This window comes from Rhinolophus sinicus, linkage group LG03, assembly GCF_036562045.2.
Source record: "Rhinolophus sinicus isolate RSC01 linkage group LG03, ASM3656204v1, whole genome shotgun sequence".
Taxonomy (NCBI): Eukaryota; Metazoa; Chordata; class Mammalia; order Chiroptera; family Rhinolophidae; genus Rhinolophus; species Rhinolophus sinicus.
In genome coordinates this window covers 87,959,514-88,247,871 of record NC_133753.1, presented here as the reverse complement: position 1 = coordinate 88,247,871, position 288,358 = coordinate 87,959,514, and positions in this window count along the sequence as shown.

Here is a 288,358-nt window from a genome sequence, read left to right as displayed (position 1 = left end):
TATAATTTTTTTTGAGGGGGAGGGTCTCCTCATCTACAGAACTAGCTTGGCCTGCAGGTTTATTTATTGCACCATGTTGCATTTTGAAACATATGAATTAGCTAGCATAGTCCAAGAAGTGTTTAGTGTTTTCATGACCTGAGGTAACGTGACTTTTTGTTGTTGTTGTCATTTTTTTTGTGTGTGTGTTTTTTTGTTTGTTTGTTTGGTGTTTTTTTTTTTTTTTGGCTTTAACTTCACAACAATGTTGTTCATTACATTTTTTTTATTGTTGCCATCTCTTGCATTTAGCAGCTTTTCTGACTTTTCTACAGTTTCATCATACACTCTAAATGTAACTTTGACACTTATAGCATTCATTTATGTACAGATTGGTGAATTTCTTCTTCTTTTTTCTGGATGTGAATGTTACTGGTTCATTACCATTGAACTCACTGCCAAAAGCGCTATAACTCACGACTGAACAAAGCTTGTCTTTGAAACACATGTATTCTCCATAAGGCACACTCGTGTTTATGAACATTAGACACCACTTCAGCACTAAATTGGGAGCCATTATAGACAGCAAAATCACCAAAGAAAGCACACAATTTGGCACTGACTTCATTGCAAAAAGGATACAGGCTTACAGCAGGAGAGCTGAACCAAGAAGACAGTTATCTCTTGTTAGATTTAGGCTGAAATCTCTGACATTGAGTGACTTACTGTGTTTCCCTGAAAATAAGACCTAGACGGACAATCAACTCTAATGCGTCTTTTGGAGCAAAAATTAATATAAGATCAGGTCTTGTATTATATTATATAAGACCTGGTCTTATATTACAGTAAAATAAGACTGGGTCCATATTATATTATGTTATATTATATTATATCATATCATATCATATCATATCATATCATATCATATCATATCATATCATATCATATCATATCATATTATATTGTATTATTTAAGACCTGGTCTTATATTATAGTCAAATGAGACCAAGTCTTATATTAATTTTTGCTCCAAAAGATGCATTAGATCTGATTGTCTGCCTAGGTCTTATTTTCGGGGAAACCCGGTAGTTTTGAGGTTCTGTGTATGTCTGAAAATTATCATGAAAATGTTACAAGTATTGATTTTGGAGATATAAATGACCAATTCACAAATACGGAATTTGGAGTTATAAATGACAAATTCACAAATAATGAAGATTCAGTGTATATAGACCAAGCAATGTCTATACTAACTATACAGTACATAATGTTCCATATTTTAATTACCTTGGAAGGAGAACATTTATGATTAATAATGAATACTAACATTTATGTGAAAATTGTCTCTGTGTTAAGCATTTTAAATTGATTATCAAATTTAATCTTTATGACAACTCTATATGAAGGCACTGTCATATCCGCACTTTTTAGATTAAGAAACTGAGAGTTAGGAAATTTAATTACTTTCTTAAGTTTGCACAGCTTGTGAGTGAGGAAGTTGATATTTAAGCAAATGCAGTATGGCACTACAGTCTGCAATAGTGTGCACATTGGGACACACTGTGTCAAGACATCTTCAAATATCAGGGTTGATAGTGTTTAAAAGCAAAAATCACAAAGCCTTTTTTCCCCCTCTGATTATGTAGTGGTAAGGGAATTAGTAGGGTCCAAGAACCCACCATGGGTGAAGAGGGAGCAGAGCTGGTCATAGGCAAATTCAACAACCTAATTAATAGGAGGTGTCATTACATAAAACTAAAAGAAGGAAGGCATAGGAGAGTTCCAGGGAAGATGGCGCAGTAGGTATACTCTGTGCCTGCCACCTCCTATTACCACATTAAAATTACAGCTAAATTATAGAACAATCAACCTCAAGAATCACCTGAAACCAGCTGAACAGGACTCCTATAACTGAGGATATAAAGAAGAGGCCATGATGAGACTGGTAGGAGGGGCAGAGACATGAAACGGCTGGTCCCACACCCATGTGAGGTGGTTGAGCATTAGGAATAATATCTCGACAGTGGAGGTCCCATCTGAGGAGTGAGGGGTCCCAGACCAACACTGAGATTACAAGCCCAGGATTCCAGTGTCAAGAACAGGAATCCCCACATCTGGCTGTGAAAATCAGTGGGAAGTCCATATGGTCAGGTGAGACAGAAGGCATCTAGAAACCCAGATGTTTTCTTAAAGGGCCCACAGAGAGACTCACTCATTTGTAGGCACTCACCCTGGGCTCTGGCAGAGGGAAGTTAACTTGAGAAGTATGAGAGACATACAGGGAAAGACTGAGTTTTATGGCTTCAACTAGAGGGACAGCCACCATTATCCTTGTATTGAGCCCTCCTCCTATATACCTTACAGGTAGGCACCCTCTTTCCTGGGTTAAGCACTCTATCTCATGGCCAAATCTGAAACTGCACTGGCCTGGTGAATTCAGCTCACTCAATTCTGGTGACTCAGTGAGGTCATGCCCTGCCCAACACGTGCATCACCTACAGAGTTATTTTCTGTGACCAACAACCAGCTCAAATCTGTGTTGCAGCCTTTCCTGGACACTCATCGGGGTCTGCGGGCTGGAGGCAGGATGTGGCTGGCCCCGGTGTGCTCTGATACCTTGGTGAGGGGCCCCAGGCTCAGCATTTGTGCCAAACATGCATTAACCTTGTGAACACCAATCACACCACCCTGGTGACTACCTGGCATCCTAAATTGTCTCTGTGTTAGTATGCCTGAGACTCTTTCAATAGCTGAGCCTTATAGGTAGCCAGAATGTGGTATTGAACCTTGGGGTGCCCTGGGCCTTTCTTAAGCTGCCCCAGGCCTGGTACAGGTAACAGCTTGTCTCAGTTCTCAGCTTCACCTCTCCCATGTGGCTCCAGACCCAGCATAGGCAGCAACCAAATGTGGATTACTTTGTAGCTCCTACCAGGTAGCCCCTGGCCAATCACAGGTAGTGGTTAAACTTGGCCTGGATGGGAGCTCCTCCCAAGAGATTCCAGAAACAACAAACCTGGAGACCACCTTTAGACCACCACAGAGCACTATCTGATTAGTCCCACAAGTGGCACATCCAAAGGGTAGTCTCAACAGACACACAAGAGTCTACGGGAAAAATCCCCTCTCTGTGGTCAAGCCTTACATAGCAGCTCATAAGCTGTCTGAGTGGCCAGTCCTCACACCCACTCAGCCTCAGAGTCAATCCCACCCAATGACATGCCAACAGCCTCCAGGGTTCCACTACAACAGGAGAGAACCACATTCCTCACAAGGGACATTCCAGGAGCACCTGGCACAGGTGATCAGTGACACTCTGCCACTGGGCCCCACAGAATACCTACCACATAAGCTCACCTGTTGAACACGGAGAAACATAGAAGATCTACCTAATATATAGAAACAAACACAGAGAGGCAGACAAAATGAAGAAACATTTCCCAAATGAAAAAAGAGGAGAAAACTCCCAAAACGGAACTAAATGAAATGGAGGCAGCTAACACACTAGATCAGATGAATTTCATTGATATTTTTAGAGCATTCCACTCCAAAGCAGCAGAATATACATCCTTTCAGTGCACGTGGAACATTTTCCAAGATAGAGCACTTGTTAAGCCACAAAACAAGTCTCGATAAATTTAAGATGATTAAAATCATACCAAGTGTCTTCTGCAGCCCCAGTGGTATGAAACTAGAAATCAATTACAAGAAAAAAAAACCTGAAAAACACACAAACACACGGAGGCTAAATAACATGCTACTAAACAATAAATGGGTTAACAGTGAGATCAAGGAAGAAATCAAAAGATACCTTGAGACAAATGAAAACAAAACCACAATGACCCAAAATCTATGGGACACAGTTAAAGCAGTCTTAAGTAGAAATTTCATAGCAATGCAGGCCTACCCCAAGAAATAAGAAAAATCTCATATAAACAATCTAACCTTATACCTAAAGGAAATAGAAAAAGAACACCAGAAAGATCCCAAAGTGAGAAACATAAAAAATATAATAATAATAATAATAATAATAAAGATCAGAGCAGAAATAATGAAAAAAAAAAAAAATCAATGAAACCCAAGAGCTGGTTCTTTGAAAAGCTAAACAAAATTGATAAATCTTTAACCAGACTCATCAATAAAAGAGAGAAGACCCAAATAAATAGAATCAGAAATGAAAGAGGAGAAATGACAATGGACACCACAGAAATACAAAGAATGTAAAAAAAGTACTATGAACAATTAACACATGACAACAAATTGGACAATTTGGAAGAAATGGATAAATTCCTAGAAACATACAATCTTCAAAACTTAATCAAGAAGAAAAATAAAACCTTAATCAACCTGTAACTACTAATGAAATTGAATCAGAATTTTTTAAAATTCCCAACAAACAAGTCTTGGACTAGATGGCTTCACAGGTAAATTTGCCAAACATTCAAAGAAGAATTCCCACCTATTCTCCTCAAACTATTCCAAATTATCTAAGAGGATGGAATGCTCCCAAGCTCATTTAATAAGGCAACAATTACCCTGATACCAAAACCAGACAAAGATATTACAAAAAGACAAAACTATATGCCAATATTCCTAATGAACATAGATACAAAATGCTCAACAAAATATTAACAAACAGAATCCAGCAATACAGTAAAAAGATCATGCACCATGATTAAGTGGGATTTACTTTCTGGGGTGCAAGTTTGGTTCAATATTTACAAATCAATTAAGGGATACACCACATAAACAAAATGAAAGATAAAAAGCACATGATCATGTCATAGATGCAGAAAAAACATTTGACAGATTCCAACATCCATTTATGATAAAAAATCTCAAAAAAGTAGAATAGAAGGAACATATCTCAACATAACAAAGGTGATATATGACAACCCCACAGCTAACATCATACTCAACAGGGAAATGATAAAATCATTTTCCTTAGATCAGGAAAAAGACAAGGATATCTGCTTTAAGCACTTTTATTAACATGGTACTGGAAACCCTAACCACAGCAATCATACTAGAAAAAGGAAGAAAAAGCAACCAATTGGAAGGCAAGAAATAAAATTGTCACTATTTGCAGGTGACATGATACATTATATAGAAAACCCTAAAGACCCCATCAAAAAACTATTACAACTAATAAATGAATTCAGTAAAGTTGTAGTACACAAAAACAATATACAAAATGCAGTGGAATTTCTATCCACTAATAACAGATTATCAGAAAGAGAAATTATGAAAACAATTTCATTTAGCATCAAAATAAATAAAATACTTAGATGTAAGTATGAGCAAGCAGGTAAAAGTCCTGTTCTCAAAAAATTATAAGACATTGAAGAAAGAAATTGAAGAAGATACAAATTTTTAAAAAGTACATATTGTGTTTGTGTAGGAAGAGTTAACATGGTTTAAATGTCCATACTACCCAAAGCAATCTGTAGATACAATACAATCCCTATCAAAAATACATTTTTCATAGAACTAAACAAATAATCCTAAAATTTATATGGAACTCTAGATGACCCCAAATAGCTACGGTAAACTTGATGAAGAAGAACAAAGTTGGAGGCATCACTCTACCTGGTATCAAACTATTCTGCAAAGCCATAGTAATCAAAACAGCATGATACTGGAATAAAAACAGACACATAAATGAATGGAAGAGAATAGAGAGCTCAGAAGTAAACCCACACCAGTATCATCATTTAACTTACGGCAAAGGAGTCAAGAACATAAAGTGTAGAAAAGGCAGTCTATTCAGTAAATGGTGTTGGAAAAACTGGACAGATACATGCAAAAAAAAAAAAATGAAACTGGAGCACTTTCTTACTCCATGTACAAGAATAAACTCAAAATGGATTAAAGACTTAAGAATAGCCAAAACCATAAAACTCTTAGAAGAAACAGATAATAAGCTCTTTGACATTGCTCTTAGAAATATTTTTCCTGATATATCTCCCTGGACAAGAAAAACAAAAGAAAAACTAAAGAATGGGACTACATGAAACTGAAAAGCATTTGTACATCAAGAGAAACCATCAGCAAAACTAAAAGACAACTTACTGAACAGGAGAAGATATTCACCAATGATACATCTGATAAGGGGTTTATATACAAAATTTGTAAAGAACTCACACAATTCAACACCAAAAAATGAATAAATAAAAACAAACAAACACTGCAATTAACAAATGGTCAGAGGACCTGAATAGACATTTCTCCAAAGGAGATGTACAGATGGTCAATAAACATATGAAAAGATGCTCAACATTACTAATCAACAGAGAAAAATAAAGTAAAGCCACAATGACCATGTTTCCCTAAAAATAAGAGCTAACCAGACAATCAGCTCTAATGCATCTTTTGGAGCAAAAAATAATATAAGACCCAGTATATTAATATTATACTATATTATATATTATATTATATTATATTGTATTATAGATCCAGTCTTACATTATAGTAAAATAAAACCGGGTCTTATATTAATTTTTGCTCCAAAAGACGCATTAGAACTGATTGTCTGGCTAGGTCTTATTTTTGGGGAAACATGGGAGATATCACCTCACACCTATCAGAATGGCTGTCATCAACAAATCAGAAAAACACACAAAAGTGTTGATGAGGATGTTGAGAAAAGGGAACCCTCATGCACTGCTGTTGGAATTGCAAATTGGTGCCGCCACTATGGAAAGCAGTTTGGAGGTTCCACAAATATTAAAAATAGAGCTACCTTATGACCCAGCAATTCCACTTCTGGGTATTTAATCCAAGGAAATAAAAAAAAGTAATAATAATAATTCTAAAAGATATATGCACCCCTATGTTCACTGCAGCACTATTTGCAATACCCCAAATGTGAAAGCAACCTAGTGTCCATCAATAAATTATTGCCAAATCGAAATGCTCATTGGTAGATGACTGGATTAAGAAACTGAGGTACATTTATACAATGGAGTATTACTCAGCCATAAAGAAGAATGAAATCGTACCATTTGCAACGATAATGATGGACCTAGAGAACATTATGCTAAGTGAAATAAGTCAGACGGAGAAAGACAGATACCATATGATCTCACTTATATGTAGCATCTAAAGAATAAAATGAACAAACTAATCAGAAACAGTTTCAGAGATATATAGGAAAAACTGAGGGTTGGTCGATGGGAGGGTGGTTGAGGATGAGGAAGAAGGTGAGGGGATTAGAAAGCACAATCAGTAATCACAAGATTGCCACGGGGATAAGAAAGAAAATTTGGAGAATATAATCAATAATGTTGTAAAGATTTTATGGGTTAAATGACTGACACTTGTCTTACTAGGGAGACCACTTCATGGATGGTGTAGATGCCTGACCACTGCAGTGTACACCTGAAGCTGAAGCTGAATAACAATGAATGTCAACTATAATTATATATATATATATATATATATATATATATATATATATATATATATATATAAAATATGGGATAATATATGTTATCCCATACCTCCAAGATGTGGAGTACAGCATAAGGAATAAAGTCAGTGAAACTGTAACAGCTATGTAAGATGTCAGAGGGGTAGTAGATTGTGGTAAGGGGGTTATTGCTTTGTGAGGGGTATAAATTCTAACTATTACATTGTTTTATACACCTGAAACTAATAATTAAATAAATAAGTAAATTTGGCAAGAAGAGGTGGTGGTACATATACTCGTATACAATGGACTATTACCCAGCCATAAAAAACAGGAGAAAAAAAAAGAAAAATATTACCATTTGCGACATAAATGGACCTAGAGTGAAATAAGTCAGACAGAGAAAGACAAATACCATATGCTCTGTTATATGTGGAATGTAAAGAACAAAATAAATAAACAAAAACAGAAACTTGCTTATTGATGGAGAACAAAGTGATGGGTACCAGATGCAAGGAGGGTTGTAAAGCTGGATTTAAAAAGGTGAAAGGAATAAGAAGTACAAACTGGTAGTTTCATAATAGTCACAAGGATGTAAAGTACAGCATAGAGAATACAGTCAATAATATTGTAATATTAATAGCTAATAATAATTATAGTATCAGGTGGGTACTAGACTAATTGGAAGGATCACTTCATAAATTGCATAAATATCTAACTACTGTGCTGTACACTTGGAACTAATATAAAAAATTAAAGTTCAACTATAATTGAAAAAAAAAAATCTATAAATAAATAAATAAATAAAAGAAGGAAAGTATGAGAGCTGGAGTCAGAGAGGTAGTCTGAGCTCAGGGCATGTGGGATGGATAAAAGATCAGACCAGGGAGTGTGAAACACATTTGCTCTGTTACACCCTGTTGTGTTCAGACAACTCATACATAGCTCTAGCCCAGCAGATAGGAGTTTTCCATTCCTATACATGTCACATCTGATGAATAGGGCTTTGCTCCACTAACTCATCTGCATTCTAAACCTTTATGACACAAGCCACGTTACTTGAATTATATTTGGAGGCACCAACTGTACACATTTTTCATTGCCCCTAGCAAAGAATAAATCTTTTGCTATCATCAAAACTGTTAATAGGCCAGAACCTGGTATCTGCAGTAGCCGATGGCCCTTGGTATTAGGGTATGATAGTGTACTTCCAGAGTTGTCAAGAGAGCATTGTCATAAATACAGAAGAAATTATGCCACGTGGTATGCTGTGATTTAATTATGATCATAGCCATTCTTAGAAGAGTTCAAAAGAGTACATGTATTTTAAAAGTGTGGCCATGATTGTAGTTGTGAATCTTCTGAACATCAGGGATAACAGCAAGGGATTCTTTTCTGATAACATGTTTACAGAAAGTTTAGTCTGCAGATGATACTGCTCATGTGCCATAAATGATTGATTTCTAATTACCATCTGGAATAATCTATTCAATAGATTCAGAGTAGATCACAGTCACTATATTAAATTAAAATAGACTGGAGGGATAACACATTTCTTACATGTTTGTTCATTGAATGTACCATAATACCTTAAACCATTGTTTAATAGATAGATGTTACATGGTTTCCAGTATTTCGCTCTTATTATCAACGTTGCTGTTTTCATAAAAATGACTTGGTAGTTTAGCAATCCACACTTCTACTTATCTTCAGACCGTTGAAAACTACCTTCTGTTCGAAATGATTGAGATGAACTCTCTCTGCAAACAGTTGCCCAAATGAGTTCATCCTTTCAGAGTGTTTTTTGTTTGTTTTGTTATGCTGTCTTTAATTCTGTGAGCAATTAGGGAGTATTAATTATAATACACATCCTGATTCACTGGTTGCTATAAATGATAAGAACTCTTATGTAAAGGCTTAAACATAAATAAATATAAACAAATATAGCTAGATGTATGTGTTTCTAATGACTGAGAATAAGAGAAGGTACATATTAGAGCTTATATTGCCCATGAATCTTGGTGTCCACACCAAAGGTCAGAACAGAGAGAAGAAAAAAGAAAATTAAAGTATGCCAATGATTGGGAAAGATCATGAAAATATATAAATTACTCTTAGCGTATCTGTTGAGCACATACAATTACTGTCTTTTTTGCTTTTTGAAGAGGGGGTCATTGGCAAAGGTGGAGAATTTTTTCTTTGTATATAGAGATATAGAGATTGACAGCTATGGGTTTAAACTGGTGGCAGCTGAGTTCTTAGATCTGAAGGAGATGTGCTTCAGCCTGAAGTATAAAAAGGCTTTTCATAGTAATTAATCTCTACGTAAATTAAAGAAGGCATTTGAAAGATATTGAATGGAACAAAGAAAAAGTTACCAGTATTAGAAACTGAGCCTCATCTGTGTAATAAAACACGAAAAGTGATGAAAAGTTAGCCTTATCTCATTTTAGCCCATGGAGTCATATGGCATAAAGATGAAACCACTATTTTATCATGTTTATTTTTAATAGTGTCCTTAATTTTGCAAAAGTGTCATTAAGATAAAAAATGTAATAAGCTATAGAAATCAATTTAAGCATAAAATAATGGCACACGGCAGTTCTCATGACCCAATTTTCCATGGTAACTACAACTAAAGTCAGACTTGGTAGATTGTAAAAATATGGAACTCAAATTTTGACTTCAGAATAGTGTAGTTCTAAACACAGCTATGTAATCCCTGAACCACATGCATACATGTTTAAAGATGCCTAAAAAATAGATGAAACCGTCCTAAGAACAATCACTTTTTGCCCCTGAACTGTCTTTGTTAATTTGCTGAAGTATCAAACATGATTCGTGTGTTACTTTTATAATATTTTATTTCCTGTAGTTTAATGAGAAGCAGCATTTGGGATTGTACTTGCAGGATTTTGACCAAGTCAATCTACAGAGCAAGCTAAAAATTTTAATACTATTTTAAACCTTTACCTTCACTAGTTTTACATAGGGTCAACTTTAGGGAAACTCGTCAGATGATAAGTAGATTTGTGAGTAAGTTCATATATACATTTTTTTCTGAAATATCTTATAATGAACAAAAGGTATCTAATGAATTACTTTCATAATTTTTTAAATTCAATTCTGTGGTCTCATGTTTACTATGTTATTTTAGAAAAGTCAGTTAAACTATCTGAAACTTTTTTACCTGTAAAACCAAAATGAACACTGACAAAACAGTGGTTTCCAACCTCCTGTGGACTGTTAATATAATTTTTCTTATAATCTTTGTTGAAGTCCTGACCAAACATGATATCTCAAATTAATTCCATGGCAGCTAGAGAAAATGGGAGATAGTATGCATTCATTTCTTACTCTTGCCTTAACAAATTATCACAAATTTAATGGTTTGTGAGGTCCTTGATTTCTTGCTGGCTGTCAGCAGGGTGCCATTCTTAGCCCCAAGAGGTTTCTCACCCATTTTTGTATCTGGGACCCTCCATTTCAAAGCCAGCAATAATACATCAAACCTTTCTCAGGATAAATATGCCTAAAGCTTGCAATGTATTGTTACCCAATATTTCTTTCTATAAAAATTGCTGATATTATAGCTTTACAGTCAAACAAGTGAACAGGAATTTATATATTCATAAAAATGTTCTTTGTAAAATAAACTGCATGTATGTCATAAAGTAGGTTTCAGGTAGTTAACAAACTAATTGGTTTTAAAATATAATTTTGTAATTCTGCTTCTGGCCAAGATGCAATAACAGAGACAAGATTTGCACTCCCACCTAAAAGTAAAATAAAAAATAAAATAATATATGAAGCAATAGTTTCTAAGATATTAAACATTAGGCAAAGAAGGACAGTGATACCTGAGACACAGCAAACAAAGAAATGTTCCCTGTGATTGCACCACCTCTGAACCAGAGAGAGTTTCCCATTCAGAACCCAGAAATCTTCATGAGTTGAAAAGATGTTGCTGAGAGGCTGGGGAGGCTGAGGAGATAGAGCTTACATGGCAGAGTAATAGGAAGAGTGAGATGTGCCAATATAACCATTTAGAGTTCTGAAAGCCCCCCCACACCTTAATTTTAGTTGAGTTCTTATCATTGCATGTATATAAAGAAATTGCTAAGGCAGAGGACAGAACTATCTGAAAAGATTAAACAATACCTAGAGCTCACTCGGAACTGAGAATAGTTACTAATTCCCCCAGCCAAATGGAAATCCTCTTGAATCATGAGCCATCCAGTGGAATAATCCCCATGTTATTTATCTGGGCATGACATAAAGTTGTCCTGAGTAAATATCACTCTGATCTCATATAACAAAGCTTAATAACAAGACCTCCCAGAAACCAATTGAAATTGATCCAGAAATAACATAGACAGCATAATTAGTATACAAAGACATTAAAACAGTTAAAATAACTTTATTCTACATGACCAAGAAGCCTGAGGAAGATTAAATTGTGTTAAGTAGATACATGGGTATATTTAAAAGATGTAAATCATACTTTAGAGATAAAAAGTACGTTGTTTGATATGAAAAGTACAAATATAATAAAATTAATTTCATGTTAGATATTTCGGAACAAAAGGTTAGTAAATATAAAAATGTAACAACAAAAACTATACAATATTAAAATTGAGAGAAATAGGATGAGAAAAATAAAAAGAGAGTTAGTAAACTATTAGATAAAAGACTAAGGTATGGACATTTGGTGTCCCAGAAGAAGGTTAGAGATGGAAGAGCAGCAGAAACTATACTAAAGAAAATAATGACTCTGTTTTCCATATTTGATGAAATCTATAAATCCACAGATTAATGAGCTCAATGAAATATGCCACAAATGAAAGCAAAGCACATCTTAATCAACTGCTTATAACTAACAATAAAGAGGAAAATTTAAAAGCAGCCAGAATTTAAAAAGAAAAAAAAAAGACATGACATATAGAGGAGAAATAAGAATGAATGATTCTCTTCCAAGAAACAATAAAAACAAGAAGACACTGTAGCAATATCTTTAAAGAACTGAAAGGGAGAAACAAATATGACACACAAAAATGTCACCTCGAGTCATATACCCATACTTTTACAGGCATACAAATGATGAAATCATTTATCACCATTCACCCCATAATAAGAAAAACGTGAAGGAAAGTCCTTCAGGCAGAAAGAAAATGGTAACAGAAATCTACAAACAAAATGAAGAACATCAGATATGTCTTATTATTTCTAATCATGTGTATGTATTGTTTAACAAAGGTCACAATAAAATACTATTTTTTTATAAAATATCATATAGAATGTAAATTGTCTAAACAACCAAACTAAAAGTTGTAGATTATTAGATGGGTACAAAAGGAAGATGCAGCTATCCACTGACAACAAGAAGTCCACTTAAAAGAAACAAAGGGCTTAAAGCAAAAGGATAAATAACAACATTCTGATAATAATAATAGTGATATTAATCAAAGGAAAGCTGAAGAGGCTATATTAATACTGAACAAGTTTCATTTCAGAGAAAAAAAATATTATCAGGGATAAAAAGTATCATGGACTATTGATTAATGGGTCAATTCCTCCAGAGGACATAATCCAAATAACATGCATGCAACAGAGTCTCAAGTTATGTCAAGCGAACTGATAGAATTTCAATTAGAAACACACAAATCTAAAGATAGTTAGTTTTCAGTACTCATCTCTTAATAATTGTTAGAAGGCAGAAAGTTGGTAAGAATATAGGACACATGAAACTGATATTCCACACCGTTGAAGGTGATATTTAGAGAAATGCACATTCAATTATAGTAGAATACATATCATTTTCAAGCACAAATGAAACATTTACAAAAAATAACCAATCATGGCCAGTAAAACAAGTTTCAATAAATTTAAAAGGAATCAAATCATGTAAAATTTTGAGAAGCTCATATTTCATGCAAAAGAAGGTTTTACAATAAATTTGTGGATTTTCACTACTAAGAAAACAATTCATGGAGTGTGGATTTTCATTGGAAAAGCAAGCATGAGCAAAAAGTAAAAAAAAAAAAAAAAAAAATGATGTGACACACCTCACTAAAGAAGATATTATGCAGGTGTCAATTAAGCATATGAAAAGATACTCTACATTATATATCATTGGTGAAATGCAAATTTCACACCTATTAGAATGGCCATAATCCAGAACACTGAAAATATCACATGCTGGTGAGGATATGAACCAACAAGAACTCTCATTCAGTATGGATGGGAATACAAGATAGAAGAGCCACTTGGAAGAGTAAGACATTTTCTTGCAAAACTAAACCTACTGCTAGCAAATGATCTAATAATCACACTCCTCAGTAGAGTAAGTACTCACTTAACACCATCAGTAATTTCTGCACTTTTAAGAGAAATCTAAACCAATGTTACCACAGGCTAATTGATAGAAACAAGAGTTAAATTCCTACAACATCTCATCAATGTTATTACAAAAACACATTGAACAAAATGACATTATTTGAGGACCTGTTGTATTTACCCAAAGAAGTTCAAAATTATGTCTGCAGAAAAACCTGCTTATGGATTTTATAACAGCTTTATTTGTAATTGCCGAAACTGGGAAGCAATCAAAAGTCCTTTAGTCGGTGAATATATCAACAAACTTGTATATCCAGACCATGGAATATTATTCAGTACTAAAAAGAAAGGAGCTATCAAGCCATGAAAAACATGGTGGAAACTTAAATGCATATTACTATGTAAAAGAAGCCAGTCTGAATAGGCTACAAACTGTGTAATTCCAACTATAGACATTCTGGGACAGGCAAACTATGGAGACAGTAAAACGTCCATTGGTTACCAGAGGTTAGGGGAGAAGGAGGGATACATATTTTGAGCACAATAGATTTTTTAGGGAAGCGAAATTACTCTGTATGTCACTATGTATGCATGTCGTTATAAATGTGTCCAACCCATAGAATGTACAACAGTAAGAGGACATTTTTCTTAACAGACAATCTCTGCTGAAGTTTTATCTGTAAGTCTGGTCAGAACTTTCTCAGAACTCCATCACAGTCTAAGGCAGTTCCTACCTAACTCTTTTTCCTTCTCTTCTACCTTTCAGGTATCAGACCTGTATCACAGACAAAAGGCTCTTATTTTCAATTCCTATCTCTGCCCTTTTTATTCTTCATAATTGTTTTCCCAATAAATTTCTTGTATGTCTAAATACATATTAAGGTTTGCTTGTCAGAAAATCCAAACTGAAAAAATTCTCCACAATTCAATTTTGATGAAGTTCAAGGACAAGAAAAACTACTCCGTGTAATAGAAGTTACAATTTTGCTTCAAAATGGGAAGGCAGAATGGACTTTACTAGAAACTAAATAGGGTGGTGAACAGATTTTCTACAATGATTAACGTGGGGGCCAAAAAGTATTTCACATTTATTAAAACTCAAGGAACTTTACGTTTAACAACTTTGCCTTCCACTAAATTTAAGAATATACCATTTATTTTAAACACTTAATAATCTTATTATTTCCAGTTTATAAATTTAAATAGTAGTTTTAGATGTCATTTCAAAACAAGGCTACTTATTTAACTATCAAATATAACTTGTTGATAGATGTAAAAGACATGTGTTATCTTCCTATTATTATTTTTACCTGTATTAGTCATTGTTTATAAGTCAAATACTCCATGGAGGAAGACTTGCATGATAGGTGATAATGAATAGAATAGCTTAACTGGGAACATGTAAATGATAATGGCAAGAAGTATTGGGTCATGTGTGAAAAAGAAAAAGGACATAGATGGAGCAATATTTTGTTGAGTTAGAATTGTTCTTTAGATATTAGAAATCATTTATTTTTAAAGTAGAGATACACAGACTTGCGTTAGTTAAAACTTACTGTTCAGATTCATGGCTACCACAACATAGTTAAAAGCCTAGATTAGATAATTAACTACAAAAAGCTAGGTTTGAGACATGTATCTGGCACTTAATCAACTATATGGCTTTTGATAATTTACCTCCATTCTATAAGCTTCAACTCTTTCATGTTTTAATACTTTAATACCTCTTCAAACTATAGTAATAAAGATCAACTGAAAGAATGCATAGTAATTTGCATATTGTAGGATCACAATACATTTTGAAAATTTAAAACGATTATAACAACAATATAAATTATAGTAATTTAAAGTTAGGTGTTTTAGTAAATCATTGTGCTATAAAATGACCTATTCAAATATCATTGTGTTATAAAATTGTAACATCTATAATTATGACTAATGTGGTAGGTTAGAATAATGCACATGAAAATATAAAGCCATATTATTACATAATAAAGTTCCAGGCCGCATGCACATAATATGGTTCACTGAGAAGCATGCAGTCTGTATTACCAATGATAGCAACCAGTTCCAAATAAGGCAGATAAGTAAACTGGAGCCAGATTGTGGAGTGCATTGACATCTAGCCATATTATTTTTTATTCAATTTATTGAAAAGTTGACAACACATAGTGTGATTTTAAATATGTTTGAGAAAAACAAATTTTGGGAAACAATAATCAACAAGGCAACTTGGAATTATTAAGGGAGAAGAAGGAAAATATCAGGTTAAATAGCTGTGAAGCTCCTATATCCCATTGAGTCAGGAAGAGATTAACATCCACGACAAGTCAGTGAGAGTAGTAAGGAAGAGTAAAGTGTTAATCTAATATGTCAATGATTTAGGAAAAAAACAGGTGTAGGGAAGAGTTAATAAAAGTGCTTATTGTAACGATATATACTACTAAATTTTTCAAATGCTGTCATAGTATAAAAACATGGAAACATGACAAATAGAAAAATTACTTTATTGACAGTGGATCCATATCTCAGAAAAAAAGAAGATATGGAGTAAATTTGAGGAGCAAAATTTGGCGGCGAGAAAAGATAAATAAAGGTTTTAAAGTGCCTTAAAAATAAAAGATAGCCATTAATGTATAAAATTTTAATAAAGGATAATTTAATGGAAGTGTGTATTAAAGTCTCCTAAACCAGGTGATCACTAATACTGAATGAAGAGCACTGCAATGTGTTTAGCATGCGGCAAAAAAGTAAGGTGTGGGCAGAAAGCAAAGCATGTAAAATGGTGTAGTGATTTATCTTTATCAACAGGAGACAGGAGGTTACAAATAGCACCTTATATCGGGAGCAATTTAAACAATTTCCTAAATATAATAGTAGCAAGATGAGTTTGAAACCTAAATTCAGATCCAATATGTAGACAATCTATCATAATTATTTATGTCATCATCATCTTTTATGTTGACACATGCTGAAAACCTGTTCCCTAAAGTGATCATTCTGAACAAAATACTTCAGAGTCAGCTAAAAAATAAATAACCTGCATTGAGTAGTATGTATTGTATGCCTTCAAAAATGGCTTTGGATTGTGGAGTAATGGAGCAAGAGAATTAGTAAATAGTTTGGCCTCTTGAATCTAAAATTTTCTCTGAAGGTTATGTAATTTGATCACTTAAACTCTGAGGTTGTTTTACTTACTTCATTTGTAAAATGGAAATAATAACCTTACCTTGGAAGCGTGTTGAAAATTAAAGGCTTCATCATAACTAATGTTATTCTTTTTAATATGTTGAATTAATGCAGCATGACCACTTAACAAAAAGAATTGCAAATAACATTGTCTAATTATATTTGGCTAACAAAATAACACAATTTAGTATGTGAATTTATCCTTTCAATTGACAGGAAACTATGTCCATTATAAGTCTCTTGGTCTGAATCTGACATCTATATGAAATACTTTATATTCATAATATATTGTATATATAGTATGTATTATATATACATATGCATATTTATTTTTTAAGATTTTTATTAATATATAGCTAACATGATATTATACTAATTTCAGGTGTACACCATACTCATTCAACATTTATATACCTAAGGAAGTGATCACCATGATAAGTCCAGCAACCACCTGACACCATACCACACTATCACAATATTATTAACTATATTCCCTATCCTCATGATTTATTCATTTTACACCTGGAAATTTGAATCAGTTTTTCCCCTTTACCTTTCCCCCTGCTTGTTTAATTTTTCAATTACAGTTGACATTAAATTTTGTTTATATTAATTTTGTGTGCACAGCATAGTGGTTAGACATTTATATAATTTAAGAAGTGATCCTTTATCTAGTCTTGTACCCACCTGGCACTATACATACTTATTACCATATCATTGACTATATTCCCTATGTTTTACATCCCCATGACTATTTTGTAACTATGAATTTGTACTTCTTAATCCCTTCACCTTTTATAACCTGCCATCCACACCCCTCTCATCTATCACTCCAATAAATCTAGTACCAATATGACATCATACATAGTTATTACAACATTATGAGGTGTGGTCAAACAATGAGGTGAATGTTTAAATTTTTAAAAATTGTTATAGTTAAAGACACATTGCAAATAATGTCTCTCAAAATACTCCCCCTTACTTCTAACACACTTATCCCGTAGTTCTTGCCACTTTCTGAAGCAGTTCTGGAAGTCCTCTTTTGTGAGTGTCTTTAGTTTTGTTGTTATGGCTGCCGCGATGTCCTCAATCATTTTGACTTTGGAAAGAACCAGAAATTTCACGGTGCCAGATTTGGTGAATAAGGTGGATGAGGACACATCATAATGTTTTCATTTGACAGAAATTACCATATACCAGAAGCGATGTGTGACACAGAGTGTTGTCATAATGGAGGGTGACTTACGGCACACTTTAAAACAAACCTTCTCTCAACCGTAGCTCACATGTGACTGACTGCACTGAACAATTTGAAACTTGTAACACACTGTTACTAAGGTTTGACATGCTGCTTCCTGTATTGAAGATCCCTGCCTTTCTGTTGGATTGCACTCAGCAGCAGCATTCACTGTATTTTTTTATCGCAATGGAAATGCTCCATGTCACACATTGCTTCTGGTAAAAGATAGCTTTGTTGGGTAGAGTAATCTTGCTTTTAGGTCCTCGCTTTTCATCACTTTGAATACTTCATCCCAATCTCTTCTTGCCTGCAAAGTTTCTGTTCAGAAATCAGCTGCCAGTCAAATGGAGCTCCTTTGTAGGTAACTAACTGCTTTTCTCTTGCTGCTTTTAATATTGTCTCTTTGACTTCAACCTTCGGCATTTTAATTATGATGTGTCTTGGTGTGGGACTCTTTGGGTTCATTTTGTTTTGGACTCTGCTTCCGGGGCTTGTATGTCTATCTCCTTGTCCAAATTAGGCAAGTTTTCAGTCATTATTTCTTCAAATAGGCTTTTAATTCCTTGCTCTCTCTCTTCTCCTTCTGGTACCCCTACGATGTGATTGTTGGTATACCTGATGTTATCCCAGAGGCCCCTTAAACTATCCTCATGTTTTTGGATTCTTGTTTTCTTTTTGCTGTTTGGAATGGGTGTTTTCTATTACCTTATTATCTAAATTGTTGATTTGATCCTCTGGTTTATCTAATTTACTGTTGATTCCTTCTAATGCATTCTTCATTTCAGTTATTGTATTTTTCATTTCTGACTTTTTTTTTAAATGTTTTCTAATCCTTTTTTATGTTTCCTATCTCTTTGTTGAAGTTCTGCCTGAGAACACTGAGCATCCATATTACCAGTGTTTTGAAGTCTGCATATGGTAGATTGCTTGTCTCCATTTTGTTTAGTCTTTTTTCTGGAGCTTTGTTTTGTTCTTTCATTTGGGATATGTTTCTTTGTATCCCCATTTATCTGCTTTCCTGTGATTGTTTCTATGTATTAGGTAGGACTGCTATGACTCCCATTCTTAATAGAGTGATCTTATGTAGTAGTTGTCCTGTGGGGCCCAGTGGCACAGTCTTCCTGGTCACCTGAGCTGTGTGCTCCAGGTGTGTCCCTTGTGTGAGTTGTGTGTGCTCTCCTGTTGTAGTTGAGCCTTGGTTTCTGTTTTCATGTCAGTAGGAGAGATTGACCCTGGGGCTGATTGGTTGTGATGACTGGCTGTGATAGTGGAGGAATTGTTGAGCCAGAGCTGATCCTATGGAGCAGGATTTGCTTTAGTGGGGCTCTGGTGCCTGCTCAGTTTGCTTTTTGGGTGTGTGGTTTGTGGAGGCAAACAGATGGTGTTCTGATTCCTTCTGAAGTTGGCCAGCAAGAATGCCACCCTCGGGACCTCATGGGAGGGGCCCTTCCACAGGCCAAGTTTAGCTTCCACCTGTGCCCTGCCTAAGGCAACCTGGCATGAGCCACAAAGCAATCCACTGATGGCCACCACCCAGGCTGGGTTTGGCAATTCCTCAGGAGGCCGAGCTGCAAACCGAGACTGGCTGCCATTTGCCAGGCTAAGAGCTTCTCAGCAAGCTATGGGACATACTGAAGCCAGATGCTATTTGTTTTGGGTTTTATGAACATTTGAGAGATTTTAGGAAAGTCTGCAGCATTGGGCAAGACAGGTTGTTTGTATGGAAAAATTACTGAAAGAGCCTTGAGTGGACCTGCATGTTGGGTGGGACCAGGAAATCACCGGGGGCAAGGGGAGGGTGGGTGGCAAAGGGTGTTAACCAGATTGATGGAGAAGCCGACCTGGCACCTACCAGCATCTGCACGCTGGGATAGAGAAGAGCTCAACAAAGAAACAATAGCTTCTGCTAGCTCCTCTGCCCAGGAGAAAGCTGTCCCTCCAGCCCTAATCCTGGAGCCAGACAATTCAGTTCTTCTCCATATATTCCTGGTGCCTTTCAAGCTGCTGCCCCAGTGTTGGAGCTCAGAGCAGGTGTGTCCATCAGCAAGTAGGTCTATGGTGGGCCCTATAAAAGAAACACTTGAGAATACGGCCACCTCCAGCTCACTCTGTCACAATCTCCGCTGGTTTTCACAGCCAGAAGTCATGGGGACTTCTTTTCCTGGTACTGGAACCCTAGGCTGAGGAGCCTGGTGATCGCTCCTCCGGGGGGGTTCTCCATATGCAAGATATCCCTCCCGATTTTTAATGGTCACATATGGGTGTGGGACCAGCCCGTTCTGCATCTCTGCTCCTTATAACAGTCTTAAGGTGCCTTCTTTTGTATGTTTGGAGTTCTAGGGCTTCAGTTCAGCTAGAGTTCAGGTGTTTCTCAAAGATGGTTATTCTGTGGTTTAGTTGTAATTTGGTGTGGTCATGAGAGAAGGCAAGGATGGGTTTACCTATTCCACCTCTTCACCAGGAATTCCATATACTTGTGTTGAATTTAAATATGGAGTGAATTAAAAATTCACACAGATGTTTTAGAATATATATTAATATAAATGTAAGAAAGTCTGCCAAATTGGAGGAAATCAATCAGAAATCTTCTAAACATTTTTCATATGCCATTAGTTAGAGTTATGATTTAAGTAGAATTGTATTTGGGTAGCATGTAAAAAAAAAATGTATGGTGTTTGGTAAAGAACTTAGCCTGATCAGAAGAATAAAAGGTGAATATTTGCTTCATGGGCAAGGAAATGACATGACATCTAAAAGCTTCAAAGATTGATGTGTAGCAGGAAATCAAAAAACAGTTTCTTTTGCCTCATGCTAACATAAGGCAAAATAAAGTTGGAAAATTTTTAAAAGTCACAATTGACTTCATCGAAGGTGAATTGCCTTGTATTATTGCTCACCAGTGAAGATCTACAAATCTGTAAGAAATAATATTGTTAATTGTGGGAGGAATCTGTTTAGAGCAGTAACTCTCAGTGCTCTTGCACTTTATATAATCATGTAAGGAGATGGGGAGCTGGACTTTTTCAACATGTACCACATCTCTCTTCTCTTGCCTTTCTTTTGTCATTTCAGATCCATCCTACCTACATACCATCGTGAACCAGTCTTTCATAGGTCAGGGGATTGCATTCTCTGTTTTGCTTCTTTGGAACAAACATCCAGTCACCCAAAAAGTAAAGATTCTGCACCTTCCAACTCATAACTTTCACAGACATGTCTCCAAGCAAAGTATTTGTTTGTTTTGTTTTTATTTTTCTTACAAGGCTTATTGTTTGCAGGGATTTTTAGTGTTGAATATTTCTATGTCTATTAACAATATTTGAGTTCCCACTACCTCTTTAGTTTAGGAATGCCTGTTAGTTGGCAGGTTGGAACAACTTAAGCACCTTAAAAATATCACATATTTTCCTGTATAGACAGATAAAACATAAAAAGATAACTTTTTCTTTTTAGCTCTTTACTATATGAAAAATAATATCTAAAGAAATTATGCTTTATTACTCTGGTAATTTAACTTCATCTGAACTTGGCAGGAAATGTTTTGATACTTGTATATTTAAATAATGCTTTTTTTCACAGAATAATTATAATCTATATTAACTTGAAAATATTTATCTGGGAAGGTCAACTTTAATTTATGGATCACTAACTAGATTTGAAAACTTTGATTATGACATTTAACCTGCAAATGGATAACAGAACCAGACTATAATGATAAATAGTTCACTGTAAATAAATTACAGATATTTTCACAACAATTGTGTTAGAATGGTGGTCCTTGTCTTTTGCGAAATTGGGAAGCCTTTTTAATTACATCTGACTTTCTATCCTGCTCCATTGTACACAGATATCAAAAGGGCTATGATTATGTTAATTTTTAAATACAGCATGAAGGAATAGTATGGCAAAGTTTTTTTTAAGTTCAATCCCTAGTTATTTTCACATATGCAGAAGAAATAAAACCTCATCACAGAAAAAAAAAAAAAAAAGAAAAAAAAAACATGTATAAGAAAATTAAAATGTGTAATACAAAAAGGCTTTGCATAGAGTAACGTGTGTTTTTTTCCTCCCCTTCCTTATTGGAAGGCACTTTAACTAGCATATTCTCTTTCAACATTTGTCATAGAAACTAAGGGGAAATAGAAAAGCCAAGCATTACTTATATAAGCAAGTTTAAATAACACATTAAGATACCCAAAGCAAAGAATTTTACATGTAGAGATTGGATAGCTACATGTGAACCTTATTAAAATTTATGCTCATTAGCTTAATGTGTAGCATATAAAAAGCATGTGTTGAACTATTAAACAAGGTACTCTAAAATTTATAAGCATGTGCACAAGAACAATTACTTGCTGAGAGAATCATATTCAGATATAAATTATTGGACTAAATATTTTCATTATGGAAATAAATATATAACATGTTTCAGTAATCATTCATATATACGCCTGTGATACTTTGGTTATAAAAATACTTTTAATATTAGAACCTGTCAAAAGTATCGTTGTACTTAATATATTTAAACTGTTATAAATTTAGTCTCTAATTGCAAATGTGGATATTATGAGGTGTTTTTATTTAAATTAATCCACAAGGATTGCCTTGTAATATATAATTTTTAATACCCACATTTTAATTTAAAACCTCTTTCTCTACAGTATCAGCAAGCCTCATATGTATAATTTGACACATGCATATAATAAATTAATAGTTAATATTTTAAAGCCTGTATACTTTTTAAATAGACTTTTTGGAGATGTTCCAACCCAAGACGGAGACATAGGAGCCTCCTGAATACGCTACCTACTATAGACACATCAAATCTACAGCTACACACAGAGCAATTGAAAGAAATCAATTGAAATAAACTGAAAGAAATCCAGAAACTAGCTGAGTGATTCCTACACACTGGGCAAACAAGAAAATACCCATATCACCCACAGAAGAATGGGGGCTGAATGCAATCCTACACAGTAACAACAACAAGCAGAAGATGAATTAAGAAAATAATCCATTTACAATACCATAAAAGGAGTAAAATACTTAGGAAAAAATTTAATCAAGGAAGTGAAAGATCGATACACTGAAAATTATAAGATATTGAAGAAAGAAATTGAAAAAGACACAAATAATGGAAAGATAGTCTGTGTTCATGGATTGGAAGACTGAATATTGTTAGGGTCCATCTTATCCAGTGTGATTTACAAATTCAGTGCAATTTGTATCAAAATCCAATAGAATTTTTCACGTAAAGAGAAAAACAGAGTTCTAAAATTAATTTGAAACCACAAAAGATTCTGAAGAACCAAAATAATCTTTAGAAAGGACAAAAAATATGTTACAAAGCTATAATAATCAAAGTAGTAAGCTATTGGCCTAAAAACAGACACATAGATCAATGGAACAGAATAGAAAGCCCAGAATTAAACCCAGACATACATGGTCAATTAATTTACAACAAAGAGCAAAGAATATACAAAAGGGATAATCTCTTTAATAATTGTTGTTGGGAAATCTGGACAGCCACGTGCAGAAGAATGAAACTGGACCCCTATCTCATTCCATATACAACAGTCAACTTAAAATAGATGAAATACTCAAATTTAGGACCTGAAACCATAAAAGATAACATAGGGGGTAAGCTCCTTGATGTGAATCTTGACAATTATATTTTTGGATTTGACACTAAAAGGAAAAGCACCAAATGCAAAAATAAACAAATGGAACTACACCAAAATAAAATGCTTCATCACAGAACAGGAAACCATAAACAAAACGAAAAAGCAACAGACAGAATGAGAGAAAATAATTGCTAATCATATATCTGATAAAAGGTTAATATCCAAAATATATAAAGGACTCATGCAACTCAATAACCAAAAAACAAGGTGATTAAAACATGGACAGAGGAACTGAATAGACATTTTTCCGGAGAATACATACAGACAATAAATAGGCACATGAAATGGTGTTCAGCAACCCAAATCATTTAAATGAAAATCAAAACAACAATGAGTTATCACCACACACCTGCTAGAATAGCTACCATCAAAATACAGGAGGTAGTTAGTGTGAGTGAGGATGTGGAGAAAAGGGAGCCCTCATGTACTATAGGTGGATTTTAAATTTGTGCTGACACTATGGAAAACAATATGGAGTTTCCTCAAAAAATTAAAAATAAAACTACCATATGATCCAGCAAATCCCATTTCTGAATATATGTCCAAAAGAAATTTGGACAGAATATTACAGAGATATTGCACTTCCATGTTCAGCATAGGATTATTCAAAATATACAAGATACAAAATCAACCTAAGTATCTGACGATGAACAAGTGGATAAACAAGGTACATGTGCATGTGTGTGCATATGTATGTGTATACATATATATATATATATATATATATATATATATATGTATATGTATATATGTGTGTGTGTATATGTGTATGTGTGAATATATATATGTATATATTTATATATATCACACACAATCTCACGCAACACACACAATGGAATATTATTCAGTCATGAGAAAGAAAGAAATCCTGGAATTTCCTATAACATGGATGGACCATGAGGACTACTATGCTAAATAAAATAATCCAGACAGAAGAAGACAAATACTGAATGCTATTGCTTCCATGTGGGATTTTTTTTTTTTTTTTTAAGTCAAATTCTTAGAAACAAAAGTAGAAAAGTGGTTGCCAAGGCTGATGGGTGGGGGAAAATAGGGGGATGTTAGTAAAGGGTACAAACTTTCAGATGTAAGATAAATAAGTTTTGAGGATCTAATGTATAACATGGTGATTATCATTGAGAACACCATATTCTATAATAAACTTGAAAAGAAAACTATCCTTTACCTAATAAAGCTTATTGTTATTTTGATTAAAAAAAGCAAAGGTGCAATAATATCCAAAATACATCAAGAAAGACAATATTGCAAATGGAACATGCAGAATAAATGCATTAATAACAGAAAACAACAGTATAAAATGAACAATAGATGATTTAAACAGTAAATTTATGTAGAATTATGAGTTTAGTTTTGATAAAGATGGCATTTATGATAATGAGGTTGTCTACAATTTTGAAGGAAATAGTATTAGACTTTCCCCATTTTCACACTTACATACGAGGACAGACAATTAGGTTCACAAACTTATCCTAGAAAAACTGCTACATACTTGATTGCTGAATATCACTACGGTCACCTTCAAAGTCTCCCCTTGCGAAGCTATGCACCAACTCCAGGGCCTAACCCACCATTCAAAGTAATTTTGGACTCTTTTTCTGCAATGGCCATCAGAGTGGTCGTCGCATTACCCTTGATGTCCTGAATGTCATCAAAATGTCTTCCTTTCAATATTTCCTTTATCTTCAGGTAAAGAAAGAAGTCACTGGGGCCAGAGCAAGTGAGTAGGGAGTGTGTTCCAATACAGTTATTTGTTCACTGGTTAAAAACTCCCTTAAAGACAGTGCCGTGTGAGCTGGTGAATTGTCATGATACAAAAGCCATGAATTGTTAGCGAAAAGTTTAGGTCATCTAAGTTTTTCACGCACCCTTTTCAGCACTTCCAAATAGTAAACTTGGTTAACTGTCCAGTTGGTAAAAATTCATAATGAATAATCCTTCTGATATAAAAAAATGTTAACAATCTGGTTGCAACAAGTCATGGACTTACTTGTCAGACCTGGTATAAATTTGCAAAGAACAGGTGTCTTCAAATCACGTGCATATACTATTTTTACTAGTTTATACTATGTAAGTACATGAAGTCTTCCTAAATCACTGATATATATTGAAACATAAAGCATGTAATCATTTTTAAAATGACTGAAAATATAAAGAATCAGCTAGTGAGTTTATTAAAAGTACTCAGTCTCATATCTCACTTCCAGGAGGTTTTTTTTTGTTTGTTTGTTTTGTTTTTGTTTTTTAAATCTAACACCTTTGGAAAAAAGAAAGCAAGTGATACAGAGAGCTTTAAAAAAATCCAAAACATACAGCTTGCAAAAAAAGGAGTTGAAGTCCAATGATTATTAAAATAATCTATGTGTGTATGTGTTTTTATGTGTATATATTGTAAAAATGGATATCCATAAATGCGATGAAATAGATATTCAAGATACACACCATAGTGTTACTAGCAGTTAGGAAGTTTGAATGGGGGCTATCAAAACTTACTTCTCATATGAATTAAATTGCTTGACATTTTTATGCAAGAAATATATCCAAGAAATTGAGCATATTTTTCATTACTTGTATTTTATTTAATATACTTCGTTTTGTAGCAATTCTTCCTGAGTTTAAAATATCTAGTTGCATGCTCTCTTAAATCTTAGATTTCAGATAAATACTCAAACAAGCAAACCTTATTTATAATAAGATCATTTGTGAAGTATAAAATATTAGGTGCCATATAAAATTCTCAATGAATCCCTAAGTGCCATAATTACATGATCATCTAAGTCAGTGGAATAAGATCTAAGGCTTAGTATGTAATCTCTCAGCATTGATTCAATAATCCTATATGTCTCTAATGGAAGGAAAACTAATATGAAATAATGTGATTCACATTTTTGCTATTGTTTTGCAGTAAATGATGATGAATGTTTTATTAGCATTATTTGTGATCTCAACAATGGGATAACAAATAGCCCTGTATTTGGTTTCACTGGCATATTATGTTGACTCAGTCAATGAGGGCTTTTGGATGCACACAAGCAAGAAGCAGGCAGTTTGATTGAATTTGCTCAAGCCGCATTTGCATTTGTTTAATGAGGCAGCATAATCTAAACAAATGACTTCCCAGGACATTTTAATAATCCAGAAGGAGAATGGTGTAAATTCACCAAAGGGTAAAGGGAATTCCTTTTATTATTTTGAAATTTAAAGTTTCATAGAAACAATGGAAGCTGGCTTTTTATTACAAACATTCTTGTGTCCAGAATTAAATATGCACAGTCATAATGAAGCTGCATGTTCTATTTAGTTTAGTTACAGTAGTCTTAGATCCCAGTTAGAATTTACCATTTTGTAGTACATATTTTGCTATCAATTTGAATGGGGGCATTTGTTGTTAAATTAACTCAAGGAAAAATTTCCAAATGTAACATTAATTTTTACCTATTATCATGCATTTTCATAATTCATATGGCATTGGTTTTATTTGGCAGTAATGTAAAACTACCTTCAAAATCTGAATTACCCTTTCAAACACATGAAAACTTTGAACACTCTGAAGTTCCTGTTTTGGTCTGGAATGTATCTCGCGTAATGACTTGGGTGGAAATAAAACAGAATAATCTTTTGAGATTTCAGTGTCTTTCATTAAATTATAAATGTAACAAATGCATATGGTATACAAACCAAAATGAAAAGTCTTAAAATAAGTAATTGAAATCTCTATTCTCCTACCCCTGACTCAGTCAACTCAAATATTGGCATGTTGTTATCTCTTTTTAAGTTACACAAATAAACATGACCTAAACATATTATTACACACTTGCTTTTTACACTTATTAATGTATCTATTATATATATTATATATATATATATATTATATATAATGTATATATATAAAACAGCATATGCATTTTGTGCATTTATCAGGCTTTGAAATTTTAACTAATCCCTTTAAACTTGCATAGTATTTGATTATATAGATATATCATGTTTTGCCTATTTTACTATTGATTTAAATTGTTTTCAGACTTGTTTTAGCTATACAAGCTTTTTGCAAGGAACATGTTTCAAAGTACATCTCTGGACATACACATGTACATCATTAAGTTAAATTGCTACCAGTGGAATAGATGAGCCAATGGTTTTCAGTAATGTTGTTAAATTGCCCTTTAAAAATAATCTCACTTTCCACTGCCATTAGTATATAGGAAACTTTGTTTTGTTTTCACCACTCCTAAATTTTAAAATCTAATTACAGTGCCTCAACTTAAAGTGTCCTAATTCCTGGTGTCTTTATAAATCACTACACCGATCTGTCATAACTCTATAAATATCAACTAAGCTTGATATTTTAGAAAGGAACCCCCAAGTAATAACTGAGTTTTTAACTATTTATTATTTCTGGAACCTGGGCCTACAAAATTGGTTACAGCAGAGGAAATTATAGCTTAGGAAATATGGACAGATACAGAGAAAAATGTGAGTTTAAAGACAGTCAGCAATTGAATGCTTTGAAATAATACTTAACTGAAAATCTACTGCTGAAAGAAGCAATTAGAACAAAAATTGAGAAAGTCACAGGAAACAGGTTAACATATACCACATTTAGAGAACATAAAAAAATTCTATTTTCATATGCAATTCTTCAAAATATAGGACTATACAATTTATCACCTTCCTCATTAGACTATGTTTTGTCTTTCTGTATAGTCTACCTCAATTAAAGCGGCACTGGCATAGATGTCTAATAAAAGTTGTTGATAATGTTTGATTGCACTTAGCCTCCACTTTGGGACTACCTCGTAAGAGAGCCTGACTGAATACTGTACCTTGCAGAGAAAAGAAGTCCAGTCAGTAACCAGAGTAAAGTTTCAGTGACCTTCCCTTATCCCCTTGGCTCTGACTGTATCCCAGCATACCAACTCAGACTTCCAATTTCAAATACATGAAATGCTTTGCCTCATGATTTATCTGTTCCTTCCATTGTACTTCAAAGGGCAGGTCTCAACCAATGACTGGTAGTAGTTGGTAGATAAATAACACTGGTGCCCTCTGGTGAAAGAACTGAATGTTCATGTTTTCGCAAAGATCCACAGTACCATTGGGCTTTTCCAATCAATCATGTACCTTATACTGGCTTCCTTCCCTTCTCTTGTCTCACTTGTGACCCCCAAAACTGGAATTCAATCAATTTCTTTCTCAGTCTTTGTCTCTGAGGGTAGCTCACTGAAGAAAGCAACTTTCCAGGTGTTTATCATAGCATAGCCTGACCAAAGCACTAAGGAAGCTGAACTCTTTAACTCTGCTTTACAGCACCACAACCTAGCCTCAATAAAAAAATAGAACAAACAGCCCTCTAACTTAAACTTAAAAACTGTATGTGTGTTTATTGATGGCTATATATATATATATATATATGTGTGTGTATATATATATATATATGTGTATATATATATATATATATATATATATATATAATGCAGTCTAAAATAAAGAAATAGGATAATACAATGACAAAAAAAATACCCTCTATAATTGGGTGTGTTAAATTAAAATTTAAAATGCAGGTATCCTTATTTAAAAGTCTACACCTCAACTTTATTAGACAATAAAATTTGTAGACTGCTTTGTTGGGTATCACCTATAATGTTTCACCTACTGGAAGAAGTAATTAAATTTGATAGACATCTTGTTCATTTAGAAACTACTCTCAGTCCTACACTACAGAAAAATGTTATTAAATTTAACTGAAGCTATAGCTTCTAAACAGATATATATGGTGTGCCTATTTATATTTAAAGTATTGATACAAACAGAATTATTCAAATCAGTGTTAATACAGGTGCAATATTAAAGTAAAAGCAAAACACTTTATATAAAATCCTTTCTAAATTTCAAAGTTTTGAGATAAATATTGATATTCTAAAATATGCTTGATGTCAATGAAGTTTAAAGTCAGTGTTTAAAATAGTCAATTATATTAAAGAATAATATTATGCTAAATATGACTCAAAAGGTTTGTGTGGGCATGTACCTGGGTAGGTATGTGTTAGAACCTCTCATCTCAGGGCAAATAAACATTTTGTTGACACAGTTCTTCAGTCATCTCAGGGCAAATAAAAGCTCCATAAAATACAACAAAATAGAGATAATTTCAGTCAAATGTTAAAAATTATCTTTTTTATATAATTCAAAGTCCCATTGCAGGTTATAATATTATTAACAAGTATTTCCATAGGGCAAAAAAGCTTACATAGACTAAATTTATTTTTTATTTAATGATTAAATAAGTTAATTAAAAAAACACTCTTTGTCTCTTTTATTATATTAAGAGTATACTTTAAATCCCCACAAGGTACATTTAATAAGTGGCAATTTTCACAGCTCAAATTATGATCATACCCTGATCACATCTACTGTTAACATTATTAAGGTTAATTGTAAATGTTATCTATTAACATTTCCTGAAAATAATGTTTTCTGAACAGCTTAAGGAATGCTCATGTAATTTTACCCAAAGGATTTAAACCCATTTATAACAAATTAAAACCGGTTTTCATTTTTTATCATGACTATTCTGCTTATTCCAGTGATCTTCATGACATTGATTATGTTTCACCTTGAATGAAATTACTAATTTTGAAAAACTCAAGGGTTACACCAATAGAATAATCTTTGAATTTATGTTGACACCAAAGAGGATATACTATTGTACACTTTTATTTTAATTAAGTGGTTTTTACCTAAGAGTTCTAATTAAAATCAGGGGACAAGATTTTCTAAATACACCTTCTAGGTTCCTTTCTCTGTGACTCAAAAGGTTTGTGTGGGCACGTACCTGGGTAGGTATGTGTTAGAACCTCTCACGAAAACAGCAGACACCAATTGGCTTGCTTGGGTGCTTGTAGAACCTAAGTAGAGGCAAAGACTGGAGCAAAAGCTCAAACACTGTCAGTACTGTCTTCATCCATTCATCTTTTTATTCATTTATTTAACACATTTTACTCTGGCTCTTCTCCGCTCCAAGGACTATGGGACTATGGTGAGACCTTGGACATAAAATGGTCGGTAAATGGGCCTGCCTTTTTGGTTTCTTTCTGTTTCTGTGTTTGCCCTAATTTTTATTCTCTATTATTCTCTCTTTTGTCATGTCTTTCCACTCCTCTTTTCCTCCCTTTTTTCTTCCCCTTTTCTTCCTTATTTCTATTTGTATCTTGTTGAGTAGAAAATATGATCACAGGTAGGGTCTGACAAAGTTGCAGATTTGTCCACCTGCTGCAAAATTTTGGTGAATTTCTCCCCATATAAAGTGACAAAGTGTTTGAAGAAGAGAATATATGATTCAGCTTGGGTTGAGGCTTATCTATAGGTAATCAACTGAGGCTGGTGGGTGATATTGAGAGTTGAGGGCTACTAAAGTTTACTTCAGCTGCTAATAATGACTAATATATGACTGCTCTTGAAGTAAATATTTGGGTGATCAAAGTACTAGATATAATAACATGACTTGAAAAATATTCAATGCACCTCCAGTTAGGGACTACTGTGTGAGTAGTAGTGTAAAGATCAAAGAAACTTTAACAAAGTTGCTCTCTCTCTCTCTCTCTCTCTCTCTCTCTCTCTGTTTAAATCCTTCACCAGCCCCCTTACCCTCTGGTAACCACTAAACTATTCTCTGTGTCCATGAGTAAGGGGGGTGAGGGGTGGGGAGTGGGAGATGAAGGTAAGGGGGATCAAATATATGGTGATGGAAGGAGAACTGACTCTGGGTGGTGAACACACAGTGGGATTTATAGATGATGTAATACAGAATTGTACACCTGAAATCTATGTAATTTTACTAACAATTGTCACCCCAATAAATTTAATTAAAAAAAAATCCTTCATCAGTATGGTAGGACAGTATACACCACACAAAATATAAAAGGGATAGATTTATCTTAAGTGTTACACTCCTCCAACTTGTCCACTGGCCTAGAGTGTGTACCGTGATAGTATACGTTCTTTACTGTGCCTACTACAAAAAAGTGTGTTACTAATATAGTGACTATACTGTCAACTTACTTTCCTAAGGTAAGAAAAACATATCCTCCTATTGTTTCAAACCACTTTTATAGAAAAAGTGTGGAAGAACCTATTCCAGCACATTCTCAACTAGAACACGGAAATGATAAAGATATGAATAAAAGCATTTTTTTCCTACAAATAATGACTTTTTCAATAATGTCAATCTAGTAATTTGGAGTGGTTAGCATAATTCTAGAGTATTTTAAATCATTTTCTAGAATCAGATACCCACACTGGGAAATAGACAATCAATAATATTAAGTTTATTGGAATATTTCTGTTTGGAAATGAGTCTTAAGTTATCTCATTCACTAATGATTCCAAAAGCCTTTGTGTATTCCAACCTCCTAACTCAGTGTTAAAATAAATATGTTGTTAAATTAGTGCTTTTTGAATAAAGTAGTTTATTTAAAAATAGCAAGGTAATTTTACAGAAAAAAAATTCCACTGGTTAACAATTATACTTTAGAAAAATATTACCTTTTTGTGATTTATGAATAAAACTCTCTTTTTTTAAATTAAAGTTTATTGGGGTGACAATGTTTAGTAGGGTTACATTGGTTTCAGGTGTACAATTCTGTAATACATAATCTATATATCACATTGTGTGTTCACCACCCAGAGTCAGTTCTCCTTCCATCACCATATATTTGATCCTATTTAATATCTCTTTTTGAAATTCATCCTAAGTGTGGCATATAGAACAATTCCTGGGCTGTAGGGAGAACTTAGGGAATATTAGTTAATATTGATTTGAAGGGAATGGTAGTCCTAGTTACCAAATCAGCTTCTGTAGCCCTGGTGTTTCCTTAGAGAACCACAATTCAATTATGGGTAATGCCACACTTGATTTCCTCCTTAAGATTGACTGCATTATATTATGCCAATTTGGAGGCATTCCAATGTCTTTGCTCTGAGACTCTCACAGGGAGCTATAGTAACAAAGAAAGCCAAGCTAACGTAGGGAACAGGCTTTCCCAGGGATTAATGTTAACAACCTTTAGCTGTATTGTAAACTATTATCTCTATCCAGACTCATCATTCCAGAGAAATATACTTGACCTTTGGTTATATATTCAAAATCTTTAACACTGTATTTGGAAATATGAAGCAAGGTGTGAAAATAAAAGGAAAAATACAATATTCTTGGATTGGACATTTAATTTCATAAACTGTCCGTTCTCTGCATATCAATATTCAAATATAAACAATTACAAACAAAATTACATGGTTTAAATTTAATATATAAAAGGTTAAAAAAAAAAAGCAGACCCATTAAACTGAGTTATGCCTTTCTCCAGGCAATGGCAAAGTTGAAACATCTTAAATATAACAAAATGTTGAAAACCATTACCCTTATGAATACTTAAGTTATTATTGATTATGGCTGAATGTGGCTGCTTTAGATCAATCTCTTTCACAATCTTTTATGCTTAACTTAAATATTTATTGAGATTGTGTTTATGTTTGCTTTCAAATTAATATTAAAATATGTGATATTATTTAGTATTATAAAAATTAAATTTTTTTTGGCTAATTTTCACAATGATATTTAATTTATAGGACAAAAGTTTTAAAAGGTGTATGTGAAAAAGCATCACATTCAGTCCAATTTGCAGATTTTTATCACACAGGTTAAACATGAGTTCAAGTTTCTGAATAGTCCAGATATTACAGGGAATATTAATGCACAGACATATTTTGAAAAAATACTGCTTTAAATTTCCATTTAAACTGTAACTTAAAAATTATACAAGGTATTTTGTAATTTTTAATGGTTATTAGAGTTTATTTTCAGGTTTGTACAGTCTAATGTCACTAAAATCTAGAACTGGAAATTTTAGAGTACAATATAATTTATCCAAATTAATTCCATTGAGTAGAGCAATTGTCAAAGGTGATATTAGAAATATAATTAAATATTTGATATTATAATGTCATATCAAGAGATGAATTCCCACACAACTTTTTTTTAATTAAAAAAATGTTTTTCAATTACAGTTGACATACAATATTAGTTTCAGGTGTACAATATAGTGATTAGACATTGATATAACTTATGAAGTGATCACCCCAATAAATCTAATACTCACCTGACACTGTACATAGTTAATACAATATCATTGACTATATTCCTTTTGCTTTACTTTATATCTCAATGATTATTTCATAACTAACAATTTGTACTTCTTAAACCCTTCACCTTTTTCACCCATCTTCCCAAATCTTTCCCATCTGGCAACCATCAAAATGTTCTCTGTATCTATGAGTTTATTTCTGTTGATTTGTTCATTTATTTTGTTCTTTAGATTCCACATACAAGTGAAATAATATAGCATATGTCTTTCTTTGTCTGACTTACTACTCTCAGCACAATACCCTCTAGGTCCATTAATGTTGTTGCAGATGGCAAGATTTCATTTGTTTTCATGGCTGAGAAATATTCCACTGTATATATGTACAACATCATCTTTATCCATTCATCCACCGATGGACACCCGGGCTGCATCCATATCTTGGCCATTGTAAACAGTGCTGCAGTGAAAATATGGGTGTACATGTCTCTTCACATTAGTGTTTTGGGTTTCTTTGGATAAATACCCAGAACTGGGATTACTGGTCCTTCTTTGTCTCTTGTTATATAGCCTTTGTTTTAAAGTCTGTTTTGTCTGATATAAGTATTGCTACACCAGAATTTTTTCCCCATGAAATATCTTTTCCCATCCCTTTATTTTCAGTCTGTGTGTGTCTTTGGATCTGAAGTGAGTCCCTTATAGGCAACATAAGTAAAGGTATTGTTTTTCTTATCCATTCAGCAACCCTGTCTTTTAATGTGAACATATAATCCATTTACATAGAAAATAATTGTTGATAGATATGTAGTTATTGCAATTGTATTATTCATATTTTGATCTTTTTAAAATTGTATTCTTCTAAAGAATTCCCTTTAACATTTCTTGTAATAGGGGCTTGGTGATTATGAACTCCTTTAGCATTTTCCTTTTCTGGGAAGCTGTTTATCTTTTCTTCAATTTTAAATGATAGCATTGCTGGATAAAGTAATCTTCACCATAGGTCCTTGCTTTTCATCACTCTATGTATTTTGTGCCAATCCCTTCTAGCCTCCAAAGTTTGTTGAGAAATTAGCTGACAGTCTTTTGGGAGCTCACTTGTAGGTAGCTAACTGTTTTTCTCTTGCTGCTTTTAAGATTCTTTGTCTTTATCTTTTGGCATTTTAATTATAATGTGTCTTGATTTGGGCCTCTTTGGGTTCATCTTGTTTTGGACTCTGTGCTTCTTGGGCTTACATGTCGATTTCCTTTGCCAGGTTAGGGAAGTTTTCTGTCATTGATTCTTCAAAACTTTTGCAATTTCTTGCTCTCTCTCTTCTCCTGGTACTCCTATAATGTGAATGTTGGTACACTTGATATTGACCCAGAGGTGTCTTAAACTGTCCTCATTGTTTTTTTATTCTGTTTTTCATTTTGCTGTTCTGATTGGGTGTTTTCTGCTACCTTATCTTCCACATTGCTGATTCGAGCCTCTGCTTCATCTAATCTACTGTTGATTCCCTCTAATGTTTCTTTTATTTCAGATATTGTATTCTTTATTTCTATCTTCATTTTCGATCCTGTTTGTTGAAGTTCTCCCTTAGATCATTGAGCATCCTTATAACCAGTATGTTGAACTCTGTGTCTGTTTTTTATTTATTTTTCTGTAGCTTTGTTCTGTTCTTTTATTTGGGATATGTTTCATTGTCTCCCTACTTTTTCTGCCTCCCTGCATCTGTTTTTATGTATTAGGTAGGGCAGCTATGTCTCCTGGTCTTAGTAGCGTGGCCTTATATAGTAGGTGTCTTATAGGGCCCAGTGGCACCGTCACCCTGATCACCAGAGCCTGTGTTCCAAGTGTGTCCCTTGTGTGGGTTGTGTGTGCCTTCCTGTTATAGCTGAGCCTTCGTTTCTGTTTGCATGCCAATGGGAGGGATTGACCCTCATTCTGATTGGTTATGAGGAGTGGCTGTCACTACAGTACAGAAGCTGTGATTCAAGGGCTAAGCCTACAGAATAGGTTTTATTTTAGAGGGTCTCTGGTGCCTGTCCATTCAGCCCTTTGGTTATGGTGTCTGTGGGGGCAGCCTGGTGGTGCTTTGGTGCATTGTGATCTGGCTACTGGATATGCCAGCACTGGGGGATACTGGAAGAAGCCCCACTACTGGCCAAATTCAGTCTATGCCTGTGCCCTGCCCAGGGCCACAAAATCTGCTGCTGCCATCCAACCATGCTTGGCTTAGAGGTGCCTGGGAGAGGCCAAGTTGTGAACTGAAACTGGCCAGGCTTGGGGCTGCTTAGTAAGAGATACATAACATACCAAGCCAGATGCTGCTTGTTTGAGGAAACTTTGAGAGATTTTCGAAAAGCCCATGGCAAAGTCGCTAGAGCAGCTTGGTGTTTCTACAAGCTGGGTGGGAGTAAGGTCAGGTAATCACCAGGACAGGGCCAAGTGTGTTACCCAGATTGATGGAGACTCAGACTTTGTGCCTGTCTGTGCCATCAGGAAGGAGGTTGTTCTATAAGGGAACAGTGGCTTCTGCCAACATTTCTGTTTGGGAGAAAGTTTCCCCTCCAGCCTTGGCACCAAAGCCAGACCACTCAGTTCTTCCCCATGTGTCCCTGACACTTTTCAAGCTGCTAGCCCAGTGATGGGGCTCAGAACAAGTGAATCCATCTGTGACCCCTTTAAGAGGGTAACTCAAGACTCCAGAAGCCCTCCTCACTCAACCACAACCTCCACTGGTTTTCACAGCCAGAAGTTATGGAGGCTTCTCATCACAGCTCTAGAACCCTGGACTGGGGAGCCTAGTGTGGGACTGTGACATCTTCTCCTCAGGAGGGACTTCCACAGCTGAGCTATTTCTACCAATTTTTAACTACTACATGTGAGTGTGGGACCAGCCTGTCCTTCATCTCTGCCCCTCCTAGCAGTCTTGAGGTAGCTTCTTCTGTATGTCTTTAGTTACAGGACTTCTGTTCAGCTGGACTTCAGGTGATTCTCAATCATGGTGTTCTGTAGTTTAATTGTAGTGTTGATGTGGTTGTAAGAGCAGGCAGGTACAGCATTTACCTGCTGTGTCATCTTGACCAGAAATCCCCACACAACTTCCTGAAGAGTGTATAATACCATTGTTTTGAAAAACATTCTAAGCAAAGGAAAAGATGAAATCTTTTCAAATAATTATTGAAAAATAGCATAATATTAATATCACAACTCAATATTGTTAGTAAAGTAGGACAAATTCCACGAAAAGTGTGCAGACTATTCTGAATTAAATGTAAAAATGAGTAGTGTAACAAATTGTACTAAACTTTGACAACTTTATGTTTATCCCAGAGTTTTAATAGTGATTTTGTAGTAGAAAACTTATTAACACAGTTTATCCCATAAAAATTTTTAAAAAATAAGGCAAATAATTATATCCATGAATGCCAAAAAGTCATTGGTGAATCTTTAACAAGTTTCCTACATTTTTTAAAAGATAAGAGGAATAGGGGGGGGATAATGTATAAAAACTATTTTTAAAAAATCAAAAGAAATTTTTATGTCAAATGAAAAACACTAAATTTATTTTAATAAACTTAGGCAATAGATAGTAATTCTTTTATCAAAATTATTTTTATAATTGACTTAAAGATAAAATTTCATACAATGAAATATTGCACATGCAGGGAAGTATGATTTCAGTTTATCCATAATAGGCTTTAGCTGCCAGAAAACTCTACTAAAATGTTCTAAGAATAACAAACAAATTTGTATCAACATTTAAGATAAATTTATAAATTTATATTCTATAGTGAGTATACTCTATATACAAGCAAATGTGTAAAAGTCGATAAGTAGTGTTTCTCCATAGCAACAAACACATGGAAATAAAAGAGGGAAAAACTTTATTGAGATAGTAACAAAATTATAAAATGTCTAGATGTAAGATGCAAAAAAACTTTAACACTGTTTTTAGAAATATAAAACAAGATGGGAAAATACAATATTCTTGACGAGGACATTTAACTTCATAAACTGTCAATTGTCTGCATATCAATATGTAAATATAATTAGTTACAACCAAAATCACACGGTTTCATTTTTTACTTGTATAGGTTAATTTTAAAGTTTAGCAGAATAATGAAAGGTTAAAAAAGTCAAAGAAATTATAAGCAAGATGAGGAAATGGAAGACAATCTGTGTAATGTAACAACAATGGTTTGGGTATACTAATAGATTAGGTAATTTTGAAACAGATGCATATATATACATATATACATATATACATGTGTATATATATATGTATATATACACATATATATGTATACATACATATATGTACGTAAATATATATATGATATGTCAATATATGACAATAATTGTGGAGGAAACCTGGTTAGTTGAGAGACAGATGCACTTAATTATATGACAATTTTTTGTGGTTAGAAATTAAGGTATGCCATTTACACAACCAAAACACGAGTGATAGAACTGAAAAAAAAAAGTGTTTGTAACGAACATACCAAGTGTTTTTTACAAATTTACAAGACAAAAATAAATATATAAAATATCCTATCGAATGTAGGAAAAATATATGAATAGAGAATTTATAGAAGAGTAAATTAAAGTACTTACAATATGAAAATATGCACAAGTGCACTGGTGATTAGTGAAAAGCAACTTAAAGAAAAAATAGAGAGCATTTATGATCATGTTTACATTAGATAAATAAACTTCCTATACAATCTTTATGCATATATGTGTGGAATGAAACACTGTGACTTAAATATGCTTAACTCAGGGAGGTTTGGATTAAAGGAGTCAGAGTTTCAAGTGAGATGTTTAGCGTTCTGTTATATATTTTGTACTGTATCCACTCAACAAGTGTTGATTCTGGTTATAAACTGGTTACTCTTCTAGCTTCTAAGAATACAGGAGTGAACAAAAAAGGTGCAAAACTTACTGCCATCAATGATGACTATAACGAGATAAATCATAAAATATAATTTTTGTATTCATGTGTATTATATAGTTGTAATATAAATATGAGGGGGAATTACAAATACAATTTTATTATGAAAATTAAATGAATGACAACATATGTGTCATTTTATAATGTTTTCCTATAATCATTTCCTTTCCCCCTCAAACTACAACACTGAATCTATAGTAAAAACTTGTAAAAGTAACCAGTTTTCATTGCTTTTCTCCATTGTCCATGGCTGATATTTCCCCATGTTATAAGCTACATAAAAGAGTTTTAGGGTTTTAGTTGCCTATGCAAATCCAGTGCTGTGTTCTCTAACTAATTCTTCTAATCTTGATTCTTCTTAACTATTATTTCACATTGGCAGTTGAAAACAAGGCTGAAATCTTGGCAGAAGTGTTTTGTTTTTGGATTCCTTTGTTATCCTAAGGAGGAATTGTGCTGCATTTTGTATTCAAAGATGAAATAAACAAAGTAAAATATATCACATCTATATATATTAATATACATAGTGTAAAACGTCTTCATAAAAAATTCATCAAAAGATTTTTGACAAAGAGATGACAGAAAGAAATATAATTAACAGCAACATTAACAACAGTTGTTTTTTTTTAAGACTATAAAAATATGCCATAAGAAAAGATGAAATTGTGCCATTTGCGACAACATGGATGGATCTTGAGATTATTATGCTAAACAAAATAAATCAGACAGAAGTCGAGAATCATATGATTTCACTGATATATGGGAGATAAAACTGAAAGCAAAAAAGGAACAAGACAAACAAGTGAAAAAAACAAAAACTCATACACACAGACATTAGTTTAATGGTTACCAGAGGGTAAGGTAGGGATGAGGGTAAATGGAATAAAATATATGGTGATGGAAAGAAAGCTGACTGGATAGTGAGCACACGATGTGATATATAGATGATATATTACAGAATCATACACTTGAAACCTATGTAACTTTACTAACTATTGTCACCCCAATAATCTTTAATAAAAAAATATAAACGTATGTATGCTAATATATTCTTATATAAAAAGGCATGCCATTACTCTTTAATAATTGGTAAAATAATACATTTTACAATATTGCAAAATGGTGTAACAAACATTATAATAGTGTTTCTTAACACACTATTGTTTAAATGTTTCTTAAAGTGTTTCTTTCACAGTGTATTTTCCTTCCTTATGTCTATCCTATGACTTTCCATGTCATGCCATGTTTCCCCGAAAATAAGACATAGCCGGACCATCAACTCTAATGCGCCTTTTGGAGCAAAAATTAATATAAGATCAAGTCTTATTTTACTGTAGTATAAGACCGGGTCTATATAATATAATATGATATCACATGATATGATATGATATGATAAATATAATATCGGGTCTTATATTAATTTTTGCTCCAAAAGACTCATTATAGCTGACTATCCAGCTAGGTCTTATTTTCAGGGAAACACGGTATGCTTTCTTTCATTTTACTTACCAGCATTCATAGTATATATTTAATTGATTTACTAAATGTAATATTGGTCTCAACTGTTAATCTTTATATTTCCTGAAGGCAAGGCCCTTTTCATGTTTTGGTCAATATTATATCCCTAGCAGCCTGTAGTGCCTTCCTAGTAGACAGAATGATATAATCCCTGAGCGATAAAACGTTAGAGGTCAAGAACTTCTTTTCATATTCTCACTCATCTTACTATACCTAATTCTAAGGTCCTATACCAATGAGAATTTTGCAATAAAAAAAAAGGAAAAAAAAAGATTTTCAATAAATCTTGTAATATTGAAACAAGGGACTTGAAAGGAGATTTACTCATTGTGTCTTTTTGTTACATTTGGAAACTTCTGTTGAAGAGAACAAGTTTCTTTCAAATGTTAGATTATGTTTCTAATTCAAAATATATTCACATCAGTAGAGAAGTAATGAAGGGTGATATATTATACAAATTTAATTATGGTAATTGAATGTCATCTTTTCTTCTTGCTTTCTAAATAAAGTCACAAAAGAAAAAAGAGATTAATATTTATTTCTAATGTTCAGTCAATTAATGAGTCTATGTGGCTTTCCAAGATTCACTGTAGGTTTTGAAATTAAATTAGACTTTAATTAGCAATACAAATTTGATATAGCTGTTGTACGTACCCTAGTGGAAGGAACTATAAAAAGATACTTTATAAATTTTAATACCAACAAGAATTTGCAAGTTGTAGCCTAATTATATTATGTGCTTAAAGTCAATCATAGAATGTCTTTGTGCTTATGTTTTATTATACTTTGAAAACCCATTTTTGATGAGAAAAACTGAAAGTGGTGTGCAGGTCATGGCTAAAATAAGTGACCAGAAAATTATTTGATATAAGTCTATGTATCTCAACTGTAAAGGTTAATTTTTTTCAAGTTGAGCATTATGCTCTCTTAATATAATTATTTTACATTAATAGACATATGCTGGTTTTCACAACAGAAAGCCATACTTAGCAGTTTGAAACATTTACATCTTGAAATCAAAGTCTACAATTTCTCTGAGAGAAACACAAGTATTTGCAAGCAAAATACATTCTCACATCTTCACTATCATCTTTTCTCACATTTTTGCCACTTATATTTAAATTATTGCCTGGAAAAGCAGAACAAGGCTGAAAATGTACAAATATTTCTGTATACCAAAGTTCCCCTCCCTTATCCACACTTTCAGTTAGCCACTGTCAACAGCAATCCGACAATATGAACTGGAAAATTCCAGAAATAAACAATTTCAAGTTGCACACTATTCTGAGTACCATCACACTTCTTCCTCCCCGGAGATGAATCATTCTTTTGTCCAGCATATACACTCTGTATAAGCTACCTGCCCATAAGTCACCTAGTAGCCGTAGGTTATCAGATCTACTGCTGTAATATCACAGTGCTTGTGTTCAGGTAACTTATTTTTCTTAATAATGGCACATTCTCGTAACTCTTATTACATTATCTTAAAATTTAGTTTTTAAAATGTTATTATCTGTATAACATTAGTGTATGAACTAACGTTAGTGTATGAACACCCCCCCCACACACACACATACACATACACACATAAACCCCTAAAAGTTTCCTAAAAATGAAATATTTTGTTTTAATATTGGTAAAATTATATTTTATTTACTTTTGATTTTATATTTGATATGGTATCCTTTGTCCTTAAATGCAATAGGACATGATTAATGATATTTAACTCACTATTAATATTAATAAAACATATTTATAACTGTGTTGGAGTGAATTATGATATCATCATACATGACAATATAGTGATATCTGTTCATCCTGATATTCTGCCCAGATTTTATTTTATTGTGTCTTTGACCTTAGAATATATAGCTATAAAATAAATAATCACTGTGACCCAAAATAATTCTTCGTAAAAGTTACTAAGTACAGTACTGATTGAGAAAGACTTAAAAACACAGTAATATATTCTATATGCTGTGCATTGAACCACAACTATGCGATCAGCTCACCAAACAGAAAGGCTTTTTCTCACAATACTCTTTCTTTATAAAAGGGTCTAATGGTTTGTACATACTAAATATCCATGTGTATATAATTCCACCTGCCCAAGAATTAATCTTTGAGGTAATCAAGCCATTAGCATCAATTATTTCTTCATCAATACAATCAGAATAAAGTTCCTAAAAGCAAACTATCTGGGCATAGAAATGGGAAGTTCTACATTGAACCATTGAGTACTTGTTATTCAACTCAAGTAAAGTTTGAAAAGGAGAGAAACAAATTCTTAGGGGCTGGACTTGTCACGTTACATATTCTTTCATCTGTGTGTAAGTCAGAAAGTACTTTTAAAAATCTCCTGGTCATTGGTAATACATGGTGAACAAACAGACCTGGATTTTACACTTCTGAACTTTACACTGTAAATATTATTTGCATAAATGGTTATATATTTGCAAGTATGTGATATGCTCCCTAATTCAAGGGTTATAAAGAGCAAATCCCTATGAGACATAACTTAAACTGGAGTTATGAAAGGCTTCCCTGAGGAAGTGTTTTTAAAGATGAAATATAGTGAATAAGACGTGAAATTGACTCCTGTTTCATAAGGTATATTTGTCTTACAGAAAAATCAATAAGGCAAATGAAGTGTTACATTTGTTCAGTACTGAGATACAATTTAACTATATTCTAGGTTTTTTTACATTTTGTTAGGGACTGTGCACAGTAACATTCCAACAATGAAGATGTTATTAGGACTATTTCAACAACAAATGAACAGTAGATGGAGCCTACTTTTTTTTTTTTAATTAAAATTTATTGGGGTGACAATTGTTAGTAAAGTTACGTAGATTTCAGGTGTACAATTCTGCAATACATTATCTGTATCTCACGATGTGTGTTCACCACCCAGAGTCAGTTCTCTATCCATCACCATATATTAGACCCCGTTTACCCTCTTCTAGAGTCCCCTACCCCCTTACCTCTGGGAACCCTTAAACTATTGTCAATGTCTATGAGTTTTTGTTCCTTCATTTGTTTATCTTGTTGTTTTTTGCTTTCAGTTTTATATACCACATATCCGTGAAATCGTATTGTTCTCTACTTTTTCTGTCAGACTTATTTTGCTTAGCATTATAATCTCAATTACAAGTGCAAATAAAAACTATCAGTGTCCTGGTTAAAGCCTTGCCTCATCTTTTTCTCACAATTGGAGTAAAATCAAAACTACTTTCGGTACCCACAAGCCTTGTGTAACCCTACCTCACTCCGAACTCATGGTCGGCCCTCTCTCCCCCCCCACCCCCTCCTCACTTGGCTCTCACCACTCTAGTCTGTGCATTTCCTGACCACCCAAGTTTCTTCCCTCCTCAGAGTTTCTGCATTTGCTTGGTTCATCTGCCTGGAATGTTCTTTCCCCAGATCTGTACATGGTTACAGAGCTTACTTTTAATTTTTTAAACTTGTATTGAATTTATTGGAGGTGACAATAGTAAAATTATATAGGTTTCAAGTGTGCAAGTCTATAATACATCATCTGTATACTGCATCATGTGTTCACCCCCCAGTCAGTTCTCCTTCCATCACCATATATTTGACTGCCTTTTCCCTCTTTTATTACACTGCCTCCCACTCTTATCCTCTGATAAACCACTAAGCTGTTGTCTGTGTCTATGAGTTTTTGTTTATTTGTTGTCTTGTTCATTTGTTGCTTTTCATTTTATATCCCACATATGAGTGAAGTCATATGGTTCTCAGCCTTTTCTATCTGATTATTTCACTTACCATGATAATCTCAAGATCCATCTATGTTGTCGCAAATCACAGTATTTCATTTTCTCTTATGGCCAAGTAATATTCCATGATATATATGTACCACATCTTTTTATCCAATCATCTACTGAAGAACACCCTTGATGTTTGTATGTCTTGACGACTGTGAATAATGCTGCAATGAACATAGGGGTGCATATATATTTACTAATAAATGTTTTCCAATTTTTAGGTGGATAGCCAAAAGAGGGATTATTAGGTCACATGGTAATTCTATTCTTACTCTTTTGAGGAACATCCATGCCATTTTCATAGTGGCTGTACCAATCTACATTCCCAGCAAAAGTGTATGAGGGTACCTTTTTTCCACAACCTGTCCAACACTTTTTATTACTTGTTTTGTCATTAATAGCCATTCTAACAGGTATTAAGTGGTATCACATTGTAGTTTTGATTTGCATTTCCCTAATAGCTGGTGAAGTTGAGCATCTTTTCATATGTTTGTGGCCATATGTGTGTCTACTTGGGAGAAGTGTCTGCTCAGGTTCTCACCATTTTTTAATTAAATTGTTTGTTTTTCTTTTGTTGTTGAGTTATATGAGTTCTTTGCATATTTTGTATCTTAGCCCCTTATTGGAGGAATTGTTTGCAAATATATTCTCCCATTTGGTTGATTGCCTCTCTGTTTTGTTGACGGTTTCTTTTGCTGGGCAGAAATTTTTTAGTTTGATATAGTCCCATTCATTTATTTTTGCTTTTACTTCCTGTGCCTTTGAGGTCAAATTCATAAAAGCTTCTCTGACACCAAGGTCCATAAGTTTAATACTTATGTTTTCTTCTATGCAATTTATTATTTCAGGTCTTATGTTTAGGTCTTTGATCCATTTTGAGTTAATTTTGGTATATGGTGACAGACAGAAGTCTAGTTTCATTCTTTTCGATGTGGCTTTCCAATTTTCCCAGCACTATTTATTGAATAGGCTTTCTTTTTTCCATTGTATGTTTTTGGCTCCTTTGTCAAAGTATATATATATATATATATATATATATATATATATATATATATATATATATATATATATATATATATAATTTTTTTCCCCCTGGGTTCTCAATTCTATTCCATTGGTCTGTGTGTCTGTTTTTCTGCCAAAACAATGCTGTTTTGAATACTGTCACTTTGTAGTATAAATTGAAGTCAGAGAGTGTGATAGCTCCAGGCTTGTTCTTTTTTTGCAGGATTACTTTGGCTATTTGAGATCTTTTGTGGTTCCATACAAATCTGATGTTTTTTTGTTTTATTTATTAAAAAAACACACAAAACCATGGGGATTTTGATGGGAATTGCATTAAATCTGTGTATTACTTTGAGTAATATGGCTATTTAACCATGTTGAATCTTCCTTTCCATGAACACGGACTATCTTTCCATTTATTTGTGTTTTTTCAATTTATTTTAATAATGTGTTATAGTTTTCAGTGTATATGTCCTTCATATCCTTTGTTAAGTTTATTCCTAAGTATTTTATTATTTTTGTTGCAACTAGAAAAGAAATTGCTTTCCTTATTTATTTTCCTGAAATTTGACTGTTAGTATATAGGAACACAATGGATTTTTGTACATTGTATCCTGCTATAATAGATATGCTGTCCTTTTGTTCTTAAATGCAATAGAATATAATTAATTATATTTAACTTACAGTCAATATTAATAAAATATATTTATGGCTGTGTTAGAATGGATTATGTTATCATCATCCATAACATTACTGTATTTATTTTGTTTCTAATAGATTTTGGTGGAGTCTTTAGGGTTTTCTATATATAGAATCATGTCATCTGCAAAAAGTGACAATTTGACTTCATTCCCAATTTGGATGCCTTTTATTTCTTTCTCTTGTCTGATTGCCCTGGCTAGGAGTCCCAATACTACGCTAAATAACAGTGATGAGAGGTGGCATCCTTGTATTTCTCCGGATCGTACATGAAAATCTTTCAGTTTTTCACCATTAAGTGTCATATTAGCAGGGGCTTTGTCATATATAAACTTATTATGTTGAGGTACTTTCCTTCTATATCCATTTTATTAAGTGTTTTGATCATAAATGGATTTTGTATCTTGTCAAGTGCTTTTTCTACATCTATTGATTTGATTGTATAATTTTTATGCTTTATTTTGGTTATGTGGTGTATTACATTGATCGATTTGTATATGGTGAACTAATCTTGTACCCCTGGAGTGAACCTCACATGATTTTGATGTATAATATTTTTAATGTATTGTTGTATTCAATTTGCTAGTATTTTGTTTAAGATTTTTGCATCTGTATTTATAGGAGATATTGGTCTGTATTTTTTCTTTTTTATGTAATAAATGGAGGTTACTTAGTCTGCTTGTTGGAAAGAAAAATCCTAGTCATTCTTGCCATTAAAATTCAAGAAAATAAAACAAAAAGAAAAATTCAGTTGAAGCACATTAGCTTATATATATATATGGAAATGGAAAATTATAGCAGTCATAATAATTAATTATGATTACCTAACTGTGGTAAAGCCCATCTATATAAAAATTAGGTTTAAAAAAAGGCAGAAATTGTTAGTGAAGAAATAAAGCATGATTGCAGTAGTGTTAAAAAAGTTTTAACTAATTTAATTAAAAAGAAAAATACATGTTTCTCATTTGTTTGTCTTGTTCTTTTGCTGTTTTTGGTAAATATTAATTTGGAATATAATATTTATAATATTTACAGATTACAGGTAATACTTATGAAATCCAATTAAAAATAAGTGATTACAACTAATAATGAAGTAAATAAGTTTGCAGAGTGATTGGTCAATATGTGCAATTAACAATCAAAATAGGAAATACCTGCAAATTAAACATATAGAAAACACACAAATACTAACTAGAGTACAAACCTAGTAGGATTTCTACTTTTTGTTAACTTGATAAAAATATTTCAAAAGTTATTTGTCATAATAAACCACTGAGTTTTTCTAATAAACATTGAAAAGAGAGAGATATGAGTGAACTAAGTTTAGAAGCTAAATAAATTAAAAGTCATGACAACTAAAATAATGTGATTCTTCAAGTTATAGCTTTAAATATTTAATTAGAAAATGGAATCATTTAACATAAAAAATATGTGGTACTTGAACCTCTAATAGCTTGAAAGAGATCAACTTAAAACAATCATAAGTAATTGAATGAAATCGTAAGACCCAAAACCATAAAGCTCCTAGAAGAAAATATAGGAAGTACACTTGCAGACATTACCCTTAGCAATATTTTTACTAATATATCCCCTCTGACAAGGGAAGCAAAAGAAAAAAATAAGCATGTGGGATTACATCAAACTAAAAAGTTTTATCATAGCAAAGGAAACCATCAATAAAACAAACAGCATCCTACTGAATGGAAGAACATATTTGCCAATGATACATCTGATAAGGGTTTAATACCCAAAATTTATAAGAAACTCATACAACTCAACACCAAGAACACAACTTAATGAAAAAAATGGGCAGGGAACATGAAAAGATATTTCTCTAAAGAGGACATACAGACGGCCAACAGACATATGAAAAAAAAAAGCTCAATGTCACAATCATTAGAAAAATGAAAATAAAAACTACAATGAGATACTACCTCACCCCGGTCAGAATGGCTAGCATCAATAAATCAATAAACAACAAGTGCTGGTGAGGGTGTGGAGAAAAGGGAACCTTCATGCACTGTTGGTGAGATTGCAGATTGGTGCAACTACTGTGGAAAAACAGTATGGAGGTACCTCAAAAAATTAAAATTGGAACCACATTATGACCCAGTAATTCCACTCCTGGGTATCTATCCAAAGAAATCCAAAACACTAATTTAAGTAAATATATGCACCCCTATGTAATTGAATGAAATCATAAAGCTGAGTGGAAATCCTTATAATTGTTTTGTGTGTTTTTTTTTTTTCAAATGAAGAAACAGTAGGGAAAACAAAGAAAATGGAATTATTTGATTAGATCAATGAAGCTAGAGATAACTGATAAGGTTTATTTTTTTTTTACTTTTCAACACTTTAATAGTGATTTTTTTTTAAATTAAAGTTTATTGGGGTGACCATTGCTAGTAAAGTTACATAGATTTCAAGTGTGCAATTCTGTATTACATCATCTATAAATCCCATTGTGTGTTCACCACCCAGAGTCAGTTATCCTTCCATCGCCATATATTTGATCCCCCTTACCCTCATCTACCACTCCTGTCCCCCTTACCCTCTGGTAACCACTGAACTATTACCTGTGTCTATGAGTTTTTGTTTCTCATTTGTTTGTCTTGTTCTTTTGTTGTTTTGGGTTTATATACCACATATCAGTGAAATCATATGGTTCTCTGCTTTTGCTGTCTAACTTATTTCACTTTGCATTATAATCTCAAGATCACTGATAAGATTGAAGTTACCAGTTGGAGGAATAATAATTGGTACATCGCTATAGAATCAACAGACCTAAAATTATGATAAGTAAATATTATATAATATTTTCTGTTGGAATATTTGACAAATTATAAGAAATAGCCAAATTCCTTAAAAGTAATAAAGTCACCCAAATTGATATAAAGAGAAAGGAAAAATCTGAAATGGTTTGTATTTCCTGGAAAAAAAAAATAGTCAAAAACCATTACACCAGGAAAACTCCAGTCCAAATAACTTCTCTGGTAAATTCTATTATTTATGAAAAACACCATATCATGCACATTTTGCAAACTATTAAAGGAAACAGTATATTTCTAACTCATGAGCTACTGTATTCCTAATACTGAAACCTGATAGACATTTCTAAAACCCCCAAACCAGTATCTTTCAGGACATGAACAAACAGTCTTTAACAAAAGAAAACTGATTGACCTCAGCAATATAAAAAGATAATACATTATAATAAAGTGGATTTTTTTGCCCAGGAATACAAGCATATTTAAACATTTTTCAGTTAATAAATATAATTTATTACATTAAAATGAGCAAAATCTTATAACCATTACACAAGATATAAGAAAAGTAGTTTGCAGAATTTATTATTAATTTGTGATATAGAAAGATAAATTTTCTTTGTGGTAATATAAGTTGGTGCAACCACTATGGAAAACAGTATGGAGGTCCTCAAAAAATAAATAAATAAATAAAAGTATTACTTCCGGGTATTTATCTGAATAAAATGAAAAGATTGATGTTCACTCTAAGGTGAAAAGATATATCCACTTCCATGCTCATTACAGTATTATTTACAATAGCCAAAATATGAAAACAACCTAAGTGTCCATCAATGGATGAATGGATAGTAAATGTTGTACACACACACACACACACACACACAATGGCATATCATTAATCTATATAAAAAAGAAATTCTACCATCTTTGACTCCATGGATGGACCCTGAGAACATTATACTAAGTGAAATAAGTCAATTAGAGACAGAAAAATACCATATGATCTTTATATATGGAATCTAAATCAACAACATCAACAAAAACAAGCTCCTATTCATAGAGAATAGGTTGGTGGTTGCCAGAGCTGGGGCGTGATGGGTGGGTGAAATGGGTAATGGAGGTCAAAAGATACAAACTTCCAGTTATAAAATAAGTAAGTCATTGGAATATAATGTATAGCATGGTAACTATAGTTTATAATACTGTATTGTTTATTTGAATGTTGTTAAGAGAGTATATCTTTAAAAACTCATCACAAGAACAAAATTTGTAACTATGCACAATGACAGATGTTAACTAAACTTATTGTGTTGGATATACATATATATAATTATGTGATACACGTGAAACTAATTAAATGTTATATGTCAATTATACCTCAATTTTTAAAAATTCAAAATTTCTTAGCAAGACTTACAATGCCCAATATTATCAGGCCCTGACATCTCCTACAAGCTCATTTGTTACCACATCCATTATACTTCAGGCCCTCTGTCCTTCTTTCTATTTTACAGACAAATGTTGTGTTTTCCCAAGCATTTGTGTTTACTGTTTCCTGGATTGCTAGAAAGGGAGGAAGGGAGGGAGAGAGAGATGAGAGAGAGTGAGAGAGAGAGAGAGAGCAGGGAGGGAGGGAGGGAGGGAGGGAGGAAGGAAGGAAGGAAGGAAGGAAGGAAGGAAGAAAGAAAGAAAGAAAGAAAGAAAGAAAGAAAGAAAGAAAGAAAGAAAGAAAGAAAGAAAGAAAGAAAGAAAGAAAGAAAGAAAAGAAACTTTCATAACTGATGAGGAACACTGAATGATTTTCAACCAATGTCATCCTTAGTGATGAAGGATTGGAGAATTCCTCTAAGATCTGCAACCAAACAAGTGTTTACACTCCTCCTCTCTTATTCAGCATTGTACTGGTGGCTTTATCCATTTTAATAATGTAAGATGAAGAAATATAAGGTATGAAGATTAGAAAGTAAGAAATGAAACTATTCACAGAAGATATGAGTTTTTGTTTTATTTTAACTTTTTTCAGGTTATGTTAGGAACTTTTAAAAATGATAGTTTCTTTTATTTTTACCACTTTATTGAGGTGTGACTTTCATTAAAAAATGCTGTGCATATTTAATGTATACAACTTGATGAGTTTGAAGATAAGTATACACCCATGACACCATCACCACAACCTATGCTGTAAACATATCCATTACCACCAAAAGTTCCTCACCCTCTTTATTTCTCCTCCTTCTCCTCCTCTGCCTTCTCCCCCTCTTTCTTCTCATTCTGCTTCTCTTCCTCTCCTTCTTCCTCCTCCTCCTCCTCCTCCTCCTCCTCCTCCTCCTCCTCCTCCTTCTTCTTCTTCTTCTCATTATTATTATCTGTGTGTGATAAAATCACTTAACATATGATTAACCCTCTTAGAAAATTTAAGCAAACAATATATTGTTGTTAGCTATGGAATCTCTGCTGTACAGTAGATCTGTATGACTTACTCATTTTGTGTAACTGAAACTTTGTCCCTTTGACTAACAGTTCCCTGTTTTCCCTCCCACCACCACTTCTCAGCCTCTGGAAGCCCCAATTCTACTCTCTCTTTCTATGAGTTTGACTATTTTAGGTTCCTCATATAATTGATATCATGTAGTGTTTGTCCTTCTGTATTTGGCTTATTTCACTTAGCATATAGTATCTTCCAGGTTCATTCCTGTTACTGCAAATGGCAGGAGTTCCTTCTTTTCAAAGTTCAAATAATATTACTTTTGTGTGTGTGTGTGTGTGTGTGTGTGTGTATATATATATATATATATATATATATATATATATATATATATATATATCACATTTGTTATCCGTCTATCTGTTGATGGGTATTTCAGTTGCTACCTCCTCTTAGCCACTGTGAATAATGTTGCAGTGAATATGGGTGTACAAATATCTCTTCAAGACCATTTTCAGTACTATTGGATATAGGCCTAGAAGTGGGATTGCTAGATCAAGTGTGACCTTGTTTGTAGAAAACCCCCCAAAAAACTATAGTAGTTGGTACTAGAATTAATAAATGAGCTTAGAAAGCTCACATATACAAAAATCAATTATATTTATATGAACTAGAAAATGGGAAATAAAATTAAAATACCGGTTATAATAGTATAATAGTACTTAGTATTACATTTAACATATGTCCATGAACTATATTCTTAAAACAGATCTAAACAAAAGGAAAATTTCCCATTTTCATAGACTGGAAATTTTTACATTGTTAGTATGTCAATTATCCTCAAGTTGATATATAGAACCAAGAAATCCAAATAGAAATCCCAGAAAGATTTGGAAAAAATCGACAGACTGGTTCAAAAAATATATGGGGATTGAAAGGATCTAGAATAGCCAAAACAAAACATTCACTAAGATGGTTAAGTTATCAAAGAATGATAATGCCATTCTTTATCCTATCTCAATATGAGTTGGATATTCTGATTGTTTCATCAAATACTTAATTCAGCAGTAGCTATGTTTTGATCACAGGAAATATATTTTAAGAAAAATGGATGAATGAATAGCAGACTATTTTACGTCAAGGAGGTTACAGTCTTGTGGAAGGATATATACATTACCCCAATATCACACAGTGGATATGAAATTACAACTGTAATAAGTTCTGTTATAACATGGTGATATCTTATACTATAATAACATATAAAAGGGGTGAACTGACTTAATGTTGTTTTAACAGGGAAGTATTCCTGTGCAAATGTTGATTGGACTGAGATTTAAAGGGAACGTGTATAAACTGCACTAACATTGGCAAAATATAGTTTAACTGAAAGAATCTTATTAGAAGCAGAAAAATAAGGATTCTAGACAAAGATTAGGCTAAAATTATATAAATTAATTAGTAATGTAGATAATTTTATTGCTGTCATTATCTTTTAAACATTAACAACAAACCATACTTCTGATCTAGATGTAAAATATAAATACAGGAGTCAAAAGTCTAGAAATAGCAGAAGTAAAACCAATGAATCACTGAGATAGTAATCAGTAAATGTTTATTGTGCACACTCCAAAGAGACAGCTCGGAACCAGAAGCACTTCAAAACAAAGATGGAATAAGGCTCCAGGGTATATTTGTTATAAAGCAGCTTATATAGTGAGGACGCAGTGACTGTTTATCTTTCACAGTGATTAGTTATATTATTTTCTTAAATGATAGGGAATTGGTTAATGGTTACCTCATAATAATCTGGGGGAATAATTTAAGTTTTGCTTATGATTTTCAGAGGGAAAAACAAGAAGTGACCTAGATCAAGGTAGTTTTGCTTGTCTTTCAAAATTAGGCTAAACTGGTTTTGTCTGCCCAGGGAATTTTCAAAGCTGGTTTCTGTTTGTCCTTGATTTAAAAACAGAAATGGTCTCTATGGAAATATAGGTGTAAAATAATATAAATGCCGATCAATTATATTTAAAAGAATCATTTAAACATACTTTCAAATGCTTTGTTTACTCAAAGTCATTTTTGAGAATAATGATTAGCATTATATTTATAACATAATTGTATAATACAATATTAATTATTTTAACAAATAATATTTTTATAGAAGAAAAATATTTTAACTTTAATGTAATTTTAATTTTATGTTAATATAAACTATACACAGGTGATAAAGCTAATCATAAATATTCATAATTGAATTTTGTAAATTAGTATTAGATTATTTATAGACTCGCAGATTTTTATTTTGTAAAGAATATAATTCTGATAAAGAAGCATGTATATTTTCAAATGGAATTCAAAACAATGAAAGTTATGATTATCCTTAGAAAATAGCATTGTAATAATGACAGAAACAAATTTAAATAATTGAGATTATAAAAGACGTTAAAAAATTGGGTTGCCAAAATAAGACTATATAATTAGAAGCTATAGTAGACATTTAATTATTCTAAATTATTAGTAGAACAAAAGTGTCAAAGTAGAGCAATTTGATAGCTTTCCTTCACTAAAGTCATTTTATGAATTCAACAACGTGATCGCAACATGGAAGAAAAGTGGTCATAATTGCCATAGGAAATGAAGCAGCTAAATGTTTTGATCTTTCAAGGACCCTTGGGGTAGAAAACCATCAAAGGCAACTAGGAAATGCAGTGTCAACAAGATGTAATACAGTCCACAGGGAATCTGAGCAACAGAGAGAAAAATGAGTAGGCGATAACAGTTTTCCCCCAGGGACAATTATAGAGCAATGAGTAAAGACCAAGACACTATATAAAAAAGAGCATAGTGATGTAACAAAGGAGGAAATTTAAAGAAGGATGATACCCTTTACAGCAGTTACTTCATTATTTACTGCAAGTTGATATTCCTAATAAATGCACACACATACACACACACACACACACACACACACACACACTAAACCAAAAAATAAATGCTTGAGCAATCCAGCAAAGTTGCTACTATAGAACAGACCCAAGATTTATTTCACCACTGATTTTAAGATCAAAGAGATATATTTATACAAAGCCATTTTTAATTCTTGTCATAGAATTTACATCTTTCTCTTATGGGGATATTCATGGAACAACAGAATCCGATTTAGTTTCTAGTCTTTCCGATGCCACTAACCTGCATGGTTCTTGGATGCAGTCTCTGAAATGTTTTGGGAATTCATGTTTTGATGATGATGATGATGATGGTGATGGAATAAAGTTTACACAGCATGATGTACAACTGCCTTTCTTTAATGTAACATTTTATATCTTGTCATCAAACACATTTGTGTTTGATTTTGAAATATATTCATTAGAAAGTCTTATAATATAAACATTTCCAAGGCAAATAGATTATTCTTGAGAAACCAATTAACTTTTCACAAATACTACTCCAGTTTTATTATTATTTATCCTAATTTTATCATGATAACAGAAACTTCAAGATATCTGGAAATTTAATAATTATAATTCAGTTAACTCTATTTTTTTTTAAAAAAACTTGGACCTATGGAGTTTTTCACATAATTAAATAAGTAAGAAATATTTATACTATGCCTCTGTTACTAAATATTTGATTTACTTGGGCAAAGTCATCTAAAATTTAATAGTATTATTTTAAATATATCAATGAACCTAGAAAATAATAGTTATCTTATTGTCACTTCAGTTATAAAGCTCATCACTTTGTGTAGAATAGAAAGTTTTTGAGGACAGAATTTTTAATTATTGTAAAGCATAATATTTGATAAAAGGTGGAGATTTGATAAACACTTGGTTCAAGAAAGAAGTGAAGAAAGGAAAAAAGGAAGGAATGGAAGTAAGGATAAATTGCTTTACAAAATCAAACACTGCTCAAGTTCCTTTGTCAAACTGAAAGTAAATGACTTCCCTGTATTTTCCCATTGTAAAGAAACATGGTGAAAGGCATGCAATTCATATGTGCTCTATATTGAAGATTAGTTGGTGACATCTGAAAATTTCCACATGGAGTTGAATTGAAGAATGCCCAAGTATTTCATATAATTATAATATAGGTAGGATATTGGCTTCCAATGGATTCATTTAAAGAAAAAAAGTATGCTTAAGTACTTCACTTGCCACAGCTTTCAAAGGAAATATCCACACAATTAGTCAGTATCTTAAGCTCAGGAATTTGCACCATAAAGTTTACATTCATATTAAAATGTTAATCTCTCTACAAATGCATTTTCAAAGTCTTATTATTTTTTCAGTCTATTCATTTCAAAGACATGGTATGTGAATGAGCTGATGATTTTACTGATAGTCACATAACTGTGCCTAAAGACTAGTACATGAATAATTCTCCAGAATACTATGTTTCATGAAATTATTTGTTGTGAAAGCCTTTATGTTTTAAATATAAAAGAACAATTTTGATTGAATACATACTGGCAGCTAATGAAAAGCTGGCAGAATTAAGACTCCAAATTATAGGAGTTATATGAATATAATTATAATTGAGTCTTTTTTGAAAATATAGCTTTTTAATCATAATCCACAGAATAATAGGTTCTGTGAGTAAATGAAAGCCATACAAGGTAGTATGCTTTTAGACATGCATCATTTTTGATCCATATATCTTATATATCTAACCTATATCAGGTCTTATTCTATCTACTATGAATTTACTGCTTGTATAGTAATAGCTATTTATATATATCATAGCATTATCTTTGTAAAAATGTTATGTTTGCCTTTCATTTTTTTTGTTTTTCTTTTATAATCCGATGCTTTACCAGGGATTCCATTGATCAATCTAACACGAACATAAATACATCTGGTTATTCTTTCTTTAGAACGCTATGGAAATTTTTTTAGGCAAAGCTCAATTGTAAAGGTTACTTGCTCAAAGGATACAGACAAATCATTTTCATGGTTTTGTTCTTCACCAAAACACAAAAATAACTTGTTTTGTTCCATATTACAAAACAACAAGCAAACAACAATGACAAAACCTGCCTGCTGAGGATGATAGTGTGTAGAAGAAAACAAAACACAAGGGATCTGTGATTTTTATCCCTGTGATTAACTGTTTGCCTTCAAGGAATTTATTTCATCAGTCAGAGTCCACCTCATTTCTTTCAGAATATCCTTACCTTTGATTCTACGACCAAGTGTAGCAATGCTCATGAATTGACAAAGAACTGTGGACTGTTCCTAATCAATACAAATTTGTATGTGTAAGAAGCATAGACTTAGTTGACAAGAGAGTAAGAAGGAAAGAGATAGTGAGAGACAGACAGACACAGAAAGAGACAGAAAGGACAGAGATTGGGAGAGAGCAGAAAGTTACCTCAGTACAAGGATGGCAAAAGAAGCAATCTCCAACATGGACAAACTTGATTTATTATTTTCATTAGATATTCTGTTTCTGCAGGTCTCAATATCATGATCTCTTAAAGTGTTCCGATGTGTATAAAATTTGGGGGGTAATAAAGTTAATGTGAATGTATGATATTCTCTGCTATACCTGTGATTCAGCAGGCCGTCCGCTGCACACTGAGCAACAGAAAAATGGAATTCCAAATTCCAAGGCAAATTCCAATTGCCTTGGAACTCCAAGGATTGCAAGGCAATTCCAAGGATTGCATAACAAACCTTGTGCAGAGTCAAGGATTTTTATTTGTAAGACAGCCAAATAAGAAGACCAGAGACAAGGCTCAAATTAGTCTCCTTGAACAAAGGATTGAGACAAGTTTTAAAAGATGAGGGTCAGAAGAGTTTATCCACATTTATGTTTCCACTTAGGTTTTTATTGGACAATTTTAAAAATTAGCCACGTAAGGTAAGGGAAATGAGAGAGGCAAAAGAGTCACAAAGAAATTCCAATCCGGCGGAGTTCAATTGGTCAACTTTAAATTTGTCTATATTTAGTTCAGATGCCAGATGTTCCTTATGGAAGGATGCATATACACAGTGCTATTTCTGCAAAACTAGCTCAAGGTCTGCATTAGGGTGTAAAATCAGTCTAATCTGTGTAAGGTACACACACAAAAAAAAAACCTTTGACAGTGTCTGGTTTCATATCTTGCTGTCTTCCTCTTTGTAGACAAAGTGTACATAAAGAAATAGCAGAGGGTCTAAATGTCCATTTTGGTTTTTTTTTAAACTGTCATGATGACCAATAATAGGCCTTCTTCCTTGATAACATTTGTGAAGGAGCAGTCAATATTGAGCAACTTTAATGATAGACCCTATCATATTCAGATAAAGAACTTTTCCTGATCAAGGTGTTGCTTTAATGTCATTGGAGTTATACAATACAGATCTGTAAGTTAGTTCACCAACAGAAAATCTTGAATATAATATCTGACAAATGAGAGAAATAAGGGAAGTCCCAAAGAGTGTATTTAGGCTATTTTTAAATCTTATTTTTTAATAAGGTATATTGATTTTCTCTTATAACAAACAAAATTTTGATAAAAAATATAAGCATTCACTTACTTAAAGAATATGTTATATGAACTGTAACTTTTTTTTTTAATTTGGAACATAAAAATATATAAACAGAAAAATATCAAGCTACAGAATCTGTAGGACATAGAAAATCTCAAAAAAACAAATGAGCCCATGGCCTAATCGTTTATAGGATGGCATAACTTATCATCTTTGCATTTTAATAGAAATGAAACTATGTGCACCAAAATAAATTAAGGCAATTTTGCTTCCTAAAATGTTTTAAAATATACTATTATTTTGTTAAAAAAAATTTAACCTATTAAATCTAAAATTGCCCTCTGGTTTGAGGATGTTTGGTTTTTGTTTGGCAATTCATCTGAGGATACCCTGGGAATCAAATATCTTTTAATCTAGTATTTTCCTCTATTTGGCTTTAAAAGGTGATGCAGTATTGTAAATATGAATAATGATTTCTTCTGGAGAGGTTAAAATAAAGACTATTGATTTTTTTTCTTTTTTTCTTTTTGACTTCTTAAAAATAAGTACTTCATAATTCCACTGACTATCTACTGGCTGTCACCCACCAAAATATTAAAGGAGTACTTATAGACTCTAAAATTATAACTTAAGCAAACTACTTCTTGGCCAATTTTCTTATACTCAGGAAGAAAAGAGAAGTGATACTTAATTAAAAAAATAATTGATCTAGAGTTTACTTTCAATGAAAACTGAGGCTATCTTCACAGTCCAAATTTAAAGCGAATTAGATACTCTTCTAAAGAAGGGTATATATGTTTAATTAATGACACTTTACTAAATATTTATTATATACTCATAAAATATTAACTAAGAGTCATCATTCCCCTGTGTTGTGGAGATGACAAAGTCCTTGTCATCACAAAGCTAGCATTTTAATAAAGAAATACTAAAAATAAGCAAATATATATGTAATATTAATTAAGATAAGTAAAAACATTTATGGAGCATGATAAGGGAAAATGGAGTACAGGGAAAGGAGGGTTTAATTTTACATAGGTTTTAATGGACGACCTCCCAAAATAATGGACATTTGAGCCAGACAGAGTACAGATGAAGTGAAGGAATAACGAGCCACAAGGTAATGTGTGATAAGAGTATACCAGCATAAAAGAAACAGGAGATGATAACAGATGTAGGGGTCAGCATGTTTGGAAGAAATTTAGGTTAGAGATTTTCCTTGGGCCAAATATTGGTAAATTTAAGATATCTAAGTGTGTCTTAATGACCTTATGATTTGATCAGGCTAGTAATTTGATATTCCAATTTATATAGATCAGATAGTGGTAAATATCTGAGAAATGTGGATTTTATGTCCTTGTTATTTTAGGAGTATCCCTTCTTTTGTATCTTCAGTTCCTACATGAGGCTTTGGCATAGGGTGGGCACTCTGTACAAGTTAACTGATGAAACTGAACTTGCTAGCTGTAAAACAACAATGCCTGACAAGGTCACAAGAAAAACAATCATTTACTTACAAACTGTAGTATATTTACCTTTTTTCAACCAAAAGGAGAAAAACAGAGTGTTTTTCCTTACTTGGAAGTATGGTTTCATGAGAAGGTGATTATAGAAATTTGCCAACATGCATTGAGAAGGCAGTTCAATACTGAAAGATCTGTAGCTAAAATGAGACTCTTTCAATCAAGACTATTATGCTTAGGTAAGTAAAGCCTAAAATAAATAACCTCCTGACGCTTTGGAGCTAGCCATGACTTCCCAAAAGTCCTATGAGTGGCATATTTAGAGAGATACATTATAGAGATGCAGATTTTATTGTGCTATCAGAATTTCCGATAAACACTGACAACAGTAATTCAAACATGGATGGGTAACATAATCATCTATCTTTATATATTATTATATATTAATTCCTAGGGCCCATCCGAGACCTACTAAATCAGAACATCCAGTACTGGAACCTGAAATTATGTATTTTGTAAAGGTTTATTAATGATTTTCGTGCCTTTGTTTTTGTTTTGTTTTGTCTTGTTCAATTACAGTTGATATTCAATATTATATTAATTTCAGGTGTACAGTATAGTGGTTCGACATTTATATAACTTACGAAGTAATCCCCCCAATAAGTACCCACCTGGCACCATACATACTTATGACAGTATTATTGACTATATTCCTTACACTGTACTTTACACCTCCATGATTATTTTGTAACTGCCAATTTGTACTTAATCCCTTCACATTTTTCACCCAACCACTCAACCCCCTCCCACTTGGCAAACATCAGTTTGGTGTCTGTATCTGAGTTTCTTTCTGTTTTGTTTGTTAGTGTATTTTGTTTTTTCAGATTCTACATATAAGTGAAATCATATGGTATTTGTTTTTTTCTGTCTGACTTATTTTACTTAGCATAATACCCTCTAAGTCCATCCATGTTGTTGCAAATGGTGAGATTTAATTCTTTTTATGGCTGAGTACTATTCCATTGTGGATATGTACCACCTCTTCTACACCCAAATGCCTACTGATGGGCACTTAGGTTATCTCCATATCTTGGCTCTTGCAAATAATGCTGTAATGGAAGCTACATGTAAGTACACAATGCATTCATATATATGAATACATATATATGTTCCATTACATATATATACATATACATATATATGTTCCATTAAGTTTCAATTATATGAAATGCATCCTGCTAAGCAATAGTGTATCCACATAAAACTTGAAGAAGATATATATTATCTGTGTTTGTCAGCTAAGGTTGTCTAGGCTTCACTAACACAGATTAGTTAGTCTTAAAATTATTATATTTTAGGCAATTCAAAGTCATTCCTCTCTCATATAATATTCTGGACAGGTGTTTTGATCATAGGAGTATATCTCCTTCCCAGAGTTATTCAGGGACACATAACTGAGGTTTCCTATCCCAGTATTCTGAAAAGGGGAAGGAACATGAAAAATTATGTATCAGAGATATTAATAAGCCAGGTCCAAATGTGGTAAACATTAGTTCTGCTTATTTGCCAGTGAAGACCATTCGTTTACGTGGTCATACCTAATTATAAGGCAGACTGGGAGAGAGAATCCAGCTAAATGCTCAGGAAAGTAGAGAATATATTTTATTAGGCAGCTGACAGTTTTGACTACACTATTAACATATAGTTTAGAGATGAGTACTTTTCAGTAACATAGGGAAAACAGATTTTAAAACCCTTTCAGAATCAATGCCTGCTTTTGTATTGTAAGATGGCCACAGAGGGTAGAATGTATTTGTAGTATAAATTCATTGGGCCACCACTGTCTGTGCATTGGAAAGACAAGTTAAAACTAGCTGGGGTGGAATAATTTGAAGCATAGGGTGAGGTACTTTATCCATTTATTTTTTCTTCAGTTGTATGGAGAGGGGGGGATTTTTGTGAGATATAGCCCTTGACAAATAGGGAAACACAATCATTTGAGACAGGTTAGACCCCTAACAGGAACCATGATTCTTATATTCAAGTTTTAAAGATTGTTGTTCTTGCTTTTAATTGTGTGCCATTATTCCCTTATGAAATCTCCGTATATTCTGTCATATAGAGCAATCTTTGTTTCTGGTCCCTTAATGAATGAAGAGGGGGAAGTGCCAAGTTTGTATACTGGGGTGAGATAGACAGTGGGAAATCAGTACAGACTGGAGGGTTGCTTATAAAATGAGAATAGCAGAGCAAGAGCAAAAGTGATTGTTAGCAAGAAATCCTAGGGAAAGCACTGGGTTTTCAATAATTATGGGGGATAAAGTTACTGTTATTTTATTTAGTATTAAAAAAAAAGCCCACCTCCTAGTTGGAACTTTATAATTTATACAAATATGCATTCAAGTACAATTCAGTGGGATAGATTATATGAAAGTAGGGTTCTAATGAAGACAAATAAGAGGGACATTTCATCCAAATGAGGATATGGAAGGTTATTTAAATGAAACAGCCTCTTAGATGAAATATGGAGGATGAGTAGGAGTTAACCATGAAAGAAGTAAATGAGAGTATTTTAGGAAAAGGGAGTAGTATACATAAATGGTCCAGGTCTAAAGAAAGCATGTAGTATTACAACAATTAAAGTCATATGTGTAGAACTGGGGAGAAGGAATGCAAATGTGGTTTTGGGGGAAGAAATGGAAAAGATATGGAAGCAATAACAGGAGACAGCTAGACAGGAGATAAATCTAATGAGGCTATGTAGGCTGTAATTTATATTTTGAACTTTAAAAGCAATAATTATTGAATGCCCTCTATATTAGAAGTAGGATCAGTTTTATGCTAACTTGTTGATTCATCTAATTATAGCTTATTAGCTTAAAAGCAAAATGGTAGAAAGACATATTATATCTATAAATAAAAGTATATGGATCTATCACCTGTTAATCACCTCTAATCGCATCCATTCCTCAATGCTTATGGTGTCTCCCATAGTTGAAAGGCTCCTTGCCAGGTCCTGATGTAGGCTGAATAGAGTATGCCACTTGCGTAGTTTATGGTACAGACTCCCCTCTCTTCCATCGCCCCCTTCCTCCCCTTTGTCCTCCCATCTGTCCCCCATCTACCCCCACCCCATCCCTCTCTATCTCTGTCTCTGTCTCACTGTCTCTCTCTTGTTCTGTCTTTTTTCATTTTCTATTTCTTCCTCTCCCCTTCTCTTCATGAAAACATTTAACATGAGATCTACACTCTTAACACACATCTATCTTCAAAATGATAGACTGTAAACTTTTAAAAATGTGTATACAAACTACCAAGGGGAATTAAATTTGAAAAATGACCAAAATCAGATTTTGCTAATCTATTTCATTTTGTGAAATATCTCTTTATTAATTTTTCTAAGCCTGTTATGTTATTGTTAGCAATTGTGTTAATAAAAATAGTATCCAGGACAGAATTATTCAGCTAGGAATATTGAATTATATAGGATTTATCCAGGATCTCATGCCAAGTTGGAGAATGAGTATCTTCTTAATTGCCGGCAAATTAAATACTTGCATGGAATAATTTCTTGTTTTTCCAAATGTACATTTATTTGGAAAAATAAAAATCCCTGAAGACTTGGAAGTCAATTCGCTGTTATTTTAAGAATTACCAGGAAATTCTAAGTAGCAAACTGAGGCAGGGTTAGGAAGGGGAATAAAAGAAAGGCTTAATGATATGAATCAAAACTATAGGCTGCAGGATGTGTTTCCTCTCTGTAACCCCAGAAAGCTTCAGTACTGGTTCTCAAACTCACACTCAGATAATAAACAAACTGGGACTTAAGTAAGAAGAGCTTTTATTGAAATGCATTATTGTAAGGAGTGGAAAAGGAACTATTGTGATAAGGGGAGGTGACAATTGTAATAAGAATGTTCTGACCATGATCTGAATGCATATTAAAAACTAGGCAGAAAGGGGCTTTCACTTAAAAATATCTAGTGAGAGTATTTTATTTTTTTAATTTGGAAACAAAACTATGACTTAGTTTCTCAGTGTGATCAATTGGGAATAAAGTAGATATACATTAAAGGCTACAGAGTCACAGTATTAAGTGTCACTGAGGATGTAACACAGGAAATCCTCAGAAACCATGGACATGGTTGTAGAATTTCAGTGGTCTATGTAATTAGTGTGGACTCCATAAAAATTAATTTCTATCTCTATCTACTTCCCATTTACTTGTTACTGTTTTACAAAATTCATTTCAGTCAGCATTCTGATGTCCAATTTGCCATGTTTTTATTTCATCTAGAATTAATATAAATAAAATTGAGATCTGAGCCTTATTGGTTTGATAAGGATATGTTTATTTCAGCATCATAATGTAAAATAGCTAAATTTTAATCTTCCGTTAGAGATAAATACATATATAGGAATCTAAAATTTAAAAGTAAACATAAAACAACATGATATGCTATTTAAAAGCATGAAATTAAATACCAAAAGGAAAACAGAACAAAAACCTGGTAAGATTTAAAATGAGTTGACTTGGAGACATAGGAATTACAGTGGGGAATGGTATGGCAATGGCTGCCATTTTGTTTTGTTTTTTAATATATGAACACATATTACCTAAAATATATATATAAATTAAATGAATTTAAGAGTAACTTAACTCACTAAAACTTTTTCCCTAGAAGTTCTCAAGAATCAATTGATTTTCATCTTGTTGCCATTTGAACCATATTTCTTAAGTTGCATTTGAGGAGTAATGGATGGGGAGTGTTAAAAATGAGGGCATGGAAGAATGAGCTGTTAAACCTCAGACAAAATTCTCATGGGGTTTTATTTTGGGTGAGATATCGCTTGCTTGGACGTTTAAAACAGTCAATAGGTTTATAAGTTGTTGTTTTTTAACCTTCAAAATGGAAATAACAGTGGAAATGTACTTTGTAAGGGTGTTAAGAGAATAAATTATTAGCAATAAATTTGGCACTCAATAGTTTTACACATTTATACTTCCCTTGGTACTCTCCAGACTTCAACTCTTGATTTTAAGAGCCTCAAATTTCACAGAAATGACATTCAAGGGAAAGGAATTTTATCTTTTGAGAGTTGAGATGTTTATGTCAAAATCAGTGTAATCTTAACCCAAGAACATATTTAGGTCTTTCCACTGGCTGCTTTGCTTGTGATAGGATCCTTTCCATTTTAAGTGAGCTCAAACATTTCATGAACAAGTTTGCTGCAGTAGCAAATGCTTTCTCCTTTTACCAGCTGTGGCTACCCACTGGCTTCTGCTTTATAAAAATGGTTTAAGTCTTAAATAAAACACACAATTAGAAGTTCATATGCACACAATATTTTTAGTCACTGCATGGACTTCCACAAAATTACACACTAAATGACATATTTTCTAGGTTCAAGAAAATATAAACATATGGGGGTTGGCTAATTATTAACAGGGGTAATGAATTAGCTGTATATACCGCTTTCTTTGCAAATTTTCATATAACTCACACCTGATAATTCAAACCTGTAAATCCATTAAACTTAACAGGACTGCAAATACTGCTGATTTTCCCCTTGCTGTTCCTTTTTGCAAGGAGTAGGCAATACACAACATACATAAATCCAATTTATTTTTATCAGAGCCTTTACTTCTAGAGTTGTTTTAGTTAACTTTGCATCAGGATTTCCATTATAGAATCCTCTCTAAGGTGTATGCTATTTGGTCATAATATTCATTTGGAGAAAAATGGTTAGAAATTAAATATGCTTCGTAATACAGATAAGTTTCAGTGATTCTGCTGCTATTCACACTGAAGATTTTCATGAACTTACTCAGAGAATTTATAAGCTACCATTAGAGGAAAAACAAATATTGCATTTATCAGTTAACCCTTTTTGGGGTTCTAACTGCTTTGAGAGAAAATGAAATAAAAATACCCTATATACTCACTGGAATTAAGTCATAATATACTACATATCCTGCCAAATCTCTCAAACTAATTGAACACCAGCAAATTAAATATAGATTAAAATACATTTCAAAATACGAGTTAGAGTACAGGGCATAGTAAACAGTGACTTTTGGAAACTCAAATGCCTATGTTGTTGTGACCCAATTCAGACATATCACTAATGTTACTAAGTAAAAATGGCACTTTTTCGAATCCCCAGCATCTTTCCCGCCTCTGGTAGGAGAGATTTTACTGGTGACGAGAACATTCTGAATATGCCTGCCATGGAAGAACTTATGCCAGCTTGTGCCCAGGCCTAGGGGACATTGCACAGAGCCAGGCCCGTGTTCCTGAAAAGCTTGGCAATATAGTCAGCTTATCCTTCTTGTCTGTTCTGTGTGAAAATGATCCAAAAAATCAACTTGCATTGTCTACTTACACATGGCTGGCCATGATAACACTAATGTTTATTGAACCTCATTCATTGATAGGGTCGCTTCATCAAAATTAACACAGCTGGTTTGGTTAGCTTTCGTTTTGGTCCATATCAGTCATGAAGCCAAGGAAAAGTGAAACACTTATATTTGCACTCACTCACATGAACTATGAAGCTAAAGAGTCCTTTACGGAAATTGTGCTGTTGAATGAATCTTCATCATTTTAGTAAATTAATTATTGACTGTAACATTCTAGTACCTGAATCGCTACTTATTCAAATATTCTCCTCCGCCAAGCTTCAGCTTGTTGTACCTTCCTCTACTACTCAACAGAATGAACTCCAACCCTCCATTTGAACATTAACCATATCCTACCCTATGCTATTTATTCTCTGCTACCTAATATTGTCTAAATGATATTTTGTTGAACTTTGCAGTTATGTCTCTCTAGAGCTAGACTACTGTGTAACCCAGAGTCAGCAGTGAAGGGCTTAACATCTTTTCTCCTAATATTCTCACAAGTAATAAAAAGGATGCCTTTGAAATGTTATTTTGTGATTACTGATAGGGGAATTTTAATAGAAAAAAAGGGGAAGTAATAGATACAAAATCTGTTTACCTACTTTAATGTTTGCCTTCCTGTCTGGTCTTCCAACTCATCCCAGTTCAAGCTGCTCATTGTATCTCTTGCTCTAAAATACAATTGTATCATGCCTCATGTTTGCCTAAAACTCTTTGAAAGTTCCCCTTTGACCTAGAATAAATTTGAATTTGAATGGCTATCTCCTCACCCTACGTAAATGTTTTAATTAAAGAAAATCCCAGTCCAAATTCTGACACACATACAAATACGTATTAGAAATATATTGATTAGAAAACAGGTGCTAAACGTTCATGAACCTGTTTACTAATCTTCTTTGATATACTCTTGCCTCTGAAGAAATGTTCTATTGGTGTATATGAACAACATTCCATGGTTTAGGTGTAATAGCTTGTGGTTGACATAAGGCAACAGCATTACCCTCCACACCAGTAGTAAGACACAATGCTGATTAACAAACTATGATTTCACTGGCAAAAACTCACATCTGACATTAATTATACCAATAGACAGAGCCTCATATATCGACAGATATTGGATAGTTGAGTGGATTGTAGTCGTGTCTCTGAAGTGTGACCTTTTGGAAACAATGTCAGTAGACTTTCCCTCGGTTGTAGATTTATAACTTATTAAATTAGATTTGAAGTTTGAATTATCTAGTACAAACGTAATATCATACAATATAGTCTAAATAACGAGAAATTATGAATATCGTAAAATGATTTTGACTTATTTTCTGTATTGTTAAATTTTATTCACAAAGTATTACTTGTTTCTCATTACAAACTCAAAAAGTAAGAAGTGTATAAAATTAAAAACAAAAGTCCTTCTCATTCACAGTTCTTCAAAAGACATCCTTGCCATTTGTTCATAGAAAGGGAAGACTGGGTGACCAAACAGAGAATAAGCAATTAGAGCAAAAATAAGTTGCTAAGAATAAGAACATTATGTGAAACATGAGAAATTAGGAGCTTTGGGAGTCAGAAGTACACAAAGAAGAAGGTCACCTTTTGGGGTCAAAATATGAAAAGCATCAGACATCTGGTGCTTTAATAGAAAATGAAAACCAGCCATGACCCTTAGATTTAATTGTATTTAATTTCAAATCTACCCTTATGATTCAAAGACTTTTCAATTATAAGGATAAAATTTGTACTATGAGCATCGCACGTTAGGCATGGTTGGCAGTGACAACACTTACATATATGATAACATTTTCTTGCTAATAATTTGGATACCTTTTAGTACTGTGAATATGAGCTAATCTTATAAAATAATTTCTTATCTGTTAACAAAGATACTGGAAAACAAATAAGTTTGAATGATTGCATAGTGTTAAGCTATTCTTAGGGAAAAAAATCAGCCATGGAATTGAATTGTTTTTCTTCACTTATAATGGCTCAATAAGAATATTTTTAGCATCTTTCACAAGATCCTGTTATTGTGAGAGATACAATATACAGGCAATAAGGTGCTCCTATATATCTACAATGACCATATTTATTCATATGTTGATTCATTAAACTTTTGATTCCTATTGGACATTTCTGGTGAATTTATGCAAACATAAATAAATTATGCAAACATGAATACATTTTTTGTTAATATGATTTAGTGAAAAACAATTTTCAACAATCATGCTGTTATGATCTTAGTTAATTCACAGAATAACTTGTTAAAGTCAAAATATATTAACAAGTTAATAGAATCACCATATCTCTGAATACAGTAATAAGATGAGAATTATGCCCATTCATTAGCCAAAATTAGCTGATTTGAGGAATCAGGAGGTGAGAGCAGTGATCAAAGAACCATAAAAATATCACTACCTAAAACCAATTTTCCTTTTAAGTTAATAAAACCTTTTTTTCTTGTTATAGTTCAAAAACTGTATTTTGTTTATTTTGAAAAGCCTACTGAGGAGTTCAAGAGTCCGTCTCCCTAGAGTAATTAACCAATCAGTCTCAATATCCCCATCCCTTCTCTTCTCTTCTGAAAAGCAACACAAAAATCCCAGGAGGACAGCCCCAGTAATGAAAGCCAGCCTAGCTGTATAGCTGAGAGGAATTCCATAGGGTCCCGTGCAAAATACAATAATACAATAATATGTTTTCACCATCCACAGATAACTTATTTTTTATTAGGCCATTTTTGCACCCTTGTTTCTTGTTGCTCTAAACATCATTAGAGTGAGCTGAGTCATTGACATAACTTTAGAGAAAGCTGCACGCTATGGGAATTGAAGCCCTGAGTGTGTTATCTTTGTAGCATACCTGGCTATCGTTTTCTAATTCCTGAGTGTTAGTTTTAATGATTTATCATCAATGCAATGTCAATTTTCAAAAAAATAATCACTCATTTTTCTATATTTAGAAGATGGAAATTACACAATATTCACATATTACAATAACGGGATTTTCACACCTATAAGTGTTTGCCATTTAATACCATAAATGTATTTCTTAAACAGAAAGGCCATTATCATTTGCCTTTTTAGATAAATTTGTCACTATAAAGGCAAGGCATTTTAGTGAGATTAAGGTTTAATTCCCTTTTCTACAAAATTGTTATATAACTTTGGAAAAATAAATTAAGCCGTCTCTGCTTCAGTTTCCCTATTCTCTATACTGAGTGCTATTACTATCTGTACTTTCTTTCACAATAGATTTATAACTCAATTTGATATAAGTTCAGTTTCTCCAAAAACTTAGACTTTGCCAAAATAAGGTATTATCAGACTCAGTTTCCAACCATGTGTCTTCTACCAATAGATTCCCCCATAAACAGCACAAACAATACTATTGTTCACTGGACAAATACTGAATTTCCTATCCATCTTTGCTTCTCTTGCAACAAAGTGAATAAAATAATGTTACAGTTTTTAAATCTTGAAATAGTATTTAAGTGTCACTGATTTGAAGGGAAACTTAAAAATTGAATAGATAATATGTGTCACAGAGTAACAAGGAAAGGACAATTTTTTAAATGGAAATTCAAGTAAAATTTCATATAATTAAAAACACAGAGATTTAGTGAATCCATGTTATTTAGTATTACTCTTTTCCCGAGAGAGTAACTCATGCAGTGGGAATCAAACAAATTTACTATTGCTCTATGAATGCTACCAGGTGTTTTAGTTTGGTGTGTGTGTGTGTGTGTGTGTGTGTGTGTGTGTGTGTGTGTGTTCCAAAAGAATAAATATTCTTTAGTTTTTAGATTTACTTCCCCTGTGGTGTGTAATTCATAAGGAATTGAGATTGTTGCAAGTGATTTTTAAGTTTCTATTAAAGTAAAAATCACATATGGAAACATACATATAAGTGTCACAAACTGTAATTTACTCTGCATTCATACATATGCTACATTTATGAAATCTGTTAAGTCGTTGTTTTAATGTCAAGAAATGTGAAGGGTCTGAGATATATCCCCACTCTCATACTAGCAAGTTAGCATGCCACCATATCATGGATGCTGGCACAAGCCATGAGACTCGCGAGAAGAAACAAAGGACAGCGTATTGATAACAGCAAGAACAGTAGCTACCGTACTATGATCCTTTGCTGTTTCCTGGGCCTCAATTCCCACAAGGTCATGCAAAAAGGGCCCGTAACATGTGCACATGCAGTGGATTGTGTTAGAGAAGAGGACTCTGAACTCAGAGAAACCCAATCTTTTATACTGGGCTGCAGGAAAAAAAGAAAAAAGAAAAAAAAGAAAAACTACTCAAACGTTTGCCTAGAAAGAAACGTTATCTTTATTAAACTACTCAGGAAATACATTTTCTATCCATCCTGAAGGGAACTGTTTAACATCTCTGAAAATACAGTCTGGAATAAAAGACAACCAGTGTAGCAGCTCACACAACATGCAGATATGCAAGAGACCCATAGGAAATTGTCTCACAAGAATAAATTATAGTTTAATGAATTTTTTCATACTAAACACACCACACCCATGTAACTGACCAATCCAGAAAAACAACATTGCCAGCATCTGTGAAACCCCTTATTTCCCCTTCCATCCACCCTCTCCTCCACAAAGAACAACCATTATCCTGAAATTTAGTAGCATGAATTAGTTTTGCCTTTTTTTTGAAAATATACTAATATATATAATACACATTATAAGTTAGAAGGGTTATAGTTAATAAAATTCATACACTGATGAAAATCAAAATCTATAGCTACACACATCATTATGAATGAATCTACTGAGTATAATTTGGATGAATGAAACCAGTACTGAGAGAGTACACTATACACACACAAACACACACACACACACACACACACACACACACACACACACACACATATATATTTGACTATAACCCTTCTAACTTACAATGTGTATTTGGTAGTTTCTAAGTTTGGCTATCATGAACATACAAGTAGTTTTGTAGCATTTAGAGGTCATTTGGCTGTTCAGTGTTCATTCTCTTATCATTACAAAATAAAATAATACTTCTATTTGCAAGGAAGAAAAAAACATACACATGAACACAGATACTTTACTTTCAAGAAAAAATAAGATGTAATGTAAAAGTATCTCTATTTTTGAAATTTAGCAGACATTGGGGTCCAAATGATAATTTTGGCATAGTTAAGAGACGCTAACCAAACATATTTTTGACAATCATATTCTGGGATGATTTTTATTTTCTTTTGAAGCAAACACATAAAAGTGTGGGAGAGATAGAATGTTCCCTGCCTACCCTGTGTGGTAAGACTGTGATGCAAATATCTGCCACAATACAATGTAATTAATGTCCATACTGCATCCTAAATATGGATACATTATGGCGACACATGTTTATTGATATTAATTTTAAAATCCCTAGATTTAAACTTCAAGAACAGAATCAAAACCCTTATGAAAACATTATGGTTTATACCACAGAAATGGTGATATATCTGAAATGTGCCAATTGTAGAATTTATTAAAATGCCTTTTGTGAAACGCTGATGTTCTAAAGTTTGCTTTGTGACAGAGCAAAATGTAACTTCTACAGGATGGGGAAACCTCTATGAAAATATCCTATGTATACCAACAGTGACATGTAGATAATGTAAAACAGATATTGGCTTAAACTATGCCTTCTTCAGACACGGTTATTCAGACACTATTTGTTTTAAAACTTTTATCTTTTTTAAACACCAAAATATTAACAAAAATTAATTACCTTAGGACAAATTGGTTTAGATGCTTTTCTTTCAAAATATCTGTTTTTTTGTTGTTGTTGTTGTTGTTGTTGTTTTAAAGAAAATGGGGACTTCATTGAACAGTAAAAGTGATTAGCTTCAATGTCACCTTAAATGTCTAATGTGCATTGCCTTATATGCTATCCTCCAGGTCTTGTTGAAAGACAACCCCCCCGTCCCCCCTCCCATGAGTACTAATGCATGCCTTTTTGCATTTACAAGTATTGGCCAATCCTCGAGTTTTCATTGTCAAGGCCCATATACCAACAATAAGGAAATGTCTTCTTTAGCCATCCTGCCCTCACTGTTACCCTGACCTGTTGTGTGTATCCTAATCTCTGCATACTCTCTTTCTTTCTTGGCCTACAGATGATCAATTTACACCACAACCTGCTCCATATCATTAAGTATGTTAATTTGACAGCAATGTTTCTTACTTTTCTATTTCATTTTTACCCATATCAGAATATATATGCCAGTATTTCCTAAGGGAACTAGATGAGAAAAAATATATATGTAACCATAAAACATACCATCTGCAATTTTCTAGTGTTAAATTTAAATCCATAGCTTATATAAGAAATAATTCTTCTCTTAATATCATAAGAGTTGAAAAGATATAAGCTCATGCATTTATAAGAAATGGTTTAGAAAATGAAACAAAGTTGCTTACTTTTAATCAATCACTCCACACAGATTTAAGGCCTTTTCCTCTTTGGCAGTCATGATAAGGTCTGCGAATAAAGAAAACTACCATTGTACATGAACCCAAATACCCCCACAGACTATATGAATTGGGACTAGCATTTGTGCCTCAAATTCTACTCACCCTATCACATAAATAAATGCAATGCCAGTAGGAAACTGTGAGGAATTGTTACTCTCTTCATTTCTTTTGTAATGAATTGGAGACTTAGAAGCATCTTAAACGAGTTTACACATTTAGCAAAAGAGATTTAGAATAACTCGAATTTCCTTGATCTGATTCAAAATTTCATTAAAAAAAACTATTTAATAAACAATAACAAAGGAGACCAACTTTGGTTCCACAAATGCTTTCTAAATGATGTGGGTTTTCTCCTGTCCTCAGAGAATGTCTTCTTATTGTCATTATTGATGTTTTGTTTTATTTTCTTTTATTTGTTTATTACTAATGTCAAATTGCAGGGATAGTTAGACTAAAAAATAAAATAAAAATCTTAAATTCATGAATTTTAAATTCTAGTCCAAAGGTGACCCAATATCTGTAAAATTAGTGAAAACAAATTATTTAGGAGGGAAAATAGACTTACTTGAAATAATATTTTTGAGAGAACTATTATCTTACATGTAAGTCAGATAAGAAAAGGGTTAATACAGAATGATTGTTTCAGGTGGATTGTGATTATGCAAGAATTATTAAAATGCAGATTTATTGCACATTACCAGGTTTCCATAGCGTGTATTTTAAACATCACTTGAGTTTAATTTAGTGGAAACAAATGTTTGCCTCTGACAATATCTACTTTAAATTTCATTTGAGGCACTTAAAAGAACCAGCTATCTATTATTTCTTTTCTGTGAAGCAGATATAAATCTTCATCTTGATGAGCTTAAGATGGGCCATCTATTGTGGGACTTATTTATATGTTAAACACATCATTTTATTTAGTAGGCTGGTAACTTGCTCAAAGAAGTTAAATAGTTGATATACCGTATTTCCCTGAAAATAAGACTGGGTCTTATATTAATTTTTGCTCCAAAAGATGCTTGAAGGCTTATTTATAGGGAATGTCTTATTTTTTCATGCATAACAACCTACATTTATTCACATATAAAAATCTACATTTATTCAAATACAGTCATGTCATCTTCTGGAACATTGTCATAACTCTCCAAACCTCTAATTCAAGCTTGACTATCTTGCGACTCCATTTCCTATAGAACCACTGGCCCCAATGTCTCACATGCAACAATAGAGCTCTCCTTAAATGAGCACTTCTTGTCCATGTAGCCTGCTCATAGTGCATTGACAACACAGCTCTCAGTGATTTTATCCCATGAATTCTTCACCCAAGTCACGACCTCTTATAGGCTAGGCCTCACAAAGTTTCCAAGCTGATTTCTCTCCATTCTATTTTCAATGGAGTCATTGATTTCCATGTGCAAATGTTCCTTGAATGGCTTGTTTATTGCAATATCGAGAGTCTGGAGATAGGCAGTCATTCCTGCAGGAATCATTATTCGATCTCTTCTCTCTGCAAGGAAGTTCTTCATGTCTTTAGCGCGGTGAGTGTTGGCTGAATCCCAGACTAGCTGACCTCTTTGGCCACCTCACAAAACAAGTAGCAGAATTAAATCGACCCACTTCCTTAATAACTGCTTGTGTGCACCAGTCTTTTTCGGTTTCAAGAACATAAATGCCTGAATCATGTTCAACTTTATGTTTCTTGCCCTTAGTGATGATTAGAGGTGGGCTTTTTTTTATATTCAGAGGAATTGCCAAAATACAGGTAACATGTGCACTTTCGTAACCAATGGAGAGAATGAGGATTGACAGGGTACCCCTCTGATCAATTGTCATGAGATCCTTGGCCCATAAACACTGCAGTTTCATCCATAGCAATCATGTTGGAGAGTTGGTATTTAGAAAAGTCAATGCCATCAATCAAGGACTTGGATTCAAGTGCACGTTTAATAACTTCAGTATCTTCCAGCTTGAACAGTGTTGTCGATCTTAGAGACAGTTCATATCGCTGAAGAAAGCCAGTGTTGTGATACTTTGAATTCTTCTGGGGATATTTTTAACTATGGTGCCATTGCAAGGGCAAATGCTTGAATATCAGCCCTGAGCACAGCCAAAGCCTTTGCTCTCCTGTCAGCAATCCATTCACAGATGATGTCTTCCAGCCCAGGAAATAATGGCTGCCGACCTGATCCACGCTTGTGCTTCTTAGCATTTCCCTGGTCCACCTGTTGACTGAGGTTATTGTACTCTGCTAGCCATTTTCGGACCACTCAGAGATCCGACTTCTCTTTGCAGAAAGCTATAAGATTCTTGCCCCGGGATTCCTCCATGATTCCTTTCTTGTTCTTGATGTAATAGCTCTTTCTTTTTGCACTCATCATGTCTGGGGGTCAAAATATTATTCCCTTTACATCTACCATTAAATCAAGTGATAATTGAAGACTTATGAGATAGGAGTGGCAACAAAAATGATGACAGTTAAAAATGATGGTCCACACAAAGGTGACGAAAAACTGCAGGCACCAAAATTCAGAAAACGTTTTTTTATTTCACATGAGTGCAATAAGTACATCCGTTACAACACACGACATATTGAATTATGAAGATTCATATTAGACACAACTATGTCCATTAGTTATCAAGTGTGCAAGTTATTTGTACTCTGGTTAGTCATTTGGCAATAAGTCTCAAATTCATCTGTTTACAGAAGCGTTTAACTCTCATCCAAAGGCACCCACTTGGGTATTTACAAATACTTAATTATAATTTATATTATCATTTATTTTAAGTATTAATGTCAATATTATTTATTTTTAATTATACATTAATATTATTATTTTATAATTCAATACATCTGTCATGTGTTGCAACTGACATACTAAATGCGTCCACCTGGCTGACAATCTTAACTGGGGGTTATTTTGGGGGTAGGGCTTATATTAGGATAATCCTGAAAAATCATGCTAGGGCTTATTTTCCAGTTAGGTCTCATTTTCGGGGAAATGCAGTACATCTTAGTTCTCCTGTTGTGACTCTGATGAAACCTTTCCCACTCTTCCCAGGTAAAATATCTTGTCCATAGCTCTGTTTTCCTACTCTGCATTTTTCTAGAAAGCAGCCTATGACACTGGGTTGTATCTAGTGTTTTACTTGTGCTCCTTTATCCCATAGGTCCTTGAGATCCCAATGACACAGCTGAAGACCCATTGCAACTGGGGAAATGAACAGGGGAAAATCAGCAAAACAAACAAAAACAGAATACCTGGGAAATGGCAGGAACATTTACTGGCCCAGGCAATTGGACATCTACTTCTGGGGTTGGGGGGAGCAAGATCCCTGAGAAAGCCCAACACCAAAGGTCCAGGAATACAGGCAATGGTTGCATCAGTACAAGAGACAGGGCATCCCCATTTTCCCAACACAAGATAGAGAACCAAGATTATATGAGTTTGCTAAGGCTGCTGTAACAAACTACCATAGACTGGGTGGCTTAAACAACAGAAAATTATTTTTTCACAGTTCTGCAAGGTGGAAGTCTAAGATCAATATCAAGTTGTCAGTACCTTTTTCTTTGGCTTGTAGATAGATGCCTTCTTGCTGTGCATTCATATGGTCTTTTTTCTGTGTGTACACATTCCTGGTATCTCTTTATGTGTAAACAATTTTCCTCTTTTTATAAGGTCACCAGTGCCTCAGAATTAGAATAGAAGAGTGTTAGATTGTAAAAAAAGAAGAAAGAAAGAAGAAAAATAATAGCTAACAATTTTTCAAAAGTCATGGAATATATCAAACCACATATCTGAGAAGCTCAGAGAACCACAAGTATGATAAATTATTTATTTATACCAAAAAAAGAAAAAAAAAACACTAACAAACAAAACTAGCTAAACATAATATCCAAACATCTAAAAACCAACGATAAAGAGAAAACTTTAAAAGAAACCAGAGATAAAAGGCACTTTTATGCAGAAGAATAAAGATTAAAATTATAGCTAACTTCTTATAAGATACTGCAAACCAGAAGCCAAGGGATAGCATCTTCAAAGAGATGAAGAAAAAAAACAGACAAACAAATGAAAAACCTACAAAACAAGAATTCTACAAATAGCAAAAGTATCTTTCAAATTAAAGTAATAACATAAACTGTAGTCTTTGGGTAACAATGATGTGTCAGTATAGGTTTATCAATAGTAAAAAAAGGACAACTTTGGTGGTGAATATTGATAGTGGAGGAGGATATACATGTGTAAGAGTAGGGGGTATAGGAGAAATCTCTGTTTCTTCCTCACCATTTTCTCTGGGCCTAAAACTATAGTGAAAAAAAAATAAAAATAAAAAATCTGGTAAGAAAGAAACCGATCCTGAGAATCCTCTTGAAAGCATACTTGTCATCTTTACAAGACCCATAAGAGGTTTTCACAGTTGAATAAACATCCCCAATTTGTGGTTCAGAGTTATTGCTGAGATCTTTACCAATGTTAGAAGTACAAAGTTATCCTTTATCATTTAATTTTTTAAAAAAATACATAGTGTTTTTAAACGTAATTGATCTGGAAGGATTCCTAATTTCTTTTAGGGATACCCTAAAAGAAATGTAAAAGGAAGTCTCCAGGTAGAAGGCATGTGGTAACAAAAAGAAACTTGGATCTACAAGGAAGTGAAGATGCTGGAAATGGAAGAAAAAATAAAAATAAAATTAATTTTCCTTATTTTAAAATGCTCTAAAGTATAGTTGACTGCTTTTTAAAATTATAGCAATGGTTTATGGATTTTTGCCAAAGTAAATATAGGTAATAATAAAGAGAGTGGTTGGGAGGGTAGAATTGGAAATATGTGATTGTAAAATTCTTACACTACAATTGAAGTGGTATGGTGTTATATTATAAAACAAAAGGAAAAAGAACAAAAAGAACAAAAAAAATAAGAAGAAAGATTATAATACAACTGTACGAGTAAATGAATCAACTGTTACTAGCATAAACACATCAATTAAAAGATGTACTTAATGGATAATTTCCAGCAAGGCCCAACTATATACTGTCTACAGATAAAATGCAAAAGAATGGGAAGAGAGGGCACTGCCAACATGAATACAGAGAAAAACAACGTGTGTACTAACCTCAGAAAGTGCACTTTAAAAGAAGCAATATTATCAGGGATAACGAGGGGTATTTATGAAATGGTAAATTCACTACTAAGAAGACGATTCTTAGGGTTTATGAATTCAGAGCTTTATTATACCTAAAACAAAAGAATGATAGAACAGAGAGAAGATAAACACATTTAGAGTTGTAGACTTTAACATTCTTTTTTCAGTAATCAATTAACAAAAACACACAGAAAATCATTATGTATAGAGAAGAAAATCATTATGTATGGAGAAGTTCTCAAAACATTTTCAAACAACTTAACCTAACTGATGTTTATAATCCACCCAAACAGCAACAGAAGACAGTCTTTTTAAATGCACATAGAATGTTTCCAAAAGAGTCAACTACTCTGGGCCAAAAATACACCGCAACAATTTTAAAGTATTAAAATCATTGAAAGTATGTTCTCAGATCATGACAGAATTAACCTAGAAATCAATAAAATGTATCTTAAAATTCCTCAAGTATTGGTAAATTAAACCTGCAAGTAGCTTATCATCAAAAAAATCATAATGGAAATTCCAAATATTTTGAATTAAATAAAAATGAAAACAACAACAAATCAAAATTTGTCTGACTCAACTAAAACAGTTCTCACAGAAAAGAATTATACCATTAAATGCTAACAGGAGAGGAGAAACACTCTCAAAACAATGACTGTGCCGCCAATCTTAAGAAACTAATGAAAGAAGTTAATCTTAAACCCAAAGAAAGTAGAAAGAAGGAAATAATAAAGATTATAGCAGGTGGTAATGACAATGAAACCAGAAAAACAATAGAGGAAATAAATGGAAGATTGCTCTTTCAGATGATAGGTTGTTCTTTGAAAGACCTCTGGCTACTCAGAGCAAGATAAAAACAGTAGACACAAATTGTCAAAATCAGAAATGAAAGAAAGCAAAAGATTTACACAATCTGAAGAGAAACTAGAGTGTGATATGTGGGATATAAAAGTGAAAGCAACAAAGGAACAAGACAAACAAATGAAGAAACAGAAACTCATAGACACAGACAAGAGTTTAGTGGTTACTAGAGGGTAAGTGGGGAGGGGGTGGTAGATGAGGGTAAAGGGGATCAAATATATGGTGATGGAAGGAGAACTGACTCTGGGTGGTGAACACACAATGTGATATATAGTTGATGTATCACAAAATTGTACACTTGAAACCTATGTAACTTTACTAACAATGGTCATCCCAATAAACTTTAAAAGAAATGAAAGACAGGACATGAATACAAAACCTAGAGATTAAAAGTGATAATTAAGATACATTAAGTACAATTTGATGCCAATAAATTTGACAGATTAAAGGAAATGAACAGATTTCATGTAAGACACAAACTATCTATGCTTGTTTGAGAAATTGTGGCTTTGCCAGTTCCTGTGGTTCTGGGTCCCTCACATGTTTACAGTCAATTATAGCTCCACAGAGAAGGTTCTGCTTCCTGCTCACACATGTTGCTGTTGGCAGGATTCAGTGCCTTTGGATTGTTGAATTGAGGCCTCAGATCCTCATGAGCACTTGTCTGGAAGGCTCCCCAAATTCTGTGCCCTTGAACCACTTCATAGATCATCTCACAACATGACATCTGTTCACCAGATCAAGCAGGAGAGAGGATATGAAAGAAAAAGCTAGTAAGACTAAGTCACAGCTGTTAGAACCCAATCTCAGAAGTGACATCCTATCACCTTTGCGTACTATTCTGTTTATTAGAGGCAAGTAACTAGGTCCAGCTCACAAAGGAAGAGGATTATGCAAAACCATGGATACAAGGAGGTGGGGAATCACTGAAAGTCAGATTTGAAGGCTGTTTGCTACAGAAATCATAGTAATTTTACATAAAGTTTTCCAAAGTAGAAGAGGAGGAAATATTTCCTAACATTTGACAAAGCTAGCATTACTCTGGTGTCAATAAAAGATGAGGACATTATAAAAAACATGTACAAAAAACCCCCCGAAACTAAAGATGAATCTGCCTCACTGATATAGACATAATCATTCTCAGTAACATAAAGCCACTCAAATTTGCCAGTATTTAAAAGGAGAGCTCATCGACAACAATTAGGATTTATTTGGGGATTATAAGACATGTTCAATATTCAAAAATTGATCAATGAGATACATCACATTAAAACACTGAAGAAAATTAATATGATAATACTGCATAGATATATAAAGAATTTGACAACATTCAATATATATTCATGATCTTTTAAAAACAGCAATTTAGAAACAGAAAGGGAATAATTTATTCCGATAATGGGGCGCTATAAAAATAATCTCTATTTAGGGCCACATTTATCAGTCAAAAGCACAATCCACAAACAAAAAGTGATAAATTGGACTCTAACAAAATTAAAAACTTCTGTTCTGCCTATAAACTGTTAAGAAAATGAAAGAAAAAGCCACAGAATAGGAGAAAATATTTAAATATATACCTGATAAAACGCCTGGAAATGACACTTAAATTCCACCTTTTACAATTGGTGAGGTTGATGAGAGTTTAAATATTTACACTGATTTAAATATATGCTGATATATAAAAATATGCTTTCTCAGAAGGACCTGTAGAATATGGTTGCTTTAAATTGAAATTCTCTGTTCACAATTCTGTTACAGCGCCCTCAATCTAAGATATATGAGTCTATTTTGCCCTTTACGCTCTAAACATGAAAAATTTCCAGGCATCTAAATGGAGAATCTCAAGCAAATTTGAAAAAAAAAAAAAAAAAAAAAAAAAAACAGAAAAAGAGAGAGAAAATAAAGTGGTGCAACACAAAATCTAACTTATGTGGCTATGATGTTTCATAGACTATTTTTATAAGATATTCAGAAATACTGTGTTGGTTATATGTATGATCCAAATGTATGCTAGTATCATTCTTTCCTTTAGAATCTAGATTTGTAGGGCTTGAACTTTCATCTAGTATCTGCCAAAGATTTCTATATTCTCAAATATTTATATGTAAATATAAATAGGTAACTCTATCTGTGATTTATTTCTTCTCTCTAATTTGCTTCTTTTGTTTCACTTGAGTATCTACCCACTTAGGAGAAGACTCTTTTTCTTAATTCCATATCCTAATAATATTGGTTATGTAAAGTTGAGGTTTAATAATAACAATAACAGTAAGTGGATCTATAGCATCACTATGGTAGATAGTTTTTAATTGAATATTAAATGTTTCTTTTCTTAATAGTCTTTAACTGAATTTGACGTGTTAGTCTCCAGATTCTGGCTTTATCTGTTGCTTTTGCTTCTCTTTCTCTTTCTCCCTCATTTCTTTCTCCACATTTTTGTTTATTGCTTTTTTCTTTTTGTTGCTCTTAAAAAAAAAAAAAAAGAAAAAAAAAGCAGGCAGTGGCTTTACTACTTCTTGTGGCTATTCTTTAACATCCAAAGTATACAAACTAAATCATGGCCTATGCACTAATTTTTTCCTCTGCTTGAGCCACTACACCCCCTGTTAACTGGCTCACTCTGTCATGGCATTTAGGTCTTTATCTAAATGCAATTTTTTCATAGCAACCTACCCTAACCACCATTTTAAATTGCATCTATCCATTTCACTTGCTTTTATCCAGCATATTGCATGTTTTATTTATTCCATTTATTGTCTTTACTTCCCCTGTACTAAATTATAAGCTCCAAGTAGGTATTGAGTTCTGCCTTTGGTTAAATGCTTTTCTACTTTAAAATAGTTGAGGGCAGAAATGAAATATTGTTCACTACAACCACACATTTAGTATTTTAAATGTAATAGATGTCTATTACATATTATTTCCCCATATTAGTTTTCTAAAACTAAAATTCAGTGTTGGAAAGTAGTAAACGTGAAACATGGTTTAAACTTTTTCTGTGTCTTCAATATTGATCAGCACTGGGCATATGAAAAATAAGAATCTTTCATCAGCGTGATTCAGGGTCTATTGAAGTTGTTAGTTATTATGTGTTTGAATCTTTCTCAATTTGTGGATGTGTCAGTGTTGAGGGCCATTGGTGCATGCTGAAGCTGAAAACAAGAAAGTGTGAAGATTCAAAAATGAATGGAAACAGCAAGTCTATAAGCCACAAGTGGGAATGTAACTGGGTCACCAAACCAAGAACTAGCAGAAAATATCAAAATTATAAACTGTTGAAAGGCAGAAACTCCATTCCCATTATTTAGAAATGTTTCTCACATATAATGTTCAAAACATATTTGTTGAATTTATAAGTTTATAAGTAGAGATAGAAGGACTAATTGTGCACAAAAATCAATGAGGTTAGGAGAATATATCTTTGGAATAGATTTGGGTTAAGACTCATTTATAATTATTTTCATGACATGAGACATAGAGGGATAAATCATATTCAAATTCCAAAGATGGCACTTTTTAAAACAAAGACTGGATGATCCTTATCATGACATGTCACCCATTTGTCCTAGCAGTGTGTTTGCACTAGGCTGCTTACTCAATTTAGTTTCGCTAATTACTAAAGAGGACTGAGAAATTTTGTTTCAATTCTGAACTCTAATGCATTGCCTTTTCTTTTGTAAAATTATATTTGTCTTAACAGATTATAATCAAATACATGTAGAAGTATTAACAATTAAACGAAGACAAAGGTAATATTATGTATGTTTGAATGACTTAGTAAATAATATAGATTTTAGAACAATTAAGGTCTCTGCTGCTGTTTTACATTCATGGTATTTGGTACTAGTGATATATATAAAAGGAATTTAAAAGGAAGTAGATCACGTACAATTAAATGTTAATATTTTGGTATGATTTTATATATCCTTTTGAATAAGCAATGGAATGTAATCTGCATAATTCACAGTCCGTAATTCTTCACATCATTTTTCCCTTTGAAGTTGTCTTAATCTCAAACCCTGTAGCCCTTAGGAAAAGTGAACAGATGGTAATTTATTGCTTTAAGAATGTATTTAATTTAGGTTAGTATGACTTACAGGTTAGGTGTTTTTAAATAAATTATCTTTCCAATTCTCATTACATAATCAGGCTAACTGGGGCTGAAATGAAGGTCAATTTGGTCTTGGTGCAGTAAAAACATAACAACAGTATTTAAGTAAGTTTTTAGTAACTTTTTCTAAGAGTGAATTAAATTATTTTATTTAATGAAGGCTTCATATTATATGCAATACTTATTATTGTTATGAATGTTCTTAAAATTAAAAATCAATTCACTTAACAAATAATTACTGAGTGCCTACAATCTAGTAGGTGGTCACTATTCAAAGTGGCAGGGAGTCAATTGTTATATAAGACAGAACTCATCCTCTAATGTCACCTCTCTTCCCCAAGGAAAAGGATCAATGAATCATTGTATAAAACAGATGATTAAAATGTGATATTTGTGTAGCTTTAAACTATATTCATCCCATAATGGCTTTCTAAAAGCAAATTAATTTAAAGACACTTGACTGCTATATCAATATTTTTATGAAAACTCTGGAATAGAAACTAGAGCAATATGGGAATAACCTCTTAGAAAGTTGAAATAGATTTTAACATCTTATAATTGCTTTCCCACCTTTATAGAGGTATAATTGACAAATAAAAATTGTATATATTTTGAGTATATAATGTGATGATTTAATATACGTATACATTAATATACATATACATTGTGAAATGGTGACCACAGTCAAGTTAATTAACATGTCCATCACTCATATATTTATCTTATTTTTTCATTTTGTGGTAAAGACACTTAAGATCTACTTTTCAGTAAATCTGAAGTATACAATAGTATCATTAACTATAGTCACCATGCTGTACATTAGATGCATGCAATACCGTGTTTCCCTGAAAATAAGACCTTACCAGACGGTCAGCTCTAATGTGTCATTTGGAGCAAAAATTAATATAAGACCCAGTTTAATATAATATAAGACCGGGTATTATATTAATTTTTATTATATTAGTTGTCTGGCTAGGTTTTATATTCGAGGGAACATAGTATATTCATCATATAACTGATTTTTTTTAATTAAAGTTTATTGGGGTGACCATTGTTAGTAAAGTTACATAGATTTCAGGTATACAATTCTGTGATACATCATCTATATATCATGTTGTGTGTTCACCACCCAGAGTCAGTTCTTCCTCCATCACCATGTATTTGATCCCCTTTACCCTCATCTACCACCACCCTGCCCCCTTACCCTCAGGTAACCACTAAACTATTGTCTGTGTCTATGAATTTTTGTTTCTCATTTGTTTGTCTTGTTCTTTTGTTGTTTTGGGTTTATATACCACATATCAATGAAATCATATAGTTCTCTGCTTTTTCTGTCTGACTTATTTCACTTAGCATTATAGTCTCAAGATCCATCCATGTTGTCACAAATGGTCCTATTTCATCTTTTCTTACCGCTGAATAGTATTCCATTGTGTATATATACCAGAACTTCTTTATCCAAAATGTCTATTAAAGGACATTTTGGTTGTTTCCATGTCTTGGCCACTGTAAATAAAGCTGCAGTGAACATTGGAGCACACTATGGAAGGCAGTGTGGAGGTTCCTCAAAAAATTAAGACTAGAATTACCATATGACCCAGCAATCTCTCTCCTGGGTATCTACCCAAAAAATCTGAAAATATATAACCGAAATTTTATACTCCTTGACTGACATCTTCCCATCACCCCTCATCCCCACCCCCCCACACACACCTTGCAGCCACTGTTCTACTCTGTGGTTCTATGAATTTCACTTTTTATGAGTTTGACATTTTAAAGATTCATCTTATAAAGGAGATTATATAGTATTAAATTTTTTCTTTAAGGAAAATGCTTTTCCTTAAAGAATAAATTTAAAATATTTATGTTGCCCACAAAATCATTTACTATTCTTTCTAAAATAATATATGAGATAAGGAAGGAGTTAAAATAACAAAATTTTATTAAAACGTGATTCATACTTGATTATATTTAGTTTGTCTTACAAAATATAAAACATCTGATAATTCAGTTTACCAATTTTCCACTGTGCGCTTACATAGGCAGCACTCTACAAACAGCTCAGTAAGATTTCCTAATCTTGGTATATCAGTGTCTCACAGCTGGGTTCGTGTCAATGTGTGGCGGTGTCTTGCTGAGTGGTGTTCATTGTTGTTGCGTGTTTCTGTGTGTCATTGTGAGCATGTCCAAGCTTGACTAAGAGCAAAGAATACACATTACATTTCTTGCTAAACTTGGAAAGAGTGGAAGTAAAATCAGGGACATGTTAGTCCAAGTTTGTGGGGATAATGCCATGAAGAAAACAGCAGTGTACAAATGGATTGATTAAACGTTTTTCTGAGGGGAGAGAATGTGTCACTGATGAAGAAAGGTCAGGGCAGCTAGTAACGAGCAGAACTGATGAAAACATTGCAAAAATTCATCAAATTGTGCGTCAAAATCATCTGCTGACTGTGAGAGGCATAGTAGACCAAGTAAACATCAATAGAGAAACAGTTAGGAAAATCTTAACAGAAAATCTTGGCATGAGAAAGGTGTGTGCAAAACTGGTCCCGCAGAAGCTCACCGATGAACAAAAGCAAAGGAGAGTCAAAGTTTGCCAAGATCTTTTGGAGAGACAAGACAATGTTTTGGACTGTGTTATCACTGGTGATGAAATATGGTGTACCAATACAACCCTGAACCAAAGCGTAAAAGTGCACAATGGAAGTCAACCAATTCTCTATGACCAAAAAAGTTCTGTCAGTCCAAATCAAGAGTCAAAACAATGTTACTAATCTTTTTTTATATCAGAAGGATTATTCATTATGAATTTGTACCAACTGGACAGTTAACCAGGCTTTCTATTTGGAAGTGCTGAAAAGACTGCATGGAAAAGTTAGATAAAATGAACTGAACTCTTTGTCAATAATTCATGGCTCTTGCATCACAACAATGCATCAGCTCACACAGTGTTATCTGTGAGGGAGTTTTTAGCCAGTAAACAAATAACTGTATTGGAACATCCTCCCTACTCACCTGATCTGACCCCCAAGGACTTCTTTCTTTACCTGACGATAAAGGAAATTTTGAAAGCAAAACATTATGATGACATTCAGGACATCAAGGATAATATGATGACAACTCTGATGTCCATTCCAGGATGAATTCCAACATTGCTTTTGAGGGTGGACTAGGCACTGGTGTTGGTGCAAAACTTCCCAAGGGGAGTAATTCAAAGGTGACAAGAGTGATATTCAGCAATGAAATATGTCACACTTTTTCTAGGATAAATTATTGAATTTAATTGTCAGACCTCATATAAATTTTGCTTAATGGAAATAGTGAGACATGGAGAGTTTTCAAGTTAAGAAACTACTTGATCAGGTTTTTATTTGATGAAACTCACTGATAGCCTTATGGAAAATACATACTAGGAAGACAGTATTAGAAGGGAGAGGATTTGAGGCTTTAGCATGAATCCAGGTCCAGTGATGTCAGAGGAGATACAAGGCGCTAAGAAAACAATGCTGGCTTTAGTGATTATTTTTGATGAGGAGAGGATGGAAAGGTTAAGTAAAACTCATAGGTTTTTTGACTTGAGCAACAAGATTATTTGCTACACAGAGATTTCTTGAAGAATAAGATTGGTAAATTTAAGTAAACGATAAACTATGCCTTGGATATTTTGAGTAGCTTGTGCCCAAGAGACACCAAATGCAGGAGTTGGAACTGCATTGACTTTGTAGAAACCATCTACCACATCCCTTAACTCCCTGAAAGCCCATCCTACCCACCTAGAGCTGCATTGCCAGACACACTCTGGGTGCCTGGGTGGTGAACCCAATCCATAAGCCACAGAGGCCTTTTGCAGCAACAGACAGCCTGCAGTGGACTGGGGAGATTTTGATGGTGGACAGTGAACCATAACTTGTACTGCAGCCTCTCTTGAGTGGCTCTCAGTGATCTGTTAACTTGAGGCAAAATGTGGCTAACTGAGGTGTGCTCAGGGCATTTTGTGAAGTGGTCATAGGCCAGGTACTGGCACAAGAACTGAATTTGCATTAACTTTGTAAAAACAACTGGCCATGTCTCCTGACTCCCTGGAACCCCATCCCACCCAGCAATACTGGAGACCTTCTCAACACTGGATCAACCAGACCAGCCCATGCACCTAGGGAGGCTCTTTCAATGTTACAGCCTTATGGGCAGGTGACAACACACCTAAGGGTTCTTGGGTTATTTGCTAAGCTGCCCCATGCCAAATACTGGTGGCAGCCAGCCTTGGTTCACACAGCAAGGCAACCTTCACATGCCTCCAGGTCCAGCAAGGCAGCACCCAACCACATATAGCTTTTTAGCTCCTACCAGGCAGCCCCAGGCTGGTAACAGGCAAGGCTGACATTGGCCTGTATGGGAGCCCCTCCAAGAGACACCAGAAACAAGACACACAGAGACCAGCTTCAGACGACACCAGAGCACTATCTAGGTAGCCCCACAGCGGCACAACCAAAGAGTAGTCTACACAGGAACAAGAGCCTGTGAATCCCCTTCTGAGGGGTCAGCCCCCACACAGCAGCTATGGGGTGTAACCAATCCTCACAGTCAGTCAGTCAAGGAATCAGTCCTACCCACTGACAAGCCAAAAGCAATCAAGGATCAGCCAGGTCACAAAAACACACACAACACACTCAAGGGATACTCCTGGACTGTACAAACAGGATATCAGAGAGATTGCACCATTGGACCACACAGCACACATACTTGGACCACACAGGACACATACTACATAAGGCCACACAACAAGACTGACAAACATGGGAGATCTACCTAATACATAGAAGTAAACACAGAGAAGCAGCCAGAATGAGGAAAAAAAGAAACATATCCCAAATATGAGAACAGGAGAAACCTTCAGACATAGTATTAAATAAAATGGAGGCCACCAATCTTCCAGAGACAGAATTTAAAACACTGATTATAAGAATGTTTAAGGAACTTAGTGAGAACTTCAACAAAAATATAGTAAGCATAAAGAAGAACATAGAAACCATAAAAAAGAACCAGTCAGAAATAAAGAATATAATAAATGAAATGAATAATATATATTAGAAGGAATCAACAGAAGATTAGATGAATCAGAGAATAGAGTCAGCGATTGAGAAGAAAAGGTAGCAGAAGACACCAAATCAGAACAACAAAAAGAGAAAAGGAATGAAAAAAAAGTGAAGATAGTTCAAGGGACCTGTGGGACATATTCAAGCATAACAACATTGGCATCATAGGGGCACCTGAAGGAGAAGAGAGGGAGCAAGCAATCAAGAACATATTTGAAGAAATAATGACTGAAAATTTCCGCAACTGGTGAATAAAATGGACATACAAACCCAGGAAACACAAAGAGTCCCAAACAATATGAACCCAAACAGGCCCACACCAAGATTCATCATAATTAAAATGACAAAGGTTAAAAACAAAAAGAGAATCTTAAAAACAGTAAGAGAAAAGCAACTAGTTACTTAGTAGGGAGCTCCCATAACCCCATCAGCTTATTTCTCAACAGAAACTTTGCAGGTCAGAAGGGAGTGACGAGAAATATTCAAAATGATGAAAAATATAGTTAACCAAGTGTACCCTACCCAGCAAAGCTAACATTTAAAATTGGAGGAGAGGTAAAGAGCTTCCCAGACAAGAAAAAGCTAAGAAATTAATTACCACCAAACCAGTATTACAAGAAATGTTAAAGGGACTTCTTTAAGCAGAACAAGAAAACCAATGAAGATCACAAATATGAATAATAAAATGTTAATAACTATGTACCTATCAATAATCACTTTAAATTTAAATAAATTAAACATTTGAATCAAAAGACATAGGGTAGCTGAATGGATAAGAAAACAAGACCCATGCATATGCGGTCTACAAGAGACCCACCTCTAATCGGAAGGCACACATAGACTGAAAGATAAAGGGATAGAAAAAGATACTTCACGCAAATGGAAATGAGAAAAAAGCTGGGATAGCAATATTTATATGAAACAAAATACACTTTAAAACGAGGGCTTTAATAAAAGATAGAGGACATTACATAATAATACAAGGATCAATTCAACAAGAGGGCATAACTCTATCAAACATTTATGCACCCAACATAGGAGCATCAAAATATATAAAACAAATATTGACTGACATAAGGCAAAGATGAACAGTAATACAATCATAGTAGGGGACTTTAACACCCCACTGACATCAATGAACAGATATTCAAGACAGAAAATCAACACAGAAACAGCGGTCTTAAATGACACACTAGACCAGACGGACTTCATTGGTATGATTAGAGCATATCAATCCAAAGAAGCAGAATATACATTCATTTCAAGTGCATATGGAACATTTTCTAAGCTAGACTATGTGTTAGGCCACAAAACAAGTCTCAGTAAATTTAAGAAAATTGAGATCATATAAAGCATCTTCTCCTTCATAACATTGTGGAATGGTATGAAACTAGAAATCAGAAGAAAACATAGGCAGTAAACTCTCAGACATTACCCTTAATACTATTTTTACTGATATATCCCCTCAGGCAAGATAATCAAAACAAACAAACAAACAAATGGGACTTCATCATACTAATTTTTTTTTATTTCACAGCAAAGGAAACTATCAACAAAATGAAAAGACATCCTATTGAATGGGAGAAGATATTTGTCAATGATACATCTGATAAGGGGTTAATATTCAAAATGTATCAGGAACTCATACAATTCAAAACCAAAAAAAAAAAAAAAGAAAAAAAAAAGAAAACCCAAAACAATCCAATTGAAAATGGGTAGAGAACTTAAATAGACATTTCTCTAAACAGGACACCCAGATGGCTAATAGATGGAGACTTTCAGTTGTGATCACAAAATACTGTGAATGCTTCTGCCGCGTGCCATCCAATGAAAAGGCAAGGATCTTCAACATGGGAAGTGGCATGATTAACCTTAGTAACAGTGTGTGATAAGTTTCAGCTTGTTCAGTGCAGTCAGTTGGGTGTGAGGTATAGTTGAGAGAAAGTGTGTTTTAAAACGTGCTGTAAATCATCCTCTATCATGACAATGTTCCGTGCTACATATCGCTTTGGGTACATGGCAACTTCTGTCAAATAAAAACATCACGGTGTGTTCTCATCCACCTTATTCAATGTATCTGACAACATGTGACTTCTGGCTCTTTGTCCCAAAGTAAAAATGACCATGCAAGGTAAACATTTTGAATCAATTCAGGACATCAAGGCTGCCAGGACAACACAACTAAAGACACTCACGAAAGAGGACTTCCAGAACTGCTTCTGAAAGTGGCAAGAAGGATGGGATAAGTGTGTTTGAAGTGAGGGGGAGTATTTTGAGGGGAATTAATGGCAATATGTCTTTTATTGTAATATATATATTTTTTAATTTAAACATTCACTGTATTGTTTGATCACACCTCTTATGTACAGTGTCAAATGGGTAATAGAGTTATTGGGGTTATCACTTTTTGAGGTAAGTAAATGTGTAATCACTATTTTTTTGTACCTGAAACAAATATAATATTGCATGTCAATGGTAATTGAGAAATAAATATTTAAAAATTTTTAAAAATAAAAAATATCTTTCTTTTTCAAAACTACTTAATTTGCAAGCTTTACCATCAACACAAGTTGAGTAAAGCTATTTTTTATCTTTCTAGACCCAGATCATCATTATTATAATTGAAACAGGCTCTCATTCTTAATTCAAGATAAGGAATTTAATGTAATTATTCTAATCTATTTAGCTGCACTTAGGAAAGTAGCTGACTATATGTGAAATGAGACAACTATTAAGTACAGATAACATTAAAGTCTTACAACATCTACTAATTATGTATTCAATATTGATTAAGACTTTTATGGAACTAGGTAAGTATTCCTTGCATAGCCACTTTGAGCTATTTGCTATCATCTACACATTTAGGGTCAAGTATTGCAGCTGTGATGCAATTGATTTCTTCATGGCTTCATCAAAATAGTGTGAAATTGCTCAATAAACACATAGAATCTCTTTTAGTAGCATATTCTGAGTTACAGCCGTGCCAATTTGGACTTGAATTTATATCTGAGATTCTAGATTGGCTTCTTCTGCACTATAGAATGAAGGTTTAATAGGGATATAAAATCAGTGTGTTGATCAGTGAGCATTTTGTAAAACTAGGAATTTCAATAAGTGAAGCATAGAGGCTAAAAGAAACTGTTTGCAATACTAACAAGGACATAAGACTTACTTTTTAGAGGTATTCATCTTAAGACAACAACAATATGAATAATTAGTATATCATAACTTTTATCATATACTATTTAATAGTTAATGGGTTGTAGATTTTAAAATAACATGACAGTCTTTGAAGAAATTCAGAAAATAAAGTATGACTAACATAATTTAGCAAATGGTTTCATATTAATTCTCCTTTAAAAGAGATTAAGAAGCAGTTAGAGTTTATAACAGTAGATATTTTAGGGAATGTGGAAAAGAGTATTTATGTGGTATAAAATATAGTCTAGTTTAAATTCATTATCTGTGATATCTAATAATATTTCAAACAGATAATATCTTTTTGAAGTATTTCAAACAGCTAATATCAATGTACGGAGTTGACAACTCTATTTTGTAGCACATTCCATTTATTAAGATACAAAAACTGTTGGGTATGAACTCTGTTATTTTAAGTGAACTCTAGGAAAATAAAGCAAAATGATCATAATTAAAAAGCAGTCTGGTAATTTAGAAAAAAGCATGTTGCATTTTGTCCTATGTAAATTGATACCTATCTATTTATTTACTTTCTGTAAACAAACAATTTGCATTAAGGTAAAGTTATAAAGCTTGAATGTTAGGGTTTATCTTTATCTGATCTCATGGCTAAATCCTACATCATGGAGAATATTGCACACCCTCATAATACCCCCAAATCCCATATATCTAATTTCTAGAAATGCATTTTTTTCTAGAACTATCTACACATATGATATAGGAGAGGGTAGAATCCATGAAAAGTTTTTTGATAATCGCCCTCAGGCTTGGAATGCAGGGTCTTATGACTTCAAAACATAGGGTAATGATGAGATGAAGCAGGATGTTCTCTCATGCTCTATAAACTTGGAACAATGTGACATGGATGGATAACATTTTGCACATTTTTTTTATAGCATAGCTAGGCCAACACAATGAGTTTTAATAAATGTGATTCAGTACATTATCCCAGTTGGAGTTTATTTTTTATGTAGGCACAGGTTATGAAATTGAGGAATAATGTGCTGGCAACAATGGTGATAGAAGACTAGACATAAAGCCGTCAAATTTACAATGTTCTCCCAAGAGGTAAAATAAAAATTCTACCTCTTTATATTTAACTTGCTCTCCTGAATTCTCATAAATTTCTTATTAAAATGGTTTATTAATAGAACCTGTTGATGGCTGTAGTAGTAAAATTAAAATTATTATAACCTTGAATTATTGGGTGAATTATATAATAATTGTATGTGCAAGAGTATGTGTGTACACATGTGTGTTTGTACACGTGTGTGTTTGCACATTCATAGAATCTAATGGAGCCCAGCACATACTGCTGCCAGGTATCTAATTATTTAAACCTTGACTTACAGATATTTTCCAATCCTGTCTATTATCTATACTTTCACCTTTCCTAATTATTATTTTTATTCATCTAGTAACAAGTCTATTTCTTTAGTCTGCTTTTGTTAAATATGTTATATTGTAAGATAAAATCACATTCAAATTATCACAACAATAAGAATCTTGACACTAGGTTACTTAAGAGAAAGTCGATAGTGTCTTTGCTAATATGGTATGGAGCCTGCATGCAATTTTTTATCATTTTATATTTAAAATTTTCTACTACTGCTTCTAGTAATAATAGAAGATACTTAACATAGAAACTATAACATTAAAGAGAAGAGTAAAGAAAAATACATAATCCTTTCATCAAGCATCAACTAATGTTAATATTCCACTTTTTTCACCAGTGTAATACATATGTGTGTACACACACACACACACATGCACATTCACCTTCCCATGCAGCTCAGAAAAAATATCACAGCAGAAAGCCATAACTTTTAGGTATGTATGCGTTAGGGTTTTCTAGTGAAATAGAACCAATAGGAGATTAGATAATTTAAAATATGATTAATGAATTCAAAGATTGCAATATTTCATATTTAACTGTATGGTTTTCTTTATTTTCTACTGTGAATTTTCTCAAAAAGTAAATTAGTTAAACTCAGATGAGGGGAAACATAGATGAGGGGAAATATTCTAGAGGAAATAATTATTCTGCTCTGAAGAAAACTCCACAGTTATATACATAAACATTTTCCACAAAACATGATTTTACAAAAGAGGATAATATAAGTGTCTGTTCTGTTCTAATTATTGAACGGTCACATTTCTTTGCTCTTTTTCTCAATCAAACTTAATATATTCCCATAGACTAAATTGCCAACCTAATATCCAAAAAGAAAACCTTGGATAAGTATTAAATAAATTAGAATAATTATTAGTTAAGTATTGCATCTATTTATGATTAATTATATCCTTTCTAAGAAATGCTACAATATTTGTACATGCAATACATTATTGGAATAACATATTAAATCTATGTCAGTCATCCAATTTAGGATAAACAGTAGTTTTGTCCAAATTTTTAAATATTCGTTTAGCTCTTGGTTAGATGTCTAACTGAATATCATGTAACAAGGAAGAATTAACAAAAATAATCCAGGAGCAAAATCACAAACACACACCAGCGTGCACGTACCCCCCCCCCCCCACCCCCACACACAAACCAATTCTGGCCTTTTATTTCCCATTACCCTTATTTTATTTGTGTCATAATAATTGTGAGAAAATAAATTTGTCTTATTTGGTTGTTTATGTGTTCTTGACAACCAAAGCACAATTTATAAAAACGCCTTTTATTATTCACTGCCATGATTCCCAAGACTTACATGATAAAGGAATATTTGCTAAATGACTAAATGCACTAATAATTGAATTCAATATTGTAAGTGTCTTGATAGTTTACTACAAAGACCTAAGAGCAAAGAGATTTAGCTAAAGGCTAATGAACACAACCGAAATCTCTTATGCAACTAGTGTAGATGCTATAGAATAAGTATAAAAATAAGCAAACATTAGAACTTTCTGTTTCAGACATCCTTAAAATGTCCAAAATACATCTTGTTATTCTTACCTTAATTTTCATTTAACATTACTGTTAATAGTGATTGATTCATACCATGAAATGTATACTTTCCAAACATTTGCAATATGCTCTATGAATATTACCATATATTTTCTGGATCTGTATTACCTGTTTAAAAGGAAGAATTTAAAAGTAAACATATAAGTTCTTGCCTAGTGAAAACTTCAGAAATACTAGCATCACAATGAAAAACTTAAGAAGTAGCTCTAGGTTAGTCACCAAATATAGCTTTTATTTTATAAAAAAAAAAAAAAAAAATTCACCCTCTGGCTCCTAAACACTACTTTAGTTTCCAGCCAATGCTGTATCCAATAAAAATAAGTATCAAGAGAATATTTCTTTGCAATTTCAATGCAGTTTTCTCTATGTGAAAAAAGAAGGATTAAACATTCAGCATTTTCAGTTACAATATTAGATTGGGGGTATATCTACATTACTTGTTTTGATAATGGAAAGAAAGTGGAAGTCAAAAATCTTTTGCTATTTTAAACATGTTCACAATTTATATAAGTTCCCTATTTCCCAAGATATAGCAAGCTTTTGAAACAGAAATACCAAGGAAATAATAGTGATTTAAGTATATCATGATATACTGGCCTCTATACAACCCATATTTATCTGAATGGTTGTTAAAGCTGACAACCACAGCCAGAGCCTAACCATCAAAAACTGCCTCTTTGCAGAAAGATAATTCCACTAAATCATATAAATATAATAATAGAGTTTTAATAGAAGATGAAATTGGTACAAAATTTGAACTATCACTATTATTCACTATCCTTCTTTACCTTAAAAAAATAATCCCTTCTGCCAAACCCTACAGTGAAGACATGTAAAGGAGTACTCATATATTTACATGCCTCTTCACTTATTTACACACAATTACTTAAGGATTTAAGAATAATAGAAAAGTTAAAGGCTAATTTGTAAACTCTTACTGAAATGACATCCAATAGTTTTGTATTTTTTATGACATAGAAAATTCATTTAAAAGTGTTACTTCAAAAATAAGAAAGAGAAAATTTAAAAAAAATACAGTGTGTGATATGGAGTAAATAGATCTGACTACAATTAAACTTTTGGATCCTGTAGCTCTACTTCTGAACCAAATTATTGTGTGATTTTAGGCTAAAAATTTAAACTTTCTAAGCCTTTGTTACTTATGGATAACAGTGTTTTACAAAATTGTATCACATAAGTTTTACAAATCAGTTTATTTAATTCCATTAAAATGAAGAAATTCCTCAGTAATATTATGGGGGCAGATGTTTGAAGAAAGAAGAACTTTTAAATTTCAGAATAATTATTTTGGTCATTCATATATGCAAGTGTCTACAATTAGAGCTTGAAATAGTCTAAGAAACAAAACCATGAATCTTAGTGTTAAAGAAGGAACACAAAATAAAACAGAGTAAAGCAAATAACAGCAACTCAAATTGATTAAATACATATTATAATCTAGGCATTGTGCTAATGACGACAGATAAAAATGTTTTCTCTATGTGCGAGATGTTATAACCATGTTATAGCAATAATCCAACTATGGTTTACAATTTTAAACACTTTACTTAAGAATACATGACTCATAGGAAATTTAATTAAGCTTTTTTTGTTAATATATTTAACCTGTGTTTTAGAACATTATGAGTCACTGCCTCTTATTTGTCTAGATTCTTCCTATTTCATGCCAATGGTTGCCTTTAGACTTCCTTTTTCCTAAAATTCCACTTCTGATAAGTAATCTCCATTTACATTTGCTTTCTAAAATTCATTATGTATTCCTGGCACTATAGTTTTAAGAGTAAATTTCTTTACTTTTATTTCTAAAAGTAATGATTAAATTATTTCTAAAATTTTAGAATGAGTTTGGCTAGAGGAGTAGAGAAAATCATACATAACAGTAGCTTAAACAGTCTAGCAATTTATTTATTTTATTTATTTATTTGTATTTTTATTTTTTTTTGTTAATCACCTAAATCAACTTGGAGGCAAGCAGCTCAAGGTTAGAATGGTGATTCTAATTGCAGGGCATTCTTGAGGACCCACAACTAACCACTTCATCAATCCTGAAACATGATTCTAAACCATATGATTCAAGATTTTGCATTGATTTATAGCTAGCAGAATGGAGGGACAAAAATCAAGGAAAAAAATCTTTTAAGACAGGTAACTGATATAAATCACTCTGGCTTTTATAATTTTGGCCAGAATCTGGTTATGTCCACCTTACCTATAAGGAATTTGATAAATGTATAGTCAGCCCTCCATATCCACAGGTTCAGCATTCGTGGATTCAACCGACCACATATTGAAAATATTCAGGAAAAAAAAATTACGTTCGGACGTGTACTGTGTAGTTAGACCTACAAGGGTTGCCTCTGTATTGAACATGTATAGGCTTTTATTTTCTTGTCATTATTCCCTACATAGTAGAGTATAAAAATTATTTCTATAACATTTACATTGTATTAGGTATTGTAAGTAATCTAGAGATGATTTAAAGTATACAGGAGAATGTGCATATGTGGTTATATGCAAATACTATACCATTTTATATAAGGGACTTAAGGATCCACAGTTTTTGGTATTCACAGGGGGACCTGGGATCAATTCTCTGTAGATATTGAGGTACAACTCTAATTAGTTATGGAGTCTGGGGTGCCATAGTCCTGATATGCAATAATGAATATTACCTCTGCTACATCTCATAACATACCTTAAATACCGACTTTAAAAAAAAAGTAAGAGTCAGAAGATTTCCAAAAAATGTTTTTACAATATTTAGTAAATTATTATTCCACAGTTATGACTTAAGCAGTATGACCTCCAGATTCTTGTTCTCATCTTCTCAGTAGTTCCTTTTATTGTTCTCGTTGCTACTGTTGTTGCTCCCTCGTCTAAATGTTGCAGTGGTTCAGGTCTTTGTCTCAGACACTTTCCCTCTCTATCTACAGTAGTTGCCTGGGAAACATCAGTCCTTGTGTTTTTAAATAATTCATCTTTATTGCAATATTTACATGACCAAAATTACTCTCTCCTCTGAACTCTAGAATTAAATATCTAATTAAACTTCACATGAGACACAATGGGACTCATGGTTTCTCTCTTTAAACATGTACCTTCTTAGGTGGTTTGCCTCAATAGATGACAACCCCATTCATTTGCTGCTAAGGTCCACAATTTGGAGTAATCTTCCTTACTCCTTTCTTTCTGTGACAAAAACATATCTAAATTGTATTATATTTACCTTAATTCATTCTGCTAACATTTATTTATTAGCCTTTAAAATACTTCAAAATCCCCTTTCATTTTCAGAAATTGTTCAATTACCACCCAGGTCTCATCCACAATTATTTACTTGCAATATCTTCCCTACTGTGTATTTCTCTTTTCATCTTGAGCCCTTGTAATCCATTCCCCAGATGAAGGGAACCAAGAATGATGGAGATATTATAAGCTAGATCTCCTTCAAAAGTAAAATAATTAGTTAAAAAAAGTCACCCTTATTATTTTACAACAGTTTGTTAGATAAGTTATGACACATAACACATATATAGTAAAATTCAACAATTTCAAGTGTATGATTCTGTGATGATTTTTTAATAACTTTAATAAGTGGTATAACTAGCTCCACCAATCACTTTTAGTGCATTTCCTTCTCTCCAGAAAATTCCCTCCTGCCTATTTACAGCTATTCCCCACTTCTACCCATAGCCCCACACCACCACTAATCTATTTTTAGTCCCAATAAATTTGCCTTTTCTGAGTATTTCATGTAAATGAAATCATAAAATATGTAGTCTCTTTGTTCTGGCTTCTTTCACTTAGCATAATGTTTTTGAGAATATGTACCGTGTTTGCAGCTGTTCATTTTAGTGTTCCATTTTATGGATATAACATATTTTGTCAATGTGGCTGATACACACACACACACTCACATGCACATGTATGATATATATATATATATATATACATACATATATATATATATATATATATATATATATATAATTACATATTTTATACACACATACATACACAGTTAGTCTTCATTATTCATGGTTGTTTTATAAAGGCTCCATGAATATAAAATTAGTAAATGATGAACCACTCTTCACAGGGTGAAAAATACATGTATCTCACCTGCAGTATAATCTTAAATCCTAAAAAGAACTCATCCTAGTAGATTTTTTTTTTTTATTATTTTACAGAGAAGAAAAGGAAGTTCAGAAATATTAAGTGACTTGCCTGAGGCTGCTACATTAAGAGGCAGCCCAGGTGGGATTCAAACCTCTTCAAAGGGCCCCTGTGCCAGAGATTCTTACACTCCATTTCATGGCTGCCTGTTACCTCTGTTCCCTTGTCATCTCTGCATAAGATTGAAATAAGATGGTCAAGCATCACCTTGTTTGACTTCAGCTGGGAATTTTCACATCCTGTAACTCTGATTATCTGCTACTCTGCAAAATAAAATTTTTATATACAAATGTGCACATATATAATCCTGTTACAATCAGTCCTCATTATTAATGGATTCCAGATTTGGGAATTTGACTACTTGCTAATGTTTATTTGGAAGCCCCAAGTCAATAATTGAGGCTGTTTTGCAGTTACTTGTAGACATGTGCAGAATTGTGGAAAAATTTGAATACCTGGACAGGCCTGTTCCCACATGAGATTGAACAAGGTTGCACTCTGCCGTCTTGCCTCAGTTCTCATATTGAAAGTAAGTGACCTTATCAGAGTCCATTTGGTGTCACATTTTTCACATATTTGAGCTATTTGCTGGTGATTTAACTGTTTCAAATGATCACCGACCATAGTGCTGAAGTACTGTGTAATTCTTGAGTACAAGAAAGCTGTGATGTGCCTTGTAGAAAAAATATCTGTGGTAGATAAAATCCCTTTGAGCTTGAATTATAGTACTGTTGGCAGTGAGTTCAGTGTTAATGAATCAACAATATGGTTTTCACTGAGCTCCATGTGAATATCTGGAAAGTGCTAAAGTAACATCTAGAATGAATGAGGGAACTATGGAAAAGATGCAAAAGTGGCTAAATTTGTGAATTCAGTAGATGATGGCTGATAAAAAGTGTAGTGGACAATCATTACGAGGCTGAAAGCTTACACATGTGACTGTATTTACCTGTTGAATGGGCTGACTGGGATCCAAGCATCAGGAACTCCCATTTACTGTTGAAGGAATGCAAAAATGTCCAGTCACTTTGGAAGACAGTTTCATGGTTTCTTGCAAAGCTAAACAGTCCTAACTTATCATCTAGCAGTCAACGCTTCTAGTTATATATCAAACTGCTTTGAAAACTCATATCCACACAAAAAAACTTCATGTAAATGTTTATAGAAACTTTATTCTATTCATAATTGTCAGGAAACTGAAAGCAACCTTATGTCCTCCAGTAACAAAATCAGTTTTTAAAAATTTGTGTGACATCTATACAATGAAATTTTATTCAGCAATAAAAATAAAAAAATATAGCTATCAAGGCACTAAAAGATATGGATAAATACTAAATGTGTATTACCAAGGAAAATAAGTCGATGTGAAAGAGTAGTAATGTATAATTTTAGTTATATAATAGTTTGGGAGAAGCAAACTATAGAAACATTAAAAAGATCAGTGTGTCAAAAGCTTTGAGACAGCAGGGAAGAGCTGAGTAGGGAGAGCCCAGGGAATTTTTCAGAGAGGTTAAACTACTCTCTATTATATGTAATTGCAGTTATATGACATTATGCTTTTGTCAAAACCCATTGAAATTTAACGTATGAAAAATATAAACATATTATTTAGGAGGTTGAGGATTCAAAGAGTGGAAAGCAGGATGTGACAAAACAAGCCAATTGTATTTTAAATATATTTAACAACCTCACTGTCTTAGTCCATTCAGGCTGCTATAAAAAATACCACAGACGAGATGGCTTGTAAAGAGCAGAAATGTATTGCTCACAGTTCTGGAGACTGGATGTCTGAGGTCAGCCATCAGGAGGGCTCTCCTCCAGGCTGTAGACTTCTCCTTGTTTCTTCACATATTGAAAGGAGCTAGGAAGCTTGTTGGGCTCTATTTTATAAGGACACTAATTCCATTCATGAAGCCCCCTTCCTCATGACCTAATCGTCTCCCAAAGGCCCCACCTAACTATACTATCATGCTTGGGGTTAGGATTTCAATATATGAATTTAGAAGGACGCAAACATTCAGATCATAGCACTCATGAATGGGGGTGAAGGAAAATGTGCTGACCAAAATAACTATGAATATAAAAGGAAGCTTTCAAACTGAAAGCAAAAGAAATTATACATAAACACTGTAATCTAGTTTAAGTTTTTCCCGGGGATTCAGATTAACAACTCTGATAGTGCTATACATGTGTATGAATGCTAAACAATTAAGCAAATAGATAGCAGAAGATAAAATTCAGGTTTTTCATTTTTGGAAGAGATGTTTACATGCAATCACTGGGATGAGAATATGATGATCCATGGGGTAATTGATTAGAATTGGAAAAATTAGTATGAACACATATATACAGATGATTAGATAGATAAGTATTTATAGATATATGCATACACATGGGTTAACACCAAACATATATATTTTCACCCTGTAAACTGAACGGGCCTAGAAACGATGAAACTCAATAACAGTTGTCACACCTAGATTATGGTTTCCAATACCATTTTCCAACACGAAGAAACAAGAGTTCCTGATTGAGGACTGAAGAAGGAAATAGACAAGATGAGTCTAGACTGTCTTGTAGTACCACAAGATAATATAGAGCTCAGCATACATACTCATGCACACACTGATGGAGATACGTCAAAGGAAGATAGATACCCAATGAAAGAGTTTCTGATGGCCAAAGCTGTAGCAATTTGAGGAACAAAATAAATATATTAGTGCTGGATTCAAATTCTAAATAGAAATAAATATCCATGAGTCCATACTGATATAAATAAATGATTGAATACGCAAATAAATAAGGGAGAAAGATAAATCATTTGGGATACATCTGCATGGAAAATTTATATCGATGCTTCGCCCTCGAGGAGATAAATTGTGACTGCTCACTACTAAAGTGTGTTATACTAGTAAGTGACTTGCTTTCAAAAGTGCAGTGTAAAAAGGGGGTTGGAGAGTAACTTTACAGTGGATAAATCTCACAAACTCTATCTCAGACAGATAATCAAGGCCAGTGTCAACAGTGACAAGTCTAATAAATGGTATGTACCTTTGATAGAATGTGAAAAAAATGATACCCTCCTCATGTAGCCTTCCTCTCAAAAGCAAGTAATTCTAGTCTAATTATGAGGAAACATCAGACGAATCCAAGTAGAGGGACGTTCTAGAAAACACCTGTTAAATTAATTAAACAAGGCTCCATTAGACTGAAGTGGCTGTGATGATTTGGTGGCCGATATAAGCAAACCAAAACCTGAGCCCGTAAATGCCTCAGGTTAAGAAATCAAAACCTAAGGATAACCAATCATGAAAACAAACAAACAAACAAATAAACAAAATCAAAAACAAAAACAAAAAACAAAAAACTAGGCTTTAAACTATAGTCAATCGATCAAATAATTTTATTTCGTTGCTTCTGCAACTCTTTGTATAAGATTATTCCCCTAGCTTCTGTCAGCTGAGCACCCCTAACTACTTCTGGTTTGGTACTGCCTGATTCTAATCAATTTTTGCTCAAATAAAATCTTCAAAGTTTTAATATGTCTCAGTTTATATTTTAACACATATTACCAGCATCCTTCAGAACACTGATCAGAAACAAGGGATGTCTAAGAAACTGAAGCAGATAAAAGAAGCCTGAGGAGACACAACAACTAAATGTAATGTGGTATCCTAAATAAAATATGAACATTAGGTAATAACATATTAACATTGGTTCGTTAATTCTAATATATTTACCATAGTAATAGAAAATGTTATTAGTAAAGGAAAATGTTATTAGTAAAGGAAATCTCTGTACTAAATTTGCAATTTTTCCTATAAATCTTAAACTGTTCTAAAAATACTTATTTAAAATTATGGTGGATATTATTCTAAATAGGGAAATATTTGAAACACTTTGTTAGAATTTATAACAAAATATTTCCCATTATTAATGCTTATGAGTATTATCATTTAGAGGATCTAGGTAGCACAATTAGACACAAAATCAAATGAAAATATGTAGCATCTTGAATGTGAAAACAACACTGTCATTTTATGCAAGTTTCCAGATTGATAAAAATTAAAACAAATTGACAGAGCAACCATTTGAATATTTTAAGTGAGCTTAAAAAGATAGTTGGTGGATCAATAGAATTAAAAAAGCAACCTATGAAATATTAGACAATATTTACAAATCACATATATGATTAGGAGTTAATACCAAGAATATTTAACAATCTCCTAAAACTCCCAAAAACAAAGAAAAAACAAACCAACAAACAACCAAATTAAAAAATAGATAGGGGACTTGAAAACAAATTACTCCAAGGAAGATAAACAAATGGCCAACAATCATATGAAAAGGTATTCAATATGATTAATCACTAGGGAAATGTAAATCAAAACCACAATGACATACCATCTTACATCTATTAGAGTATCTACTATTGAAAAAAAAAAAATAGACAACATTTATTCACTAGGATATAGGGAAATTAGAATTTTTTTTTATTGTTGGTAGGATTGTAAAATGGTGTAGCTGCTATGGAAAAAATATGGCAGTTTCTTAAAAAAAAAATTAAAAGTAGAATTACCATATGACCAGCAGTTCTACTTTTATATACCCAAATAATTTTAGCAGGTTCTCTAAGAGATATTTATATACCCATGTTCACAGGAGCATTAATCATAATAACCAAAAAGTGGAAGTAATCTAAATGCCCATTGGTAGATGAATGGGTAAGCCAAATGTAGCTTATACAAAAAATAGGCTTAAAGGGGAAGGAAATTCTGATGCAAGTTACAACATGAATGGACCTTAAGGTCATCATGCTAACAGAAATAAGCAGTCAATAAAAACAAACAAAAAAAGACACAAATTCTGTATAATTCCAAATATGCGAGATATCCAGAGTAGTCAAATTCATAGAGATAGAAAGTAGAATGGCAATAGCCAGGGCCTAGGAACGGTGAGGTCAATAGAGAACCGTTGGTCAATGTGTAGAACTTCTGCTTTTCAAGACCAAAAGAGTTCTGGAGATTGGTTGTACAGACTGTGAATGTACTTAATACTACCAAAACGTTCACTCAAAAATGGTAAAAGGTAAATTTTACATTACATGTATTTTATCACAATTAAAAATTTTAAATTTTCTAAAACTGCTAATTAAATAATGAGTCATATACAATTAATCATATTTCTCTACATCAGAGGAAATTAAAAATAATTTTAAATAAAAATAATATTTATATATTTTGGATATTAGCAACTTATCAGAGGTATTGTATATAAATATATTCTCCCAATCAGTTGGTTGCCTCTTTATTTTGTCGATGATTCTTTTGCTGTGAAGAAGCTTTTTAGTTTGTTGCAGTCCTGTTTGTGTATTTTGGCTTTTACTTCCCTTGCCTTTGTGGTGAAATTCATAAAATCCTCTCTAAGACCAAGGTCCATAAGTTTAGTACCTATGCTTTCTTCTATGCAATTTATTGTTTCAGGTCTTAAATTTAGGTCTTTGATCCATTTTGAGTTAATTTTGGTGCATGACAACAGATAGCAGTGTAGTTTCATTTTTTTGCACTTGACTTTCCAATGTTCTCATCACCATTTATTTTCTTTTATCAAGTGCCTGTTTCTGGCCCCTTTGTCAAAAATTATTTTCCCACATATATGTTGGTTTATTTCTGGGTTCTCAATTCTGTTCTATGTGTCTGATTTTTTGCCAAGACCATGCTGTTTTGATTATTGTCACTTTGTAGTGTAATTTGAAGTCAGGGAGTGTGATAACTTTGGCCTTGTTCTTTTTTCCTCAGGATTGCTGAGAAAGCTGTTTTGTGATTCCATAGAAATGTGATGATTTTTTTCTTCTGTGTCTTTAAAAAATGCCACAGTGAAGAACTCATACAACTCAACAACAACAAAAATCAATTAAAAAATGGGAAGAGGACCTGAACAGACACTCCTCTGAAGAAGCCAACAGATATATTAAAAGATGCACAGCTTCACTAGCTATGAAGGAAATGAAAGTTGAAACCAGAATGATATACAACCTCATACCTGTTAGAATGGCTACTAACAACAAGACAACTAATGAGTGTTGGAAGGGTTGTGGAGAAAAAGGAACTCTTGTACACTGCTGGTGGGAATCTAAATTGATATAGCCACTGTGGAAAACAGTATGGTAGTTCCTCAAAAAAAAAAAATAAATAAATAAATAAAATAAGAATAGAATTACCATATGACCCAGAAATCTCTTTTTTTGGGTATCTACTGAAAAATTTGAAAACATTTATCTGTAAAGATATATGTGCCCTTTTGTTCATTGCACCATTATCTACAGTGGCCAAGACATGGAAACAACCAAGTGTTCTTCAATAGATGATTGGATAAAGAAGAAGATATGTTACATATATACAATAAAATATTACTCAGCTATGAGAAAAAAATGAATTACTGCCTTTTGTGACAACATGGATGGATCTTATGATTATGAGAACCAAATGACTTCACTCATATATGGTATATAAAACTGAATCATAGATACAGGCAACAGTTTAGTGAGTAACCAGAGGGTAAAAGGGAAAGGGGAAGGTGAAAGGTGATAAAGAGGGTCAAATATATGGTGATGGAAGGAGATTTGACTTTGGATGGTGAACATAAATGCAATGTATAGATGATGTATTATAAAATTATACACTTGACACCTACATAATTTTACTAACAGATGTCAACCCAATTAATTTAGTGAAAAATAATATTTATAATTACCACATTATTTTAAGGAAATTAGAAATTCACTTATAAAACTTATACAAGGTTGTTATGATAAAAATATTTAAATATCTAGAATCTATAACAAGTATACATGAATAATATGTTTTTTTTAAAATAAAATGTGTACTAAAACTATTTTTCAAAAGAAATAACAAATGCACAATTCATGCTTGTTTATTTCTTGGTTAGAGGGCAGAAAGGTGAGCAAATGGAGAGAATATAAACCTGCAAAGTGTAGGTAATGTTCTACTTTTTTGTTGGGAATGGGTTTATGGCTATATATTTTAAAATAAAAAAAAAGAATGAAAAATAAAGAAATAAAGAAAACCAAACCCATTTGTGAACAATGTATGACTTTATAGCAGCCACGATTTAATTTTCAATAAAAATTGGACTTCAGAATTCAAATATTTTTCTTGTAAGAAGAAATCCTATATTTTAGATTCTTTAGGAAGAAAAGCTGAAACTTAAATGAGCTGTGTGCTCAGAAGAGGGAAAAATGACAGCATTTTTTCTCTCTGTGATTCTTTGGATGTATTATTATGAAGCTACAAGCATAAATGGTTTTACTTGGGTTAGGCTTACTCTTTCATTTTGCACAACTATCAGAAAGTGGAATCAGCCTCTATGAGCACTGCTTCAGCTGACTTGATTAGCAATTGCTTAAATATCATCTTTCTTGGCATATGCCCATCTACTACAGAGTACATCAAATTTCACTTAACTACGAGTACTATAGTTACATTCTGAATTTTTATGCTCTCATACATCAAATTGAGTATGATCATTACATGCAAATTTGATCTAGAAGTAAGTTAAGAACAGCGGTGCTTAAGATGATAGAGTATATAGATAAGAGGATACCTAAAAACATGGGCCCACCAATGCAGTCAAATACTCTGAGATCGTTTCTAAATTGGCATTTGAGTTTTTAAAAAGGCAGTTAAGTTAAATAACAAATTTATTCAGCTCTAATGAATATTTGATTGGTTTTCAGAGATAATTGCCCTCTATCAGGGTCATAGCGTTAACATGAAAATTAGTCATTATCTTCTCCATGAGAATTGGAAAGAAATCCCTATTAAAGTTTTTAAAGGAGCTTTTCAATGAAATAACTTCACATACTATTGGCGTTGTATAATGACTTGAAAATACCTCTCCAAACTTCGTTTATGTATTGATTCGGAAATCACATTATTTTATGTTCATAAAAAATGTCTTCAAAAGCAGAGATTATATATATATATATATATATATATATATATATATATATATATATATATATATATATACATATTTCTTTCTGCATTTGTATTAATGTAGGAAAACTAGAAAGAAAAATAGATAATTATACCTTTTCTGTTGGTATATTTGTTATACACTGTTAGTTATTCACAATTAGCAGTTCATAATAAAGTACAATCAAACATTTTGGAGAATGTAATTTTAAAAATGAACAAAGTCATACGTTTTTAAAATGTGATTTTTTTTCATAAAAATAAGCTGAGAGCATTTGATATAATATAGCTGAAAAGATACTGATGGCCATAAGAAATTAGATGTTGCTCATGAATCTGATCATGGATTATGAAAACCACGTGTAATATTTAACTCACCAGTAAAAGCAATATGCTGGCATTGTACACCAAACAACCAGACAGTCTCCAACTGAGGTACAGAGATGGATGTTTGGGGAAATCATGTATCTTAAAGACATTTGTTGTAATACTCCTTGAGTAATTTGCCAGTAAATTACAGAAATAGAATTCCTGGAAAACTTTCAAAGGAACTCTGGAATTAAAATAAAATTGTGGTATTTCCATATAGAATTTGTTAGAGATGAACTGCAAAATCATAAATACAATAAAAATAAAATTTTGAAAGACTGACTTTGAAATCTAGTAGCTGTTGGTAATTAGCAAACCCTTACAACACAGATAAGAAATACATGAAATCATCCCATTCATATTTAAGGAGTATGGGGTGCACAGATAAAAGTTAGAACTATTAAAATAATGACAAACACAGAGAGTATCACTCAATAACATCAAATCTATGAGGGCAAATCACAGTTATGATAATACATTTTACAAATGTGTCACTGTAGGATTATAGAATTTAGGCATAGAACAGTATTATTTTCTTTACTTAAATGTGGTGCCATAAAATCCCCACCTATTCTTTAAGGCATATCTTAAATATTATTTATCTTTTATGACATAAGTCAAATATCTTCTCCTCCATTCTCTTAAGAAAAATCAACCTTAGTTACTTCTATTCTCTTTGTCCTCTGTCTATAGCTTGATAAAACATTTGACACATTGATGCCAGTATCATATTTCAAATATTCTAAACGCATATTTTTTCTACATTACAATACCTCTAAAATCTGGGCATGTGTTATAATTGATGTGATAAAAGAGGATTAGGTCAGTTTTAATTGACAGTATTTTTTTTTTCTTTCTTAATGGTATATAAAAGATTTCTGTTACAGTCAATGGCCATGTAGAGTTGCTGAAATACAATAATAAATATACTTGCCTATCTTCATTACCAGACCTCAAGGGTGAGATCCACATCTTAATCTTTTATATTTCTTAGAGCTCCAACGAGTGCCTGTCATATAATAGATGAGCAATAAATGGATGGATGATGATGGTAGCTTATCATTATCAGTCTGATAATTATTGTTCCATTAAAAATAAAAACTTTCAAATATTTTTTCCGTAAGAAAATATAGCCAAAAAGGATGAAATAAAAACAAAAACATGTCTCTCAGGTACAGATTACTTATACTATCTAAAGTGGCATGCTTTTTCTAATACATAATAAGAAAGATAGAGAGAAAGTTCATGTAAACTGGGGAGACACAATATATATAACAATTATAAATAATAAGATAGCAATGTCTAGGTCAATTTAACAAAATTAAAAGAGATATCTGAGATCAAATGCAGCTGAATTACTTATTAACTGTTGACTTTGAAAATTTAATTTTGCATTGAGTATCAGAACTGCATAATTCATTGTCCAATGCAATAAACTTTTGAGAGTAAAAGAGGACATTATTATTATTTCTTTTTGTCGGACAATTTTATAAACTGAAATTGACTCAGGCATTTCTATACTGATCAGTTGGAATATTTAAGAGAAACAAAAGAAAAAAAAATAAAGAAAAGCACAAAAAGAAAAGAAACCAAGCTACTTTTGGGGACTTTAACTAGGTGAAAATATGTGAAGCCTGATTAAAAACAAAATGAAAGGGAATGTCCTTATAAGCATGAGGAAGTCAATAAAATATGTTACACTAAATTCCAGTATTTTTATGAATTGACAAAGTTTTTTAACAATGCATTTGAGACTTCCAGCTAAGATGGCAAAGTAGGTAAATGCTGTGCTTGCCTCCTCCCACAGCCATATCAAAACTACAACTAAACCATCATTGAGAACCACCTGAAAACTAGCTGAGCAAAAGTCCTATAACTATGGATATACAGAAGAAGCCTGCTGGAGACTGGTAAAAGGGGAGGAGATGAGGGACAGGTTGGTCCCACACCCACATGTGGTGGTTAAAAATCAGGAGAAATATATCAGATGTGGAAGAGAAAGGGAACCCAGCCCCACACCAGGCTTTCCAAGCCAGGGTTTCAGTGCTGGGAAGAAAGGCCTCCACAATTCTGGCGGTGCAAACCAGTGGAGGTTGTGGCTGAGAAGGAGGGGTGCTGGGGTCTCAGGTGCTCCTCTTAAAGGGGATCACACATGGACTCACTCGATTTGAGCTCCTGCACTTGGGCAGCAGCTTGAAAAGTGCCAGGGATATATGGGGAGGAACTTACTTGTCTGGTTTTGGTGAAAGAGCTGGAGGGGAAGGTTTCTGACAGACAGAAGTGCTGGCAGAAGCTGTTGTTCCCTTGCAGAACAACCTCCTCCCCCTCATCCTGAAGATGCAGGTGGGCCCAAAGTCTGAGTCTCCATCAATTTGAGTAACACAATTTGCCCTGCCCTGGTGATTCCCTGAGACCTGCCCCTCCCAACACTTGGGTACAGCCAAGATGCTTCCTGTGACTTTTCCTTGGACTTCTCTAAAATCACTCAAATGTTTACAAACCTCCGAAAAGGAGCATCTGGCCTTGATGTGCACCATACCTCTTGTTGAGCAGCCCCACATGTGGAACTAGTGGCAGCTGGCCTCAGTTCATAGCTCAGTCTATCCCAGATGTCCAAGCCCAGAACAAGTGGCAATCATCTGCAGATCAATTTGTAGCTCATATCAGGTGGCCCTGGGTCAGGCACATGCAGCAGCTGGCCTTGGCCTGCACTAGAGCCCCTCCCAGGAAGTCCCAGATGCAACACTCCTGATGACCAGTTTCAGACCACAATAGAGAACCACCTAACCACCTCCTAAATGCCACAGCCAAAGGGCAGAATTGACAGGCATCAGAGTTCAACTAAAGTAAATCCTGCTCCAGCCCAGCGGGATTGACTCTCAGGCTGATTTGGTGTGAGAAATGGCCATGACTACAGTGGAGGAGCTATTATGCAGGAGCTGAGCCCAGCGATATTGGAGGGTATGTAGTTATCGCTATTTTATTACTTATATTTTTGATCTCTTCTTCTTCTTCTTCTTCTTCTTCTTCTTCTTCTTCTTCTTCTTCTTCTTCTTCTTCTTTTTCGTCATCGTTGTCGTCGTCTTTTCTTCTCATCTTTATCCTCATCCTCATCTTCACACTTATTTTTCACCAAGGAATCATTTTTAACATTTTTTTGTAATACTTCTTAAGTGGAGATGAACTCTTTTTAACTTTTCTTGTCTGGAAAGCTCTTCATCTGTCCTTCCATTCTGAATAGCAGCCTGTTGGGTAGAGAAATCTTGGTGGTAAGTCCTTGCTTTTCATCACTTTGAATATTTTGTGCCAATCCCTTCTGGCCTGCAAAGTTTCTGTTGAGAAATCAAGTGACAGTCATGGGAGCTCCCTTGTAGGTAACTAAAGCTTTGCTCTTGATGACTTTAAGATAGTTCTCTTTGTCTTCAACCTTTGGTATTTTAATTATGATGATTTTTCATGTGGGCCTCTTTGAGTTCATCTTGGTTGGGACTCTCTACTTTTCCTGGGCTTTTATGTCAATTTCTTTCAGAACACTAGGGGAGTTTTTCATCATTGTTTCTACAGGTAAGTTTTGAATTTCTTGCTCTCTCCCTTCTCTTTCTGGTATCTCTATGATGCGAATGTTGTCTCAAATACCCCTTAAACTATCCTTATTTCTTTTAATTCTTTTTTTTTTCTTTCTGCTGTTCTGATTGGGTGTTTTCTACAACCATATCTTCCAAATCACTGGTTTGATGATTTGCTTCTTCTAATCTACTGTTTATGCCATTGAATGTATTCTTTTCAGTTATTGTATTCCTCATTTCTGACTTGTTATTTATGATTTCTATCTCTATTTTCTGTTTCCTCTCTCTTTGTTAAATTTCTCACGAGTTCATCTACTCCTCCCTTAAATTTGTAACTGCATCTGGTAGATTGCTTACCTCCATTTTCTTCAGTTATTTATTTGGAGTTTTGTTCTGTTCTCTCATTTGGGGCATGTTTCTTCGTCTCTTCATTTTGGCTCACTCACTGTGCTTGTTTCTATGTATTAAGTGGATCTGTCACATCTCCAAGTCTTGGTAGAAAGGCCTTATATAGTAGGTCTCCTGTGGTGCCCATGGTTGCAGTTTCCCTGGTCACTTGAACTGGGTGTTCCAGGTGTATCCCTTCTGTGGGTTGTGTGTGCTCTCCTGTCGGAGTTGAGTCTTGATTGCTAATGGCATGTCAGTGGAGGGATTGACTCTCAGGCTGATTTGGTGTGAGAAATGGCCATGACTACAGTGGAGGAGCTATTATGCAGGAGCTGAGCCCAGCGGTATTGGAGGGCTACATCAAAAATATAAGTAATAAAATAGCGATAACTACATACCCTCCAATAATTACTTTAAATATAAATAGATTATGTGATCCAATCAAAAGACATGGGGTGTTTCTTAATCCACTCGTCTACCAATGGACATTTTAGTTGTTTCCATGTCTTGGCTATTGTGAATAGCGCTGCAATATACATAGGGGTGCATATATTTTTTTGAATTAGTGTTTGGATTTCTCTGGACAAATACCTAAAAGTGGGATTGTTGGGTCATAAGGTAGTTCCATTTTCAGATTTTTGAGATACCTCCATACTGTTTCCCATAGTGGCTGCACCAATCTGCAATCCCACCAACAGTGCACAAGGGTTCCCTTTTCTCCATATCCTCACCAGCACTTGCTTTTTGTTGATTTATTGATCATAGCCATTGTTACTGGAGTGAGGTAGTATTTCATTGTGGCTTTTATTTGCATTTCTCTAAAGATTAGTGAGGTTGAGCATTTTACATATGTCTGTTGGCCATCTCTATATTCTCTTTCGAGAAATGTCTCTTCATGTCCTCTGCCCATTTTTTTTCATTGGCTGTTTGTGCTTTTTTTTTTTTTTTGGTGTTGAGTTGAATGAGTTTTGTTTATAAATTGTGGATATTAACCCCTTATCAGATATATCATTGGCAAATATGTTCTCCCATTCAGTAGGATGCCTTTTTGTTTTATTGATAGTTTCCTTTGCTGTGAAAAAAACATTTAGTTTGATGTAATCCCATATGTTTTTGTTTCTCTGTTTCTTTTACTTCCCTTGCTTGAGGGGACATATCAGTAAAAATATTACTAAGGGTAATATCTGCAAATTTACTTCCTATTATTTTCTTCTAGGAGTTTTATGATTTTGGATCAACTATGTATATATAATCACAGAATATGGAGTACAGCATAGGGAACAGAGTCAACAGAAATGTAACAGCTATATACAATGTCAGAGAGGTAGTACATTGGGGGAAGGGGTTATCATTTTGTGGGGGTGTGAATGTCTAACTATTACATTGTTTTGTACACCTGAAACTAATAATAACAATACTAATAAAGACATAGTGTAGCTGAATGGAGAAGAAAACAAGACCCCCACATATGTTGCCTACAAGGGACCCACTTCAGATCAAAAGACACATACAGACTGAAAGTAAAGGATGGAAAAAAGAGATATCATGAAGATAGAAATGAAAGGAAAAAAAAAAATGCTGCAGTAGCAATACTTATACCAGACAAAATTGACTTTAACACAAAGGCTATAACAAGAGACAAAGAGACACCCAGCAATTCCACTTCTGGGTATTTATTCGAGGAAACCCAAAACAGTAATCAAAAAAACATGCATCCCTATGTTCATTGCAGCATTACTTATAATAGTCAAGATATGGAAGCAACCTAAGTGTTCATCAATAGATGAATGGATAATGAAGATGTAGTACATGTATAGAATGGAATATTATTCAGACATAAAAAAAGAATGAAATCTTGCCATGTGGGACAACACAAATGGACCTAGAGGATATTATGATAAGTGAAATAAGTCAGACAAAGTAAGACAAATACTGTATGATTTCACTTATATATGGAATCTACAAAATAAAATAAACCAACAAACTCATAGGTACAGAGAACATTTTAATAATTGCCAAATGTGAGGGATGTTGAGGTGATGGGTTAAAAGGGAGAAGTTAAAATAAATAAATAAATAAATAAAAGGGAGAAGTTATTAATATGTGCAAATTGCCAGTTATAAAAAAAAATCATGGGGATGTAAAGTAGAGCATAGGAAATATAGTCAATAATATTGTAATAACTATATATGTTGTCACATGGATACTAGCCTTATGAGAATGATCACTTTGTGTATTTTATAAATTCCCAATCCCTATGTTGTGCACCTGAAACTAATATAATATTGTGTGGCAACTGTAATTGAACAATAAAAAAATAGATATAAAAATTGCATTTGAAAGACATACCTAAAGGACTTAATAACATTTTTAAACATCTAAGAACTATTTGTTCTAATAATATATGCCATATCACACTTCATAGAAGCTAGTACTTTGCAACTGATTAGAAGATTAATGCAAATATACTCAAGATGAGTTACTTAATAACACATGGCCCCTTTAACTGATTACTTAATTATATTTAGGAGAGTCAGATTTTTCTCAGTGGCTCCCTCTGAAGAAAATAAATTTTTTTTTGATTTGATGTTTTCAGATATATTTACTATTGAGTTAATTTCGTAGGTTTTGTATTTAAGTTATTAGTTTCATGATATGCAATATTTTTATAATAAACACCTGACTCTAAAAATTAAAATAAATAATTTATGAAAATAATGAAACATTAATGAATCATCCTACCAAGGTTTAAAATAGTTAAATCATTATGGCTCTTAACATTGTTAAGAAAGAAAGAGTGAGGGAAAAAATAGATGTATAATATATATATATATATATATATATATATATATATATATATATATATACAAAAAACAAAGCAAAAACAAATGCTACTTAATAACATGTCCAAGTAAAATATCCAAAATCTTATATATTTATAAAGTAAAGTATTTCTGATTCTTGTTGATATTTAAATTTTAAATTAATATATTAGTTTTCACATGTGTAAATACAATTATATGTATAAGATCTTAACAGGTACCTCACCATGGAAGACAAACAGATGGCAAATAAGCATATGAAACACACTCTACATTGTATATCTTGAAGGAAATGCAAATAAAAACAACAGTGAGATACCGACTACACACCTATGAGAGTGGCCAAAATCCAGAGTACTGACAACAGCAAATGCTGACGAGGATGTGGAGCAACAAGAACTCACATTCATTGCTGGTGGGAATGTAAATGGCACAGCCACTTTCAAATTCAGTTTAATGGTTTCTTAAAAAACTCAAAATACCATTTAATTCAGCATCTGTGTTCCTTTGTACTTACCCAAAGGAGTTAAAAACATGCCCACACAAAAAGCTGCAAGTGGATGTTTATAGCAGCTTTATTCATAATTGCCCAAACTTGGAAGGAACCAAGATGCTTTTCAGCAGGTGACTAGATTAATAACCTGTCATACATCCAGACAGTGGACTATATTCAATGCCAAAAGGAAATAAGCTATCAGGCCATGAAAAGACATGGAGGAAACTGAAATGCATATTACTAAGCAAAACAAGCTAATCTGAAATGCCTACATACTGTATAATTCCAATTGTAAAACTTTTTGGGAAAGGCAATACTATGGAGGCAGTAAAAACATCACTGGTTGCCAGGGATTGGTTGGGGGGAAGGATGCATAAGTGAAGCACAGAGGACTTTAGGGCAGTAATAATATTCTGTGTCATACTATAATGATGGATGCATTTTTTCAAGACTCATAGAATGTACAGCTCCAAGAGTGAACTCTAGTGGTAAACCGTGGATGATTATGGTGTGTTCATGTAAATTCATAAGTTCATCATGTGACAAAAACAAGTCCATGTAAGTTCATTATGTAACAAATGTACAACTGTACTGGAGGGGGCTGATAGTGGAAGAAGCTCTGTATGTGTAGGGGCAGGAAGCGTAGGAGAAATCTCTGTGTCTTCCAACCAGTTTTATTGTGAACCGAATAGTGATCTACATATTAAAGTCTTAAAAAACAGAAAAGAATGTTTACTTAAGCTTTGCAATATCTGTTTAACCATTGGAGCTGGTAAATGAAATTCATGATTTCTAAATGTTACTGACCCATGATATTTTCAGAAGACTCTAGGTTTGCCATTACTTCTTAGGAGAGCTTGTTGTAAGATATACAAAGTTTATATAAAGATTATATGAAGTTTTGTTAGACTGCACTGTCAATGATTAAGGGTACAATTCTACTTATATTACCAGAGATTTTTAGAGCATAAAACCATCTGACAAATTTTTGGAAGACAGTATTCACAAATTGTCTATCATCCATCCATCTATCTATCTATCTATCTATCTATCTATCTATCTATCTATCTATCTATCTATCTATCTATCTATCTATCTATCTATCTATCTATCTATCAATCTTCTATCATTTATCATTGTATGTCAACTGTAATTGAAAAATAAATAAATAAATAAATAAATAAATAAATAAATAAATGTATTTGAAAGATATTCCTAAAGGACTTAATAACTTTTTAAACAATCTAAGAACTGTTTTGTTCTAATAATATATGCCATGTCATACTTCATAGAAACTAGTACTTCACAAGTGATTAGAGGACTAGTGCAAATATACTCAAGATGAGTTACTTAGTATAGCATGTATGTATACACACACACACACACACACACAAACATATATAATTGTGCCTCCTTATCACTACTATAGATCAATATAAGTTTCTTAAGTCAAAAATTTAATTTTGTGACTACATTTATCCAAAGATAGACAAATCCCTTCATTTGGAAGTATCAGATTTCTCCAAATTCTTGCCCTTGGCAGAAGTTTGCTTGCTTCTAGTTTTCTCTTTCTAGATAGCTTGGTTTCCACTTTCAGGCTCTGATGTATCATTCCATTCTCATTGGTCTTTTTCAAATCTCCATATTCCATTTCAATGTCTCATATGCTTTCATCTCTTCTTCTTGAGAATTCACAAGCCTATTGTGTGGAGTGGTGCTGGAGGAGGAGGAGGAGGAGGAGGAGGAGGAGGAGGAGGAGGAGGAGGAGGAGGAGGAGGAGGAGGAGGAGGAGGAGGAAGAGGAGGAGGAGGAGGAGAAGGAGGAGGTATAGACTCCAATGTAGTAAAATATTATTATAGGAGTGGTATTTGCTAATAAAATAAATAGTTTACCTATGGTAAACTGGAAATCCAGCAGTTTCAATTCTAAAAAAAATATTCCACTGCTTCAAATGACTCCAGGTCATAATAATGTTGAGGAATAACAAAATAAAAGTCCATAGGAAAGTTTGATTAATGGTTGCTAAAGCCATAATCATAAGACTTCAGAGTTTTAACTAAGTCCACAAAAAGGAATGGATATTTGTTTCTTGATATAAGGAATAAATATTTATTTTAAAATAGAAAACATCTCAATATAATACATCCATTAGGTCATTGAAATATTTCTTCATTCTACTATCTTACTGGATTTAAGAATAAAAATAACCTTTGATGTTTGAAACTAATTATAATAAGCTAATTTGTTTAGGTAGATCTGTATTTTATATAATTGTGTTTTCACTTTTTTCTCAACCTAAACCTATCTAGTTTTCTTCAAGATCTGAATATAATGTAATTTGTAATAATAAGTCATTCTAAACATTGAATTTTCTTTTATTCAAAACATAGAGAAAATGTATCTTACATAGTATGTATCAGTTTTCACAGATTTATAAATACTGTTGCAACAGGTATCATTCACAGATGGTTTTACATATGAACACTACTGAGCCTGGACAGAGACAAACAAAAAGTCTGTCTCATGGAATCCCTCCCATCCAAGGCATACATGGGACTCTCGAAAGAGATACTGCCCATGAAGATCAACTCACTCACAAAATATTATGAAAAAAAAAAAGATAATTCTAATGATTAAGTCAATGTACAGACCCAACAAGGAGAAGTTTTTACACCTGAAAAATTAGAGATATATTTATTTTGCATTTCTAAAAATTATAATTGAGATTCACTTTACATAAATGAATATAAATTAAGAAAGAACGTATGGGATGCTGAAGCACTAAGAAACCAAAAATCAAAACACCCATTGGTAAATTAAAGTAAGAATTAACTATAAAAATAATGATAATGGGGGAAAGGGATATATGGATCTCTCTACTGTCCCCTTAATTTTGCTGTGAACCTAAAAGTGGTCGAAAAAATTAAGTCTATTTTTTTTAAATTAAAAATTAACTTTTTAAGAACTTATTTTCATAGAATGTTATGCATGTAAAATATTTTAAGCATTTCAGATCACTCTGAAAACTACTACTAGTTCCTCTTACACACATTCTGATGCAATAGGTTTATTTTGCATATTGATTTATATAGAGAAAGATTAGCAAACTGAATGAAGAAATGTATTAGAAGAGTTCCGTTTAGTGTTCCATTTATGTTTTGACAACTTCACACACCCAAGTAGCACTAAGACAGTATATAAAATGTGCCCACAGTATTTCCTTCCACCACTTTCCAAACAATCCCCGCGACACACACCAGCAATCATTTATATTTATCGCAATTGATTAGTTTTGCTTTTTCACGGACTTCATATGAATAGAATAACACAATATTTTGGATTGTGTGTCTGCTTTCTTTCCCTTTATATATATTTTTTTTAGAGTTTCATATTGTTGCTTTTATCATTAGTTGATTCATTTATTATTGCTAAATAGTATTCATTGCATGACTAACTGAATGTGTTTATTCTCTTTTCATGAGATTTAGTTGTTTTTGCACTTATTTACATTCAGGTACATGACTGCTACAAAATACATGTACAATAGTGGACACATTTATATATTTGTCTTTGTAAATACTAGGAATATAATAGAATTGAGGGTCAAATAATATTTATATGAGTATGTCTAACATTATTAGAGTTACACCCACTTTCATTTGGTTTGTCATTTTATAGTACATCTTTTTCCACATTTTTACTTTCAAGTGACTTTCATCTTTCTGAAGTATGCTACTTGTAACATCATATAGCTAAGCCATGTGCTTTATATATCCAATTTGACATCCTGTACCCTTCATCCTTAATTCACACTTGTGGCAATTATCGATGTGGTTGAGTTCAGGTAATTTATGTTAGTAATTTTTTAAAATTTTATTTTCCCCATTTATCTTTGCTGAGGCTCTTCCTCCTCTCCTCTGTTTGTTGTTGTAGTTATTGTTGTTTTGTTTTTTGTGTTTTTTTTTGCTATTTTTTGTGCATTACACATTCCTTTTCATATTCCACATTTTAGTGATTAATTTATAAGTTACAATATGCATCTTTATATTGTCACAGTTTGCAATTAAGCATTATAATACTTGATGAATCATACGTAAATCTCACAACAACACAATGACATTTATCCCCCTCTCACAGTTTATGCTCTTTCTGCTTGTATTTTGCTTCTACATTTTATTTCTAAGTATTCAATAATTCCCACACTACACGGCTATTATCATTGGTTTTTTGAAAAATATACAAAAATATATTTTAGAAAGAAAATATTCAAAATATTTTATATTAATACTGATATTTAGCTGTTGTGGTGACAATTTCCTCTCTTGTCCCTGCATCACATTTGCTTGCATATATTGTGTATCTTTTAATTTTTACTATATGCCAGAGATATTTATAAAATAATAGCAAAGATTAAGGTAAATAATATTTACTTTCAGAAAGGGGACATGCCTACAGTATTTCTTCAGGTCACATGAGTGTAGCTAAGTCAGTCTGGATTTTGTTGCAGGTTTAGTTTGACCCAGTTAATCAATGCCTTCAAATATTTTAAGGGCAGAACTATGCCATTCCCTACAGCAGGCTTTGAGGCAAGACCCATTTTGAATCTTCGGTCATATATCTGTGTTTCCTGGCCAAGAAGCTCTTATATAGACTGAATACCTGGTTTATGTTCACTGGGAACATCTTTTTGGTCTCCAATCTCATCCTCTTTCTGCCTTAGGAGATGGGTCAGCCTTGTGGCCCTTAGTACATGCCCTCATTCAGTTAAGGGTCAGCATTCCTTAGATAAGTGTCTGTTACTGTTTATGCTACAATCTCCTCTTTCAGTTGTAAAATTGTATGTGCTAGTATGTGTTTGTGTGCACGTGCGCGTGCGAGCACACATGCGTGTGTGTTTGGGCTGGGAGAGTGGTAGGATAGAGATGGGTTGTAGTACATGGTAGGCAGACTAGTTTTATTAACCTACCTTTGTATTTTTACTATTCTTACAAATATGGCAGTCTTAGTGCTAATCACCATGTATCTGTGGCTGTACAATTACACAATTCATGTGTTTAGTAATACTTTAAAAAAACACAGCATACGAGTATGTAAGTATGATAGGTTTATTTTCCCCTCTACAAATTGACAGTATGTTAAAAAATATGAAAATTCATGAATACTTAAGCTAATAAAAGATGTTATGTCCTATGTGAAATTTTATCATCAACATTAGAATACTCAACTTTAAAATATATACAAAAATTATAAATGTCTGAGCATAATTTTAGATATGATGTTATTCATACCCATTCCGAAAATATAATGTCTCTACATATCATCTAGTTTGGTAATTGATCATTAATAAAATAGCACATAGTAGTAGCTTTCTTTTGGGATTTATTTTTAGAAAACTTTCCTTTAATTTGTCATTATTTCATTATTTACTCCATCATTGATGTCATACTAATGAATGATGATTTTTTCTTTTTTATTATTCTGCTTTAAAAATTTTTGGATGTCTATTAGTTAGCAAAGCATTATAAACCTTGGGATCATGCTTCCCATAATCAATTATAATTAAATATAGAAGTCATAACTGTTATATTCTGTAATGTTAATAAAAAATCTGTTTAAAAGAATTCATGTTGTCTATTTCTGAATATAGTTTTAATATAGCTGAATAAAAATGATATAATAAAAAGCTGGAATTGAATATACTTTATGAAAAGACCATCTGCAACTTTTAAAACACACTTACCTGATATCACCAAAAATCCTAATAAATTCTGAACTTAGAAATGATTTATGTTCTTACTCTTGGATCTGATTTGTTAGGCCTATTGATAGAAATTTGTATGGGATATATATTTTACTAATGGTGATTATACAGACATATTCACCAAATACAAATATTTTTAATATATTCAATAATAATAAAATTAATATCAATTGAATAGTCACTAACAATAGAGAAATCATTCAATGGCAAAACCCAAGGAAAATATTTGTCAGTGAAAATCTTATCTATTAATGTTATTATTACAAGGATAACATGTATTCTTTAAAAATTGTTTTATTTAATGATCTTAATAAGTGTAATTTTTAATCTTTCCTTTTTTTTTCTAACTTTTCTTACATATTAGGTAAGCTATATTGGATAAAATAAAACCACAAATGATCTTTTAGAAAACATAAACATATATACCATATATTTTGGGAATTTAAGACTAATTTAAACAAAAAAATCAAAGTTATCATAATGAATATAAAGAAAGGCGTTTTGAAAGTTAGAACTGTCTTCAAATAAACATACTCATGTACTTGCTTTGTTGTACAGAAAAGCTATCCAGAGATATTCAGGATACTTTATTTTTTCCTAGACTCTTTTAAATTTGGCAAATCAAAAGACCACTTAATTTTTCCATGTTATATTAACCACAGTGAATTAAAAAAAAAAAAAACTATACAAGTTTTGCTCCTTAATTTTATACCCATTCTATTCTAATGGGGAAAAACCGTAGAAAGAGAGAGAGAAAGAGAAAGAGAGAGAGAGAGAGAAAGATTGGCGGGCGCACGCGCGTGTGTTTGGTGATTATCTAGTATTCACCTGGTACTATACTTATTTCAACATTATTGACTATATTCTCTATGCTGTACTTTACATCCCCATGACTATTTTGTAACTACCAATTTGTGTTTTATAATCCCTTCACCTATTTCACACAGCACCTCAAGCCCCATACCCTCTGGCAACCATTAGTTTGTCTTCTGTATCTATTAGTTTGTTTCTTTTTTGTTTGTTCATTTTTTTTCTTAGATTCCACATATAAGTGAGATCTTATGGTATTTATCTTTCTCAGTCTTACTTATTTCACTCAGTATAATACCCTCTAGGTTCATCCATGTTGTCATATATAGTAAGGTTCCATTCTTTTTTATGACTGAGTAATATTCCATTGTATATATGTACCACCTCTTATTTATCCAATAATCTATTGATGGGCCTTTTGGTTGCTTCCATATCTTGGTGATTGTAAATAGTGCTGCAATGAACATTAGATGCATATATCCTTTCAAATCAGTGTTTTGAATTTTTGGATAAATACCCAAAACTGAAATTGCTGGGTGATAAGGTAGTTCCATTTTTAATTTTTTGACGAACTTCCACACCATTTTCCATAGTGGCTGCACCAATTTGCATTCCAACCAACAGTGCACCAGAGTTCCCTTTTCTCTGCATTCTCGCCAAAACTTATTGTTTGTTGATTTATTGATGACAGCCATCTAACAGTTGTGAATTGATATCTCACTGTGGTTTTAGTTTGCATTTCTGTTATGATTAGTGACATTGAGCATCTTTTCATATGTCTATTGGCCATATGTAGGTCCTTATTGGAGAAATGTATATACAGATCTTCTGCCCATTTATTAATTGAGTTGTTTGTTTTGGGTTGTTGAGTTGTACCAGTTCTTTATGAATTTTGGATATTAACCCCTTATCAGGTGTATCATTGAGGAATATCTTTCTCCCATTCAGTAGGCCATCTTTACATTTTGTTGGTGGTTTCCTTTGCTGTGCAAAAACTTTTCAGTTTGATATATTCCTATTTGTTTATTTTCTTTGTTTTGTTTACTTTGCCCAAGGACATATATCACAAAAAAATATCACTAAGAACAACGTCAGAGCATTTACTGCCTGTGTTTTCTTCTATGAGTTTTAGGGTTTTGGGTCTTACATTTATAAGTCTTTAATCTATTTTTAGTTTATTCTTGTATATGTTGTAAGAAGGTGGTCTAATTTTATTTTTTTTTTTGCATGTATCTGTCCAGTTTTCCCAGCACCATTTGTTGAATAGATTATCTTTACCCCATTGTATGCTTTTTTCTCATTTGTCATAGATTAAATGACCATATAGGTGTGGGTTTATTTCTGGGCTGTCTACTCTGCTCCACTGAGTTATGTGTCTGTTTTTTTGTCAGTACCATACTGTTTTAAATACTATAGCTTTGTAGTATAGTTTGATATCAGGTAGTGTTATACCTCTAATTTTGTTGTTCTTTCTCATGATTGTTGTGGCTATTTGGGGTCTCTTGTTGTTCCATATAAATTTTATGATTACTTGTTCTATTATGTGAAAAAAAAAATGTTTTTTACACTTTTTATGGGGGCTACTCTTCCCAGCACGTGTAATCTGGGCCGGGGGCCATTGCTCTTCAGGGGTACCTCCATGGCCAAGGTATCTCTCTTGATTATCAACCACCACATGGAGGTTTTGTGTCTCCACCCCTCCTACCAGTCTCACTGTGGCTTCTTCTTTATATTCTTACTTATAGGACTTCTGTTCAGCTAGACTTCAGATGGTTCTCCAGTTTGATTGTTCTACTTTTAGTTGTAATTTTAATGTGGTCATGGGAGGCAAGCACAACATTAATCTACTTTGCCATTTTGGATACCCCCTCAAGGAGGATGGTATGCTAAGTAAAATAATCAGTCACAGAAGGACAAATACTGCATTATTCTACTTATATGAAATATCAAAGTAGTCAAAGTCATAGAAGCAGAGAGTAAAATGATGGTTGCCAGAAGCTAAGAAGAGAGGGAAATGAGAAGTTGTTCAATGAATATAAGGTTTCAGTTATGCAAGATGAATAAGTTCTAGAAATCTGCTGTACAACAGAAGATATACAATTTTATCAATACTTGAATTGGGACTCTTATTTGTTCTATGACAAGCATCTTGAAAGGGGAGCAAAGCTAATTTCTAGTTGTCTGTATCTTTTCACTTCAAGTTCCTTGAAGAATGTTTACCAATAATTGACTCTCTTCAAAAGTCATAAGTTAAATGACTATGGTAAGGATAAGGTAAGGATGAAGACACTGCCACTTTTTAGTGCTCAGTAGCTATTTGTTAGATGAAATAATATCTAAAATCTCACAGATTTATTAAATAAAGATGCTATTGAAATTTTGGAAAGTAAAAGTACTATGTAAAAGTGAATGTTATGTATGAAAACTGTGCCCCTTATTTTAAGGATATTTTAAAAATACACCAGCATGGTACTGTATTAAAGAAAAATGTATGTCGTAATAATGGTGGCACCCTTAATACAGTTATCAAATATAAATATACATTAATTGAAAAATTAATTTACCTGAGGAGTGGGCTCTTTCATATGTATCAAGAGAATTTACAAGCTGAAAATTAAAACTGTAAAAGGAAACTAAACAGAAACTAAGAAATAAATGTCACTATTTTGTTATTAAATATAAGTCCTATTTTTAGAATACTTTGTATGATAAAAACAAAATTCAAAAATAAAATTTATGAAAATTTCAGCTTACTATTTAAAGAAATATCAGTATTGGAAGTTTTGGTTTACATTATAGTCTATGATAAACAATGCATGCAACATAATGATTCAATATCTGTACATATTGTGAAATGATCACAATAAGTCTAGTATAGCCTTTTCAGAAAGCAATGTGATAATAGCTCATAAATTTTAAAATACGTATGCCATTAATTCAACCACCCTACTACATATAATTTACCTAATAGAAAGCAAAAGCATGTGAACTAAAGGTAAGCCTATAAGGATGAATTTTGCACCACGATTTATAATGGCCCAAACCTGTAAACTAATTTTCTAATCACTAAAGAAATGGCTTCATATATTGTGGTAGAATAAATTATGAAGCTGTTATAAAAGAATGGATTAAAGCTCCACTAATAAACTTGGAAGAATTTGTATCAGGTATTGTTGGGTGAAAAAAGCAAGATTCAGAGTTATGTATATAATATGGATCATTTTTGCCAAACCATAGCAAATTTTTCTTTCTAAAATGATTATATATACCTGGATACAGATATATGATTGCGTAACTCTTAGATTGTATGATTATGGAGTAGCTCTAAAAGGATCTTTAACCAGCTGTTAACATGGATCACCCAGGTTGGGTGACATGCAAGTAGAAGAAAGGAGAGATGCACTGTGGTAAAAGGAAGATAAGCAACAGGGAAAAAAGGTAGATGTGTTTGTGTATAACTCCATGTCTCATTTGTATTGTTATACATAATACACAGGTATATATACCTCACAATAAAAAATATATATTCAATTTTCGGAAAAAAATATAAATATTTACATAAATTCTAATATTCCATATAAAACTCATGATATCTAAATTCTCAAATGATTACTAAATTACCAGTCCTTAGCTCTCAACATACAATGTAACGGTATGTGTTCTTAGATAATATTCGAGATGTTAATTTTACTCATTGCCATACTGAATAACTGATTATAGCATTGGAAGTGAATAAAATACAAAATATAAACACAAGTATGTGTGTATAGACAGACAGGTAAATGGGTAGATAGATAGATAGATGGATAGACAAATATATAGATACATAGATAGATAAAAAGACTACATATTTTAAAATGACATGATAAAATGAAAATCACATAACTTCTCTGAGTCTGTTTTCACTGACGTTAAAAAAATTGCAATAAACATGAAATATCTTGAGCAATTGTGAATACCAAATGACACAAAGCATGAAAAATGAACATTAAGCCATAATATCCACATACAAATTCATAATATTGTTTTTAAAAGCAGCAATATTTAACAATGTTCAAAAAGATGAATATAGATTAAGTTATGACCATGCATCTTATTTAAGAAAATATTTTCTTCCATCAATCCAATCATATTGTCATACAAGTTAAATTTCATGTATAAATTCTTTATTTTCTTAGTGTTTACCCTACATTTGATTAACCTGTAATAATGTGACAAAATAATAAATCCATTGCATAAAATGTATTTAAGCCTAAATATAATTGCCTTGCTTGGCAGTAATTTGCTTTAATTGGCTTATCATCTCCTCATATTAAATTTTACTGTCTTTGCCGTGGGGCTCTTTAAAACAAGTTTATTTAATGGTATCAGTCAACCATGAAAATAGATAAAAAACATTTACCAGCCCACAAAATGTTTTACCAGCCCGTCTGCTTTTGTGACATCCCAAATGTAGTAAAATTAATGTGATTAGCATCTGTTATGACTCACTCAGCAAAAGTTACTTTTCTCTGAATCCATAACAAACAACTAATTTCCAAAAGTTAATAATTTGTTCTGAATTATTTTCAATTTGAAACAGTGAATATAATATGTCATGATCTAATAATGTCTGGAATATCTCTAAATAAAATAGTTCTTCTATAACTAATATTAAAATATGCTCATGTATGTTTTAAAACCTGAATATGTAGCGGAATAGAGGAAAAGAATGGGAATATAGTTAGGGCAAAAAATTACTGAACAAATGTTTCTCCTGTGATGACTATATCCAAATAGTCACTAACCATTTTCCAAAAACTGTTTATTCATTTTATTTTAAAGAGGAAAGCCGTTGAAAAACTTTTGCTTCAACCACTTTGCTCAACAATTCCTTTTGTATTATTCACAGAGAGATCAGTGTCTAGCAACTGACAACAGGAAGAAACTGATAAGAAAAGGTGACTCATGCAGATCTCTTGTAACCATGTTAGACTCCTAATGTTGTGTCACTGTTTCCCTGACAGTCAGTTACTGAGTGACAGTGCGTAGGAATTTGACAATAGAAACATGATTCTTTTCTCATCTTTCATATTAATTCAATGTGGGGCCTTAGATTTGTCATTTAATCTTGTTGGATTTTAATGTCCTTTAAGGCTTATCTGGATCATTGGGATTTTCCATCATTGCTTGGTCTGTTTGTCACAGGGTGACATGACATTCCAACTGACAAATGCACCTTCAAGGCCACTTTGCTTAGCATATATCAGTTTTAAACTCATGAAAGTAAACCGTTGATAACTTTATACATTAATTTACCAACAAAATGTGAGCATCATCTATCCTAGGCAACCAAGAAAGGTGTAAAATACATAGAAAACAGTATCTAACCTTGAAATAACGTATGAAACATGAAAAATATGTGAAGGCATGCATATGCACTTCTAAGCAAAATTAGAGTAGTCCATTTAGAGGGATTTTCACAAAAAATGTTCAAAATGGGTTCAAAATGTACAAAATGTCAAGGCTTTAAATTGAAGGGAAATTGACATTTATAACACAGAGCATGCCAAAAATAATAGGTTAGTTAGAGTATTGGTCAAAAATTGGGATCATTTATATACCAAGAACTCAGTTTTCCCAATGATAATAATATCTTACACAATATAAAAATCAGAAAATTGATGTTAATTAAAAACTATATACTTTATTCAGATATCACTAGTTTTATATGTGGCATAGAGATGATGTATTACAGAATTGCACGTCTGAAACCTGTGACTGTGTAATTTTACTAACCACTGTCACCCCAATGAATTTTAATTTAAAAAATATTAAAATAAAATTGGGAGAGTTTATTATGGAAATCAAAGGAAGAAGGAGTTCGATAATTAAAGGAATCATCAAAAATGTTAAACTCTTCCAGGATCTTAAGTGCTCATTAGATTTGTCAACAAAGATGGTCTTGGTGACTTTGGTAAGGACAGATTAAGTGTATATCAAGTTCTTCCTTGTAGTCAGTTGCCTTTTCCAACTACACATAATGCTCAGCCTAGGTTCCTAGAATCATGAACAGAAAGAAAACTTTCTGAGGTACAATAAAGTTAGTATACGTACACAGAAACATCAAGTTGGGGCTGTCATACTCTTTATATTTGCATTTGTTCTGTTCCGTTTGTATTTGGTCTTTTTGGCCTCAGCTTTTAACAATGTGGTGTCATTAATAGGTTTGATCATGTTGAAAGAGTTATATCTATAAAGACGATTCATTCTAAATTTACAGGGCCTTTTATTTTTTTAACTCATGGAATTTGGTTCAATTTCTAGAGCGATTCAAAAGTGTCTATGATGTGAATGAAATGATCTAGGAAAGAGAACAGTTTGGAGCTAGACCTAACTTTTTATTTTATTTTTTTAAATGTAGTACATTAACTAGCAAATTCACACATGCTGAAATAATGTAATCCTCACCCACGCTGCATATCCTTATTCACAAAACTGAATATGAAAATTTTCTCAGCCCTTTCTTAGTTTATTATGTGCTCATAGCCCAGTTGCCCTACATTTCCCTTTCAGTAAAATGATGAAATAGGGCTCTGATCCCTTTGATGGCTTCACTTATATAGAAAGATGTGAACTGGACAATCATTACCAGCAGGTTTATTCTTTTTTTTTTTTTAATTAAAGTTTATTGGGGTGACAATTGTTAGTAAAGTTACATAGATTTCAGGTGTACAATTCTGTATTACATCATCTATAAATCCCATTGTGTGTTCACCACCCAGAGGCACTTCTCCTTCTAGAATAGATCTCTGTGGGAGGCAAAAAGTGTAAATATTCCTAAACAATACAGGGAAAAGTAGAGAGCTCCTGATACTGAGCCCAACATTATATGAATTTTCTACTTTTCTCTAGCCATACCTATGAGATGAATTTGGGGAAAGTTATGCCCCTAATAGTTCAAATGGATTGATTTCTCCCTGAACTTGGTGAGACATTTTCTTAGAGATTTCCATCAGAATGGGCTCTATTGTTAAATGGGTCAAATCAGGACAGTCTATATTCAAAATCTTCTCTTTCATATTTTACACATTTTCTAGGTACTCAGGAATTTTTTTGAATTATTGTGGAATTATACTCCTTATCTTTTCATAGTTTACATAACTCAGTTTTGCTAGGTAACTGACAAACTGATGTTAATGAATTGTTGGTAATACTCTTTTACTTGAGTAAGATCTGAACTAAGGAAAAATATGAACCAAGTAGGATTTTGGGGCCCTACAATGCAGTTGGGGAACATGAAGGAAGGGGAACATTCTGAACCACACAAGTGATGCTGTTTTTTTCTTTTTTAAGTTTATTGGGGTGACAATTTTTAGTAAAGTTACATAGATTTCAGGTGTACAGTTCTGTAATATGTCATCTGTATATGACGTCGTGTGTTCACCCCCCAGAGTCAGTTCTCCTTCGGTCGCCATATATTAGACCCTCTTTACCCTCATCTACCACCCCCTCCACACTTACCCTCTGGTAACCACTAAACTATTGTCTATGTCTATGAGTTTGTCTTGTTCCTTTGTGGTTTTCAATTTTATATTCCACATATCAGTGAAATCATACGGTTCTTAACTCTATTTTTTCTATCCTGTCCTTCTTTGTGCCAGAGTTGCCCATGCAAAAGATTCTGGTCACGGCAGTTACTTTTTTTGATATTTTTCTATTGACTCTTGTTGACTTCAAATTACATCCAAGCTGTTAATAACATCATAAATGGCTTTCCAAGGTTTGCGTACATTTCTTTAAATTGAGTCCACGTACTCTAGTGCAATACCGTTAGGAGTGACGATAATACATCTTTAGAGTATTTTAATAGAAATTAAAAAGTGACTCTGTTTAAGATATATTTAATATGCTGATACTTATTGGAAAATACTTGGTCTATATGATTTCTTTAATATGTTCTATATATAAAGTCCCAATATAGAGAGTTTTAGTATTCTCCATCTGTTTTTAATGGGTTTTTAGTTTTGTTTTGTTTTATTTTCATGTGCTAGGTATGTGAGTTTATAGAAACAAATTATCTAATTTTAACTCTGATGAGATCAAGTATTTGGGGAAAAATCTCTATGGAAGAACACAGTGCATATAAAGCAAGTAAGAATTATAAGTAATCGGAAAATACAAATAGATCATTGGCTGCATTACAGGGTTGAAACAATACTATTAAGTCAGATTAGACAAGTTGCCAAAATGCATTGGAATTACCAAAACAACAACAACAACAACAAAAAACCTTGAAATAGATATTTGTGCCTATTATTGTTTAAAAAAAATAAATCTCTCCTTAAAAATATAACGTACTAATATTAAAGCTTAATTGCAGACATTTGCAAACTAAAACCTAAAACATAGTAGAACAAAAATTACAATATACTGTTTATTTCATACATATGTATCTTTTTAAAAAAACATTCTGTAGTGTATACCTAGAAATACAATAGCAGATGTACATTATTTATAAATATAAAAATATGTCTATATTAATGTTACATTTATTTTTTGTCTTTCTTTTGGCTTATGCATTTAGGATTTCAATCTGCCAGCGTTAATTATGTCAATGTACCCATTCAAATTGTACGATGCAAAGACTATGGAAACATGATCAAACATGAAAGATTTGTCAGGCAACGGACTCCATACATTTGCCCCTACCTTTTCATTAAGATAATCCTTATCTCTTCCTTTCTTCTGTCTGGTGTATTTTTTATAGGCCCACATGTTTTTCAAAGTCCATCACAAAATCAGTTCTTCAAAAAAACATGCAGGTACCCCAATAAAGAGGTGATTACTCTCTCCTCGCTGCTGTAGTAGACACTGTAGTGCATAGGGTTATCATTAGAAATTTATAAAACTATACTGTGCGTATTTTCCTATGCTGTCTCCCTCCCACAGACTTATTTTTTAAGACACAATGGATCATGTTTTGTGCATTGTTGTAACCTAAAATAATATTTTGCATATGCTAAGATCTTAAAAAATAATATACATTTGTTAAATTAATGTATGATTGCTAAAATGCTGGTATCGTGGCTTTGCATGTGCAAAACTTTTTTGTAGACATGTGATTTTCTTTTGACCAAATCTGGAAAAGTTTTGTTTCTCATTTTTGAAAACCCAGTTTATTATTTGTGTTTCTGTGAAAGCTGCTGCTTATCCACATTAGCTGCACAATTCCACTCAGCTTTATAAATAACGCTGCTGTAACACTTAGCATAGGTGCACGGTATTTGGTCACATGACTTATATCCCTAAGCTATGAATTCTCCAAAGGCAAAAAATCATATATTTGTGTTACATACATTTGATTCACTGTGCCTTAGGGAATGTATGTATGTATATATAAAGTTTTTAGTGTCTATAACATAGTCAGTTATTTATTTAATATCTGAAAATCATGGTGCTGGTAAATCGGAGATAAAACAATTGTGTGTGTGTGTGTGTGTGTGTGTGTGTGTGTGTGTGTGTGTGTGTTTAAATGATAACTTGAGTGAAATCTCTTCACAGAAAATAAAAATGCTTAGAGTGACCTTGGCATATGGTCAATGGGAGAGACGTTCTGCACACATTATTAAACACTCATTTTAACTGTAAGTAAAATTTGTCGTAAAGAGCATCATTTTCCTTCATTAGTCTCTATTGTGCAATTGAAAAAAGAATAGAAGAGAATTGCAGATAAAAACTTCCAACAACCTTCTTCAAATGTGTCTAGAAAACTCTTTGTAGTTTATATTTTAAAGTCTTTATATAAAATATATTTTATTGTATATATAAAAATCAAAAAAGTATCATGCATGTTTATTACAGAAAGTTTAAAAATTATTGAAAAGTAAAAACCTGTCTAAGCACATCATCTATAGAAAAGTACTACTAACATTTTGGAGTATTTATTTCTCATTTTTATTCTGTGTACACATTGTGGATTTAAAAGTAAATCTTTAATGTTCAAAAACAAAAGAGTTTAAAGAGTGTTTTAGGGTATTTGTTTCATATAAAACATATTTTTTTCTATGTTTCTCTTCTGTAACTCAGGTCCACAGAAATGAAATACTCAAAATGTGTGATTCATGGATACTTCCTTTCCTTTCTAGAATCAATTTTAATAATGCAAAAATTAACTTGGAATTCACCAACCAACATAAGCTATGACTTTAACAATATATTGTATCTAGATCTGTAGATCTGCAGCATTCCACTCTTGTTTACATTATGATAACCTTATTGAATCCTATTGGTACCTAGTCATTGTTTTTGTTTTATGTTGTTTTGCTTCATCAATATGTATCCCTAAAATCATTCTATTTGTATGCTTATTTTTAACATTAAAAGAATATAATTCAACTTTTATCACATAAGTGAAATACATCAATTTCCTTGATTTGATTATTAATATAAATTTCATATGGCCAAATATGTCCTTTAAGATAATTTAAATTGTTCTATTAATGAAGTCTATCATACAAAATTTAAATAATTTTCTTATCTCCAAAGTAACACTCATAGTAAGCCATTCAGACAATAAAGAAGTCCATAAACTTAAATAAAAATCCATCCAGTATCATTGTCAAAAAGATGGCCATAGTTAGAAATTTGGTATCTACCCAGACATAAATATCATGCCTAATTGAAAACATTATTCCCAACTGGTGTACATAGAGTTGCATCAGTTTTTGTAGATGTTATATGTAAATCAAGCCCAGTTTAGGGCCATTTACACCAGATCTGATTTATAATCTTTTAATGAATTTTTTTGATATATTGGTCATTGCATATCTCTCTCTGTACATGTTCTTGGAGAGACGTATTTAGGAGGGAATCAAAGAATGTTAAAAGTTTTGAGTTATAAAGAGATTTTCCCACACTAAGGGATGTTTTCATTCACACTCACAAATATTATTTGATAGTATCTGTGTAACTCTACTTGATAATACTGGTAATTATTAATCTTTTTTACTCTATGTTATGCCATATTTTCAGGTAAAATCAATAATCAAAGTGCTATATAGAGGAAAAATCAATTTCTGAATTCTGTGCATCTGCTTTATCTTTAAATATAATGAACTTTGTTTGGATGCATGTTCAAAGATGCATGGAAAAACAAAACAAAATTTGTTCTTTGGGAAAGTTATAGCTCAGTTTTTGTTAGCATGGGAATGCATCCAGAAAAGAGGGGTTAATGATTGTTGGCTTAATTAGTGCAACTTGAATGAACAACTTTTTTTGAGAGCTGGAGGGTAAATTAAGACACATTTAGCTCTGCTTCTTATTAGCTGTGCATAAATTCTCCCAAGAGCCTAATTAGCTCTGTCACAGTAAGTGTCTCATCCATTTACACGAAAGAACATTTTCCTTCCCCTTACATTTTGTCATGTAATAAACGTCTGCAATACTGAATTTAAACTTGTTGTTTAAGTAGTGATATGAAGTTTGCTGAAGGTTACAACACTTCATACAATTAAATGGACACTTTTGAAATTTTTTTCCTGTGAACCCTGGGATATTGACCTAATATTAAACAATAGGCAATGAAGTGTCCTTCTGTTCATTTGTTTTCCATGGGGTCCTTATATTTTTCCATTAGATGTAGATTTATTTTGGTAATCAAAATATTTTATAGTTACATCACTAATTTGTCATTCTTTTATTATTTTGCTGACTTCATAATAAATTACCTCTATCTCTTATTCTAATAGCATTTATTGAATTTCTTGTTTCTCATTTTTAAAGGAAGCAATGGTCACTCCTGACTTTTCATCCAATTTTCCTCCCGATTTCTATTCATATTTACTTTATAAACTATCAGGTTCAATGGCATTTACATTCTGTTCTGCTACTGTAAATAAGTTTTGATACATTGTGTATAGATTACTGATTTTAAAAATTGAAAAGCAATTATTTTTTTATACCTCTATGTCTTCACATGTATGTTTTATTTTGCATCCTTTATGACTTTCTTGTTCCATAATTTTTGGACTCCTTTATTTCTGTAATGATTTTCTTTTAGTTGGCCATTGTATAGGTTTAGGAGTGGTTACTACAGTCATATTTTTAAAGATCTAACTTTAGCTTTCAAATTTACTGTGTGAACTCCTATTTAATCTCTCTGTTTCTCCATTTTCTCATATATTAAATGGATAATTAAACTGTCTACTGGATATATGTGTTCAGAGGATTCACCGACACTACACATATACATACCGTATTTCCCCCAAAATAAGACCTAACTGGAAAATTAGCTCAATCAAACATGATTTTTTAAGGATGCTCGTAATATAAGCCCTACTCCAAAAATAAGCCCCAGTTAAGATTGTCAGCAAAACGGACGCATTTATTACATCTGCAACACACGGTGGACATATTGAATAATAAAATAATAATATTAGTATATAATTACATATAAATAAATAATATTATTGACATTAATACTTAAAATAAATGATAATATAAACTATAATTAAGTATTTGTAAATACCCAAGCAGGCACCTTTGGATGAGAGGTAAATGCCTATGAAAACAGATGAACTCGAGATTTATTGCCAAATGACAAGTTGGAGTACAGACACAACACACGAATAACGTGCACACTTGATAACGAACGGATATGATTGTGCCTAATATGAATCTTCATAATGCAATACGTTATGTGTTGTAATGGACGTACTTAATGCACTCGTGTGAAATGAAACATTTTCTGAATTTTGGTGCCTGCACTTTTTCATCGTTTTTGTGTGGACCATCATTCTTGTCATCATTTTTGTTGCCACTCCTGTCTCATAAGTCTTCAATTAACACTTGATTTAATGGTAGATTTAAAGGGAATAATATTCTGACCCCCCAGACAAGATGAGTACAAAAAGAAAGAACTATTCCATCAAGTACAAAAAAGGAATTGTGGTGGACTCCTGGGGCAAGAATCTTAACGGCTTTCTGCAAAGAGAACTTGGATCTCTGAATGGTCCGAAAATGGCGAGCAGATTATAGATAACCTCAGTCAACAGATGGACAAGGGAAATGCTAAGAAGCACAAGCATGGATCAGGTCAGCAACCATTATTTCCTGAGCCGTGAGACATCATCTGTGAATAGATTGCTGACAGGAGAGCAAAGGCTTTGGTTGTGCTCAAAGCTGATATTCAAGCATTTGCTCTTGCAATGGCACCACAGTTAGAAATATCCCCAGAAGAATTCAAAGCATCACAACACGGGCTGGACGGCTCCCTTCAGGGATAGGAACTGTCTCTAAGATTGCCAACACTGTTCAAGCTGGAACATACTAAAATTATTAAACATGCACTTGCATTCAAGTTCTTTGTTGCTGGCATCGACTTTTCTAAATACCAACTCTCCAACATGTTTGCTATGGATGAAACTGCAGTGTTTATGAGCTAAGGATCTCAAATGACAATTGATCAGAGGGATGTCTCGTCAATCTATATTCCCTCCACTGGTTACGAAAGTGTATGTCTTACCTGTATTTTGGCAATTCATCTGGATGTAAAGAAAGCCCCACCTCTAACCATCATTAAGGGCAAGAAAGATAAGGTTGAACGTGTTTCAGGCATTTATGTTCTTGAAACCGGAAAAGATTGGTGTACACCAGTCTTTTTATTAAAAAAAAAAAAAAAAGTGGATTGATTTTATGCTGTCACTTATTTTGTGAGGTAGCCAAAGAGGTCTGCTAGTCTGGGATTCAGCCAGCACTCACCATGCTAAAGACCTGAAGAACTTCCTTGAAGAAAGAAGAATAGATCAAATAACAATTCCTGCAGGAAAGACTGCATATTTCCAGACTTTTGATATTGCAATAAACAAGCCATTCAGGGGCCATTTGCACATAGAAATCAATGACTTCATTGAAAATAGAATGGAGAGAAATTTGTGTGGAAACTTTGTGAAGCCTAGCCTACAAGAGGTCATGACTTGGGTGAAGAATTCATGGGATAAAATCATTGACAACTGTGTTGCCAATGCACTACGAGCAGGCTACATGGACAAAAAGTGCTCATTTAAGGAGAGCTCTATTGCTGGACATGATAGATTGGGGCCAATGGTTCTACAGGAAACGGAGTCAAAAGAAATTCAACCTGGAATTCAGGGTTTGGAGATTTATGATGATGTCCCAGAAGATGACATGACTGTATTTGAATAAATGTAGAGTGTTGTACATGAATAAATGTAGATTATTGTACATGAAAAAATAAGACATCCCCTCAAAATAAGCCTTAATGTGTCTTTTGGAGCAAAAATTAATATAAGACACAATCTTATTTTCAGGGAAATATGGTATGCATGTATGGTAGGTTTAAAGATAGGCCCCATTGGAAAAATATCTATTCAGGTCCTCTGCCCACTTTTTAATTAGTGTTTTTTGTTTTTTGTTGTTGAGTAGCTAAACAATTTGAGTTTAAATTCTACTTCTACTACAATGTAATTGGCACCCTTGAAAAAAATCACTTTACATTTCTAAATCCCAGTTTTTTTCTTCTTAAAAATGACAATAATTATTCCTTCTTCAGTGATTTATTTTAAAAATTAATGGAAAATGTGAAAGAAAATATCCAGAATGCATTTTGACAAATATTAGGCATTATATTGGTGTAATTTCCTCTCTCCTTTATCATAGCCCAGGGACAACATATATGAAATCACTAATATTAATTATTGGTGGTGTATGTTTTGTTTAGAAAATATGCTACAACATTTTCTTACTATTAGTTCAAGCATGTTTTGTTTTTCTTTCTTTTTTTGTGTATCAACGGCACTCTATCTTCATACTTATGTTAGAATTTCATCAGTTTTAAATTTCACTTATATAAAAGGTATAAAATGTTCTTTACACATTTTTCAAAAAAATGCTTCAATGGTATCTCTTGGGAAACATTGAATATGGAGATGGCACTAAACATACATGCCTTAAAGTTAGTGCTCCCTAGAAGTTAATGGGGATTAATTTTCAATAGAAAAACAAACAACAAATTATCAACATTCTTACTTATATGAGAGAACAAATAAGAAAAGTGCCTCTTCTTTCAAACAGAACCACAATGTATATACCCTTATGGTTCTTGAAAACTTAACTATGGCTCTACAACCTCTCATTACTACTGGTATTTTCAAAGTAAATGTCAACAACTATACTTCAAAGAAAACCCAGTGTGCCATGTCACTTTCTGTATTATAGGTCTGCCAATCATATGATCACCATCTCTAGAGGTTATGTATGATAAAATATAGGTAAATGTGACTCTATAGATTAATTACTTTGGACATATACTCAAAGGAATAGATGTCACACGATAACTTTGCTAATGAAACTTTTTTTTTCTACACAGCACTTTAATATGCACATTTCAACAAAAAACTGCATTTAATAGGTTTTATCTAAATGTTATTGTGATTATCACAGTAATTCATTATTAGAACTTCAATGTTCAGTTATTCAGAAAGTTAACATGTTTAAATAATTTCTAAAAGCCAGAGACTATAAAGGACAATTCTATTCTTCCTTGAGACAGTTAGCTTGACTGATTTTGATCACCACTTTTACCACACTCTTGACTGACCTAACTCTTAGGTGATAAAAGCAAACGCCTGCAGATTGAGTTGTGCGAGATCAAAATCACACTCCCTATATATTATTTACTCCCTCAAACACATTCAGAGAGGATTTTATTAATTAGACCTCAAAGGCAAGGGGAGTAAAAGCTAAAATAAATGAATGGGACGGTATTGAACTAAAACGCTTCTGCACAAAGAAATCTTCAACAAAACAAAGAGGCAACCAATACAATGTTAGAAGATATTTGCAAACAACTCCTCTGACAAGGGGCTAATATCCAAAATATATAGAGAACACATATAACTCAACAGCAAAAAAACAAACAATCCAATTAAAAAATGGGTAGAGGATCTGAACAGATACTTCTCCCAAGAAGATAGACAAACAGCGAACAGATATATGAAAAGATGCTCAACTATACTAGCTATTAGGGAAATGTAAATAAAAAATAAAAGGAGATACCACCTTATACCGGTTAGAATGGCTATTATCAATAAAACAAGTAATAACAAGTTTTAAAGAGGCTGTGGAGAAAAAGGAACTTTCATACACTGCTGATGGGAATGTAAATTGATATAGCCACTGTGGAAAACACTACTGAGGTTCCTCAAAATTTTTAGAATAGAATTACCATATGATCCACCTCTTTCGGGTATCTACCCCAAAAATCTGAAAACATTTATCTGTAAAGATATATGGACCCCTATGTTCATTGCAACATCATTCATGGTGGCCAGGACATGGAAACAACCAACGTGTCCTTCGATAGATGATCGGGTAAAGGAGATGTGCTACATAAACACAATGGAATACTACTCTGCTATAAGAAAAGATGAAGTACCTCCTCTTGTGACAACACGGATATATCTTGAAATTATCATGCTAAGAGAAATAAGTCAGACTGAAAAAGTCGAGAATCATATGACTTCACTCATATGTGGGATATAAAACTGGAAGCAACAAAGGAACAAGACAAACAAATAAAGAAGCAAAAACTCATAGGCACAGAGAACACTTTAGTGGTTACCAGAGGGTAAAGGGAGAGGATGGGTGGAGGAAGACAGAAAAGAGGGTCAAATATATGGTGGTGGAAGGAGAACTGTCTGGGTGGGGAACATATAATGCAGTATACAGATGATGTATTACAGAATAGTATACCTGAAACCCATAATTTTACTAACTAATGTCACCCTGAGAAAGTTAGTAAAAAAATAATTAAATAAATAAAACCACAAAGTTTCTTAGCTCAAATAAGTTACAGTGACAAAGTCAGCCGCAGATGAATACAGGAGAGAGTCACACTTTAGGCCTGTAACATTTTCCATTAGCACAGATTAATTTGTCTGTTTAGCAAGATTTCAAGAAAGATAATGTTAGTTTAATACCTACCAAAACTCTATTACCATGCCTGTATTTGCACGTCTCTTCTTTAGTCTCTGAATTAGGAAAAATTATTTCCATTTTACCAAAGAGTAAATTGAAATTTATCTGAGTGTTTCTAAATCAACACTCCAATAAGTGGGGCCATTGAGATTCAAACCTGAAGAATTGAGAGTCAGAATATGTGATATTTCAGTGCATATTATCACCAACACAAAATCGAGTCATTAATTTTAGTAAGAAGTTAAAGCATGATGGAGGAATGGATCATGAGAAGAAAATAACTACCATAAACTAGGAAGTCAAAGGTCAATCCTCTCTATTCTCAATTTTTAACTAGAATTTTATGTAGTTAATCCAAACAGGAAATAAAGAAACAAAACTGTTAATGTTTAAAAAGAAAGAATGAAATGGGGAAGAACCAAGAACAGAAAGGATAAAAAAAAAAATGTAGTAAATGATATGTGTATGATGCATAATATGAATGTGAATGGGAGGTATTTATCTCAAGATGAAATAGCATCAAAACCTGTCAAAATCAGAGATGACTGTCATATGTATGTTTTGACTTGATTATCTTTTCTTGGTTTTGAAGATTCCGTAGAAGTTTAAAAATGTATAATAATTAAATCAAGTAGTAGAGTTTTCATAATTACGATTAATTAGAATCTATCTATATATTTATATAGTGGTATATCTGTCATTATTTCTAAGTAGTCAATAAACATATGATGGGAAACAATATAATTTAGATATTCATCCTTTTGCATATATATAGTGGTTACATTTATCAGTAGCTTCTTCAGCTATGAAAGAAAAATTATGAGGAGATTGGATGAAATAGGCTTTTTGTTTTGTTTTGCAGATAATTTGAAAGTGGTCTAATCCTTTTGCAGTTTAAAGGACTTTAATCCTAAAAAGAAAACAGTGCGAAGTACACTTCATTGTTGTATCTCCTAGCATGGACCCCTGGCTGATTAAGTACTTTTTAAATTCTTCGCCATTGCTCTGAAATACAATGCACATGGGGTTTCCTATGAGAAATACAATTGATGAAATTATCCTCAAGAGAGGATGTCTCAGAATATCAGGATATTTTCCTATAGTTCTGACATTGAGGAAAGAGATAAAGGAAAATCGTAAGTATCCATCAGAATTATGATGTCTTTTCTAGCACATGTAATGACTTGTTATGGTTTTTTAATTTAACACGAGCATTTCACTCTGTTGTATTTGATATTGCCTTGTAATCCAGAGTGCGACCCAGGATTCTGGTTTCTTTATCAGTGATACTGACAGATACAAAGATGTATGGTTGCCAGTTTATCTTATTTTTGTATTCCTGTTCAAGAGTGAAATAATACTAGCTTTTGCTTCACAAGCAGTACATTAAATCCTTGTACTAGATTGTAGAATACACTGGAATTTGGACTGATTTCAAAATGTTCTGAAATACATGGAATGTACTTATAAGATGGGCTATCCTTTGTTATCTTCGGGTAGATACTGTATATCAGTAAGGAAGGACTAGTTTATGCTCTAGTAACAAACAAAAAACAACAAACAACCCTTAGGTTATAATCAAAGTAACTAAAGAGGCAAAGATTTGTTTATTGATTGGGCCAAATGTCTATCACAAGTTGACTGGGAACTCTGCTGATCATAACCTATAAGGAATCCAAGCTGACTGGCATTCAACTTCACATGTACTCCTATGACCACTAAGATAGAAGGTTGAGGATGCAGTTGATCTAAAAGTTTAAGCTCAGAATTGATACATATCACTTCCATACGTGTTTTGTTTTGCTTTGTTTTTCCCCCAAGACAAATCACATAATCTTATTTAATCCAAGTGAGCAAGGAAGTGTAGTCCTAGGAGAAAAGAAAATGGAAATGAGTATTTGTTAAATAGGGTTAGTGAACACACATAGCAAATTGGTTGATGTTCTTAAGAGTTTTTAATTTCTCATACTCTGCATTTATTCTGTTGTTATATGAGTTACAAATACTTATTTAAATTCAGTCTTTAATCTTTTCATTTTACAAATGGCATTTTCTGTGCATGTAGAGATATTTTATTCATTTGTAATAGTTTCTGATTTGGGGATCATTGTTGGAAAGATCTTCCCTATGTTAAGATTAAAATACATATTCTAATGATTTGTCTGTTATACATTCATTTTTTACATCAAAATCCTCCATATGTGTTGATATTATCTTGATATATAGTGGAAGGCATGAATTTAAATTGATTTTGAAATGTCATTTGAAATGCCTCAATAGTTAGTCATATTTTCCAAATTGAATTAAATTGCCTCCTTGTCATTAACTAAATCACCCTATATACTAATTGTAGATCTATTTTCTATTGAAACAATTTTTAAAAATAATTTTAAAAATTGAAGAAAATAGAAAAATGGTAAAATGGCTGATGAATATCATGAATTTAATATAGATGTAAGATAAATCTAAACATGGAAAATTTAAGTAGAGAACAGAAATGTTAATGCTACAAACTATACATTGTAAAGATAAGACTATCAACAATTATGGTTGGGAGGCAGAGGAAATTGAATTAAGTATAAGAATACTAAGTCCTTATGTTAAGTAGCTGGGAGTCAGTCAATTTTACTGAAAATCAATTCATATAGTTAGGAAACTAACTTCATCTTCAAAATATATTTATTTGAATGAAAAAATGTCTTCCTATTTCACTTCCTTTTTTCTTTCTTAAACATAAGTAAAACTAGACATAGTATTATTTTTAAGATGTAAACAACATCCCAAAGTAAAATCTCACTGTAACAAAAGTATATGCCTACAATGTCTATACACATAGAAAGATATCTGCAGAGGTTCAATGAACTAGTTTAACAAAGATTGTTATAGAACACTGAAATTACTTTATAATTTTTGTCTGTGCTCTCTTCTATTCTTTTTCGTGACTGATAATGAGCATACATGTTTTACCCGAGTATTTTTCCTAAAAATTTACATAAAAATGATTAAAAGAAAATATGCCAAATGGTTAATAATGGTTACCTCAAGGCAATGGGTATATTGATAACTACCATTTTCTTCTTTATATATGTATTGATATTTTTTATTTTCCAAAAGTGATCTGTATGAAGTTGATCTGAAGAGAATAATTGTCAAATAATTTTACAATATTTTCTAGTGATTCCCAGTTTGTGCAAAGGTGGCCATGCTTTCTTATTCTTTTCCAGCATGATCCCTTAATTGGAAGAGTACATGATTATACATTTCTGATCTCTTCCATAATAGAAAATTGGCTAAAAAATGTTATAGCTTTTTAACATAAAGCAAACATATATCTAAAATAAAACTTATTTTTACCCAAAGTATTAGTCTGAAGGATTTTGAACTAAGAGAATAACTTGTGTATTCTCAATAAGTCAAGGTATGAATGAACATATTCCTGTGTTTTTTTTTTGAAAGTATACTTTGCCTTACTAACTCACCTGCTAACTAAATAACTAGCTAAATAAATAAGTAAATACACTTCCACCCATGTTTAGTCAAGCGCTTTGAGTTGTCTCTAGAAAAGTGGCAAACGTTTCTATCATCAAAAAGAGAGATTTACTATGCTTTTTTTTTTTTTTTTAACTCGACAAAATGACTTGAAAAGATGATAAAGTCTCTATGTGCTCCAGCAGTTTTACTCCTGGGTATATAACCTCAAATAAGTAAAGACAGGGACTCAAACAGATCTTTGTACACTCATGTTCATAGCAATGTTGTTTGCACCAATCAAATGGTAAAAGAGACCCAAGTGTCCATTGACAGATGAATAAATGATCTAAATGTGTCAGATATACTTTTCAACCTTTAAAAAGAAGGAATTTGATACATGCTACAGCACTGAAGACATTATGCTAAGTGAAATAAGTCACTAACAAAAGGACAAATGTCATATGATTGACCTTATATAAAGTTCGTATAGTAGCAAATTCATAGAGACAGACAGTAAAATGATGGCAGCCACGGGTAGAGGAAGGGCTGAATGGGGAGTTACGTTTAATTAGCACAGAATTTTAATTGGAGAAGATGAAGTCATTCTAGAAATGAATGGTGGTGATAGTTGAACAGCAATGTGAAAGTACATAATGCCACAAAACTATACACATAAATAGTTAAAATGGTAAATTTTATGTTATGTATATTTTACCACAGTAAATAAAAAAGAATGTCTCTGATAAAGTTGCCAATCTCATGTCCACAGGCAAAATGTATTTCAAGATGTTTGAAAGAACCTCTGACGCTAATACAGATTGGAATAGAATACGACCACAATGATAAGTAAAGATTTCTTCCTCAAATGTTCACAACTCATTTCAAATCGTGAAGGTCCTCCACTTATAGACAAGAGTTTGAATTTCTCTTTCTGTTGATATTGTGCTACGTATAGTTTCTTTTACCTTTAATTCAAAGAAAATGTAGGCTATGAAGTTTCCAAAAGAGCTCCCCTTTACGGGTGGTAGTGACAGTTGTGTTTGACTACCTAAAGAGTTGTCAAAGTGTTGTCTTGTATGATAAACACAAATTACCTAATTTCCAGTTCTCCCAAGAACTGCATTGAAATGTAATAAAAGAAAAATATGTTAATGATTCTGGGCCAAATGCCATTGTTTTATTTATTTATTTTTTTCTCTGTTTCAGTAAAAGGCATTCTGGATAATTCAGGCTTCATCATTTCCTCTCTATCACTATATATCATACCATATACTTAACAGGAAAATAATGATAGCAATAATAACAACAAAAAATGATATTACTGGAATGTCGACTGTCAAATAAAAGATACTTAGGACATTATGTAAATTATCTAAAATTAACCTTAAAATAACACATACAATATAGATAGTCACACATCATTCTTCAGAGTAGGAAACTGAGGATTTTATAAACTGAAAAAATGCTAAAAACAAAAATATCATATGTTAGTAAAGGAAAAAGATGATTATATATATATATATATATATATATATATATATATATATATATATATGATGTTTTGTGTGTGCACAAGTTTGCTCTCTTAATCAAAGATGACTATTGTCAATCAATAGCAATATTAGGTTTTCAAATTGGGCTTTTCTCTTCTCTTCAGAAAACTCAAGTTCCAACAGTTCCAAATTATCTTTGTGTGTGTGTGTGTGTGTGTACGCACGTGCATGTGCCCATGCACTTGTGTGTGAACAATCATAACTATGGATTTCTTAGATGGACTAACATACATAATTTTTGAGGCAATTTGACAAAAATTATACTTTCAAGTTTTTAAGGAGTCCCTGGACATTTCGTTTCACTATGCTAGCTAATGGGTAGGTGTCAGAATAAAGGTAGTAAAAGCTTCTTTATATTTGTTTCATTTGATATTTTCTATCTGTAACTGTTATGTAACCAAAACTAATATTCACATTTTAAACATAATAGAGTACCTTATACGACAATTTACATCCATAACTTAGCCAATTGACACTTGCTACAGAATTGTACACTTAAAACTGTACAGTATAATTTGCCTTTTGTTAACAAAGATGATTTTTTAAATAGCATGAAAAACCTATGAAAAGAAATCACTTCCAAATATAAGAAATTATTAGGTTGTATTTGAGATTAATTAGTGATATTATAAAAAAAGAATATCAGTGAAGATGTGGCAATATTGAGAAATAAATGTTTAACTCTATACGTGAAGTACAAAACAAATCCATCTAGAATATGTAAGAATTACTGGGTCTACTCTTGTATGTAAAAGCAACTGATTAATAACATAGTTGTAATATATCCTAATTTCAGAGAATGGATTGCTATCCTCAATAAGGAATATATGTGTTTAAGTCCCTAGAAAGATATAACCTCCTATTTTGCATTCAATTTGCTTTCCATTCATCGCTGTCATGTAAATTTTCTTTTTATGAACACTTCACTGAGGTCTACTAATTTCTAACTGGACAGATAAAAAATAATTTTTAACTGCAGGGCTGAGGACCAAAACCTAAGTGACAGTAAATTAACAATATTCTTGCCTTTCCCTAAAGTAATTTATCAAACTTTTGCCAAGCATTTTCTCTGAAAGTGAAATCATGGTTTCATGTCTCTACTCTACAAAGGAAAAATGGTGAATTATTTAACAACTCTCTTAATAAAACCATCAATTCATTTTCTTGTGTAATCTTCTTGTTTACTTTATAATATTATAGTCCTAAATCAATAAATCAGGTTTTTGTTTTGGCCTCTATACCGAAGGTACAATGCTTCACTTTAAGAGAAAACCAAGGAACCATTCAAATTACTGCATATATATGTGTCTGTAAACATATATACATATATATATATATATATATATATATATATATATATATATATTACATATAATATATCCATATATAGAATTGATCTGGGTACAATTTATTGATAGGTAGATAGAGATAATGAAAGCCTGAGGTCCCACAGGTAGTAATATCTTAATCTCTTAAAATATCTGCTGAACCCCATAATTTGATTGTACTATTTTATTCTGATATTAAATTAAAAAAAAAGACCTTTTCCATAAAGAATCAATTGTTGTAAACGATAGAAATCAATCTAATTATACTAAGGCCACTGTAAAAGAGAAGCTCTACACATTGTTCATAGACTAAAACTGGGGTAATACTATTACTAATGTATACATTTACAGATTGTATTTAGAGCTTGAAACGTGCTACATTTTTTAATCTGACAAACTTACTTTGGATATTCTATTGTAAGGCAATAAAATCAAACATAGAAAGTATAGAGAAGTACTATGAATGAACTTGTCCATGTAATATTGTTATAATAAACAGAGAAAAAATTGAAAATGTCCTAAACATCCAGATATATGGCATGCGCAATTCATTAATAGAAGATTATTCAATTATATAACCATAACAATTGTGTAATATATCTAGGAATTGATAATAAACTAAAAATAATTTTGTGCAAAAAGACACAGAATTGAGAAACAAGGAGCACAAAATATCGATTTCATCTTCTTAGCAATAATAGTATTGTTTTTATTCAATCTCTAATGATAATACGAGGTATTCCAGGAAACATTAATTTACTCTCTGAACTAGTCACTGGAGAATTGCAATTTTACTTTTTCTCTAAGAGATAAAATGTGTGTCTCCCTGACTTGCTTTTAATAAAATATATATTTTATATTAAATTTTACAAATATTTTCATCGCTCTCATGTAAATTTTACCCTTATAATTATATGATTCTGAAAGATTACCTTTTCATATTTATTTACTGAAGTTGACATCTATTTAATGAGGAAATATCCCAGCATGTGTCATATCATCCAATTTTCCTTTCAGAGCACTACCTCTATATTAGTAGTAAAGGTTCTCAATTGAGGTGGGGGCAATACTGTCTCATGAGACTTGTAAAGTCTTGAGACATTTTGGGAACATGCTACTGGCAGTAGTGAGTGAAGGCTGATACACATACCCCCATGTGGAGGACAACCACCCCAGCCCCCAACAAAGAATGATCTAGCCCAAAATAGCAATAATGCCAAGGTTAAGGGATACTGATTTATAGCATTGTTATTTAGCACTTCTTAGTGAAAGTAATTAGAACGGAATGCAGCTAATTTATGAAGCAAGATAATTTATTTTAAAATGCGTGAAAGTTCATAGAATCAGCAAGAGAGCCAGAGATTTAAGTTGAAGGATGATAAACAGCCAGATTGACCGTCAGATTGTGTTGCAGAACCAGTCTGACACACTGTCACTGTCACAGCCAGCAGGCGGAGACTTTGAGATTGTATTATACAATCCCCCTTTCCTCCATAGTTGGACACTGCAGCTAGAATCACATAATGCTATTATTAGACAGTATTAGTGTTATAATTACTTCTGTCTTTAGAAACTGAGCGAAGGTATATCCTCTTTTGCCATGAATGCCAGATGGATTCTGCCCCTTAATGCTTTCCAATCAAAGTTTTTGTTAAGTTCAGGTACCTCTTCTCCAGACAAAAGAGGGACAAGGAAGGCTAGTGTATGAAACTTCCAGCTTCCATTATGAAAGTTGGAAGAATTTTCAGTTGCTGAGTTGGAAAGGAAGGAAGGGAGGGAGGGAGGGAGGGAGGGAGGGAGGGAGGGAGGGAGGGAGGGAGGGAAGAAAGCAGCCACAAATATCTAACACTCACATTGCTCAATATTGCCAATCAATTTGAAATGATTTCTTAAAACTGAACTTTATCTGTCTCTATTTAAATGACTTCAGTTCAAAATACAGTATGGTTATACAGGGATGTCCATTTGACTATCACTAAATATAAATTTATAATGATCATATTTTGCTGCTCAGCATAGTTTCCCTTAAAATTAAAATCCTATTTGAAACTGGTTTTGAAGTGTAATCATTAATAAAATACCAATTCTATGTATTACAGACTAATATAAATATTAAATATATAATTCTAAAATTTAGAGATTATGAAGAATAATATGTCAAATAAATATTTTCTAAATTGTTAGAAAAATTTCCAGGACTACATCATAAAATACAAAATCAATTTAGTGTTGGGTATATTAATGTATCTTTATCTCATATTGCTGAAAATTTCAAAAACAAGGATGTCTGGATATTTGTTAATTCAGCATTTATGTGACTTCTGACCCTGCTCATGATGTATTCCAGATAATACCATTTCAGCATACGATGGATGATTGATGAACTTATGCCTGGAGTAATTCTACTTATGTTAAACTATAAATTTAATACCACAACATTTTAAAACTAATTAGGCTAATTATAAAAATCTATGTGAAAAAATAAAATTGCAATATTGGCCAGTTTTTTAATTAATTATTAATTAGGTGGTACAAGCCTACCCTTTCAAGATATTAAAATATATTTAAAAACTACATTGTACTACTAACACATAAATAGATTGAAAAATCAATGGAAAAAATAGAAAGTCAGAAAATAAACCCAAATAAATATGAGATTTAATATACATTGGAGGTAGCATTTAAAATAACAATACAAGATTATAAGTCAGTAGTTTGGGGATAACCTTACACTATCTAAAAAAATAAGTTGGAGTCACCCCTCAAAAATTACACAAAGTGAATTCCATGTTTCAAAGATATAACTGTATAAAAAGATTAAATGTGCTAGGATAACTCAGGATATTTTTCTTGTCATTTCTAATATTGTAGTGGAGGTTTTTCCAAACATGTTACAAAATGCAAAAATAATAAAATTAAACATTAATAATTTTGACTAACCGAACATTAAAAGCAATTTTGTTTGGCAAGATGGTTATAATAACTAGGAACAAAGTTCCATGTCATAGAACAAGTAACAGAGTCATTTCCTTAATTTCCAAGTTTTTTTTAAAATAACAAGCAAAAAAATCCTAACAATGTAACACAAAATAAGCTATATAAAATATTTTATAAAAACAAATATAAATGCTTTGTAAGTCCATGGAAGATTGATAATTCTTACTAGTAATAAGAGAAAGGCAAATTATATTATGTTGAGATATAAAGTTTCATCTTTCAAATAGTAACATAATTGTAAATTATTTGTAAAACAAAACAAAACAAAAAACAAGTGTAGGTGAATACTGAGAAATAGGCATTTTCATATATTTTTAATCAGATGGTAAATTGGCAAAATTCTCAATGGAGGTCAGTTGAACAATATATCCCCCAAATTATAACTGTACTCTCATTCATACATCGACCCACCAAATGTACTCCTGAGAATTTAACCTACAGATGTATTTGCACGTATATGAACTTGCATATTTTCAAAGGTATTCATTGCAGCATTACTTGAAATAACAAAAAACTGAAACAAAATTATACAATAGAAAATTAGTTATAATTTATTCACATAATGCAATTAAGAATCATAAATTATTTCTATATTGAAATGGGATAATTTATATGATACCATATAAATTATAAAACATGAATTATAATATGAAGAACATGCTACCTTTTGTATAAGGAAATTAAAATATAATATATGTGTATATCTTTGTACAGGTGCTGGGTATTTCTGGAAACTAAACCTTGGGCGCCTGTCAAGTAGAAAAACCAGGTAGCTTGGGGTCAGAGAGGGAAACTTCATTATCTACTCTTACAACTTTTGAACTTTGTATCAGGTGAACATATTACTTATTCAAAGAATAAACACACTTAAAATAATATCCTGTCTAAAGTTAAACCACAGTCAGTTATATACTTTCATGTTCCCCTCACCTCCCTCTTCACCTTCCCCTCTCATTTTATCTCCACTGATTTTGGAATATGTTGCTTTTATACTTCTTCTCTTCTCCTTTTATAATCTCAAGAAAAGTTATGTTCTTTTTTGTTTGACTACTTATTCTTACTCCTGCTAAAGTTTTGTGTTGCTTTAGCATTGTATTTTCTTTAAAAGAAAGGAGAAAACAGATCAAAATTTTCAGTTTATCTTTGAGTATACGGATGCATGAGAATTAAGAGGACTTTGGACTTTATCAATATGAAGGTAATTACATAAAATATTTAAACAAATGTCTTTATAATTCAGGGTAAATATTGTTGATATTTTCAGGTTGCATTTCACACTAGCTTTTTTCCACTACCTAAAAAGGTAGGAGAGTCCAGTTAGAATTTCCTGCTTTCTAAAAGAAGCCCAAGAGGAACCAAAATGCATACTGCTCCTCTTACTGCTACTAGCACTACTACTAATTTTAACAACCACAGTGATTATAATCAGCTAAACAAAAGCCCTAGAAATGAAAAGAAAACATTTAGTGCTCAAGCACTGTCAGGGTTTGACGCATCGATTAGTTTTGTCTGTTATCGTAGTGCTTGTAAATAACTTAACATAGGATTGAAAGGTTAATACATAACAAATCTCATGTTAATGTATTTGAGTTGATTGTTTAATTCCGTGCTGCTTCTATAGAATATTACAATGTGTAAAAGCTGAAAATCCCTTTGAGAAAACACTACTCGAAAATATATTTATAAAAATATAATAATTAAAATATATAACTGAAGCTAGGACTCAAACATTCTGACGTATATTTTATCATAAAAAGTTCATGGATATCTTAATACATAAGCCTTGTAAAATAAATGCTCAGAAATTTACAACAGAGCCAATTTCTCAACAATATACAATATTTTATTCATGTATTACACAGCAAATATAATGAAGTGACACATTCGTAAATGTACTGCTTCTGGGATTATAAATGGAGTATCACGTAGTCTCTAACCTATTCAGGGCTCAACAGTTACGGAAGTTGGTCTTAATTCTGAAGAAGTTATATTCATGTCTGTCCAATGAAATGTGACTAAGAGGTCTTCACTTTTATTTTGGTAGTTAGCTTCTACTCTGATTTTTTCAGAACAGCTAGCCTCAGGTTATAGCAGTTAATGGAATAGTTGGTCATTTTACCATCTTCTTGAACTTACAAATGAGAGAATTTAAACATCACACAAGGGACTTCCACAAGGGACAAGTTGCCCTCAGAATAAATTCCTATTAATAATGATTATCATGATTACCATGTTAAAATGAAAGTAGGCAAATCTACTAAAATAATTAACCAGTGTAAACTTGTAGGATGAGGTGATAGGTAAAGAGAGGGTATCCCTAATCTGCAATATGAATACACCACACACACACACACACACACACACGCACGCACACATTGAATAATTACATTGATGTTGTTAAAATCAAGTATTCAATTTCTATATTTCTCCATTTAAACAATCACAAATTTTATCAGATGTCAGCCACCTTCGTCACTGAAATTGTCCCGCGGTAGGGAGTTCTGTCTGGTACTTCAGACATCTGCACTGATCAGTCCCTCTCTTGGCCATCCTTCAAATTCCATATTTTCAGTGAGGCTTTCTGTAAACCCATAGTCAGGATTGCAATATTCTCCCAATCTTTTTACCTGTTTATGCTTTATTTTTCTCCAGCACTTACTATTCCGTAGCATACACTATAATTTCCTTTTTTTTCTTCTGTATTGTCTCTGTCACCTGACTAAATGGGAAAGTCTATATAAGCCTGGTCATTTTGTCTTTTGTATTCTTACTGCTGAAGTATTGCCTGGGACATAGTGAGTTCGACAGATATTTGTTAAATTAATTGAAGAATACAGGAAATATAAACAGGTGATTAAAGCTTATGTGTCTTTTAACTGACAATTAGATATTAATATTTTATGATGATTTTCAATTGTGACAAACCCCTCTAAATTTGTACTATATCAGTGTTGTAAATTTTAGGTAAAATTTCAAAGGTAACATATGCAGCTTGCTAAGTAGAGTAACTGTATATACAAGATGAAGTGTGAAAAAAACAAAAAACAAATGAAGGATTCTAGTAGGCGCATTGTCTACTATTCTAACTTTAGCCATTCTAATAGATGTAAAACAGTGCTGTATTGTGGTGCATATTTGAATTCCCTATTGACAGATCTTTTCATATGTTTGTCATATGTACCTCTTTTTTATTATGTTAATGCTGGTTCAAACATATTGCCCATTTATAATCTTTTTTTGTCACCTTATTAAGTTGTAAGAATATTTCTATTTATATAGGTCTTTTAAAATTCAATATAGTATATATACATATGTATGTAATTTCATCCTAGAAAGTTTGCACATATTTAGTTAGAATTTAACATGAGGATACATTGTTTATGATCTTATAGTGTAAGATAATACTATAGTTTAACTTATATTAAGTTGGTGCAAAATAATTATGGTTTTTGCAATTATTTTTAACCATTTAAACTGCAATTACTTGTGCACCAACCTAATACTAATACTTTATTATATTAATAATACTATAATACTAATAATGTAAAGTGTGTCTTATAATGCATTATACTAATTATTTTGCATAATATAAGACTTTGTATTATAAGACACTGTTTTTATATCACTTTCCAAATATTCATTAATAGTGTGTGTATATATATATATATATATATATGCATTTTATTTTTATATATTTAATGTATATTCTTCTATTCCTGCCTATTGTCCATTCAAAAGTATCCCAGTATGTGATTTAATATAATTCTGCCTCATACCCTTTCTTGCTTTGTTTCATTATAAAATTATGCAACTACAGAAAATATTGTTGAAACTTTGTATCAATCCCTGGGCAAATACTGATGTGCATTTCTTATATTAATATTGCATTTTTAGCTATAGTTTTATCCATATGAAATTATGAAACTACAGAGTAAGTTTTTCCACAAAACCAACTAAAATTTTAAGCAGAAATATAATATTATTAAAATATTTCTAGAAGTCACATTGAAAAAAAAATATGCCTGGTGTCTATCACATGGAATTCTCTTTCAGGTTGAAGAGATATAAGAGGTTTTACATCAGCTATAATTTATTGCTTTGCTCTTAAATTGCTTGATTTAGAACTAGTTTTGATTGTTGTGATTACAAAAAGAAACCAAAATTGACTGAATGTTTCCTGTATGCTCTGCATGCCCTAATATTTTACGTTTTCTCACTTGAATTTCATGGCTACCTATGTGTAGGTATTATAAACAAAGACATGCTGCTTTGGCAATATTTAAAAATATTTTAGTAATAAAGCTCAGATTTGAACTCAGATATGACTATATGCTTTTAGTGGAATACGTTTAGAAGTACACATTTTGAATCAGATAATCAAAGTCAGGCAGAATTAATATGCATATTATACTAAAGTGTGCTCTATTTCTCTGCAATACATGGAATCTAAAAGAATCCAGATAAGATAGTTACACAGTGATGCATATGTAGAATAATATATGAACTGAACTGCAGGCACAAAGCACAAGAACTTGTCATCTAAAAAAAAGCCTTGAGTTGCCTACAAGTTTCAAAAGCAATAGGGGTTTAGGTTCACACCTGCTTACAACAATCCTTTTCCTTGAATAACTAATTACCATCCTTATCTCCATAAAGAGGGACTACTTAGCATGCATGTTTTTGTAGATCGTAACAGAAGTTCTCCCTTTATCTTAATTGAATCAAACTCATCTTCCATGAATTTGCTTTTTTGAGTCAGACACTGACTGCTAATAAGCTTGGATTTTGTCCTAACTTTTCTATATTCCAAGTATAATGTTTTATTATAACCTTCAAGAAATGTACGTATGTCTCAGAAATTATCCCTGCCTATCATAAGATGTATTTCAGGTAAAGTGAATTGTTTAAGGTAAATAGAAATATACGAATAAAATACAGCTGCTGGTTTTAAATATTGCAAATTAAACTAAAAAGAGGTAGAATCAAATCCTAAAAGCCCTAGTTGCCAGATACTGAACATGTCCTGCCAGCACTTGGAAGTGCTAATTTGGGTCTCTACAGGCTGTGCTATATTTCTTGCCAGCAGGAGGGATCTAGCCAGAGAATTGGACATCAATGTGAATAGCTAGGGACTAGATGGATCTTTCTATCCAATTTTACACCTAACCACTGGAATATTTTTGGAAAATATATTTAAGGATATTTGAACAAAAACACTAGATCTGTTAACCAATATATATTTTGTAGCCAAAATATTTTTGAAATTCAATATCAATTTAATCCCTTCTTAAACATTTACATGAAATATAAAATACAATATGATGAGTTCTCAGATTGAGATATTCAGTACTATAAAAACATTCTAGAGTAGGCAGAGAAGATGCAATATTGTTATTTAACAACAGTAACAACTCAGACATTTTGCCGAACTTTTTACTTGCATCTCTTATCTTATTAATATATAATGGATCACATATGCCAATTTCAGTAACATATGTCCTTCAATTCTAAAATAATCCTCCAGTCTAATCCTGCTTCTCCACATAAATATAATCTGGCCTTGAATTTTTAGTTTCTAGTGCATGTATTCCTGAATGACATAAATATTGGAAGGTCAAAATTACATACACAGAGAAAAGGGATACTTAACACTATTATTAAATAAGTTGACAAAGCCTGCATGTGAAGACACAATTTTTACTCCAAATCCAGGAACGTCTGACAAAAAAATACATTTTTTTTCTTAACCTTTTGTAATTAATTAAATAACTGTCACCTTAGTTTTAGCTATTATTATACTCTAAACTAATAGAAATTTGATTTCTCATTTTCAAAAAAAATGCTGGAGACAAAACATTTTGAGTTTATAGCAACCATATGCAGAAGACAGAATAGATGTCCACTAGCTTATATTTTGCTTGCTTGTTTGTTTGTTTGTTTTTAATAGCCAATCCTAAAACTTAGATGCTGATTCTCCACCATCTAAAGAGAGAACGTGTTTCTGAATAAAACCAGAAATGTTCTCAGTCAAAGAGAACACTCTCTTTGAGAACATTTCAAGAAGAAAAATAACAGCTTTTGTATTTCCTTTTTGTAACATGAGGGCAGACTCATTAGGCTTGTTAGTTAACCATGGAGATTGATACCTGAGACGGTCCCTAGAGGTGGGGTTAGATTGAACTGGAGTGTTCAGTGACAAAAATGGATATTGGGTGAATATGCACTCTAGTATAAGAGAAATCCCTCAATATCATTGGCATAGCCTAAAGTATAATGACCAAAGTTTACAATGAAATTAAGAGATTACAAACAGGTCAGGAACTAAGAATTCAATGGATAAAGTTGATGATATCAGAATATATTGTATCAATGATATCATTGATGTATAAAGTATTGAAAGCATGTTACAAGCGTGAGTTGATTATTGTAGACTCGCCTAAGAACAGATTGTACACTCCTTCCTAAATCCAACAAGGCCTGATGTCACGTGTCCTCTGCCACCTCTCCTAATACATCTTAAACCATTGCCTTCCTAGCTCACCACATGCCATGCCTACTGGCTTTGTTACTGTTCTACTCATGTCCCCTAGTCCTGCTTTCCAGTCTTTGGATTTTCTGCAAACCCTGACAAGAAACTTGTGCCCTCAGATGTCATATTGTTAGTTTCTTCCTGCTATTCACATTTTAACTCAAACTTCATGTCCTTTAGACCTGCCTCCCTGATCACTGTTTTTAAGTCCTACAAATCCCCACTTCCAAAGGCCCACTGTTATGTACTATCAACAGTACCTACCACTCTTCAAATTATCTTTCCTTTTATTTGTTTACCTGCTTATTGTTTGTTTCTCCCTCAAGAATATAAGCTCCATGAAAGAAAGCCGTGGATTTCCTGTCATGCTAACAGCTGTCTTTCATCATCCTAAAAATGCCTGACAAAAAAATATACATTCACTGAATATACTCATATTAATAATTTTTTAAAAATTGTTCTGTGGAAATAAGCCACGCCCAAATCTCAGTGAATAACATTAAGCTACTTCTTTTGTTTAACATTTAAAAATATTTTAATTAGGGAAGTAGCACATATTCACTACAGAAACTTAAGGATGTTTGGAAATACCACAAATCTAAAAAAAAAAAATACAAATACTGCTCAGCTATAATTTCACCAACCAAAGATAAACACTTTGTATTTACAAATTTCTAACAGTTTTATTCTGATGATATTTAAAACTAAAATGTGTGATATAATACTTTTTTTTTTTTTTCTTAACATAAAAGGTATGTTTTCCCGTCCCCACATACTTCCTCCTGAAGTATAATTTGTAATGGTAGCAGAGTTTTCCATCCTAGATTGGTGACATCTTTGTTGAGTATTTCAGTTATTTTCTCTATGCTGGACAACAGCCTGAGAGCTGATAACTGATTGAAATTTTACCCTCAGTGGCGGCCTTTCCTGATGTGTTCTTTCAAGTGCATGTGATTACCAGGGCAGACACTTGTTCTTAAATTTGTTGGTCTTTCTTTCAGTTTACATTTTTAATTTTTCATTAAATTTATTGGGGTGACATTGGTTAGTAAAATTACATAGATTTCAATACATGTAATAATACATGATCTGTATATTGCATTGTGTGTTCACCACCCAAAGTCAATTTTCCTTCCATCACATATATCTGACTCCCTTTTTCCTCTTCTACCACCCCCTCCACACTTACCCTCTGGTAACCACTAAACTGTTGTCCGGATCTATGAGTTTTTGCTTACTTATTTGTCTTGTTGTTGGTTCCTTTCAGTTTTATATCTCTCATATGAGTTAAATCATATAGTTCTTGATTTTTCTGTCTGACTTACTTTGCTTAGCATGATAATATCAAGATCCATCCATATTGTCTCAAAAGGAAGTATTTCATCTCTTCCAATGGTTGAGTAATATCCGTTGTATATTTGTACCACATCTTTATCCAATCATCTATGGAAAGACATTTCAGTTGTTTCCATGTCTTGGCCACTGTGTTTATGCTGCAGTGAACATAAGCGTACTCATATCTTTACGGATAAATATTTTCATATTCTGAAGGTAGATACCCAGATGAGGGATTGCTGGGTTATATCTTATTTCTATTAATTTTTTTGAGGAATCCTTCATACTGTTTTCCATAGTGGCTTTATGAGTTTATATTACCACCACCACTATTAAGGTTCATTTTCTCTACAGCCTCTCCAATACTTGTTACTTGTCTTGTTGATCATAGTTATTCCAGCAGGTATAAGATGGTATCTCATTGTGATTTTAATTTGCATTTCCCAATAACTAGTGAATTTGAGTCTCTAAGATCAGAAACAAGACAAGGATGCCTCCTCTCACCAAAATATCATGAGTCCCCAAAAATAAGACCTTGCTGGACCATCAGCTCTAATGCACCTTTTGGAGCAACAATTAATTTAATGTAAGACCGGGTCATGTATAATATAATATAATATAATATAATGTAATGTAATGTAATGTAATGTAATGTAATGTAATGTAATATAATATAATATAATATAATACCAGGTCTTATATTAATATTTACTCCAAAAGACGCATTAGAGCTGATGATCCGGCTAGGTCTTATTTGTGGGGAAACATGGTAGTATTGGAAGTCATAGCCGAATCAGGGAAGAGAGAGAAATAAAAGACATTCAAATTGGGAATGAAAAAGTCAAATTGTCACGTTTTGCAGATGCCATGATAATTTATATAGAAAAATCTTAGGACGCCACTGAAAAACTATTAGAGACAATAACCAAATACAGGAAAATTGCAGGATACAAAATCAATGTACAAAAATCCATTTTGTTTCTGTAGCGTGACAATTAAATTTCAGAAAAAGAAATGGAAAAAAACACAATTTATTTTGCAATTGTAACAAAAATAATAAAATACCTAGGAATAGCTTAACAATGAATGTGAGGGACTTATATACGGAAAACTACAACACATTATTAAAACAAATTGAAGAAGACACAAAGAAATGGAAAGACATTTCATGTTCCTGGATTGTAAGAATCCACATAGTTAAAATGTCCATATTACCCAAAGCAATATACAGATTTAATGCAATTCCCATAAAAATCCTAATGGCATTTTTTAAAAAATAGAACAAAAAATCATCAGATTTGTATGGAAACACAAAAAAACCCAAATAGTCAAAGCAATCTTGAGAAAAAAGAACCAGGCTGGAGATAACACACTCACTGACTTCAAATTATAAAGCACAGTGACAATAATCAAAACAGTATGGTACTGGCAGAAAAACTGACACACAGAACAATTGAATAGATGCAAACTCAGAAATAAACTCACATACATATGGGCAGATAATTTTTGACAAAGGAGCCAGAAACATAAAATGGAGAAAAGAAAACCTCTTCATAAAATAGTGCTGGAAAAATTGAAAAGCCTTGTGAAAAGAATGAAACAAGAATGGTATCTTTCACCATACACAAAAATCAACTCAAAGTGGATCAAAGACCTAAATATAAGACCTGAAACAATACATTGTATAGAAGAAATAATACATACTAAACTTATAGACCTTGGATTGATAGAGGATTTTATAAATTTGACCTCAAAGGCAAAGTAAGTAAAAGTTAAAATAAATGAATGGGACTACATCAAACTGAAAAGCTTCTGTACAGCAAAAGAAACTGTCAACAAAACAAAAAGACAACCAACCGAATGGGAGAAGATATTTACAAATAATAGTTCAGAAAAGGGGCCAATATCCAAAATATATAAAGAACTTATATAACCCAAGAACAACAAAAAACAAAGAATCCAATTCAAAAATGGGCAGAGGACCTGAACAAGCACTTCTTCCAAGAAGACATGCAAACAGCTAACATATATATGAAAAGATACTCAACATAAGTCTGTTTCTTGGTTGTATTTTATGTTTGCTGTGAGTTAATTGCCAACATGCTCCAAAAGTCTTTATGCTATGACCCAGGATGAAGGAGCCACACTAAGCTGGGTGACAGACTGTTGCAGAGAGAAGAAAGGGAATGGCCAAAAAGGCAATGCCACTTAAAAGTATGTAATTTCTGTTCACATTCTGTGGTCCTGGCAAGTCACTTGGCCAAGGCTGATTTCAATGAGAATTTTGGCATTACATATGGCAATGGTCAGGGTTGTATAATGTGGCAGCATGTTATAGATGTAGGTTGATTAGTGTGCTCTGTGATAGAATAAACTGCACATACTTGTACTTTTCACTGCTTACAGAGAGGGAAACCAAATAATTACAAACAATAATTCCATCTATCATTAGAACTGATAAAGGATAAATGCAGCAAAAAGCCACAGAGGAATACATACATACATACATACATATATATTTTAATTAAAGTTTATTGGGGTGACAATGGTTAGTAAAGTTACATAGGTTTCAGCTGTACAATTCTGTAATACATCATTTATAAGTCACATTATATTCTGAATGAAGCAAAATGAATTTTAGGTGAAGTGAAACCTGTGAGTCAGTCTCAAGCACAATTAACATGCTGATCGAACACCTTTTAAATATATGTATTTTAGAAACTAAGATATCCATTTTAAAATAACATCATCATTTCATGTATCCCTATGGAAGAAAACAAATGCTAATGAAGTAAACACAATATTAAGAAGCATTTAACACAGATAATAAAATGAGACTGGCACATGAATATTAACATCAATAAGAGACAGCAGTAAATATTTAGATACTAATTATTTAAGCTTATGATACTTTTCCACAAGCTGAATATGTATTTATGTTTGAACTGCACAAAATAATAGCTATGCAAATTAACAGATCACACAAATTTATGGAAGCATAATTAATCTGCTTAAGTTAATATTTTAATGATAATCACCTATTAACTTTGATCTATACAAATGATTATTACTATTTATAAGAAAATATTATCTGCATGTTAATTGGACAGCTGTTGATACTTCCATTTGAGAAGAACACTTGGAGGCTAGATAGAAAATCTGGTTCTTACCATCGTCAGCAACAAGCAGTACTTCATTGCAAACAAAGATTAAACTCAGTGTGTCTCAGTTTCAGATTCTGTACAATAGGATTGGCTCAAAGCAGTGATTGTCAAGCTGTGACTCATGGAGTTTTAGGATTTGCTTCTTTAAGGGCCACTAAGGGATGGGGATGTGGAGGAAGTAGGGGTAGAAATCCCTTTCCCTTCCCCCTTAGGGCATAGATAAGTTCACTCTTTAATCTATTATACATAATGAAGTACCAAGTAACATTTCATATAAAAATTAAAACAAAACAAAAAGGACTGCCGGACAAAAAGTTGGAAACTAGACAATTTCTATAAAAATATTCCTATATAAATTAAAACAAGAAATCACACATATGAATTTCATGATTACTGGGTATGTCAGTCTTAGGGACGGGGCAGACTGTTAGGTTAGGGTCTGTAAGAAAGAGTAAGTTGTACATACTCAAGTTTGCTTCACAGTATCAGCTAAAAAGTATATATTAAGATATGTATATTGTGCATTAACAAGCATTAACTCTAGAAGTTCTGGAATCATCCTGAGCCACTTTACTGAAATAAAGGATGCACTGTGTGACACTAATCCCTAGTCAAGGCATGAACTTATGCATTAATAACGTTACTTTATAACCACTAGAACAAAGCCCAGTTTAAGCTTATCAGCATAGTTTATCAATAACAGAGGTTGATGATTTCCATGTGGTTTCTGTGAGATCTACAAGAGGGCTCTGTCATTGGATGGGTTATATGGGGGGGGGGGCAAAAATGTGTACAAGTGGATACTTTGGTCAACATTGCTTAAGCAGTAGTTCTCCATAATCAGAAGTGACTGGAAGCTGATGGTAACCACTTTGAGCACCTCTTGTAATTGCAGAAGTCAAATGTGACTTGTATTCCTCTTTTGTTATCGGTATATATTGAGTATTGCAATTTTGATACAGTTTATTCCTTTCTTAAAATGTGTATACATTTTTTGGCACCCTTTGTATATTAAAATTAAGCCTATGTAACCTACAGGTTATAACTCCTGGTCTATACTGTGTTGTGGACTCCTGAATTTCATAGTGTTTCATGAACAAGATAATGATTTCTAACCCAAAAGAGAAAACACATCATGGTGTCCTGCAGAGGAAGGCTGATTGGAGATTGCATCCAGGTTTTTTGAACCCCTGCTGTGAGCCAGCTGTTGAATATGATTATTATTATTTATTTAATGTTTTGCTATGTGGTCTCATTTTCCAGCAATAAATCTTAAATTTTTAAAAACTGTCTTTTTGGTCCTGTAAAAAATCTTCTGCAGCAAATGAACCCTAACTGCCGCTGTTAAATGTGTATGAGTGGAGAGAGTTCTGTTCAAGATGGCAGAGTAGGTATATGTTGTACCCATTTTTGGGTATTTATCTGAAGAAACCTAAAACACTACTTAGAAGGGATATGTGCATCCATATGTTCATTGCAGCATTATTTACCATAGCCAAGATATGGAGGCACCTGGCTGTCCATCAGTGGATGAATGGATAAAGAGGTGGTGCATATATACAATGGAATATTACTCAGCCATTGAAAAGAATGAAATCTTGCCATCTGCAACAACATGGATGGACCTAGAGGGTATTGCGCTGAGTGGGGTAAGTTAGACAGAGAAAGACAAATTCCATATGATTTCACATTCCATATGATCACACAAGATAAATGAATGAACAGAAAAGAAACAAGCTAGATACAGAGAGCAATTTGATCGTTGCCGATTGGGGTGTGTGGATGAGAGAATGAGTGAAGAGGGGAGGGGATTAAGAGATACAAATTGATAGTTATAAAACAGTCATGGAGATGTAGAGCATAGCATGGGCAATATAGTCAGTAGTATTGTAATAACTATGTACGGTGCCAAGTGGGTACTGGATTAATAAGGGTACTGTATCCCTTTGTAAGTTGTGTAATTGTCTGATCACTTAGGTTTACACCAGAAACTAATATAATTATTGTATGATAACTGTAATTGAAACATAAAAATATATTTTAAAAATGTGCATGAGTGTACGTGCAAGTGTGTGTCCACACACACACCTACATTTGCTAATTAGTTCCTAAATGATTTACTACAGCGTTCACCACTTAGATGTTGTTTGAGAACTTAACTAGATGACAATAAGAAGAATAACTGATACTGATGAGAAAGTATACTTAGGATCTGAGACAGGAAGAAAATATAGATGGTGTCCTCAATGTAGACGTGCTTAACTTCCAGGGAGAAATGAATTTACCTACCAGGGAGAGTGTCCGGAGGCATCAGGTCACAAACAATAGTTTTGGAGCCACAAACCAGAGTTAGATATTGGTTCTCCATTTATCCTCTTAGTAATCCTAACCAAGTAGCTTAAATACTTCAAGAATGATATGTAAAAAGAAAAAATACATAAATAATGCCTATCATGTATATCTGTCTAAATACATGTCTATAGCTATCTAAGTATCTATTTATATCTATACATAGATACAGATGTATAGCGAGATATATATAGATAGATATCACTGTTAAAATTACCTTCATTTCGTTGGTGCTCAATAATACAAAAAGAATAATAATAATAACACTGTCCATAGTACTGACGTGTTTAAACTACTTTGACATTACTGAAACTGTCATTTTACTAAATGTAAAATTCCTGATAAATTATGGCCAAACTTGATGAGAGATTGTTCTTTTACAAAGTTTAGAAAGTGGCCAAGAATAGCTACACATAACTCAAAAACAAAACAATTAGAAAGACATTTAAAAAGGCAAACAAATGAAAGAAAAGGTTGTAATCAAAGAAATCGACATGTGTTAATTGTATATTATGCAATTGTATAATATACAAATTAATTGTAATCTGTAGTTTTTCAAATAAACTTTAAAATTTTAAAACCGTGTATGATCATCTGATTAGAGACACAGAATTAAACGTTAATGCATCCTAGATTGGGTTTGGAAAGCATGGACCTTTTAAAATCTACTCTCCTTTGCAGTTTATATCCTCTTGTCCTAACAATTTCTCTTCCTCTTTCAAATCATCAACAACTGTTTCATGATTTGCTTTCTTCTAGCTTATATTTTCAGACTGGATGGGAAATATTATAAAAATATGAAAATGCATTTACCAAGTAGGAACAGTTGTTCTCTCTGAGCTTTGGCATTATAAATGAATTGTATCTTATCATTTATTGTAGCTATAGCCATAGCAACACTTTTATCGATATACAACAATCTTAACCTCTTTATTAATGGAGAAATTATGATGAATCTTGAAACAATAATTTTGATTTTTTTCATTAGTGGTAAAATATTATTGCATACAAGATAATGATGTAAATTTGACAGAAAATGGACACTTGTTAAAGTGTATATGGCTAAAATAATTTTTCAGGAAGGATGGAAGTAAAATAAATTAAAATCAAAAGTTCAGGTAGCAGCAGTCACAGTGTTATTAACAGAGAAACAGCAGGAATTGTTTCAGAAATGAGCATGGCAAATAACCTTTGAATAAATCTGTTGCCCTTAGACTGATGCATAATACAAATGTTATTCATGTTCTGTGAAAAGTGTGAAAAACAGTGTATATATATCAATCAACAGATTTTTCTGCAGTGGAGAAAATACTGGACTAGAGTTATTAGTGCCATTAGCATTTCTCTGACCAAACAAAAACAGAAATAATCAAACAAACCAAAACAAAGATAAGCCTATCAATTTACAAATATTTTATAATTGTGTTTTACAGTATCACAAGCACTGATGCACAAACACATGATTTGAAATAGGAAATAGTAGTGCCTTTCATCAATTAGGATTTTAATTTTTATGGCATTGCAACATTCAACTAGCGTTTTAGTACAGTTTGGAATTGAAATATCACAGTTTCTATTAGGAGAGTGCTAAGAATGCTGGGCTAAATCTGGTAGATCTTGAAAATGCATAATGAACAAAATGTGTCAGTCCAAACTTGAAAATTCACAACATATTTTATTGCCATTTTACACGGGATTTACTTCTCTGTTCAGCCCAGACTTCAAAGAAATTCTGCCTCTTTGCAGACAACCATTATCCAATTTCTGCAGCAAGCACTGTTGGGATGGTGGTTCTTTATAGGTCAAATATCACTCCCATGCAGTGGATATTTATAGCATTCCACTCTCCTGGAGAAATGCTGATATTGCATTCCTCACTGTTTAACTTGTGAGCTCGGGTAACAGATTGGGTTGATAGCATTAGTTCCAGCTTTCATATTTCCCCCTTTTTTTTTTTTAGTCCATTTTTGTGAATCATTTTATCTACCTACTTGCACAAATGTCATGTCTATCAATTCAAGGAAATATCTGCTCCCTGTTTCTTTTCTCACCCTAAAACATGTACTTTACTTTGAAAAACAAAATGAAAATAAATTATGTCAGTCTATTTCTCTAAGCAAGCTCGTAAAAAGGCACAGTGCCCTGGTTTGTGAAGATCGTTTTGCCTTCTATACTCAGAAAAAGCAATGCATGCAATCATATGCCCATATAAGTTCAAAGGCACCAAATACTAATCAGAATATGTAGAATCACTAGCACTAATCTGTCAAATATTAGGGGAAGCCACTTAACTCTAAAGGAAATCTGTTACAGGCTCAAGTAACAATGCTTGGTTACATTAATGTTGGAGTACATGTAGATTTGGGATGTATAGCATCTCTGGTTAATTTTCCAGAATAAATATAATGAAGTATGATAACTAATTGAAATAAAGAAAACCATAGTGATAATATTACTATACTTCTCTCAAGGATTGTAGTGTCCTTTCAGGAATCTCACATCTCAACTATTCCAATAATACTGAGCGAAAGCCTTCTTGTGGGTATATATTGGGACAAATAAAAACAGTTTTCAAGGTAAGTCAAGACAACTCCATGGACAAAGTTCAATGGAATGATATAATATAAATCGAGATCGTCCTCACAGAGAATATGAAAGAAAAATGAAGAAATTCACAGCTGACATGTTCACCATCAACCTTAAATCAGCTTAGTTTGTTTTACCAAAAAAAAAAAAAAAAAAAAAGAGACTGAAATATTCACAATAATAAGCCACTGAATAGGCACAATCATACTTGAACTTTCACAACTCTTTGCACATGTTTAGGATTGACAACTATATCATCATATAAAATAGAATATTAAGTGGTATTTGTTAAGTTTCTCTTTCATTCAAAAGATTTTCATATTTATAGCATCTAGGATTCACTCGTATGAATAAATAACTCAATGTTAAACCCTTCATAAAATCACATGAGATTTTTTTTAAGCAGCTTAATTGAGGTATAAGTTATATACAATTTAGCATTATTATTCAAGTGTATATTTAATGGGATTTCCAAAGTACACAATTTTATTACAACTATCACAATTATACAGAAAACCCCAACATGTATGTATGATGCCTTAGGAATTAGGAGGTGATGGTCGAGAGCACAAGTGATGTGTGAGCTTCGAAATTCCTTCTGAATGGAAAACAGAATTTTCTTAGTATTTGTGTACTCTAAAAAGTACACAGTTATGTCAAACTTTTTTAAATTTATTTTTTATAGTGATAATTCAAATGTGACAATTTCTCATTGAACTTTCTCGCAGTCAGTGCCAAACATGATTTGGTTAACAATGTTGATGAGACTTTCTGTAGCTCTAGTACTTATCCAAAATATGTGCAGGGGTACTTTATATGGAAGCTTTTGAAACCTCAGAGAAAATGCTGACTAATAACTTTTTCATTTTTGATCATCAGTACTATACTTTCATTATTATTTTCAAGCAAACACTTTGTTTAAAAGTGTTTAATGTATGTCTTACTGGACAGTTAGAGTTCCCTTATCCTCATGCCCCATCTCTGTAAAACTTTGATTATTTCATTGGATTGCTTTTGGTTTAATAATCAGTTTTATTTTTTTCCTGCTATATATTTTTAATCATTTAATAAGATTAAAAACAGCACTTTGTAAATCATGGTGGAGCGATTGGGATGAATATAGAAAGAATAAAAATGATGAATGTGGAAAGAATATAAATAGTTTTGGTTACAAAGACTCTTAAAGTTGAGGTAATCCAAATATTTTAATTACGATTCAATTTCCTTTATAGCAACAAGTGTTCATCTAGATACAGTATCGGAATTCCTTTCTAAGGAAAGCAATGTAATTTAAAAATGTATAGCTCTTAATTGTTTTGGTGTTATTATTGCTTCTTCAAATTGATCAAAATTATTTGCTGACTAAATGTAAATTGGATAATTTTGATTTTAGGAAAGATTTTTAAAAGTCTTCTGCAAATAACTTTCTTAAGCTACCCCAACTCTTTGCCCTACCATATTTCTCCTACCATAATGGAAACCCAGTTTTGAGGCTGCAGACTTTTAAGGCTGTAGGCTTTTAAAATATTTTTGCACAAATGTATCTCTCCGGGTGCTGGGTTTCAGAAACCAGCTTTTTTTTTTTTTTTCCAATGGGCAAGAATTTCATCTTTAATCATCTTTTCAAAACTATCTGAGTTAATCATAGTTTTGCCTGCCCGCATGTAAATTTGAGGATGTTTCTAAAAGAAAGAATATGGAACCCATTTTTGAGCTTACAGATTGACTTTGACAGAAGCAACACTTTTAACATGCATCTAGTAGAATAGTAATAGTACATCTCCTTTTATGTTTCTTGTCAGCTTTTTATAGCGGTACTACTCAGGAATTTGGGGCTCAGGACTCCTTTGCATTATATATAATAATATTAATTTTGTTAGGAATTAAAACTGTGGAATTTAAAACATATTAATAGATTAATTCACTTAAAAATAACATTTTAAACCTATCACATTTTAACATACTGGCATGTTTTATGAAAACAGTAGCAATATTTTCCAAAACAAAACAAAACAGAACATAGTGAGAAGAGTTGCATTGGTTTGAGTTTTTACAGATCTTTGATGTCTTCTGATACGTTTCTGAATTCAGTCTGTTGGGATACCATATGCCTCTAACAAACTCCACTTTACATTTTGGAAACTGCTGTTTTAGAGATTTATTCATAATGATCTTGGATATTTCTCACGTGATTTCATAGGCATATTAGATTTCTTTTTTTTCAATATGACTGTGAATGCCATTCCGTTTAATTCCACTATGTTTTCTGAGTGGTTATGACTGGCTACTGGAAAGGTTGTGGAATTAAATGTTTTATTATTATTTTTGTTCTGTTTTTATTTTTGCTTTAAAGTATTCTTCTCTGATTCTGATAAAATAATGCAGCTATCTTTTTGTCTCTATATAAGCATAGTGGATTTAATGCAATTGATATATATTTGGGTTAGACCTATCACATATTGGTTTATACCTAATAGCTATTTATGTTCCTTTATCTCTCTGTTCTTGACATCTTCCTGATTGATTAACAATCATGCTATTAGAATTTCCCCTTTGTTAGCATTTGGTTAGGCATGCCTTTACTTTTTGTGGTGTTTTAGGATTATAAGATTATTCTTGATATTATACACATGATCACTTTCTATTATCATTTTCTATTATCTCAAGAGGCCTCTTCCATCCCTGTGAATCTAGATTAAGCTTTAATTTACTGACATTTTAGCCACCATTTTGAATTCAGCAATAAGTTTGCAGGGAAAGGTAATATTAAACAGGGCTCACGAATCTTATTATTTTTATCTGTCTCCTGCCTGTTATGCTGCTATCATATATTTTGACTTCTCATCTATTTAAGCTCAACAGGTGAATATTTTTATCTATATAGTCAATATTTACTTATATTTATCATACATATGTTCCCCCACAATCTTTTAACATTTTCTTTCCTATTTTTCTGAGCTGCCATGAGGTATTAATTTTCTCCTGCATGAATTACTTTTATGCTGGTTTGTGCAGGTTGGTAGTCTCTTTTCTTAGGTCTCATTTTTCAATTTCTATGTGCTTCAGAGTGTTTATATTTTTCTGAACTGTCTTCAGTTCACTAATTCTCTCTTAGGCTCCCTCTAATCACATTTAAAACTCTTTCATTGAATTATTTTTTAAAATAGTTTCAGATATACAAAACAACATAATAGTTAGACATTTACATCCCTCACAAAGTGATAACCACCGCCCCCCGAGAGTCTACTACCCCTCTGACGTCGTATATAACTGTTACAATTCCACTGATTCTATTCCCTATGCTGTACTCCACATCCTGTGACTATATGATTTATATATATGTATATGATTTATTTATTTATAGTTGACATTCAGTATTATTCTACTTCAGCTTCAGGTATACAGTGCAGGCATTTACACAGTCTATGACGTGATCCCCTGATAAGTCCAGTGCCCGTCTAGCACCCTAAATAATCTTTAAAACATTGTTGATTATATTCCCCAAACTGTCTTTCATATATCTGTGCTATATTGTGATTACTAACGTGTACCTTCTAATCTCTTCACCTTCTCCTCCATCCCCACCCTCCTCCCATCTAGCAACCATCAGGTTTTGTTTTGTTTTATTCCCTGTATCTCTGAGTCTATTTTTGTTTTGTTTGCTCATTTATTCTGTTTTTTAGATTACACATATAAGTGAGATTATATGGTGTTTGTCTTCATCAACCTGACTTATTTCACTTAGCATAATATGTTCTAGATACACCCACAATGAGATACCACCTCACTCCTGTCAGAATGGCTATCATCAATAAATCAACAAACAAGTGTTGGTGAGGATGTGGAGAAAAAGGAACTGTGTGCACTGTTGGTGGGAATGCAGATTGGTGCAGCCACTGTGGAAAACAGTATGGAGATTCCCCCAAAAAATGAAAAATAGAACAAACTTATGATGCAACAATTCAACTCCTGGGTATCTATTCACTGAATTCTTAGTTAATCTTAGTTATCATATTTTATAACTCTGGGACATTTGTTTGCTTTATTTTTATAGTTGTTGGTTCTCTGCTTACATTCTTCATCTTACATTTAATTTTCCTGAACATACTGTGCATAATACTATTAAAATTTGTATTTAATAATTTTATTATCTTTATCTTCCTTCATTCTCTTTCTGCTGTTCAACTCTGTGTTCACGTTTTTGGAGTAAGTGCTGTGTTTTTATAGGTTTAGTCATTTGGATGGAGAGATTGATATTGTTTATGAAAAATCATGTAGATAACTCAAAGCTCTGGCTTATGTTGCCCCGTTGAGGATTTAATTTGGCTTCAGGCTGACAGCTAGGCTGGAGGCAAAAGCAATCATAGATCAACTTAATTTAAATTAATTGTAAGTGGGCTTTGATTCCTATGATGAGTGGTCTATTTCTGATGTACGCTTGCTCTTAGTGTTTGCCCATGATGGTTTCTTCCAAAAATGGGCAGTTTTACCCTCCTGTTCACTACCTTTAGATGCAGCTGTTGTTTTTTCATTCCTCCTTCACTAAGACTTAAATATTCCACGTTTATCATTTACTGGAAGGGAAAAGTGACACCAAGTGGGACTCACAATTCTGGTTTTTCCTACTTCTCAGGATATTAGCTACCCAAGTCCTTACTAGCTTTGAGCAATCCGATGACTTCAAGCACACATTAAATATTTGACAGCATCACAGCATCAGGGTTTTTCTCAGACACGTAGAGCTAGAAACACTTCACTCCCGTACTCATAATACAGAAGCTGGACAAACTTCAATTAATGACTTTTGTTGAACCCATCAGGGAACCTAGGTCACAGAGGATGGTGACTACAGGGAGAAATTCGAGCTTTTGCTTACTTGTGGCAGATGCCACCTGATACTACGTAAGCCATAAATTTAATCTTCCTACAAAAAAGTCTTAGGAATTGATAAAGTTTAAGTGTAACCTACTATGAGGTTGCAAAGTTGCTGGTACCTATCCAGAGTCATAGGGCAGTTCCTTTAAAGCTATCCATCCGTCTCCCAAAAGGAGGATTAATTGAGCCTCCCTTACCCTATGTGGTGCTGGCTGGTGAGGTGAGGATTCTAATATAATTTGTGACCACATACCTGGACCCTTTTGCAATTTTGTCTCTGGCTTTGCCAGGGTGACTAGGCCATTTTGCAGTTTAAATTCTAACACTGTCTACCTGGCTGATTGCAGTCTGTGTTGTCCGATTCGCTATAAAACTTGTTATACTAGTTTATTTTGCAGACACCCAAACTGAGGTGTTGGCCCATGACTTATGCTCCTCACCTTTGCTGACCATGTCTTATGACTCAAACCACTGGCCATATGCCTTGACTCCACTTGTTGACCATGAGTCAATTAAAACTACCTATTGTTCTTATCTCACATCCCCACTGGTTGCCCACTGAGTCAGCAGATCCCTAAAAATCAGTTGCCCCCCACCAATCAGAACATGAGTGATGTAAGTTTATAGCTTTGCTTCCCTAGCAACCCATCCTTTTGATCAGCAACTCCTCACAACTCTTGCCTTTAAAACCCTCCATCTTGTTCTTGCCATCTTAGAGTGTGCCTTCAGTTTATGCTGAAGGCTACATTCTCTGATTTGCAAATCATATCAGAATAAAACTACCTTTTATCCCTCAGAAAAGTCCTGTGGAACTTCCATTTACAAGAGGAAAAACAGCCACTGCTCAAATCCATGTAAACCCATGCTCCTTATCTCACTTATGGATCAAAAGATTGATTCTGCTGGGGAAAATTCACACTGTAGCTGTTGGGAGACCAGGGAAGCCACCACAGACACTCTGCCTGGTCCCATTTTTCTTATATCTCTTAGGTAACTAAGGCTGTAATCTGTAAGTGGAACACTTAAACTAGTTTGAAGACATTGGTAGACATCCACCGCAGCTAGAAAAAGAAAAGAGAGGCCCAAAAAAAAGAAAAAAAAGAAAGAAAGAAAGGAAGGAAGGAAGGAAGGAAGGAAGGAAGGAAGGAAGGAAGGAAGGAAGGAAGGAAGGAAGGAAAGAAAGAAAGAAAGAAAGAAAGAAAGAAAGAAAGAAAGAAAGAAAGAAAGAAAGAAAGAAAGAAAAGTCTTCCTTGGAGGAGGGGAAGAAAAACCAGTGAAGGCTGCAGTCTCAACTCAGGTCCACATTGTGAGGCTTGAGATCACCTAAGAAGATCAGAACACTATAAAATGCTCCCCCCATGCCCCTTCCTCTCTATCACCACATTAACAAGCCCCAAGGAAAAACTAATAGTGAAACAGAGTTAGGAAAGCTGTAAGAGAGAGACATTTTCAGGGAAGCAGTACAATGAAGGGACCAAAACCAAACTAGGGAGACAAAAACAAAATACAGAGGCTCCTTGACTTGTGATGAGGTAACATCCTGATAAACTCACCAAAAATTAAAAATGTCATAAATTAAAAATACACTTAATAGTTAATACACCTAACCAACAGAACATCATAACTTAGCCTAGCCTACCTTAAATGTGCTCAGAACCTTTACATTAGTGTACAGATGGGAAAATCATCAAACACAAAGCCTATTTTATAATAAAGCGTTGAATATTTCATGTAATTTATGTAATTATGTCTTGCCACCTTCATGCTGGGCAATTATCTTGAGTTTCATCTCAAGTGGAATTGCCCTCCTCTTCTTCTCAACAGAAGCAGGAGACACAGATGGGCGTTTTGTAGACATGTAAGGATGTGAAAACATAAAACACAATATTCAAAAAACACCGGCAACACAGTACACTGTGGAGTATTGGGTGTTTACTGTCATGATCACATAGCTGCCTGGGAGCTGTGGCTCACGCTGCTGCCCAGAATCAGGAGAGAGCATTATAGCACATATCACTAGCCCAGGGAAAGATCAAAATTCAAAATCTGAAGTATACCTTATACTGAGTGCATATCACTTTCACACCATGTTAATCCAAAAAATAATGTCTAACCATTATAAGTCAGGGACCATATGTCTTATTATAGGAATTCGGGTCTCTGGTGGCCATAGCAACAACAAATTTAACTCTGGTAACCATAGTAACAACAAACTTCACACGCAATCTGATTCTTGAATAGATTCACACAAACCCTTTTTTGTCTTCTCCAAACAATAATAAAAAAAAGTCCCTTATTATCTATTGTCTATCTTTCAACAAACAATTACTAAGCAGGCCAAAGTAAAAAAAAAAAAAAAAAAAAAGCACTTAAGAGACAAGTCATTACGAGAAAAATATTTCAGATATCAGAAAAACAAGACAGGAATTTCAAATAACTGTGATTAACATATTCAAAGCTCTAATGGAACACACAAGAACAGATAGGTAATTTCAGAAAACACACGGAAACTATAAGAAAGAACCTAAATAGAATTGAGAGAAATCAAAAACAGTGTAACAGAATTAATGCTTTTACTCGATTCATCAGTAGACTTGACAAAAAAGATGAAAGACGTGGTGAACTCAAAGATATTTCAATAGAAACTACCCAAACTGAAAAGCAAGGGGAAAACAGAGTGTGTGTGTCTGTGGGGCGGCGGAGGGAGGAGAAGAGAGATTACCTAAGCTATAGTAAATATCATATTGTTTTAACATATACTGTAAGCTTAAGTACCTTTATATTTTTATAATACCTATACCACACCATTCATCATTAAACTTTGTCCTTTTCTGTTCATCTTGAAAATAATTAAATAGCACTCATGAGTAATTATCACTACTATGAACATTTGGCTTGAGATGAATTTCCCCCAAAATATTCTTATTATTTAATGTCTATTTAGGTATATTATCATTTATGAATGAGGCTAAATATGGAGAAATAACTAGTTCCAGTTTTAGGTCTGAGACTAGCCCAAAGTATAAAGTAAATACACATAAATAGTCTCAAAAAAATAAATGATTGAATGAATAAATAAATGGGGTAAAGTGACATACGTTTATTACAGAATAATTCCAAAAAATGTATATGTAGATATACTGCCTTCTTGGAAGTTGAGTTAACCCTCCCTACCTTTTAGTATGGACAGAACACAATGACTAAATTCCAAATAACAGCTTATGGAAGGAAAAAATACTAACTTCACAGTCGAGATACTGGAAATTACTATTAATCAAGTAATCAATGTATTACCAGTGATAAGTCACTTTGGTATCATATACCCCGTTATGATATGATAAGGAGGACTCTTCACTTCTGCAGTATTCTTCTCTGAAACCTGTAACTTCAGTCTAGTCACAAGAAAAGTATCAGACAAATCTAACTTGGGAGACAGACATTCTATAAGATATATAGCCAGGACACTTGAAGATACCCAAGGTCATGGGAAATAAGAAAAGAATGAGATACATTTACAAACTAGGAAAAAATCACAACTAAATGGGTGTGTTATCCCGGATTGGATCCTGGGGCAGAAAAGCACATTAGTAGAAAATGTGCACTGCAAATAAAGTGAGGAGTTTAGTTCATAGTTACTTAGTTTTCACAACTGTATATGAAAACTTAAAATATAACAAAAGTAGAAACTGAGTAAGGAGTGTTCTAGTCTGAATGTGTCCCCTGAAAACTCATCATTTGAAGTCCTAACACTCAAAGGTGATGGTATTAGGCAGAAGAGGTACTTAGGATATGACGGTGGAACTCTCATGAGTGAGATGAATGCTTTTGTAAAAGAGACCCCACAGAGCACCCTGTCTCTTTCCATCATGGGAGGACACAAGGAGAAGGTGCCATCTATAAACCAGGAAGCAAGCCCTCCTCCCCAGTCAGCACATTGAATCTGCCAGGAACATGATCTTGGGCTTCTCAGTCTCCAGAGTTGTGAGAAATAAATTTCTGTTGTTTATAAAATAAATTGCTATTGTTTATTACAGCAGCCCAAGGGGAATAAGACAAAGACAACTCTCTGTCCTATCTTTTATGTTTTTGTTTTTTTTGTAAATGTAAATTTATTTTTTTTAAAAAAACAAGGTTATTAAAAACTATCTGGATATTCTAATTGTTCTTATGGAATACTTGAATGGAACACTCTGAATCACCATTGTTTGGCTCACTCCCATATATAGAGGATTTTTAACACCAACCTCAGTAGATTGAATTTTGGTGAGTATTTAAACTTTGTATTTGTGAATATCCAAACAAATTATAGCAGTTTTTGACAATACTCTCCTTGCTGGAGTTTTGAATGAAAAACAACTTTGGAGACAAGGCATTACGTTTTGAGGGTATTGCTGTGGCCTGGTACTTCTAAGTACGAATTAATAATGGGCTATAAAATAGTGCTGGTGATGTAAATTGAAAAGGGTAGCTTTGATAGAAGTTGAGAAAAAGGAAGAACTACATGGACTTTGTGACATATTAATATCTTCTTATAACTAACAATATCTGATAATTAATGAAATTCTTTATTTCCTAATAAGTTACAGAAATTAGCAGCAAACGGGTCTTCTGATAAAGTTTCAGTTAATTTATAACTATGGGGCAGATGGAACTAACACATTAAACATTTTCGCCTTAGCATATATTATTTGAATGTCACCTAAAGCCACTAGGACACTAATCAAAACATTGCATTTATGCTAAATAATAAAATAAAAATATTATTAGCACTGTGCACTAGTACCATGTGCAACATGGATGGATCTTGAGATTATTATGCTAAGTGAAATACGTCAGAGAGAAAAAGTCTAAAACCACATGATTTCACTGATATGTGGTATATAAAACTGAAAACAACAAAGGAACAAGATGAACAAATGATCAAACAAAAACTCATAGACACAGACAATAGTTTAATGGTTATCAGAGGGTGGAGGGGAGGGTGGTAGATGAGGGTAAAGGGGATCAAACATATGGTGATGGAAAGAGAAATACATCATCTATTTATCACATTATGATATATAGATGATGTATTACATAATTGTACACCTGAAATCTATGTAATTTTACTAACAATTGTCACCCCAATAAACTTAATTAAAGAAAAAATAAGAACTGTGCACTAAAATAAAATGTTATCTCACATAAAGTAGAGGTGAAGTATCTTTTTAGGTAGTTGTTGGTGGTGGTGGTGGTATGGTTGTTTGGGAATTATTTTCTTAGAAACAATATTTATTTTCTTTTTCTCTTTTATATAATACTGAAATTACTAATTGCAATTACATGCTATACCCACTCATTGTTTTAAAATAATAAGACCCTTGATTTCAAGTCATTCCTTTTCTGCAGTTGAGAAAAGAAAAGCCTACAAGGTAAAAGCTGAATTCATATATCTTTTGAAATTAATAAAAGAAAGAATGAATGCTGAGAGAATTAAAATTAGAAAACAATTCTTGTTAAATAAAAGTGAAAATGAGTTTTCTAGAAGAGTAATTAATTAAAATTCAAAAGACATATGAGTAAAATGTAGTTAAAATTATATGATGACATGCTGGTGGGAAAAATAAATTTGAATAACTTCAATTTTTTACCTGCATTTTTCTCATTAAGAGTTGATAAAGACAAGTAAAAGATATAAAAGACAAGAAATTTAGGGAAAAAAAGGCAAACAAAATTGAAGATATTTTAATATAGTTTTCCTTCAATATCATCATGGTACTTCTTACTGAACAAAGGGTTTTAGCCTTATTTTTGTAAATTTTTGTATCTGTATATGACATGTTCTGCTTATTTTTTCCTTATTAAAGGAATAAATAAATAGGCAGATGGACAAGATATCCTTAAGAATATTTCCCAAGATTATTATCCATATATTTAATATTGTAAAATATGCTGTATAATGTCCAATCCCAACATTCCAGTAATTCTAAAACTGATTTATTTCCTTACATAAGTGTTACTTGTGTACAGTATATATGCTTCATGTATCTATTATGATAGCACACCTGGGCAAAAACACTATATCTTCAATGATAAAGACTTTCTCTTTACAGTTTCTTTTCTCAAGACATTTCCAAAAACCTGTTCTGAAAAAAAGAAAAACAAACAAACCAAAAAACCCATGTACCTATTAGGACACAATAAAAAACACTTCATTCTTAGAAAACTGGAGTGTGAAGTGGGAGTTTGGGGTTTTAAATGATTCTTAGCCTTTCTGGAATAAATAGGGACATTTTCTTTAATGGATTATTAATTCTTAGGCTATCTTGGAAACTGAAGCCAACATCACAAAAAAGAAAGACCATGGCCAATTATATATGTTTTATTCTTTTCAAAAAATAAATGCTCAAGTTCTGACATTTTGGAAATACCTTTGAAAATGAATGAATTAAACGTTTTTTTCCAGACATAGTTCTAAGAAATTACAGCATTTCTTATTATTCATTTTATTATTTTATTATAATAAAATAATTAATAATATTTCATTATTATTCATTTTAGTTATTTAGGTTAATGGCAGTGATATGTTTGCAACAAAGTTCCTTTTAGGACAAATAAAATATCTAGTCCCATAGGACTTCAAACACAACTTTTTCCATAGATTTAGAGATAGAATACCTGGTGGTCTATGCATAGATGTGCATGCACGTACGTGTGTGTGTGTGTGTTTGTGTGTGTGTGTGTGTAAAACATCAGCTTAAAAAGAAATATCCGTAGATTCTTTGTAAATTATGTTTTAAAAATAATGGAAAAATAAAGACATAGAAGATTTTATTCATTTCTGTAATATGTAATAAATATAAGAAACAGGAAACATTCAAAAGTACTCTATGACTTTATCTTACATTCATTCTCCATATTGAAATTAATTCCATAAAGTGAAATCTAAGGTAAAATACAAATATTGTCTTGGATATTTGTGCTGCTGTAACAAAATAGCATGGACTAGGTGGATTATCAACAACAGAAATTTATTTCTCACAGTTCTGGAAACTAGATGTCTGAGATAGTGGTGCCAGCATGGTTGGGTTCTGGTGAGAGACCTCTTCCTGGTTGCAGGCTGCCAACTTCTCATTGTGCCTTCATGTAGCACGAAGAGAGTAAGCAAACTGTCTTCTCATTCTTCTAAGGGCACTAATCCCGTTCATGAGAGCTGTACCTTCAAGATCTCATTTAATTCTAATTACTTCTCAAAGGCTTTGCCTCCTAATACCATCACACTGGGGAGTAGAGTTTCAACATATGAATTTTGGGGAGATCTAAAGATTCAGTCCATCAGAGTTATTAAAATTAAATTTTACCAAAATATCATCCATTATTTTACACATGATTTAAATTTTCAATGATGATGGTGACATTAAAGATAATAAGACCATTTTCTGTTTGTAATTACATGTGAATTTCAAGTCCCAATATAAGACCAACATAAAGCTATCTGTACCACTGATACAGATATTCTTGTGGACAATTCTTGTTCCCTTAACTTTGCATTTTGCTTGAGTAGGAACCAATAATGAGACTGATCACTGCTATATATTTAGTCACATTCTCAAATTATAATTTTCCATGAATGTATTTTGAAAAATATGAAAATGTTTTGGGAAATACATCTCAAACTTAACACACATTGCAGTGATAAATGCTCAAGAAGGTCTTCAATTATTTCCACATGAGAAAGAGTGAAAAGCTCATTTGAGTAATGAATAGTCTGATGTGTATTACACAAGCAGGAAAGGAATTTATATTTGTTTCATATATAAATTTTTCCATAAATCATAATGTTAGTTCAAATAATCAGAAAATATGTCTTCTGTAATAAACGGTTCATGGAAGCAATTATCTATATTATTTATTTTAATTGGAAAAAAAATCTTCAAATAGGCTTTCAATTCCTTGCCCTCTCTGTTCTCTTCCTGGTACCCCTATGATGCGAATGTTGGTATATGCTCGATGTTGTCCCAGAGGCCCCTTACTGTCCTCAGTTTTTCCTTTTTGCTGTTCTCATTTGCTGTTTTCTGTTTCTATTTGGTGTTTTCTTATCTTCCAAATCACTGATTCGAACCTCTGGTTCATCTAATCTACTGCTTATTCCCTCTAATATATTTTTTATTTCAATTATTGTATTCTTCATTTCTGACTGCTTCCTTGGAAATGCTACCTTTAAAAGTGACTGTTCCATAGACTCTTCAGTATTTGTTAATTCTAAAATGTAAATAATGACTGATAGGTTTGTTGAAAGGAATAAATGAGGAATTTGTGTGCTAGAAGAAACTATATTTCTAATGCTGTTTCCTAATATATGATTGTTATTGTTAAGTGCATTATTTCATGTAAAGAGTTTGAGTGTTCAATAAATGTCAGATATTATTATTGACATAGTTGAAGGTCTAAAACCATGCTGGCATAATAGTTGCTTAATGCATGTTAATCACTTTTAACCAGTAAGATATATTTCCTCAGAATTTTAAAATTTGGAAAATAATTATTAAATATGTAGCAATTCACTAAACTATTATGTGTGTGTGTGAGTTTTTGTTTCTTTGTTTGTCTTGTTCCTTTGTTGCTTTTAGTTTTATATCCAACCAATCAGTAAAGTCATATAGTTCTCAACTTTTTCTGTCTGACTTATTTCTCTTAGCATAATAATCTCAAGAACCTATGTAATTTGAGTAACCATTGCCACCCCAATAAGTTTTAATGAAAAAGCTAAAAAAATATGTAGTAATTCTTGGTAATATGATTTTCAAATATCTGAAACTAAGATTGTTTGCCTCAATATGATAATTTAGATGAATAAAATCTAGATGCTGAATTGAGTTAGTAAAGTAAGGGATTAAAAAAAACGTTAATGAAGAAGAAAAGTAAGAAAGCCAGAAAGGGATAAAAATGAAAGAAAAATGAGAGGGAGAAAGGAGGGAATGTGGTAAAGAAGGAAGGAAGGGAGAAAAAATGGATGGAAGGAAGATAGATTTGTAGTATGCATTTTTTTTCCACACACAATGAATGGTCAGAGCCATTTCAAACTTGAAATGTAAAACTCACAGGAATCCAAATGGGATATAAAATGTAAAGTACTATGTTGAAGTCAATGGGAATTGCTGGAAAGGACTTAAGGGCTACAAATTAATCTGAGACTTTAGTGCCCAAACGCTTTACCATCACCTAGCCCTACTCCAAATAATTGTATTATACAGCATAGCATATAGAAGACATGGGCATCTTTGATTTTGTGTAATAAACTTAGAATAGGTCATCCTTAAATGTTCATTCTGAGATGGAAATAACTGGTTATAAAATATCTAATTGATTGATACTATGTTGATATCAAATATGGTAACAATTAGAATGATTCACTATTTCCCTGCTTCTATGGCATGTGACAGAGTTCAAAAGTTTGCTGTATGTTTTCCTTCTACTCTTTCAGTGATTTCCCCATCCCAGCCCCTCTTACATTGAACATACCTTTAATATCTTGAATTTGTTCGAAGATTTATATTACTGATTAAGTGGGTAACCATTATGAAGTTAAATTGTTAGCTCTGAAAGTGGAATTCTTGCCATCATTTAATTTGTGTACAAGGGTCTCTCTCTCTCTCTCTCTCTCTCTCTCTCTCTCTCTCTGTGTCTCTCTCTCTCTCTCTCTCTCTCTCTTTATGTATTAAGAATTCCGATGGGAAATAGGGGAAGCAAAGGATAGTGAATTTTTTTGAGAGTGCCTCTGATGTCTTTTCATTGTCATCCATCTTATCAAGAAGAGAGGTAGCCTTTCCTGCATTTTTTGAGTGGAATTTATGCCATCCAGTGAAAATTATGTAAACTAGGGTATGATTTTAAATGTTTATTCAAGATTTCTCTATAATTTATTTTAATATAAAATTCTGGAATTCTATGCCTTAAAAATAAATCAAAATATCTCAAAAATACAGTTTTGAAAAGTATGAGATACACACACGTAACTAAATAACTCTATATATTTAACTATATAATTATATGTAGTTATATATAATATATGTAACTATATATATTAGTTAGACAATAGAGTAGTTTGATACACAGCTAATTTGATTTTTTATAATGAAAAGAAAACTCAGATGTGCTGCCTTTTTTGGCCTTTGAAGCATTATCTTGAAATGTTACATGGAAAGATTGTGTGTGCACATGCTCACTTATTCCTAGTATATTTGTATTCTATGTAAATTGAAACAACAGCAAGAGATATTTTTAAATATTCACATAATTTTGACAGACTGCCACTGTTCATAGTCTGAATTCAAATTAATCCATTGCTGAAATTTAAACTAGAATACAAGAGTCATGGTTTTCTTTCAAATACAGTTATCATGGATGTTTACAAATTCTCAGAACAAACTCAGTCAATGCAAACAAATACTGTTGTTATTATTGTTTAAAATAAATATAAAACTATAATAAACAAATCTGGGGCTTTAAACTGATATTCTACTTTTTCATAAAATACATACACAATTCATTCAACATATATGTTCTTAACATAGTTTTCTGGAATCATAGATAATTAAACATTGCCTTCTATGATGAAGCAAATCAACCTACATCATTTTTAAAATAAGCAATAGAGATAGAAACCTCATTTGAAGATGAAACAATTTAAGATTTGAAAATTATATGTCTCAACATTATTTAATTTATGTCAGCCACCTTTTACTACATCTAAAATAATTTTATACTATTAGTGACATTTGCTTATCTGATTAACTCACTTCATAAAATTTATAAAGTTTGATTAACAAAATAGTTTGTAAAGTCATTGCCTACATTTTGCACATTACAAAATACTTATTAATGGGAACTTTTTTTCTAGATTTCGTTATAAATTTTCTAATATGCCAAATTTCTAATATGTCAAATTTTTTCTAGATTTCGTTATAAATTTTCTAATATGTCAAGTACATCATCTGATGTACTTATATATTATTACATAGTTTAATTCAGCTTCTGTATTAGTCAGAGTTCTTTAGAGAAACAGAATCGATAAGATGTATAAGGAACTAGTTCCCATGACTTTGCAGGCTTGGCAAGTCCAAAATCTGACAGGGTTGGCTGGCAGTCCGGAGACTGGAAACTGCTATGCTTTGAGTTCAAAGGCAGTCTGCTGTAGAACCAGGAAGTGTGAATGTTGCAGATGGAGTCTGAAGGCAGACTATGTAGAATTTCCTCTTGCTTGGGGGAGATCACCCTTTTGTTCTATTTAGGTCTTCAACTGTTTGGATGAGGTCTACCCACATTTAGAGAGCAATCTGCTTTAATCAAAGTGTACCAATTTAAACATAAATCTCATCCAACAACACCCCAACATTAACATCCAGAATAATGTCTGACCAAACACTTGAGCACCATGGTCCAGGTAAGGTGACACATAAAATTAACCATCCCAAATCCACTCCTTGGTTTGGTAACTATTCATGTGGTCATAGCTGGTATTCATAACTATTATCTCCCTCTACCCGTTCCATATCTTCTTTGTTGTCAGCAAGCACTTGAGCTAGTTTTAGTTCTTTACTTGGTGAAGTGACACAAATCTTTATTACCGAAGGATCCTAACCATTAGCAGTCCTGCCTGATTTGGGTTGTCGTTATTTCCCATTGATTTTAACCGCAGAGCATGGTAATACAAGAGATTGCCTTGGGAATATCCTATATGACATATACTCTTCTTCCATTGTAGAGTAGCCCATGGATTAGAAGAATTAATATTGTTGAAATGTGCATATTGCAATCTACAGATTTAAAGCAATACCAATCAAAATGCCAATGACATTTTTCACAGAAATAGAAAACAAAACAATCCTAAAATTAGTATGGAACCACAAAATACCCAAATAACCAAAGCAATCTTTGAAAAGAAAGACAAAAGAAGAAAAGAAGAACAAAACTAGAGGAATATGCCTCCTGATTGTAAAGTATACAACAAAAATTCAGTAATCGAAACAGTATGGTACTGGCATGAAAAACAGACATATAGATCAAGAGAACAGAATACAGACCCTAGAAATAAACCCACATATATAGTGAGTCAATTAATTTATAGCAAATAAATGAAGAATATACAATGGGCTAGGACAGCCTCTTCAATAAACGGTGCTGGGAAATCTGGATAGTCTTATGCAAAAGATTGAAACTGGATGGCTATCTTATACCATACACAAAAGTCAAATCAAAATGGATTAAAGGCTTGAATATAGACTTGAAACCATAAAACACCTAGAAGAAAACATGAGGCAAGCTCCTTGAAGTGGGTCTTGGTCATGATTTTTTTTTTTTTTTTTGGGGGGGGCTGTTATACACCAAAAGCAATAAAAGCAAAATTAAATAACTGGGATTACATCAAACATTTCCTGTGCAGCAAAGAAAAACATCAACAAAATGAAAACATGACCTATGAAATGGAAGAAAATATTTGCAAATCATATATCTGATAACGGATGAATATCCAAAATATATGAAGGACTCGTACAACTCAATAGAAAACAAACAAACAAAAATCAATTATATTAACAATCAGGCAGAGAATCTGAATAGACATTTTTCCAAAGAAGACATACAAATGGCCAACAGTGACATAAAAAGGTGCTCAACATCACTAATCATCAGAGACATGCAAATCAAAACTAATAATTAGATATAACCTCACAATTGTTAAAATGGCTATTATTAAAAGGACAAAAAATAACAAGTATTGGCAAGGTTGTGAAGAAAAGACAACCTTTGTGCACTCTTAGTGGGAATGCACAGTAAAAACAAGTTATAAATGTGCTATGTATTTCAAACCATTGATATGGGTTTCATAGAAATGGTAACTTCCATGGAAACTAGTAGCACATTATTATCTTCTGAATTGTCTCTCTTTAAAATTCATTTGTTGAAGCCCTAACACTCAGTACTTCAGAATTTGGCTATATTTGGAGATCAACCTCTTACAAAAAATTGTAAGTACAATGAGGTAATTAGGGTGGGCCCTAATCCAATCTGACTACTATTCTTATAAGAGAGGACTTTTGGAGGTTCCCATCAAGATGGCAGAGTAGGTAAACCCTGTGCTTACTTTCTCTGATGACTACATCAAAATTACAACTAAACTATAAGACAACTATTACTGAGAATCACCCGAAATCTTGCTGAGCCAAAGCCCTACAACTAAGGACATACAGAAGAAGCCACCTCAAGACTGGTAGGAAGGGCACAGACTTGGAACCAGCTGGACCCACTCCCACATGTGATCATTAGAGATTGGGAGGTATGTCTCAGCTGTGGAGTTCTACCCCATAAAAGCAACGGGTCCTAACACCACACCAAGCTCCTCACACCAGGGTTCCAGTGACAGGGAGAAAAGTCCTCATTATTTCTGGCTGTGAAAACCAGCTAGATTGTGGCTGAGTGAGACAGAGGGGCAGCAGGAGTCCCAGCTTCCTCTTAATTGGACCACACAAGGACTTACTCACTGAAAGAATCACTGGCGCTGAGCTCCGGCACTGGGGCAGCAGATAGGCAACAGGGACATGGGGTAGGGAACTGAGTTGTCTGGATGCAGGACAAGGGCTGTAGAGGCAGGTTTCTCCCAGATGGAGGAGCTGGAATAAGCCATTGTTTCTTTGTTAAGCTCTCCCCATCCCTGGCATGCAGAGGCAGGTGACTGCCTTATCTGAGTCTCCATCAAGTTGGCTAACATGTTCGTTCCCCACACCTCGGTGATTCTGAGATCCTGTCTGGCCCAAATTTCAGGCACACCAAAGCCAATTCCAATGGCTTTTTCCTACAAATCCCCTACCTTGGCTCATGGTGCAGACTTTCCTAGGGACTCTCAAGGTCCCTGGGCCTAGACAAGCAGCATCTGCTTGAGTGCATCCTGTACTTCTGGCTGAGCAGTCCTAAGCCTGGCACTGGTTCACAGTAGCCAGTCATGGTTCATGGCTTGGCCTCTTGAGGCACTTCCAAGCATAGCACATGCAGTGGCCATCTATGGATTGCTTTGTGGCTCCTGTCAGGTAGCCCCGGTGTGGCAAGGGCTGTGGTTGAAATTGAACTGTAGCGGGTCCCCTCCCAGGTGGCCCTGGGGTGGGCATTCCCAGTGGCCATCTTTGAAATGAGCTGAAGCATCATCCAGCAGCCTCCAAGGATTGGGGCAGATTGGGCAGGCACCAGAGCCCTGCTGAGGCAGATCCTGCTCTGTAGGGACAACATCTGCATCACAACTCCCCCACTATAGTCATGGCCAGTCCTCACAACCAATCACCCTAAGGGTCAATACCTCCAATTTATGTGCAAACAGGAACCAAGGCTCAACTACAAGAGGAGGGCACACTCAGCCCATACAAGGGACACTTGGAATGTGTCACTCAGGTGACCAGGAAGACTGCACCACTGAGCCCCACAGGACACCTACTACATAAGCCCACTCTACTAAGACTGGAAAACATAGCAGCCCTACCTAATACATAGAAATAAACACAGGGAGGCAGCCAAAATGGGGAGACAAAGAAACATGTCCCAAATAAAAGGGCAGAACAATGCTCCAGAGAAAGAGCTAAACAAAATGGAGACTAGTAATCTACCAGACGCAGAGTACCAAACAGTGGTTATAAGGATGCCCAATCATCTCAAGGAGAACTTCAACAAAAAGGAAGGAAACATAAAAAAGAACCAGTCAGAAATGAAGACTACAATAACGGAAATGAGGACTATGTTAGAGGGAATCAACAGTAGATTAAATGAAGCAGGAGATCAAATCAGCAATTTAGAAGATAACATAGCATAAAACAACCAATGAATTTTAAAAGAAAAATGGGGTGATGAGACTCTACTAGCTATAAGAAAAAAATCTGTGCATCTAATTCAAACTGCATAGCCATGGAATAATGACTACTAATATGGAATAGAAAGTAACTCAACAAGGACTTTATACAAATTAATAAAGTGCTAATATACAACTTTGGTATCTAATTAATCAAAAGATTTTGAAGTTGACGTACTAGGGCAAAAATAATGTGAAAATTAGAAGATTTAAAGACAAGTTACGGTTCTTATTCTTACTGTAATCAAAATTTGAGATTTTGGAAGAACAATGGCAATGTGTAATTGAATAGTTGGTTAATTAGGTGGTGGGGATGAAAAAGATTGAGTGTTCTGTTAACTTCCTGGCAAGGGATAAGAGACATCTCACGAAGACTTGAGATGATATCTTTGGAAAATATATATTTAATCTAATGAAATTACTTCAAGTAATTTTTAAGTTATTATGAGAAAAAAATGTCAAAATATATAGCATTTAAAGATAGGACAAACTTATTACTTAAGTAGATTGTAAAACTGAGTTTTCCTCTGATTTCTTGGGAAAACAGATAGAGACTAAGGCACTCTTAAAATCATGTCAACACCATGAAAAACAAGAGAAGACAGATACACTGTCAGAGATTGGGGGAGACTATGAAGACGTAAAAAATAAGTGCAGTAGAGTATCCTGGTTTTATCCTGGAACAGGAAAAAAATGGAGCAAAACTGGTGAAATCCAAGTAAAATCAGTAGTTTTGTTAATAGTATTTTACCAATATTAATTTCTTGATTTTGACAAATTTTCAATGGTTATGTAACATTTTAATATTATGGGAAGCTGGGTGAAGGAACTTGGGAAATATCAGTGTTCTTTTTGCTCTATTTTCAACTTTTCTTGAAGTTAAAAATCATTTCAATGTGAAAAGCTAAAAATAATTCTGATCAGAAAAGAACCATCACTTGACCATTTGTGTGTGGGTCAGCTGAGCAGGAGAGAGAGAGAGCTGAGTTACCAAGTATCAGAATAGGCAATTAAAGCAACAAGCCAAAAACAAAAGTGATGGTCAAGACTTTAATCACTTACTGCCATAGTGTAAGCAAGAGTTTAAAGGCAGAGAAGGTGCCACCTACCTCTTGTTCCATTTCTCCTTATGGAACAGCACTCAGATGAATCAGCACATAAGAGGCAGGGAGGTCATTACACTGTTGATACAGTCAGACACACACAAAAAACAAACAAACAAACAAACAAAATCTCCTAAAATTTTAGGAACTTGGAGACTAAGGGAAGACCAGGGGAAAGGAGTAGGAGTGGAAAAGTACTGAATACTGAATGAGATTGGAGAAAAATATCTTCCAGCTTACCCTACAAATAAATGACCTGCAAATGGAGGCACCTGGACTAAGAATGCAGATTGTATGAGAACATGGCCACCCAGGGGAGCAGAAGGTCATGCCTGTAATTCAGTGAGTGCCATGTGCTGGTTGTGCACCAAATCTGGTGTAGGGAAGGCAGTGCTTCCCTACCAGGCCTGCCAGGTAAGCCCTTGTCATTAAGCACGGTTGGGTCTGAATAACCACACCTATTGTTTTTTGGCCAGAAGCCCAATTCTTCACATGTATTTTTAAATTTATCCCCAAGTATTTCATGTGTTTGAATGAAATTTTAAATAGGTTTAATTATATTTGTTGTTAATTGCTGATATGTAAGAATACTTTTATTTATTTATTTTTTTGTATAGTGTCTTTTTGTGTGCATTTGAAAATAATATGCACACTTTAGTCGATGTGTGTTGTGTTTTTTGAATTTTACTACTATGTCTGAATTTTTTTATACTGGGATTTTTTCATATTTCTTGAATATGAGGAAATTCTTAATCATTATTTCTTTAAATATTTTTCTCCTCTATTTATAACTTTCATTTCCTTTCATTTTAGATTCTTACTATATGGATATGAACACATCTTGTATGCTCACATCTCTTTTCTTATATTTTCTGTATCTTTATTTTCTTTCAAATACATTAATGGAACATCAAGACCAAAAATATTAAATAAGCATAAACATTTTTTGAAAAAGATTATGAAAAGATATTGTAACTATGAATCACTTACGAATACTGCGTATAAAAATTAATATTGCTAACATGAAAAAACAGTCAATGAAGTAAATAGCAAAATGGATGCAAGTCAGCACACATGCATATTATTGAGTTTTAAAATCAAAGAAAGCTACCCTAATAACTAAGTATTTAGTAATTGCCAAATTAAAAAAAATAGAGTATTTCTATCTTTATCTTGCTTGTTTTGGGTTTGTTTTTTACTATAACTGACATTATTGACTACTTCTTCCTACTCGAAGTATTATTTTGGCTTAACACCTTCAACATCATTAGCTTCCTACTGCTTTGTGGTCCAGCAATTTTATTCTCTTTAGAGACTTCGTACTCTACACAAACCTTAAATATTGGTATTCCTAGTTTTACATTCCCATCTGTTTGCTCTTTCACTTGAAAAAGTTTTCTCTACCAATCCCCTTTACACATAGAGTTTTCTATTAGTATTCAGTTTGAGTTCAAGTGACCAAAACCAAAACAAAACAAAAATCTTATTTAGACTAGAAAGAAGCTAAAATTGTGATAAATATTGGAGTGGTCTAGGAACACACGCTGCACTATTTACAAAAGTCATAATTCAGGAATGGTATTGGAACAAGCTACATTTCTTGTTACTGCAACTTTTTCCAAAGCTAAAATGTCCTGCCTCCTCTAGTATCAATTATAGATTGTCCTCATCCTGGGCTAGTATTTCAGAAATTCTGAGTTGGCTTATCCCATACTACCCTGAGGAAGTCAAAACCTCTACTTGTCTTGCCCTTTGTAGGTCATAATTGCTGCAATTGGCCATTTATCACTCTGAGAAGGTATAGAAAAATTAAATGGCACCCCATTAGGTCTCATGGGTTTCATACTTACATTTTCCTGCACCCATAGTGTAGCAGTGAGCCTAGCTTCTCATGGTAATCAGAACAAACAATCCCTTGCAAGTAAAGTAACTCTTTGCTTGCTGTTCCATATATGGACCCTAAACTGATTTCAAGGTAGTAATAGCTACAATGTCTGCCTGTGCCCCTAGTGGAAGTATTTTCATCAGCTATCACTACTATTACAAGACCCTGGACTTCTGATCCAGCAAATCCTAAGATTCAGGAATCTGAAATAACAATTCTTTAAGTTTTTCACTAGAAATGACTTTTAGAGAGACCAAATATAATTCTGTGTTTTGATTCTATGTACTAGAACATTGTATATTAGTTGGCTATTAGCTCTGTGCAATCATGATATCCTCAAGAATATTACTCAAACCCAGCAGGAAAATCTCTCTGAGCTGGTATCTCAGCTTAATATTTAGTAGTGCATTCCATTCCATCAGAACTGCTGCTTCTAGAGGGCTAGACTAGGAAAACTTGATTCTGTGATCACGAGTCCACTGTTATATCTTCTTTTGCAAAATAAGTCTTGTGCTGGAGCAATGTTTTTGAAGTTTTCGTAATGGTAAGTCAGTCATTCCTTTTTGACAGCAGTCATTGTATCAGCAGTGCAGCAGCCAAGGAGAAAGACTGACTGGCAGTCACAGTTTTTCAAATATGAATAATGAAGATCTGCCATTTTATTTACAGAAGGTTTTATCCAGAAGTCTTTTCCCAAAACCTTCTTGTATCTAGTCTTTGAAATTTGCTACTTCTAGGCCGTTGACCAACCAGCAAGCCATTTCTCACACCACTAGTCTATGGATATTATTAATTAGGGCCATTTCAATCTTCATTAAAAAATGACTCACACAGTGTTCTACTCACATTTCTGCCACTGGATGGCTTACGTTTACCAATATCCTTCTGAGCCATATTTGGGTTGTGTTGTAGCAGTTCATCTTCAATTTTCACTTAACACATCATGTAGGATCAAACCATATCTTAACCAAACTGAGTTCTTTATTTTCCTCTGGCAGTTGATTCTAGGGAGGATAACATGTCCCCAATTTTAGGTCCTAATACAATTTGAGAAGAAACATTGGTACAACAGAGTTTATCTGAAATTAAAAAAAAACACAAAAACTGTATATGTTTTGGTCTCATCCCAAATATACTATTTCTGGGGTATATTTGGTATCTATGTTTCACTGATATGACTCTGACTTGGTATGTTTTTCTATTCAGGCTACTGTAACAAAGTACCTAGACTACATAGTTTATAAGAACAGAAATTTATTTCTCAAAGTTCTGGAAGCTGGAAAACCCAGGATCAAGGTGCTGGAAGATTCAGTGCCAGGTGAGTTCTAATTTCCTGGCTCATACCGGACCATCTTCTTCCTGAGTCCTTCATCACATAAGGAGTGAGGGAGCCCTCTGGGGTCTCTTTTTATAAGGTCACTAATCCCATTCATTATGGCTCTACCCTCATGACCTAATCACCTTCCAAAGGTCCCATCTTCTCATACCATAACATTGGGCATTAGGATCTCAACATACAAATTGGGGGTGGGGGGAGACACAAACATTTCATCTATAACAGGAGTATACCGACATGAACTTCAAGCATAAATCCTGGCAGACCCAAGATCACTGAAGCCATAAATTCATTGACCTGTCAGGTCTTTGCATCTACATGGGGTTTGTCACCAATGCTTTGGTCTTCATGTGTCTTTCTAGGGCACACTGAGTGCTTACTACTTGCTGCTTATCAGATCCTATTGTATAATAGCACAATGTCTTCAAATATAATGGATCAGCATGATGTTCTCCAAAATATTCAAGACTACCAAATTCCCTAAAGACTATATATTTAGTGACAAAAAATGTTAACATAATCTCGAATAAACCAGTGAATTTATTCTGCTATCTGTCCCACATAAAAAATAATAATAATTGGTTCTGATTTATTTACTTATAGGAATAGTAGAGAACATATTTTCCTGTTTATAATGTGGCAGTGACACTTGCCCAGGACAGAAGCTGATCCTGGGTCTATCTTGTTTCTCGTAGTTTGCCATCATTCCCCATGTTCCATGCAGTTTTCCAGGATCCAAACAAGTGGTCTAAATGAGGATACACTAGGGAATCCATATTAAAGTTTTTGATGGAGCTGCCAGTCTGCATTTCCTAATGAGATTCAGCAACACATCTGAGGCACTGTCTCGGCTGGGTAGGAGCTCATATTCAGAGGCTGCATTTTTGCCTTTCTACTGTAATTTCTATATCATATCTTGTGTCAGGAAACCAATGTGGGTGTTCTGCACGATGCTCTATATATTTATACTGATGATAATTACATCTCTTTTGCTTCTGAAGGTTAAGTGCTACCATTTCGCCTCTGCCTTTATGTAATCCGATCATCACCATTTTTGTCAATTTGCTCAGCCCCAAAGAAGGAACTTTCACTATTATCACTAGCCTAACGCAGAAACAAATGATCAGCTTCTCAAAGATCTTTTGTATCTTTCCGACTAGTACATTATCGCTTTGGTGAAGACAATTGTCAAGAATAGTGAATTGTCTGTGATATTACCCTACTTTTAAGTAAACAGCTATACTAATACTGTTTCACAAATATTGGCACAAACTACCAGATTTCTTTCTCAAAGACAAAGGACTTTATTACTCATTGCACAGCAGCTACGCTGTCTATGCCACTTTTTCTTGCCTACTGTGTCGGTATCATTCTCAGACGATCCCAATGACTCTGCTCATCAGTGTATAAAACTCTCCACTGAGTCTTGATAGAAACTGAGTATTTTGAGATATAACATAATCTAAGACTATCATGAGTGGGCCTGACCTAATCAGATGAGTCCTGTAAAAGTGAAGTGTTTTCTCTGCCTGGTTGTAGAACAGGACGTCAGAGAAACAAACTCAGATTGGCGTGAAATGACGAAAACATCCATGTTGTGAATTTCATATGGGGCCCCGTGGCAAGGAACTCTGGTGACCTCTAGGAGCTGAAAGAAATACCAGGCATACAAGTAGCAGAAAAACATAGACCTCTGTCCCTGTAATTACAAGGAAATGAATTCTGTAACAATTAATGGGGTTGGAAGAGGACACTGAGCCCCAGATGAGAACCACAGCTCCACTTGACACTTTGATTTCTGCCCAGTGAGAGCCTGGGCAGAGAATTGGACCACTAGGAGCCCAAACTTCTGACCTATAGAAACTGTGAGACCATACATTTGTATTGTTTTAAGCCACTAAGTTTGTGGTAATTTGTTATGCAGCAGTAGAAAACTAATACACCTTCCTCGCAACTACCATAGTGGTGAGATAAGAGGCTACAGTAGATGCTGCATTCACAGTGGGGTTTGCCTCATGGCTGAGGAACTCCAGTTTTAGTAAACCCAAACACTACAATGGGATACAAGCAAATAAATCCTACCTCTACTCTAGAGGGACAAACTCAGTATGCTAAGGCACTTTGAAATAAATACATACTTAGAAAAATAATCTGGAACAAAAACAGCCAATATCACTGCTCATAAGATGTGCTGAATCCGGAAAGGCTTATCTCCCAATAGAAGAGACCTCTGGCTGCTCCCAGGAAACATAGTCATAGGCAGAGTTCTCTGGTATCACAACAAATTTAATCCTATTATGTCTACCTACTGTGTAATTACAGTCCCACTTTCTTCCTACTTTATCTGATTTGGTGTTCAGGTGCCACAAAGTTACCCATTTGGTAACTAGTAGTTTAGTGTCATTATTAAGATAATGCTTGTTAGTAAAGAATTCAAGAATATACAAAACATGTCTATTTATTTGTTTTTGTTATTTTAAAGCTGTTGTTGATTTATCATATCTTGGTTTGCTGAGGTAACTTTTAATACTGTGCTTATCAAAGAATACAATAAATATGTAGATATCATCTATATACCAAAAGTTAATTTCAACATGATCAACCATTTAATTTATAGAATTATATAACATGTCATATATATATGTCATATATATATATGTATATATATATGACATATATATATATGTATATATGTATATATATATGTATATATATATATATGTATATATGTCATATATATATATATATATGCCATATTTTCCTGAAAGTTATAGTAGACAAGTGACAGAAAGTATGTATTATACAATTTATCAGTTAAACTTATTTATGTAATTTTTTATAAAAAAGAATGTCAAAAAAAAAAAAAAAAAAAAAAAGAATGTCAATTGTTATGTTTTATAGCTTGATTGTATAGAAAGTACTGACTTAACCATAAATCATCTTTTTTCCATAGAGAATAGAGACAAGTAAAAATAAAAGTTTTAACATTTTATGCTTTACATAATTCCATAGTTTTCATTTCACTTTAATCATTGGGGAATTGTAACTTTTTTATATAAATTTTAATTATATGATTTCTCAATTCATCTATTTTTTATTTCATCTAGTATATGATTTCTCAAGTCACCTTTCATGAGTACATACATGGCCTTATTATGAAATTCAAAATGTCATAAAAATGATGACGTTTTTTAAAACTGAAGTATAAAGAGAATGTTTTGGGGTTTTACAGAGAACAAAATGTTCATTCCTATTTTAAACATATTTATTACAGTTAGAATTCCTCTGAAGATCTAACCTTGAAAAATTCTGAGCAAACTTGTCAATTGTAAAAATCAATCAATAGAGGAAAAATATTTTAATTATGGAATATTAGAACAACTTCATTTAAAATGTTAAAACATACATATGTCATATGATTTGGACTAAAATGGTAAATAAAAATAAAAATGTTTTAACATGTTAGTTTATGTCTTTAGGATGAAAATGAACTTTAATAGATATTCCTATGTGAATGTTTACATCACTTATTATGCTACATTTATAAATACATGTGTGTTAATATATACACAATTATAAATACACTTTATGCATAATAAAATATTACAATTTAATATTCAGCAGGCTGTCCATGATTATCTCTGAGAGGTTGTAAGTGGATTTTATGATTTTAATTGAGATTTGTCTATATAACTATACTTTTATAATGAATATATTTGGTAATAGAAAATGTACATGTTATTTTGTTGGTTAATGATGTGTTTAGCTGAAAGTAATAGCAGAAAAAGAAAAAGGAAGGAAGGAAAGAAGGAAGGAGAAAAAATGTTCACGACATTGACCTTTTTTTTTTTAATCTAAAGGAGTAAAGATTTGATCAGGTACAATGATAAATCCAAATATTTTTAATTATATATAAATTGAAATAAATTAAGAGATTGCCATGCATTTCAGAGAATAAAAAAGGAAATGAAAAGAAAATAGAAAAACTAAGAGGAAGTAACATAGCAAAAGATCAGTTACGTTAGAAATATATGGGGAAATTTAAATAAAGAAACAAATAAATCAATCCAAAGGTCATTTCAGCATTTAAGGTAAATGAAAAACACCCTCCTTTGAATCTGATCAAAATATTTATTATAGGTTGTTTATTGTACAAAAATAATGCAATCAAACAAGGTGGCCAAAATTAAGGAACTGGGAAGCCTACAATAATATATGAATGATTTTGTATAATGCAATCTGCATTGCAGTTATGCTAATAACTATAAAAAAGACGTTTTCTCTATAGTTTTCATTGTTTTGATATCAATTTTAGGTGGAAGGTACAAAATAGCAAGTATACAGATGTGAGCTTTCTAATCAATATAGTTGTATAGAATAAATAATTTACACAAAGAGAATTTCTAGAATGAGTGTCTACTACTCAATTTTTCTGCTCAATTAGTCACTTAAAATCAGATTGCCACAATATTGCATTTTCACATTACTATAACCAAAATATTATATTTCAGTGATAAACCTAACACTTCCCCTTATGTAGTCAGTATCTCTCCAGAAACACCACTTCAACTTGTTTCTAGAAATCAAAATATTCGTATAACATATTTTTATAGTAATAAAACAATACTCCTTCTCTTTGAATGGACAGTATGATTCTAGAGATTTATTTCCTAGGGATACAAAGAGGGGAAAGATGAGAATGAAATCCATGTTGACCTTTATAACAGGCAAGAACTATCAGCAGATAAAGTAAAAACTTATACAGGGACATAATTGCATTGGATTTAAGGTCTTAGCTGAAAAATTCATTACTACATTTACTAATGTGTATAAAGTCAAAAAGTACTTATCTATTTAATTGGATCACTTGTATATATTACCATTAAATCTTCAGCTGAATTCCTAAATCAAATAATTTATATTTAAAAATCTTTAAAGGGTAATCCTTGCCTCTGCTTTAGATTAAATTTTAGATTACCCTTTCCATTGGTATTATAAAACACTTATATTTTAATAGTCATCTAATATTTACATTACTTTTATATCATATAATTATAACATCTTATCAGTTTATTAATCCTTTTGAATACAAGGGGGAAATCAAAGGATAGCCACATACATTCCAGGAGTTCTTTTCAGGTTTAGTTTTTGAACTTGTAAAAACAGCGCTGCATAAACACATAGGCAGAAATGTTCAAAAGTAGTTCTATTTTAGTTCACAATCTTTTTCATATGAGCTATTTGCAGTTATTTGGACAGCTGGAAAAAATTTCAGGGCCTTTATTACCCTGAGAAAAATAATTCATATTTAGAAGTATTGTTACAGTAACTATAAATGATTACCTTTTTTGCTAAAATCGTATCTCATTGACTGTCAACAAATTCAATCTGAAGAAAAATAAATGTATGAATGAAATCCAATGTTCACATAGCATCTTTTAACAAATTTTAATTTTGCAATTCTCAGACAATTAAGCTTATGGTCATGGAAGTGGTAAGACAACTCAGTAAGGCACATTCAGTAGCAATGTATAAGAATTGTGTGTACTTTCTTAGTAAATGTCTTTACTTCCAAGAACATTGTGAATTTTCTGTGCTTGTTTTATGGCTCATGTAGATATATAAAGGGATATTTTTCCTGTGGCACATGGCAGAGTTGAATTAATATTGCAATAGAACCCTAAAAATATTTTAAATGAACATCAAATGAATAGTTAATATATCAGTTTCATTTAATTGAGAAAAGACAAGCTATTTAGAATTTTCAGCTGAGATTCTTGCTTTCTAGGCTGTGGCACACCTGCCATTCTGGGACTTTATTCCCCCCTAATCCAGAGAGATTATTTTATTTCTTCTTTTATTATTATTTTTTTTAATCAATGGCTTTAGGATCGCAGGTGTCCTACTTATTGCTCCATGCTCTTATTTCAGAGGAGAGTATTTTTCTTTCATTGACTATGTACTATGTTCCAGCCAGCATCCTAAGACTTTTCATACACTAAATCATGTATTCCTAAGAAAAGTCTTTTGAGGAGGTAGGTTTAATTAATCATTGAAAATCATTCTTATTTTACAGATAAGGGAAATGAGATTCATGTAGCTGAAATGACTTGTCCGGGTTTCCACAGTAAAAAAGTGGCAGAGCCAGATTCTAACCCAGGCAGAGGGAGTCCTCTGTGCACGCTTTAAACCCAAATGAAACTCTGCCATTAATTTTGTTTGGATGGCTCTGTTTTATGTATCAAAACAAAGCCATGCCATTATCTGAACTCTCTACATTATTTTATTCCCGAGGTTAGGTCTGTCTGCGGGAGAATGACTAGTGTTTTGGCATATAGTTGTCTGTAATTCACATAATGAGATAGAGAGTTATAGCGTTGTGGGTATTTCAGAGTGGAATATGATAAAGCTCTACTGGGATCTGGTAGAGATGCTATTTTGATTCATGATGGAAAACATATTTTTAAATAACTTTTATAACACTTATTTTTATGTCGCTTTTATAACTTTCTGTGGAAATTGTTGGAACATACTTAAAATGAAAAGACAAAGTGTACTGAAGTCATAGGTAAAGTAAAACTTTAAAATGTATCACTACAAGAGTTTTCCTTTGGGTAATGATGGTCTGTAAGGTTTGTTCAACTTTATAATTGAAAGTAATTAGAAAAGCTTGGGAAAATCATATATTTGACGTCATTGGAGAGCCATTGCATCAATAAGAAATTTCTGGGACAGGAGTAAATAACTGAGCCTAGAATTGGTGGTTAATATTCCTTTTGAGGCAACTGCTGATTCCAAAATTCGTGGCTGTGAGGTTGAAAAACTGCAGAGAAACTTCGAGTAAGTTAACTAGAAGGAGAGGGTAGGTAGTGATGTGTTTGAATTTTACATTGCTACAAGGGAGCTCCTAAAAGTATCTTGTCACCAGCAGTAGACTTCGATTTAAAACCCAAAATAATAAAGTGTGAACTAGAATGAAACCAGCCTTCCCAGGGACAGAAAAATTACTTTAAATCATTCAACTTCCTAATTGTGTTCAGGTGATATAGGATAATAAATTCTCCTAGCCCAGATTCTGGAAAGAATCAAAAGAGAAAAAACTAATGATATTCTGAGACTTGAATTTTCCCTACAATTTTTTATGTACAATTCCTAGCAGATAACTTTGTGAGAAATTGGCACTGGTGGCAGACAGACTCTAAGGCGACCTCACTGATCCTCGCCTGATGGAATTCATGCCCACTGGTGACTAGCTTCTAACCAATAAGGTATATCAAAGGAGATGGGATATAAGCAATTACTTTCCAGTACATTGTAATATATTGCCCATCTCGCTAGGAGACTTTCTCTTCCTGGCTAAGTTTGAAGAAGCACTCTGACTCTAATTTTAATCCATCCATACTAGCTTTCTGGTTCTTCAAATATACTATTTTCTGCACAAGGATAAATTCCCCATCTTAGTTCCTATATCTGGGCTTCTGTTGTCTTCAATTTTCTTTTGCATATTTGGTTTCTTATTGTACATATTTAATATTCAATGTCATATCAGAGGCAATTTCTCTTATTACCATAAAAATTTAACAGCATAGACTACATTTTCTACATTAGAAAATACAATTTGTTTTATAATAGCACTTTTCTAAACTTACAATTAATTATCCCATTAATAAATTAATGGTTTCTTTTTCATTTTCTGTCTCTCCTCTAGAATTTAAGCATTATCGACACAATCAGTTTTACTGCTGTTTTTGTTGATCAGCATAATATCCCATCATGTTCATATACTAGCATGGAGCCGGGATCTAGAAGGTGTACAAAGAAATTAAGATTCAATGAATGACTTAAATGAATGAATGGCCAATAAGAAACTACCAAGGGAAGCCTTAATATAAATAACATTAATAATCAGAACTATAATCTGCTTAGTGATGATTATAAACACCCAAAATATTTCATACAGTCTATTCTACCCACATTCCATGTTCATTAACTTTAGGGAACAAAGGGATTTAGGTTGTGTTGTGTGACATAAACTTAAGTAGAAAATGTCAAGATTTATGAAAAATAGCAAAGGAAGAAATTGAGAAGAGGGATATAGGGAGATAGAAGATTAGGAGAGGTCTTAGCTGTGCTTCTGGAACCTTCCCTTCACTTCATAGTTCAAGGATCAACCAGAGATTTGGACAGTGTGTGTATTCAGAGCCTTCCTTGCCCCACTGTCCTCTCCTTTACTGGATTTCTCTTCTCATTGGGATCACTCAAAACTCTGTCCTCTGACATCTCAATCAGTAAGACTGAATGATTTTATCTTATTTTAGACACGTCACTCCATCATTGTGTGAAAAGCTTTAAGAATGAGATCTCCCAGCTTTTGTTCTTCTTCCAATGTCAACTCACTTCCAGCTTTTCCCAATTTGTTTTTTCACTTCAGTTGGTTATTTGTAATTTGTTGCCTCAAATTTATAAATGTTATACACAGATGTTTGGTCCTATATGAAGTGCTTCGTCTCTACTAGAAGGAGAACTCCTCTACAATTACTTTCTGTTTTCCTTTTTTTAAAAAAAGAACAAGTGACACAGATACATCATACTTTCTTATGCATTAACATGTAACATTGGGCATTATGGAGGAGCGACAGTACCATGGTACCCTAGAGAGCTTGTCTATATCGACATAGGAAAAGGTTTGAATGTCAGCTTAGCTTAGCCTCTCCAGAATATCTTCTGGCCCTGTCCCCTTGGAATAGACCTGAGGAAAATGGCTGCTTGTTTGCAGCCTAAAGCTCCTTCCTCAGCAACAGAGTTTCCCACAACTTGTGTTGCAGTTATCCAGCTTGTGTTGTTTCCACATTATCTTTTTTCACTTTGTGAGATACTTAGAATCATAGCTGATGGCACCATTGGCATATTTGTCTTTCCTCTGTCTATGAGAGTAGCGAACTGTGTACATTTAACATTGCTTCGTTTTCTCTTTACAGATCAAATCAGTCAGGCCTTGGCATTGGCCTTGCCTTCATTATATATGTGCTTATCAAAGAAGATGGATTAAAATTAATAATAGTTTAAGGTAAAGAACAAAAACATATACTATAACTTATAATAATTTATTGATCTTGCACACTGTCATATTGGATACCACTAATTTAATTAATAATCCACCAGATTTTGCTTTAGAATACAGAAAACCCTGCTCAGAGGAGGAGTTAGGAAACTTTTGTTGTTCGAGAGAGTCTTTGTATTTAAATATGCTGCCGTAAAACATTTTCAAAATAAATCATAACTTAGCCGTAATTGTGTAGCTTTCTCACTCAGCATTATGACGCTAACTAGATTCATGTCAAGAGAATTCATAAGATTCATTGATCCCATAGGTGTGCTATTCAAATTAATTTGTAAAAATGCAATCGGGAATTATTTGGGTCGGTAGCAAACAAATTATTTGAGTTCCATATAACCAACATGCATTTTTAAATCTTTAAAATATTTACTTTAAATCAAAGTCATGTGGGAAAAGAAGATTAAAATTCTTGTCATGTACCTGCAATTACGTATCTGTTATGTTCAAGCAATTACTTGAAATGACTTTATTTGTTACTGTATAAACTTCTAAAGTTACCTTATGGCATAACCACATATGTGAATACTTTAATTTTTTAACTCTTGTCATTATGACATTTATCTTGTACACATGACATATACAAACTTGGTGTTTCTTACAACTTAAAGGCAATAGTAATTATTACTCTAGTTCAGTTCATTTTAAAATTATGCAACAGCTTTTATTTTCCTCTGCTGGCCCAGAAGGAAACAAAGTCTTTTCAGGTGGGAAATAAATTAAGTAATGTATATGAATATAAAATGTGAAAGTATATATATTAAACCAATTGAGAATATACACTGAAAGAAAATAGGAAACAGTTTTAAGGATTATGTACCACTAAGTAGAAATTATTTTTACCAGTACCAAATCGGGCACGTATATATATTTAAGACATGGTAGAATTTGAAAATAAAGAAAACAACACATTTAATTTCCAGACAGTAGAATGGGGAAAATACAAGATCATAATTAGAATGTTGACTTCTAACAAGAGAACTGCAACTTCCCCTAAACCTGGAATCAAGGAATTATGGATGGACTTAAATGTAGACAATAGCCTTGAGGGGAACAAATAGCCTTGAGTGCATATAGAAAATAGGTGCATATGAATGAGTATGTATAATCATTCCTATCTGTAAGAAATATAACCAGTATGTGTATATGTGTGTACCTTTTATTAACCTAAACATTCTTTCATGTACACAAAGAATCAGTAGGAGAAAGTTCATATTTAGACTCTTCTGATGTCAGGGAGAAACAAACAAAACCAACTAACAAGAGGAGTCCTGTGAGAAGAAATTGCATCAACGACAAAACCAAATACAGCAGTAATTTAAAGAAAGTAATTTTCCCTCAGGTAATGCAAACATTATAATTATACTTAAGTTTTCATTTAAGATTTAGAACATTTTCAATCAAACCTAAACTTAGACTAATTTTTTTCATTTAAAATTTGTAAAATAATGATATTTCATTTTGCTTCAGAGAAATGTTTGTTTTGGAGAACTAAGGAACTCATTCATTTGAAATATAAATGTTTATATGTTTACATGTTTTCACTTTTATCTGTATGCATATTGATTTATATATGTAGTGATGTAATTTAGCGACGAGGATTTCATTACTGTATAGCTTATATCAGTTACATATTCACTTATATCACTTATTTATAATTATCAAAACTGCTTTGCTTTCTTTATCTTCCTAGCCTGGTAAAACTCTCTTATTGTCAACAAAACATTTACTTAGTTTTGTTTTTTTGTTTTTTAATTCTTCACAGCTTCACTCTAACTTAGTAAACACCTAAGATACTGTTGCTAAAGTTTTTTATAGTTTTTATTTCTACTGAGTTTATTTATGAAAGTGTTTAATTATTTAGTATACAGGCTGATGAAATATTTGTTGTACTTAGAAATTTAAAGGTAAAATAAGATTTGCTTTATATTTCTCTGACTTATATTCCCACTAGCTATTTTCACTTGTAACAGAAAACCAACCATAATTTTATTCTGTAGGAGTTGTCTCATGTGTTCCAATAACAAATAATACAGAGTTCCTCTTTCAAAATAATAAGAAAAACTAGAAGTATAATATTTTAATTTTCTGGTACTTATCACTTTACCAATGCATAAAAAAAAGCTGACAAAAATACTTTTAACTATAAATCCCTTATTCTAAATAAAATAACATATCAACTTCCTTGTAATTTATTGCAATGCAATTTTCACATTTTAACTTCATCTATTTGAAGAAGAAAATGGATAATCTCATTGAATGGACAGAAAATATATAGCTATATTATATTTGAAAATAAAGTGTAGATCTCTTTCTATAAAGCTGCATAGCCCACTTGTTGCAATAACAGGCACAATGTTGTTTCAGTACTTCTCAAAAACATCATTAATTATAGGAATAATGTTTAAGATTAGAAGTCACTGATAAAGTTATAAAACATTTGGTCTCCACCACCTGGGTCCCAGTACGTACAGCTTTTGACTCAGAAGAACAATTAAAAACTTATTACCACAAATATTTCAGATCACTTAAAAAAATAAATAAATAAAACTTAGTCTGCTTTAAATCTGTGCAATTTTAAGTCTGTTAGTAGCTGGCTTCACAAAAATCCCTGTGTCTAGTTCATGTGCAAAATTCTTTTAGTGAGAGATTAAGTCTTTTTGTTTAAAAGTTAAGGGTAAAAGCATTCAGATCATAATGTGTACTTGAGGCAACTTGCAGAACAATATGTTTCAGTTAGGTAAAATACACTAGAAACAGGAAAATCAGAGAGCAGAGATATTAGCTATGTTTAGTTATGCTAGGAAGAAGGATAAATGATCTGACGTTGTATGTAAAATGGACAAACATCAAGATTTTTGCCTAAGGTGGATTCCATTTAAATTTTGCTCAAATAGACAAATATTTTCATTGCTCAAAAATATGGCTGATTTGACAAAAGAGTATTTTTTTAATGTGCTTTATATTGTATATACACACCTAACATGGCTAACACTGCATACAATAACTCATTCCAGGAGTTGTCATTTCAATGCATTATATTTTTACACTGTATGATGCGTAACTTCAAAAAAAGAAACGTGTTTTAAATGGAAATTATTATAACATGTTTAATACCACTATATCTATAAGTACTATATTGTAAAGACTAAGAGATTCAGATATTAAGTATCTGAGCAGCAAAATCCTTGAACCTTATACAGGAGATTGCAATGAAGATAAATGTCTAAAAGACCTTTCTAATTTAAACTAAAAAAAAGGGCACAATTCTATTGTCAGGAAATTAAAGAAATAAATGGTCAGTACATAGAAAGGTTAGGTTATATAGCAGAGTTGTAGCTGCTCTGTGACATTTCTACTACAAGCAGTACTGATACCAACATTCTTTTATTTTCCATCTAGCTCACCTCTGCATGACCAGAGATCAATTTTCAAGATTTTTTTTTTAACCTAGAAATAGAGATGAAATGTTTTTCATGGCCAACTAACTCAGTTTATTGTTTCTAGACAAAAATATCTTAACTATCAAAGCTATGTCATAGGATATTTCATGATTATAAAACCTGAGCAATGATTTTCCCAGTATACATATTACCTGATAATACTAATAATGTTTGGAGCTTTCATTAACCCTTAGAGACCAATTAAACACTGAATCACTTTTCATAATATTAAACAACCATCAGCCAAGAACACTTACGCTGAATGAGTTAAGCACAATGCTCCTCACTCACTGTAACAAATGGTATACTCATATCCTGATTTAGCTGAAATGTATTAAAACACTCCAAACAAAACCCTTATAGAATCTACCTTTAAATAAAAGTACATATATTTTAAATAAATAAATGAACACTTAGTAAACAATTACTTGGATAAATTATACGAACACTGTATAGGTTTAGAAAGTAATTTAGTTTAATCTGTTTAATTAAGAATTAATAACATAGTGGAGAAAAACAATGTGTTCAAAGATCCATAAAGAAAAAAGGATATAGCAGGTTAGAGAGATACAAGTTGCTTAATGGGTTAAAATTCATAACTATAGAAAAACAATTCAGAGGCATTTCATGACAAAAAAACAAACAAAACAACAATCAAATTCATTTTTGCTGCACCAGAATCACATACAAAGGCTACCTTGAGATCAGATCTTTGATGAAACTCCAAGTGTATGGCCTATTTTTATTATTTTTTATATTGATACAATTAAAAGTGTCAGGCACAAATTAAAAATTGAACAGTATTTTGGATACACTGTCTAATTTAATCCTAACAACATCCTGTCGGTGTAACTGGAGGAAGAAGTAAATTTTAACACATTATTGACAATAAGGCAGAAATACTAGGCATAATCTAAACTGTGAATGAAATTGCCTATTGTGCTTATAGTTTTGAAAAACTGCTGAATAATTTCAAGAGGAACCTAAACAATTTAAAGTCAAAGACAACAATTATGAGGATGCAGAGAATGACCCTTAAGGAATATAGAGTAAAGCTGTTGTCCCTGATGAGAAATATAATTAATACATAATTAGAGAAGATGGAAAGATAATGATCAATTACAGAAATATAGAGAAATTTAATTTTCGGGACTCAGTGAAAAATTTGTTGTCATGTTGAGAGAATTGAAGAACCAAGAATGAATCCCAGGACATAATCAAGATGGTGACATAGGAGGCTCCTGAATTTCCATCCTCCCATAAACATACCAAACATACAGCTATACACGCTCAATTCCCTCTGAGAGAAATCCTGAAACTACTTGAGTGTCTCCTCCACATTGGTGAATGAGAAAATACCTACATTGAAATGGGTAGGAAAGCCTGAGACGTACTCTCTCCCTAAACCCCAGCTCCAACACAGTTCCTTACAGAAAGAGGGAACTCGCAGCTCCCAGCTTCTCCATGAAAAATGAAGGGTTTGGATCATACGTCCAATGCCGCAGCATTTAAGGCTGCCACCTGAGAGACAAGCCCACAAATCAGCTAGCACTGATCGCCAATGGGAATGACATTCATGACTCTCACAAGATTACAAACTGTAACAAAGAAAGATGAGTTGTTAACCACATGAGATCACTCCCCGCAGCTAGCCCCAGCCCCTGTTCCCTAATGTGGATTGCACACAAAAACACCAGTCTCCCAGTTTTTTTTTCCTGGAAGAGGTTTGATTGCATACTTTACCAGCTGCTGCCTGAAGTGCTGGCTTCTAATTAGCCTACATTTAAGTCTAAGGAAAAAAAAGAGAAGACTCAAAGAAATAAATCAAAAATGAAAGATGAGGCATCACAAATGATGAAATAGAAATACTAAGGAGCTACATACTAAAAAAACTATCAACATTGATACAGTGACAAATTAGAAAACCTAGAAAAAGCTACAAATTCCTAATAACATGTAAATTAGCAAGACTAACTTGTGAAGAAATAGAAATCTGAACAGGCCAATTGCTGGCAACAATATTGAATCAGTAATCAAAACCCCCCAAACAGATCTACTAGGATAGTGGTTTATTTTGTTTTTTGATCTGAATGCTTCCTATGTAGGTGAGTTTACTTTGGGAAAATGTCAATCTACACTTAGAATTTGCATTTTTTTTAGCATGCTATGTTATACTTCAATAAAAAGTGTATTTTATTAAAAAAAAGAAAAAAGAAAAAAAAAAAAAAAGAAGAAGAGCCCAGGCTCAGATGACATCACTGGTGAATTCTACCAACCATTTGTAGAAGAATTAATGTCAATCCTTCTCTAATTCTTCCAATAAATTGAAGAGAAGGGAACACTTCCAAACTCACTTCATCATACCAGCATTAACTTGATACTAAAACTAGACAAGGGTACCACAAGGAAAGAAATTACAGGTCAATATCCATGATGAATATAGATGGAAAAATCCCCAACAATATATCAGAAACCAAATTCAACAATACAGTAAAGGATCATACGTCATTATCAAGTGGGATTTATTCCTGGGATGCAAGCATAGTTGAACATAACCAAATAAAAAATGTGATACACCACATTAAAAGAATGAAACATAAAAATTATATAATCCTCTCAATAGATGCAGAAAAAGCAGTTGACAAAATTGACCTTTCATGATATAAACTCTCAAAAGTTAAATATAGATGAAATGTACCACAAACTAATAAAGGTCATATGACAAGCCCACAGCAAACAGACTCAGTGGTGAGAAGCTGGTAGCTTTTCCTCAGAAATCAAGAAGACCAGATGCCCACTCTTGCCTCCTACCCAGAGCAGGTAGGAAAGCAAAACAAACAAATAAATCACAGAGGAAGAAGTAAAACTGTCTCTATTTGCTAATTACATAATATTATATATAGAAAATTCTAAAAAATCCATCAAAAACTATTTGAACAAATAAACAATTCAGTGAAGTCACAGGATACAAAAATTGTTTGTGTTTCTATACTACAACAATTAACTATCAAAAACAAATTAAGGAAATAATCCCATTTAAAACAACATAAAAAATAATAAAATATTTAGGAAAAACTTTTAACTAAGCAGGGGAGAGATCTGTACACTGAAAAGTATAAAACATTAATGAAAAAAATTGAAGAACATACAGATAAATGGAACAATATTTTATGCTTAAGTGTTAGAAGAATTAGTATTGATTGATGAATGGATAAAGAGGAGGTGGTTTATAAATACAATGGAATATTGCTCGGCCATGGAAGGAATGGGTTCTTGCCATCTGTGGCAGCATGGATGGACCTGGAAGGTGTTGTGCTGAGTGGAGTATCAGGCAGAGAAAGACAGATGCAATGTGATTTTGCTTATATGTGGAATACAAAGAACAAATTAAACAAAACAGAAACAGACTCATAGTTACAGAGAACATTTTGATGGTTGCCAGATGGGAGGAGGGTTGGGGAGATGGGTGAAAAAGGGGAAGGGATTAAGAAGTATAAATCAGTAGTTACAAAATAGTCATGGGGATGAAGGGTGCAGTATAAGGAATATAGTCAATAACATTGTAATAACTATGTATGCTGTCAGATGGGTACTAGATTTATCGGGGTGATAGATAGGAGGCTTGGGGCCAGGGTGGAAAAGGTGAAAAGATAAAAAGTACAACTTGGTAGTTACAAAATAGTCATGGGGATGTAAAGTACTGCATAGGGAATGCAGTAAATAATATGGTAATAACTATGCATAGTGCCAGGTGGGTACTAGACTAGTCAGGGGGAATCACTTCTTTAATTATATAGATGTCTAATCTATATAAAAGATGCTGTACTCCTGAAAGTAATATAAAACAATGTTAAATGTCAACTGTTATTGAGAAATTCAAAAGGGGGGCAAAGATGAAGGGGAATAAGAAGTTCGAATTTCTAGGTATAAAACAAATCATAGGGATGTAATATACAGCATAGAAAACATAGTTAGTAATATTGTGATAATGTGGTATGGTGTCAGATGGTTGCTGGACTTATGATGGTGATCACTTCTTGAGGTATATAAATGTTGAAGAACTATGGTGTATACATGAAATTAATATAATATTGTATGTTAGCTATATCTTAGTAAAAATATTTTTTAAAGAATTAGTATTGTTAAAATGCCCATACCGCCCAAAGAAATTGATAGATTCAATGCAATCCCTGTAAAAAATCCAATGGTGTTCTTCACAGAAATAGAAAAAAAACAATTCTAAAACTTGTGTGGAACCACAAAAGACATTGAATAGACAAAGCAATCTTGAGAATGAAGAATAAAACTGGAGGCATCTCACTTTCAGTTCTCAAACATTACAAAGCTATAGTAATCAAACCAGCGTGGTACTGGCATGAAAACAGACACATCGATTAATGCAACAGAATAGACACCAGAAAGAAATCCACATGTATATAGTCTATTACATTTTGACAAAAGAGCCAAGAATATATAGGAGGCAAAGGAGAGTCTCTTCAAAAAAGTGTTGGGATAACTGGACAGCCAAATGCAAAGGATGAAATTGGACCACCCAAAAATCAACTAAAATGAATTAAAGACTTTAAGACCTATAAAACTCCTAAAATAAAAAAATATTGTGTAACCTATTTCACATTAGTCTTGGCAAATTTTATTTTTTATTTTTTTATTTGACATTAAAAGCAACAGCAACAAAAACAAAAAATCAACAAGTGGGACTATATCAAGCTAAAAAAACTACTGCACACCTAAGGAAACCATCAACAAATTAAAAAGCAACTTAAAGATTGGGAGAAAATATTTTTGAACGATTTATTGATAAGGAGTTAATATCCAAAACATATAACAAACTCATAAAACTCAATAACAACAAACAGAAAACTCAATTAAAATTGGACAAAGGACAGGAAAGATAAGATACTTTTTCAAAGAAGAAAATAATTTCCTGGGGAACTTCCATACTGTTTTTCATAGCGGCTGCACCAATTTATAGTCCCACTCACATTGCCCAGGTGAATACTTTTTTCCACATCCTGACCAGCATTTATTATCTCTTGTCTTTTTGATAATTGACATCTTAACATGTGTGAGATGATACCTCATTGTGGTTCTGATTTGCATTTAAAAGATGATTAGAGATGTTGATAACCTTTTCATTAACTTTTGGCTATTTCTATGCTTTCTTTGGAAAACATTCCTATTCAGGTCCTTTGCCCATTTTTGTTTTTCATACTTGAGATGTTAATTCATTTACTTAGTTTAGGGGTTACAAGCTTTTCTTTTTTTATAAAGTTCCAGATAGTAAATATGTGAGACTTGGCTGGCCATACCATCTCTGTTACATTTACTCAAATCAGCCCTTGCAGTGTGAAGGGAAGCCAATATGTAAAATAATGTGCGTCTATGGTCCAATGAAACCATAGGGACACTGAAATTTAAATTTCTTAACATGTTTTACCTGTAACAGGTATTACTCTTCTTTTGATTTATTTTATTTTATTTATTAAAACAATTACTTTTGAAGCAACATAGCCACTGAAAATTCTCAAAATGTTGATGACTTCCTTTTATATTACAGATTAAATATTTTACAAAACTCAGTGTGAAGTCTTACCCATTTGAAGAAATCTATGTAGTTGCAAATCCAAAATAATGCTTTTGTTACTTCATTACTTAAATCTTTTCATTTAAGTGAAAAGATTAATTAAATTTAATTTTAATGTAATTATTGGGTGACTATCAAGAAAATACATTCTTTAAAAGATGTTATTAAGAATTACAAAAACCAAAAGCCAAATTGAGTTTTATATTAATGTAGCCTCATACATCTCACTGCATGCTACTTCTTTATTGAAACCTATTCTGAAAAACTGTAATCCAAATATATTCACATGAAAAACACCAGGGTAAACACTGTTAAAAATGACAATTCCTGACAATTTCTTGGAAAAATGTAGTTAACATTGATTGAGTAATCAAGAACTGGCCAAAAGTTCAGGAGAAAAATCATACCAAGTAAAAATATAAAATACAGATTAATTAGAAAATATATATTGAAACATATTAAACAGCATTTGCAAAGTTGCAACTGATATGATTACACAGAATCCCATTATACTTTAATATGCAAATTTAATATCATAAACATAGTTATAAAATAGAAAGTATGTTGAATGTTTGTCAAATTACAAAAACAATGGATGCTGCATTAGCAAGGCATAACTCATAATTACTACATGAACTGATAATAAAGAGTGTTAGTGGAAATTTACCCTCCATTAGCAATTCACAATACTATAATAGTGTGAAGAGGTTAATTTTAATAGTAAAAACAACCAATTATTGAAAGTCATAGACACATTTTTACTTTGCATTCTGACAGTCTACATGTTCTAAAAGTTTTCAAATATTATAAAGGCCTTTTTATAAATTTTATGAATAACATAAAATTATAAGAATAAACATTTTCAGTTTTCATATGGATGTTCTGATTAATATAACATTAAATTTGCATGTATTTAATAAGGATAAATATCAGAAATAAGGTTTCACAAATGTATGAAGATAGTGTTTTTTCTTCCATAATAGAGAGATAACATTGAGCATAGAAAATCATGACATACAAGTTATTTTTTGAAAAATCCACTGAAGTTAGCTAAATTATAATATTAATATCTACTATTTCACTCCCACAATGACCAAGAATGGGTCTCAGCTTTTTGGGAGGAATAAAAAAGTTTTTATGAGATTTGCTACAGAGGGAGGGCAGAATGACAGGAAAGGAGAGAGGAAAGGAAAGGAAAGTCTTTTCCATCTTCCAAACAATAGTCATTTCTATAGATTTGTATACATAATGAAGAAGTTATAAATTTTAAAATTGTGCTTACTAGGAGTAAGAAAATATTCAACAGATTAGGCTTTTCTTTACAGTTCACATTTTGATATAAGGGCTAAGTGTGTGTGTGTGTGTGTGTGTGTGTGTGTGTGTGTGTGTGTGTGTGATATTTTAGTGGTAAAGCTACAAATGCCAGTTAATGCAGGTATGTTTGATCAATGACCAAATACTTCAAAAGTACGTTGACATCATTCACATTATTTTCTGAAATGGCAAATAACTTTGGTCAAAATTCCTGAGAAAATGCATGTCTTCATTTATTCAATATTATATTCTTGGGGGAAAAAAATCAGTATATATTAGAACAGTACACAAATGTGTTATTTTATGTAAAATGCAATCAAAGGCTAAAAGTAGGCATGACAAACATATGTTTGACATCATGATTCTCTAAGGTACTTTGGAAAGGACACAAAATTCTTCAATGTATGGCACCAACACATTTCTTTTCAACATGCACCTCCAATAGCCCCTATCTACAATACCTACACAATCATTATGATAACTGAAAATACCTCCATGCATTTCCAAAATGCATCTTTGTGGGAAATACTGTCTCCCTTGAGAAACATGCTCTAGATTCTGATTTTCGTTGTTATTGAACATAAGTACTGAATTATTTCCCATAAGCAATTGTATCTGAACATCATAAGGCAGTGCAAAAAAATAGTTACATGTATGTGTGTATAAATGTAATAATATATATAATTGTGTACATTTGTATTGGCACACTTTTAGTTTTGAAAACTGAAATGTGTTGCCACATAGATCCATTATATTTCATATGTACTTAGCCTGAAATATGACACAAAGTATGAAGAACAAATAACAAATAAAGAATAAGAAAGAAATGAATAGCATTGACTATTGCTAAGTTTTTCAACTTAAAGTACATCATAATTTTAGAGGGTATAACTTTGTTTCCCTTTTAATAAATGTTCTAAATTGTTGTAAAGCCTGTTAGAAATAGAAGCCTTTTTGGTAAAATAATATGATTAATACTGCATTTTATCTCATTATATACTTCTGAATAAGCTAACATTGAAAACAGTAGGTTTTCTTTTGGGTTGATTAGATGAGAGAAAACTTGGACTGGGTCTTTTTTACACGTTGGTATTAGAAATTGGAGTGAGTAATTCCAAAAAGGATACAAATGATCCTGAACCTTCTTTTCCCTTTTTTGCCATTATGCCAAAAACAAGCCTGTTGCCAAGAAAAGAACTGGCACCTCCTACAACGCTCCCACTCAAAGTAAAAACCTGGAATTGGAGCCTCTCCTCTTTCCTCAACAAACTAAAAGAACAGCAATTATTGCAATTTCTTTGTGGCGTAGGCCATAAGCAGAGCAGAACAAAGACAAATGTTCCTCAGGACAATAATGGGATACCATTGTGTTTAAAAGGCAGGGCCAAATCCTCCCAACTAGAGGAACTATTTTTTTTCTTCAATATGCCATTAGGTTGTTGCCAAAGAGAGAAAATAATGTTTTGGACAGAAATACTACCGTAGTAGACTACCTACCGTGGAAGGAAGCCAGCTGATGTATAACTCAACAAATCTTTAGAAAATAATTTAGTTCATCTTTATTGATTAGTATTCATAAGTCACCTTGAGCTTTTACATCTTTACAAGTACAAACACCCATGTGCTCCTGACTGAGACATCTGATGTTAGGTGAGAATGAGAATTTTTGAAGGAATCACTTTCTCCTGTGAGTAGGGATGATTTATCAAAGAGTAAGAGAGGGGTGTGTGTGTGTGTGTGTGTGTGTGTGTGTGTGTGTGGAGAGAGAGAGAGAGCTTGAGGTGACAATTTGGAAAGCAGAATGAGGTAAGGAGTAGAAATGATATTTATAGATACACATACCTCTGGGTGGCGTTAGGTTTTGGACTATCTTCCCTTATGCAGAACAATACAAAGTTTGATTTTGTGAAAACTTCAAACTTTTCTTCCTAACTTTGATTTTTCTTCAGGTATTACTGTAGGGCCTACACTTTTATTATATATTATTCTTATGTGCATATCACCCATTTGAATTTGTATTTTTCCAAAGGAAAATGGTAGCTAGAAGATCCTTTCGGGTTTTTTTCTTCAAAAGTAGGGGGCATTGCCCCTTAAGTGAGCTGTGATCTAGAATCTACAATGACTTTGAGTGGCAGCAGAAATGCCTCACCTCACCTATTACAGCTACTAGAGGGAACTATACTTGAGAGGTAGAAAGATTAAATCTTCATTATGTTCCTGAAAGAAACAAACAGAAAAATAATGGACCCAACCACACTTGGGTTATAGAAAATCACATGTAAAATTATCCTCAAATCCTTTGGATATGTTACATAAAAATCCATGTTTGAGGTAGTAGTTACCTGCCATGTCTAATCCTCTTTTTCTTTTTCTCATAATTCTGGTCATTTCATACCCTCTCTATTTTTTTTCATCTTCCATTTCCTTCCACATTCCTTGTTTTTCCCCGTAAAAAAAAGGCAAAATTCAAAACAAAACTTCTTTTTCTTTTTTCTTTCTTTCCTTTTTTCAGTAAGGAATCAGAGTTCTTATTACTTCTATTCATTTGAGTAACAAAATTTTTGTTTTACTTACTTAATATCCAAGTACACTGACACACATGTTGATATCACTGCTCAGGCAATGGGCCAAGTATATTGACAAAAGAGCTATAGGACGGTCAGGAGAACTGACATGGGGAACTGACTTGTGGAATTGCATATGGTGGAGTAAAGGCAGGCTTTTCTTCCACTGCGGCTGAAAGCGTAGGAGGCACAGCACCGTGTGCATGTATTCAGGAATCCTTCGCATGTGGACAATAAGTCTTTCATGTGAATCTGAAGGTCCAAAGTGGGCAAATTCAGGAAATTTCTCACTCTCAGTATTAGACATGGCCACATAAATTATAAGTTTCAAAGCTTTCACACAACAGCTTCATACACTTAGTTGCAACAAGAGACATATGGGCTAAAAGTGTGCATATGTAATAGGTTGAATACTTAAAATAAGTATTGCCAGTATTTTCACTAATACAAATAAATTGCTTATATTGATTATTTACCATATGCCAGCCATTGTGATAAATGTTTTCTAATGATCACATCCTTTAACTTCACAAAAATGTTACAACCAGAGCCACAACAAATCTACGCCAAGAGCCACAATCTCATTATATAAGCAGTTTTGAAAACAATATTCATGTTTAAGTACCAAAGAACCATGTGTTAGATTTTCCAGGAGCATACAGCTTAGTAGTTTATAATAAGTGTTGCTCACAGGTGGCGAATTAGCAGGTAGTATCACTTGCCTGCTCCTGGACTACGATCCACAATGAGTTCTGTCTGGGAATGAAAATAGTACCAAACCCAAACTTCAAGTCTCCAGCCTTCCCAATTCCTAAGTCACTTCGACACTGAGTGGATCTCTCAGGGAGACTTTGCTATTCTTATTAAGAATTTACAAGAATGTTCAGGAACAGACATCTTTCCATATAGCTACTATTCACTTCTCAGTTCACTTTACTGAAAGGGGGAAGCCAGTTCTTGTAGGCATGTCACATTATTCTCCTGGAAGATTTCAGAGTCCACTCCACATATGTATGTGCTGCTACTGAGCCCCTTCTTTTTTGGGGGGTTTACAGTAGCACGTTTATATTTGACAAAGTCTCTGGTCACACAATACACCAGGCAGAGCTCTTCCTACAGATTAGGCCCAGGCACCTTCCATTTTACCAAATACCTGTTTGAGTAGTTCATTGTTGAGTAAGTCACAGGGAAAGAGACGTTTTAAGGTTTCAGGCTATATATAAGATGACTTCTAAACATGAAGACTAGGAAAAGCCTAGCAGCTTGTCTTCGCTTCCACATTAGGATTTATTATTCCTGGATGTTTCCTTGATGAGGAAATTATCAGCCTACTTTCCGATGCATTGCCCTGTCCTAAGACCATATTCACAGTTGGTAGCAAATGGTCTCCACCAGCTGCTCCAAACTTTTTCACAGTATGAGGCTAGGCCCTTGTGTTTATACACTTTGACAGCTGGAGGACCTATTCAGTCCAAGTATATGTGTCATTGACCCCTTTTCCCTTTTTGGGAGACTCCAATTATTTTTCCCCAAAAAATTATTTGCTTAGTTTACCACCTTATTTTCTCCATGCCCTGACACACATTACATTATGAGAGAATCACTTGATCTTAATCACATGACATTGATTACAAGACACTACACATGCAGGGCTTTTCCTCTGAAACATTTAACTTCTAATTATGTATCCTGCATAGCCTTTAATGTTGATTCCAAACACACTTTCTACAGCTTCCTCAGACTGCAATGATATTTCATGAGGTATGAACACAGCTTGACCTGGGTTAATTAATATTCTCCATCAGCAGGTATCTAAAGCTTGTCAGTCATGATACAAATGTTGTCCTGGCTCAATTCTAGGGTAATAGTTACATAATTACATAACTCAACCTGAGTTATTTACAACACAAGCCTCAAGGGACCTCAGAGGCATGACACAATTGTCAGCTCCAGTGCCCTGTCCTCTGAGATCCAAACACAATTCCTACAAAATCCATCACATATGTGGTAGGAAGTCCTGCCTTCTTGGTCTCTCTGTTTGGTTTTTGTTTTTATATTCGTCTCTGAGCCTAGGTGACTGCTCCCATTGAATCAGTTCATTTTGGTAATTATTTCATTAGCCTACATACGTGCTCATTCAAATTGAGTTTAATCAGATTATGAAACATTCCCTTCACCTTAATCTTTTTGATGCTTTCCTTGAAATGTTTTCTGTAGAATCATTTTTTGAGATAGTTGCTATTAAAAATAAGATTATAATAACTGTTTCTGGATCCAACCACTAGAGGGGAAAAAATAACTAACAAACAAAACCCTCTATTTACCATGAAATTTTCACATAGATGTATATGTATGTGAGAAAAAAAGAGTATCATTGAAACAAACTATATGCCCCCAAGGAGGTAGGCCTTTGGAAGGTGCTTAAATCATGAGGGTGGAACCCTCATGAATAGGATTCGTGCCTTTCTAAAACAGACACCATAGAGCTCCCTAGGTCCTTCTGCCATGTGAGAATGCAGTAGAAATACAGATGTCTATAAATCAGAAAGCAGGCTCTCACCAGACAGTGAATCAAGCCTCTTCCAGAACCATGAGAAATAAATTTCTGTTGTTTATAAGCCACCCAATCTATGGGATTCTTGTTATAGCATCTATAGCAAACTGAGACTAAGTCTATAATCTTTGTAAGATAACCCCTAAATCCCACCATCAAGGCCCTAAGATCTATTGAAACATTTTTCTAACACCCATGTTATGTTGATGGGTGTGGTAAATTATAAAATATAAGTACAATATTTTTCTTCTCTCTTCACTCATGTCCTTTCAAAGTATCCTTCCAAATTGATCTGGCCTAGCTTAGTGACTTGTTTTAGGCAACCAGACAAGAGCAAACATGACACAAAACAAACTTGTGAAGTACTTCTCCTTTGGAGTTCTTCTCTGACTGCTTTGGGAATCCACGTGCCACGTAAAGAATCCCAGCCTAACCTGACTTCAGGGTGGTGAGAGTGACACATGGACATGACCAAATTAATCTTATCATTCCTGCTGATATTGGACCAACCATGAGATAGATGAGTGAGGCCATTGAGACCATCCAGTTCCAGTTGAGCCAATTGCAGAAAACAGTTGAGCTGGTCTAGAGTGATAGAATTACCCATCTAAACCACAGGATTGAGAGAAATCATACATCTTTGTGTTTTAACCCTCAAGCAGGTATGGGAGTTTTGTTGCATAGGAAGTTTAACTGACAAGAAAGATAGTTTCAACTACAAAAGGAACCATTTGGTATGGAAACTCTTGAGTAAAGTCTGCCCTTCTATTTACATAGAATGGAAATTACCAGACTGAGAATGAAGTACTCTTAATGCATTAAGAGGTCAGCTAAGAACATGGAGGCTGTTCTTCCAACAAGGCAGGAGCTCTCTCCTGTCTTACAGTTATCTGGGCAACCACAGGCCTCAAGGAAGTCACCTAACCAAGTTGTACACTTTAAAGGTAAGTATACTAAGTATACTACAAATAAACATTTCACCTGATGACAATGCATTTCCTATTATGTAATTTCTCTTAGTGATACTGAATGTTTCTGCAGATGCTTTGCAAATAAACTATGCAATAGTTAAATTGTGCTGCGAATAAAATCTCATTGTTCAATCAATTTTGAATATGATTAGATTTTTTTATGTCCATTACAGCACACTGATTAACTCATTTTTTTTCTAATGGTAGAATACCAAAAATACATGATTGTTATTTACAACTGTAACTTTAAAATAACATATATTTAAAATTTCAAAGTGAAGAATTAAAATGTTTGTGATAAAGGGTGACAATACCTAATAAATGTATAGACAAATGGATTTCAATGACAGCATTGTGTGTTTACCTTTTCAACAGACCATGTTGTTCTGACCCAATAGTCTCAATTTTATAGATGACTACAATGAGTCCAAGAATAACAACAGGTAAAATTTAGGTTTTTTATATAATAATTTTGATAGGGTAAGTAGCAAGGAAGAAATGAGCAGGAGAAGGGGGAGAATAGCCCCATTAGGAGGCCGCTTGCAGCTGCTCCTACTTGGGTCAAGGCCCCTTGTAGCTCTCACCTGGGGCACAAATACTTTGCATGTTCAGCAGGATATTGAGAAAAAGATATGTCCTTACAAGAAGGAAAAATGCCAGAGAGGGACAGAAACAACCCCATTTATCAAAATATACATCCTGCTTCTCCGGACCATTTTAATGAGCTTCTCAAATAAATCATGGGAAATTGACACGTTCATGCTTACACCCTGAGAAACAACTTTGGGAACCAGAAGGGAAGACTGGACACCTCAGCAGAGAGAAGGGGAGACAACAGAAAGGGAGAGGGAGAGGAGGAGACAATTCTACCCATAGAGATAAAACCCTCAGACTATGTAAGGAGAGGCTGCTTCCTTCTCTAGGGTCAGCCCTCCCTATGTCGCAGAGTCTACTTGCTTTTATTAATAAACTTCTTGCTGCCCTTTGCTGCACAAACTAAAGACTAAACCTGACTTTATCTCTTGACTGAATTCTTTCCTTCAAGAAGATATGAACTGAGGTATAACGTCTTTCCTGATAACAATTTCATAATCTTGAAAAATTTTATTCTAGTAAATTTTGGTAAAATTAGTCAGGCGAGCCCTAAAGGTTTTAACTACATTAGCTGTATATCCCTGGACTACATTTTGCTTATAAAACACATTTATGGTTTTTGCTATTTATAATTGATACTAAGGTTTTCGCTATTACTATAGCAGAATAGCGACCTTCTTTACACAAACAGGTATGCCAGTTCCCTTTCACAACTCTTAGCACACTTTACACCTTATCTCTAATATTCTGAATTCAAACACTTAATTAAAGTACCTGAGGTTATCAAATTAAATCTTATTTTCAAACAAAACATACAAGTAACAAACTACAAAAAAAAATAAAAAGATAAAAAGCAGATTTGAGTTAGGAAAAGCCTACTTCAGCTAACTTAATTGCAAAGAAAACCTGCCTGGACATTTTGTTTGTCACCAGGTGAAATTTGGAAAGGATTGTGGTCTTATGTACAAAACTAAAATTAAGGCAGTATTACTCTGTACATTTTCTTTTAGCAGTAATAAATAACTCTTTGAAGATCCATTGCTTCGGATGGCATTCTTAATAATTTCACACATCTTCATTGAATATGAAGCAGCTGGGATACCTTCATATGCTGAAGTAAATATTCAAACAAGCACAGAACGGTTTGAGTGTATCTTGTAAATATTTCTTAGCTCCCCTTACTTGTCTTTATTTTCACTGGTCTTGCCCATCTTCTTTTTCTGGATTCTTGACGTGAACCTCAGGGTTCAATGGACACTCAGGATTCAATCTTCCTCTACTATTATCGATTTGTATTTCATCTTCGATTACCTTCCGAAAATACATATCTGATCATGTTTCTTCCTTGCTTGAAGCCTTCCAGGGATTATTACTCTCCGAATAAAATCTGTCCTCTTACACTGCCCCATGACCTACTCCCTTCTCCGTCTCTACCATTATCTCTCACTGCTCTCTTAATAAAAATGTCCTCTACACACATTCTTACATTATGCACAGTTTTAAGGAATATATTTTATGAATTAATTATATTTTCAATGAAGTTTATGAGAATTATTGAGCCCTTCTTTCTGTTTTAACTGTTGGGAATTATGTATCATGACTTTCCTATGAATGCTTGAACTCTTTTTTAAGTGTTCCTTTGTCATAGTACATCTTCATCTATCTTTTCAAAATATTTCATTATAGATACATGAATTATCTTTTTAATTGAAAAACGCGCTGTTAGAACCTTGTGTAACTAAAAATGTGTTTATCATTGTCTGAGGATCAGCAAATTAGCTAGGTTTAAAATTCCTGAATGAAAAATTTTGGGTATTTTTAGCTATATATTTTCTGTTCTTAAAATTTTCTCAGAGTTTATTTAAGGACAGCATGTTTTGAGGCGCTTTCTAAAACTATCTTTTAAAAATTCTGGAGGCATATATGGTTTTTCTTTATCCTGCAATTGCAAGAAAATTACCTCATTGCATGTAAATGTAAATATGTTTTAATAATTTAATCTATATACACTATTTGTGTTTAATTCAGAGTCGTATTTCAATCACACTCTAAAGTGTAGATTCTATTCCAATGGTTCAGCTTTTACTTTCTTACTTTCTTCAAAGAACCAATAATCCTTTGAACATGTGTTCAAATATTTTGTGTCAAATCAGCTCTTTTTCATTTTTTTAAGGTCTTTATCTTCCAACATACCCAAGTTTTGACATTCAATAGACCTGCTTCTGTTCTTTATTTTTCCATATGAGGCTGTAAACGTTGATGAAGTTAAATCTTTTGTTTTTCTTGCCATTTTTCTTATCTGGCTCATCTCCCTATAAATTGGCTGCACTTTCTCCCTACAAGTTATATCATCTTTCATCATACTGAAGATTCCAAATATTCTTATAGTTTCTCCTATAAATCATCTTAGAAATGTGTTCTTCCTCTGAATTTTCAGGATGATTTTTTTATGTACTTTTTTTTATTTTCTTTGTTCTTATTTTGTGTATTTTTTATTAAACTCTGAGAAATCTATTGAGTCCAATTCTTGGTAACCAGAGAGAGTAAGTTGCCTTAAGTCCCATTTGCTCTGTACTTGGGCACTGGTTAAGTACATCTTCTGTTGTCATGCAGCAGCCTACCGGTCTGTCCCCTCTTCCCTGACCATAAAGAAAGGAGAGTCTGTGACCTAATCCTTTCAGGGACTTTGCTTCACCTTTGTGGTTACACCTTACGTCTCCCTGTTTGGCCCTGGAGGATGGCTGGTTAGCCAATAACAAGTAAGATTCCCCACTGGGGGTGGGGTGGGGGGACTCAAGCCAGGCACAGTCAAGTGGGGACCAGCAGGAGAACCTACAGGGTTGATAGAGGTGGGCATAGACCTCCACCTTCCCTGGGTTAAGGAGAGCTTCTGCCTTTGTGGCTGCATTCCTTCCCACGACCTGCTTGGGAAGAGATTCAATGGTGTAATAACATCAGTTCTTCATCTATCCATTTCAGTAAGTTTCAGCATAAAGGTTTTGTCTCTTGGGGAGGTACATCCTGAAATAGACTGTTCAGCTGCTTGCAGGCAGAGGTAATTAGTTCAAATGAGTTACTTATTATAATGTGTGAAATTCACAGACCTTGGAGAAAACAATGTTGCTTTCTTGTGTGTGCATCAATAAAAGCCACAGGATGGCCCCATTCAGGACTCTTAGTCCTATGAGGCTGTGAGACCCTTGGCCCCTGTTTCATAACTTTTTTGATTTCTGTTTCTTACTTTCTTAACCCTTTGCCGCCCCTTCTCATTCACTCACTGCCTGTGTTGCGCTGGATGCGACATCTTCCACTTTTCAGCTAAATTGCACATGAAAACGATTTTTCTCCTTATTTTTCTCTTTTGTCATCTATATTTCTGAAAGACTGAAATTGATTTTTCTCCTTTCCCTACTGCCTAGCTCATTAAATATTTTGAACAGATAGAATACATTTTTAAAATTCTTATAATACATTGCTACCTTTCAGTATATTCTCAGTGTCATCTAAGAGCTAAGAATTTTTTTATATAATAATGTATTGCATTATGTATAGTTTTATACGTCTTTTACATTCACTTTAAAATGTGTTTTTGACTTTTTACTTTCTGTTTTAATAATTTTATAATTTTCTTTGCTATCATCTACATATATTTTATTTTAGCACTAAAATGTATTTTTATTTTTAAAATTAGCAATCAATTGTGATGGTGTAATATAATTTGCTCAAAATCAAGTCGAATGAGTCTTCCTGCCTGACTTGTTGATGTATTCACCTCATACACTTTATTTCTTTACTTGTAATTCTTCATCTCAAATTCAATAAAACACCAAAAATCTTGAGATTTAAAGTATTCTGTTGCAGAAAATGTCACAAAAGAATCACCCAACAGCACGATTTGGTTTTTGTCCTTAATATTATGTTCATTTTGTAAAATTTTCACTTGTTAAAACTTTAATTTTTTACTTCAGGTTTTTCATCTATGAAATATAAGCATTAACTGAATTCAGCGTATCTGTATAATTTATAAAGTAATCACCTTTTAGTCTTGTTACAAAAGGAAATGACCAGGATTCAAATGAGATATGCTTCATTAGAACTGAGCTGAAATCTGTATTTTTATTAGTAAGTACCTTAGATTATTCTGAAGCACATGGTCCAAGCACTAAATTTTGAGGAACAATAGACCAAGCAATCTTCAAGTTCCTTTCTTATCTGAATATATATGATTCTGATTTCTGGTTTATACTTTTGAAAACAAATGGAAGTTGTGCTGTAAGGTTCTTTTAAAATGTTGCATTCCACCACCTCAGTGACCCCTGTTTGCCTTCTGTTTCCCCTCACATACACATTTTAAACAGAAGAGATGAGAGCACTTACCCTGTTTCTGTCAGGTCGTGTCATTATCTCTTTGGTGTGGTTGGGGTAGAGAGCATAATTGTCTCTTAAGATTAAAGCTCTCATGGGAAGAATTGTATTTAAACTGCTGTACTCAAGGAACGACACCCAAGGTGCCTCATTTATACTTGGACCAAATTTAAAAGATGAAATCCTGGAACTTGAGTGTGTGCCTAATGCTATAAAAAAAAACAATTTTGGTGGTCAATTGAGGGGCAGAGAGTATATTTTGAACATGGAAGGAATATAAATTTATGGGCAGAAGACAAACAATGGTGATTTTAACTTGTCAGCATGTTTTTTTGTGTGTGTGTGGTGTTTTTTTTTTTACATTGCTTTCACAAAAAATTTCTCACTTCTGAAAAATGGGTGAATGTAGTGACTCACTTTTAACAAAGGGAATGCAGTGGGAGTGATGCTGTTTGACATTTGCAAACTGGTTTCTTTTAGGTCTCACTCCATTAGGATTCATGTCTTTGAAGCCCTCGGTATCTGTGGAGGATGTGTGACTACTCTGAAGCAGCCATGTTGGAGAGACCACATAGATAGAACAAATAGAGATAGACAGAGATGCCTAAGAAAGTGTGATGTGTTCCAGCTCCCAGCTGTTGAAGTCTTCCGAGCTCAATCACCAGACACTTGACTGAAGAAGCTTTGAGACAATCCTCTGTCCCTAACTATCCTATCAATGCAACATCATGAAAAATCCAAGCCAGAACTATGAGCCAAGCTGTTCCAGAATTCATGACCCAGAAGATCAATAAAAAAGTAATAAACAGTGGTTTTCAACCACTAAGTTCTGAATGATTAGCTATTTAGCAATAGAAAGCTAATACATAGTTCAAAAAAAATGTTAAAACAACTGATTTTTTTTTTAGTTATCGTAAAATATTACTCTAAGTCTGCAAATTTTCTTAACTGAACTAGTTTCATGTTTTAAAATTATGGGCACTTAGATGTATATTTACTGCATATTGTATATATTGTTCCAATCTGACACTGAGAAAATTTTTTGCACATCATAAACAAAAACAAATGTGGACTTGAGGTTCATACTCAGGCAGAACACTTCCTTGTAAACTCTAGTCTATCCTGAACATTAGTTATGCAGATATATCTAAATTCGAATCTCTATAATTGTGTTACATATTGTTAAGGTAAATACTATTTTTTAAATATGATATAATTTTAAATAAGATAATATTTAAATATTTTGGCATTTCCATTAAATTAAAATTACAGTTCAAAAGTGTGCAGTGTGGCTCAAATTTGAAATAGCATGTTGAAGATGTTTACTTAAATTAACACAACAGAATGACCTTAAGTTTGGTAGTAATAAGGAAACATATCACCGCAGTCTGCTTTTCATCTTGTTTATTACATTCTTGATAATTCATGAAGCAATAGGTATCTTAATCCCTGATATAATGGAGCTAAGCATAATGTTATTCTATTACTATTTAGTCCTATTTTGTTCCCAAGGTAGTATAATTTGTCATCTCAATAGCAGAGACTACACAAATGAGTTAAATATAATATGAATTTAAGTGAAGAAATATAGTATCCATCGTTCAACTGTCTATCTGTAGAGAATAAACCTAAAGTATAAAGGATATTAGAAAACAAATATCACTTCAATTTATCAATTTGGTTGAAGGGTTTGGGAAGATGATATGTGAATTATGGTTCTTTAACATGTCTCTTAAATCCACCTAATGTTTATAAATATCATGTGCATAAACTTACTCATCTTGAAGGATGCTTACTTTTTATTTTTCAAGATTTTTATTAAAATAGATAACATACAATATTATATTAGTTTCAGGTACACACCATAGTTATTCAACATTTATATACCCAATGAAGATATCACTATGATAAATCCAGCAACCATCTGACATTGTACCACACTATCAAAATATGATTGACTATATTCCATATGCTGTACGTTACATTCCCATGACTTACTTGTTTTATACCTGGAAATTTGGGTCTGTTATTCCCCTTCACATTTCTCCACCCTTTCTAAAAATTTTCAATTACAGTTGACATTTATTTTATATTACTTCAAGGTGTACAGCATATGGTTAGACATCTATAAAGAAGACTTCATAAACAAGTGATCCTCCTGAATAGTCTAGTACCCATCTGGCACTATAATTATTACCATATTGTTGACTATATTCCCTATACTTTATTTCAAATCCCCATTATTATTTTGTAACTACCATATTGTATTTCTTAATCCCTTCACCTTTTTCAACCTGCCCCCAATCCTCTTCCCATCTGTCACCCCAATAGATCTAGTACCCATCTGACACTATACATATTCAATATAATATTACTGACTTTATTCCCTAAGCTATACCCTAACTTCCCTTGACTACTCTGTAGCAACTAATTTGTACTTCTTAATCCCTCCCCCCTCAGCCACCCCCCAAAATGCCCCACCCATCTGGAAACCATCAAAATGTTCTCTTATCTATGAGACAACCTCTGTCATTTTGTTTATTTTGTCCTTCAGATTCCACATACATATAAGCAAAATCACACTGCATCTGTCTTTCTGTATCTGACACACTCCACTCAACACAATACCCTCCAGATCCATCCATGTCACCACAGATGGCAAGAATCCATTCTTTTCCATCATTGAAGTCCATATGTACATATATATAAAATCAACTTCTCTTCATCTGTTCATCCATTGATTGACACTCTGGCTGCCTCCACACTCTGACCATTGTAAAAAGCACTGCAATGAACATGTGAATGCACATGTCCCCTTGAAGTAGCATTTTGAGTTTCCTCAGATAAATATCCAGAAATGGGATAACTGGGTCCTATCTTCTTAAAACCTTTGCTTTAAAGTTTATTTTGTCTGGTACAAGTATTGCTATCTCAGTTTTTTGTTTTTTGGTTTTTTGTTTTTGTTTTTGTTTTTAAATTTCATGAAATATCTTGTTCCTACTCCTTTACTTTAAGTCTGTGTGTGTCTTTCAATCTGAAGTGAATTTCTTGTAGGCAGCACATTGTAAGTGTTTTGTTTTGTTATCCATTCAGTCACCCTATGTGTTTTGATTGGAGCATCTAATCTATTTACATTTAAAGTAATTGCTAATAGATATTTAGTTATTACGATTTTGTTATTCATATTTTCTTCTTCTCCTTCTTCTTCTCCTCCTCCTCCTCCTCCTCCTCCTCCTCATTCTTCTTCTTCAAGTTTCTTTAGCATTTGTTGTAATACTGTTCTGGTGGTGATGAACACCTTTAGCTTCTTCTTGTCTGGGCAGCTATTTAGCTGTCGTTTGATTGTAGTCTTTCTGGGTATAGTAATCTTGTTTGTAGGTCCTTGCTTTGCATCACTTTGAATATTTCATATCAAACCCTTCTGGCCTGCAAAGTTCCTGTTGAGAAACTAGCTGAAATCTTATGGGAGTTCCCTTGTAAGTAACTAGCTGCTTTTCTCTTGCTGCTTTTAGGATTCTTTCTTTATCTTTAACCTTTGCCATTTTAGTTAAAATGTATCTTGGGGTGATCTTGTTTGGGTTCACCTTGTTTGGGACTCTGCACTTCCTGGACTTGTATGTCTGTTTCTTTCACCAGGTTAGGGGAGTCTTCTGCCATTATTTCTTCAAAGAGGTTCTCAATCCCTTGCTTTCTCTCTTTTCCTTCTGGTACCCCTATGATATGCATGTTTTTATGCTTGATGTTTCCCAGAGTTCTCTTAAACTATCCTTGTTTTTAATTTTCGTTTTGCTATTCCGATCAGGTGTATTCTGCTACCTTGTCTTCCAAATTGCTGATTAAGCCTCTGCTTCATCTAGTGTGCTGGTGATTCCTTCTAGTGCATACTTCATTTTAGTTATTGTATTCTTCGCTTCTCACTAGTTTTTTATTGTTTCTACATCCTTTATTACGCTTGCTATCTCTTTGTTGAAATTCTCTCTAAGGTCCATGAGCAACTTTATAGCCATTATTTTGAACTCTGTATCTGGTAGGTTGTTTGCTTCCATTTTGTTTAGTTCTTTTTCTGGAGTATTCTCTCTTTTTTTTTTTTTTTTCTTTTTCATTTGTAATGTATTGCTTTGTTTCCTCATGGTTGTTCTATGTAGTAGGTAGATCTGTTATGTCTCCCAGTCTTGGTCTGGTGGTTTAATGTAGTAGGTGTCCTTTGGGGCCCAGTGACACAGTCCCCCAGGTCATCTGTCTGGGTCCTCCAGGAGTGTACCATGAGTGGGTTGTGTGTGCTCTCCTGTTATAGTTGAGCCTTCATTGCTATTGAACCATCAGTGGGATTGACCCTCAGGTTGACTGGCTGTGGGGTCTGGCCATATCCCCAGCTTATAGGATGCTATGTGGGCAACTAACTCCATGGAGTGGAATTTGCCCTAGCAGGCTCTGGTGCCTGTTGAGACTGCCCTTTGTGTGTGCTGCTTGTGGGGCTTATTGGGTGGTGCTCTGCGGTGGTCTGAAGCCAACCTCAAGTATCCTGGTTCTGGGACCATCTGGTACAGGCCCAGGTCAACCATTGCCTGTGATTGACCAGGGACTAAGTGGTAGGGGATACAAAGCCACCCACAGTTGGTCATTGCCTGTGCTTAACCTAAAGGAATGTGAGAGAGGCCATGCTGTGAACTGAGGATGGCTGAAACCAGTACTCATCCTAGGGTAACTTTACAAAAAGCCAGGACACCTAAGGCCTGCTCCCACCTGCCAGCTCCTGCAAGGTTCAACCACTGATAAAGCTTCATGGGATACACAAGTTGGGTGAGGTAGGGTCTCAGGGAATCGAGTTCGGATAAGGTGTATTTACCAGGTTAATGTAGATTCAGATTTGGTGCCAGTGCTGAGCCTAGAGTTACCAGCAAAAGTCTTAGAGCTCACCAAGGCCAGATGCTATCCACCTAGGGCCCACGGACCCCTGATAGGTGTCCAATAAATAGTACAATGCAGGCAGGGATGGCTGCTCACTGAGAAAATGCCTCAGTGAGTATGGTGGGATGGGGCCCCAAAGAGTCACCATGGTGGACTGAGTGGAGCTCACCTCACCAATTCAGATTCAAATTTGGCCATGGGAATATGGGGGGAGCTCAACACAGAAAACGTACTGCCTGCCTGCTGGCTGCACAGAAAGCAGACCCCACACAGGGAAAATTGCGACTGTCCCTCCTGTCCTCACCCCAAAGTAACACAACTCAGTCTCTCCCTGTATGTCTCTGACACCCCCAAGTCACTGTCCTTCCACCAGAGCCAAGGATGAGTGCCTACAAGTGGATGAATCTGTGTGTGGGCCCTTTTGGAGCACATCTGGGTTCCCCACACAGCCTGCCATCCCACAAGGATGGTCTGATTTCCCACTGTTTTTCACAGCCAGATGTAGGGGCTCCTCTTCATAGTACCAGTACTCTGGGTTTGGGATCCTGGGGTGGGGCTGGGGACCCTCACTTCTCTGGGGAGAACCTCCACAGCCAAGATATCACTCTTGATTCTAAATTGCTTTAGGGAGGTTTGGGGCTGGCCCATTCTGCCTCTCTGCCCCTCCTACCAGTCTCAACATGGCTTTTCTTTATATCCTTAGTTATAAAACTTCTGTTCAGCAGACTCAAATGGTTCTCCCAGTTGATTGTTCTATAATTTAGTTGTAATTTTAATGGGGTCATGAGAGGAGGCAACACAGTGTTTATCTACTGCGTCACCTTGGATCCAATCTCAGATTTTTCCCTTTTAACTTAAAGCAAGAAGCCAGACAAAAAACAACTATTGTTTTTGACAAACACCAGTGTGTCAATCTAGAGATCCCAAGTTGATGAGTCTCACTCAGTTCAAAATTATGCAAGGTAACCTGATAAACCAGGGTAATCAGTAAATATACAGGAGACTCCCTGGTAACCACATGTAACACCTGAAAAAAATGAGCCCATAGGTTCTTTCTGACTGAATCCTCAAACATGATACTCTAAACTTCCACTGTAGGGATAGAAATTTCTGGTGAATAAAAATACCCATATTAATTGACCATGTTACTACCTCTTCAGGTAGTTCTGGAGTCAACCTGAAATACATTACCAAAATCAAATAAATATTATAAGATTGATATCTCTATCACATCCTTTTCTTTCTACAATTTTTACTTAGTCATCCAAGTTATAGGCCACTATAAGTTCATCTTCCTAGAGTTTTAGTATACAAAGTCCCTCTGACTAGAATATCCATTTTCTAAGTGTCAAAATACTACATTAACTCTTTTGGGAAGATAATTTTACATCACTGATTGTTATTATGTTTACATTGAGATGATGGCCCTATTGCATATTAATTAACAGATACTGATAACGTGGAAATTTTCAATAAATGAATAAAATGAATTATAGTCACAGCAGATTGGATGGTTTGCACTTTATGGCACAATTAATTTAGAAATTATATGTTTCAGTATAATCTTAAATATACAACTTAGTCAAAATCATGTCATATGTTCAAACCAATGAATATTTTATAACTTTTTTATTCTATATATTTTTACTATTTTTAAAACAAAATACTTCCCCAAAGTTTAACTATTATTTAAATAGTAATACTAAGGTGTGGGGGCGGGAAGGGGGCGAAGACAGGACAGATGACTAAAACTGGGACGGGGGAATCAAACATCTTTACAAGATATTCTATGTATAGAAGAGGGGAGGCCCTAGCAATCATACTGTTTATAAAATTGAATAGCTAAATTCATGTTACAAAACTTAAAATTGTGGTTCTATCCATTGGTATACAGAAAGTATTGCTTCCTAAAATAGTACATAGTCATTAAGTTAAACAAAGGAGTTAACATTTGTGGAGCACCTGTGCTATGTAAAGCACATTATTTAATTTATTTTTTTTAAATAATCGTTCAATGTCGATATCACAGTCACATTTTACAGGTAATACACTAGGCCCAGAGGTAGTGAGTAATATACTCTGTGTTTCAATCAGCGCTTAATGGTGCAGAGCTCAAAAGCTCATGTGCTCTACCCCAGGAGGCTTCCCCATCTGTGTACTCCCTCAGTCACTGTTTACAGATTATGAAGCATTCACCACATGAATAACTACACAGTGTAAGGGATGTCCCAATTATGACACAATCTATTATTATAAAGATTTTATTTAAATAAAATCATAAAGGAATATATTTCTATATATGCCTTTAAATCCTATAACCAACACATTTTTATAAAAGGTTTTTGTCTTATTTTATCATGCAATTGAAATAACTTTTTAAATTACCAACCTACCATATTTTAAAATAAATTTGTTACTAGCTCCATGACAGCAGATATAATTCAGTAAAATAGTTACTTGTAATTATTTGGATATATGTAAAAAATACATGGACTAAGCTAATATTTTACATTGCAGTGTCCTAAAATATGATATCCGTGAGGCATTTTTTTTTCTATTGAGTTAAATTTAATGCAGTTTTTGACAGAACACTAAAAAAATATTGGACTGTTAGAATATAAAAAAAGAAATTGCAATTATAGGCTTCATAAATGGTTAAGGATCTAATATACATAATGTTTTTGAATTACAGATGTCTGTGGAAAAGATATTTGAGGTATTAAGGAAAAGGAAATAATGACTGTCATTATTTGTCTGCTCAGAATTGTCAACTCTAACACCTTTAAAATTTTTGTTTTAAATTTATATAGAAATAGATATACAGAAATGTATCTGAAAGTTGAAATGCATATTTTAAAAAATATTGACAAATTCAAAAATGACATTACTCAAGTTTCTATTAAAAAAAAATATGTTCCATAAAAGGCATTTATTAATTTTTTCACAAGCCCCAGCCAGTACTGCTGTGAAAAAAAAAAAAAAAAAGAAACTATCAAAAAATCAACAACAGACACTGTGAACATTTATGGTAGCATGGCCTGAGGCAGGTTCTCTGAAGATGGATTTCTCATGGAAAATCTTGAAATTCTTTCAGAGAAGGCAAGATTCTCCCTATCTTGTTCATTAGTAAAGGGGAAACAAAGGTTTTATCCAGGATTGCTTATCAAATATCCTTTAGGATTTATTATCTGCAGCACCTTAAAATAAAGGACTTTAAATGAAAGGAATGCACCAACTTCTTTTCACGAATTGGGAATAATTAAAATGCACAATTATAACATTTAACTGGGAAGTAGCCTAATACATTGGAAAAGCAGAACACTTAGTGAATGCAGTGAGTTTGCCAATGAGTGCATTTTTCTATGTACTGAGTGTGGGTGATCGCCTGAAATAGATGAGAAATCATTTTGATCATGGAAAAAATACTAGAGCCCAGGAACATATAGTGAGATCTACCAGGAAATATTTAATAATGGCCATGTGGCAAATAGACTTTCATATTTGACTGATTGATTAATTTTTATATTTTTACTCTTTCTTAGAAAATTTCACCAGGGCAAAATCTAATGTAGCATTCAAAGCTTTCATGTTTCTGAAAAGTCTGAGCCGTGTATTTTGGATGAAGCTCTACCACTTGCATAGAGCAATACTAACACCCATCTAGAGAAGGCTGGTGCTGGACAATCCATGGAACAGGGGAGATAACTGTAACCTTGCAGAGTTTCCTATAGGTTATCAAACTTCACATGATGAGAAGAAAAAGAAGTGGCATCAAACATCCTTTCCATTGCCTGATATTTTCAGATAATTATGTCACTATCAAAGGGAGGATACCAAGAGCACCCAGAAGAGGCGTATGCAGGGTGCTGTGGAGCAGACTTGTCTTAAAATATATTAAGACACAAAGATATTGACACAAATGAATTCCAACTTTGTCTTTTTCTGCGTGAAGTTCACCAAGTTACCTGAACTTGAATAATTAAATGATATGTCAAGTTTTTAATCACTTTGAAAATTCTACTATTTTAAAAATCTCAGTTTTCACTTGCTTATATTTTCTGGTGCAGAAATCTGATTTTCTAAATGCAATAGCAATAATAGCTAAATAGAACATTTTTGTCTATTCTGCAGATTTAAATAATATATTTATATTCTACTTCAATTTATAATTCTCAAGACTTTTCCCTTATTATTTCAGATGATTATTGGACTGCATTTGTTTTTTTATAATTGAACATCTACAAGCCCTCCCACTTCCCCCCTCCCCACATACATATATTCACACAGAGTAGAAAATTATTTTGGCTGTATGGTAAAATAACAACTAATAAAAATATAAGTATATCTATATATAAAAACTCAGAATTTTGAAAAGGAAGCAATTTAAAATTAAGATTTTAGTAGTCAATAAGAGCCAGTATTTAAAGTTCTATTTAAAATATATGTTCAACAACTGTTAGATTTTAAGTAAAAGGAAGGCTAAATTTTTGACTCAGGATGAAATTCTTATATAAATGAGTTAAGTATGAATTATTTTCCTGAATTGTGAATAGAGTAGTGAATTCATTTTCATTCCTTGAACACTCATAAATATCATTTCTATTTCCAAAAACTGTACTCAAATTTATTTTAAAATATTTATATTATCACACTGGTCCACCAAATTCAGTTACTATCCAACAGTATTATTAAAGTATTATTTATAGTATTATTAATTAAGAGTTGCCTGTAATGGGTTACTTTTCAGTGTCTTTAAAACAAAATTAATTTTCTCCTGAAAAATAAAATTTTCTAATTTTTAGGTAGATGGATCCTACTAATACTGGGTGATATGAAGAAAGACACTTTTAATTCATATTGTGAACAAGGTAACTCTATACTAATTAGATACATTTTGACAAGTTTTATTTGATACTCTGATATAGAAGTTTAGTTTATGTTGGGTAAGTTCCTGTGTGTGTCTTTATAAATGCATACAGACACTCTGTGTGTGTGTGTATGTGTGTATTATATATATATATATATATATCATACTTACACTATAATTTATAAAGTCATAGATGTTTAAGGGTTCTAGCAAGAAGATCATGTTTAAACACACTCTAACTATTGTGGAAAATAAAGACATAGACACTTTTAATTCATATTGTGAACAAGGTAACTCTATACTAATTAGATACATTTTGACAAGTTTTATTTGATACTCTGATATAGAAGTTTAGTTTATGTTGGGTAAGTTCCTGTGTGTGTCTTTATAAATGCATACAGACACTCTGTGTGTGTGTGTATGTGTGTATATATATATATATATATATATATATATATATATATATATACACATATATACACATATATACATATATGTGTGTATGTATATATATATATATATATATATATATCATACTTACACTATAATTTATAAAGTCATAGATGTTTAAGGGTTCTAGCAAGAAGATCATGTTTAAACACACTCTAACTATTGTGGAAAATAAAGACATGTGTGTGTGTGTGTGTGCGTGTGTGTGTGTGTGTGTGTCTTTATTCATATATATATATATATGCATGTCAGAATCTCCTTGACAGGTGGCTATAATAACAAATAGATACATAGTACTGCTAGTTCTATAGTAACAGCATAGTCTTAGGGAACCAGAAAAGAAAAGAAGACATTAATATTGGAAAAGAAGAAATAAAACTGTCACTGCTTGCAGATGATATGATACTACATATACATAACTCTAAAGATGCCAAAAGCAAAACAAAACAAAAAAAATCTGTTAAAACTAATAAATAAATTCATTAAACTTATAGGATACAAGTTCATTATACAGAAAATGGTGGCATTTATATACATGAATAATGAATGATCAGAAAGAGAAATTAAGAAATCAATCCCATTTACAATTGCATTGAAAATAATAAAATACCTAGGAACAAATGTAACCAAGGAAGTGAAAATCTATACACTGAAAAGTATAATATTGTTGAAAGAAACTCAAGAACACACAAATAAATGTGTGTTCCAAGTTCCAAGATATTCCATGTTCATGGACTGGAAAAATTTATTCAGCTAAAATATCCATACTACCTAGAGCAATCTACAGATTCAATGCAATCCTTATTAAAATTAAAAATGACATTTTTCACAGAACTAGAACAAATAATTGTAAAATTTGTATGGAATCACAAAAGACCCCAAATAGCCAAAGCAATCTTGAAAAAGAAGAACAAAGTCAATGAAATCACACTTCTTAATTTCAAACTATACTACAAAGCTATAGTGATCAAAACAGTATGGTACTGGCATACAAATAGACACCCAGATCAATGGAACAGAATAGAGAACCCAGAAATAAACCCATACATATATGGACAATTAATTTATGACAAAGAAGCTAAGAACACAAGGGAAAAAGACAGTCACTTCAATAATCAGTGTTGGAAAAAGTGAACAGTCACATGGAAAATTAATGAACCTAGACCTCTATCTTTCACTATACACAAAAGTTAACCTAAAATGGTTAAAAACAGTAATGTAAGACTTGAAACCATAAAATGCTTAGAAGAAAACAGGTATCAATCTCCTTGACATAAGTCTTAGTAATTTAAACTCCAAAGACAAGAAAAATAAAAGCAAAAATAAACGAATGATACTACATTAAAATGAAAAGTTCTACACAGTGAAGAAAACCATCAACAAAACATAAAAGCAACCTGATGAATAGGAGGAGATATTTACTAATAATACATCTGATAAGGGGTTAATACCCAAATTACATAAGAACTCACACAACTCAGCAACATAAAATCAAACAACATGATTTAAAAAATTGGCAGAGAATCTGAATAGACACTTTTCCAAAGAATACACACAGATAGTCAACAAACACATGAAAAGATGTATAACATCTATTTATCAGGGAAGTGCAAATCAAAACCAGAATGAGATAGCACCTCATACCGGCTAGAATGGCTATTATCAAAAGGACAAAAAAATAAATGTTGGAGAGGATATGGAGAAAAGTGAACCCTTGTACACTGTCGGTGAGAATGTAAACTGGTACAGCCGCTTTGAAGAACTTTATGGACGTTCCTTTAAAAATTAAGAATAAAAGTACCACATGATACAACATGATACAGTTATTCAACTTCTAGGTATTTATGCAAAGAACATGAAAACACTAATTTGAAAAGATATATGTACCTCTATAATATATTCATTACACCATATTTACAATAGCCAATTTATGGAAACAACCTACGTGCCCATGATGGGTGAATAGTTAAATAAGATGTGATATAGATAGATGATAGATAGATAGATGGATGGATGGATGGATGGATGGATGGATAGATACATAGATATACAATGGAATACTACTCAGCCATAAAAAGCAATGAAATCTTGCCATTTGCAACAACACGGATGGAACTTGAAAGTATTATGCTAAGTGAAATAAGTTAGACAAAGACAAACGCCATATGATTTCACTTATCTGGGAAATATAAATAAAACTAAATTAGCAAACAAAAATAAACTCATAAAGAACAGTGGTGATTATCAGAGAGGGAGTGTGTTGGGGGAAGGGTAAATGGGGTTAAAGGAACCAACTGTGGTGATGGATGGTAACTAGACTTACAATGGTAAACCCTATGTAATGTATACAAGTGTCAAATTATGTTGTACATCTGAAATACATATAATCTTGTATATCAATTTTACTATAGTAAAAAAAGTTTTCTTAGACACACACACACAGACACACAAAGATGGAATTGGTTTATGTTAAAACAGTAAAACATTTCCATAAACGTTTTAAAATCAGTGAATATAAATAGATTTCTAGTCAACATTGCAGATGCTCAACTCAAGGTACACTATTTTCTTAAGAACTGGATTCCAATTAGAGATTTTTATCTTTAATATAAATACAAAAAAATATTTGCGGATTTCCCAATTCATGAGGATTTCTAGAATCCACACTGGAACGAAGTATGTCCAATAAACTAGCACAAGAAATAGAAATGTAATGTTTTCATATTCATTTTTTTGTTTGTAGTATTGTTCCAGTTATTGATTTACCACATTTTAGCTCAAAATTCAACCAGTTATACTGCTGTGAAAATGGTACTTGATCCTTTAAATATGTGTTTCCGGTTCCAGTGGGCAAGAACCTCTGACAACAGAAGGGGCTGAAAAGGCATTCCAGAAGGAAGGAGTTTTTCCTCCCAGCTCAGGTCTGCTCAGTTAGAGCAACAGACTCCTCCAAGCACTGACACCTCTTCACTACCCACAGCGGGGAGAAGGACTAAGCAGTTGGCAGCTTTGCCCAGCACCCAGCCCCCTCTGCAGGCAGGTTGGTAGCAGAATTTCTCCAGCCTCTAAGGTGCTCCCAGGTTCTCCATTCCCCAGCTCCTGCTGTGCACAGGTGTGAGCACGCAGCTGTGGGCATCCTCTCCCATCACCCTTCCCCATCATCAGGCAGTTGAGACCTTCATTCCATCCAGCTTCCCCAATGCCCTGTTCCTGCAGTGCATGAGAGCCAGCCGCATCAACTGGGAACAGCTTTCACTGGCAACCCAGAGGGTAGCTTTCTGGCAGATTCCACCATAGATGGAACAACACAGGTACTTCACTGCCATTCAGCGAGCCCTGGCTGTGCCTTCTCCAACAAGATCTGTATGTCAGCCTAGGGGAAGCAGGTGTCTCCTGTGGGCATTCTGTCTCAGCCCTAGCATGTGTGACTGCTTTTCCTACATATATTTAGAGTTCCCTTTACTTCTTACTAGCCAGTCTCCTCTTACTCTAATCCTCTATTATAATTAATAATTCTTATTAAACTTCCTTGTTCAAATTACTGTGTGGTTTTCTCTGTCCTGATCAGATATTAACTAATATAAGTATAAATGCAGGGCAATGCAAAATTCACAGCCACATTTCCATTTATTGATCTTCTACTATAAGTTTAAATTTGACTGCCTCTTAATATTCTAATATTATTGTTATAAACCTCATCGTCATCATATTTTGTATTGACTATTTAACATGAACCTGGCACTGTTTTAATTAATTCATATGGATATCAAGTCAGTTAATTTTTATAAAAAACATGTAATGAAGATAATATCATTTTCCTATATTTAATAGATGAGTTAACTGATAGCACATAGGTTATATATCTTGTCCAAGATTATACAGCTCAGTTACATGGCAAAGGTGAGATTTATATACAGTGGGTTTGTCTTAAGAAACTATGTTATCACAGTGGTCAGACATCTACACAATCTATGAAGTGATCCCCCTGATAAGTCCAGTACTCGTCTGGCACCCTACATAATCTTTACAACATTATTGATTTTATTCCCTATACTGTGTTTCACATCCCTGTGACTATTTTGTGACTAATTTGTACTTCCTAAGCCCTTCACCTTCTCCCTTATCCCCCCTTCCTCCTAGCAACCATCAGCCTTTTGCTCTATGTCTCTGAGTCTCTTTCTGTTTTATTTGCTCATTTATTCTGTACTTTAGATTCCACACATAAGTGAGATTATATGATATTTGTTTTTCTCAGTCTGACTTATTTCACTGTAAAATAATATTGAATGTCAACTATAATTAAATATATATGTGTATATATATGATGTAAAGTACAATATAGGGAATATAGTCAGTGGTACTGTCACAACTATGTATGATGTCAGAGGGGTAGTAGACTCTGAGGAAGAGGGGTTATCACTTGTGAGGGTTGTAAACACCTAATCAGTATGTTGTTTTGCACACCTGAAACTAATATAAACAAGTTAAATTTAAAAAAAAATGAATCTGTGTTATCCACACTATCCTGACTTAAGGTTTTCTTGCATTGAAAATATGCACATATCTTTCAAATAAGAACATACTTGTATTACTTGTATTAACAACACAAGTAAATGGGACCTATCTAATCATTGATCTATGTGGACCGATCTTTGATTATTTCTATATTAGCCAAGAAGGAGAGTGAAGACTTAGAGCACGGCCATATAACTACTGTTAAGTATAGGTCCAGATCATATCTAAACCTACATTTATGATAAACATTTAACCAGAAACATTAAGTCTGCCAGAGCAATAAACAATCCTGTTGCCATTATATTTTAATTGAACTTTTATCCAGAAGTAATTATCTCAATTATTTGTTTTCCTTTTAAATGTGGGTTTATTTTCATTATAGTTAAAGAATACCTGGAAAAAATGCAGTATATCCTAATTTCACAAGTCATAAACTCAGCTCATTGATAGCAAATTCTTACTGTTCTGGATCTTCCCTACTGAAACTTACCACTTACCGGTATCTGATTTTTTGTATCACTAAATATATGTTGTCTGCCTCACCTTATAAAATATAAACTACTTGTGGGGAAGAGCCACATCTGCCCTAATCTTCTTTAAAGCTTAGCACAGAGTCTGTTTTTGTTGAATAAATGAATGCATAAAAGAAAATGAAATGATTAGCCTCAATTTTTTTTTTTCCAATTAGAAACATTAAATCTAGAATAAATTCTTTATTGTGGAAAGGAGGATCTGTCCTTACATGTATAAATCATTTAGACGACACTGAGTTTTTAGTCCTTTTCTCTTTACCAAGGTATAGCAACACCATTCTCTTAAAGCAAATTCTATTATTTCAGACACTAATAAGCTACTCCCTGTATTTGATAGGTTCTATACAGTTTGTGCTCAGTGAGAGTTCTTGATGGATTCTTTAATCTATAGCTTCTAACTCTAGACGAGAAGGTATAATGAAGTAACACAATGTATTGCATTTTCTAGGTGTCAGTATTTGGAATTATGTGTTCCTTCTAATGATGCTATGGTGAGGAAATGGAATGTAAAGTATAATTCTGAGCCTCTTAATGTGGCATGTTGCATAATGCAAAAGAAAAGTGGCAGTTGTTCAGAAATATGTTGGTGGAGCCTTCCTACAGAATTGCAACAAAGAATACTGAGAGCGACCTAGAGGATATTTTGAGCCCAGCTCTCATCTCTTTTTATTTGTTTCTTCTCCAGTTCTATGTTTTAATTAAAAGAGTAAATGGAAACAGCCTGAATCTTTTAGCACCAATGTTCTCAAGAGATGTTACACAGCCAATTGGGTTAAGAATCAGGCATCTGCAACATAATTTTCAGCCAACCAGTCAATGACTAGCACTTTGGCCCTGGGTAAATCTCATAATCCCTTTGTAACAGTTTCAATATTGGCAAAGTGTAATGGCAAGTTTGTCAGCGCACAGATCCACTAGCTTGGAATAAGATGTATTTAAGGCAGAGCTCCTGACAAGGGGCTACTGGATTCACTCCAAACCCAGCAATACAAAGGGAAAAAGTTGGCATGTCTTGACAATTTACTTCAAATCATGATACAATGAATTTATTAATATTTAAGAACAAATAGAAATGCAATAAAAATAATGAACATTAAATATCTCATTTACACAGTAGACTTATATGTATATATGACGAATATTAATCATTTGAGCAAACTGTATCACTGACATAGTTTACTTTCATTTACTGATTTCTATGTAAACAGTTTGTGAGATTGATAATTCTAGATATGAATTTGGCATAGAACATCAGGTTGGATTTTGATTTAGACAGTTATAAACCTTCATAAAATTTGAATTACAGACACATGTTGCTTTAATGGACTCAAGGGTCCAAAACAAACAAAACCAACAATTAAAAAAAAATACTATCAAAATAAAGCAAGAAAATCTGGTAGATAAAGGCAACAAAATATTCCCATTTATTTCCAGAAAGAGAAATAAACAAACTACCTGGAAATAAATGCTTTTACAGAGACAAGTTTTTTGTTTGTTTGTTTATTTTTTTGGTCCCAAAGAAATTAGTAGCTAGCCACTTTCATCCATATCTGAATGATATACAGACCTTAAGAGTTTCTTCCACTGGGACTTTGGCTAGGAGAAAGGGGACTGCACCAGTAGTGTTATAACTTTTTTCCTGTGTTTTATTTTTTTTTTTTTTGACTGTTGGTTTTACATTTGCATATTTATTACTTCTTGGTCTTTAATACTCCTATGCACTAACTTCGTTTCTCCAGCTGAATGGCTGTTATTGAGTATCTACTTGATGACCTATGAAGATAAACTGAGAAGCATTTGATAAATGACTCCCTTAATTCATGTTACTTAAACATTCATTATGCAATAATGTACCCTATTTCCCCAAAAATAAGACCAGGTCTTATATTAATTTTTGCTTCAAAAGATGCATTAGGGCTTATTTTCAGGGGATGTCTTATTTTTTCATGTACAACAATCTACATTTATTCATGTACAAAAATCTACATTTATTCAAATACAGTCATATCATCTTCTGGAACATCGTCGTAACTCTCCAAACCCTGAATTCCAGCTTGAATTTCTTGCGACTCCATTTCCTGTGGAACCATTGGCCCCAATCTCTCATGTCCAGCAATAGAGCTCTCCTTAAATGAGCACTTCTTGTCCATGTAGCCTGCTCGTAATGCACTGGCAACACAGCTGTCAGTGATTTTATCCCATTAATTCTTCACCCAAGTCATGACCTCTTGCAGGCTAGGTTTCACCAAGTTTCCACGTTGATTTCTCTCCATTCTATTTTCAATGTAGTCATTGATTTCTATGCACAAATCGTCCTTGAATGGCTTGTTTATTGCAATATCAAGAGTTGAAATAGGCAGTCATTCCTGTGGGAATCATTATTTGATCTCTTCTTCTCTCTGCAAGGAAGTTCTTCATGTCTTTAGCATGGTGTGTGCTGGCTGAATCCCAGACTAGCAGACATCTTTGGCCACCTTGTCAAACAAGTGGCAGCATTAAATCGACCCACTTTCTTATAACTGCTTGTGTGCACCAGGTGTTTTTGGTTTCAAGAACATAAATGCCTGAAACACGTTCAACCTTATCTTTCTTACTCTTAGTGATGATTAAAGGTGGGGCTTTCTTTCCATCCAGATGAATTGCCAAAATACAGGTGACACATACACTTTTGTAACCAGTAGAGGGAATGCAGATTGACAAACACCCTTCTGATCAATTGTCTTTTGAGATCCTTGGCCCATAAACACTGCAGTTTCATATATAGCAATCATGTTTGAGAGTTGGTATTTAGAAAAGTCAATGCCATCAATCAAGGACTTGGATTCAAGTGCATATTTAATAATTTCAGTATCTTCCAGCTTGAACAGTGTTGTCATTCTTAGAGACAGTTCATATTGCTGAGGAAGCCAGTGTTGTGATGCTTTGAATTCTTCTGAGGATATTTCTAACTGCAGTGTCATTGCAATGACAAATGGTTGAATATCAGCCCTGCGCACAACCAAAGCCTTTGCTCTCCTGTCAGCAATCCATTCACAGATGATGTTTTCCAGCTCAGGAAATAATGGTTGCCGACCTGATCCACACTTTTACTTCTTAGTATTTCCCTCGTCCACCTGTTTCTGAGATTATAGTACTCTGCTCGCCATTTTTGGAGCATTTGGAGATCCAACTTCTTCTCTTTGCAGAAAGCCATAAGGGCATCCTCCTCAATTCCTTTCTCGTACTCGATGGGATAGCTCTTTCTTTTTACACTCATGTTTCCTAGGGGGTCAAAATATTATTCCTTTTAAATCTACCATTAAATCAAGTGTCAATTGAAGACTTATGAAATAGGAGTGGCAACAAAAACGATGACAGCTAAAAGATGGTCCACATAAAGGTGACGAAAAATTGCAGGCACCAAAATGCAGAAAACGTTTTTTTATTTCACATGAGTGCATTAAGTACGTACGTTACAACACACGACATATTGAATTATGAAGATTCATATTAGACACAACTATGTCCATTAGTTATCAAGTGCGCAAGTTATTTGTACGTTGTGTCTGTACTCCGATTGGTCATTTGGCAATAAGTCTCAAATTGATCTGTTTACATAGGTGTTTACCTCTCATGCAAAGACACCCACTTGGGTATTTACAAATACTTAATTATAATTTATATTATCATTTGTTTTAATTATTAATGTCAATAATATTGTTTATTTATATTTAATTATATATTAATATCATGATTTTATAATTCGCAAAGGACTTACTAAATGCATCCATCTGGCTGATGATCTTAACTGGGGCTTATTTTGGGGGTAGGGCTTATGTTACAAACATCCTGAAAAATCATGCTAGGGCTTATTTTCTGGTTAGGTCTTATTTTTGGGGAAATACAGTAGCAAATCTGTTCAAACGGATTTGCTGCCCTAACATGAAAAGCCATGTATTTTTACAGGATAAAGGTAGATGAAGATGTTGAGAGATAGTATTACATGTAGTTACAGTAAAACAGGTTTATAATATCAATAAAAGCACAAAAGTTTCTTATATGATGAACACAATAAATAATGAAAATAACCTTTCCAAAGTATATGTCTTTGCAATTTTGTAAATATTTTTGTAGTCTGATGACATTATTATTGATAAATTAATAAAATGTTTTGAAAGTATATATTTAACTTAAATATATTAAGAAAAAAATATATAAATGAACGTTTTTCACCAAGGTTTTTATAGGCAAGTAATTCCTTTTAAAACTCATTACATAATAATAGTTGTTTGGCAAAATACTTGCAGAAAACACATCTATAATTCATGTTCTGCTATTTACATATATTTTTTAATTTCTTTAGAAATGATCAAGAAATTAAAGACACATGAAATCATCTGTCTAGAGAATTCTTAGTTATTTTAGTTAATTTTTCAATTAAATAGTTGACATACATTGCTAAGTTGAAAGACTATTTCAAGTTTTTCTAAGTATTTCAACAACGATTTTACAGAAACTCATTCTTTCCTTTCAAAATCAAAATTAATGTAATAATTAATAAGATAATTTTGTAATGTTTAATGAAATAATGATCACAAGTAAAACTAATAAGAGATCCCAGGACAGAAATTTAGAAAATTCATACCTAAACTACTGGGATTAGAAGAGAGCATGAAATAGTACACTATATGTGGATCTTTGTGGTTCCTGAACATAACTCAGTATGTTTAAATAGGGAACAAATGTGCCTTAATCCAATAGTCAGATAAGTGGAAGTATATTCTTCTATACAGTAGTGAACAAATTTAGTTTTAAAAATGCAATCCAAGTGTGATAAAAGTATATACATTAACTAGAAAAATAGTTATTGATACTTATTTACAACTGAACTTCTTTTATAAATATTTGATAAAGAATACGATTCCTTTTCACTGAAGTAAAATAATTAAAACACTGCTAATATCCATGCTAGTAAGAGAAGAAGAGACACACAATGAGTATTGAGTAGCACTTATAATTTCCCTTGACATCAAAGAAACTAACACATTCATACATTATTTAAATCAATATCTGATTTTCTTAAGCAATTTGGAGGGATGTAAAACTTTTAACATTTTTGAAAGCATTACTAACCATGCCATTTACAAACTAATTTAAGAAATAAAGAAGGAGAACTGACTCTGGGTGGTAAACACACAATATGATATATAGATGATGTATTACAGAATTGTACACTTGAAACCTATGTAACTTTGCTAACCACTGTCACCCCAAAACTTTAACTAAGTAAATAAAACAGAAAAAAAATCAAACAAAAGGGGAGCTTACAGTCAAGATGACGGAGTAGGCAAACACTATGCTGGCCTCCTCCCACAACCACCTCAAATTTATAGCTAAACTACAGAACAACCATCATGCAGAATCGTTTGAAATCTGGCTAAACAGAAATCCTATAACAAAGGACATATAGAAAAAAACAGTTTGAGACTGGTAGGAGGGGCAGAGATGTGGAATGAGCTGGTCCCACACCCATGTGTGACAATTAAAAATCAGGAGGGATATCTTGGCTGCAGAGGTCCCCCTGAAAGCAAGGGGTGCCAGTTCCACACCAGGCTCTCCAACCTGGAGTTCCAGCACCAAGAAGAGTAGTCCCCACAACTTCTGGCTGTGAAAACCAGTGGAGATTGTGGCTGAGTGAGATGCAGAGCTGCTGGAATCACAGGCGCTCCTCTTAAAAGGCCCGCTCATGGACTTACTGACTGATGGCCTCTCAATCACTCTCAACTTCAGAGCTGGGGGAGCAGCTTGAAAGGCACCAGAAACATATGGGGAGGGACTGAATTGTTTAGCTTCAGGACAAGAGCTGGAGGGGCAGCTTTCTCCCAGACAGAAGTGCTAGCAGAGACATTGTTGCTTTGTTGAGCCCTCTTCCCTCCCGGTGTTCAAACTTAGTCGGGTGCCATATCTGAGTCTCCACCAAACTGGCTAACACCATTTGACCTGCCCTGATGGTTTCAAGACCCCACCCCACCCAACTTGCGGGACACAGAAGGCACTTACAGTGTCTTTTTTCATACAAACAGCCTGTCGTAGCTTGTGCTAAGATTTCTAAAACCTCTCAAAGGTTTACAAACCCCAGACAAGCAGCATCTGTCTTCAGCATGCTTTATACCTTTTGCTATGTAGCCCCAAGCCCAGCACTAGGAGAAACTGACATCAGTTCACATCTTAGCCTCTTCTAGGCCCTCCAAGCACAGTACAGGTAACAACCATCTGTAATCACACTGTAACTCATACCAAGTGGTACCAGGCAGGGCACAGGTGGCAGCTGACTTAGGTTTGCCCAGACCCCTTCCTAAAAGGAACATTGTTGTTATGGAGGATGATTTACAGCACACTTTAAAACACATCTTCTCTCAACTGTAGCTCACACCCAACTGACTGCACTGAACAAGTTGAAACTTGTCACACACTGTTTCTAAGGTTTTACGCATTGCTTTCCATATTGAAGATCACTGCCTTTCCATTGAAGGGTACTCGCCAGCAGCATTCACCATATTTTGTAATCACAACGCAAAGGCTCCATGTCACATATCGCTTCTGGTATGACAATTTCCGTTAAATAAAAACATTATGGTGTGTCCTCATACACCTTATTCACTGGATCTGGCCCTGTGCAATTTCTGGCTCTTCCCCAAAGTCAAAATGACCATGCAAGGTAAATGTTTTGAATCAGTTCAGGACATCAAGTCAGCCATGATAGCACAACTAAAGACACTAATTAAAGAAGACTTCCAGAACTGCTTCAGAAAGTGGCAAGAATGAAGGGATAAGTGTTTTCTAAGTGAGGGGGAATATTTTTGAGGGGGATTAATGGCATGTGTCTTTTACTGTAATATATATATTTTTAATTTAAACATTCACCATATTTCTTAATCACACCTTGTAATCTATTTCAAATGATTCAATGCATCCTTCCAATTTTGGAGATATGTTATTTTATTAAACCCCAATTATATTGACTCTTTTATTTAGAAATGATATAAACAGTGGTTTAATTATTTTTATTACCATTTCTTTGTTGGAACTTGTCATTTTGAATTACATTTGTTTCAACCAAAGATAATTCATTTGTTCTGACCTTTGCTCGATCTCACCTTTAGCTTAATTCTAGAAACATGCCATATTTTGGCTGTCTCAAATGGATATGATTGTTTTTTAGCTACTGATTTTAGCTATTTCCTTTCACTCAATAATAAAACCTTTGAATGTTTGCCAGAAAACCTCAAGAATTATTCTTACTGATGAAAGATTCAACAAAAGTTAAGATAGTTGCATCAATTTACAACAAATAAATAAGCAAAGGTGGTTAAGTCTATGATGATACCTATAGTCAACACCTCATGTGATCACTGTCCAATTTCCAACTCAAAAGATTTGCCCAACATCTGGAATAATCTCCAACACATGCAGTGGGTACTCAGTGACCTTGACTTCCTTTCTATACTTTTCAGGAGGAGGGTTTACCTGATCCAATCTTGGTCAATCAGATTCCTTCTCTGGAGAATTTAAAATTTCATTTGAGACATAGAGACTAGAAGTTTTATGAACTGGGTCTGATCAATGGCACTGCTCTATTACTGAGTCTGTTAAATCCTGTGTTTGAGATCTCCAGTGGACCTTGCTCTTACCCTTTCTATGTATACCTTTTCAGATTTTTCCTGAATTCTATGAGCTATGCTAATAGACTATTAATAAATTTATCTTTTGTCTTAAACTAATCAAAATTGACTTGTTTCTTGCAACAAAAAGCCACAGTGGAATAAATGGGGGAGAACATTGAAAAAATGGATAGTTTTAAACTGGAAAGTAGAAATATACTGAATGAAACTAAACTGAGAATAAAATCTTAGGTTGTTAATGCTTCAAGGAATTTATTTTTTAAATATTTCCTTTATCAAACTCTTCTGTAAATAGTAAATGTTATACAGCTTTTAAATATGTGTGTATATGTGTGTGTGTGTGTGTATATATATACATATATATGTATATATGTATACATATTAAAATATAGCTAACATACAATATTATATTACTTTCAGGTGTACACCATAGTTGTTCAACATTTATAGACCTAAAGAACTGCTCACCATGATAAGTACAGCAACAATCTGACCCTGTACCATGCTGTCACAAAGAAGTAATTAAATGAGGTTATTTGTGTACTCCCTAATGCAACATGACTGGTGTCCTTATAAGAAGAGGAAATTGGGAACCAGACATGTACAGGGGAGACAATGTGAAAACACAGAGAAAAGATGGTCAATTTGAAGCTAGAAACAGATTCTTATCTTATGGTCGTCAGAAGGAACCAACCCTACTAACACCTGTGTTTCATATTTCTAGCCTCTCAAACTATTAGAAAATAAATGTGTGTTATTTAAGCCATTCAGTCTGTGGTACTTTGTTACAGCCATCCTTTAAACGAAAACAATTTGCCTTGATGTAGTTTTCTTCATATGTCTTTTCCTTGAGCTTTGTTAGGTTTCTTGGTCTATGAGTTTGTAGTTTTCATCAAATTTGTAAACATTTGGCTATTGCATTGTAAACATTGGCCATATCTTCGAGACTTCCTCTTTCCAGTTCAAAATGAAAGAAGCTTGGGAATTGTAACTCTTCCTCTTTCCAGTTCAAAATGAAAGAAGCTTGGGAATTGTAACTCCACAACAACAAAATAGCTAAACAAATTGAAAAACAACTTTTCTTTGATCCCGAGTACTGAGGTCAAAGGACAAACTGCTATGCTCAAAATTGGACAGACGGACACAGAGAGAGAATGACAGCTTCCTGGAGCAGAAGCCCAGGAACAGAAAATTCATTGGAATTAGGGCCAAAGTAGAAAAAAAATTAAAAATTGAACAATTGCTGAGGTTCGATGTGGACAAGTTTGAGAGTTAAAATTTCCAGTTGTCCTCAATATTGGGGGTTGGGGGGGTGGGGTTCCACGTATTTGTGAGTTTAACCTCCAGAAACCAAATTAGGTTCTCACAGTGAAATTCAGAAAAATGTTTCCTTCTATTTCCCAAGGAGAGAGGGGTAAAGTAGCCATGTTTAAATATGTTCAGAGCATTGTATTCTTTTTAACAAGGCCTGATGGAAATACCTAACGGCAGCCCATTTCAGCCTTTCTGTCTCACCTAAGGAGGAAAAAACAAAACTGAGAAGCATTTGTGAAGGTCACACTCCAAGAGTACAGAGGCACTAAAATTGAGGTCAATTCATAGGATTATAGAATGCCTCTCCTTCCCCCAAGCCTTACCTTCGTATCAGTCTCCTTCACCAAATCTCACCCTTCATAACAAAAAGGAATACAACCAAAAGTACTGCATATCTCAGAACTTCCTTAAAAAGAAGTCTCTGGGGAGACCCAAAGACAACAAAAAGAAACATCAGAAGAAATTTTAGCCTCTGACACCTACAACCACAGCAAACAGTTAAAAGAGTCTAACTCTTAATCATATAAATAAAAACCTCAGACTAAAGTCCTAGTTAATTATTTCTACCCAGTCCACCATGTCTAGCTAGTTTTCTTTGACTTGGACTGTCAAAAGAAAGTAGCAGACTGGCTAACTTAAAAACGAACATGTATTTTCTCATAGTTCAGGAGGCTAGGAAGTTCAAGATCAAGGGTCAGATGATTTGGTTTCTGGTGAGAGCCCTATTCCTGGCTGGCAGACACATGTCTTCTTGACATATCTTCATATGGCAGAGAGAAAACTGTGGTGTCTCCCTTTTTATTAGGGTACCAGCCCTATTGGATTAGGCCACACCCTTATGATCTCATTTAATCCTTATCACTTCCTTGCAGGCCCCATCCGTAGTACAGTCATATTGGAGGTGAATGTTTCAATATATGATTTTTGAATGGACACACTTCAGTGCATAGCAAGCTTTCAACAACAACAAAATTACAAAGCATAATAAAATACAACAAACACAGTTTGAAAGGACAGAGAAAGCATGAGAAACAGACTCAGATATGGCAGATGTGTTGGAATTATCAAACCATGAAGATAAAACAACTATGCTTAATATACTAGGGGATTTAACGGGAAAAATAGACAACATGTAAGAATGTATGGGTAATGTAAGCAGAGAGATAGAAATTAAGAAAGAATTGAAAGGAAGTGCAAGAAATAAAAAACACTGTAACAGAAATATAATGGGCAATACCAATGAAATAATAAAAGAGTTTGAAGAAATGTCCATAGAAATTTATAAAATTAAAAATAAAAGAAGAAAAAATGAATAAAAAAGATGGAAGAGAGTATCCAACATAGTGAGACAATTATGAAATACAACATACACCTAAAGGGTGTACCAGCAGCACAAAAAAGAGAGAAAGGAATAGAAGAAATATTTGAAAACCTAATGACAGAATTTTTCAAAATTAATGACAGACACTAAATCACTGATCCAGGAAGCTTGGAGAACACCAGATAAGGAAACACCAAAGTATCTACACTTAGGCATATCACTATTCAAACTGCAGAAAATCAAAGACAAGGAGAAAAACCTTGAAAGATACCAGGGGGTCCAGGGAACACCCCTCTTATAGAGGCGCAAAGATAAGAATTACAGTGGAAATCTCTTAAGAAATCATGCAAGCAAGAGAGTAGAGTGAAAGATTTAAAGGGTTGAAAGAAAAACATTTTTTCTTACTCCCTGCTTTGAGGACTCCAATTACACACTTATTTGATTACTTGAAGTTTTGTCCCAATTCATTTATGTTTTTAAAAAATGTTTAATTCTTTCATCTGCATTTCATCTGTGATATAACTTGTATTGCTGTCTGTTGGTCTGTTGGAATAGTTTCTATTGATGGATAGTTCCTATTAAAATATCCAGTAATTTTTTCTGTAGCATCTTCTGAAATAATTAGTATGTCTTCTGTTATAGCTTGAGTGAGTGAATTACATTCCATGGGCCAAATTCAGACAGTTTTTTAAAATAAACTTGTACTGAAACACAGCCACACCCATTCATTTACATATTATTTATGGTTGTTTACACACCATGGTTGTTTGCAAATTCTATTAATCTGTACACTACAGGTACAACAGAAACTATATGGCTCACAAAACCTAAAATATTTATTATCTGGCCCTTTACAAAAAAAAAATAATAATAAATATTTGCAAAGCCCTGGTTTAACTAAATTATCATATGGAATATAGTTATACTGACTGTTTTAATCTCTTTTCTTCTAATTTTATAATCTATCATTTTTTAAGTCAGTTTTCTTTGATTGATTTTTCTCCTCATTATGGGTTATATTTCCTTGCTTCTTTGCTTTTGTGGCAAGGTTTGGATAGCCAACACTGATTTTTACCTCGTGGATTACTATATTATTTGTCTTCCATTAAATATTCTTTAAAAGTCTGTTCTGGGACATAGTTAGATTACATGGAAACAGTTAATCTATTCAGTACTTTCTTTCAATTGGCTTTTTTGGAGTAGTCTTTACATTAGGGTTAATTTTTCCCCCACAATTGAAGCAAGAATCTTGTATTCACCAATGCATCCTGGATTATGAGGTCTTCTGATCTGGCTTTTGGGAACAAGCATTTTCCTGGACCTATGTGATCTCCAAACCCTGTATCTTCATTCCTGCTTTGATTCTTTCTTTGGACTCTAGTATTTTATTTTTCCTGTATGTTATGGCCAAAATTCAAGTGAAAAAACAAGGGTGATCCTTGCAGATTTCTGGAACTCTTTTTATGTACCTCATTCCTGTTTTCCTTTAATCTGCCCTGAAAATTCTATTAATCTTCACTTCTCTGAAATTTCAGCTCAGGATGATACCTGGGTTCATCTTGTGTTCTTCTTCCTAAACTTTATACTGTAAATTTTCTCCGGGTCATATTCTAAGACAATTTTGAGCACTCATTTTTTGTTTCCCATCTTTCATGGATCTTTGATGTCCAATGTCTTGAGTGTCATTGCTCTCTAATGTCTCAGTAGTGTAGCTGAATGAGTGAAAGACCTATAATATGCTTCCTACCCAGCCCCAAGGGCCTGTGACACTTAACATTCATCTGTCCAAATTAGGTTATTAACTTGATTGTGCAGACTTTTAACTAGTTTATTTCCGCTTCTTGAATTTTATCAGAAAGACAATTGCCCAATTATCTTGTACCTTTTTCTAACCCAAGTCAGATATTTTCACTACAGTAGCAGTTCTCAAAGTTTCTGTTCTATGAATAATATATTACTTCCAAATTTGGAGGTTTAATGCAAGTTTTATCTTTTATATTATGTTGGTTATTTCAAAGGTAATCAAGGAAAGAAAAAACATATTTACATTTTAGCACACATTTATATATTTGCAGAAGGCATATACAAAATTTCAAAGGTATATTTAATAGTTTAATATTTTTTGCTACTTCAAAGATTTAGTAAGGAATCTATAAAAATGGTAGTCATCTGTATTATGTATTTTATAGCAAAGGATTTTATAAATTACATACTCTTTATGTTAGAAAACATATTGATCTTTAAAAGTTTTACTTTTTAAATATGAACACAAATTTGCTTAATTGCTAAGAAATAGCAGAAGTTATTTTTCAGGGAGATTTTGCATTATAAAATTTCTAGATTTTATAACTGCTATTATAAAATCTTTCATAAAATAGCTTCAGATGCTCTAAAATATGTCTATTTTTAGTTGACTAAAAATATTAATGATTAAATCAAAATATTGTAAATTAGAATTTTAATATAATTCTTATGATTTTGTGATTGTGGATTATACTACAGACTTTTACTTAAAATAAATATTAAGTTTTTATTATTCTCTACAAATCATTTAATATGTTGTAATAATATTTTAATTGTTTTATTTATAGTCTGCTGGTAGTCTTGTATTTAACTTCACCCTGTAAAAATGAAATATTTTTCAATATTAAAAGTTTTAAGAGACATAGTAGTGTATCAGTATTTCCTTACTTAAATATATACTTGTAGAACAATGTAATACTTGTTTGTTCTTAATGAAAAATGAAATTATTTAATAATTTCTATTATTTTTTCACTTACCACAAAAACTCATTAGAAGGCAGAAACACAAGAACTATTTTAGAACCACCACTAACCCATCATTTAACAATACACAGTCTTCTCATAATGAGATATATGCTTCCTATAAAAATAAGCTTTAAGAGATTATTTAAAATATGTCCTAGAAAAATATTTTGTAATCCACTTAATTCAGAAAGTAATTTTAATCACTTACTTATAAATGGCTGAAAATATGGATTTTCTAATGGAAATGCTGAGACTTAGCTGAATGTTACAAATGTGACACTATAATATAACAAGCACGGAATGAATCACAATTGTATGCAAAAATCATTAGGCATTTTATAATGTCAAAAGATGAATATCTTTATTCATAGTTAAATGACACTACAGATTGGCTTATTTATTCTAGTCTCTGTCTCCATAACACATTCATTTATTTGACAAACTAGATTACCACTTATGTTGTAATCACAACTCGTTAGTTCTGGTTTGCTGTTAATTATTCTAATTAGTCATTCATGAATTGAGTTGGCAATAATTATGGATCTTTTGCCATCACATTGGGAAAGCAAATGTCATTAAGGCTTTATTATACAATACATGATTGTAAAATGCTGAACCTTTCAAATAAAACCTCTCAAATATACATAAAGATCTTCAAAATTAATATCAGTTGGAAAATTCATACTTCCTATTTTTATAATAATAATCACAATCTTTTACAACTCTCATTGTCTTTTTAAATATAGTTTGCAGCTCCTTGACATTATATAATATTTGAATAACAATTTTTTCATAAAATTCATATTGATATTACTTGTTATAAACACAAAGTTGTAAGATACATTTTTGTTTGAATTTTCATACATATTTTATGATAAAAATATTGGATTTCTAATAATAAACACAATGTGCTCACTTTCAGTTTTTGGTGGTTACCTATAAAAAGTCAAATCTTTAAGGGGATAACAGTTTTAATAAACAAAAGAATCTTAAGTAGATAAATCAGGTAGGAATTATGATTATATATTCTAAATGCATTTATGAAATATATCATTGATTTTTAACAAAATATAACCAATCAAAAATTGATTTATCAGTTTATATTTTCTAAGACATACCTTTGTCTCAAGTGGAACATTTAAAAACTAAAGCATTGTCTATAAAGTCTCTGGAAAGATAACTTAATAACATAATTAAAAGGATTTAACTTCAGAGACAGTAATGAAGGAAATATTACTATAGGTGTTAGTGATAAAGGGAACAGATATGGTGGTTAAATATTAGGTACAAGCAAATGGGAAGCTCTTATGTTCCTCAAGAGTAGGGAGAGAAACAGAGTTAAAGCCTTGGAGAAAGCTGAAGCCAGAATGAGCTGGATCAGGTACTAGCTAGACACTTGAAACGGATTACCTCATTGAATTTGATAATCCAAACAATCGTATAAGGTCAGGATATATGAATTGAGGTTGTAGACTGAGACCTACAGAAGTTTATTGATTGCCCAGGTTACACTATTCATAGTTTATAGAAGAAAAATTTTAACCCAGTGATCTGACTTGTAGAAAGTTTGACAAGTCAAGTTGTCTAAAGTAACCTACCTAGTTATCTACAACTGATGGGAGGGGATGGAAGCAACAATATATCTTATAAAACAAAGTTTTTCTATTAAAATATAATTGGGAAATTGATATTTTATTATTTTTCTATCACATTTGTTCTTAATTTGCTCTATGTGTACTCTTATTCACCTGAAATTTTCAAAGTGGGTGGAATATTTTTGAATTTCACAAATTTTATCCTCAGTTCTATAAATGGAGTCTAATCAAGTGATATATTAAATGATAGTTATTGTCATATAATGACAATGATATATAATGTGTTAAATGATAATTGACAAATTCTTTACCAGAAATCAATTTTCAAATGTTATGAAAAAGAGATGAAGAAGAGAATTGATTTCTTTCATACTAAATAGGACAGAATCTCAAGGACTGAGAATAACAGTCAATTAACTCACTGTTTTTCCATTATAAGTATCCCAGTTTAAAAAAGACAGTTTAGATATGACATTATATCTAGGGCTTCTCACTATAAATCACTCAGTAAAAAATAACTATTTTTCATCCTTCGGATAAGTTAAATATCCTCTAAATCCCTTTGTTGTTTATTGCAAAGTTTTCTCCAGTCTCTTTTACCTTACTCTGTTCAAATAATTTTGAGCAAGCTTAGAAAAGTGTGGCCCAGTGATTGAGCAGACAGATTCAATATAGACTGTTATTAGGAAGGCGGAGGTAAAATGATACAGGCTGCCATTCATTCCTTTAGATATTGTTATAGTAGTGTAAAGCATCCTCAGACTAATTACTAGCCTTTAAACAACTGAGAATTGTATATTTCTAAATATATATATATATATATATATATATATATATATATATATATACAGTTGTATATACATGTATTATATATACGCTATTTATATATTCTTTATATATACACATAAAATACTATATATATATATAATATATGATATATATTGCTTCAGATTAACATCACTCATTATTCTTTATAAACGTTGGCATTGTACATTGCAGTCTAAATTGTATTAACCTGGGGAATGTCTCAGTTATACAGTCAGCTCCCTGACACACAGTGACTCACCTACACATGCTTCTTTTGAAAGTAAGCTGATAAAAGCTGGAAATTTCTGGAGCTCATTTTGTCTCAAATTTCTATGGTACTCCTCAGTCCTGCCTTAAACAGTAGATTCAAAACTTGCAAAGATATTACAGTTATTGTAAAGAAAGCGTCCCTGAGTTTCTTCAATTCTGGCATTCTATAAGACTATCCTAAGATTTCATCTGCTTTCAACATTTAAAACAGTGAAAGAGGGTGTGAATTTCAAGGCATACTATATTTTATTTGATAAGTCATAAATTTTAGGTCATATATGCAATATTTTACTGAAATTAAACTATGTCTTTGAACTTTATTTTCTTTTTAGTCATTAATTGCTTGAAAACTAAATAATTATCACGAAACTCCATTTCTGATATTAAAAATATTAAGTGTTAAAAAATAATGCACTCTGGGTGTCAAAGGCCCTACTTATAGGCACAAATATATCCATTAAAAACCTGTTTGTCTCATCTTTCTGCTGTGCGATTTTTTTTTTAACTCATGCTGCACAATTTTTATGGATGATCTCCTTTCTTAACTTCTGTATCACGTCATCACCAAGCCAGCCAATTTGCTCTCTAAAATATCTACCAAATCTAGCTACATCTCTTCAGCCTCACTGCCACATCCTTAAGTCACCACACTATCTTTTCTAAATTACCCGACTTCCTAAATTTTTTTTTTCATATCTTGTGTCTTATTTGGCTACTCTTTATCTCTTTGCCTGTTGGAATGATTATTCTAAAATCCAAACATTATTCCACTTTACATTGCCCTCAAGGAAAAATTAAAATGTTTTAATATGCCATCCAAGTTCCGAAATGAACTGGGCCCTCTCTCTTTACTTGACGCTTCTACAGACTCAAAGCCACATGGAACTATGCTCAGTCATCTAAACATTTAATATTTTTAGGATATTCTCCTTGTTTTCAACATTGTCTATCTATCTTTCTTTTATCTGGGTAACATCTATGTTTCCTTAAGTTTTCAACTTATTAATTACCTCCTTCAAAAGACTTTCCAGCTTCCAAGATGAATTATCTTCTGCTTTTGTATTTATAATTTTCAGTATTCTGTACTTCTTTCATTACATCTATCACAGGCTTCATGATAAAAAGAACTCTTTGTTAACCTCTGTGCCAAATTACATAAGAAAGTGACTTTCTATTTTTCAGGAAATATTATTTAATTGATGTTTGAAATATGTACTCAAAATGAATCGGATTGTATTAGAAAGTAAGAAGTAAAAATGATACTGGATTTGGTAGTGTGAGCTAGGGGTGAGCGATAAAAAAATATGCTGGTATCTGAAGCAATTCTTACCTCCTTTAGAGAAATTCTTGTATACATGAATAAGAAGACATCTATGTGGATATGCATTGAAGTGTTGCTTTTAAGAAAAAAAAAATGTAAATAACCAAATATCCCATTAGAGGAAATGGATAAATAAGTTTTGCTATATTTTTGCAATGAGATATTATATAGTAGCATAAAATGACTGAACTATAATGATACACATCAGGTATAACATGGAAGAAATTATATTACTTTTAGAGAAAATTAAGTATAATGAATTATTAATATATGTACTGGACTGACACATACTTATTTTGGAATAAATATGGCCTCTGTTAAGACAAGAAGGAAATTGAGATCATGACTTCAATTCAAACTTTTTATCAATTAGGAAATGCTAAACAAATAAAGCAAAACTTACATTTCTTTATGGATGTGTTCTGAATTTTCAGCATTTAAAAATTTCATTATATAAAAGTAAAGAAAATCTAATGAACCTTTGTTTCAGTTAACTTTTGTTACAAAATAATGTACACCAATTTTTTTCCAACTTTATTGAGGTATAATTGACAAATAAAATTGTGATATTTAAAGTGCACATCATGGTGGTTTGATATAAATACACATTGTGAAGGGATTCTCCAATCTAGTTAATTAACACATTCATCACTTCACCTCACATATTTATTTTTTTCTGTGTGGGAACATTTAAATACTACTCTCAGCAAATTTCAATTAGACAATACAGTTTTCTCAGCTATAGTCACCATATTATACATTACATCCTCAGACCTTATTTATCTTATAGCTGAAAGTTTGTACCCTTTTACCAACTGCTATACCGAAATTTTAAACAATAATGATTTTCTATTTTTTTATAATTCTATTAGATTCTTGGGCAGCCTCTCCACTGTCTTGGCCTATGTTCACTCATATACATATGGGTTCAGGGTTATCTGGGGAATGTGAGATTCTTCCCAATATGGTATATATATGATGTAAAGTACAGTATAGAGAATATAGTCAGTGGTACTGTCACAACGATATATGATGTCAGAGGGGTAGTAGACTCTGGGGGAGAGGGGTTATCACTTTGTGAGGGGTGTAAATGTCTAATCATTATGTTGTTTTGCACACCTGAAACTAATATTAAAAAGTTAAATTAAAAAATAAATCTGTTATCCACACTATCCTGAATTAAGGTTTTCTTGCATTGAAAATATGCACATACCTTTCAAATAAAAAACATACTTGTATTATTTGTGTTAATAACACAAGTAAATGGGACCTACCTAATCACTGATCTATGTGGACCTATCTTGGATTATTTCTACACTAGCCAAGAAGGAGAGTAAAGCCTTAGAGCACGGCCATGTAACTACTGTTAAATATACTAAACCTACATTTATGATAAACATTTAATGTGAAACATTAAGGCTGACAGAGTAATAAACAATCCTGCTGCCTTTATATTTTAATTGAACTTTTATCCAGAAAGAATTATCTCCATTATTTGTTTTCCTTTTAAATGTGGGTTTATTTCCAGTATAGTTAAAGAATACCTGGAAAAAAGTTGTCTAATTGGTATAGAGTTACCTAGCTCACAATATGAACTAAAAGTGTATATATTCATATCACCCAGTATTAGTAGGATCCATCTACTTAAAAATTAGAAAATTTTAGGAGAAAATTACTTTTCAGGAGAAAAGTAATTTTGTTTTAAAGACACTGAAAAGTAACTCATTACAGGCAAATCTTAATAATACTATTGGTTGGATAGCAACTGAATTTGGTGGGCCAGTGTGATAATACAAATATTTATTCTCTCAAATGAATGTAATATAATACTAGTTAAATGGGCTTCTAGACAAATCTGGTTATCTGACCAGATGGGTTTTATTTATGTGTGTAGTAAATATAGTAGATAACAATGTAGATAATAATAAATAGAGAAAGTAATATAACAGTAAAATATTAAGTAAGAATGTTATTCTCATTCCATTAGCTTCAAAGGGTTTCTTTTGTTGTAACACACACACACAAGATTTAGAAAGAAAGACAAATCTATCTAATGATTTCCTAATAAGAAAGAGAAATCCCACATGTGAGTAATTGGATTGTGCCTACAGGGCAATTCCACTCCACGCCCTGGCTCAAGTGGGCAGAGCTTGAGTTACATGGTAGATTATAGAGAATGTTGCGAGCGGTGCATTCTAAAGTGTGCAATTATCTCTAAGGAACATTTTTTTTTGCTGAAATATATTACCTAAATCAAATAAACATAAGGTTGATACATACAAAAGTCAGTCACTTAACAAGGAGCTAAAATAGTGTTTCGCGTTGAATATAAAGCCATCAGCAAGACAGAAAAGCATTTGCCTTTACCAAGCATATAAAGAATTAAATCAGAGTGATATGATATAGTTAATTATGACTAATTAACAAAGTAAATATTAGAATGCAAAATGCTGCTGAGGCTAAATATTAGGTGCTATGCAGATAAGTAATCACAGAGCAGGAGATCACATCAATTCATACAGTGTGAAGTATACTCACAAAATTATTACCCACACATATATTTTACATTAATTGGATTCTGCGCAGATGCTGCAAACTACATCAGGAACATTTCCAATACTATTATATATTCTGAATCAAACGCATTTTTAGTAAATCCAGTTTCTTTCAAATTATGCACCACACTTTATTATATCAACTGTTCATTTTTTTGCAAATGTAAGATATAAGGCATATCAAAATAAACATTTTGTTTATCAAAAACAAAACTAAACAAAGCACAAAAGAGTAATCAAAACTTTGCTTTCCATATTTTTGGGAATTTCTCTAGGAAAATTCCTAAACTGGAATTTCTGTGTTAACAGCTTTTTGTGCTTTACCAAGTTTCCTTTACAAATTTTATGCTGGGTATTGACATAGTGAAATACACACAGACACATACACATACAGCTATACAAATATTGGATATATAGATATATATGTATATATATATGTACACACACATGTTTCTATTTCTATATAATTGTAAATATTTTTGTTTTTAAATGTTAGCAACTTAATAGCTAATAGCTGTTTTTCATTTTTGAAACATATAATATAAACATAATATAAAACAACATAATATATATGTATGTAATATTTTAATTAATCTGATTACTATCCAGTTGAATCTATTCTATGCATTTATCATTGATTTATTTTGCCTATATTTAAGTCTCCTATAAATGTATTTTGATCATTTAAAGATTGTATTTTTTATTTATTTATGCAAATTTTTATATATGAATATATAATTTATCATTTATACTGCAAGCTGTTTTCTTACTGTGTAGCTCAACAATTCATTAAATTTTAAAATAAAATAGATATTTAAACATATTCAATTTAGAAATACTCACATTTCTCTCATATTAAAAAAAAAAATCCGCTGTTTGAACCCATGACTTTGTCCCTATAGAGATATCATCTGAAATAGCATGTATATACAGTCTCAATTTCTTCTAACCTTCTACCTTCTACTAACTCTTTTTGAAACCCATTTTAATTAAAAAATAGTCCAACTGCATAAAAAGTAGAAATAAATATAATGAAATCTCAAGCACACATCATGAACACTTCTAAAAAGTTAAACAGTGATTACCATACTGAAAAAAATAAGTAAAATTTGCAGACAGTTGCAGCTCACTATGGATCCCTCCCGAACCCCTTTTCTGTTCTTCTCTAAACACCTTTCTGAAGTTGGTATCATTCCTTCCTTTTTAGGGTTTTGTAATTTTACCACAGATATATGCATTTATAAATAACAAATGATATTTTGGCTTTTTTTGTTTCATTTTATGTTCATTATGTCATTCTGTACATGTAAAAATAGTTCATTTATTTTATCTTTGGTTACTGTTCTACTGTAAGCCTATATTACATGAAGGGGGGTGCGTTCCTATACTACATTTTTAGGCCATTCTCTCATTGATGAGACTTTTGATATAAGTTGGTTATAAGAGATGATATTGCAAAGAGTGCTGTGATAAAAAAAAATCCCTTGCACGTGAATCACTGAATATATGCAAAAAAGTGACTTGTGTAAATACATGTAGGTGTAATTGCTGCAACGTGCTATGTAAAACATTTTTGCTGTCCCATTTGGTCCCACGTTTTACTTACTTCAGCTGGCAAGCAGTTGCATAGCGCTCAGATTCTGCCCTGGGTCATCCATCATCATTCCCTCCACTGGAATGACCGTCAGAGCTGGTTCAGCAATTCTGATTCATGTGCAAACCTGGCCATGTAAGAGAGTTAAAATGCAATAAGATGAAACTCTGGTAGATATATATCTGTACATATACTCAGGCAGTCAATTCTCAGGTGCATTCTACATTTATTTTTTTAAAGACCTCAGGGGTATTAAGCCTTAGTTTCCCAGTCTAGTATTTAGCTCAATAACCTACAGGTGGATTGCTTTTCTCCTGTTTCACTCTTCAAAGTCTCCCACTCCTGCTCCTTAGGACCTCTTCCCCAAGCAATCTGCCTGCACGCAAGCTCTTGATTCCACCTCTTTCAGGGGGCAAACCCAAGCTACAGCTCCTGGTTGTAGTGACCCTAGAAAGTAAAATGTCATGATGGGATAGTGAACTTGGTAATTAACCAACTGGTCAGATGGTAAAAAGATCCTCATTGCTTGTGGTAAGTGGGGAGGTAAAACACAAACAAACAATGCCCCAAATACCTGGTTTACAGTCTCACTTAACTGTGATGTGTACAGAAGATGAATCACTGGCTTTTTGAGGTAGCAGTATCATTTGTAACATACAAATGCAATAATAATTATAAGAACTGTAGAGTCAGAGGGTTCCATTAAGAGCTTTAGAAAAGGTTGTGTAAGTTCAGAATAGCCAACTAACAACTGAAGGCACACCTTAGGAAAAAAAAATTAAAAAGCCCCTAAAGTATTATTAAAAAGAGATCTTTAGTCTTGTAGCCTCAGGGCAAACTGGGATGAAAATCAGACATAGGATTTATGTGTATATCAGAATTACAAAAGATGAATGCAAAGTCTTAACAAGTCTACTAAATGGAAGTCTTGTCCCCTAGGGACAGGATGAAACTTGTGTCCTAAGAAAAGTCACTGTGGAACAGCCTGAGGATCTTCAAACTCAGACTTCATTCATCAATTTGAAAAGACAAGCCTCCAGTATGGAGACAGTCATGCAGGGTCTCAGCTCCCACTCCCCCCAGCAAGAGCTCAGGATATGGTGAGGTGAAAAAGGAACACCAATGGAGCCATAGATAGTGGCGTCATACAACTATATTCACTCTGGTTGCTGAGTTGGAGACACAGGTAGCAGGAGACACAGGAAGCAGGAGCCGCAGGATTTGCAACGCGCTGGCTGCTTCTCCGCCAACCAACCAACCCCCTAGCGTTGCTAGGGCACTTATATCAGTGGCTAATGGCTAACCGGTAATAGCTGATGGCCAGTTAGTCACAGCTGATGACCATCTACTACCCTAGCCAGCACCTTTCCACATGAGGCCGAGAGCCTGGAAACTGCTCTCTGGGACTCTGTCCCCACAGAAACTCTTCAAAACCCCAACCTGAAGTAGCTGCCTCACAAGATGATGTTTGTTCTATATAGGATGTACCCCTACTTCATGCACACTATCTTCAGATCAACAACTAGGATAGAGTCAGCTGGAGATCCTCCCAGAAGTAGTACACTGTTTCCCCAAAAACAAGACCTAGCTGGACAATCAGCTCTATTGTGTCTTTTATAGCAAAAATTAATATAAGGCCCAGTATTATATTATATTATATTATATTATATTATATTATATTATACTATATTGTATTATATATTATATTATACCCAGTCTTATAGTAAAATAAGACCTGGTATATATTATAGTATAGTATAGTATAGTATAGTATAGTATAGTATATTATATTATATTATATTATATTATATTATATTATATTATATTATATTATATTATATTATTATATTATATTATATTATATTATATTATATTATATTATATTATATTATTATATTATTATATTATACCTGGTCTTATATTTAGTAGAATAAGACTGGGTCTGTCATGAGGGGGACCCTGCTCGCTGCGCCATTTGTCGTGCGGGGCGGCCTGCGGGGTCTCTGGTCCCGCTCCCCACACAAGAACGCAGGATATGGTGAGGCCAAAAAGGAACATCCACAGAGCCATAGGGAGGGGAGTCATAACACTATGGTCTCACTGGAGGCTGGGTTCACCGGACGTGCGACCTGCTGTCCGTTTTTCTGCCAACCGACAGACGACTCTCCTCCGCTCTCCTCGGCTCTCCTGCTCGGCTCTCCTCGGCTCTCCTCCATAGCCGCAGCAGCCATACCAGCGGCCAATTGGCCAACCGGCCACAGCCGACGGCCAACCAGCCCCAGCCGACGGCCATCCACCACCGGAGCCAGCACCCCTCCACGTGAGTCCGAGAGCCTGTAAACTACTTTCTGGGGCTCTGTCCCCACAGGGTCTTATATTAACTTTTGCTCCAAAAGAGACATTAGAGCTGATTGTCCAGCTAGGTTTTATTTTTGGGGAAACACAGCACACGCACCCAAAGAATCACCTCACTAATACGTGTGGAGATGATATAGCGGGCACTGGAAACATGTGGAATGTAGAGCATGAGGTTGGATATGAGAGGATTTATTGACAGAAAAGTACTCTCTTGTCATTTGTGGCTTAGGGTCCTGTTTAAACAGTGATTTGGGTGTGATGATATCCTGCAGTAAACCAGTAGGTGATGTAGGAAGTGCCTTGGCAGAGTATTAAAAAAGAGAGACAACTCAGTGAACTAGGAATATTTGGGTATAATTATCTTGTGAGCCAGAGAAGCTACCACCTAGTATAATCCCTGAAAAGAGGGGAAGCAGGTTCTGCCATTCTGGACCCCTACCGATATCAAAAATCCTGGTTGAAAGACGACAGCTCTCAGTGTCAACTGGACTGCAGCAGAGACCCAAGTTTGTCCTCACAAGTGTGTTTCTTATTGCCTCATGGAAAGAAATGTCCCCTGGGCAACAAAGCCAGAGGACAAAGTAGGGTGTCTTAATCTACAGGAATTCTAGGTAGTGAAATAGATGGATAATCAGCTAATGTGTTACTGGATTTTATAACCCGGGAAAAAAGACAGTCTGGGAAGAAGACTGACATTAGATACCTCAAAGCTAAGGTAATTTTTGACTCGGTTTCCAGACTAAACTATGTCCCACACCCAGAGACTATTGACTGAAAGAGATTCTAGGTGTTTGTTTGTTTTAAAGGTGATTCTACAAGAATATAAAATGTCTAATACCTGATTCTTCCCCAACTGAAACTGAGTCCATTTACACATACATTGGAAGAAGGGAAAAACCCACACTTCCAGAGAGAGAGAGAGCTGTTTCATACAGTGACTTAGCTGACAGAGTAATAAACCCCAAACATCATCATAGCCCTCAGTTAAGACTGGGAGTTTATAGAAGTCAATGCATAAATGGACTAATGGCTCAAATCTGTGATCATTTTTTCTAATCCCTGAATGCAAATCAGAAGCTACATATTGTTTCCTGACTATTCAAAAATGGCAAAGTAAAAATCCCTAGTACTGATCACCTCCCCATTCCTTCAGTTTCAACCAAGATGGTAAATCAGAAGACATACCATATTTTTTGAGGATTTGCAGAATGAGTGCCAAAGAATGCACGGTTGTAGGCCTCATCAAATCCCAATTCTATTTACCTAAATGGCACCTACAAAATTCAGAAAGATTATGTCAGCCTATCATCACTTAAAAAAGTGACAACATTAACGGCAGGTGTTGTGCTATACATGTGGTATCCTTATCCAGATATGCTAATCTGTGCAAATATTATGAGACTATTAATCTGACAAATACGTTCTTTCCATATTGTACTCATAAATGTAGTTTGCTTTTATGTAGGAAGGATGTTGGAACAGACTTCCAATTTTGCCCAAGGGATATTTTAAATTTCCTGTTGTCTGTCACTGAATAGTACTCAGCAATGTCAATCACTAGCAGAACATCAGATTGGTACAGGATAGTGATGTCATCAAGTTGATTGGATTTGGCACACAGGAAAAATGAAAGTACTCTAAATACCTTAGTCAGAAACAGGGATCCCAAGGCATGGGAGAGAAACTTCATAAGTGCCAAGGTCTGACATATCTGCAAACTTTCACAAGATGTTCTCTCTAATGTAAAAGTCAAGTTTTTGGATCTCACATACTACGATTAAGCAAAAGTCACATGGCTTGGTGGGCATTGGAAGCTGGAGTCAGTATTGATCAGCCTTGACAGTTCTAAATGAGTCCCAGACTCTGCAGCAATCAACTAGGTGTTAAGTTTATTATCACAGGCTTTATTACCTAGTAAATCCTGTGCTGGATGGTGTTCTCTCAACCCTGATATGAATATCACACTGTATAACTGTGAATATGGAGCAAATATTCCTTTTACGGCAAAAAGTGCCTTGCTATTGTAAAGTTACTGCTTTCCTGATTTTGGTTGACACTAAGCATCAAACGATGTGACCATTGCTGCCCATCATGAGCTGAAATTTATTTTAACTACTGAGTCATAACTTTAGGTACATGTGGTGGCAATCTTTTAAATGACAGAAAAAGCTCATTTGGCATTGGGTCTCAGAAGGTCCAGAAGGCACAGATTGATTATAAAAAAAGACTACTCTGAGAACCAGGATTCTTTCTTTTTCAGTTCTTAGGAAATGCCTTCAAAAGAATTTTGAAAGTTAATATATGCATAAAGCAAAAACAGAATGTGCTATAAGAGGACTTCTCAGAGCTGAAGAAAAACATCTTTAAAAAAAAAAGAAAACTGGAGGATATTCACATATCCTCTCTTTTCTGTATTCCTCTCAGCACAATAATAAAACAAAGACATTTTGTAACAGAAAAACAATCTCAAGCAATAAACTTTGTGCTATATGATTGCTTAAAATTTTTCACTGGGAAAACCTCACACTTTGTTTTACATTGAGTATTAATTATGCAATTATTCTAATCTAAGCATTGTTTGTTGACTTAGTTTTAGAATAAACTTATAGTTGAACAGCAGAAGGCAATTTATACTACAAAATGAGATGTGCTTTTTCTGAATCTTGATGCTTCAAAGACAATGACAGTAGAGGGAAAAAGAAAAACTGTCCTACATAATAAAGATCCAAGGATGCCTAGGTAAGACAGATTCAAGAAACAGCTAATTCAAAGGAATAAAATTAAGTTTTGAAAATATTATGCCATAAAAATAACCAATTCAAGAAATGATAATAATCGTGTATCAGTCACACAGAGAAGAGGATATCAGGAGGTGATAATGGTTCCATCAACTATGCTAAAATTTTCATCTTTCACTGTCTGTAGTTAATTCATGTTGTCCAAAATGGAAAAATCAAGAAAAGAGATGTAAAAAATATTGAGAATTATGAAATGTGGGTGAGATGAGCCAGTAGACTTTCTTTTCAGTTTTAGCCTGTTCTCAAGTACATGTATTAGTTTTATAATAATCATAAAATGAAAACAGAAAGCCATAAGATTGAGATGCATGTGTTCTTTATTGAGTGTGCTGACAGAGATTTAAAAATGTAATAGCATCCATTGTTTCTGATTCTGGTAAGGAAACAATGCAAATTGGATGCAGCTATAAATAGGTCCTGAGATGAGGAAAACATTAATTTTGTTTACTCATCTGTTTCTTGGTTTTAAAAATGAATGATATTAACAAAACATAAATAGTAACACTCTACATTAATGGAGTGGTTAACTGAAAACTTAGTTTAGGCAGATCTGGTAGATATTTGCATGTCTGGCATTTCTAGATTAACACTTTGTGTATTCTAATTGCTTGCAATGAGAAATTTTTTTCTAAATATTGCTATAGGCTGATTGTGTTCCCTCAAGATAAATATGTTGAAGCCCTAATCCTTACATAATGGCATTTGAAGGTGAGGCTTTGGGAGGTAATTAGGTTTAGATTACATTATAAGGTGGAACTCTTATCAAAAGGAAGAGGACAGAGCCCTCTCTCTCCCTTATAGAGAACACCGAAAATCAGCAAGAGGGCTCCCACCAGAACCAAACCATGTTGGCACTCTGATATTGGGATTCCCACACTCCAGTACTGTGAAAAATAACTCTGTGTTAAGACACTGTCCATGGTAATTTGTTAAAGCATCCTGAACTGACTAAACCATATATGAATCAAATGAAAATAATAATAGGGTTAATTTTGATCCAAAATTCCATGTTCTAAATTTCCAAATTTTTGTTCCTAAACATCCACCCAAAATCATTCTGCTGTTTATTTTCCTCCTCTTTTTTCCTTCTGGAAAACAGTTAAGTTTTATTTGCATCTGCTAGTCAAGAACAGTAACATCTATCTTCTAAAGCAGAATTAACAAAACAAGAATTACCTTTCTAAAACAATGCATCTTTTAAGCTTCTATTTTTGTTTCATCAAGAATGCCTACTTATGTGTCATAAGCTCCTATTATCTATTACATCAATTCCAAATTCTCTTTATTGGAAAGACAAGCTTTTAGCAACTTTTCGAAGCAAGAAACTAAAGCCCTTTTTTCCTTCCTTCCTTCCTTCCTTCCTTCCTTCCTTCCTTCCTTCCTTCCTTCCTTCCTTCCTTCCTTCCTTCCTTCCTCTCTGTCCTTCCCTCTCTTGCTCCCTCCCTCCTTCCCTACCTTCTGTTCATTATTTCTTTTTTTAATTTGTTGACAGAATACTCTTTACTTTTTTAAATAAAAATATGTAAAACAAAAACAAAAACAGTTCACCCATTTCTCCCACCCACCACCTCCTGTTTCTGGCAACCACCAATCTGTTCTCTGTATCTGAGGTTGTATCTATGAGCTTCACATATAAGAGAGATTATACAGTATTTGTCTTTCTCTGTGTATGGTGTAAGAGAGTAGTCCAGTTTCATTCTTTCACACGTGGCTGTCCAATTATCCCAACAACTTTCATTAAAAAGACTGTCCTTTCCCAAAATATTATCCTCAATATTTGGTTATTATTGGATAACTATTTAATTTGAGAATGTATATCTTTTTCTTACCTGTCATTTAATATGGCTTATAATTACGCTGGTTCGCTTTGTTAAAATTTTGATAGGACAATATTAGACCTGTTTCTTAGTAACATGTGGGGTAGCTCACTTATCTCTCTGTTCTTTTGATGGTCATAATTGATTAAGTCGCTGACTTCCTTCTTCAACCCAACAACTATTGTGAAAGCCACTAGTTTTACATTCTAACTTCAGACAACTCTAGGTTTAATGCTGAGGCAAATGTAAGCAATAACTATTCCCTTTCCTCTTTTACTTTTCCACCTCTGATGTCCTTGAAGATGAAAGGTTTTACCTCAGGTTTTGCTTTGGTTTGTTTTATGTCTTTAACATTAATGATTTTAAAATAAATTAGCTTGCAATACTGAATTGTTAGTTCATGCCACCAACAACTGCTTATTATCTGGACAGTTGAAGAAACCTGCCTGCTATCCAGCTTTTCTGAATGTATTTCTCTAATTTCTTTTCTGATTATTTTCAGAAGTACCCATTTTTCTTTGCATTTGCTGACTGTATGCTTGAAGTTTATCTATTACCACCCTTTCCCTTTCTTTTGAACACATGTCCTTTTTTCCATCTTCCCACTAGTATTAGTATTCCATCTTCCAAGAATTTTTCAATAGGATTGAATAACTGATGGACATTTTTCTTTTTTATCAGTAATTTTAAGAGGCGTTAACTACATAATTTTATGGCATTTCAAGATATTTTAGTTGCTTAGATTTTTATTCTCATTGAAACTCAAACTTTTCCAATTCAATTAATACACGATTCTTTGATACTAATACTGCTGAATACTCTTTTGTAATTAGTTTTTAAAATTTATATGCATAACTTATTATGCTTATAAGACAATGTCATAGCTGCCCCACTTTTTCAGGAAACATATAAATTGTTGAATAGTATGAGATGGTTTGTTTAATATCTCTAGATATTTGCATTGGTGTATTACAACTTCAAAAAGTGTTCACTTAATACAATATGATCGGGTTAAATTATCTCAAAGCCATTATCTCATATAACTTCAATTTGGTGATATAAAGTACCTCCATTAACAAGTTTTGTGGACATAGTGCAACTTCTCAGTAGGTACTACTGACAATTTTACTGAAAGTATTAGTAGTTTAAACTAATTTCTGTATAAACAGAAACCTATATTAATTTAATTTAGCAAACACACACACACACACACACACGATGCCAATTTCAAATGAGTTTCACTTTAACTATGTCCATTGTATTCTATCTATAGACAACTATAGTACAAAAATGGTGCCACGTGGACAGTTTTTTATACCTCAGTTAACAACAATATTGTCGTGAAAGCTCTATGAAACTACAACCTTAGCTTCTTGATTAATGTTTTAAATATTAAATTACTTGGGTTTTGATTAATTCAAAAGTGTTATTAAGGTATATCTAAACTCCTCATTAAATTCAATCAAGACTGATTTACAGACATTCAGAAAGTAAACATGATTAAAATCAGGATACCACTAAGAATATCAATTCTAAGAGGCCTGGCAGAGTTAGGTTATATTTTAATATGATTAATCAACTCTATTTTTCCTATTGCATAATAAGAAAAAGTAGATTTTATAGTCTTTAAAATGTGTTTTTTAATCTAAAGGAATTCTACAGATTCTACATTTAATGTCACCTTCTGACCTCTTTGCTTACAGAAGGAACCTTAAAAATAACAAGCTTATACTCAAAAATTATGCCCAATATAGTTATAAAACATAAAATTAAAAACATGCATTTTAAAATAAAACTTACAAAAATAACACATTATAAAGTTCCTTTCTTTTTTTTAAATCTTAATGTTGGAGTTTGCCTAAACCTTTACTCCTATCGTGAAGTTCATTAGAGCATCCTACAAATGCATTATTTAATTTAAAAAATATATATTTCACAAAATGATAGACAATGTACTGTGTGGTGTGAGAGTAACCTGATCTATATTTGGTTTTGTGATTACTCCACAGATTGTAAGATATACCAACAATTAGAAGAAAATTTAATATTTTGAGGGAGACAGATGTTTATCATCAAAAATGCCCTAAAGCAAAAGATAGTAGTCTGATTCAAATCTAAAAATAGAGGAATACCGATTAAGTTCTAGATAGGTTGCAGTATTTTATTCCATTTTATTTTTTCTACATTTAGAAAAATAAATATCATTCCACATGTACTAAATTGTTATATAATCATGCTAAATTAAGTTTACATACCTGAGTTTACACCCAATGTAGGTCCTCAGAGTTCTGGAAAGAGATAATGCCAATTACAGCAAATAATTTTACACTGTTTGTAAAATAGCTTGTGTCTTACTAATGAACATTGCATTGCCAAACTTTGGTAGTATGGCACCAACCAAGCTGTTAGCTTAGACAGGTTCAGTAGCAATCCATCACAAGATGGAGTGATATATTTAGAACTGAACACAAGAAGGGTAATGGATCAGAAAATAAATATTTTAACATTGGAGTATTCCAAAATGACCTATAGACAGGGACTATATATAAAATAGGAACTATTCTGCACAACATCCATAGGAGGTGGTTGGGCCTGGATACATAAAGCACAAAATCAAAAGTAGCTTCAGCCCAATCCTATAGACTAAGATAGGATGTCTGTCTGGCTTTGTTCCCAACTGACTTGAAACTCACAAGCAACTGAATCATCGTCAATTGCAAAGTTGTCTGTTAATAAAAACTACTATTTATATGGACAAGGATTGATTGTGTAGAGATAGCCAACATTTCTGTAGTTCTTCCTGATTTCTTCTATAATGAAACTAATTGTGCTATAATCATTCTATGATATGATGTAACAAGAGCATTGCTGGTAAGAATATGTAAATTTCTTATTTACTAAATATGTAAATAAGTCCTATGATAACACTGATTATTATCAAAATTTGAGGAGATCTAATTAAAGCATTTTTAAGATGTAATTGTGATGGAAAATTATTGGCCTAAAGAACAGGTTTTAGTCAACCATTTTTCTAGTTTCTATGCTAAATATTTCTGTACAAGTTTATCACAAGATACAAAGATTAAGGGGGAAGTAGATATTAAATAGCTTAAAAATATACGTAACAGGTCTATAAAATGGATTCATTCTTTCTTTAAGTCTATCCCTATATCACCCTTGCATCTCCAAATGTTAGGCATATTCATACTGTTAGTATCATTATATCTATTATATAAAAGCTATATTAAATGTCAATACCCAAGAAAATGTAATCATTTCACTGGAATAGAACTTCTTCAAGGGCCAGAGGTTGGACTGTGCAAGAAAGAATTAACTCAGTCAGCATGATTTGATGAAACCCACTCATTCCCTCACATTCCCAAGAAAGACATCTCTTCAGAATCGGCCTTTACTGGCTCCTGAGATATGAGTTCTAAGCCCTTGCAATATTATACCTGGTAAGAGTGTTTTTGTGCACCTGAGGCTTCACATTATGCACTATCATTTGCTCCAATAGTGTATGTTAACAGTATGATTTTTGGTGAAATTCTGTTTTTGTGCAACTGAAGCCTTCTGTCACGTGTTATCAGTTTGATCAGATAATTTATGCTAAGGATACAACTTAAGATATATTGGGGGTTGGAATCTGAGCAACTGTGGTTAGTTCTGCAGGTCAGTTATACTTGCCTACGTGTTGGAACCCCAATAAAAACCATGGATGCAAATACTTGGGAAGAGCTTCCTTAGTTGTCAACAATTTGCACATATTATAATATGTAGTTCCTGGAAGAAAGAACTGCATTCATGCAATTCCACTGGAACAATTCATTTGGAAGCTTACGTCTGGTTTTTCTTGGAGGTTGCTCCATACACTTTCACTGTTTGCTGACTTAAATCTGTATCTTCTAACTGTAATAAACTGTAACTGTGATATAACAGCTTTTCTGAGTCCAGTGAGTCCTCATTGACCTGGAAGCTAGTCTTGTGGACCCCTGATTTACCGCTCTCTTCTGATAGCTACTGACTAATGGCAAAATAATGTTATAATTCAGATTAGAAGAAAAATAGATCATCATTCTTTGAACTTTTTAAAATATAGTATCTAACCTAGAATTACAATTAATCTTGCATCCAAACAACAAAGGGTAGAAAAACAAAGCAATTTTTCTCTGAAAAAATAGATTTAAAACAAACAAATAAGAGAACTAATTGTGTGGATAGCAGAGACTGATTGATAAAAACTTTCAGGCTATGTCAACATATACTCAGCATATTTTAAAATAAAATTTAAGTTCCAATTACTTTAATAAATAAAACTCAATTTAAGCAAATATATTATCAGACCCTCAAGTAGTTCATGAATAATTATTTTTAGTATGTATAGCTTATTGCTAAAGTATTTATCAATAAAATTATATTATTCATCCATACAAAAAAAACAATTATATTAAGTATCAAGTTGAATGCATACTATATATCAGGTGCTGAGCTAAATTCTTCGTATCTCTTTTAGTCAATAGCTCTGGTCACTACCCTATATTTTTAAGTGAAATAAACAAATACAAAATTAAAAAGCTCCTTAACAGGCACATCACTAATAAGTTGTAAAGCTGAGTTAATATCCTTTGCTGATTACACATGCATATTTGTGCTCAATAAACATTCTATCCTGTGTGAGTATGCAGTGATGTTGTAGGGTGTACATATAGTCATCTCTCAGACCATCTAAATGCTTAATCAATCAGAACAGTCTATTCCAAAATTCTTTTAGAAATATAGAAATGCACTATCTATTAAAAATAATTTTACCTGTAAAATTTGGCACCAACTTTATTGACTTATTTTAGAAAAAAAGGATAATAAATTAGAAAATTGCTTAAAGAGAAAAATACTATATTTGAGTTATTAGTTCTTGTTTGCCAGTCAGTTTTGTACTAATGTATGTTTCTTGGTTTCTGCAGATGGGAATATACATTCTCCACGTGGAATAAAGCAGAAAAACATTAGGCTTTCATTAGAAGCATACCTACTGTTTATTTATCTATGTGTTTGTTGAAATAACATTTATTTGGTAACTACTATATTTTAGATACTCTTGGGGGCACTGGGAATGCAATGGTGAGATTAAAATGGTATCTGACTTTTTAAAATTGTAATTTTGTGAAATACATACATATTAATTTATGTAGAGGAAATACCAAACAGGTGGAAGCATCAGATGTTTAAATGACTAAAAAGTTAAGGCAGTCAATCTGGAATAAAGAAGGTATATGGTGAATTTTAATGCTTAATGAGGCACAGGGATCTTTCTTTATGTCATGCCGTACTTGTTGGCTTTCATAGCTTATTGGCCTTTATGCTAAAGCTAAGAAATTATTATAAAGTGTTTTAAACAATGTAAGAGTTATAATTGTTTTGAATTAATTCATTTATTCAAACAGATATTGTCTACCACGTTTTAGAATATATGTTAATTTTTCAATATAAATTAGAAAGATACAAGCCTGGTGTTATTCTTTCTAAAACTGTCATCCAATCTTTACAGATAAGAACCATTAAAAGATTGAACCTGGATATTACTATCTACCAGGGGTGTCCAAACTTTTTTCAACGTTTTTTACCAAGAGCCACATGTGGTAAAATACACAAACAGCCGGGCCACTCACTCAAGGTGAAGTACGTATTGCCTCATCTGGTTTATTTAAGTAAAGTAAATATATTTTTGGAATTTGCTGCGGGCCAATAAAAAATGGATTGCGGGCCGCAGTTGCTCTGTGGGCCGCAGTTTGGACACCCCTGATCTAGACCCACACCACGGTCAAACAGCCAACAAAAATGTTGACTGGAGCTTCTGTAGACATGTTCTTTCCCAAGTCCAGATTGGCTAGTATGGAATGCCCCAAGTAATGTGTTGCAGTACATTGAAGTTTAAGCAGTTCTTACTGTGTCCCTACACTTTCCCAAGTCAGTGTTTTGCATCAGTAGCTCTTGTTTCTCTTAGGGTAATCATAAATCTTTTGAACAACCAAATTATCTTTTTTCAAGGGAATATATGTAATGACTAGCTCAAATCTTGTTTGGTAACTAACATTAATTCATGGAAGAAGACAATCCAAGGGGTCGCAGTTGTTTCTGATATGTCTGATTTCCTTTCCCTGGTAAGTTAATGGTCTAAATTTATATCCAGACAACTGATGACAGTAAAGACTGCGACACCCCATCAATGGAAGAAAATTGAATACTTTTATAGAGAAAAATGAGACGTAGAGAATATTGCCAGATTCGGCTTTGAGGCCGGGATTCTAGCTCTAATGATCAAGTTAGCCTACATTTTTATAATATCTAGTTATATAATTACACAGAACTGTCTCAAATTATAAAATCCAGACACAATGATATCTCCTTTCCCTAGGCTAAACTGCTATCTAAGTATTTCTCAAATATATATTTCCAGATAATTAAGACACTGCCAAATTCAGAGCATCACTGAAATTTGGTTTTCTTAAATGACATAAAACTAGCTTTGTGGTTTGCTTCTCAGTTTCATATTCACAGGATAAAATGAAGGTCCTTAAAATTATGTTCTTCATGAAAATAATGGTTTCCTGAGTAAGAGCCTTCTATGGCTAAAGAAAGTGTTTTCTTACCCTCACATAGCAATCAATGCTCGTCTTGAAGAATTATATGACAGAATTTAACTAGGCACATTGTAGACTGCGACAAAAAAACAAAAACAAAAAAACAAAAAACAAAAAACAAACTTGCATTTTAAACAATCTGTATGTGTAATTCTTTGAATCCTTTTCATATTTCCATTATTAGATTTAAGTGCCTTTGTAACTATGTTCTCAAAAAAGGTAATGAACACCTGTGCCTGATCTGAATTATGAAGAGTCTGTTATCTTCCTCATGAAACATACAAAAAGCACAGTGGAATTCTGTTACAATATTCAGCCTGAGCAGTTTAGATGAATCATTTCTTTTTAGTGATCACTACATGCCAATAGCACATCCCCCCTCCACCATGCTGATTTTCACTAATTCAGGCATTTCCCAAACAGCAACTTACTGTCTTCCAAGGATAAGATCTTATATAGAATATGAACTTGTTAGACAAATCATTATGAACTCTAATTAGGAGTCTCAACACCTGTAACAAGCAAGTAGCTCTCAAAAGTTTTAATATTATTACAGAAATAGTCAAGAATTATTCATATTTTCTAGATCTAAACTAGTGAGCTAGTTGGCATGCTCTTATCAAAAGGTAACAGCATTCGAGAAGAAAGAGTCCAGCACTTGAAAGTAAGTAAAATACTTGTTTTAAATATTTTGCTGTCCTTGGCAAGGATATTATCCACCCCAGTATGTAGAAGTGTGTGCAATCTTGATTTTAAGAAACAAGGTAAAACAAAAATCCTTCTAAATAATTATTTCAGGATAATAAACGTTAAGTTTCCTCAATTGAATTAGCCATCCTGTCAGAAAGAAAAACTTAGAAGAGAATGAAGAGAGGGACAGCAGATCCTTCCAAAAACTTGCCCATCAAGGGAGGAGGATGGATATTCTTTATAACCCAACGAGGAACCATGGATGAAATACGATGAATATTAAACCATGTACTGAGATGGAAAAAGGAGATCATTAATGTGAATAAGTAGTAGAAGAACTAAAATCCAATTTACTCTGTTGTCGAATTAAAATCTTTCTGTACTATATCATGATGGGGAAAATCAGTATTTTATTGCCGAAAAATAAGACAAAATAATACAGGACTTTAGATAAGATCAAAATAACATGCTGACATACAGAAGCATGATGAAAGTTAAGGAAACTAAAGGCACTTGGGTGGAGATTTCAACCTTCAGTACATTCAGTTAGGGTCTTAAACCTTAGGAACACAATGACTATAGATTGAATTTAGTGAGAATGATGTTAGTTGTGCCCAAAGCTTAAAATGGAAAAATGATGGCACAAACTGATAAAGTACTTGTTCTAATATGGCAAAATTGAGATCATTAGATGATATTTGCTTTTGTTGAATAAATAAAAACAATATGAAGCATAGTGCTAGGAGTTAACACACAGGATGGCAGGGATGTGGCCTCAATAAGATATAACTGACAACTTTATCATTATAAATACCTCAAAAGGTGGAATTTTGTTTGTTTGTTTGTTTATCCATTTTTCTGTTAGTGGGCATTGGTATAGTGTCAAGTTTTAAGATATTCATTTGTATAGAAATGTTTGTATGGACATACACTTTCTTTTTTTGGGGAAAAAATAGGAGTCGTATGACTGGGATGTACGATAGGGAACTTTTTAAGATAAGATACTGTTTGTATGTAGAAATATACAATAATTTTGTATATTCACAATGTAGTCTTCAACATTGCTAAACTCTTCTGTGTTCTAGTAGGTATCTTTTTAAAAAATATATTACTTGGAAGTTTCTATATACACAATCATGCCTATCTCTTGTCCTCTTAAAACCAACAGGCTAGTCCATGAATGTCCTTTCTATGGCAATGACAAGAGGGCAAGAGAGCAAAAACAACTCACCAGCCAGCACCAATGACCAGGTAAGTGAGTGAGTTAATCTTGGACTATTCAGTTTTAGTTAGAGTGCCAGAAAAATGACTCACCTTAGCCAAGCTTAAATTCCAACCCACAAAATACTAATAAATAATAATAATCTTTATTTTAAATCACAAAAATTTTAGGTGGTTTGTTATTCAGCAATTGATAAATAAGACACAGACCAATTGAAAATATAAATTATAGATACTTTAGGAAACATGAAAAAGCTAGTCTACTATCATTTCTAGATTTAAAACAAAATTTATGGGTCTTTATAAAAAATTATGTTCCATTGATTTGACACTCAATAAATATAAAAAAATGTTTATTCTTTCTATTTAGATAGTTACATGTGTGATATATTTTTTAAAAAGTCACGGTTTTCTTTAATCCTGTAACTAAGTGATTTTGTCTCATAGTAATTATTTACCCTCTTCTCATTTACTTTTTATCACCTAATCAACTTATAGAATCATTCAAGTGCATTATAAGGAATTTATGCACTTACATGTCTCTTTCTTGCTGGCATTTTTAGTCATTGATTTTGTACAGGTTAAAATCTGTTCCCCTCAAAATCTTCTAGCTGTCAACATGCATAAAAACAAAACACTAGGCTCAGTGCACAGGTAATTATACTAGATGCTTTTTATTGCAGAGATCAGAGAAACTCAGCCAAGGCAGTAGAGATGGAAAATCATGACTGTTGAAGGCTGGTTAGCCATATCTCAATCTAGTTGTCACTTTGTGCATGGTGTATTTTATTGAACCTCTTCTACCTTTGGCACAAGTAAGCAGTCTTCCAGTGGGCTCAATTTTGATGTCAAAAGTTATATTGATTTGGAATTACCTGATGCCCTTAAACGGGGAGTTGTGAAAACACTTCTATTAAGGTGAGGAAGATATAGTAACATTGAGAATCGCACAGACTTTACAGTACATGATATTTACATTTTTTTTCCTATAACCATTTGGCCTTTTAAATTTAATCATCATGCCCTTGCTTGAATCATGTTATAAACATGCAATATATATTATCTCAGCACATGAGAAAGAACTAAGTGTACGTTAAAAAGTTAAAGTGATTTTAAGCTTCTAGTTCTTTGTAAAGCTGAAATAGAAATTGTGTTCATATTTGGGGCAAGAGTATTAAGTCAAGCCCAAACATAAGAATATGAAAATTAACAGGGCAGCAGCACCGGATAATAGAGGGCCAGTACCACAAGACTCAAATTTCCACAAAGGATGAAATTTGGACAAGTTTATTTTTCACATTTGATGCTTATCACCTATCATTGAATGAAGAGTGACTATGAATAACATTTATTAAATTACTTAATGACTACAATAAAGCAAGTTTTCTTAAATAGATGTTTTGACTTAATTTGCTTAAATCAATAGATGCAAATTTTATAATACAAGACATTTCATTATTATTTAAATCCTAGTTTCCACTAAGAGTTACTCTTAGCTTTTGAAAACACAAAAATTCTCATAGCTACAATGGAAGCATAGACAAATATAAATCAAGCTGAAACAAACTGAGATACATTCATTTTGTTGCCTCATCAAAACTGTATTGTAATAAAGATTTAAGATTCTGAGCAATAGTCTAGATCGATCCTGAGTGTGTATCTAAATCTCTATCTGTGTTGTATAATACTTATCTATCTAGCTAAACATATGTATGTTTATGAAATGGGTATATATATGTATACATATATATATATATATATATATATATATATATACACACATATTCATAGTTATATAAAGCAACATAAATTATCTGATGATAATTTGTTTTAATATATTTTCATTTTCCTCAAAGCATCAATATTATTTCTCTCTATTGATATTATTTCAATAGACTTAGAAGTATCATCGCTATCTTTAAAAGGATAATTACATTTTTCAGCCTGTGACATGGTATTTTTATAAATAATTGAAACAATAATATTGAACATTTTAAGTTGTAAATAAACTGTGAAAAATAAATTAGAATATTAAATTAGTAAAATCAATATAAAAAAGGAATATAACAAAATGTCACAAGCAGTGACTTAAGTATGTAAGATTCAAATGTCTATTACAAATATTTGGTAGATTATGCTCTTTTACTTAATAAATTCAAGGAATGGAAAAATTTGCAATTGGTTTTCCCAAGGACCAAAATGATTCATGTAAATTGTCAAACGTGTGGTTGTATTTTATTGTTGTTATCAAACATTTATTTATTTTTTTAAATTTTGTGACTTTTAAATAATGTGTAAGTTTCCATAAAGCAAACAATCTTATTTTTTAATCCTTAAAAAATATAAACACTTATTAATAAGGTGCCATTTGAATTGCAATTCTAATGGTTAAAAACAGTGATTGTCAACATTAGGCCTGGGGATACTTGGGGATACCTGGGGTTCCCCAAGATCCTTTTAAGTGCTCTATAAGATCAAAACTATGTTAATACTTAACAATACTTAGGTGTAGTTTACCTTTTTCACCTTCATACCTTCATGAATATACAGTGTTCAAAATGCTTATTGGTCTTGTCTCCAATAAGCATTTTGGAAATTCTACATTTCATCGACCTTTAAAGACACTACCACTTGTCAAACTTTGGTCAAACTTTAAAGACACTATCACTTGTCAAACTATTAAATTAGAATTTCCACAATTATCTGAAAAGGCTATTAAACCCTTTCCCAACTATCTCCATGAGGACAAAATTCTTCATGTATTTCAGCTAAAACAGCATATTATGACAAATAAGAAGCAAAAACAAACACAAAAATTCAGCTATGTTCCAATAAAACAGATCTTAAAAAAAATTCTCAAATATAAAACAATGACACGCCTTGAATATTTTGCTTTAAAAATAACATATTTCTAAAAAGTACACACTTTTTAAGTCAATGTAGAATTGATTTAACTTTGATATTTTATATTTATCTTTGATAACTAAATTAAGTGAATATATTAAAATCTCTTTAACTTATATTCTGGTAAACATTAGTAGATATAATTGATAAACAAAATTATCAATAAATTTGGGAAGGGCTAAATCTCCTAAAATCAACATTTGAGAACTGTTGATTCAAACATTAAACAAAAGAATAGACATTGATTAGACTATGTTTATCTTTGATCACATTGGACATATTTATCTGACATTATTTCTTTAATTTTATGATTACAATTTTATTATTGTCTTTGATTAAATATGTGTAAGTTTGTCACTGTGTTATTAAAAACAGAAATAACACACCCACTATTAATGATTAACAGGAAGGGATTGCTTTAATATAATTGGAGCAACTACAAAGTGAAATACTAAATAAGGTTCATAAATAATTATTTGGGCTACATTTATTATAATGGATAGAAGTTTATAATCTATTTTAAGTTCATATTTCATGATTTTATAAAATAATAAAATTACAAAATTGGTGGGTGATTTCTGTTTTTTGAATTATGGAAAATTTTACTTTCTACCTTTGTATAGTTGATTATTTTTCCAGAAAAAATCCTATGTTCTGTATTATTTATGCAAAAAGACATTATAGAGAATAATTTACTTCTATGGTTTTCTGGAAATAAAACTAATGATTTTAATAGAAATGTTTATTTTTAACAAGAAATATGAACTGTTTTGTCAGCTGATAAAATTACATTGTTTCATTTGACTAATAAATCTGTTTTTACTCAATATATTTTCAGAAAACAAAAATATTAAGTCAAGCAATTATAGCTGAATATAAATCTTTAAATTTGCAATGTAAGTGGTAGATTATTCCTACCAAAATTTCAAAGCCTAAATTAAAATTTTGCTTCTTCAACACATAGCAATGTTTGCTCTTTTTAAAGTGTTTTTGCTACAGAAAAATAACTGCAATGAGAACATTAGCAACAACAAACTCCAAATTGGGTTGTCTACTGTGTTAAGAGTATTCATTCATTGCATAAGCTCTGAAGGCATTTTATATGAGGAGTGACAATTGTTATTGTACTGTTTGACCCGATGTCACTTAAATTGTCAGAGGTGAGCGCTAAAACAGACACTTGTAATAGAACCACTAACAGGAACTATGGTTGTGTCAAAGCAGAGATTTTACCTGAAGTTGTCTTGCTGAGCTTCAAATAAATCAATTTAAAATTTAGAAGTTGAAACACTTTCAATTCTCAAAAAATAAAACTATATACATTTAGCTTTATGCATGTATATCCACTAAAAAATATCCCAAAGACCTACAAGTAGGCTAGATGTGCCAGCTATCATTAAAGAAAAAGAGCAAAACGGGATGCTAATTTCAGAAACAGTACACTATGAGAGTCAAAGATGTTTCCAAACATCCAGTTTAAAGAAGGCTTAGCTATAAAAGCCAAATTATTCTTGTTATTAAATAATGGACTTGTTGTGTTCAACTATACATGATCTCAAAATAAACATAAGTACTTCTTTGTAAAACAATGAACACAGCCAGTCTTGAAAATTCGACCTGTGTGGGTGACTTCAGATCACTGCAAATAAAGCCAATAAAGTGAGTCACATGAATATTTTGGTGTCTCAGTACATATAAAATTTATGTTTATACTACACTGTAGTCTATTAAGTATGCAATAGCATTATGTCTAAAAAAATGTACATGCCTTAATTAAAAAAATAGTTTATTGCTAAAAATTGCTAACCATCATCTGAGACTTCAGTGAGTCATAATGTTTTTGCTGGTGGAGGGTCTTGCCTCCAAGTTAATGGTTGCTGACTGATCAGGGTGGTCGTTGCTGAAGCTTTTGGGTGGCTGTGGCAATTTCTTAAAATAAACAACAATTAATTTTGCCACATCAACTGATTCTTCCTTTCACAATTTCTCTGTAGCATGCAATGCTATTTGGTAGCATTTTGCCTACAGTAGAACTTCTTTCAAAATTGGAGTCAAAACTCTCAAAATCTGTCACTGCTTATTCACCTAAGTTTATGTAGTATTCTAGATCCTTTGCTGTCATCTCAACAGTCTTCAAATAATCTTTATGAGGACTAGATTTCATCTCAAGAAACCACTTTCTTTGCTCATCCATAACAAGCCACTCCTCATCTATTAAAGTTTTACTCATGAGATTGCAGCAATTTAGTCATATCTTCAGGCACCACTTCTAGTTCTTTTGCTATTGCTACCTCATCTGTTCTTTCTACCTCACCTTCTTCTAATCTCCTGTTAATGTTGATATTTTGACCTCTTCCCATGAATCATGAATGTTCTTAATGGCATCTAGAATAGTGACTCATTTCTAGAAGTTGTTTTTGTTTGTTTGTTTGTTTGTTTATTATTAGTTTCAGGTGTACAAAACGATGTAATAGTCAGACATTTACACCCCTCACAAAGTGATAATCCCTCTCCTTCAATCTACCTCTCTGACATCGTATATAGCTGTTTAATTCCACTGACTCTATTCCCTATGCTGTACCCACATCCTGTGACCATATATATATATATATATATATATATATATATAGATATATACACACACACACACACACACATATATATACATATATATATATATGTATATATTATAACTAAATTCATTATTATTATTCAGCTTCAGGTGTACACTGCAGTGGTCAGGCACCTACAACACCCATGAAGTGGACTCCCTAATATGTGTCCATCGGAAACGCTACAAAATCTTTACAACATTATTTATTATATTTCCCAAACTGTATTTTGTATCCCTGTGGCAATGGAGAAAGACAAATACCATATGATCTCACTTATATGTGGAATCTAAAGAACAGAATAAATGAGCAAACTAATCAGAAACAGTCTCAGAGATATAGAGAAAAAACAGAGGGAGAAGTTGAGGAAATTAGAAAGCAGAAGGTTTTTAATTTACTTTGCAAAGATCCATCACAGGAATCACTGTCTATGACAGCTATAACCTTATGAAGGGAACCAAAATCTTGCCACCCTCAAACTGCTTTTGAGGAAATTGACTTTAAGATGTTTATTAAGAAACAAGTCTCAGGTGACCTGGTGGCTCAGGTGGTTAGATCTCTGTGCTCCTAACACGAAGTTCACTGGTTTGATTTCCACATGTGAGCTACACCCTCTACAGCTAAGATTGTGAACAATGGCTGGAATCAGTGTTTGGGGGGGGGGGGGGGGGTGCGTGTGGGAGAAGGAGAGAAGGGAGAAAAGAAACAAGCTTCAAAAGATCCTTTGGCCCTTTCCCCTTTCCTGCCCAAAAGATTCAGAGAGAAGCCTGCTTCAGAAAGGAAATCTTAGAATGCTGCCATAATAAATCACTCATTCTCACTTTTGTAATCTCATACTCCTTCCCCCCTTCTCTCCTTTGTCCATTAGGTCTCATATACCTAATATTGCCTTGCTGTGCTTGGAATTTTCATGCCTACAAGTATGTGAATTGTCCATGTGCAGATATTAAAACTGATTTTCTCCTATTAATCTGTCTCTGTTAATTTGATTATGAGCCCAGATAGAAGACTTTAGAAGGTAAGAGTATTAATTATTTTTTGGTACCCCATACTTACAAAATGTATTTCTAAAATAATAAAATTTGAAAGTCAAAATTGCTTCTTGATCGATGGGCTGCAGAACAGATGTTGTGTTAGCAGGCATGGAAACAATGATCTCATTGTCCATCTCCATCAGAGCTCTCGGGTGATTAGGTACATTGTCAATGAGCAGTGATATATTGAGAGGAATCTTTTTTTCTGAGTTGTAGGTCTCAACATTGGGCTTAAAATATTCATTTCAGTAAGCCAGAATGTAAAGAGATGTGCCGTCATCCTAGCTTTGTTGTGCTATTTATAGAGCACAGGTGGAGTAGATTCAGCATAATTCTTAAGGCCCCTGTATTTTTGGAATGGTAACTGAGCATTGGCTTTAACTTAAAGTCATCAGTGGCCTTAGCCTGTAACAAGAGAGTCAGCCTGTCCTTTGAAGCATTGAAACCAGGCATTGTTGACCTCTCCTCTGTAGCTATGAAAGTCCCAGATGACATCTTTTTCCAATATAAGGCTGTTTTGTCTACATCGGAAATCTGTTATTTAGTGTAGCCGCCTTCATTAATGATCTTTGCTAGATCTTCTGGATTACTTACTACAGCTTTTATATCAGCACTTCCTGTTTCACCTTATACTTTTCTGTTTTAGAGACAGTTTCTTTTCTTAAAACTCATGAACCAACCTCTGCTAGTTTCAAACTTTTCTTCTGCAGCTTCCTCACCTCTGTCATCCTTCATGAAATTGAAGAGAGTCAGGGCCTTACTCTGGATTAGGCTTTGGCCTAATGTTGTGGCTGGTTTGACCTTCTATTCAGACCACTAAAACTTTCTCCATAAGAGCAACAAGGCTGTTTTACTTTCCTATCATTCATGTGTTCACTGGAGTAGCACTTTTAACTTCCTTCAAGAACTTTTCCTTTGCACTCACAACTTGACTAAGTGTTTGGTGAAAGAGGCCTAGCTTTTGGCCTATCTTGGCTTCCAACATGCCTTCCTAACTAAGCTTTATTATTTCTAGCTTTTGACTAGAGAGACATTTGACTCTCCCTTTCCCTTGAATACTTAGAGGCCATTGTAGGGTTATTAATTGGCCTAATTTCTATATTGTTATGTCTGAAGGAATAGGGAGGATGGATGAGAGGGAGAAAGACAAGAGGAATTCTCAGTCAGTGGAACAGTCAGAACACTCACAAATTTATCGATTAAGTTCACCTTCTTATATGGGTGTGGTTTGTGGCACCCCAAAACAATTACAATAGTAACATTAAAGATCACTGATTACAGATCACCATAACGTATATAATAATAATGAAAAGGTTTGAAATATTGCAAAAATTTCCAAAACATGACAGTGACATGAAGTAAGCAAACACTATTAGAAAAATGACACCAATACATTTGCTCAATGCAGGTTGCCACAAATCTTCAATTTGTAAAAAACAATATCTGCAAAGCACAATAAAGCAAAGTGCAATGGAATGAGGTATGACTCTATTTTGCAATTATAATTATGAAAACTCTTTCTGGTTATCTTCCAGAGCTAGTACCTGCATATCTAACTCCTTTTGCAAGATAGAAGGAAACAGGGATAATTGATAGGAATAAACAATCTTTCCAAGGCCCTCTAAGAAGAAATGCAAAGGATCATAACCATCACTACTCTTCAATTACTTCAATATTTTCTTTGTGTTATAAACTGCAAATACAACTACACGGCATTTTTTTCCATTCAGTTCCTCTCATGAAATATTAGGCTTAAGTCAAATGACGTGGAAAATTCATTTTTTTCTCCTGAAGATATCCACAATATCACATATCTTTGAATAGCTTTTTACGTTGAAATTAAAGTAACATATCGTACAAGAAAATGTTACAGTATGTTCCATTTTGTAAATTAAAATACATGGCACTTACACAACTTATAGTTATAATTTAAATAATATTTAAGTATTTAATCTCAAATAGGAAAAAAATTATTTTACTATGCTCTAGAAATGTTACTTTTTGTTGAAAACAAATAAATGACTATTGTGCCATAAATGATTGCATGCAAGGCATTTGCAGAAGCTTCTAATAAATTACATGGTACAGAGTATAAATCAGTCTTTTGGATACTGAAACGCAGTTTTGTTTAATTAAAACTTTAAACATCATTCATCCATAAACCTCTAGACTCAAGAGTCAATATCAAAATGCATGACTTATTTTAAGAGCCACACAGAAAAAAATTATTGCCAAATGTTGTGTGAATTTCAACTTTATGTATAGGGAAAATATATGTAATTAATTGAAGAAAATTTATAAAAACTCAAAAATAAATAAAAACTCAACATTAAAGGGATATATATGTGTATAAAATCCTTAGCAATATGGCAATAACTCACATTGCTCTATTCCATGAATTGATTTAAATAATACACCCCCCTAAAAAAAGCAGAGAAAAACTTACTAAGAGCACTAGATTTTAACAACAACAAAATATGGGCTGCCCATAAATTCAAGAAATGTATCATTGGCATGTTAGTAAAGGACTAGACTGAATCTAGTTATCAAGGTCAAGAACAAAGTTTTCTTCTTCAGAAATGTTCCAATTCTAAAAGAGCTAAGTAAAAGATAGTATTGATGCAACCCCAATAAAACTATATAGAGGGAAAAAGGCCACGGAAATCATGGGCTGCCATTCTTATGGGAGTTCTTTTTTTTTTTTCAAAATTGTGAGTCAAAAGCACTTGGAAGTTTCTAGAAAATTTCAGCTCGTGGCATAATGAGCCATTAAAAATTTGGAGTTAATCATAGACAGAGACAATAGTTTAGTGGTTGCCAGAGGGTAAGGGGGGTGGGGGGTGGGGGGTGGGGGGTGAGGGTAAGGGGGATGAATATATGGTGATGGAAGGAGAACTGACTCTGGGTGATGAACACACAATGGGATTTATAGATGATGTAATACAGAGTTGTACACCTGAAATCTATGTAATTTTACTAACAATTGTCACCCCAATAAATTTAATAAAATAAAATTAAAAAAAAAAAATTTGGAGTTAGCCTTCTACTCCACAACAAATTCTCAAGGACATCCTTTGCCTCTGTTGCAAAGGAAAAATTTGCAGCATTGTTTTCTCACCTCTCACACACATGCTAAAACAAACAAGGTATATTTTAAATCAAAACTATTTCATTTATCCATATTAATATCTGTAAAAAAACTTGGATTAAAACATTTTTACAGATAAAAAGTTTACCATAAAATAACAGTATTTTACCTGTATAATACAGGCATTTTAGACATGCTATGCTTAAAAGAAAGCTGGAATATAAAAAGTACACTTAGTAGAACTGTGAAAATAAGTGGAAAAATCCATAATTATAGTGGGAGATCTAAAGATACTTCTCATTAATTGACAAAACAGATAATGATTAGCAAAACACTGTTGGATAACATAATCAACAAGTTTGATATTATCAATATGTAAAAGAATTCTGCTTTCAATATTGGTAGGTGCTCCTTATTTACAAACACATATGGAACCTAACATGTATTTGTTGTAATGGAAGTCTCAGCAAAATCTCATTGACAATTTATTATACATATTATATTCTCTAACCATAATGAAATTTAATTGGAAGTTAATTTCCAAAAAAATAAATCTAAAACTCAAAATAATGGTAAAATAAAGACACTTTATTGTTATGTAATGATGTTATGAAATAAATATTGTATCAAATATGAATATAAATCACATCTTAAATGTTTAATGTCAAAAATACCTAAAATACTACTTATCAAAATTATCATATGTGTATATCATGAATGTGAGGTTTCACATAACAATTAAAGCAATTAGTGGTACTTTAAAAGAGGAAAAATTTAATATTCTTGATCTGGCAGGCAAAGTTTCTAACACAAAAATAGATACAAATCTGAAAATTAAACCCAAAGTAAGTAGAAGAAAGCTTTTGGTAATATAAAGCAGAAAAAAAATAAAATAGGAAAAAAAGGAAAGAAAAGAGAATACCAATGAAGATAAAAGTTTGTTCTTTGAAAACTATCAAAGTAGCTTTCATCTATGATTTAAAAAAAAAAAAAAAAATCACTCTATGATTATTACAGTTTCAAGGTTCTTGTACCCGATGCTTCAAAAGGCCAATATTCAAAATGTCATAGTTTGGAGTAAGGAAAGGTTTATTGACCAAGAATGCGCCAACTTGAAAATGTCACCGGCAAAATGATATTGTACACCTCGGCTCTTGTCTTCTTGAAGGAAAGACTTCAATAAAGAGAAATTTGTGCAGCATAAACCACAGAAGTTTATTAGTAAAAGAGAATACACTCCGAGAGGCAGAGCTGACTGACCCAGGAGAGAGTAACAGCCTAGAACAGCAAGTGTATTAGAAAATATGAGTACACTCCAAGACAGGGAGTAGGCTGACCCACGGGAGGAAAGCTTGTGTAAAGGCTTTTATTTCTATGGGTAGAATTGCCTACCTCTTTCCCTTCTCTTAGCTGTCTTTCTCCCACGGAGGTGCCTGGTCCTCTGGCACTTAGCAATGCATTTCTTTGATTTAGGAGCTTGAGTAAACACCTCTCTTTGATTTAGGGGTTTGGGTAAACACATCCCCTTGATTTAGGGGAATATGTAAACACATTCCTTAGGGTTGTGTGAAAACCTGCAATCCTATTGGGCTAGTAAGGTAGTGATGATCCTGACAGACAGGATGTGTCCCCTGCCCCCCCCCCCCCCCCCTTTAACAACAGATCTGTTTGATTTAGAGGTATGTGTAAGCCTGGGGTCTTGACCCAAGTAGGAGCAGCAGCAAGGGGCTTTCTAATCCAGGCTAAATGTCTCCTCCTGCTCACTTCTACCTATCTACCTACCCTATTAAGAAGATAGAGAGCCTTGGAGCTTCCACAAACCCATGTGAAGAGAGCCCAGAATTCAGGCTTCTCTTATGTCACGGGGAGAATGGGTGGGGCAAGAGGGATGTGTAGACCACAGACTTCTAGGCCCCAACAGGGATCCAGGAAAGAGCATAAAGTCTCTGAATCTCTTTGTTCCCAGTCTGTGACCTCTGCTGATCTAAGTCAGGTTTTGAGGCTCCTGCAAATGTGTTCCAAAAGCTCAAGCCTCAAGAAGAATTCCTCTAATATGAATAGTTAGTGTATGTATAGCAGGAGCTATTTGCCTTAAGGCCATGGGAGAAATGCAGGCTAGAATTAAAGAAAGAATCAGAAAGAGAGCATTTCACTCTGTTGCAAACAAAATGCATTTGGCTAATTAGGAATGAAAGGGAATTCTTATCTCATAAATCTTATTTCAATCACATTAATTTAGGAAACCTTGAAATCATTCCATTTAAAATTAGGAAGTCAATAAGATGATCTTTACCACTAAGTTTATTTAGCATTTCATTGAAGATCCTAGCCAGTATAACAGGAAACGAAAAAGACTAATAGTATGAAGATTGAAAAGACAGAAATGAAATTGTCATTATTTGCAAATCATGAGTCTCTATGTAGATAATCCAAAAACGTTACAGTCAACGCTAAAATTAATCAGTGAGCTTAACAAATACCTCAATATATAAAGTCAATTGCATTTATATATAACACAATTGTTAGCTCACAAATAATTAGACTACACAATTTTAAAAAGTCGCATTTTTCTATGGCAAAAAATCTATATGATATATAGAATTATACAAAATGAATTGTTAAAGTGTACATAAAATTATAGATTTTCACTGAAAGACATTAAAAAGTCCTGAACAAATTGAGATATCCTGTGTTCACTGCTAAGAATAAAACTTATTGTAAAAATCTTAATTTCTTTAAATCGTGTTATAGATTATAGAAATTCTACTTAAATCCCATCAGAATTTTTCACACAATCTCACATTTTAATTCTAAAATATGCATTACAGAGCAAAGGGCCATGAAGAACCAAGACACTATACTATACTCACATACAATTACTGTAAGTATACTGTAAGAAATAGTATATGTTGTAACAGATGTAAAGATATAGTAATAAAAATAATTTAGTACAACACAGTGGTAAACAGTTTGAAATAAACAGAGACCTCAAAGTGAGACCCACTGATATACTGAAACTTGAAATGAGTTAGAGATAGAATGGCAGATATAGGGGAAAGGAGGAACTCTTTGGTAAACTTAGCTAGTTAAATTTGTCAGCCATATTAAAAAAAATAACAGAGATTTGAACATACACTGAAATAAATTCAAGATATATTAAAAGCTTACATGAAAGCCCTTACGGCAGCAAAATGTGTGTTTTGTTTTGTTTTAATATAAGTAGATGTTTTTATGACTTTGTGATAAGTAAGGGTTTCTTAAACAATATGCATAGAATAAAACGTTGAAATATTGATGACATTAACTTTAAGAGCAATCGTTAATCAAAATACATTAAAGAAAATGAAATGACCTACAAAATGATAGAAGACATTTAAAACAAATGTAAAATAACCCCAAAGCATTTATTTTTATAAAAATCGGAGTTTTATAAGTCAACAATTAAAAATGCAAGGGCAAATACAAATTAAAAATGAAAAGCTAGATGTTAAAAGTGCTCATCAAAAAAATTATAACTATGTGTGGTAATGGACTTTTAAATAAACTTATATGGTAATAATTTTGCAATATATAAATATATCAAATCATTATGTTGTACACCTAAAACTCATATAATAGTATATGTCAATTACATGTCAATTTTGTAAGTAAATAAAAATAAGAAGTTTAATTCTCCCTATTGAAAACAAGAAGAAAGTCTTCTCCCTTTCTTAAAGGCTTTACTTTAGAAAACTTGTATTTTCTTTCTCAGTTTGAATGTAGGTAAATCTCAAGAATCTGAAAGCCACCTCTTTGAAATGTAACCAGAAGGAAGATAGTGCCATTATCTCCCGTTTCTGTGGGAGGGTAGGAGCTTAGCTTCTGCGGGCATCTAGCTCCCAATTGCAAAATCACCTCCTATCATAAAGATGTGAGAACCTTATTTTTTCTTTGGATAAAGCCAATTAACTATCACAGACGGTCATCCAATTACCAAGTGAATTTAGGATAAACTATGCCTGACAAATGGTATGGTTAAGTCCTGTTACTTGACGACTAGCTATTGTTTTTCTCGAGAACATGTATGAGATGGATTGTATTTTCTTGGTTGCATAAAAAGGGTGAGATTTCTTTCAGTCTTTACAATCTCTTTTGTAGATTGTCAGTGATGCGTTTCACATTCTGGTTTAGCGTTCATTCGTTAATAAAATTGTTGCTCCTCTACCTTGGTGGAGAGGTTTTCCGGGTTGAGAGAAGAGTGTTCATAATTATATTTCCTCAACAATTCTGGTAATGAAGATTGAATGTCTGCCAGTTCTTGAATTAAGCAAAACCAAATGAAGGTCTGTGGCCACACCACAGTCAGGTAAGAGAACTTGAATTATAAAAACTGTCCCTTCTAGCTCTCCACTCTTTTGGAATACTTAGCTGGAGAAACCATCCTTTCCAAATAGAAGATTTTACTATTACCTAAGCATGGGTAATAAAGTCTCTAAGGTCCTATCAGAATCACCATATAGTTGGAAAATACAAGAAGCCAGGAATGTTGCCTGCCAGTATTACTTTTATAAAGCTAATGTCTGTCTATCATATTTGGAATAAGTATACGTGAATTCAGTGTTGCCATGGCCAAAGGATGGGTTTTCTTTGATTCAGATGAATTAACATTTTGCTGGGGTTCTTTTACAAGCTTCCTCCCAAGTAAATAAGTTACTATTATTTATGAGATAAATATCATTCAAAGAAAAAAATACAAAATTTTAGATAGCCTTAAGAAAAGATTGAGAAAATAGAAAAGTAAATGCACTGTCTTCACAGAACCCTCGTGCCACCCCCCATCCTTTCACTTCTGTCCCTGTGAGATAAGGCAGGGAGCACGGCCTCCAAGAAAACTACTCACCTGCAAAGACAGAGGACCAGTCAGTATTGGCCAAGACCAAGATGGCAAGGAAATTCACCTTCAGGTAATCTCCAGGCACATTTTAGGGTCATTTCTATGCTAAATGACACTCGTATCAGCTCCATGACACTCCATGACTCCAGAGAGCCCATATAAGGACAAAAAAAGGGGGCGTGTATCCCAAATTCCTGGAAAAACTCACCCATTTCCTGAAATAGAATATTCCTGCCTGTCATTTCCATATAAAATACCTACCAAGTAAAAAGTACTGCCATACTTCAAATTATGGTTGTCTCTTGCTGGAAGGCAACCTTTGCTCTGCCTATGGAGTAGATCTTTATTCAATAAACTACTTTCTCTTTATTTCCTGGGTCACACTTTAATTCTTCCCTGCATGAAGCCAAGGACCCTCTTTCCTGCAACACCTGCTTCTCCTACATTTCTTTATCCCTCCTTGCCTCAATCTGATTCCAGGGAAAGGTAAGGTGATGATGATATTTTAAATGGTGGTTTCCTTCATCCGTGCATTTGCCTGTAAAGAGGGATGAAGGCATGACTTGTTTAGCTGGTAATGATTTATCTGCTGTGTTTGAGGATACAGGTTTGTATGCCTGGTGTCTGAGCCAAGAGTCTACTCCATGTCTTAGCTCAGATTCCACCGCTACGGGTCCCTTCTCCTCCACACATCCAGCAGCTAGGAAAGCAAATTTGTTAAAAAGACCTGATCAAGTTCTGCTGGAGAATTTGGATAAAAGACTATGCCCCCTGTGAAGGCAACAGAATGGAGGCTTGCCTCACTAGTCACTTGGAGGACGACAATCAAACAAGGTATTAATCTGATGAATATAAACACGGAAAAAGAGAACAAAATACCATGGAATTTACATTTTTCTTATTTCCATGCAAGGAAAAGCAGCCCTATTTGAATTACCAGCAAAACTGATGCCATGAGAAACTACCCAGGACTCAAGGTGCCTCTACTTACTATCTATGTGAATTTAATTTAATTGAGCCTAATGTGAAATATTGGAATAATAATACCTGCTTCAGCATTGTTGAAAGTTAATGGGATAATGTATGCACATCTCCTGATATGTTTTTGGCACATAACAGACATTTACTTAGTGAGAGATTATATTAAGGTTATAATGATTATAAACACAATTTCCCAATGAATCATTTGTAATAAGAGCGTCAGAGTCAACATTCAATAGGTGAGCTGTTATAATCTTTCAAGGAACATATATATCACTGCCATAAACAATTAAATTATATTTTATTGTGCAAGTAAAATATTGATAAGTCAGGCCTAATATTCAGCTAAAATTAAAATATACCACAATGGGATTTTTTTGTTCTTTTCTATTTTTAAGGATGAAAGTAGGGCAGGATAATTTATTGTGATATTAATTTGTGTTTTATTCCCCCTCTTCTTTCTTTTCCCCTTTCAATTAGGCAGCGAGACTGTTGGTTTCTGGGCCCCAGGAGAGATTTGTGTTGCTAGGCTAAATATGAGTTGCATGTATACAACTGTGTTTCTGGTTTTTGATATCCAGATGTTTGATGTTCCTGAGGGTATTTTGCTAATATAGAGAGGAAACAGGTGGATGACGTTTAAATTTGTGAGAGAGGGAGGGAAGAGTCCCTAAGACTCCAAATAGATGCCAATGTGAAAAGTACCCTGTGGCTGGCCCCCTTGACACAAACTGGGATGTGTGAATTCACATCTAGGGCAATGTCCAAGTATGGCCCTTAAGGGATCTACAGCTGGGACTCCATGGCTTCCACTCTTAGCCAAAATTTCTAGGCTTCCGTTTGACTCATCAAGAGAATGACTGAGAAATTCAAGAGTGTTTGTAATCTGGACAACTAGAATGCAGACAACCAAGACAAGTAAAGAATGAAGACACTTACTTCACGTTCTAAGCATTGCTCAAGACAACTTGATTCTTGTGCAAAGAGCCTCGGTAATGACAGTGATTTTCCTAACAGGCTGTCAGCATATAGGTTCTAAGCCATTATTTAATTTGATTAAATAGTTAATAGCAAGTTTTTAGACCTGTTGCCTCTTGAATGATCAGGTTTGGGAGTAAAGTTCACAGACAGAAGAGTTTAATATTTTTAACATAACAATCTATCACCTAAAGATATCAAAGTAAAAACACAAATCTTAAATGCTACATAAAGCAAATTTGACCACATTTAACACTTTGTTTTGCTACTTGTGATATTCCATTCATCTTGGTTGGAGAAATCATGGCATTTCATCTTAATCTTCCTGTTTTAATTGGATAGTAAAGCTAAGGCGCCCCATAACTCAGCCAGGTTCCATGAGGAGCAATCAGTACTCCATGAGCCATAGATACACCAAATTGAGGTAAAGACACTTGGGTCTGTGATGGTAACTTTCCTCGGATCCAAGATGGGGGATAATATTGACTGTCTGATGCCACTCCCTTCTGTTTGTTTTTGTTTTTTGTGTTTTTTTTCAAGATCTATAAAAGCCTATATTTAAAATGTTTGGTTTAAAAAAAATGATTCAATTGAATTATAAACATCAAGGTAGGAGTAGTAGAAGGAAGTGAAGTATAAAATCCTCAAACTAACCTGAAATATATTCTGCAATAGAGACGTCATACTGAAGGGCTGGTTGGCAAACATTTTGAGTTCTGTGATCCAGCAGCCCTGAGGAGTCGGGGGAGAGAGCTGCCAATCCTAATTTTAGTACCATCTTCTTTGTTGTCCTGCTTCTGTAACACTGAAGGTGTGGCTCCTCCTGCTCTTCCCAACACTGCTGGGTGCCTTAAAAGGGAGGAGTCACAGAAGAACCAGCTTTCTACTGATTGGTTTAGCATTTAAAACAAAACAGAATTAAACAAAAATGTGGGGCTTCCAGCGCAGATGCTTCTCAAAGCTGTTGATTTACAATATAAAGATTGATCCAAGTGATTTGTTCTCCGTAGGCTCCATGGCTTGCTCTTACTCCTCCAATAAGGAAGTGTTAGTCAGCTCCTGCTAATAATATGTCTTCTTTTGCTGTTTTCTCAGGGAGTGGAATTGTATGGTCAATGTATTGCCTCCAATCAGTCTAGCTCCTTCTGTATTTGACTAAGGGAAAAACATCACCATTAACAGCAACAATAACATGCATTTCTCACCTGTGTGATGTACTTATCGTTATTCTCTTAGCTTTTGTGCATGGGAAGATTGTTATCACTTTTTTGTAATTTCAATGCACATATGGATGCAGCAGAAGATGGATGAGTGAGCGCTCCCTGCACAAAGTATGTGTTACATTTATTATCAACAAACATAATTGTTTAAAACAATGTTTCAGCCATTGATCCCTGATTACTTTAGTCAAGAGTGTATCATTCTTCAGATAAGCAACATCAGCTCTGGAACAGTTTACCAAAAAGGCTTATTTCTATCTATCTATATTTTTTACAGTTCACATTCACTTTATAGGCAATTAATGAATGTTGAGTTGTTGAATGGATTGATAAATAAATCAGTTAAGTTGTAAAGGGTTGAAATGGGAGAGTGGGGAAATGATAAATAGGATGCAAAAATCTTGTGGGAAGAAACCTTTAAATTTGATGCCACCAGATGGGTCATATAAGTAATGAAGGAAAAAATGTCGAGATAGGCAACAAAAATATTTTTAAAGTACCCTTGTGGCATTAGTTTGTTCCATGTGAATGACTTTATCATTTTATATGGTCATACCTTATATATCATTGATTTTATATTAAATGAAAGCTTTTAGGATACGAGGGGGAAACTGCATGGACAATGTTTATAATCAACTGTTTGCAACTCTAATTTATTCCTGAAAGCTCATGCTGGAAAGGATTAATCCTAGTGTTTATATATAACTGCATTTCAAGAAACAGTGGCTGTTGTACTGTAGGTACACACCTGAGTCATCATCTTCCAGCTCTGACTGATAACTTTTTTATCCTGTCTCTGTTTATATTCTCCCCTTGGAGCAGTGGAGGGATCATGCATTTTCTATTCGGTAGGAAAGAAGTAATGGTTTTCTTAGTATCTGAGCTCAGCAACAAAGAAGTCTGCAATTATAGCAAAAAGAAAAAGAAAAACAGGAGAAGCTTGGCCTAGTTTCGCTTAGAAGCATGAAACTTTGTTCACTTTTTCATGAAAAGAGACAGGTGAAGTGCATCCTCCATATTCAATCCCTTGAGGGAGAATGATAAATCTAGCAGGTAGGATAGACCAGTAAGAAAATCGGAGTTAGAGACTAGAAATGATGAGAATTCAGATAAAGACCTAAGTATTAACTAGCTGTTGATGTTAGAAGTTCAGTTTTAAGTATAGAGAACCTCTTTTAAAAGAAAGGAAGTTATCACAGAATTGCATCTCATCCAACTGAACTTTTGTTCTAATTTATGAAGTTTTTCATTCTACAGAATATTTGAGCTAGTGATACACAAAAGCAAATACAAGCTATGAACACTGATACATATACTTTTTATTCTATAGACTGTTTGCCTTATAAAATAATGTGGCATGGCTATTCCCATGGATTTTATCACAATTTTATCATTTAAGCAGTGATCATTTTCAATTATTATAGAACATTATTTTACTTAGCAATGTAAAATACACACCATTCTGATTTATTAGATTATTTGCAAGTAATATTTCATAATAAAAATTGGGCTTGAGGTTTTGCAGTCAGTGAGTTCAACCCTGTCTGAAGTTCATTCTTATCATTTCTATCCACCTGGCTTCTCAGATAGTGATGTTCCTCAGCAATCCTGACTCCCTGGTGTGATACCAACTTCCAAGGTAGCGAAGATAATTCCTTCCCCCCGGTATTCACACCCTTGTATAGGCCCTTCAACATCACTAGGTTTGGACTCTGTGACGGGAGATGACAGAAACGACAGCGTGCCACTTTCAAGATTAGGTTATATAAGACAGTGACTTGTTTTGCTTGCTTTCTCATGCACCGTTTCTTGAAGATCATTCGCCATTGAGACACAGGTTATGCTTCCATCAGAGTAAGTTCATTGCAGTGGTGACAATGAGCCCAGTAACATTTTTTCTATGCTCAGTAAGTAAAATCTGGATGTAATAATACTCGATATTAGAAACAATTAAGGAATAATATATTTTAGATCACTTGCCAAAACAGCAATGTACTTCTTCCAATTTAACTTCTA